Consider the following 288,358-nt stretch of genomic DNA (forward strand, 5'->3'; position numbering starts at 1 on the left):
TTTTGTACTTTGTGACCTTGCAGTCCATTTCACGGTCCAGTTAATGTCTCGTTAGCCCAGAAAACTGTTCTCATCAAAAGCAGGATAAAGATCGTGGGTTTTAAGACAGACTGAAGGAGTGGAGAGCCTTGCAGACCAGAATGAAATCCCATTTCTTAAAGGTAGCAGTTAGCACTTCTGAAGTCCAGCAGTGACAGGCAGCTGCCATGCGTTGGCCTTCCAGCATTACATCACTTAGCTCTACTTGGGGTCTTATTTCTGTCTGTGCAGACAAGCACTGTGGCTTTAATCTCTCTGCACTTGGACATCCTGTCAGTATGCTTTTAACTTCAATTCATGAGCCAGGGACTTTTATACCCCATTTTTTCTCTCTCTCTCTCTCTTTTTTTTTTTTTAATAATCAAGTAAGATATTGTTACATCCCATTCATATACTGCCATGTATAATATTTATATATAATATTAACATATACATACATAAGAACTAGGATACTTTTCATGGACTCTATTTTCTGATGCATTTAACAAAAAAAGAAAACAAACTATAAACAACAATAAAAGAAAATCAATTGCTGGTGTTTCCGGTTTCCCAACAGAGATGCAGGACCAAACCCTGAGCAACTGCTCTGTGCTATGGTTTTGTTGCAACAAGGAATTACGAAAATTCTGCACCAGAGAGGTCCCTGGTACCTCTCAGTGTCAAGTTTACTGGGGGAGGGAAATAAAAAAAAAAATGCAACAAAAGCTCACCCAACAGTATGACCTAGATGAACATCAGTCTTCTAAGAGAGGACAAACTCGGTCAGGCTAAGCCTTATGGATTAACTCAGTGCAGTCCACAAATCTGGTTTGTTTGCTGCACTTTACATGTGAAAGGAAAATACAGCCATATAAGCAACACAGGAAAAACTGAACTGAACATCATTCACACAGGCAGCAAGAAAACACAAGTACAATGTGCTATGTCATGCTCCCGGCTGTGCTAAGGACTGAAAATAAAGGGCAGGTGTAACTTCTGCATCAGTAGTATTGTCTGAAAAGCTACGTGTGGAAAACCAAACCAAATCAACCAAAACCCAACTACCTTCATGCTTTGGTCAGTGCAAAAGTCATGGGGGTTTTCAGTGGCAGAAAGTAAGAAAACAGTTGCAGGGATGAGGACAACGTGGGAACTCCCCAGCAAAACAAACTCTGGGCAAAAAGCAATCATGGGAATTGCAGCATGGTGATGGTCCTGCAGCCATCCTGGCTCAGACTTCCATAAAAGAAATGCTTGGTTTTATGCTGGCTCAAAAAAACAAAATCTCTGTCAATTCCAAAGGGACATCAAAAGGCCATCATCAGGAACACTACTCAAAGGTTTCCCATTGCTTTCTGAGCTGTTCAACCTTACCTGGTGTGGATGACACATCTTGCTTTGTCTTTTTTAACAAATCTTCAAATGGATCTTTTGTCTCCTCAGATTTTGAGGATTGTAACATTGACTCTAAACCCTTAGCTGGCCTGGAAGGGATCAAAGGAGGTTCATTAGACAGAAGAGCTAGTACTTGCTTGGTATCTACCTTGGAACTGGACTTGCCCACCTGTAATGTTCTGGATTTAGAAGGACCACTTAAACATGCTGGCTGTAGAGAGCTTGCTGGAGAAGCACTGTGGCTCTGCAGCAATAAGGAGCTAGCTTGTGCCATAGCTGGAGCCTGGCTAAACAAGTTTGGCATGGACAATGTTGAAATGTTTGGCTGAGGTCTTTGTGGTGGGTAGAAACCAGAATTAGGTGTTATGAAGCTAGAGCTATACGCATGACCTAAGGTGGGGGTGAAAGAGCCCCTTGGGGGTCTAACAAGAGATACTGACAGGGCTCCTGGCACTGTTTGTGTAAATGGATTAGGAGATGCCTGTAAAAAAGGTGGCAGCGCTGGGGAAGGATAACTGAGTGACTGGACAAATGGTGCAGCTGGAGGAGGCACAAAGTCACTTGCCACTGAGGCAAAGCCCGCTCCAGAAGGTGGAGTGGCTGAGCTCTGCAGGCTGCAGGAGCCTTGCTGTGGGCCACTGCTTTGCCAGCTGGCTGTTTTTAATGGATCCAGCAGGTTAAGAAGGTAGTCACTTTCATTACCAGTATTGTCTGTCTTCACCTTGACGGGTTGGAGCATCTCTGTAGTGCTGCTAGCACTGGACAAAAGCTGAGATGAATGAGAGGAATAATTCACAGACTGCTGGACTTCAGGGTCTAAGGACACCCTACCAGCTCCGAAGGGCTCTGGGATAAGATCTGAAACCAAATGGCTACGTCCTGTAGTGTGGGCAGTTAGAGTTTCTGTTGGCCCGGCTGGAATCTGATGCTTGGAAGCCCTGGGTGCTGGCGGTGGTGGCACTATCCCCAGTTCAGGAGTCTTTCTTCCCTGTGGCCTAGGAATGGTGATATTCCCTCGAGTGGCAAGATTTGATTCATCCTTTTCCACAGGAGCCAGAATGCTGTCTCTGCTCCGGGGTCTCCTTGTGATTGGCGGCATGTTACCAAGTGCAGTCAGGGGTCGTTCTGGTGAGCTTTGGGAATACTTGGTAGGAATAGCCATATCATCGTGACCCATGCTCCACAGCTTGTTGTAAGGGTGAGACAGCTTCATGGGTGGTACAATCCTGTTCCTCTCGGCAACACCAAGTTCCATTCTCTGCAAGAAAACAATGTTAGCTTTCACAGATCTTCTCAAAACACTGATCATAAAGTGATGACAGGCTATGAGCGGAGGAGGATCTGTCTGCAGAGTGTGAACACTAGAAGGAGAGGAACAATTGCATGCAGTCCAGAGGGACAAACAGGAAAGCAGAAGCAGGACTCTGCAGTTTTAATTCCAGCTTTGCCTCTAATGAGTTGTTCAGCTGTGATATCTTGTGGCATCTCTTGAGAGCCACGTAAGGAGTATGCAGCTATATCTAAGGTACCAAACTGGCGAACGTTTAATTGTATTGAAAAAGCAGTCAAATGAAATACGTGAAGCGATGCAACACAAAATTAAATATTATTTTAAGGTAGAAATTACATCCTTTTCTTTCATGTCACATGAATATCTCTTAGTCTGCTTTAGTTTGTCACTTTCTCAGATGCATATATTCAGTGATGTTCTTCATAAAGAACATTCCTCTTCAACAATCTATTTTGTTCAACTGATACCTACACCAAAATGTCCACATCAAAATAAGGTCATTAAAAACATACAGTTTCAAGGAGACCTGAAAATTCCCTTCTATTTCTTCTCACTTTTGAGCATCAGCTTCAAAGATAACAACGTGTGATAGCCATACGAAAAAACATTCAGAGGAATACACAAGTATTTTCTGCTTTAAAAGTAAAGGCTGTAGTTCTAGGAGAAAAAAGTTACTGTTTTATAACTGAGGCCCATTTCAATAATTTCTTAACTCTGAAATGAATTTCAAAACACATGGACAGAAGGCTGGAAATTTTACCAATATTAAGAAAATAATTCTCAAAGAATAATCGAAAACAGACAGCCCTAGTTCTGTGCAAATTCCCCCAGGGCATATGAAAACCTGTCCAAACCTGGTAGTCAAACGTGCATCGCTGATGTCCCTCTTCTTTGGGAGTCCGCAGGTCTTCCAGGCTCTTAGCCTGGCTGAGAGGCTGAGGCTGTGTTTCTACTTCTAAGTTAGGGAAAATGTCTTCAAGGAGGTTGATTTCTGTGGTGTTGCTTGAGAGGAGAGGACTTGGAGGCAGAGGCTCTTTTGCCTTTTCTGGACTGACAGCCTCTTCCCCATCAGCACTATCTGATTCTTTCAGGGCCCGGTATGGCTGAGGCCTATGAGACAAGAAAACAGAAATCAAGTTGAAAATTGTCTTTTTCATTTTTTTTTTTTTTTTTTCCAAAACACGTATTTAGCAAGGAGTTGGATGGCTTTACAAAAAGTTTTTGGGTAGCAAATTACAGTGGCTTGTGAACAGCAGGTGTGTGAACAAAGTGACTGAGGGCAGGACATACAAAGATGACTTGGCACTCGAGGAGTTTTCAGAAAGGAAAAAGATGTAAGTGGGAAGTACTCAGAGGAAAGCTGTGATTATGCAGTTAGAGACAGACTGATGAGCCAAGTCTCTCCGAGCAGGAATAACCGGATGCTAGCTCTCCATTTTGACAGCCTGGCCCTTCCCACCCAGGCAGATGGCTGTTGCTGTGCTCAGTCCTTCTAGGCAGGAAGTCAGAGCAAGCACACCACAAACTGCTCCATGTTCTGCAGGCACTTACATTCACTTGTTTCAAGCTAACTCAGCTTGAAACATAATTCAGTGTTTTCCTGCAATAATTGGGAATACTGTGCAGAGTTCCAATGATTATACTGGTGTCATCTTATCAAGAAACAACACAATTCATTATGAAGACACCTATTTTACATTTAAAGCCAAGGCCAACTTAGCAACATGCTTTTCTTGCACATACCTCAGCAAAAAAAAATGAACAACAGCAGATTTGCATATCAGTTCTGTGTACAGAGAACAGCAGCATAATGCACATCCAATTAATAACAAGAAGTGACACACATATCTGTGGTGATTGGCATTTGACTGTCAGCCAGATTTACCGTGGCATTTAAACAAGATTTCAATTAAAAGAAAATATTTGTGAGACCTCCAAAAACAAAGATAATATGGAAGAACCCTCCTCTTCTTTCCATATTTTATTATAACACATCTATATCATGCAAATTTCTTAACAGTCCTTATTTCCTTCATCAACAAATAAATAGGCATTCAGCTAGGAACAGAAGAGTATAATAATGCAAGTACAAGACAGACAGCTGATGGTACATGTCCTCAGGAAGAGTGTGATCTTGCAAATCTTGGTTGTGTCTTTAGTCTCTCACATTATATGTGCTCAACTGCAAAGCATTTGATCACACTGCAAAAAATACCAAAACCCTGAGGAATTTTTTGCACAGAAACCATTTTGGTAGCCTGGATTCCCTTATCTTAAACGCAAGAGTGCGTGAACATTTTTCTTGCCCTTTGCAAACAGGTATGTGTGAGCCTTGGCTGCAGGACTCAGCCATCTCCCATCTCCCCTAGGCACCCATGCTAGAAGAAGGAGTGTTGCCTGTCAGCTCCTGTTTCCCTGGCCAGTCTGCCCAGGGGCCCCAGTGCATCTTTTTCAGATACACTGTCATGTGGAGGGAGGTGCACGCGGATTCAGCCATGCTAAATAACCTCATACTGCATATTTGAGCAGAGCACCCCAGAGAGCACTCTCGAGGTAAGGCCTCACTGGCAGTCATCCTGTAGATGCGATACAGCCGAGCTGCTCAGCACCGTGTTTCAAAACTAGGCAAGACGTAGTTAAGAAGGTTTGGGAATTTACCAATCTGCAACAATTTACAAATTAAAAGGTTGCATACAAGTAATACAGTGAGTAAACTCAACAAGTCGCTTGCTATCTCTTGTATAATTTAAGGTCAGGTTGTACTCTAAACCGTTGGAAGGACGTCTGCATGACGACTCCCCTGAGTCACTGGGGATCTAGTACTTGACAGAACAGGGAGGCTGGGATCAAGCAAGTGAAACTGGAAAAAGCTGATGACTGCACTGAAATAAAGCTCACAGGACAATCCAAAAAGCACAGCTAGCACTGTACAAGGAAGAGCAGCAGAAGGTTTGGACAGGAACACAAGCGGCACATTGGAACAAAGGGCAAGTGGAAGGGTTACCTCCCACACAGCTCGGGTTGAACAGAAAACAATAAAGCTGTGCATTGCTGCATACTGATTCATGCAGGAGTATGCTTTTGCATGCCTCTAAATACCAAAACAAACAAGCAGGAGAAATGTGGAACATTCATCAAGTGCTGTATAAAGACTGCAGGAGTATTTCCAAAATCCCAAGTATAGGAGCAGGCACCCTGACCAATGCAAAAACTATTGTTTAAAGACCGAATTAATACAATGAAAGAATAAAGGATAGACCATTCAAAAGGAGCAGAGAAGAAAAAGTTTTCAGAGAAGCCAGAGACAGGATCCTCTTCCTGCTGAAATTCATCATCAGAAGAGTCCTCAGAGAGGAAGACTGTATAGTGTCGCATAGGCTTTACAAGGCTGGGGGAAACGGAGAGAAAAGTAAGTTACCAAGTTGTCACATTCAAAGCTGCAGAGGAGAAAGAAAACCAAGTGAGTCGTAGGCTCTAAATAATTTCTGAACGTGACTGACTGCCACTGCAAAGAGCTCTGCAGACTCATGTTAAGCTCTACTTTCAAGGCAGAAAATGTAACTCTTCTAAAAATGTCTAGGGTATTGTCTGCTTGGGAAGGGTACTAGGACCTGCAATCAGATCCACGTTGCAAAAGAAGCCAACACAGAAACCCGCAATTCCTCCACTGCATTTTCTAGAGATTTGGGCATTCTATAAACTTGTTCACTCAGGCTGGTATCAAACATGCAATAGAAGGAAAGAGCTGGGGATACCGACAAGGAAGACTAAGCAGCACAAATAGAAGAGTATGGTCATTAAAGCCAAAAAAAAAAAAAAAAAAAAAAGAGACACAAACAGATTGGTCATAATAGGCTTCAAGTATTACGGATCAAGGGCAAACGTTAACATCATCTTAAAAATTCCAGAATATCCGGAAGATCACCATGCTGTGCTGCTGGACAGTCTTGTATGTATTTGATATCGTATGTGCTTCTGGAAACACACTTGAACTCTAATAAAAAACAAACAAAACAACCCCAACCATTTCACCAGACTTTTGACAAGAATCTATCAGTCATCTTTATTTTATACACAGAGGTCAGATCTGAAGGATTTGCGCTTCTACCTCATGAAGACAATGGCGAAATTCTTGAGTGTAAAAGTAACTCTGAATGCCTATTCAGGTAAATGTACTAAATGTTAGGGGGTAAAAGAAAAATATTTTAGGATTGCTGAAATTTTAAATATTTTTCTGTTCTGTATTGTAGCTATCCCAGTGCTTCACTTTGCTTTAACCTTAAAACCAGTAAATTACTATTTTTTTATATAAAGTAGAAGCTTCTACCCTTCACCCTAAAGCAGCTATCACTGCTTTAAACAACTAAATGCACCACCAGCTTTAGAAGAATAGGAAAGAGCACAGGAGCAAGGTACTTAAATGGAAGTACACTGGAACCAAGAGGCTGAAAAGTGTGAAGAAATTAATAGCAATTACTGCCTCATTTGTAACACTAAAATATCCTAATCTTAAGTAAAGTACAAAGCAACAACCACTGTTTATTCCCTCTGAAACACTGAAGCTCTGGATCACAAAAGAGCTTAGAGAAAGTACATTCCCACAAAGGAAATACTAAGACAAATGCTTTGTAAATAACTGAAAGCAGTAAAAGCACATCGAGACCTACCAATACTAACCAGAGGACTCTACACCATAGCTCAGTGCGTTTTTATCTACTAAAACTCAAGGACAACAACGTGTAGTGCCGTCAAAATTATATGTGCTTATAATAGAAAATACTCTTGGTTTTTATTTTATTTTTTTCTCACCATTTCTATGGTATTCTGGCATATCTAAGTGTGCACAAGTGGAAATGAAAAAAAAAAAAAAAAAAGAGGAGAAAACCTCTTTTCAACAGCACTATAAACCACTTTCATATGTCTTATGGACCAAGCTACAGGCTGATGAACATTGATGGATGTTGCTATAGAGCACCATCATCTGCACGTCTGGAAAAGAAATCACTAGCAAATAAAAGCAAACATTGCCCCAAGTGAGGCCTCTTCCCAAACATCTTTATTTTGTCAACCTCATATCACTGAGAATATCCTAGCTATTGTAGTGAATCAAAACACACGTCGTGAAGGACACAAAGCAACACACAACAATTGAGATAGGAACCTAATTTTGCTACTACTGAGGTCCACAGTAAAGTTCATTATTTCAGAATAAGCAGAGTCAGGCTCATCATGTGGAACAAAGGATATGTCCTGATCCTGTAAAGAAGGTAGAACGACGCTGATATCTCTCATCACTATGTGTATCCCCTGTAAGAGGAGGATATGCTGAAATCAGAACAGGACCAATAGCAGAGACAAAAAGAGAAAGAATTTGATTCATCACCTTTATAGTTCAGACACACTAACAAACTACCTCTATTTGCTCTTGTATTCATAAGCAGCCTTTGTTGTTTCTTAGTTCTTTTGTCTCAATTGCCAAATAACAATATAATAAAGATATGAAAAGCAGTCCAAAACATCTGGTCAAGAAAAAGAGAAGTTGGCCACTGCAAGCGACAGCTCAATAGGGCTGAAACTGCCACTGTGAATAAATGTTTATTCACAATCAGGTCAGAGCTAATTAATAAAAAGTCTAAAATAGTGGTGGCAGCAGATGCAGCTGATAGTGTTAAATCATAGTCTGTGGTACTCCAATTAAAGCTGTTGCATAGCTGTTCTTTTCCTCTCGTGCTGTAATAGGCATCCAGGGAAAGTGAGGAGCTGCCACTGCATTAGGAAAAATTTGCTGTAACAATTTTTAAAGTTTTTTGTTGTTTTTAATAAAAGAAAGGCTATTACTCCAAAAATTCAATTTACATTAACAAATGGCTCAGCCTAAAATGATTTTAGAAATCAAAGATTCTTTTAAAATATTTAGTTTTTGAACTTATATACACACACACACACTGTCTTTTCCTCTTAGGAGAATAAGTTAATATTTAACATGATTCAAGCAAATTTAGAATTGTTTTCCTGAAATCAAGAGCAATACTGAATTTCCACATATCTTGCTGACACATTTTGTTTGGTAGCTGCATGTAAGAGATGCACTGGTGCAGTTGCCCTTAAAGCGTTGCCTTTGATACCTTTTGTTTGCCTTCAGACTATGCTACATTCAAATGCATTGTGTCTGTGTGTATGTATTAACTAAACTGGGAACTAGCTATGAAAAAATAAGACGGTAGCCTTTTTGCTAAATCATCCGTTGCACTTGAGTGCAGATCAGTGCAATAAGATTACGTTTATAGCACCTTAATTAATATGCACGTTCTTGTTGCTGCTGCAAGACTCCTTAAATGAAAGTGGGATCTCCTAATTAGAAAAAAGAAAGCACATAAGTTTCACTGTTAGTGTGCTCTAAAAAACATTTTGGTCAAAGATAAGGGATGAACAGTCTAAAATTGTCCAAGTCTAAATTTTTTATTAGCTTGAGGCAGTAGAATCCAAAAAAAGTACCTATTCCCTCATTAACCCAATTCGCCAACTCTCCTGCAGTCTGCCACCCACCACTTGCTAGAATTTCCTACACAAAGAGCTGTCTCTGAAAAGGCAGGTCACAGCAAGCCCGGCTACAAGGCAGGCACTGCTGCAGTCTTAGAGGGAAAAAAGGATGTGTCCGTCACAGCTACAACCCTCATCATCTCCACATGACTGCACCAGCTCCTGCCTACCTAATCTCTTAGCTGAGTTACCATGCAGATGACTTGCTGATCTCTTTCTAATGTTTAGTTTAACATGTCTTCGGTTAGCACTAGCATATGACAGTACTGACAGCCGTGGCTGTTCCTTTTTAAATATCATGTCAGAAACACAGTGCAATAAAGCTGGGGATGCGCTCCATGGCTCTGCGTACCATTATGATAGTATGGGTTTCTTTTTTAATGAGGAAGATCTGCATCTCAGGAGCTTTTTTCATGTGTCAGGATGCATGGACAAATCAGCAGCACATCACACTGGCCAAAAATGAAATGCTGACAAATGTAGATATTTCAAATTTAATTGACACCTAAATGTACTTGAGATAGAAAAAATACATACAGAAAATGTGAGTATGGGATTTGGGCATTAATAAGAATTCTGTAATAATTCTAAAAAATTGTTCAGTTATGAGAAAATTAAATGTGTTTATTTTATTAACTGTTTTGCTTTTTCCTGATTACAGAGATTGTGATACAAAGGGGGTAGTATGGACTTGTCATTATTCTCCTAAAAATGGGCTTCCCAAATTTGAGGAAGGATTTATTTTTTATTTTAAAGAATAGCTGTATAGCAACTCTGGGGAATTAAGGAATTTGTCCCTCTTAGACAGTAAAATGAAGAGAATGAGGGATTTGGATGCACTGGCTTTTTCTTTCCAGTATGAAATAAGAGACTTGGGACTGAGGGGATTACCTAATAACTATTCAATATGAACAAAGCATAGACCCATTGCTGGAATTCCTTCCTGCACATTCTGAACACTTAGTACACCTGAGTGCGAGCTAGCAAAAATATTAAAATATTTGATTTTTAAAGTGACACGTTGCATACTGTGAATTTTCACAGAAGCAGAATATTCCAAGAAAAACTAAAATATTAGCATACAGCAAATTTTAAATGAAAGGGGAAAAAAAAAAAAAGCTCACAAGTCATCATTCAATTAGGTAACAGAAACAACAGGTTTTGATCACTGTGTCCAGGAAAGGCAGGTAACTGTTTTATAATTTTTCTGAACTTTGTACACATTTTCTAGAAAGTTGGAAATAGGAACAAAGAATTTAAAGTGGGAACAAGCTGGATGACACCTCTGCCTGCTCTGATAGATCTAGATGCAAGATTCTACAAAGTCACTTCACATTATCATCCTATTTCACAATAATAAGTATGTTTTCACCAATTTCCCCTGCAGATATATCTGTATTTCTTTACAGAGGCAAGCTGCATACGTTCGGTAGGTTTGCTCCAAACCACATGGCAAAAATAAGCTCCAGAATTAAAGTTTCTTGTAAACAATCCTATTGGAAAAGTGGAAGAGGACCAGGGCTCCCAAAGGGGTACCCTGTGCTAAGGTTCTTGCTTGGCCTGGTACAAAAAGCACGACTGCTCTCAGCACATTTCTTTCCCATTTGCTATCCCTTTGCTGGGCCATCTGCTTTCTTGGCAGTACCTTCATCGTATCTAGCTTTTTCTACATCAATTTTCTCATGGTAGAGGAACCACAGCAACACAGCAAGTCTATCTCCTATACCCTATGGTATTTGCTTTTTGATTCCAGCCACCCGTGTTCAAATAGGTACTTGCTGGTTTAGCTTTTTTTTTTTTCTAAGTAGAGATCCTTGCTTGCAGTGATGCCATAGTAAACCTTTACCATACACAAGTTCTGTGTGGCAGAGCTTCAAGAGCCTGGTTACAACAACTGGAATTTAATGGGCTTTATGAGCCTGTATCATTTAACACAGCCATCATGCTGATTTCATACTAAATTCAGTGTAATAACCCACTATTGCACTGCAGCCTATTTTCATTCATATGATATAAGGGAAAGCCATTAGCTTCTCTACTAAGTCCTACACGAGTTCTGGAAAGCCATAATGAACTGCTGCAGCACTGACATGGGTTTAGCCAGCCCAAGAGCCTTTTGACATGCTGTTAATTGTAAGCCTGACCCTCTGATTTCCTATTTTAATTTCCTCCTACTCCGCATGCCCTGGACGCCAGCTAGTCAGTACTTACAGAAGACAGATCTTAGAGCACTCTGGAAGCCTATTCGACATTTAATAGGAAATCTTGCTGTGGTGTAAAAAAGAGCTCTCAAAAAGCTGTCTATCTGCTAAAAATGCAACACCTTATTTCTGTGAACAACTAATTTATGTTTAAGGAGATATGTCCCACATGCTTAGTATTTCCCTAGGTAGTAATCCAGCATTTTCTGAGCTCTCATCTGCAAATTCTTCCTGTTACTTTACAACTAAAATAATAATAATAATAAAAAGAAATTATATATTTTACATTTAATGACAATTTGTCATTAAATTTGACATTTGTGTGTCCTTTGGAGTCACTGCTCCCACTGTGCTGTGTTTTAAGTTTGACTAGAAAACGAGCACACAACGCAACGAAAACCGCGCTGCTTTTTTGGATAGATTAAAAAAATTAACTCATGTAAGCTAAGATACGTATTTCCTAATAATATAAGAAATGCATTAATGAATGTAACAACTGAAAGGACACCTACGTGACAGTTTACTTTTCAGATGACATGCAACATCACAAACGGAAAACAGGCTGCACCAAAATGAGCTCGCTCCTGTGGAGGCTTGCGCAGCGGTTAGTGCCACCCTGCCCCGGGGATGTCTCCACCAGCCGGCGGGAGGACGCAAGTCACAGTCTGAGCTACCGAATCTGCTATCCTGAGAAATGTCCCCGAAGCTTTCATTTTCAATCATTCAAGACCAAAAAGATAGCCTTAGTTTTAAATATAAAAAGGAACTTCTCCTTGAGCGGAAGCTTCTCACAAACAGATCCCACATACGAGCACCTGAGCATAACTAGCTAATAATTAACTTTTGAATCAGTGCAATTAAGCAAAAGATTTTTGTCAAGTTTAGGTCAAGAAAAGCACCCTCTCAGCACTGTCACTGCTTTCACCGAATCTCCTCTGATCTGCAGTAAGAATGCTACCAAGTAACAACAACAAAAATATAAACTAGTGTTTTCATTCATTCTATGATTATCCTAGAGACAAAAAATGTTATTATGTTTTTTTGTTTTTTTTTTTTAATTTTTATTTTTTAAGATAAAACAACTGGCACATTTTCAGGTCAGGATCAGGAGGAACAGAAAATAAAAGTTCTTGGAAAACCTCATGATAATCTTTTATTACTATTTAAAAAATGTTTCACTTATTCAAAGTATCAATTTAAATAATCACCAAGGAAAGAAAGTAAGATTAGTGAGTCCTTACCTATTTCAAAGGCACTGGCCTCAAGTTATTTCTTAGGTAAGCCATTTACATGATCTTTTAAGTACACAGTTAGATACTTAAAATGATCATTAAGAATAGTAAGTCAATTTATAGCTATAAAGAATCATCTTATCTTTGGTACCAATCATTTTTACAAAACAAAAAGTTCATAGCCCATGAAAACAGCTGAATTAAAACCAAGATTACACCTAGTATATCAGCCATGCAGCAAGTCATTGTATTATACATTAAAAAAAAAAATATTTTAAAAAAACCTTTAATCTTTGTGTAGGGACAACTAGCACCCTGTAAAAGCACATGAGCCCTTTTGCAGGATTTGCAATCTATTCCACAAGAGGGCAACCAAATTCCACTATAAAATGAATAAATGCACCTGTAGGATTTAAAGTGACCATTTTTATCTAAAAGCCATAATCCCACTTCCCATATCCTAAAATGACTGGGAGAAAACTCAGCCATGCATATAACTTGGAGGGGGATGAGGATGGAGAAATGTCCAACCTTCACCTCTTTTTCCCTCATATACAGTGGTGACAGTAGTGGTACATGTGTGGAAAAAAGCTGTGATCAAAAAAAGTAAACCGTTTTTCTTTTTATGGGATTTGAGTACCTTCAGATACAGCAGTTATCCTAGAGTCTTGGGCACCAGCTAAAGCATTTCACTTTCCTGAGAATAAAGCCATCACAGACTGGGACATAAGCAAGTACTGCAAAGTGTCTATGACATATGCATCACTTTATGCTGCAGTTAAGAGTTGAATGACAAGGCAATCTCTGTGACAGATTAGATCAGTGCAACAATCTCATGGCCCTGTAGTCCAGTTCCAATGGGATTTCCTGTGCTAAGGCTGCACTGCCTCAACACCGGACGTTTGGAAAGTACTACTGCATGCTTCCTCATTCCTCCTCCAAAAATTCTAAACAAAGCTTTTTATCGTTAAAAAATATTATTATTATTAGTTTTGAATGTACTGTCTATTAATACCACTGCAACAACTAGAGAAAAGCAGAGCTGCAAAGTATGTAATTACTTACTGTTCTGGACTAGAAACTGAAGTCCTTCGTCCTTCCACAGCAATGTTGCTCTTGGGTCTCTTAACAACATGAGGTCTTGGAGGACGAACCTATTACATACACACACACAGAAGACACTTCATTAAATACTGCAAAAGTTGATCATATAATAGACATAAATGGCAAAATATGCATAACCACCATTATTTTAAAGGTATCTTCCATTTGGAGTTCATTTTAAACTTTTCTGCTACAACCCTGTTACAAATGAATCAGTTTGAATATAAACTACAGCGATCCACAACTTGTTAAAAAGTCAAAAACCCATGCTTTTGAGTTGCAAGTGAAACACATACACTTAGCCATTCAATGAAAATTCGCTCCACTGTCCTGCTTGGTACTGGCTAATTTTCTGATACGAAGGTTTCCCTAAATGTAAGCTTCACCTAAACAGTTAGTTGATAGTGTAAAAATGGAAAGCACTGTGTGTTTTTGCACATTATTGGAAACTGGAGTTCAAATCTGACGTTCTGATCCTTTTGTCCATGTGTTCATAGGAAGCCAACTCCTCAGGTAAAGACTTCTGTGTAAGTAAGCACTGAAAAAAATGTACTTGGAGTAAATGTTACAATAATATTTCACAAAAAAATTGGTTCCCTTCAGTAGGCTGAACAGAAAACCTTGCCAGACATATTATCATTGTCATCACTGATGATATATTAGTGTATCTTTTTCTTGTCTGTAATAAAATACAAAGGTTTTCTGTAGAAGGTGATGTTGCTGCCAATCCAATCTTAAATAACATATCCATCATCTTCTGATGTTCAAAAACCAAGCTTAATTCACCCGTATTAACTCCACAAGCAAACAAGTTTCACTTCAAGGAAAGGAATAAGCACACACCATCACTATATAGGCAAATTTATGCATGTGCCTACCTATACTAACGAGAAATGCTGTTGATGAATTTATCCCTTTGTGTCAAATGTGGCAATGAACACTTGGAGCATCAGGGTGAGGCTGTACAAACAAGCTTTCCAGTTTTTGTTAAGGAAGTACTATCCTCCCTGTAATGGAATCTGACTTTGGCTTAACTGAATGCTAACCAAAAGGAATCCCCAAAGCCCTCAAATAAACTCAGGAATACAACTCAACTTCTGCCCTCCTGGGCTTATGCTCTCTTTAATAGCCACAATATAAAGGAAGTTGTTAAAGGCCTACAACCAGAGCACTCTTTGTACGAGTGATGAATTTGTTTGCAATCATAGCACTGATATGGGCTTCCCACCACCTCTGCAAGGTAGGTTTTTTTTTTTGTGTGTGTGTTTTTGTTTTGTTTTGTTTTGTTTTCTCAGTGCTTTAAGGAACGTAGAGCTCAAATTTTCTTGCTAGGAAAAAAACACTGAACTGTGTGCAGTGATTCTGCACTACACGACAGTATGCAGAAGATAATAGCAGGATTATTGTATTGAATTTTCATTTCAAAGGAAATGGTGTACAGCAGATATGATGAAGAAATCCAGAGATGTATTGCCACTATTTCTTAGGAAACAGAGTTTATACAAAGGTCAGATGTTAAGGTCTTGAAGATCACTCCCCACACAAGGCTGTTCCTCTCTACAATAAAGACAGCTTAAGAATGTGAATTTATGGCAGGAATGGAAGGATTAAGTTTGTGGCAACTTCAACTGAACTTGCAACGTGGTGAAACATGGGGAAAAGAACAACAGAGCTAATTAGACGAGCTGAGCTGTCAGAGTGCGGCTGAATGGCTCGGTGCCAACAAACAAAAGGAATGGGCTGGCAATCAGCAGGATCGATGAAGAATACTGCTTCATTAGGGCTGATAAAACAGAGAGAGTGAGCAATGGAGAGAGAGTGTGTGCAAGGGTGGGGGGAGAAAAGCAAGAGGAACTGGGGGGAGAAGAGAGCAAGAAGGAGAAGAGAGGAAGAAAGAAATCTGTTTAATTAAATCTGAGCTGGAAGATGGTGTATAAAGCTGGCTTGTCATCATGCTGTGAACACTTTCACCTTTTGGTGGTACCCTGGGGGAGTGATGGTGATGAGGGGAAGAGATGAGAGTTTTGGATGGCTCCATGGGGCCACCAGACCAGTAAAGTGCAGGGTGACATGCTAAGTAGGATTTACAGCATTGTTCATGGGGAACTGCAGGGAAAAGCCAGGAATCAAGCCAACTCCTTGCTGGATTTTGAGCCTTATTTAGATAAATAGGCAGTGTTAAATGCATATCAAATCCAAAAGTAGAAAAGAAATCCAATTACATGAGCACAGAGCCTAGAGAATAAAGGTAAACATCCAGTACAGGGTTAAATGTGCTTATTACTGTCCCCATCAACTTTATGAATAATTACCATATTTTAACTTTTTCTAACTGAATGAAGTTTCCAAATAGCCGCTATTAATTTAAACAGTTCTCTAAGAACTATAAGCCTTTCACAGTATCACTACAATTCATCTCCAAAGCAGCAGAACGTAAAGAACATATCTGTTCTGCTTCTTTAACCTTTCTTTGGTTTGTGTTTTTGTTCTCACTATTAGTAATGACTCATATTGCAAGGTCCAGTACCCATGGATTCCTTCTCAGAACAGATACAGCCTGAGAACTGTAAGCATTTCTCAGCAATTCTGGTATTACGTGGACTTGGTTGGAAGAGCAGAGAGACCGTGCCTCCTGATTCAAGGCTTTCTGTAAAAGGCTGGGATGAATTACTTGACAATACCCACCTCTGTAATATATGCCAAGACTAAGACAGGTAAAAAGCAGCCTGCTCACAGTATTATTTACACACACAAAAATGTATTTCATCAATAAAAGGCAAATAACAGTTCTGAACAACAACAAATTTAGGTAAGTTTGATACAAGCATATTTTGGGACTGATTACACTTGTTTATATTTGTCTTGAATTTCCTCTTGATGAATGATGCATTTCTGTTCCACTTACTGACATGGCTAGATGAATGCAACAGGAGCTTTTATTATTACATTTCCAACCTTTTATCAGTCACATTGAGAACAAAGACAGTTGACACAAACACATCATAGTGAGGACTATTAACGCACTACAGCTGGGAGATTAAACAGTCTTAGCAAGACATTCGCGTAGCAAATACTCTATCTGAACAATACTGTTCAGCAACTTTTGTACAGAGAAATTGCAATGAGCCCTCGTGGGGCTTCACCTGCCAAGCACAAAACAAGAAGACTCCTTAGTACCAGGGAAGGTTTGTTCCCAGTGTAATGAATCTTGGAGGGCCTCCCACACCAATTACATTTAAGAGAACACATATAAGCATAGTCAATGCTACCTTTTAAACACAGAAAACAGAAATCTTCAGTGCAGGAATCCATAACAATGACTCTGTTAAGCTAAACACCCAGAGTTAAAAAGAGGGAGGAAAAGAAAAACATGCCATTGAAATGTAATGTAGGAACATGCACCAAAGATCAAAAGTTTACACACACCCAAGTGCACTTGTTAACCAGTTGCCTGCTCATCCAAAACTACACATTTTTAACAAGTTTTAGCAAGATTAGATTTGAAAACTTGCATCTCTCTTTTTCCTATGTGTGTACATTTATGCGTTAGGAAGCAAGGAGTGAGGTCTATGTGCTTTTTGGTGAAATTATATTAATGAAACTGAAGTCCTGAATAGAAACAAATACCTTTCAAGGCTGTTGCAAAAGCAACACACCTCCGAAATGATACCATGTTCTTGTACTAATAAAAAAGTCACCAATACAGACCCAGTACTGTCTCCAATCTTAAAAGCATCTGGTACAGTTAATGTGTCACAATCGGCCTACAGTCATGGCTTTGAATTAAAACTTGCTTAGATAAGGTATTCCTTCCCAACACAGGTATTGCACTAAGAACAATTTCTGTGTAGTCCTTCTATGGAAGACTCACTTCCTCAGGCCAACGTGCTGTGCCTACATTTTTTACTCTATGTAATTAAAGAGATTTCCAGCTTGCATTTTATATGAAAACAATATATATATGTATATCCTCCATAATGTTGTACCAATGTTCTACCAAATAAAGTTTGCCTTTTTTTTTTTTTATGTGTGTTGTGTGTTCACTCATCTATTCCATGGAGAAAGAAAAATTAAGTGTCCCAAAATACTTTAAAGCAGAACTTGTGGAGAATAAATACTTTCTTTTCAGACTTCTGCTTCCTTTTATATTTGAGTTTAGTGCAAGTCTTCAAAAACTCACTGGCTAAAAACTTATCCCAGCCTAGCAAGAGTTTTGTTCAAGAAAACACCACAAAAGTAAAAACAAACGTTGCAACAGCAGCATCAGTTACCTGCAGAACTGACTGAAAGCTGCAGAACTCGTCAAAGAAAAGCAGAATAAATGCAGGTCCCAGGGCTGTGCCGCAGCAGAGAAGAAGGGAGTTTAGGTGCAAAATTTACACATTGCCTTTTTGCAAAGTTTGACAATCCAAACTACCAAGGTTTAGTAATGCTACTAAGAGAGCAATTCAGGCAGTGTTAAGCTGTGGCAGTGAAACAAAACTACCAGCTACTCACGGGCCTAGATGAACGCTGTATCTTTGGAGGCGGTGGCCGAGGCGGACGGAGTCTTTGCTGCTGTATCAAAGTGGAAACTTAAGTCATACGTAAATTAAATAGTCACCTACATGAAAACACCTCTGATTTTGTGGCAAAAGCAGTTCAAGTGGACAATGTGATTTACCTTAGCTTCATACTCACCTCACAAAATGCAATTATTTTCATAATAATGACAATCTCATGACCTACAAAGTGTCACAATAGGACTGGTAGCTCTATCTGCCTCCTCGACATAGGCTATATTACACCAAACGTAGTACGATCAATAAATACTCCAGATCAGATCATCCAACATTTACTGAAACAATAAAGATGCTTAAAGTGGATTCCAACCTGTAGGTCCAAGTGTTCTAGACAACATTTACACAAATTGAAAGAATCCAGCAAAGCAGGATATGCAACAAGCTTTCACTAAAATCCCAAGCACAATTTTAGTGCTTGCAAAAACTTATGCTAAAGGCCTCAAACCAGCAAAGATATATTTAAGAGCACAGGGAAAAACTCTAAGTCACTTACACCTTCCATACACTAACTGTAGTGGATCAAAGTGTAAATTGCCTAGAGCAAAGTGTGTACATGCATTGTAAAAAAAAAAAAAAAAACAACAAACATTTCACGGACAACTCATTGTAAAGAAAACTAAAACCCCCAAGCCACCAACAGTTCTAATGAAGTCAGAACAGTGCACTGAGGAGCTTATTTTGGTCTCCCACTTTTAAAATTAGCAGTTGGCCAACTCATTGCTTTGTAATGGTGCTGGAGCCATTCCAATTCACTTGCTTTTGACTGAGCCAGCAGCATGACTCTCCTCACACAGATGGTATCTTAAGGTATACTCTGTTAGACAAGGAACCCACTGATAATTAATGAGATTCTAAATAAAATCATCCTAAAGTACAACTTTGATAGTGAAAACAAGATCAAAGTTAATGTCTTTTCTGTGGCAGCTTGTGTACACATATTAGCACTTAAAGTGAGAAGTAGAGCCCTCAGCAAGGAGCACACGGGAATTCCTCTGAATGCCTGCGACCAGATAACAAAGACCGCATCCATCGCTGGCCCCAGCGCAGGGCGCATTCCATGGACAAAAGCCCATCAGCCATACAGAGAAGGAAAAGGAACTGGCAGCAGCAGGCAGGTTCTTCAGACATAACAAGAAAGCTTACACAGATTACTCTATTTCTCTCTCAAAAAAGATTCCAGATTCAAATCTCAGCAGTTTTAAACTTCTTACTAGCATAGTCTTTATTCTAGACTGACACACGTTCCCTTTCAATACCCTCATGCTGTGTAATGGTTCAACTCCAGCCTACCACACCATTTTCAGGCTCTTCTTGCATCTCTTCAGACTTTCCTTTCAAATTTCCCATTAAGTTATAATTTGCATCCATTGGTTCATTCGTCCCTGTGTGTCACTGGAGGACTGCCAGACTGCACATGCACTCAGCTCAGCTTTTTGGGGTGAGTGTTGGGGTTAGTGATGGGAGGAAAAAAAAAAAAAAAAAAAAAAGGTACCTGGAGTAGAGAGCTTCCCACCATATTTTCCAAGAAAGTGACCATGAAAACAAAGAAAAATAGAAAGAAATGCCAGTGGTGAGCTATTGTTAGCCCTTCCACACTGTTTCTCTTCTGTACCTTTTATTATGCAATTCAGTCACAGAATTGTAGTGCTGTGCATCTTCCCCTCTTACCTACCCAGGCTGAAAGCACAAATTTAAAATATAGTTAACTTTTGTTACGTGACATGGCATACTTATTTTCCATTATGTTTCAGAAGCATAATGGAACAGCTGAGAAAATCTGAAATCTGCATTTTTCTAGTTCCTTTAAAAGACATCCACTTCCTTCACTTCATACATAGCTACTTAGACAAACTACTTGATGAAGCAGGAAAACAAGATGCAAGTACTATTCACTTTTTTTTTTTTTTTAAAAAAAAAAAAAAAGCTTCCTGCATATATGCTTCATTTCTCTATTTTTCACATTTAGTTACCTAAAAATTGTGGACATTTCTATATTAGAAAATTATTGAGTAAGTTATCTAGGTGGGAAATTTAAGCATTTTCCTAAAGCCATGGCTAGCAGTGTCTTGAGCAACTTGTTTTCCACAACTTTTAAAATTCTGGACAAATATGATTTTATTGATATAAGAATTACAAGGTATCACTTAACATTTCACAAAGAAGTTGATGTTATTATTTCTCCAGTGTTAGTTTGTATCACTGATCATATTTGTTTGTTTCAAAGACCATACTACAGCCCTGGAAGCTGCTTTGATTAGGGAATCAGTTTTTCCTTTCCACAGCAAAAAACAAAACAGGACTTTTTTTTTTTTATTGAAACACTGCAAGACTGTAGCATCAACAGTATTAACTGATTGAGCAGTGGCAGTATTATTTAAGCTTCTAAAAAAGTGTGACAAAGGCAGGCCCTTCAGAGAGCAAGACAGACAGACAACACAGCAACTGAGGATTATCTCCTAGCGAGCTGGTCAATATATTGATTATAGTCACTGCAAGGACACGTACAACTGAACTTTACTTGCTCACCCACATACATGCTGGAGGAAAAATATGTCTGAGAAAATGTGTGACAGGATTACTTAATTATCTACGACATCGCTGTTAGAGTAGTCAATGGCAATAAAGTTTCAAGTATTTTGGGAGATCTGAAAATTCCACTTTGCGTTAAAAGAGCCACCACCATGAGTATCCTTTTAAGTTGAACTACTAATGTTAATGGCCAAATACCCATACAATAGTCAAATAGCACACAAAAGAAAAAGAACATTACATATGCCAGTACAGTCTAGAGGAGTTTAATAGGACTATCACATCATTTCATATTCCTTACGTGTAGCCAAACCACACTCAGCACTGATTTGTTATTCCTATTAGTCATAATTGACCAAGAATTATGATTTCAGACCTTAAAACATCACGTTGTTGGCCTTGAAATCAAAACTATACATGCTTTTTTTTTTTTTTTTTCCTTTTGGTCTCTGAGGGATAAGGGTAAGTTGACTTTGTGTTAAAGTTTTCTCTGGTTTCAAGAGGGTCAAAAACTCTCTTCTTAAACATAAGCTGAGATTCTCATTGAATTACTTGATTTCAGAACCACTAACTTCTGAAGACAGAATTTCTCAAGTTTTATAGTAAACGCAATCACATGAGTTATCGACACTTACTGAGGTAGTTACCTCAGCTTCCATCTTATCTGGGGATTCTTAAGTGACAGATTTTGCTGTTGTTGTAGAAATTCAGATAGACTTTTTTAAACACAAGATAAAATCAGAAGCTCAGGTGTGATATCATACCTGCAGCCACCTCTTACCAGCATTCTTCTCTTCAAGTAGGGAGACAAAACAATGCAAGGTGTGTCTATATAAGAAGCAGCACGCAGCATACTTCAGCAGAAGTTTCAAATGCTACATTTATGGGCAAGGTTCTGCAACATGGGAAATTAGTTGGACAGAAAAGAAAGGCAGGAGAGAAGGAAAGGGAATGAGAAGTTCTGAGAGCAGAGGCAAAGGGCAGTGAGGAGTAGCTGACATGTAGGTCCACTACCAGGTAACAGTTATTTGTCCTTTGCCAGAGCTTCATTTTTAATGTTGATGTTAGTATCTGTCAGAAGAATGGGATAAGCCAGGATATTTGAATTATATGAAGACCATATTTACTGGAAAAGCCACTGATTTGAAGCTAATTTGTTAATGCAGCAAAACACATTGTTTCTGAAAGGTCAGTAGGGGAAGCTGTGTTGGAATACCAACTTAATTACCTGTGCTGTAAGGATGAATGGGTACAAAACAGCACATAGCTAAATTGCTAAAAGCCACTAAATTGCTATTCTAGGTGTGTTCCTAAATGTGTATAATACAGTTTTTTTTTTCTTCTTCAAAGGGAAGAAATGTCTAAATTAGCACTTTCTTACCCATAGCTGTTTACCAGCATACCTTTTTACTCTAGATATTTTCTTAATTGTCTTATTCTAAATACTTCTGAAGCAACAAGACACAAAGAAAATTTGCAGGAAGCCAATTTTATGACTGCAGATCTGGCACTGTTTTTACTAATTACCAGACAAGCGATTTTAAGCTACGAGATGCTGGAGGAAGCAAAAAAAAATCTTACAGTATTTTTACAGTGTAAAAGAGAATATTTAAAAATTATACATCCCACAGATCATAAAGTTCCTATTACATAACCAAGGAACTTTCACAATACAGCTATTTCATTTTTTTATACCAAGGAAAACATTACAAAAAGATCACTTTTGTTCTGTGAAGTAACATTTTGTGAACAGAGTATTATCTCAAACTTAACTGTGGATGTCTGTTGAGATCTTTTTTGTTAAGGTGGTATTCAAATCACTGCTTTCATCAGTAAATTAGAGGTGTTACTTCATACGCAGCAACAAGTGCAACTAGGAATAGATGCATAAAGGAAACACAACTAGATGAAAACTGGTTTGTCAGTACATACACAAGGAAGTGTTTCTCACTCTCAAGTTAGTACTGTTTCTAATGATTTCCAAAGCAAAACTTTTCTAAGTAAGTATCTTACTTTCTTTGGAAATACAGGTCTGGTTTAAAAACTGTTTGTATGTTTTAAAGACAAGGAGACATGAAAGAAAGATGCACTGTCCTGAATGCATCCGTGCTCAAACACATCATGCTGCAAAGGATCCGAAGTGCTGACTTTGGAAAAATATGCTAAACCTCACACAAACACTCAATAAAAAAAAAAGGGGGGGTGGTAAGGGGAATAAAAACACTGAAAAATGTATGGTACCTAAAAAGATTCAGTACAGAAAGCAGATGGAATCTATGAGGCAGCTGTTTTATTACCCATCCAGATCCCTGCACAGCACACACACTGCTTTTTACATGCTCCCATATGCACAGCTCACAAACTGGGATGACAAGAACAGCGTATGCTTTACAGCATATATTTTTAATTTACACTCTGAAATACTTCAACAGAAATCTGTTGGGTCCTGTGATAAAAAAAAAAAATCTTTTTTTTTTTTTTTTTTTTCAAGGGATGTCTTAATCTTCAAGCCATATTTGTAGATTGGGAGGGTAGTGTGAATTTGGCAAAAATGTAGTAATGCCTACAGCTGTGCCAAAATTTTTTGAAAGGGAAGAGTCTGCCACAATTGAATGTTTAATGAGAAAAACAAGGACTATTCCCCTAACCTTTCTAGCCAGGAATCTTTCATTACATAACAGAGAACCAGACAGTAAGAGAAGTCAAAGGAGCCTATAAGCTCCTGTTTTCCCTAAAGCAGAATAAAGATCCTTATTTCAGGCCTGAGTCACACCTAGTGTCCTAGGGTACTGCCAAAGATATGTAGATCCATCCCAACATCACAGAGAAGAAACTTGCATTTTACAGAAAGGGAAGGAAGGGGTTTTCTGAAAGTCTACTTTTGCTTCCTCTGCCTCTTGGCCGAGACCAATTCTGTCATTCCTCATTAAGGGTAAACATTGACTTTTTACAGTGCATCGAGACACAGAGCACTGATAACCCATCCTCTTTTGGTAACGTCTGTAACATCCATCTATTCATCTCTCACTGAGCAAACAATCCTGGAAGAGCTAACATTTAAAAATACTAAATATTATAATGTACAACATACATAGTTTGCTTTAAGTCTAGGACTTGCAGGTTACTAGCCAGATACAGATCACTCCTAAAACCAAAAATGAGAGCAGGAGCATGATCTCAGATCATGAATACCTTGTCAAGTTAAAGTGTTCCACCACAATGAAGCAAATAGGGCTCTTAGCTATCCCCTTTAATCTGTTTGCTATGGAAGAGTACAAGGGACAAGAAAATCCTAGAAGCACAGGTTACACTACTTCTGTAGAATATTACTGTTTACAATTTATGCTATTCCAAAAACATGTGGTTTAAATAGTAAATCCCTTGGTTGTAGAATTGAATATTTTATTTCTTCTGTCTGCAATTACAGAAAATAGGAAGCATTTCATGAATTAGATGAATATATTTTTCTGTATGTGCAGTAAGTGTTGAACAGAGACATTTTTAGGCCGTGCCCCAAAGCAACATGTGTTCTTATATGATGTTGATGGGAGGAATACTATGTTGTAGTGGTTAACTTGTAATAGTATCTGTAGTTTAAAGACTTGTCAAGACTTTTGATTACTTCCTAGCTCCAGTGACAGAGGAATTCACGTACTGTAAAAAGGAGCAGTATGAACCCATGAAAGATGATACCACTGTAGTTTCAGATTATGACCACTTAGTACTTCTATTTCACTTATCTGTTGTGCAGTTGAGAATAAAACTTGAACTCCTCCCATCTGTATGCGTATCCAGTTCTTTTAAAACACTGTAAAAAAACTAACTGTATTAAACTGATGTGATTCAACACTTGCAGTTTGAAGATCCCTGAAATTTTCCAAAGGAGGGAACTGTCAACAGCCTCTTATTTACCTGGCACAGATCCCAGGAGCCTGCAGACCACAGTTTAAAAACCACTGTAAATTAACCTATACGCGGTGCATATCTCTTCCCATGCAAACAGATGCCTGCAGAATATAAATTATTTCAATCAAATCTAGAGTGGTTCTAGTTCAAAAAAAAGTTCCACTTTGTATCCTATTTTCTTTAAATGTATTAAGGACCTAGATGACTAAGAATCATTGCAGACAGGTAAATTGCGTAAGCCAGGAGCAGGCTGGCATTAGTTAATACACTTTCTAATCATTCTGTTTCTGTTAATCATTTCTGCATCCTCTCTGATCCTTCCTTTTTGCAGTTTGCTTCAGCATTTATAGTTCTTCGGCTAAGAGAGTAATTTGTAACAATTCACTAGCTCAAATGCATACAGCTGTTTTCTATTACTGAGATGTCAGAGCAAAACCAAAGAAATTTCTACCTACTAACTAAACTTCTAAGTGAATTTCTTTGAGACACACACTTTTACATAGACCACTGCAGCCCCTTTTATTTGCTCTCCCCCTCCTTAGAGCAACCACTGGTGACTTTGTACCAATTTTTTTTTTGGTATTCTTCCTTTGCACCACATTTTTTCTAGTCACTGCAATAATGGCAGAATCCTGCATTGACAATTTCAATCCCTCAAATCCTGATGGATAACTCAGTGAACACATAGCTGTGCTCATAGTGCTAACACAGATCTAACATCCAGAAGATAACATATCCCATGGACTCTACCTTATATGATCTGCATAATGTCTGAAAGCAGCAGAACTCTCATTTGTACGGAAATCACAATCACCTGTTACTTTATTTCAGGATGAAAAGACCAGGAAAGAAAACTGCTTGTTCTGGATTCCCAGCAAAACAGCAAGGAAGTTTTTCAGAACTATTCACAAAGATAAACAGGGAAAAGTTTTGAGAAAGAATCTCATAGAGCACACTTTCAAATTTCCAAAGGACTTCTACCAAAATGAGGTGTATTTTATAGTGGCTTCTTTTCATTCTGCCTGTTTCTCAACATACATGGATGGAGAGATTTGTTGCAAAAAATCCCAGACCCCAGGAATATATTTATCCCTATGTGTTAAAGTCTATCCATCTACTATCTCAGCAGAGTTTAAAATCACAGCTAATAGGTTAACAACTGTTTTTCTTCTGTTTCAAATGAAGAATATCAGAAAGCTGGGGGAATATTCGGCTTCCCAATTTGTACTGACTGCTCACTGCTACCTGCAATGTCTGTTTGACAGGACTGACATTTTGTACCGCTGTGAGATGGGAAAACGTGTGACATTTTTATTCATGGTGGCGTACGCCCTTGTAATGATCAGCCCTGGTCGATGTGCTTACTGCAGCAGCCCCGAGCCCTCGGAGAACAAACAAGAACCGAAGGTGCCAGCAGTTCGGCTGCCTTATTAAACACCACCAGGATTCTAACGAAGAGCAACTGCTGGAAAATCTCACTGTCAAATCCTCAAGGACATTGTCAACATGGAACTAACTACATATATTTTTCATTTAAAACACTGGAAAATACAGCAATGCAATTTTAAATATAAAGAAAAAAAATCACACTATTTTTGCCTGTTTTCTTCTTTAACTGGTCATTTTGTCAGTTTTACACTGGACTTTCTGTGGGCCTGATAGTGGAATTCAAACCAAGATCACACAACCCACATGATTTAAAGTGTTGGAAAACAGACATATCCCTTATTATCTATTAGCAGCTATTCCTCTCTAGCAAGCAGAATACTTATATTAAAAAAGAGAAAGAGAGAGAGCTGGTCTCTCATTTAAGGAATTCTATAAACAGCAATGACTATCTGTTTGGCTCAGCTTCATCATTCACTCATGAAGTCTGCATAATTAGGGTGATATTCCCCCATATAAACATACAAAATTACATGACTCCTGTATGTGTAGCATAGCACCGTGCAACCATTTTACTAGGTGTTAATCAGACCAGCTCTGAAGGGTAAATCCAACAAATGCCTGGCCAAATAAGCAATCGCAGAGGGCTTAGCAGTTTGGAGAATCGTATGTTTCTCATATTCTCTCCCTTCTACATTCTAGTTTAATCCAGGGGCATCAGAGGTCGATTCAAACAGTTCTGGCCTAACTGCAAAGTAACACATAAGAAGCTTCTGGATGCTGATCTGCACTGATACACTAAGCAAGTCATCCATAAGACTCGCTGAGCTTTTTCTCAAGTTGTCAATCTAGATGATTTGGTCAGCCTTGCATGCACTGATGTATTTATTTTATATGTATGTATTATTTATAAAGCACAATTCTGCTTCCACATGCCAGCAGTGATGGACCAAGATATTCTCTACAACGTATTTATGGGTTCCTCAACATAACAGGACTAACAAGGAAATTCTGCACAGACATGTTACAGCTGCTACTGCTTGTCATAGAGTCCTAGGAGGTCAGCTCAACCACAGTATTTTCTCCATACGTCCAACCATTATGGCATATGACTTGTGTGTAACCAGGGCAGTGAATTTATTCTATCACCGCTGTCTAAGAAGTACTTGCAATGCCAAGACAGTTGGCAAATAGTAAAAGCCAAAGCCCAGAATATGCTTCTTGAAATGAACGCTTCTGCTAGATGTAGTACTGGAGCCACAAAATCTTACTGCAAAGTCTGAATTCCTATGTAATAGGAGCTACATGCATGTATTGCTGTTGCAGCCAAAGATGACATACCTGTCTGGTTGCTCATTACGAAATACTGGCAAGTGTTTGCATGAGAGGCAGTAACCTTTGGGTATGCTCTGCAGGTGGTGTATATCTTTGTAAAGAGAGAGCCAGGTCTCACTTGTCAAATATTTACACGCATGACAAGAGTGCAGGCCTTTTAGTTAGATAATTCTTATCCCATGGATTGTCATTTCTGCAAATCTTGCACATCACAAAGCAGAATTTCAATCAAATGAATTATTTTCTTGTCCATTGACATTGTTTTTATTCCCCTTACTAAAAACACTGTCCCCTAAGAACCTGGTAAGACATTTCAGTAGTCTCAAGCAGACATTAGATGGACAATTGCTTCTGGGCCAACACATTTTCATTTCTCACCAACTGACTTCTATTTTGCAACACTGAAGTCCTTTCCGAAAGGAACAGTCAAAGACAGTAGTGAGAAGAAACGAGGGTAGGAATTACGTTTTCTGAAGACAGAAGAATTTTTAAGAATCAGACTTATACTTTTACTAAATCCATAAAGAATTGAACAGAGATAGGGAGAAAACTCTGTGGTTCAGCCGAAAGAGCAGGGAAGCCATATTGCTCATCAGTGGGGAAGAGAAGAATGGAAGCTCATTTTCTTAATTATCTCTGTTGTCAGGATAGTTCAGAGTGGCAAGGAGAATGAGAGGCTGGCTCTGCCATTGTAGCATACAGTTGCATAAATATCACAAAATGAACTTGTTTTCCCCTTTCCCCTTTGGTTTCTACCACAGTTCCACACAATGCTTGCTGTTATCCAGGGGAATCTGCTATTATTCCAATGCACTTGGGTGTGAAGGGAGTCACAGGGTCTGGCAAAGCAGCCCTCCTCCCTTCCTTACTTGATCTCTTTTACACTGGAGATAATCCCTCCCTCCGCTTGCCTCTGTCCTCATCGATCCAGTTTTGCATTTCTGGAATGTAGCTGGCTGTGTCTCTCCCCATCCTCCTCCTGACCTCTTAATGCTGTTTAATCTTCTTGAAGAAGAAACCTGCCCTATAAAGCAGAGTTCTTCATTCTGCATGTTAGGTGCAGATTATGAATGGAAAAAATGTACAAGTCTGTATAGTTCCTTCACAGCAAATGAACAAAACAGCAAATAAGCTGGCAATTTCAATTTTATGTCCTATGAAAGTTTAATAGCTAGAAGAATCAGCTCAGAAAAGAACTTTGAACAAATCTTTTCACAGTCTGATAAACTGCTTTACTACATGAGTATATTTTCTACCTGTTTCTTTATTATTAACATTAGTCCCTGAAATACTAATTCTCCCTAGTCTGCATTGATAATAGAATATGATTGAATCTCTTAAGTAAAGACACACTTGGAAGAGTCTTTTGTATTCTGTTAGGCTTTACCTTTTGTCACATAAACAGAATAAAATATTCTATTTTCTGGTAAATATAAATAAGCCACAAAAACATAAACATACCAAAGCTGACAAAAGACATTCTAATTGTACTAGAAATAATTACAGAGCTGAATAGATCTCCCAGTATATCTTGCTTCTAATGAAATGACACACTTCCCCAACAATGATTTTAGCATCTTATCATCATTTGTTGTTTTAACTCTACCAGACCAGTTGCACTACTGACTAAAAGCTCCAGAGAAGGAATCTTCCCAAATGTACATTTATTTTTAAAGAACCTAGGCTCACCCACATCACCTCCCAAAGACTGATGTGAAGACTGGGCATAGGTAATGATCTTGTATGAACTAGAAGGTTCTTGTAGGAACAGTCAGTGCAGCGTTCAACAGGAGCTGCAAGACTTAATTCTGGTAGAGTGGTAGGAAGTAGTATGGAGAGCAGAAACTTCATTAGAAGAAAGGTAGGTAAAAGAAAAAAGAAGTGTGTTATAACAAAAAGGGTGTACAAAAACAAACAAGTATATTTTTTGAAAATAAAATGTTCTCTTTACTCCCCAAGAGAGCTGCAACTCTGCCAAACATAAGTGTTCTGTTTGACCACGTAGCACCCACAACCTCAGACTGCACAAAGCTACAGGTTCTAATGAAACCACAGCTATACATAACAGGACACACAATTGCAATAGTTAAAGTGACCTGTCAGTGTGTCCACTGACCTAAGTAAAGTTTTAAACATTTAAAAATCATACAACATTTTTTCTCCTAGCTGTCGTACACAGACATGGTAGGTGTTTTTCCAGTGTACTAGAAGCACAGTAAAAAAACTGTCTTATGAAGGAAAGGGATTCTAAAATACCAGATTTTGATATTAAACTATCTTCCTCCCTTTGCAAAATCACTGATTTTATATGTGTGTGTGTGTGTGTGTGTCCCTTTAGATAATGCAAAAATAAACACAGAAGTTCTGAGAAAGGCTGCTGCTCATTAAAACCCAGCAAGCTATTGTGAAGAGCTGCTTGTGTTACTTGAAAAAGTAACAATCACCATCATTAAAGAGATGCCTACATTTCCCAAATTCTTTGCTTTTTGTCTATAACATATGTAATGTGTATAAATATTCCTTATCCAAATATTTGAATGGGGTATTTGAGACTTGTGCCTCTAAAGCTCCCCAAGAAACAAAGTACTTTATCAGGATAGCTCAGTCTTGTAAAAAGAAAATAATGAAAATGCCCTACTCCATTTCTTGTTTTGAGGGGCTTAGGGGGAGGGATCATAAAGGCAGCTAATAAATAGTCATGTTCATTTAGGGTGTAGAGATATTAAAAGCTCCCCAGATAACATACTTCTGGAATCAGACAACATTCAAATGCTATACATATCAATCAGTAAATGAAAATCACAGAGTGGAAGAGCTCTAAGACTGCTTAATGTTACGCTCTGTGTAGCATCCTTATCATTGTAGCTAGCCAATAATATAACAGTGATGGAAGCAGACATTTGTAGCAAAAACACACGACTTTAGCAGTATTAATGTAAGCTCAGAATCTGAAAAAAAAACCTATGAAAAGACCTGTATTTTGAAAATAAAAAGATAAAATTAAAAAGATAAAAGAACAATAAAGAGAACCAAAATATCTGCAGTCATTAGGGCAGCAACCAAAAGGAAAGACCAACAAAAAGCCTAACCAGGTCCAGTGTGACAACTGACCTCAAGGGTTCAAGCTGTGGGTCCTGTGACAGTAGACACTAATAGCTGCTTGCGTGTTCAAGGAATGTGTTCAAAACAACCACAGTGACAAAGTACAGTATTTATTATCCACACAGACGAAAGATGACAAATCTAAATACACGTACTCTACCTAAAAAGTGTAAATGCATGCATGGAAGCAAAAGCTACAAATAAATGAGTTACACATTACTTGTATTAATTGTTCCACCCTCTCCTGTTGAACCCACATGTTGGTGGGCTAACAGTGCCTGTACTGCCCGGCAGCACTGGGAAAGATCCCAAGGTCAGCTTTGGCAGTGATTGAACATGCAGTAAGTATTGAGATGTTTTAAGTAAGTTTTGGTCAGGTTATAAGGCAAAAAGCAGGAAGAAAGCACGCAATAATAAGATATTCACAAAGAATGTTCCTTGTAACACTGTATCTTCTACTATAATTAACCTCAGTTTTCCCCCAAACAGACAGTAATCTTCAGTACTATATATAATAATTTGTGCATTTCTAAGGGTTTGCAAATTGTCCCCCCCTTCCTCACATTCATGAAACCCTGGTTCCCTGTATCGCTCTTGCTACTTGTTGAGTAGCTGCATAGTCTCTTATAGCCTTAATAAGAATACTTTGTTCAAATCTTTATTTTATTGTCCTAGGCTATCTGGCTAAAATCCTTCTCATAGTCAAGGAGAGCTTTTCTACAATGTCTTACCATTACAGAATCCACCGTTAAAACAATTTCATAATAAACAGCCCTCTCAAACAATGCCTGATAACCATGCACCAAGATGAGCTACAACGCTACAAAATCTCATACAGTTAGATAATTGCTGCTAAATGTTTTAGAATGATCAGCTGAAGCGCTATGCATCCAAAGGCATTTCAAGATATTTTATTGGCATTTTTTGTACCCTAACAACTGCGCATACACAACTGTACTTGGAAAAGCTAGAAGCTAACTCACTATATGTTGAGAGATAATGAGTTAAAATTAAAGGTTGCTGCTGGCTTGCCAGCCCATCCCCCTTTAGCTAATCTGTCATGTAATGAAGAGAAGCACCTAGCATAGGACAGCTAGCTGCCGGCTCACTTACAGCGAGCTGATTAAGAATGTTCAACCAACAGCAGACTGCAGACCTTTCCAACGAAAATAAATAGACTGTATGCAAATGTGTTTGTCACTTTGACAGCATGTCTCAATTAAAGCATCTCGCTGCTGTTGGTAGGCTCTCTCACTGCAGTGGTATGGACGAGGCTTACTGCATTACTGATACATAGGGCTTGACCCTAATCCGCATGCATGCATTTTAAAAAAGTCTGCCTTTGCCATATACACCAGCATAATACTAGCAGACACGGAAAGCAAGTGACAATGAGAAAAAAGCCTCTTTCATCCTCTTCAGTTTATAAGAACTGTGAATGCACAAACAGCCCTTATTTCAGAGTTCTTGTGGCTTTTTAATTGTTCCCACCTACTGTATTCAGACAGAGTTAAAAGTGACACTAAAATCTCTCTCTTTAATCACTAGTTAGAAACCATCTCGCATTTAAACAGTAAATGCTGCTTTTTCCCCCTCCCAATAGTCTTAATTTATATTTCATAAACCTGAACACATTTTCCTTTTGAATGAAAGCACGATTTAATTTTCAGTTTGGCACTGGGCTATCAGGAAAAAAGAATTCAAGACAGGATAAAGGGTCTAAGTGAGATAGCCCTACACTGCTAAGTTGGAAGATTTTTTGGAAACTGACATTTGTAACATAATGACAGCAATAAGCATTTAGCAAGCGAGTCTCCCACCACAGCCAGTGTGCGTTTCTTTTGACACAGAGAAAGTGACCATTAAAAAAAAATCTCTTGAATTTAAATTCACAGTTTCCACTTGATAATATATTTCAGAAATCTACCAAAATGTTTGAACCATCCTTCATAAAAATCTAAAGGCAAAACCTGAACATAGATCATAATATTATCAGATTTTTGACTGTTCTAAATGAAATGTCATGTTTTCCTGCCAGAACTAGATGGCTATGTTTCTCCAGTAGCCCCAATTCCTTTCAACTGTATTGGCACAGAAAGTAAGTGAAAAATAAATTGCTACTGCAAATATTTAATTGGAAGAGAATCTGTTAAAAAAAAAAAAAAAAAGCCTCCAAGAACTTACATTTAGCACACTCAAAAAAGTTCTGAAAGAAATGAATCAAATTCTGAAACGATACAGACAACATTGCTCTGAGCAATGATTATATCTTATGCACTTCTGCCTAATACCTAAGCAGCCAGTGCAGTTATACTGACTTGTTTCTATTAATAAATACTTATCTGAAAATCTGGCTTGCTTCATATTTTATAATTCCCATTCATTATACAATTGTTTTATAGTCACACTGTGTTTCCTTAGAAGAAATAAAACATTAACTTCTGTTTTCCAATCATAATACTATCAAAACAGACAAAGAGAAAGTAAGGAATGCAAATAAATTATATTATTCTTGAGTAAAGTAATACTGGCAAACTAATAGCAAACACTTTATGTTGAATTTACTGTGATTATCACGGAAAAGCATTTTCAAAATAAATAGCTCTTAAAAACACAACTAAAACTCTCAACACTCTTTTGCAAACATGTTGAAAGAAACATTTTAAGAGTAACTAACGTGCACAACTTGGTTGTCAATACTGAAATACAGAGTACACAAGCTATTATTTGATTTTTTTCATTTTTGTTTATTACATTTAATTATCAAAGAACGTTAAAATTCTTTACTAGTTGGATGTTCCATATTGACACTAATGACCTGGCTAGGTAACAGAGAACATTTTAAATGACACATCCTCAATCCTGAGGACTACAGTACCTTGCATACCAAAAAAAATAATAAAAAAACAACCGTACAATAGCTTTTTAAAATTGCTATAATAATAATGCCTTTTTCCCTGCCCACAATTAACTTGGAATTTATTTTCTTCAAAATCATCATATGAACAAAAGGAATCAGCAAGCCCCAGAAAATCAGGTTTTAGAATCCCATTTATACAGATACAACAATCATAAACCTGTAACAATATCATTCAGTTGCATAAAATAAAGAAATAAATGGCATATTTATTATTTTGACTTTTCTCTGAACTATTTCTGCTCTTTCCTGAGCCACACAATTTAAAGAAACCTAACCCCAACACATACCTGACCAAAATGTACTGTGATTGGTCTTCTGTCCTCTCTTAGTTTAGGGTCCTTCTTTTCAACCAATGGAGAAGGTGCTGTCCTTGGTAGAGACTGCTCTGGTGCTGTAGAACACCCATTCTCAGCAACATCCTGTATGGTAGCAAAAGGTGAATAGCATGGCTCAGAACATTCTCGTTTAAGGGTAGGGTGCACAATGGAGACGCTAGATAACACTGGCTAACCATTTTGACGTTACGAAATAAAAACAAAGAACAGAAAAGGAAAAATCAATAGAATAAAACATTTTGTTGTACTTTATCAAAGGTTTTGTACACAACCATTCTCTCCTCCAAATACCAATGCTGCATGCAAACAGATACATTCAATAAAATGTCTGACTTAAACATGAAAAAGCCAGGAAATATATACAGTGAACCAAACATTCCCGTTCTAAGAACAAAGTTAACAGAAACCTGGAAACAGTGCTATTCTGTTATTTTGTAAACCTAAATGAAAACAGTAATTCTACTTATGTACTTCACAGAATGATTTGTAATAGAACAATTACTTGTGGAAGTGGCAAGGAGAGATCAAACTCACAGCTTAGTTAGCTTTGTATTTCATCTTTGAGTCTGTGTATACTGAGTATGCCTTCAGGAGATTGTATAAAAACAAACTGCTGCCTAGCTGGATGCTTTTTTGTTTTGTTTTGCTTTGCTTTTGACATTACTCCTCATCTTCAGAAGTAAAGTGACCCATCAACCTAGGTTACAAGACTTGGCAAGTGTATGTATGGTATGTCTAACATAGGTTTTGAAAAAGACAAAGGCATGCAGACATAAGGAATCAGTAAAGCAGAAGAGTTTGAAAGTCAGTTGAGAAACATTCTCTAACGCAGTGGGCCCCAAACCTTAAATCTCTTTGCAACAATGTCAAGGAAATAATGCTTGGTAAATATAGAGAGAAACCTGCACACACTGTAGCTCTGCAAGACTGACCTAAGGTTGGCTGCTGACACAGACATTGCTTTGATTCACTGACCTTTGACATGCCCCCTCAAGTTTCCGTCTTGCTAAGGTACAATAATGAGACATGTAAGCTGATGGCCAATTAGAAATGGTTCCTTTGGACACAGACTGACCTAATGTGTTTAGGTCAAATGAAACAAAAAGCTGGATGGACTTTCTAAGGGGCTTTGTCTGCTCCACAGAGAAGCCAAGAGACCTTTTTAGATCCAGCTGGTAGAGCACTGGTTCACCAATATGGGCATAAGGATCGCGGGGAAATTAACAACTTCTTAAGGACAAACCAGAGAGAAAAACTTTTTCCTCCCCTCTCCCTCCACCAGCGGCACAATGCTGCCTTGTCTTTATAAAATACTACAAAGTGCACTGAATTAGTAACAGAGACCCCGAACAACTCAATGATGAGAAACACAAGTTTCTGTCAAATTCCTACTTAGGCTCCAGAACAGCAATAGGGAAAACCAAGAAAATCAAGGGATCTGGCTTAAACTACAGCAGCAACAGAGTCTCTTCTGAAACGTAACAGAATGAAATAAAAACTTCATTTAAGTATTTCTAGACATGCATAGCCATGTTACACGTACACCAAGCTTCAGACCTGTTCTGCACATACCGAAAATTTGTCTAGCACATTGGAGGACACCTGACCTGTACTGAACAGGCAACATTCCCAGCACCACGAAGTTTCCACTGGAGCTGTAGCCCCAACCATGGCAATAGACAGCTGGGAATCAACGGAAAGCAAAGCACCTTCCAAAACAGGCAAAATTTTAGAAAAACTTAGAAACAGATGCAAAAGTATGGGCATAAGAATAGTTGGAAAGGGAGGAGATAAAGATATAAACAGCTTAAGCCACTAAGCAAAATCCCCTAAGATGTTTAACGATCACTGCAAATCCTTGCTGCTTTTATTGCTACAGATTTGCTGTATTTCTCTGATGATATAATTGAATAAAAAAAAAAAAAGATAACCTGTTCCTAAACTGTATTTCCATGGTTTGTTATACAGTCTTTCAAAGAAACTGCAGCAGATTTCAGTCAAAAATCCTTTTATTTTTTATTTTATAAAATACGAGAATTAACTAATTTGACACCTCTTCATTTTTTCAAAATTCCAAAGAAGCAGACAAATCAACAGCACGACTTCAGTCATCGAAGCAAAATGTGCTTCACAGAAGCTCACTTTGAATCAAATAAAAACAGAAACCTGATTTTAAATGTCCCAAATAAGGGTCCCACGTAGCTTTGCAATGATTCAATGTCAGAGTGTTTGGCAATTCTACAACCGGAAAGTAGACAACTCTCTTTCACAGCCACCTGTGACATACCTGCAGTCCACTAACAGACTTTGAATACAGGTATTCAGAAATCAGTGGGAAGTACAAGACAGAAAACCTCAAACAGGAAAGCAGGAGAAACTGATTCTGAACTTCAGTTTCAGTAAAATATCAGGGCTTGCAAATGTCTACTTGTAAGAGCAATTCTTCAGTTTGAGCACCTGAACAACCGAAGCACTACAGTGGCCCATAGCACAGGATGGCCTTAAAAAAAAGCAGTCACCATTCCTAGTACTAACAGAAAAAAAGGGTAGGCATGTGCATGCCATCTGATGGAGAGGATTTCTAGTGAGAAAGCTGCCTCATGTTTCTACGTTGCTTTTGAGAGCACTGTTAGGACTTCCACCTGAAGCCATGCTGTGTAAGTGTACCTGTTTGGCTGGTGCTCATGAGCAGTTCTTTGTACTGCAATGCATCGTTCTGCGCAGGTATGTCCGAAGTCTGACTGCTCAGTTCTGACAGGTCCCCAAAGTGGGATTTTGTATAAGCCAGCAAGACATTCCTAAACTACCCGAAGTCATATATACTATTCAAGACAACAAAAAGCATTAGTCCTATTCCTGTCAAAACAGATAGCCAAAAAAATGGAAGGTGATAAACATGTTCATTGCTCAAAAAGATTCTCCAGAAATACAAAAACCTAGTAATGCCTCAGGGTCGCTTTAATGAAAAGAAAGGATAATCTGAATATTATTAAACACAAAAAGACCTTTTGCTTGAGGAAAAAAAATATTTTATTAATTACTGGAAAAAGAGAATGACAACTACCTATCTCCACAACTAACTCCACATATAGATTGTGCTTCCCCTAACGAATGTCTGTCCAGGAATAGTTTTTGCTACCTATTTATTTTAGAGGAGGAACTTGACAGCATGAGTAAGATGTATTTATGCATATGTAGTTTAAGCTGAATATGGGTTTCATCAGCTTAAATATGCATTATTAATTTTTCTCAGAACCTTATATAGCGAAATACAAATACCATCTACTAGAAGCACGAGAAACTTATGCCAGAACCTTTAGATGGATTCCTTGGGTTATTTTATAAACCTCTAAATGAGACGTTTCTAGCTGTACTGATAATAAAGCACTGACAACAGCCCATTGATAACAGACATTAACTAGAGCCACACAGAGCTCTAGCAAGTAAAATAATGTTGAATACATTAATGCCAAGTGCCCTACCATTTACACAAATTGTCTTATCCATAAGCTTTCAGTAAGTTACATTCTCCTTACTGAAAGTTGAGGACGGTACTATTCGCATTCCTCCTTCTTCCTAATTCTATGTAGTTAAGCTTCAAACAAGCCAGTAACCAAGTGACTTGACCACCATGGTCCATTTGTGAAATGGAAAAAGCAGCCTTCACAAAAGGGGAAAAAAAAAAAAAAAAAGAATGAAAGAGAGAAAGAACGACAGAAATAAAGAAAAAGAAGAAAAAGGTACTGTAACAGATAAAAAATACAGCTACCATGCTGTATCTATTAACAATTATTTGCTACCACTCATAAGAATCCTCTGAAAACTATTTCTGTTGCTTTGAAATACTGTACCACAAATGAACAAGGGATGGAAATAGAGCCCCATTCAATCTCTACTATCATATTAAAGAAGGACCTTACACACGCCACAGTGACCTCTCAACAGGTCAATCCTGCATTTCCCATTTGCAATTCAAACCCAAGACTGGAGCAGACCAAGGGCAAAATGGGCTCTTGATTATATTTAAGAGGTCATCATTGCTATGCAGAGTTGTAGGAAGCAGACCTCTAGCTTTATTGCATTTTTAAATTCTATCTTGTATAGAAGCTGCGCATATTTGGCAGTGAAAACTGTAAAAAAGATGTTTATATTTGACTTCCTTACCAATGGCCGGCATACTTTTTGTATTAATAATGGGAAATAATATTTTTAAATGCAGTGGACAGTAAGTTCAGTTTAAAAACAACCTTAGGTTATCCACGGAAGATGAAAGACTAGCACCCCAAATTTTGCAAAATTTAGTATTTAACACCACCAGAATTTCAAACACAAAACACTTGCACATGCTGCAAGTAAATACATGAAAAATACAACATTCTTAGTGAATCCTCACCAATTTTCATCTAACAGATTTATCAAATGAGCAGAATATTTAGATTAAAAAAGAATACATGAAGGTGGCCAAAACAGTTTGTTATTTTTATCACCTTAGAGCAACACCTCTTTTTAGATTTATCTTCTTATACTGCACTTAAAATGGAGAACAGAATAGGGCAGAAAAGAACTGACTTACTGAAGAAAGAGAGGTAGAGTAGCATGCATCAACTACTCACAGAAGTCTTTTAAGCTGTTGTGAAAGCATATGTAGAACAAGCATGTTTAAATATCTTATGGAGATGCCATACAGTAAAGCAGGTGAAATTTGGCCATGCTTTTGTAGATGTTATGTGTTTTTAAAAAAGAATGTTTGTTTCTTGAAGGACTAGGGAAACAAAAATAATAGAACAAAACAATGAATGAATGTTTCTCAGCCTTTTATACAAATGTCATGGAATGGCATACAATTATATTAGCGTTTAAAATACAGAAAAACAATCCGGTCATTTCACACACCACCAACTGCTTTAGAAATGAGAAAGGCAAACATTTTATTATTCATGAAGGTTACGTCCAGAAGTGAAACATGGAATAACATAAAAATTTCCACGCACAAGAAAACCGTTTCATGTTTCTAATTAATATTTTCATGTTACACCCAAAATGGTCACATACAAAGCAGTAAATGTGAAAAAATGAAATATAACCAAAAACATCTGAAGCAGTCTTATCTTTCTCAAAAATCTCTAGCAATTTGCTAGAGTACTTAGTGTGAACAGTATTTGCGTTGTACATGCAGTTAACTTCATGAGTTTATAACCTGGTTACAGAACAGTCCCTTCATATTAATATTTTGTGGACATGTGTAGGCAGATTTCTATTGCTGTACTAAAACATTTGCAGTGCTGTCTTAAGATGATGGTTTAGAAATGTAGTGAAAAAATACTGAGATGGCATAGATTAAAAAAAAACACAACTATTATGCAACAAATTGAATAAAAATTCTAAATAAGAACTTCACTTATACTAACGGATTAGCTATCTTGTTTTTCTAAAACATACTAGTAGCTCTGCTGCACAAAATAAATAGAATATATGAAATAAACCTATATCAGAATGAACAGTTCATCCATAAAATATGCATCAAAATGACCATGCTTCTGGCTTAAAAGGAGCAACAAGCATTGGGCAAAACTCTCCTCAAACACAACTCAGCATTCTTGGAATTGCACTGTTTACAAACAAAAACAGATTCAAAGAACAACAAATAATTTGAATATTTTTTGCTAAAAAAAATCGGATTTGAAATGAACACCAATTCTAATTTAATTCCTTTGTGCCTAAACTTTACAGTATATGCTCATGAAATGTATAAAGCTTTTTCTCAATGAGGGAGACTATGATATTTTTCATGAGAGATTACTGTAGAAATAACGATATGCCATTTGGAAAAAAGTTCACTGCCATTACAGTAGGAAGGATCTCCCAGTTCATGTAGAGTCCCTACAATGCCCCAACACAATGGACAGGAGAGGACCACTCCAAACAGAACACGCAATTTTCTGGCTTTTGTAGGTTTAAGTCAGAACCTTAATGTATTTGAAGACAGTTTTTTTTTTTTTTTCGTCTGTGAATATTTATAACAGTGTGAAAAATCCAGGACAGCTGGTAATGCATTTTGAAGTGTGCTAACAACACTGTATCAAACAGCTTCCTATTGATCACATAATGCTTTTTGTGGCTAAGTATTTCATACGTGGTGCTTATACATTTTGAATAAGAACTTCAAGTACCTTTTGCTTCAAGCGGTTTTTCACTTCTTTTATTCCCATTTTTGCATGATCTTTTGCCTGCATGAAAAATTAATTTAAGTTAAAATCCCCTTCTATTTCCAGCAGTGACAATGCTTGATTTCAGTGCATCAAGATTCACCTTCTCCAGTTACTAAAAATGGCTAGGAAAAAATTTAAACAGGATACTCAAAACATACTGAAACAAATAGAAAGCTAAAATACTACTAATAAAAAATAAGCACACATTCAATTTCTCAGAAATTTTGCTTTCTCCATTTTGATGCCAGAGACATCTTTCTTTTCTTCACATTCCACACCCTCTGTCTTCCACTCTAAGTGTTTATCTTTGCTACGAGTTAACGATCAATAGTCATAGTAAGCCTGCAAAATTCCTCCTTGCAGTATTCTGTATGTCTGTTCCATTTAGTAGAGTCAATCTCATCCTACTCATCTCTCTCAGTTGAAAATGACAGGAAAAAAATGTGAATAGTTGTTCCAATGCTTTTTGTAGCATTATTTCCTAAAATTGGTCTTATAGAAATCCTCACTTGTTTCTATGTTGTTTCATCTTGCACAGCGAAGCTGACAGCCACGCATGACAATACAGAAACATACTAGCTGTTTGTTAACAGAACTGAAAACATTTTCATTTAAAGAGCAACTCTGTAAGTCAGAACCTAAATAAGCAGGTATAAGAAATCTCTAGGGAAAATTAATTGACATTTAGAAAAGATGGAACAATTTGGAAAATGAGAGGATTCCCTTATTTCGATGTAGCTGCCAGCAGAGAAACCTGAGGTAACAATGATTTCCAACTGAGTAATGATGAGATGGTAGAGCTGCTTAGTAGAGCATATAGGCACCATTTTCCAGAAATACTTCTATTTAATAAATAGAATGTTTCATCTATACTTACAAAAGAAATCACAAGTTCTCATTCTCTTTTGCATTTCAATTATGTTTAAATTTCAAAATGACTTTTCCATTTAAAATTTAAATAGAAATGAATGAATATTTTAAGTAATTTTGTGAGTCCAATAAAAATGAATTTAAGTCTTGAGTTTCATTTGGAAGGTTAAAACAGAATCATAATTAGACTCTTATCACAGCAGTAAGCCAGTACTTGATACTTACAAACTTATAGACAGTCTTCATGGCAGGGTTAGCCTTGGTCTTTACTGTATTTAAAATGGCTCCACTTCCTTTCTATAATTATAGTAACAATGGAATAAATTTTATTAAAGCTCCTTAAATCAAACAGCAGTCCATTAACACCATTCTTGACTTTAGCAAAGTGATAACCATGTTTATCAGCATAGGTAGGTATTAAAATTGTAAATTAGAAGAAAAAGAACACAATTAACAATGTATTTAATCTTTCTATCTGTTTTTCCAGAGGAACTTTGGGTCTGTCTAATACAGAAGTTTTCAAATTAAAAAGCATCAGTTTCTCCTAATAGCAAGAGCACTTGTCCTAGATGTCATCTCATAAGAAAGCATTCTATGACTGTTCTACTCACCCTCAAGAGTGCCCTATATATCACATTAAAATCCTAAACATATTCAAGAAAAAAGTATCCCACCAAATTAGTATCTGAGGCAGAAAATTCAGTTTCAGGAAACCCTGCACATTCAGTCTGAAAAAATAAGATCTTTTTAAAATTTTCCTTTTAACAATCCCATGGCACTATTATGAAAAGCATGCTGCCTTTCTAAGATCTAAATAGCTGATAAACGGATAAACTGAGGGAAAAATAAATATGACTACAGTCATAAAGAATTCTAGAAAAACTGAATTGCATGTGGTGAACATGATAGAAGTCATAAGGCAGCAATATGTCATACAGAATAATCTGTTAGTCTAGTTGGTGTTTTATACATCTTCCATAAAATCATTGAATGTTGCCGTGTAGTACCTTATTTGATATATAATGGAGATGGGTAAAATTGAAAGAATAAAATCTTAGAAAATTTTGTTTCCTGATTTCAGTGCAAAATTGAATTTCCAGACATCAGATGCAGAAAAAAAAAGTTTCAAGATTTACCACTTAATGTAAAAGAACAGTTAATCTTTAACAAAAGTTATGAAATGCCAAATGTAATTACATAGATTTTTATATCAACTGTCACCATTCCAATGATTTTAAAATTACTTGTCATCCTATGCATTTAATATATATAATGTATGTATATTTACCCATCTAACTATATGATGGAATTTTTCACATTCCAATTATAACGTATGGTTACTTCAAAATTATCAAGATAATATTGAACCCAGCTTCTTCTATAAGGAAAATACTTCCTTTCATAACAAGGACAAAAGGCAAATGAAATGCTGCAAAAAAACAAGTCAGTCACAAAACAAATCAACCTTTCCTACTGACTCATACCCTTAAAAGAGAAATATTTTATTTTTTGATACATCACATTGGTTTAAAAGAGACTTTTAAAATCAGGTGTCAATTATTATCTACAATAACATATTATCCTCTAGAAGTATTTCCATTTTAATTTATAGGACTAGAGAACTAAACTTAAGTAATACAAAAAAAACAAACATCCAAATAGTGTTGCCTCCATTCAGCACTTCACACCATTTAGCTTTACAAACTGCTTATTGGTTTATTAATGGTCCCTTTTCTTTACTATTTGAAAGAAAAAAAAAAAAACACATTATTTTCTGAAAGGACAACTTACTCCTACCTGTCTTTAAGGCAGGTATATAGTGATATTAAAAAATGTGAGAATTCCTATAGTGATTTTTTTTAGCGTATTTTTTCTTCTGTTCTTTATTTCACCTGAAGAGTGCATTAGCTTCTCACGGCTAAACTCAAGTTGGTCACAGCTAAACACTGCAGGAAACAGGTTAGTCTTGTTCATGGGGATAGAGGTTAACAGCCATATAGAACTGTTCAACGGTCCAGTAAGAGTTAGAGCATCTGTTGGAAGAATATTGTGTTCTTACCCTTACTGTAGAGAGCCACTGGTGGTACAATTTGTCACTACCTAGACAGAATCACAAGAAAAAAAGTACAAAACAGACTATAATGGTACCAAACTGGAAACAAGATAGAAATTCAAAGTGCTAGCACTTAGTGGTTCTAGCAACGTGAATACTACAGATCAGAACAACAATCATTTTAATTTAAACAACAAAACCAAAAATTGATATCTATAGTTTTTCTTTTGCTTGCTGAGAGGAATTTCTATGTTTATCTGAGTTGTCTTTCAGACATTTGAGAATGCTGAGATTTTTAAGTTTGGTAAAAGAAATTTGAGGTGATCCAGGATAAAGCCAAGGTTTTTTCAGTATCCTACACTGCAGGAACTCTCTCAGTTGTACTTCAGCAAGTGGTAAAGATGAGGTTTTGTAAAGCCAAATGAACTTAATTTAAACTACAATACAGTACTCAGACAAAGTTCCTTAAAGAGGAAAGAAAAAAATAATTTATGATACTTCAGCCTACAAAGGGATCATTGTTGATTGTTACACAGGTGAACAACCATAATGACCCATTATGTCATGATGTCCCACAACCAGGACAGGCTCTGAAATTACCTGCATATTCTCCGGTATTAATCTCTTCTTCAAAAACATCACTGAAGCCCTCTCCAGAGTTAAGAAGATCCAGGCGGCCATCAATGAACTACAACATCAACGTTAAAAGAGAGCTTAAACATATCGCTTAAATTTCAGAAAGATTTTATTATTCTGCATTTTCAACAGTAAGCACAATATTCTTTTCAGGAAGGAATCCCACATAGAATCAAAATACAACAAAATTTGGCAAAATGTTTACCAATTCAAAAAGGTATGCTACTTCATTAAAGAAATGTTTGTCTATACACGTTTTTCAGGTTTTTTGTAGCAGTAATACCACATTTAACAGTAAAATGTTTTCTGTACAAAGTTTATAGCAGATACATTGGGTCCAGCTATGCTAATACCAAAATTGAGCACAGAGATATTTGGAGGGGGAAGAATACATCTCTTAAAATACATAAAGCGTTATCACCTGAACATGAGAAAGGCCAGCAGGCAGGAATTAAGATGCTGCTGACTACATGAATTTTCCTCATTACGTGGCTGACAGATCATGGCATATAGGAACACAGTAACACATAGGAACGTAAAAACAAAAGCAACAACAACAAAAAGAAGTTGTACTGTAAAAGAATCTGCTTCTATATTAGCACAATTAAGACAGTACCTGCTTGAAGAGCTGAAGCTGAATGGCATTCTGAAGAAACTGCCTCATGACAGCAGAACGATGGGACACAAATGTTTCTTCACAAAAAGTGATGGGTTCACCCTGCAAAGTTCAGAGGATTAAGTATTGAAAAAAGCTTTGTCTGAATACATATGAACCCACTGCCCATTTTATTTACTTCTCTTCCAAAATACATAGATAAATAAAACTTATAAAGAGTTCAGTAAACTGCAGTTTATTTTCAGATTTTAACCATGTTACTGAGAAACAGGTTGAAAACTGTGGCAAATTGTGTGTTATCAATATAAAACACATTTGGTTTCTGCAAGTTTTGCTAATACAGGTGAACCTTTCATCATCTCAGAAGGTAATTTTACTTAAGGTTCCCAAAATATGACACATGGTCACCCAAATTTTGTGTATTCTGCTCAGCCGCCTCAGACCCAGCTGGTTAACCTGCACAAACAAGTCAGTAACATCTACTCTGTTCTCTCCACAGTTCAGGAAGATTAGACTTTCATATATCGAATTGAGTGAAATTTCCTTTTTTCACAACCTTGTTGGCAAAAGACAGAGATTGCTTTGCAGCTCTACTTTTATCTTATTTTAATGAGTTATGTTAATGCTGAAGTCTGCTGTGCATCTGCCATAAGGGCACAAATTTCCTCCACTCAACAAATACTCAGCATAACAAGGAAATATATTTACTGAATTAAAACCAAGAAAGTAGCAAAGCATAATAAAATTATACTGATGTATAATTAATATGGAGGGTTTTTCATAGCCATATTAAAATGTATTTGGATTTTTCATCTGTTGAGAGTTTAGAATCAATATTAGATAGCAAAAAAAAAAAAAAAAAAAAAAACACCAAAAACATCTTCTTTAAAAATTGTGTTATCATTTTATTTCTGAAAGCTTTTATGTATGTTAGAAATACAGCTTACCATTGTGTATGTAAAGTCCAGGTAGCAGGGCCTCTAATATGACTGCTCAAAACCCCATGCCACAGCATTACCTGAGAGCATTGTTTTTTCCCCACGAGATTCTGAAGGAAGCCACCCTGTGGCCACCTAACTATCTTGCCGTTATAGCCAAATGGTGCAAGCACTTATATCAGTCTTTAATGCAATTTATGAGGAAAGTGAAGAAGCTATTTGGTTTCAAATAATCATACTATAATAATATTTTTTTCATGACCTATGGTGAATTGGACCACCAGAATCACCAGGATGGTGCATCATATATCTCACTCCTAATCCAGCAGTCAACAAATTGTCACAGATTGTTCTTCACAGGAGGAAAAAGATCCATCTTCATTGATTGCCTAAAAACCTGTGCACAGGTTGGGTGCTTTTCCATAAGAGGAGTCACTCTTTTAGGGCAGTTCACCTTTTCCTGGGGCCAAAGAATTTCCATGATTTTGAAAAAGAAAGGAGACTCCTTATGTGACAACTACAGTGTTTGTCCCAAGACCAAACACTGGAAAGAACCATGCTCTGCCAAGCAGAAGCTTCCTCTGCTCTCCTGTACATCCAAGCGCAGTGACACCAGCTTCTCCCCATTCATTTGAGCTCCGTACTGCTCCTACAAACGCGCACGTGGCAGTTGAGGGACTGCAGTATTATTAGAGTGTTAATACACTTCCTTCCCTAAAGTACTAATGATTGAGATTCTTCATTAGGTTGATTAGACCTTTTGACTTCTTAAGAGCCAAATCAGGCTCAACTGCTGCTGGATGACAGGAAGAACTTTTATCATCAAGGTCAAGCGTGAGCTTTTCAGCTTACAATGCATTAGTACCCTCCATCCTCCATGACCCCCACAAGGGTGAACACACTGTTGCTAACCCCCATCCACAGCTTCATTACAAAAAGACAAGGTGGACAATAAGACCATTTTCTTGACAGATTTAGTTAACTGCAAATTATGAAGCTAATCAGCTCTGCTTTTACTGACAAATGACATTATATGAGAGGGGACACTGAGAATCACAGATATTTTGTGAAATCAATGGTCTTGCTCACACATAAAACAATTACAATGATGTCCTAATAAACCCATCAACTCCTAAATCTGCTATCTCCAACAATTAGAATTTAGGCCTTGATTTATAAACACCTTAAATTTTCATTTTATTTCTCTCCAACTATAACTGCATAATTGAAGCAAAGCTATGGCATCGCAAATGTTTTAAATGTTTGCACAATGCGACCCAGTGAGGAAACCGATTTGATCTGCAATATTGGATACTACAAATATATATATAATATATATATCTCAAGTATATCCCAAAAATATTATATTTTTTTAAATACATACGTTCACACATTTCAAAGAAATATTATCAGCAATCTTAAAACAAGGAAAGAAACTGTAAGATTAGGATTTCAGACTCCCAGACACATTGAAAAAGTAGGTGCAAATCTCCCTTTATATGAATATTTTATATTCATATGGCATAATGAAGTTCATCAGGGCAGTGCTGCTAGCTCATGACCCCTAAAAAGCTGAAAAGTTTCAGCCCACATCTGATCTGTTGCCAGCCCTATTTTTAAATTGGAATTCTGTTACATTCTAAAATAATGCTTAAAATCTACTAAAAGCAGCAAGTGGAAAATGAAAGAAGGCTAGGACTTATTTAAGTCTGTCCGATAGTTTCATGAAACCTGCTGTTACATATTTATAAAAGCCACAAAAGCCTGATGCTGATCAACTAAGCTGTAAAAAATTTCATGAACCCCCAAACTTTCAGGAAAACCACTTTTCCTCAGAAAGCAAAACTTTCTTTCAGAAGAAGTTACAGGAACTCGTGCAGATAGCTGCTGCCAGTGAGAGAAGTACCATGTCTGAATTGTCTGATTTATCATACTGGCAGAGCAGCCAGCTATCTGGCTATGGCAATAACTCTCACAGTGAATATAAAAGACTAAAAAAACGTGGGACAGCAAAGACAGCACAGGTTAGAGAAGGACTTGGAGGAGGTGACAAAGGCAAACAAAAACGACACTTCTAGAGAGACACACAGGTGATCAGGTAAGTCATGGGCATCTTGACACTCCTGACTCTCATACAACAGAACGGACACCCAAGTGCGCATCAGGACGATGGGGCTTTAAAGACAGCATGTGACTGCTGGGGAAAATATGAACATAACGAAGACAAGGTTTAAATTAGGTCAACAGTGAGAGTCTCTTACACAAGCAACGATTTTTAAAGCTCAATTCTAAAGGTAAAAAAAATAAATAAATAAAATACTGAAGACTTTGTTTAGACAGCCCAGAAGTTATGCCTTGGAAGATACATGCAATCTCTTTTGCATTATCATGGTCAGCATGTGGTGCAGGGTAATGAATTTTGTGCTGCTGTATGCATGCCTTTAAACCATGTAGGTGCTCTTTCAAAACCTCTCTAATAAATACACAACCCATTAGAGCTGCTCTGTAAACTAGCCATGAAATGAAAAAATGTGGGTGGAATTTAAAGGTGCAGAACAAGTTGACAATCTGACAGTCTACAAGCTATAACTCTAGTGTCAGTATACTGTGCAGCCAAATCCCAAACATACAGCACGAACAATGATGTGTAGGAGATTCATGTATCACTATTACTAACTAGAGGTTGCAAATAACCACATCCTTTACTAAAATTGGTTGTGTAACAAGTGACAAAGTAAAGCCTGTAGAGATATTCTAGGAATAATCATTCTTAATTCCATCCAGCATTATAATAAAACTAAGATACAAGAACGATGCCACTGATCTGGACATATATGTCAACGTCAGATGCAACAGCAACCAGAGGCAAGCAACTGCTCTGCAGACCTTTCAAGAATTGTGATTACAATGTCAAGGAAAGATTAGCTCATCACAGCTGAAGAAGGATGATCAGTCAGCCAGCAGGATTCCATAAAGAAAATCTGAAATTGGTGACAGACACCTGATAGGACACCAGCTCATTCAGCTTGCATTTGCAACGACAAATAACCTCCCGTAACTAGGACATCCGTTCAGCATAGGAAAGCTCTTTGCATCTGCCTCAGTCATAATGGAATCAAGAAAGCACAGATCAAACACTCTGCATTAAGCAAATGGTACCAGAGCTTTATTAGCATTTCAAGATGCTGCTCAGGAACAAAGAAATCACGTGCTCAGAGATTTGACCACACTTCTTCTAAAGAAAAGTAAATTAAGAGTCTGTTCAAAAAGAGACCAGTTTACCAGGTCTGATAAATTAGGATTTCTAAGCATAATCATGAAAAGTATTTCAAAATCATGTATTTACCAATGTAGACTGTACTGTTCAAACACTTACTGTCTCATGTAAATGCCCACTTCTATCACCAGTCCAATTTGTGGCTTTTTATCATGTTCCTCACTAGAGCATGTAACCACTGGTAGAATACATCAAGAGTGAACATCTTTACTTTTTTTTTTTTATTTATTTTCTTAATAGTATTTGCAGTATATATACTATAAATCTTATTAAAAGATCAAACAAAATGATACATTGCCCTAAATTCTCAACCCTTACAGTTGCTGGTGAATTGGAATTTCTCCCTGACAGCTGTCATTCTTCTGCATGTTATCTGGTAACTCCTGTAATAATCTGTAATAATATCACTAAAGGACAAATAAAAGGGAAATGATGACAGCAAGTCAATCAAATCACTGACACCAATCATAACACTTAATCATGTTAACAACTCCTCCAAAATGTCGTATGTCAGAACTTTCCTTTTACCTGTGCTGTGGATCATGGGTGTATGCACCTACAGCAACAGCATTGCCATTACAGCAGTTTGGGAGCTTTCTTTTATAAAACAACCCTCGGCAGACAACTCAGGAGAGGCTGGGAGACAGAGAAGTTCTGCAGTGCATGAAATAACAGTGTTCTTCGCCATGCTCCTAACTTGGACTGAAGTAAATAGCCACGGAAGTGTTGTTTTTTTGTTGTTGTTGTTTTTGTTTTTTCTCCTGATTTTACTACAAAGAAGTAGAACTCACCTTGCACTAACAGAAAGAAACAAGAAAAACTTGCAGGAACATAGAGGGCTATTTTGTTTTTCTGTAATGCTTAGGTGACAAGAACACACGCCTCCTTTTGAAAAGTAGCAGTAATCTAGTTTTCACAAGTAGATTTGACCTCAAGTATTTTCAAAATTCTCACACAATTCCCTTTACAAAACTAGGTACCAACTGGAGCTCTGAGACAGCGTAGAAAAAAGCAGACTCATATCAACAAATACATTCTTAGCAAAACTCAAATAAGAGTAAAGCATCTGCAGGAAGGACACAAATGTGTATCCTACAACCACTGAAGACATCATTATTATTTACCAGCAGGTTGCCAACTAGGATGAAGCACGTTTAAACATACAATTCAATTTCAAATATAAAAATATAATATGCAGATATTCAATCTTCATCAAAATCTCATTTAACACTATAATTTAGAACTCTGTGGCCAAGAGGGCTTATGTTCTTGCTAAAATTGTTACAGTATTATCATCGTGCAATGCATTATTAAGCTGTAATCAATTCTACAGCACCAAAATACCTTCAGATCCAAAAATGTTAGGTGTATTAAAATTACTATGAAACCTTTATATTATGGATACAGAATAAGATTTATTTGTATTACAATGTTCTAAGAAAAACAATTCAGATACTGATAGATGCAGCAGAAGTTCAATGACAACCCTTTATACATTACTTCAGCCTATAAATTCCAACACCATTAAGGGATCCGGCACATGTTGAACTAAAACCAATCTTAAATAAAAGATGGAACTAACAAAACGTGTCATTGGAAAAAATAAATAAATCACATAGCAACATTCCGCTTCTCCTTTTGACCCCTTTTAATTTATTAAGATACTTGGTATTTCATCTTGGATGGAGTACAATGACACAAGCTTCTATTCACAAACTATAAAACGACTTTCATGTAACAGAGCAAGCTATTTTTCTAAGTGTTTATATAGGCTTGCCTCCCCTGATTTCAGAATCCCCTCCACCAGCCTGCCATTCTCTCTCCCCAAGCAACAAATACAGCCTCATGCCTCCAGAACTCAAGCAACAAACCTGGAAGACAAAGTGCAAAGATGCCAGCAAAAAAGCATTTAGTGCTGGGGGGTGGGGAGGAGGGTGGGGGGAGAATCACCATTTCACAGATCAAGAATAGAGGCAAGAAAATAATAAGTAACTTGTATGTGGTCACAAAAGTCTCTGGCAGAGGCAGGGAAAAGAACCGAAATTTCTTTAATCCCTGTTCAGTACCTTAAATACAAGGCTATTCTTCCTCTTCCTACTTGATATTGTGTCAATGCATGAGTGTAGGTGTTGAAAGACTAACAAAAGAAAAGTAATAGTATGGTATTACGAGCTGAGAAACCTAATCTTTATCAGATACAGCAAATCTCTATGATGCTGCCTGCACCAGGAACTCTCTCTTTGTCCTGAATACGCTTTAAATTACTGGTATAATGTGTACTGTATATTGTTCCACTCTTATATTTATTCCACAAAAACCCCTGTGGCCTGCATGCGATTTTATCATTAGCTGGCAAGGTAATTTCGGGGCCTAGTTCTGCAATCACTCCATGAGCAGTACTCCCATTGAAGCTTGAAGCTAGTATGTTCTGCATGCAAAGCGGCTACCAATTCAGATTCCCTATAATAAAGAAGCCTTTTGCTATTTTAACTATTACAGAGCATTAGTGACAATACAAAAAAGGAGAAAAATTACAGAGCAATTCTTTACATGAGTTATTTTATACTATGACAAAATACAGAAGTCAGTCTACACAAAGTATTTCCCATGAGATACACGATGAGCTTTTTTTTTTTTTCTTTGTTTCATTTACTAAAATTCAATACGATAATAGATATATCATTTAAAAGAAGAATCTCTGCAAAGATAATAAATGACTGGTAGTGATTAAGATGTATTCAATACACCTAGAGGTCACAAATGATAATATTTTGATTTCTTAGATACACACAAAAAGCTGAAACTCATCCAAAACAGTAAAGCTTCCAGGATTCACCCACTAAAACATGATGAAAATATGTTTTTGTGCACAATGCATTTTACTCCTTTGTATGATGATCACCCAAAACGACATTGAACCAAATTGCTCTTTTGAAGACGGAAATACCTTTGATATGCAGCTAATATAGATGCAGAAATAGAATAAAAATTAACCTCAGTAATGCAGTGTAAAATAGAAGCTTTAGTCATAAAGATAGGCCAAGCAAATCCTGCTCTCAGCTCAGTAACAACAAAACCACCTCTCTGTAAGTACAATGGATATAATGGAATTGAATTTTAATTTTCATTGAGTTAGCAAGATCTAGTCTCTGGTAGATATACGAATGCACACGATATAAGATAACATGACACGTTATGTCACCTCCTTCATAAAGCATCTGGCAAAGTAAATGCTATGACTATAACAGACCTCGCTGAGGTTTGATTTGTCATCATGGTATGCCACTTGATAATTTGGTGCGGAAACCTCAACTACTGCCATGAAAAAACACAGCTAGAAAAGGAATCTGTCATGTTCCCCAAGACAGGGTAATCAAAGGTACTGGATTAGCAATGCAGGAAAAAGGTCAATGATTAACACACAAATTAATACACATGTATGCTTGCTATGTTGCTTATTGTATAAGTTGGATTATAAAGCAGTAGCTTATGTCATTAGACTCTTAAAGATGCAACAGCATCTCTTCTTGGGAACAAGTGGAACTTGGGCCCTGCCAGACCACTAACACTACTGCAGGATCCTCAAAGTACCAGTCTATTTCATGCCCACAAAAAAAAGGCCCAGAAAGAACTAAGGCAACCAATCCACAACAGCTCAAGATGCTTCTCTTCACAGGTGGAAAAGAGCAAAGTAAAGCATTCTCTTTTAAAGTGAATGAGAACTCTTTATTTTCATTTTACCATTTATTTACTCTTGGTTTGTCACAGCGAGGCTCTGCCTTTACCATGCGAGAAGGCAAGACAGACTTGGAGAAAAAGCCACACCAGTACAATCACAAAAGGTGTGCTGCTTTTCTGTTACTTGTAACAGGGCTCCTCTATCATTCATACTAAATGAAGCCCTTTCCCCCAAATAACAAAAGGTTGAAGATCCTGCCAAATTATAAAGTTCCATTTTTGGTTAATTAGAATTGATTTTGTTTCCTTGGGCTCTCCCCTCCATCCCACTTCCTGCAGTTTTTATTCAAATGCTTTGAAAATTAAAACCAAAACAAAACAGTTTCTGAGACAGAGCAGCGTGTAATGCCAACACTGACTGCAGGACAGGGAAGCTGTCTCGGCCCTCCAAATGTTTCCTGATAGTCATAAAGAGAAAGTTGCATCCAGCGTGAGGATGACAAAAGCAGATTTTTCCTTTCACCACTCCCCCCGAGGTTTTCCTCAATCCATGATGAAGCAACCGAGGGGAATTTGTTCTGCGTAACTGCAAACCTACAGCTTGTGCAGCGCAGCCCAGCTTCGCAGCAAGTGTCATTATTTAGTGTTTGGCCACGGCTCCTCCCAACTCCCATTATATTAGCTACGCATTTTTGACATGGAAACCATGCAAAATTTCTGAAGTCTTTTGTGAAGGGAAAAATGCCATCTAATTAGACCACATGTGCAGAGAAGCATCTGGCTCGGAGCACAGCAGCTTACGCAGTTCCTTGAGTTGTCGTGGAGACAGCCGCATGACCGCTCGGAGCTGGAACTCGGGGGCACAGCTCCAGATGCACTTCTAACGTGTTCTGACAGAGAGCAGATGGGCAGCTATTTCCTGGGCCAAAACCGCCAACTTCGCTCCCCTCCAGACCCACATGGCCTTGATGATAATTTTGATTTTGTAAAAGCCCTTCTCACCTGCCCTGGAACCTCAGGCTTTCTCACCTAGGAAACAGGACTGAGCCTGCCAAGGTTTCCGCCAGAAGGCTCCACAAACTTCAGTCCCATTCACGTAACAGTTATAAGAAGAACTCACAATTGATGAAACATCACCCAAATATTTGTGTTTTGCATATAATCATTCATTGTGATGCTTTATTTTGGCATTCAATTCAAATTGCATTCATGAAAAGAAGCCCATGAATTTCTGCAGCTCACGCAAAGCAGTACAGCACGCCTGGCTGGGGAGGCCTGATGCTATTTTCATTACTAACAAAGTAAAACAAATTTTATCCACATGCTCATAAGAAGAGCTAATAATAGCATCCATTATCGTGGTGACCTCACAGCTCTAAGACCCTATTTTCAGTTTCTTAATAGTCTTTCAACTGTATGAATTTACGCTTCATGTTCCAGATTCCTTTTTAACCTTAACGATTTAGTTTAAATTAGCTCAGCACTCTGCTAGGAATACCTTCTAGGCAAAGGCAGTTGACTAAAACATCGCAGTTTCTCATCTGAAAAGCTCTGCCACTCCAGGCCAGCACTAGGAAGGCACGCTATCTTATATTCACTTTAGAAGACGAATTTCTAGGAAAAAAAATTCCTTGGCTCAAACTCCCTCAGAAAGAACCACAAGTTGTTACTACAGCTGCCTGCAGAATCTGCGCATCTTAAAACATGAGATTTTCTTTGCAATTGCTTCATCTGCTGAACGGCTGCTGCAATGACAGGCCAGAAGCTGAGAAAGCCACGACAATGAGCATGGAGCAGCAGTACAACACTCACTGCCCACATGTCCCAGCTTCACGGGAGCTGAACACTGCCGCAGGCCTGGACTAAACTCTTTTCTGGAGCCACCAAGTATCTACGTGATGGATGCTAGACATTTTCACAGCAGGCATTTCCTGCTAAAAATCCAGGAAAGATTGCTGCTAAGGAAAAAGTTACTAACTAGCCGAAGTATTTGGACTGAAAAATTAGCATTTTGAACTTCCCCTATTAAAACCTCGAATGAAGCGCCAGCTTGAGCTGCCTTTTGAGCACCTAATAAACATAGATGCAGATTTGCTCTACATGGGCATAACTGCTTTGACCCAAACACACATATAACAAGATGTTACATAGCTATTTTAGCATTAAAACTAACAAGAAAACAAAAGCTATTAAATTTTAAGAATGTAAACACTACAATTTAGCAGACATTTACCAATAATTGCTATAGCTACGAATCACACCAGAACACTTTATTAGCACATAGAAGTCATTGTCTGCTAAACCAATCGATTTGTGTATGTGCTTTTTGCCTCCAATGTTTTAATTTTAGCACTGTAAAATAGATTCCTCCACCTGTAAAAGTTGAACATCTACAGAATGAAAGTTGTTTAACAGTGTTCTTAGCTCTGGTAACACAGGATCTGACATTCAACGGCAATTCAAACTCATTTTCAGGGTTCACCAAAATACTCAAGAACTTCTAAAAAACATTTTTGTCACATACACCTCCCCTTTGTCCCCAAATGCTCATAATATACCCCACTTTATCAAGTATGAAAGATTTACACTGTATATAAACACTTTCAAAGCTTAAAAACAATTCCTATGGTGCTAAAGAGTTAATACTTTGTAGCATGGTCACTGTAAACAAGCACAATTTCAGCTAAGCAATATTGCTGTCAGAGACACAAGGCTTTGCAGGTGTGGGCAATAATTAAAGGTTTCAGCACATCTACCTGGGTGAGGTATTTTTGCCTACTATTCCAAGGAGAAAGCCCTCTCTGTGGAGAGCAGAAGAGCTCATTAATGAGGCTAATTAGGTGTAAAGGGGGTAGAGTCTGGCATCAGCTGCAGCTTATAGTAGCTAATCATTAAGCTCTGTAATCTCTACCCCAGAACAGCAGATGATCATGTTCCTAGGTGACTGATGTTGCTAAGAAAATTTTCAGCACCTGAGTACCTGACCAAATACTTTTTGGTGATGCTAAAAATTCCCTTAACCCTCTGCATGCCAGAAAGTGGGCTCAACATCATTTCTTCACACATCAGGTTTCTAACAATACACACCCAAAGGGATCTGAACTTTACCTGAGGTCTGCAATGCAATTCATCTCAGAATCAAAAGAAGCAATGCCATCAGCAGTGTATGGAAGGAATGCCAGTAAATACTGGTTGGCAGAGAGATGTGCAAGAAGAATACAGCTAAGAGCAATAATGCTTGAAAAAGTGACCACACAAACCTCCTAAAGGTTTGCGAGTTCTCCCTGTAATTTCTTTGCACAAAGCAGTGAAGATAATTACAATACCACAGGGATGAAAACCTTGTTAATAAATATGTAAAATAAGGATTTCGTTGTACTCATCTAATTTGAAATGAGAAAAAGGACATAATTTCCATGGAGAGAGAATACATGAAAGTGGAGCTCAGTCTGGAACTTGTTTTGTAAAATGAGTTGCAAGGATAGCAAACTATTCCAGCACCTCAACAAGAATGTTTGAGTTGATCAGACAGACCAGGCTCTCTACCAGCAGCCTACCACTGTCCTTCTTTCTCCTGTTGAAGCAAGCCTTCAAAAATTCAAAATTTTTAGATTCTAATTCAACAAAAAATTAGCAATTGCAATTATTTCACTGCCATGGTTTGTGGAAGGTATTTTTTTTAGTTACTGTTATCAACATGATTTCCACTCCTTGAATTTGCAGGGAAAATGGCAGTAGCTTACATTAATTTACAAATAAAACCACTCTATTAAATTGCATATGCCTGAGTCCTGTTTATTGAGTATCTCTATGGCAGAGTACCTCCTTCTATTCTCCTTATGAAACTCATAGATTGAAAGTGTCAACAAGAAAAGATTTTACAAGCTGTTGTTCTTTATAATTTTGGTATTTCTACTGAATTTACATTTAAATAATAATATTAATAAAAACTACTTAGAATCTTTCTTTTATCATCAGCTGCTTGTACCATGCACAGAAAGCGTTAGCATCAAGAATTATGTGTAAAGGGATAAGAACCAGCTCTAGACAGACCTTCAATGTATTGTGTGCGTTTGGGTATCCACCTAAATGCTATCAATAACTTGTGCACCTTCCCATCTTTGCTGTAACAGGACTCAAGTTGCTGGTATCATGGCTGGATGTACCAGACACAGAGAAACTTAAAATACCTATTAACAACAGAAAACCTGCAAGCAGGAAGAAAATCTTTAGGAATCCTCCTTCAGGAGGATCTAGAAACATTCATAAATGAAATAAAGTAGCCATGCTGCACATCATAACAATACCCTTAAATCACCTAGGTCACTAACAATGCATTGTGTGCCCAAATATCTGTATTATACGTTGTCATACCTATTGCATTTATTGATTACATTCTGATAACTCACCTCTGCAGTTCCCTGAATTATTCATGACAGAAAACCACACCAAGGTCTGAAGCATATTAGTAATAACTCTTGGGTTATCATTAAAAGCTGTACCTTTTGAAGAGCGCGTTTTCATATTGACCAAGAAACTAAGCTTCACTTTTGTATAGGTCACCAGATTGCAGAGTGATTAAACCAGCATATTTGGCTGATCCTTTCCGTCAATGGAATGCAAAAAAACAACTCTGCTTTCTCTGTTTTTGTTCACTACCTGAAATGGTTAAGAATTAAAAAGAAAAACGTTTTGTAAAACCAGAGAGATGAGCAAGTACCACTGAGGTCATAATGGCTGAAATGTATTTAATATGAACTCCCCTGTCTCCGTATCACCTGTGGATATTACCTTCAAGCTGCACAGATTAAATTACACGAGCTGCTCATGGCTCTCATTATAATCAGGGTATGGTTGAACACACCAAGACAGCTGACACTGGTAATCCAAGACTCCTCTTAGCACATACTGAAAAAATCTCCAATAACAACTAGCACCGTCTCTCACAACAATACAGAAATCAATTGAATAGGTTGATAAAAACACTTTGTGGCCTGCACCATACTATTTTTAATAATTCTGCAGATATAGCATAAAGACAAAAATACCTTGTGCAATACAGGTTTTTACAAAAGCCTTGAGGTAAGCCCATTCCCCAGCACTGAAGGCACTGCGGTTTTAGCTTCTACTCTAGAATAGCATGTATACGAGAAGAGATGGGTACATAAGGTACTCAACACAGTTTCTTAAACAGAAACATGATTTGGAAACAAAATCACTACTGCAACAGAGGTTCACTCAGTGCCTGAAAGAGAGATGGGATGGGAGACTCTTGTCCACTCAGAGTCTGAAACCAGTTCTCACCTTTTCTTTCTCACTTTATGACAAGTTCTATAATTATCTAGCAACACCACTTCTAGTGGCTGATACCCAAATTTTGGATAAAGAAAAAACAAACACAAAAGATAGATGAGTACAAAACCACAGTTTCATAACAGAAGGGCCGTAACTGATCACAAGAAAAGGCCATCTCCCTGGTGTTCTGTCTCCAAGGTAGCCATAGCAGATGCCTCGGAAAGACCAGGAAGGTGGAAAGCCTGAATGCTATTTCTCCCCTCTATCAGACAGATCTTCATTTGAAGAAATTCAGTTAGTCTACTGTTGCTCGCATATTAAATAAACCTGAACAAAGGCTTCTTTCAAGTCTCTCTCCAATCTCCCCTTAACCAATGCAAAGTTCCTCAGTATCATCCAACAGGCTTCACGCAGCAGGTTTACTACCTATTGTACAAAGAATAGCCCCTTGTTTGTTTCAAATCTGTCTGGTTACAAACCTCACTGGATTGCCCCATTTGTTTTTTGGATTTGTTTTTGTTTCTGTTTTTATAGTGGAATGAGAACAATTAAAACAATGAGAAGTCACTCCCTACCCACCTCCTTCAAATTGTCTGGGAGACCTCTTCCTGCAAAAAACTCTACAAGATTGTCCAGCACGCAAAGTATCTTCCAATATTCAAACAACCGGATTAGACATTTTGTGGGGAAAATGTGCAAAAATGCTGTCTGTAAGCAAAAGGTAGGTATGTTTAGCTATTAGGATAAGTATGTGCAGGTGTCAGAATTAAAGAGAGGAAGAGCACAATGTAACTATATTGTATTGTCATCAGTGATGATAAAGTTTGTTTCCCCAAGGTCTAACTCACCACCACAACTATGTATGTCCCAAGCTTGGTCGTTAGAGACAACAAAAAATGTACAGAGGAGGGATTCCAAAATTTGACACTATTTCTGCATTGTTTTAATGTTCCTGACAAGTGCTCCATTGTTTCTTAGCCATGTACACACTTCATTTCAGTAATTAGCTGTCAGAGAGGGCCCAACAGCAACTTAGCGTTGTCTGCTCAAATCATATTAATGAAATGCAATCCACTCAAATGTCCTGAATGCATATCTGTAATTGCATTAAATAGAGAGGCTGGGGACATCAGCAAACTTCAACTTCTGAACATGGCATTACGATCAAGCGCGTTAATCCGTTATTTCCTAGGGATTTGACAACCAACTAATACTGAAGAGCTTCCTGTGCAATAATAAGGACTGATGTTCCAACATTATTTTGATTTTTTTAAACCATAAAAAGTGACTTTTTAGACTCTAGGATATCAAAGTAAAAGCTGTATGTAATATTTGTGAATACAACACCTTTAAAGGCGGGGGGGACACATTTAAAGGCGAGGGGGGGAACCTGCAGGTTGCAGCATCATGGAAGTAGTTTCTATGTTTAGAAATTCAGCATCTGCACATTAAAACTAAACGTAGGATACTCAGGATACACTGAGCATACGAAAAATTAAGTAAACCCCAAGATCCTTATCAAATACATAGGCTTTTAAAGCTTCCTATGTGACTATTATGATAAAAGTCCCCACAGAACACAAAATGCAATCCACTTCTGTTTGCAAACTGATACTTGCTAGTCAAATTATTGTATGATCTTCTTTTTCATGCTCTTCATCACCAAAGACTTTTCCAAAAAAACGGTTTTGGACAAGATGAAAAACAAGAAAAACATGTAGTGGAAGTGTCCTGTGGGTATAAATAGATTTTGGAAAACTTTCATGTCAGTTATGACTGCAAAATTGCTATTTAAGTTTAATTAAAATTGAGCACAATAAGCTATGGTGAGATAACGGATGGGAAATGTAGCTTTAGGGCAGAGTTACAATGCCTAAACCCTGGCTAGTAGTGATCCTTTTGTTTTTTTCTGTTTGGCAACTACTCTCAAGATTTCTGAAACATCTTAATTATAATGATCCACAGAAATTCACAGAAGAGAACAGTGCTGCATTTGAGTTAACTCAAGATCTGCAACATATGTCAAATAGATGAGATACTCAGTGCTGCAGTAGGATCTAGTCTTTAATTTCACTCATGTTCATACCCATCTGTAAAAAAAACTAGTATCTTTCCTCACACATGTAGAAATTCTTTGAATACTGTTTCTCTCCATAGTTGAGGGTAGCAATCAAATCCTGTGGCACAAAGACCTCCCAAAGCCTTTGGAACAACTTTGACTCAAGGAAATCTACACTCCTTATCAGAGAGGGCTTCTTTGCTCACACTAGAAACTCCTCTAAGAAAGCTGGAATGCAATTTAGTCAAGATGTAAAGGAGAACGCATGATTAAGTGACATTTAGAAGAGAATACATACTGCAAACATTCACCTAAAATCCCCAAATGAGGAGAGATGTGACATATATATGTTTTTAAAATTTTGATTACCAAGTCCTCCCTACTAATTGGAAAGCTATTACTTCAAAACAAAATGTAGCTCCAGTTTTAACAGATACTTTCAGGGAAAATATTTACATGCATGTTACAACTAAAAATTTACCTTAAGCATGAACTTTGTTGCTTAGATTCAGCTACTGTAACGACTAATATAAAAGAACCCAACACTTTCTGAATGGTGCTGGTTGGTGCTTTTAATTACAGTGAATAAACTGCAAAAGTATCACCAACACAGCCAAACAGCATTACTTGCTGTCACTCCACAGAAATGAACTCTACTCACAAAATTCTATTGCAAGAGAGAATACAGCCATTTATTTATTTATTAATTTTTAGGCAAGTAAGGTAATGACAGCATTCCTATTCTTTGACTGCCTTCAAGTGCTGAGTATAAAATGGATGTATACATAAGAAGAAAGCATCTTAGATAAGAATATTCTTTATATCTCATATATTCTTAGTGGACAATTTAGTTGACAAATGAACTTTACCTACACAAGTACAGGCAGATCCTTTAAGGAAGGCAAATTAATCACATTTGTAATCCTTACAAATTGCTTTCGTTTTCACCATTAATCCTCTCTAAGAACAAACGCTCTAGAGATACAGATTTTAACTACTGCTTTGAGAGCTTCACCAAAATAATTATTTTTTACATCTTTGATTTTCACTGAACAGCAGGACTGAGCAATGTTCGTATAGCATTTAGAGTTTTTAAAGTGCATTCAGAGCAAAGACATGCCGCCTTCATTTCTATATTACTTTTTAAGAATCTAGTAACGTTTAATGCTAAATAGCATGCTTCAAGAGAGCAATGTCAGTAATAAGCTTTACTAGTTTAGAACGAACAACATATATGTATGTACACAGAAAACTGGCATATGGTTCTCACACAAGATTTACTATAAAATTTCTTATTTTATAAATCACAAAACCAAATACTACACCAGAAATTATTCAAAAGAGAGATACATTAGGGACACAAAAGTAACCTTTAAGGAGTTAAATTGTCCTCAACTACAAGTCAAGTTGAAACTTATTTAATTAGGTTCTGTATTTGAAAAAATGAAATAAATTCTTTCATTAACTAAACCAAACTCCCTTAAAGGCAACAATATGTTCCCTCTCTGTCAGGACAGAGCGCAATGAAATCTTTATTTTAATTGGGGTTAGCTACGGGGCCATTTGGCTTCAGATGCTTTGTTTATCAGCCCTAAGCTTTACAGCTTAGCCAGTACTTGAAATATTTTACTACAGAATGATTTCATTAAAAAAAAAAAAAAAAAAAAAAAACTCTTCCAAGTAGTTTTATATAGAGATCATTTTAAATGTGCATTTCAAAAATTGGAAGTCCAAGCCAAAGGTATCTCGAAAGAAAACACTGATTTCCTTTGGCGTTATTGTGATGCAGGTCTCCCTTACAAATGCCTGTTTTAATGGTATCTGCATCGTGCCCTTCCCTGAGCAACCCAGCAAAGATGCGGCTGTAGAACAATGGCTCTCCATGGCGATGACTACAGCAAGGCAACCAAACACCTAATTTTTGTCCTTCATCACAACCACACTTTTTTTTTTTTTTTTTTTTTTTTTTTGCAGACAATGTTTCAGAACCCCTAGCATTGTGCAGATTTACATTTCATACCTAACCAGGGCTGCAGGAAATGAGGAAGACCTTCTGCATGCATAAGAACTCAGACAAACCTCTTGTAAAAATAAAAAACATGCTTTATATAAAACTCACTGCAGTGCACAGCCCACTTTCCTTTTTTATGTACATCTTTGAACTTCTAATGCGAAGACCCTGTGATCTGAAAAGCTTTGAGTTGATCATGCTTATTTTAATTCAGTTTTAAAACAAAGAAAATGAATTCTTATTAAGTAGGTCACGCTTCTTCTCTATATTAAACCAATTTACAAATATTATTCAACTTCAGTAACATAGTTACTGAAAATACTCCAGAAAACAGTTATCACAAGAATGGACAGTGAACAGGAACTCTACAAAAGCATAGCACTTGTTCATTTCAAACTGCAGCTAAAAATCAATGAAAGAATCCTGTTTTATTGTGAGCATGAAGCATAGACTGAATTTTGGATTTACTTCTGAAACCTCCAAGCCTTACTGTTTCTAAAAATAAAAATCTCCAAACCTAATTTCCACATATGAAATACAGTATTATGATATTTTCATATTCTCTTCTTCTATCACTAAAATTTGATCTGTCAAAGACAGACTTTCTCTTTTACAGTATTTTAAGAATTGTTTCATATAATTCCTAGCTGTTTCCCAGAGGATAACAGCTACTTGCTACTAGCTATATACTTGTTACATACTAGACCAAGCTACGTAAATTAAGAAATAAACGCTATGCCAATACTATTTTACTAAGTCCAGTTTAAGAATTTTTTCCTTGATTTTTAAAACAAACTTACTGTTTTACTTTTGTTCTCAGCAATAAAAGCATTGCTGCCAAATCTGACAGAATAAAGTTTAACTTAAACAAGGCACTGATTTATGTGCTTCATGTTTATGCTACCTTAAACCTTATTATTTGTAGGTATATATATATTTATATTTAGTGTTGACAGCCATACATTTTTCTCTAGATAGCTTTTTGCATATCTTCTCTGTACTGTTCCCTTGTGAGAACTATAATGAAATGAGCTGCTTCTGCAACTTCTCAGCAGGTATTTTGATTTCAGAGTAATCACAGTTTTCTCTACAATCTTTATACAATTTATGTCCTGATCATCTAACAAATAAGTAAAAGACTTAAATTGACATCAATATGTATACTTTTCTCTAACAATGCAAACTAATTGTATATCTCAAAACAAGAAAAATGTTTATTCAAAAAAAAATAAATCTAGTGAATATACCAACTATTGAGTTCAAAGCAAAAACACCACATGTGTCTAAATAAATATCAAGGAAGTGTCAGAGGTAAATGAGGAGAGACCAGGTGAAATGTGTGTGATGTGTTAATTGTATTCAAAAAAATAATAGAGGCAAGACAGAGAAGCTGAACTTCCAATTATCATAATGGTATCTACTTCACAACACATTTTCAAACTTGAAAGAGACATTTTAAACCATAGGAATTCTGAGTAGAATACCTCCAGCTGTGTTCTGCATAAATCTTGTACACTGTACATACACAGTTTATTTAAATACCAAGTAAAGTTATGACTTACAAAATGCATATTTCAGTCACAATAGAATATCTGTCATTGCCAAAAGTTACTCATCATTTAATGAAAGGAACAGAAAACAACAAATTAAATTAGAAAAAGATATGAAAAGAAGGAACCGTTTTATTTGATGTGTTACTAGACTGAAGTTGTTTGTTGTTTAAGGAACAACACATTTATCAGCCCTCTGCAGGGTTTACATTTTAGATATAGAACAAAGAAGAAAAAGGTGGTGGTCCTCATTGCTGAAATTATTTTTGCTTATATAACATTCTGGTCATAAGCCAGAATTTATCTTTTACTACTGCTCTGTCCATACCAAAATCAATATATTTGGGAAAAAAGCTGCCTAATTCTCCAATGATATATACAAGACAAAGCAAACAAGGGGTTTAGTCCCATTCCATATCCTCCCCTCAGAAACCCCACGCAAGTAATGAGTACCAGGTGAACACCCAGGACTGCAGTACCCCTGTCCCTCCCCAGGACTGCAGTCGAGGTGACAGCATGCACACTACTGAAGCTTCCTTCACATGTGATTTTGCTAAGCCCCAGGGCAGTATCAGAATACCTCAGTGTGATGCTGAAGAAAAGTACCTCTGAATGAGAGCAGGTCTCCTATGCTGTCTGTCACAGCAATCAATCACACTGAACTGTCAATTATGCCAGGCATACAAATGTCTCATTCTGTCTTTAAGCCTGTAACTTTTTAGGCTTTAACAGAATGAGCTCTACCACTTATCTATGCAAATCATTACAAATAATGTTGATTTACTGCCTTTCCCTTTATTTAAATATCCCTTTTTGTACTAGAAGCTTATGTTCCAAATCATACACAATCTGTAATGTGCATGGTGAAAGCCCAGAACAGCCTTTTTCTGTTATTAAGCTCTATTAGTTTGTTCCTAACCCAATTAAATATTCTAATTTTTATTATTATTCCATCAAGTTTGCCTGCTACTGAGGTCTACTTCAGAAATCTAAAACCCCCAATTTTTTCTACCATCCTCTTTCATGGGCTACTTTCTGTTGAAATGTATAGCTGCTCACACTAGTGAGAATGTAGATTTTCACCTGCCTGAATGGTCTTTTGTAGTTTGTTGTTGTTTTTTCTAATACAAAATGCAACTTATTCATAGCTCATTTAAAAAACACACACTCACTGAGTGCCTTACACAGAAGACAAATTCAACGGTCCTTTTATTTTATCCTTGGTGTTTGTTTACTTGCTTCATTGTTCTACTCTAAGTCCCCTGCGCTTTATTAGTTCAGGAAATATCTTCAACTTTTCCTGCATGGCGGCATTTGCACACTGCTTCATTGCTTGCTGAGGCTGTGCACTCTCAATTATAAGTAAAGTACCAGGAGAAAACACAATAAAAACAAAGGCTAAATGTAAGTCAAAAACAAAAGCTTGAAACAAATTGAGGAGAAACAAAAACAAATGTAGAAAATGGTACAAAACCCAGAGAACCTGGTGTGAAAGGCACGGAGGAATAATTTATCAGCTGAACATACAAATCCTTCCACAGTAAAGCTGAAGTATCATGGTTCTTTCTGCTCCTCACTGTAAACCTTCCCTGGTAATGGGAAGATTTAGAGGCTTTTGAACAAAGATACTTTTATTTCTCCAGCACCAACACAGAAGACACCCAGAGTGACCTTCCCCAGTCTGATGGCTGAACATATCATTTCTACCGAGGCTGCAAAGTTACTCATACAATGAAACACAAGATTCACAATGCTCACACAGTCCAACAAAGATAACACAGAAACTTAAGCGTCAGCATGTAACAGGTAAACACCGACAACCTCAAGAGCAGTCTTGTGAGCACCAGCCCTCTGACAACCACATGCAAAGGAACTTAACGTTCCATCTATCGCTGCTGCTAGTGCACTACAAGCTGCACAAAACACGATCCTTACCTTGGACAACGTTTCCAGACTGAAGTACAAAACCACCCCCATTCTACCTATATTTTAATTTTATTTTTGTTTTTGAACTTACATGCCCCTGACATATTAAGACAACTTTGGTGAAAGGGAAGGATCTACTCTGTATACAATGCATACCTTTAAAACTTACATGTGGGGAAAATAAAAAGCTACACAAATGGTGGCTACATAGGTAAGAAAGCAACTGAGATGTGGCAATTACTGGGAGTTGGAAACAACTATTTGCTCTACCACTGCATAACTTAAAAAACATTTTACCATGGCAACAATCACACTTCATAGTGGATAAAGCATCGAATGCTACAAAGCCTTTTCAAAGCACATTATGCACCAGTACGTAACATGCACATTTCCATGTTCCTGCACACATACTCCCAACAAAATTTCTGTTTGGACTCATCTACCATTTGCTTCTTTACCCTGTACCACATGCCATCGCTTCTTTTCTGACCTCTGTCCCACTCAGATCTCTGGGCGCTGGCATCGTTAAAGGAATTGATAGTGCTAGTCTGAGCAAGGGGCTGGTTGTAAAATAATACACTAATCTTACGTCAGGCCATCACGCTGCTGCTTTGATGTCTTCCTGAGAAACGTATCAATTTGTGTTACAGGTATCACCATACTACTTATGAATCCCTGAAGCTTAAATCCTATCTGGTATATGAAACCAAAACAGCTGAGTAAACTATCCTCTTCGAGCACTTTGAGGCTCCCGCTGCTGGGGCACACACAAATAACCATGGAACTAATCTCTGCGTAGCACCTGGGTAACAACACTGATTCTGCAAGAAAGGGGCAGAACTGTGAAAGCATTACCACTCGCTCCATTTGTGCTTCTGCAGACTCCATAGCTAACTTGGATATCCCACTTCAGTTTTTTTCCTATCAATGCAAAGATGACGTATATACTACATAGTCCAAGATCTTGAAATCTCTAATGAATTTGACAGAAACAAGTTATCATCTACACTTAGCACGCTGCATAGAGTATTCTGCAGAAGACCACAATCTAGAACATCTTCCTTGGTCAAGAGTTTAAACAGAGGTACAAGAGCAATGCCTTTCCTAGGAAGCACATGCAGTTCTTGGCCAGTGAAGATACCAAGACAAAGGACAGTTGCACAGAGGAACATTGGTGCTTTCATTACAGTTAGCTATAGTACCATGGACAGGACAAGAGCAATAACCTACGTGAAGAAGACTCTCCAAAGATTACAGTGTTTCGCAATGTCTAAACCACACTCTTGTCTACTTCATAAACAACCAATTAACTACACCTCAGAAAGTCTGGAAAAGCTGTGGAAGCAGAAAAGCACATTGACTCTGTCCTCTGAAATTTTCTGCTTAATCTAAGGTGGAACTCTAAAGAATATTTAAGTTAAATTTAAACCAATTCAATACAGAGCACTTAAAGTTAATCAGAAATTATCCAGTTACACAACAAATGGTTGCTCAGGCTGATAAACCTGATTAAGATTGATAAACTAATCATGAAGGCATAAAAGAAATTAATGGAAAATCATGAAAAAGATTCGCTTCATGGAAAAGATTCACTTATTGTCAGTAATTCCCAAGGCATTCAAGTTTGTACTGATTTCTATTTGAAATTCTCGTTCAATGTGAAAGCTGCAGGTTATACAGAATAATACAACTGTCTTACACTAGAAATATCATCCACTGGCAGAATCACCATAACACCACTAGTTTCTTCGAATAGGTCTGCTTCATTATTAACATCTTAACGCTTCAGTAAGTTCCCAACTACTATTCCATATGTTTTAAACGTAATTGAAACACAACAATGGATGTTTCAAACCACAACAACATATTTCCTTAGTTCGATACAGGGAAGCAGATGATTTTATTCTTGTTGGAGACATCACAAAACAGAACAACAATATTTTCCAGGAATCTGCAAAAGTTAGTTACTGGCCATAACTTCTCTGACCAAAAGCAAATATTCAATACAAATGTGTGTGTGTACGCACACACACATCTCAATAAGATGTGAATCAATAAGATACTAAAAACATTTTTCTATATATTTTTCATTCCAACATTAATTTAATAACATCCACACGAAAAAAATAATTACACTTTTAATACAATCACAGCTCCATTTACCATCTTGCTCCCCACTCCTTTTAAACTTGCTTTGTTTAGAAACAGAGCAGAGCTTGATAGTTAACACCGTTATTACTTCATTCTGATTCATTTGCCAACAGGGAGAAGGGCCTCTCAAGGAGAGCAAAGAAATAAAGGATTTCATCGGGCAGACTTTGAGAGAAGGGTGTGAGCCAAATAATAAGGAATACAGTTCTCACTACAAGTATTGCAACTATATTAATTATTTCACCCCCTCAGAGACATTGCCACAAATTAAAAGACTGGCACATACTGGGAGTATGCACAGGTGTTGCCACTGAATAAATCCAGTATAAGATATGGAAATTAGGAATAACTAACATATTCACAATCCAGCAAAATCGGATCTATATGGATTATATAAATGAGACAAAGGTCTAGCTTTGGGTAATATGACAATACAAGCAAGAAATCGTTTCACAAAGAATGCAGAGTTCATCACCCTAATGGCTAGATTAATAAAGCCATAATCAACCAGATCAGCCCTTTAAAAAGAAATGATGGCATCACGATTCAAATCCAAATGCACACCAAAATCTTTCACATAGATATGTCTTTTCAGTTGCGTATCAGAAATAAAACAATTTACTTCATTTCACATTGTATTACATATACCTCTAACTTCAGTATATCACGTATACTGAGTCATGAAAGATACCTAATTCTGCAGTATCTGCAGGTAATAAGGAGTTATCAACTCAAGACAGCAAAGTTGAAAACTACCTGCAGGAGCACTTAGCTGCTGATATCTGCTTGGATTATTAATGTTAAAATTAGGTCCCCTTATCCATTAAAAAGTAGCAGCACTGCAAAAGAAAATGATAGAAAATTTCACTTTACAGTGTATTTATAGCAATGAAATACGGACAGAAGGAACCAAGATATGGAAACTGAAATACCTGTTCAGATAATACAGATTCTTTAAGTGCAAGTAAACAAGCACTTCAAATCTGTCAGGGGAAAAAAAAAAAAAAAAAAAAAAAAGGAAAAAAGAAAAAAGAAAAAAGAAAAAAAGAAAAAAAAAGAGTTATATTCCTCACACATAATGCCTGTTGCAAAGTTCACTGCAGTGACCACATATCCGAGGAACAGACAGCAAAGCTTGTCATTGGAGAAGACTGTATGTCAAGCTTGGAGTCTGCTGTTAAACTACGCTAGGTGAAGAAAAGGATCTAATGTGGCTTATGTTACCTACACACTGGCATGACAAACCTAAAACTAGTTGATGCTATTCTATCATACCCTACATGCTACCGCTTGTAGTGAATCTTCGGAGTGAGCTTACCTTTATCACAGATGTTACGATGTTTCTTAACAAAGATTGTCTGTGAAAGAAAACCAATGAAACGTTGTCTCTAACCACTAGGTGTCAGCAGAAGAAAGTGCACAGTCAACAACTTGGATGCAGTTAACAGGTCTCATTTTTCCTCCCCAGTTACCAATATACACAACTCTTAAGTACTGCAAACCACCTTTACATACAGACAATAATTATACTGATATTTCTACTGCAGATGAGTTGATTTTGTAAGCTAAATAATTAAAAATGAAAAAAACATTCCTTCCACAAACAGCAAAAAAATAGGAATTTTAAAAAAATTATTCAAGTGAAGAAAATGCTCACAATGGTGTGTCATTGGTAAAGATTTAAGTAACATTCTTAAAATTAACAATCTGCATCAATACAGCCAAAGTAAACACACTGCTTCTAATGTGTTTTATTGTACTTAATAGCAAGAGGTTGTGGAGACCATAAGTACACCACATGTACTAGGTTCACTTCCATACTTCCAATCTGGCTTAAAGCAATTTGCAGAAACACCTGCACACAGTAGGAAACACAAATGAATCAGTTATTTTGTGACATAAATATTTCTGATTACAGTTGCAGTTTCTATTAGCTGGATATGTGTTTCCATGCAAAAACTCTAGCTACTGAAGTCCTCAGGAAGTTCACAGTAACAGCAACTCCTTCCTTGTCAGTGTACTGGTTTGAAAATTCACTGTTACCTTATTATCTTTGCATTAGAAGCTCCCAAAGAGAGTAAGACTTCCTAATATGCTTAAATATAATATGAATTTAAAGTCTGCTCCATGACACATTCTGGGCCTACACAGAATAATGAAAAATAACTTCACACCATTTATCCTGGAAAGTCAACTCACACCAGATGAGATGGTCTACATAATTAAATTGCCTTATGAAAACTATGAAAGGAGGCAAAGCTGCTGCTGCTTTGAATTTATTTCCTAATTATCAATAATTTTAAAGCAACAGTCAGATTTCTTGAGTTACAGGGCATCAAATGCAACAAACTACATCATGTGCAGCATTGCTTATGTACTATACTTACAAGAAGATGTGAAGGCAATAAGAGAAAAAAAATCACAATGGAAACACTTGAAAATATCGTGTGTTCTTCTCCTATAAGCTACATCTTCTATTTACTTTTCTATTTGTCTCAGACATAAAGATTCTATTTGCAACTGCTTATTCTGTAAGTTTCAAAAACATTTTTTCAATTTTTTAAAAAAAGTAAATGATGACACCCACTGTGGTCTTTGTAGATTCTTATGTATTAATGGTTATCAACCTGTACACACCTGAGTATTCCTCCACTATTGAACAAGAAACTCATTTCATATGGAACAATCACAATTGTGTATTGTAACTCATTTGAACACCTGTTAGTATATTACCACACACACAGTAATCTGAGCTGATCAGATGACAAGAAGAAACAAACATAACTACTGTGCAGAAAATCACATTATGTGAGAGCAGAGAATACTGCAAGTATTCTGCAAGTGCGGCACCCAGAGAACAGCACACCAGAAAACATAGTGCTTTAAGTTCCAGGATGCATTACAAATTGTCAGTTACGATGCTTTGGAATTATTGCATTTTCTTTTGTGAAATTAGCAAGGACATTTTCTAATAGCTTTGCGCACTATATGCTATTGTTTGGAGTTTTGCTGCACCTTCTTCAGAATACACTGTCCAAGGGTTTTGATCTAACTTTTATATGTGATGTTCCCAACAGCAACAATAGTCTCTTACTAACTGCATTCACTGTTGACATATTCTAAAATGGAAGAGAAGTGTATGGCAGTTGTGTGACCCACCCAATACCTTACAGAGTATCCGTGACAGAACTGGAAACGGAATGAAGGTTAGTTGATCCTGACATGTTCAGTACATGAAACACTTGCCATGTTTTGCAAATTACCTTTATATAAATCTTTATATTGCAATTTATAAGCAGAAATTAGACTTTTAATTTATAACATGACTTTTGAAATAAAACTTTGAAATTTTCCACTTCCCGATTCTTAAAATGAGATTTTATGATACGTATGTGCAATCGTATTTACATGTTTTCTTTGATGGAATCATAAGCGAACTAAACAACCTCTGCTTCCTCAGGTTAGCTGCAATTTCTAGAGAAGTGCCATTGTCAAATGATTTTGAATGTTCATCTTTAGCATTCAGCCTTCAAAATACCAGATGGTATTTCCAGAAAAGCAATTTAAATTTTTATTTTTCTTCATAAATCCCTTAGCTAGTTAATCTCACACATATCCAGGCAAAGCATACACCAATATTCCCAGAGTTGCCTGGCAACTACTGGGAGGAGCATCAGAGCACAAGAAGGCCTGCGTAAAGGATGGGAAGTCTCCCTGACATCTTTGTTATATATGTGGACAACGGTTTAAATATCTGCCATTATTTCACCTTAAATACTTCAAAAGCAAAACACTTATACTCAACTATATGCACACACGCCAATGCAATTTATTTTTTCCACACACACTATGTGCACATCTCCCCAGTAAGAAGTGGAAGGAATCACGCTGGCTTCAAAAGTTGCTTTGAACCCCGAATATTACTTCTTGGAATAATGCTTATTTAGTGGTGATAACTGGACTGTTTAAAATTCAGACTGAACTATTTTTCCCTTTGTCTTTAAAGATAACGTGTAAAACAAACTATAACAATGAAGAGACTTTAGTGATGGAAACATCCTCAAACAAACAAACAAAAAACACCAAAAAACTACATCAGCAGTCCAACTTCATTTCTTTTAACATAAAGATTAAAATTAAGTTTATTAATGAAGAGATCTGGTGTGCAGACAAATAATCTTCACAGAAAAGCAGAACGCAAAATACACCTTTTCTCAAACAGTAAGCCTTCATTTTTCCTCCATTCATTTAGCCTCCCCACTTACACTCAGAACTCATCTTAGCAACTCCCAATGGCATTCAAGTTTCTCTTCTGCCTCCAGAAGTTTGCAGATGAGATGACAATATTAAGGTAAGAGTATTTTTCCCCTCTACAGAGATTTCCTGAAGCAGACATTGGTCTAAGCAACAGTAGTTCAATTAAGCCTTTGAACACCAGACTGGGATTTATCACTACATTTGACTTGAACGTTGCATTGGTATTGCATTGGTTTCCCTTGATTTAGAAATAGGTAGGGAAACAAAAATACTTGGAAAATTCTGAAAATACTCCATGCATTACTCCAATACAGTTAGTATTTTTAATTCCCCCTCCTTGATTTTCTGGGACATATCTCATGAATTAGACCTGAATGTTCATCATACCCTTTACCTTGTCTTTCTCTAACAGTTAATGTACACACTTCACTAGGAACCTCCTACATAAACTGTAGCCAAATTGGAATGTTACAAAGCATGAGGAAATACATGATTTTGGTTGGACTGACTTCTACCGAAATCCCTGAAGTAAGCCTGGAGCACATGCCTCACTAGAAGCAATAAAACTGGGATCAAGCACTGAAAAGAATTTCCCCCACTCAGATGGAACTGAATCGTTGCTAACTAGGGATTAACTTTAAACTAGAAGCGTAAGACTGAATTTTCCCAACAGTGATTTATCATCAGTGGTTAAAACTGCAAATAGTCCTTATATTTCTGTAAAAGCTCAATTTCTTTACTAATTTTTTATGTCCTTAAACTCCAAGATTCCACAGACTTTCATGTTTCAAATTTACGCATATATTGCGTACAAATAAACAAATCTTTTATTACCTTTAAAAACAATATAATGAATACCCAGGTATTGCAGTGAGAGAAAAAGGTGAACTCTGCATTAGCCTCTTGTAATCATTAATGTTTTTAACAAATTTCTTCTAATTTAATTATTTTCTAAAAGAAGTAACATCTGTCCCCCTCCATAAGAGTTTTTCTCCTTATGTGATCTATCATTTGTTGCATCTCTTTCTTTTTTGGAGGCTTGAACACTGTTTCCAGTAATGGTCAAACAGACAGCCACAATATCAACTTTAGCAAGTGGATTATACAACGTGAATCCCTGTTATCTTCCCCCTCTCCTGCTATAGATGCTTACTAATTTCTTACTTACAGGTTCTATTTTCAGCGCATTTCTGTAGCTCCCAAAGAAAGATGCTTGTGCTTTTAGAAATGCTCTTGCAACACCATCTCCAGTGGTTGTAGAGACTTTCTTCAATCTGCTCTTTAGTGCAGAAACCTGAAATCACATAACCAATTTAGATTACTCTCATATCACAAAGCTTAACACTTTGGGACACAGCTAAAAGTAAAAGCTCTCACCACAGCAGCAAATTGTAACAAAAAGAGACACTGTGAATTCAGACCTGAATTCTTCTGTCCTAAAATCATTACTCTCTCAGCTAAGATACGATGGATTCTATTCAAAAACCAATAGGAAGATAAAAGCTTCATTTCAACCTTCTCTCCTACTTAAGACGGGCCACTAACATGCTGGTAGGTACTATTTTACAGTTAGCCCATGAAATTCTGTGTCATTCTTGATTAGAATCCAGGAAAGAATTTTAGCTAAATTAATTAAAACTTCAGACTAATAAGGATCTACTATTTTTTTTTTTTTTTTACTGATATCAAAATGAAATTTAATAGTGAAAAAAAAAACACACCTTCTCTTGCAAATAGAATTCTACAAGTATTGTACATGCACCTCAGAGAGCTGGCACAGAAACTCTTCTAACCAGGCCATCCATCACCAACAAAGCTAAGCTATTTAAAGAAAAAACTCCAAAGGTCTTGAAAATTTGCTTATCACAAGCATATGCCATGTATTTTAGGGGTATATTCCCTTGTATTTTAGAGACTTAATGCAAAATAACGAGTTTTATTTATGCCTTTGGCAGGTTCCCTTGGCCTGCACCTAGCTGCCCACCCAGCCTCTCTCTCACTCCCCACCTCAACAGGACGGGGGGGAGAAAACACGATGAAAAGCTTGTGGGTTGACATAGAAACAGGGAGATCACTTACCAATCACCATCACTGGCAAAAATGGCGAAAATTAATTTAATTTAGCCTCTTCCTCAGGCTCAACTCCGCTCCTTCATTCCCCACTCCTCTACTTCCTCACATGGCACTGGGGTTCAGTCAGTCCGTAACAGCCCTGCTTCCACCCCTTCCTCCTCACGCTTTTCCTCTCTAGTAAGGGTTTTGCCCTTTCTTAAATACGCTTTCCCAGAGCACCGCCGGCCCTGCTAACGGGCCCAGCTGCAGGGCTGCTGTGGAGCTGGCTGGAACCGGCTGGAACCGGCTGCGTCCAGCACAGGGCAGCCCCGGCCTCTCCTCACAGAGACCCCTGCAGCCAACCCCTCACCAGGCACCCAGCGCAGCGCAGGAAACAAAACCCACAATTTTAAAGAAGTCTCAAATTAACGATGACATTCTGTCCTTCAAAACAGTCAACATGAAGGTTTTTTCTTCCTGTTTCTCCAAAGATCTGAACCACCTGTGTGTTGGATGATTCTTCTCTTAACCTTCGTAGCCCGTCCACTCCCACAGTGGAGCTGTTTAATTACCTCAGCACTCTGAGGTGCACTTCAGATGAACACAGCTGCCCCATTACCTTTTACACAAAGACACTTACCAGTCAAACCTTGGCAGATATTACACAAATTCATTTCTATGCAGACAAAGTTAAAATTACCATGATCCAGGTTACCTGAATATTCTTTGCTTTCTGTGTTTGCCCAAGGCTTAAGTTTTAAGGCTTATCCAATACTGTTCTCTGTACTTCAGAATTTCTCATACATGCAAGAAGGTTCGTGGCTTGATATCTCTTTTCTAATACTTTGAGCTCAGTAACTACTGAAGTAAGGTTGTGTATCTATATATTATTGTTAGTGACAGCATTTTTCTTTTCCAAACACAAGCTGTGAAAAGAGATGAAAAACCTTTCAAAGACTTAACATCAAGCTTGCTGTGTCTGTGCTGCAGCAGTTATGGGTTTGTTAAATCATTAACAAATAGTTATGTCAGCAGCAATTTTTTAGTATTGGAGACAGAGCCAGAACAAGATACATTTTCAAGACAGATCGTACAGAACACAGAGAAATACAGAAAAAGCAAGCTGGGCATTCGTTCTTGAAATAAATTCACCTGTTTCTTTTAGAGGACATGGTTGCATAATGTGCAAAGCTCAAGAGTGATGGGATATCTTATGCAAAAGGCAGGAAGAAGTAAGAAATTTCAAAAGAAAAGCAGAAAACCAGGAAGCTCCTGGTCATCTTGATTTGCAGAAGAACACGACTCCACAAATACCCATATTATGAATTTAACAGAAATAGTTCTATCAATAATCAGCAACTCTTCCTTATAACTCAAATGTTTTTCTGAAAAACTCCATCAGGCCAGCTATATACTTCACACTACAAAAGAGACATCATAGGAGTATTTATATTTACAAAGTCAGGAAATTCTGCTCTAGGGAACACAACTAAATGTATTTCTGAGAATATGAACAATATCTCAAAATACACACTCATCGTTCAAACGTTCACATTAATTTCCAAGACCTTTCCACACCCCTCCTCCACCTTGTAACAAAAAACTTATTCCAGGATCATTCACATCTCCAAAATTGTAAGAAATAAGCTTTTCTGCCTCAGGGTTTTGCTATCAGCCTGCCCTTTAGTAAATTGGTTTTACTGAACAACTGCTCAAGTGCTTCAGTTTTACCCCTCCTGTAAGTACATCTCTCACTTGCTCCTTCAGTAGTTTGAGATTTGTGGAGGGCACTAAAGTGACTCCTCATCTCGCTGTATAGGTTTTAAATATATAAATATGGATATTTCTGATTGTGTTTACTAAAACAGTTCAAAAGAGATTTGCTTTCACTTCTTTCTTCATCTTCTGTTGTAGAAGGATTTTCATTACAACTATTCGGTACAACAGAAATAATCAAGAACATGTCCAGTATTGTTTATAAATCTGAATGCTGTGGCTTATGCCAATGATCCATGCATTAATGAGCCTATAAGCACAAGTTGACATAATACAGACTTATTACAGATAAACAGATTTATTATTTATAGATAAACAGATTTATTGGAAGGTCTTCCATGTCCCAAAATCAAGCTTACTGCTATTCAGTGAGATAATATCTCTCAAGGAGCTCTGTTATTCTCAAAACGTAACAGCTTAATCAGATTTTCAACATGTTTGAAGTTTGTTAATTTCCATGTTTTTAAGGGGTCTGATGATAGTTGTAGTGATGAAATATAACTTTATTTCCTGTATTTGCTTCAGTTAACCATTTAAAGGTAGTTCTTAAAAATGCAATGAAGTGTCTATATCTCTGAGTACCTTCCAAATCCATCCCAAACCTTTTTCAGTGATTTTCTTTAACAATTCCTGTGAAGAATTTGCCATCTATATAGGAAAAAAAAAAAAAAAAAGACTCCATTCTCAGTTGCGCAACAAACTAAAAGGTCAGAAAGCTAGTTACAGCCTTCTACTCCACAGAAGTAGAATAGTGATAGGTTTTTTTGGTAATTCCTTAGGCTTTCAGATCATTTGTTTTCATGTAAGACTAAATCTAACACTACATGATGTCTGTTTTATATACATACACATTTACTCTTTCAATCAAGTTTTTTGCAATAGGGATTTTATTTTTATTTATTTATTTATTAAATCGATGTTAACAACAACATATTGTTATTCTGAAGAAACTAGTAAGTTGGAAGAAAAAATTTTAATTTTCACTCTGGGATCAGTTAATACATAAGAAATTACACTACCCAAGCAGAATTCTGATTTTTTTAGAATTATGTTTTTTTCCTGTCTAAAGAAGTAGTAGTACTTTTATAAAAATAAGACTGTGACCACTCAATATCAAGATTATTTCTAGCCAAACAGACACATATACATACAGTCTACCCTTAGAGTGTTTTTAAAGAAGATTTTTATACTTCTGGCAGTTCAGGTTTAAAGGTCAGATTTAAACTATCACCATGTTTCAAAATGCAATCTGTGCAATGCAGCATAATGAAATGGTTCAGTAAAGGTGCTAGTGGAAATTCTTTTAATTAGGTCCAAGGCTTTTCAGTTGTCAACATGAATAAAGCAAGAAACATTCTATTGCAAACAGTGTAAGAAATAAAAATGGATTCACCTTTAAGAAAATGGTTTTGTTATAGAGTTGCAGTTTAGTACTTCTTGCTCCCCTGAAAGCAGTTAATTTCCCACTAAGTGGAAAAACAGTAACATAGGCTTCCTGCTTGTGGTAACTCGCTAACGAATGGACAGAACTAAATTCCTGACAGCCTAAAATATTCATTGACTAACACAAATGTGCAATACTAAAACAGCCATCAGATATGGAAGATCTGTTTGCTGCAGCCTACCGTATATTAGGCAATGCATCAGTCCTTCATTTAATAAAAAATACAAGTTGACAGAGTGAGCTTATGCTTTATTCCTTGTAATATGAAGCTCTGACTACAACTAAGCCTAGAAGATGACACTTATTTGGAAATACATGATAAATCCATAAGGGTTGCATAAAAAAAATTACTACCCCCTCTTTGCTATTCCTTGCAACACAGACGGTGGTGTAGGAGACTTGTCAGCAGCAGATGCACTTATTGTAATCACAGTCCTTAATAAATCTCTTTTTTTAATATTGACTATTTTAAAGGAAAGTAACTTCCCAGGGTGCTCTCAGGCTGCCAGATTTTCAGCAAGCCATCAGAAGCAGAAGGTGATGGAGGGACAGTTTTTCACATTTCAAATAGTTAATCAGTAACAGTAGTAAACACCTTGATTTTCAGGTACCTGCCCTGAACAATTCAGGAAATCTGACTGCTGGTATTGCTGAGGTGAATCAAGGCAAAGAAATGACTTAATCTGATTCTGCTAGAACTCTCTCAATACTATCCAGCTTCTGTGACACAAACATTAACTGGAAAGACACGTTACTGTAGCCCACGTTCATTTGGATACTAGTAGTGAAGGAGCAATGAATACTTATTCTAGATTGCTGAGAATCAACAGTATAGGTAGCGACATCACTATCATGAAACTTGAACATGACCCAATACTTTAAACTCCAGAATAATCATAGGACTTAAGGGCACTGTTTTACTTCATTTAAAAGGCTGAGGGGAGGAGAGGGGCTTTAAAATATTTCCACTGGATTAATGGATTAATTACCCAATGGCAAATGCATCACACAGATGTTTTTCCTCAATGCTGAATATAGATAGATTTAATTTAGCAAAATAATTTTTGTGTATATTCAGCAGTGCATGAATTACTTACTGTTCACATTAAGTAGCTGAACTGGCAGAATAGTTTGACAAAACAGCCATTTATGAGAATGAAACTGTTAAAGACATTTTTAGTTTCTCAGATCATAAATGCATCTAATTTAGACTGAGACCCATGGGGAGAGAGACTCCCAGAAACTCCCCATCCTCCCAGGGAAGTAAAAAATAAGAAAAAAGGAAAAAAAAAAAAAAAGTATAATGGATTGGCTTTACAGTCTCCCTGCTGAGATGAACAACTTGATCCACTTACAGTTCCAAACACATGATGCATGAAAGAACTGACAGAAATTCAATTCTTGCAAAGAAGAGCAGCTGCTCTCTAGTGGTCAAAGCCAAATATTAAGCAGTATGAAGGAAAGGAAAAGACCTAGAGGAGAATACTTCATTATCTAGGTAACTAAAATAATGAAACAAAGCTAAATAAGACATAAACACTGATCCCAAACATTAATTACACAAAGCAACACGATTCAAGTTTAGGCTTTGTTACAACAAATATTAATCCCAGCTGTATTTATATAGCAGTTGTGAAAAAAAATACACCATGTACGCTATTTGTGAGCCATGCCAGTTAATTGAATTTGCTGGCAGCACTTCCTCTGCTATGCTCCAACATCCTCCAAGATAAAATGTAGCTTTTAAATAGACCTGTGGAAAACTGAATCAAGAAATTTGAACTAATAAAACACAACTCTTTACTGTTATAAAAGTAAAGTAAAAGTAAATAATGAAAGGAAGGAAGTCTCTTAAAATTTATTACATTCCAAAGCTTGAAGTTCTGTGTTTATTGGTGAAGTCTCTTCTGATGTTCTACAGTGCGCCTACAACAGCTCCTTTAATGAAGTCTCATAAAATCTAATATAATACTTGATTGTTGACAAATCATATATATGTTTGAGGCCCAGCACTCACTGTACCCAGACATTTCTTACATAATTCCATGAAATTTACAAGTCTGTCATTTCCCGGGTTGTGGATAATGGCATGAGTGATGACCAGCTGGCAGATTTGGATGCTGGGAGTGAAATCAAAATGAAAAACTATAAAAAGCCAGAAAAATTCATGGAAGTAACTTTTATAGACTAAATGCTTGACTAAAGCCAAGATGTTCACAATCAAGATGGACCTTTTATCTACAGCTCACTGTTTTCGAAGAATGGATCACACCGCAGATCATAGAGAAATGACGGGATGTCACAGTAGGAGGCACTGGGTATTCACCATTACTTGAATTTTTTGTCAAATGGACCAGCTTATATTGAGCTCCCTGCATATCAATTTTATTTCTCAACTACACATAAAAGGTATAGATCTAACTGTCAGCACAATATTTTGAACTAGTAAAAGAAAGCCAGATTTTCCCCTGCCATTTTCTGCTAAACAGTCACCCTCTGGCTTAAAAATATCCTCTTACACCCTTATTCACTTTACCGCTCTTCCCCTTCAGCCTCTTTATTGAAGATGATTACTGTGGGAAGTAACAAGCTGGACATATTTATGTCCCATTAAAGGGATACATCAAGCATTTAAAAAACATTTCTATGAAGTTATTAAAAAATCAATTACCAATAACAAGTTTGAATGAGAAAAAAATAATTTCATAATTATTTGCATTGGGCGGTGCTAAAAGTGAGTATGAAATAGTCCATTTAAAACCATAATACAGGATATAAAATGTACAAAGTTTGTTAAAGCTCATCTAGAAAAAGACAGAAAAAAGACGTTTCTGTTCATTCAGAAACAAAAGTTAGTTTAAAATACATTTTTTTTTCATCTAATTGAAGAGATAAAGATGATTTCCAATAATACCTCAAAATAATGAAAAAATAAGTTTTGCTTTCTTTTTTCCTGTTCGGATATACCAAACACTGTGTGTTTTACATCTGTTGTGTCCTTCCCCTGCTCACCCCCAAAAAAGATTAACTCTTCAGATGACCTAAAACTTGATTGTGCTAATCCAAAAGTGGGCTGCTGCAACATTTCTAGCTTAGGAGATCATGAGCTAATTTTCATCAGGAGGCTTAAAAATATATCTGCAAATTTTCAAACATTATTTAACACTTCATAACAGAAAAGAACTGAGGTAAAGCAATTTACTTAAAATAACGAAAGTAACACAATGAGACACCTATATGTACAACTGAACAAGTAAAAAGTATTTACACTTTCAAGTAATGGAATGGTTGAATAAAATCATTTCATACATACCACATCATTAGGAAGGCTCTGAAGGTCATCAAAAGGGGTTTCCAGTGTGTTGGTGTCTACATTAAGAATCACTACATCTTCCAGGGCCATGCTTCTAACTTTCTAAATAGGAGCACATTCAAGAGAGGAGAAAGGAAGATATAAATATGGAGAGTTAAATCCTATGCATAAAGGACACGAGTGATAGCATAACATCATGGTATTACAAAACTCAACCCTTTTAAGTAACGCCAACATTCCTGTCTGTCACCACTTGTTTTATTTATTTATCTTACCATGTTGAAAAATCAACCCATAATTTGTGGACAGGAATTTCTAATGCTGTACATACTGAAATTTTTGAAACCACAGAGTTGCTGGTTGAGATTATTCAAGCAAAAAGTTATCACAAGCACCTCTACTAATGTTTATATTTACTCTGATATCCTGTTTGCAAATTTAGAAGCTTTTAGCTAAGTGAAGATTTTGAGTTCTTTTTGATTTCAGAAATTAATTTAAATAACAATAAATAGTGGCTTTTCCAGTAGGTATGAGCTGTATTAAAACAAAAATTAGATCTGTTTTCTAAATTCTAGGTTGAACCTTGTGTCTCCACTGCAGACAAATTGACAACTATTTAAGCCATGTTGACACTACAGAGGTTAAAAAAAACAACAACAGCAAATTAAGACAAAAGCTCCACCATATCCTGATCTTGTAATGTTAAGTGAATTTACATTTTTGATCCTGCTCCCATTAATTGAGATGTCTAATCTTCTTTAACTGTTTAAACCTTTGGTAACTACATACAGAAGTATAACTTATATCTTACTAAAGAAAAATCATTGAAACTTTTGACTAAATAACTAAAGGTATCAGTAATCTAAGCAAACTTAAGCATTGCCAGACTTTGTTTCCCTGCTTAAACAACAGTAAATGAATCACTGGTATGAAAGAGAACAATATTTATGTATTTATTTTAACACTTTTTCCACTAACAGCACAATTGATTTTTTTTTTTGACTAATTGTACATAGCTAAGTCCTTTTCAAATCTAGCTTTGTAAATTCAATCAGAAAAAGTGTAACTGCAAAATATGGTGATTAAGGAAATTTCCCACTGACACTGTAAACAAACATTCAAGTACCTAAATACCTACAGTACTAAATGAGAGTTATTGAGGAGGTAAATTAACAAAAACATACTCATTTTTTAATTAAGATTTTGTGGGGTGGGGGGAATTGTTTCCTTTAAAAGAAAGGAAATAAAACTCTAAAACAATGGCAACTTTGAGCCTTAGGCATCTAAATAATTACCTTCAGTTTTCCTCTGTCTATAAATAAAGCTGCTGTGTACTTAAAGGAGGGGGTGGAAATGCACCAAAAAAAGCCAACAACTATTAAAAAACACTTTGCAGACATTTAAGTTTAGGTCTTCCATGAGAATTTTCTTTGACTTAAATGGAAAAATGTTACTTTTAATGCTTTCCACACAAAAAGCCCAAGTAGTGCATGACAAACCAGGTACTTTCCTCTCCATTTCAGGAACCAAAGGTCACTCGCATGGCTGCATCTGATAAACTCTAAAGCAATCCAGGAGTCTTGCTCCTTCTAGGAGTCCGGAAGCACCAGACAAACTGATTTGCTCCTTCCTGTTTCAGAAAATTAAAAATCGCACTTATACTCAGAGGAGTCTAAAAAGCTCCAACAAAAAGGTCTTGCAATGCACTTAACCAAAGCCAGAAGCTTGTCAAAATCAAGTGCTAGTAGGACAAGACAGAAGGAATTAAAACCTTCTCTTGAATATTGCCAAAGAAGCAACAAATGTGCTCAAACTTGTCAATGAGTGTTTTTTTAACTTTGGTGGCGAATCTGCGCCTTCCCATCAGCACTACATTGGGCTTTTCTGTAGCAAAGTCCAGGCTTATCACAAGCTGGAATCTGCCAAGGAGCATAATACAAAACGATTCAGTTCACCATGCAAGGACTATAAATGCTTATCAATGTAATCACCTCCACATTTAGCCCTGAAATAACTGCATCTGAAAGGAAGGCTGGTGTTCAACTCTGCTGCGCTATACCTTTATAGAGTGAAGAGCATAACCTTACTTTAAACTTCTCAATAGTTCTATTAAGACAGGGGATTTCCCTGGAGACAAACCCTCAAATTTAATAAAACACCTGATAATAACTTGATTTATTGCGTCTGGCATCATATTTGACAAAAAAAAAAAAGACAAAACACAATTTTTCAGTGGTCCAGTTGTGCCTTATCCTAGAGAAATGCAGACTGACCAGTTCATCTTGATCCTTTTTGTCATCTTTCCTTTCACTATAATCTTTAATAAAGGTATTATGAGATAAATGTAGTACCTATCAGCCCAGCTGAATCTGGAAATAAAAGCATTTACTCCGTTGTTGGAATTTCAGTAGAAACTCCCGGCATCCAATGCACTCTTCCTATTAAATCCCACTGCACTCTATAAATTGCAACTCCATGTAGAATATTTCACAGGTAGGCTTTGCAAGTTGTCACAGTTTTTGTCAAAATATGAAGGGATGGCCACTAAGCTTTATATAGTTATATTCCATATTTCACAACTTCCTCAATATCAAAACAAAATTTTACAAATGAATTGATACCCATTAAACAGAATGGGCTATATTCACTAAGTTCATATTTTGCAGAAAAACACATGGAGAAGCAAAACCAAGAAGAAATATGAACATTACTGTTTGCTTATCCAATCTTACTGCATACTAGGGATTTGCTGAGTCAAAAGATATGATTCAGTGAAAATGTGCATCACTACTGCAAGCCTTTCTTAACCAACCTTACCGGATTCCTCGTAGCCATAATTAATCATCTAAACCCAACCAAATCGGACTAACATCTACACCTGCCTTTTATTTTATATGTCTCTGTTTAAAAGAGCGGAGAGGTAAGGAAAGCTGGTTTAACAAGCACACTGAACCCATTGTTTATGGCCTCTATAAACATGGCTTAGTAAGAATTACTGACTTAATCAGAGAGAACTTATCTCCTGGTGAAAAGAGCACTTTAAATTTCAGAAATGGCACCTTTACTGTGAAAATCTCTTAACTTTTCAAACAAACTCCAGGGGGCCTTAAACACCAGGTCAGTAAATAAGCAGCAGTTAGTATGATCTGTCCTGCTCACAAGCAGCCAAACACTTGAAGTAATTTAAATGTTTTATGTGAAAGGTAGCAAAACCACTGACAAAATATATGGAAATATTAAGGGGTACTCCTCTGTTTCACATGCGTCATATGACAGAAGAAATATTCATCAATAATACTAATGCCAGTTTATGCTAAATGTTATTTTATTATCACTATTGACAGCCATCAGTTTTTGATCTTCCTACCATAAAAACAACTGAGCTAAACTTCATACAGATGAACAATGGTATTGGATATTTCCTTAAAACAACAACAACAAAAAAACAACAAAACAAACACACATACAAGAAGAAAAAAAAAAAAAGAAAGAAAAGAAAAAAAAAAGAGGGGTTTACGTATCTTCATTGCTAAATTGGTGCCAAAATGTAAACCAAGTTGATCATGAGGTTTCATAACCAGCCACAAATGGATCAACATATTAAAGATGTTGCAACAATAGAGAAAAGAAAATTCACCTTCCAGTAATTATTTTGGAATCTTAAAAAAAATATTTTAAAAACAACAACTAGTATTTGTAGTAGATATTTGGTACATTATACTTGAAACTATTATGGAATTATGATCCACAAGTCTAAAATCCATTTGTTTAATGAGTTGTCTCTACTTAGTTAATAGTTTCCATTTATTTTCTTAAGAACGCCACAACGCCGCAGACAACAATGTGTCAATCTGGCTGCCAGAAGCAGGAAAGGCAGCGGATATAAAATTTTATTATTTCATGCCCCAACAGCAGCCAGAAGGACTTAATGAAATCACCCTCAGATTTACAACCTGAAATAGCTATTCAGCAGACAAGCGTGGTTAGGCTGGATGTGCCCCTTGACCTTGCAGCCCTTTGATCTGGCCCAGCAGGTGGCCTGTGCCCCCCTCTGTGCATCTTCCACTCTTCCGCCACCCCCGACCTTGATGTGCAGGCCCTGATCCTGTACAGGTGATTCTCGAGATCCTTATCACAAGCAGCTGTTGCTAACTGAGTGACAAACATCACTAGTGCTGCTCTAACACCACCGTACAACAGCAGCAAAACCTTCCGCAGGCACTGGTGAGCCCGCTCGGTACCACAGGACTTGGGTTTCTTCCAACGTATCCTGCAGGCATCCCCCCTGCTCCAGAATCACCCACTAAAGCACAGTGGTTAGTTTAATTTTTCTAACAGTCGCGGAAGAGGCAGTTTAATAAGTAATTTCTCATGTTTTTACATGCGTTTTACTCCTGAAACCACGTACAGCCATACTTACCATATTTGTGAGTGCCCAAATTACATTTAATTTTTTAAGATTTGGATTTCAGAACACCCAGTATATAACCCCATCATTTAAGCCCTGCAAAAAAAACACACCCTACACTTCCTCAGTTCTAGGTAAAAAATTCAGTGATTTACAAATGTTAAATATCTTGAAAAAAGCAAAATACTACTCTCCAATCAAAAAATTTCATTAGCAATTAACACTACGGTGGAAGATGCCAGTGTTCAGGGTGTTTTCTGCAAACAGCCAGCCAATAATTCCCCCAGTACTCCACGTGGCACTGCCAGCACAAAGCCCAGGCATATCTAAGCTTTTTCTCAGAGTCTTAGCTCACACTCCATTCCAGCTACCTGGCATATAATAGGACTGGACCACAAATAGTGTGTACTCTTGTCTACCTGAAAAAGACAACAATCTGCCAAAAGAGTGCTCCCAGAATACATGCACAGGGTTGAGAGGGCTGAACGCAGCCTTCTATTCATCTGTCTGCATAAGGGGAAGACTATCAATGCGAAATGAGATCAGCTGCTGTGTCCTACTACCTTAAAAATAGGAAGAATTTTAGTGAAACTTCTTTTCCTGACGCGAACATATTTACTCCTACTAGGTTAAAATAAAACAAAACTCTGCTCATGTCTGATACGTACAACTGCCTTTCATGGTAAGGAAGAATTCATCCTGACAACTGCAATGCCAAGTTTCACACACACATTTAGTCTGGAAAATTTTGTGAGAATTAAAACTCTGAAGTCCCAGATGAAGTCCTCAAGTGACTGGAATCTTAAAAATAAATAGACAAGGAAATATACTTTTCTCATCTTTAAATTCATTTCTAAATACTGCTTTTGTGCCCTGAATAGAGCATGATAAGGCTGGGCATTACTGTAACTTGCACGATGGAGGCCTGGCACAGAAGATTATACTGCCAGCAGTGCGGTATCTGACAGCTAAAAGGAACCGTTCCCAGTGGTAATGGGAACCACATGTGCCTGAATTCCAATAGGTAGTCCACTAGGTCAAGGGCATTCCTCTTCCATCAGCGCCATCACACTAACAACCTTCACTACAGAAGCAGTTGCCGAAACAATCGTTTACTAAGACAAAATGGAAAAGGCTGCCAGCTAAGTTTGACACCGCTTGTAACAGAAAGGTGAATTTAATGTAACACGAATACTAAAACAGCATGAGGGATGCAGGTAGAAAGTAAGATTATGAAAGGGATGTGTTCATTTGATGGAGTTTCATCTTCCTATCTTGTTATTTATCAGTACTAAGTACTTATCTTCATCTAATATGAATTCAATTAGTTCTGTAAGCATGTTCCATTATTCATGTGATAGCTCCAGCCTTGCTTATCCAGCAGCTTATAAACTTTTAGCCTTCTTTGAAGTCACTTTATGGATTGCTAAATGGAAATCTTATAAAGAATGACTAACTAGGTGATGATAGAAAAGCTGAAAAATAAGAGCACAAAACACAGCTTTATATTTTCTACCAAGATTTTCCCTCATAAATCAGCCAGAGCCCTCTGACCTACAACAGGAGATTATCTTATCTCACAGGAGAACATTTCAGTCACAGCAAATTAGATTTAACAGTCAATGGATATGCTTGATATTTTAATCATAAGAAAAATTTGTCATTTTCCATTAAAATAACTGTTTCTCCTACAGAGACCCCATATAACATGGGAAACTAGAAACTAGCTGAGATGCTAACTAACTAGTTTGACAAAAACCCTCTGGAGGTGCGACAGCGGGTGCATTTTGTTTTAAAGCATTGTAACTGCTACTGTATTTCTTCCAGAGGACCTACTCCAAGATAAGGAGAGCAAAAGCACACAAAAGCAACACCAAAGCTGGAAAATTTTCCTACACTCCACAGTCACCCTTCCCTTTACACCACAGCTTCCCCTGCACAAGTTTAGGCTTTCACTAACATTTACGCAGCACCGACAAATTATGCAATCAGGGCTGCTGGAGCAGAACCGTGTAACTGCAATTACTCCCCTGGGGCTGTACAGTAGAAGAAGAGCCCACCTGTCTTAACCTGAATGGAAAGCTGGGGAATTAATCCCTTCTTCTGAAACTAGAACATGTGAATTGACAAAACACTTTTAAAGGACTATTTGCTGAAATTTCAGCATTTAATGAAAAACGGATACTGGGTAATGACAATATTTTAACTGCCTTTTAAAAATTATTTTGATGTGGAAAAAATAATACAGCATATTTTTTAAAAATGCACAACTGATGGAATATGGGAAAAAATGCTGTTGCTACTAGATTGTTACTCTAACACATAAAAGGTATGATTTTATACCTATGTACATAGAAAATGACAAACAGGAGAGTAAGCTTTCAACATCAAAATCAGGCTAAGAGGTAAACTAGTAATGCTCAAATTTGTTTACCAAATGTCACCTTTCCTTTGCCCAAGACCCAGACTGATTATCCCGTATTTGCTATAAAACAACAGATACTATAGCCCAGTGTGTGATTTTATTTTATTTTTCTGTGGCGAAAGCACAGTTAGCTAGAAGATGCATTTCTATCTGGAAATATACAATTTATCCTTAAGAGGAGGGGGAGTAGAGAAGACAGGTTTTTTTTATTTATTTCATTTATTTCATAAGGCACTTTGAATAACTGTATGTTGCCAACGTGTGTGTGTGTGTTCCAGAATCTCCAACTATTCAAAAGCCGTACTGGATTTAGTACTAAACAGATTTTTTCGCAAGTTACTAAAATGGATGAAAGTTGGCTTCTCCAAGAACTCCTTTTTTTGAATTTTTACAGATGGAGTTTGGAAGGCCTACAGAGCCCTGCAATCTGAAAAAACTGAGACAAAGGAAGAGGTAATATTTGATGTAGCAAGGCAGGGGTGAGACAAAGCAACACCAAAGTGTAATTATTATTTTTTTCTATACCCATGACCAGGCTGACCACACAGGTCTTTCCGAGAGATGATCTATGAAAGCTGACAAGTATCTGTACTAAGATGTTCTCTCATCCTCTACCAGGCCTTTTACTCCTTTTTTATTAGGGTATCTAGCTATTTAAGAATGCCAGTGATTACCTGGCACTGCTATTGGGCAGAAGAATTCTTGCTCAATATGAAAAATATATGCCAGACTACCCCCTAGGTATCACTTGGGTTCTGCCTATGCAGTATTCAAATTTAATTATCAAAAATCTCTTTAACAAAAACATTTTATATACAAACAAATGTCCACGTTGACATTTAGAATAATTGCTTATTCACTAACACATTGCACTGTAATTCTGTACTTTATTTAGCAATATAAAGGGCATCTGTGGTCAAGCAGGGGGGAGCCCTGCATATTCTATCTAGCTCCTCATGAAAAAGGTGACTTCTAAGAAATTACGTCACATTAATACTGGGAAAAAAGGGGAAGTTACATAGTATAAAAACCTAAGTTTTAAAAACACAGAGACATAGAAGATCATTATTACATAAATATGCCCCAGTGAAAGAAAATGTTTGATCAATATTTCCACAGAAGGTATAAATTTTATGGAAATACAAAACCAAATATTCTAGTAATATGCGTTATTTTGTGTGAAGAAAAATTCAGCATTGTAAATTGTTGCATATCCTAAGCTTAAATTTCCAAACACAGCTATCTAAAACAGGGACATAAGTCAATTAGTTTCCAAGGGCACTTGCAATGCCTACTGTTCAGCACTGCTTACTGATTTAAGTACCTACAGAATGGCAGTGCTTTTCTTTGAAGGAATGGCTCTTCCCATACCGAGCACACACACGGTGGTCAGACTTCCTGTGTAAAGGGGCACAATTCATAAGGACTAAGATTTTCACGGGGATCTAAGTTAGTAGCTTCTGTGGTCCTCCAGATACTTTTGAGAAAAGTTATCAAGTGTTTCACCAGGATTGGAAGCAGAAGGAAATGTGCTATTTCCACACACACACAGTTAGCAGAATTACTCTGAATTGTTTATATGTGAAGCTTTCTGTGAGGGCTGGTTTTCTGCCAGCTTTGTGTTAACATTAACAGCAAGTTCCTTCTTTTCAGGGTCTTTTTAACATTAAAAAAATTACAAACTGTCTGCAAATGCCTACAAGAGAACTATAACTGTCAACATTTTAGTTTAATATCAGCTCCGCCTTTCTGAATAGAGTAAAACTAGAGGCAGTAAACTATTACATGAAGCAACAGGATGGAGCGGGGAACACACCGTGAGCTCATCGCTGACTGCTGAACTGCAAACAAACTATGCCCAGACAGTACAAGGTACCATTAAGACTCCCTTGAGATTTAACACTATCATGTAAACCTAATTTCAGTTATCTGAACTCTCCTAAAGAAATTAACAGGACTATTATATTTTTAAGCATATGAATGAATGTAAAATTATTTGCAGAAATTAGGTCTAAATCATAAAATGACGCATATTTTCAGAAATGTTTAGAAAGACTTACCTCCATCAAACTTAAATGTATTCCAATGAGGTAGGGCATTGGGGCACTGCAAAGTAGAAGAAAAACTTGCTTCACATTCTCGTAATGATGGATTAACACATATGAGTTATAAAATCAGCTACAGGAAGAGACTGGTATACTGGATTAGACTTTAATATATAAATATATGTATATATATATATAAACAAACCACATGTTAACAAAATTTTATTCCATATTTGAAAGACTTGTTTTACTGTGCAATATCCTCTCACTACCATAAGACTTAAATTTCTCTTGACATCAGAATTTCTAAGTTAAAACAGGTACATAAGGGCAGCTATTAAATATATACCTATAAATTAAAATATTGTGGTCTCTTAAAAAATATTACAATTTTCTAAGAAATACACAGATTTTTTCTAAACAGTACTGTTTAGGAAGATTGATCCAGTTGTAGTGTTAAGTGGTTTATTTAATGTATGTAGCACCCAGTACTACAAGCTTTAATCCTTTGACTATGGGTCCAGGCACATTTTAAATAACTTAGTATCAATCTTGAAATATTTAAAATTATAAAGCAAGGATATAAAAATGACTTTGGAAGATTCTGATTAAGTCCTGAATTATTGTGATACGTACTGGTATCATTACTCTCTTCAAAATACAAAACTTAAATATATCAACAAGTTCTTATGCCAAATTTGTAGCCTCAAACACAGGTGTTATACTTTTGTTATCAAACAGAACGCTAAGAGAAAGACTGATCTTTTCAGTCTTCTGTTCAGTGATGTTTGCAAACAGCAATATGGACTGTATAACACAGGAAGAATACTGAATCAAAGTTGTATCCTTGTATATACAGTATTTCTAATATTAAGCTTACTACAGAACTCCCACTCAACTAATCAGGGAAAGCTTATATTTGCATTGCTTATTAGAACATATCAAAGAGGATGCCAAAGCTGCTAATTGCAAATATGGCATATACTGCCTGTTAAACTGAAAGCACACAGACAGACACAACTTTTAAAATAGAGCCTCATTTGATTTTGCATACAGAAGCTCAAAGAGCTCATTTTCAATTTCAGATGAAAAAGGAGAGAAATGTCACTGTGCTGCCTTGGATTAAAATATCTTCCATATTGCTTTTATAAACTGGTGCCTACTGTTCAGTAAGGGAAGAACAGTGCTGAAAGAACTACTGCAACACACCAGCAGAAATCACTCTGCTTCTCATTTGGTGAGAAATAACTTTTCAAAACGTACAATTTGTTGATATGCATATTAATAATTAGCATGTTTATTAATATGCCACCAAGAACTGTTCTTCTGTTGGATGCTGTACCAAGAGATGTGAACAGCCTCTATATTACACATTCTGGATGAAAAGGATGAAAATGCCTTTTTTTTCCCTTCTTTTTGAAGACTTTAAACATATATAACTTCAAAGAATCATACACATTCATTTGTAGAATACTGAAGTGGTGTCTTATCACCTTACAACTTACTGAATTGAATACGCTGGCAAGAATGCCCCTGCCCAAACTTCACCCAGTAAAGCACTTTGTGCTAGCCCAGAGGGACTGCTGAATTGTAAACTAACTTGGTGCAAGTCCTAAAGACTTGGCTTCCTTGGGAATTCCACAGGTGAGAACCAGAGCATACATCCAAGTTTTTGGATACAAATTTTTACCATACAACATGATATACACTTACTACATATGGATTGCTGCTCAACTGAGGAGTATTTATTTGTAATTTTGCATGTTTTATTTGTGACAAACATTATCTCTTTCACCCACATCTCTTCATTTCCAATGGCCACATTCCAGGAGCAAGAAAATACCCAGTAATTTCACATTCAAAGTATAAACCATTGGTTTAGCTGCCAGCTGCACAAATGCTCAACTTCCCTGTGTGCCTGGCTACGCTGTTGAGGACTCCTCCAGTATGCACTGAAATGAATGTGTTTCTAATTAAGTAGTTTCAGGAACACGACAGCTTCAATCTCAAAAATACAAAGTCTGAACCTCGGCAGGAAGTCTTAAGACTGCAAATGTCCCATCTAGTGGAACCTTGGCTAATGTAATGAAAGGAAGCAGGAAGAGTGCAGTATTCCAGAAAGCCAGCCATTTATTAATGTGGCCAAAAGCAGAGCCTGTCACCAAGCGTAGGAAAATCTGACTCTGTAAAAGTTAATTAACTCTATCATGTCCATCTGTCACCCACTTGCTTTATCAACAAAACAATGAGAATGCCTAAACCCTTAAAACCATGCACACCCAGTAAGATTTTATGGATCTACAAGACAGGCTTTTAGATGCAAGGATCGATTTAGGATGCAACGACTTCTCTTTTCAATTTTCTAGTGCAAGTCATCACATGTAAAGACAATGCAGCATATAAAGCTATTACAGGGATTGCGTAAAGGCCACAGTAATCTAACTTTTAGCAGTGTTTTCAAAGCTGTTATTTCTTTAAACTTGTATTACTACATACTAAAAGATTGCAGCCAGATCCTTAATGTGCTACACAATGTATATACACTTGGACAGACTGAAGAAAGCAGAAGGAACGATTTGATGCTATAGCACTAGAGAGTAAGCTTAGCTTACCAATTCATAAATAATATATATATATAACATAATAAAATAGCTCAGGTTTTTCCGATCAATATGAACCAGCAAACTTTGAAGCAGAAATTTGTTAAATAATGCACTAATTTTGCAAACATTTGCATTAGCTTTATGAATAGTTGCATGGATTTCATTAAGGGCATGAGGTTGCGCACAAATACAACACTGAGCATTTCTCCAAGAAATGCTTAATAAACGGGTGATAGGGCCTGGATCACAGGACACTGGGACATGGCACCAGTACACAGAAGGTGACAAGCAGACCAGGTACATGCTACGAAGGGCTGTGGAAGATGAATAGCATTTGTGATGCACAAGAGAAGATAGGGAATGTAGAAGGTAAACAAAGAAGGTTAACAAAACCATAGGAAAATAGTTCTTATAAGAACTTTTCATTATGTATAAACAGTTTGGTTGAAGATGTATGCCAGGCCTCATAAATTGCTTTTATTAACTTTTAAGTGTTAATCATATGCCATTACTTAAATACTCGGGTACAATACTGTACAAGAGAACATCATGCACTCCCCTTCACCATTCAGGCCACACAATAATTCTTCCCAACTGCTATTCAGATCCTGAGAGAAGACGTACTCAAGGAGCTTTTACCAAGCTAGAGGTGTATGGTTTTTAAAGTCTTTCCAGTCAACTTCAGGAACATACATTGCTTGTATAAACAGGAGAAACACTTTGCACAATCACTAATCCTTCTGAGACCCATGACAGATTAAGGACTGACCTTCAGACCAGTCTTTACATACTACTTTACGCTTAATCAGTCCTGGGGCTTCCTACAGCCACAACTCCTAATTACTCAAAGCTGTTTGATGGCAGGCAATAGCCATTAAGTGCAAAAGTAAGAAGTATCAATTTCTACTATGCACATTCACTGCTTAAACAAAAAGCCTGCCTAAGTCTTTTGGAACAAAGAGAAAGGCTATTACTCCTCTTGTGCCACAGTGGTTCCCAATGCAATCAGGGTTATTTACAATCAAATGAGTTATATAGGTAAATATCAAATCATTAAAGTAGCAATGAATAAGCATGAATATGGATACTGTGGACTTAACAGCTATATATTGCCCATTTATTACAGTTGCATTTTTACAATTTCTTTAATTCGTTTCCTTAGGCTAACTAGAGACCTCTTAATTATGCTCCCAAGAGGTGGGCAACTACTAATTGGAAGAGAAGCAGGTGAAATAGAGGGACACTTCCTCTTAAGTGAAAATAAAAATAAAAATTCCCAACAACAACAACGAAACTCCCGCACCTTAAAAAAAAACAACTGCAATTCACCAGAAAATGTAATGTAAAACCCACAGATCTCAAGAAGGTTTGTAGTTTATAGCTACACAGGGACTTGCACCATTTTCCTCCACTGTTCCAGGAAAATGATTAGATCACATTTAGTACGTTCATGTCTTGATACACAAACACTGACTTAATGTGTTGCTCTTATACACCTATAGTACTTTACCCTCTAAGTAGTCTCCAGATTTCTCTTCAGATTACTCATTGAGATGCAACAGAACTCAATCCCAAATTTATCAGGGTAATTGATGCAAATTAGAAACTTGACTGCACAGAGCAACTACAAGAGCTTTTAGTGAGTACACAGATGTACCAGGCTAAATCAAAATGCCTACCCAGAGGCTCATGAGGAAGGAATCATTGTTTCCCAAGCAGCAGGAGTACTTGCCCTCCAGTTACCCCCTCCACCTACTTAAAGGAGCATACTGAACTACATGCAGATTTAGAAAACACGAGAACGGGAGTTTCAAAAAAAAAAAAAAAAAAAAAAAAAAAAAAAAAAAAACAATTCCTGGAGAAAGGGAAAACTGCACCAACAGAAACGTTTGTTCAGCAGCTGTGGCAGGGTGCTCTGAGAAGGTGCTCTCAGAATATATTAATGTTGGCTGCTAAGCAATCTATCTAATATAAAAGACTGTTTTAATCACCTTAGAACACGTACTGTTACTTCTGGTAGAAGCCCACATAATAACCAGAGTAATTCCCCCACCCTTTAATGATAGAATCAGATGGCTGAAGTCATCCTACATGCATGTATGCGGTATTGAGCCACCATAACTGGCTCAGTATCCCTAGCACATGGCATGGCATTTTCAGTACATGAATAAGGATTGCAGGTGAACATAAATATTAAATTTAAAATAAGCCTTTCAAGAGGGAAGTGGGAAGAAGATTGCCTTGTCACTCTCTGGGAAGAGAGCTATTCTACTTTTTCATAGTTCTGGGAAGATCCAAGAGTTATCATGTGTGTCCTCCCATGGAAATACAACTGATTTCACAAACATGGAGCTGAATTGGAATGTTATCAGCTGGGACCTTAGAAGCTTTTTTGTTTGTTTGTTTTACATAAAAAGGTTCTACTAAAATAATATCACAGATAATAATCACAGATGGAATATACTTTTTTTTTTTTTTTATCAAAACCTTTCAAAGATCACAAGTAATACCGAGTTCTTGTAACCTTTTGTGATTTCCACAAAGAGTAGAAGACTCAAAAGCACTAACAGCATAAAATAATACGCACCAATGGACAGCAAAGTCCACTGAATGAACATCATTTTTTGTATTTTTAAGAACAGAAGAACTTTAAATTTTGTTTCCATTTCAGATTTTTAAATTGCTTACATCACATTTGCAAAATAAATAACCAGACAGTAATTAAAATAAACTCTAATGTTTTTAAATAATTTCACGTCATTTCCCTTAAGAGGCAGACACTGATAAGCAATAATACTGCCTTAAAACAGACAGCATGAAGCTGATTTCTCAGTCCTCATAGGCAAAAATCACCTTTCCAAGTTCTCATGGTTACAAAATAAATGGACTCTATTTTGAGAAATATATTTATGGCACACAGATTGTTACTAAATTTATTTATCCAAACAATTAGTGTGTGAGACTACCTCTCCAATTAAAGTTCATATCAGGCTAAGGTAATCAGCTGTTGTATTTGTGAGCATGCAATTACAGCCTAATAATTATATGTTTTAAAATCATACTTCACACACTAGCTAGCTCATTTGCTGTATGGACAGGGTGTTACACCATGAAAGAATTCATTCAGCAGAGCTCAGCGACTCGTGTCTTTATTTCCTTAGGTACACTGCCCAAGTGTTTGCTTTTTGCACACCTCTGCTCCCAGCTGTGGGATCTGGACTTAGCCCCTTTTAACATGGCTTTGTCAGAAAGTCAATGAATACCTAATCTTCAAACCCAGCGTAAAAGCCTCTTGTGGTCCACATCGTTGTCCTGAAAACTCCTAGCAGCATGTACCTGAAGAAAAAACTGGCAGTAGCAGCCTTCATGTGTTAATTACACATGTGAAGCCCATTATGCAGAGAAAGGGCACCTGCTGGCAGTGCAAATGACTAGAACCTGCCCTTCCTGTGCAGTGAGTAAATTGAAGGTTCATTTCTACAGAAGATAATAGTTTTTAGATTCCTTTCCGTGTATCCTCGACATAGGCACATACTTAACATTTAAATAATCTGCAGAAGAACAAGCTTGCTTTAAACCTACATGTTTCAGCTCCTAGCACTTCCCTTAAAAATGCTAGTTATCCCTGCTGGTTCCTTACTCCTGCTTAAATGCAGAGAAAACATCACACAGAACAGTATCCCTCTTACAAAAACCACCCCAATCCAGCCCCACCCCCAAAAATCACCATGCTGAGAGCTTAAAAATATGCACTTAAAATATGATATAGTAAGGTAGAGTCAGCTGAAGTTCAATAGTTCATTTTGTTCTGACGACTTTATAAAATGCCAGGGAGGGCAGAGGCGGGCCTGTTTCTACGTTTCAATTCATGCTCCAAAGCACACTGAGCATCACACCCCACCAGAAAGCCATTTGCTAATTTCTGTGCTCTGTTTTGCCAAACTTACTAACAAATACTCATTTTAGAAGAATCATAGTCTCCTTGCATCACACGCTTATGCCACTAACACCACCTGTGTCTTGTATTATCCTACTACAGCCTCAGAATCCAGACCTTTTTCTATAGAAATGGCTCTCATGAAGATGTGTTTCTTTTTTTTTTTTTCATGAACAGAGACAAATCTGAATGGCCTGTAGTTTCTAGGATCTTCTCACTTCTTCCAAAGACGTGTGCAACACTTATTTTCCAGTCAGTGAGGACATTCCTGACTGCCAATGCCTTTCAGTTATGAGCTGTGGCCTTACAATAGTATCAGGAAAGTTCATCAGCACTCTCTGATCAAATATATCTTCTCCCACAAATTCGTAAATGTCCAGCTCACCTAAGTAAGTAAGCTTACTGTCTGACTTTGTGCTAGAAGAGAAACTGAAAACTGAGAGGGCATCTTAGACAGGCTTTTGCACCACTGACCGCAGAGTCCACAAGGTAACTAATGACACGCCTATCTGAAGACCACAACAGTGAATAAGGAGGCTCCTTAAGCCACATGGACACTGTGGAATTGCAGAATTCACACTGGAAGACACCTCAGAAGGTGCTCTGAGCTCCTGGTCAAAACAGGGCCAGCTGTGTCAATATACGGCATCGCTCATGGGCTGTGCCAAAATCTGTAACATCATAATAACAAATACGTTTTTGAATGGTTTATAATCATTCCCCTATATAAGGTAAGTATGTCCTAACACACTGAGAATATTAAAAGATCGCTATAGGAAAATGAATAGCTTCTTCCCCAGTCCCAACAGAAATTCAGAAAAGCAGAAAAATGAAAGTATCTTCTCCACTGTATCTTTTACTGCTAGAGTCTTAATTCGTATTTTAAGATTTAACATAAATATGCTAAAATCAGATTATAAGTATAAAATATCTAAGTTGCAGAATTTCATAGTAACCACTCATATCAGTGTATTTCAGCATACTGATACACAATTACCTAATGCCAGGAATTTTTTTTTTTTTTACTTATTATGTTCACTGTTTACTTAATATACATATGCATTTTCAGACTAACAGTTGCATCATAAGAGGACTTAAATCTTGCAATACAGAAACGTTAAAATTGTTGTGAATCTAAATTTTATACACACACACACATATATATATAGCCTTACCAACAGTAGTCCAATAGATGTGGGGGCAGAACAGGGATGTAAACATGTTGCCAGAACATCGGGTAGAGCATAGCTGCAGACCCATGAATGCAGGCAGTTAACTGAAAAACACATATTAAAAGAAGATCATAAGACAAAAACGAAGCTTAAAAAATTAAGGCTATAATAAAAAAATATATATATTTTGCTTTTATATCAACACGCTTTATTACACAATATCCAGTGTCCTCTTTAAAAAGGGGATTGGGTGGGCAAAGCATGGCTGGTTTATGGTGGCTGGCATTTGACTGACTTAGTTAAACAGCTGAGAACATGATTCATTCAACAAACAAATCCTGAAAAGAACACCCAGTGTTCTATAAAGCAACGTAAACATGGGAATGAAAACACACAGTGAAGAAAAAAAAAGTAAAGAAAAAAACAAAAAGATCCTTGCAATTACCATCCATTAAGTATCATAAAAATGAACTGAAATTATAACACAACCTGAAAAATATTTGAGTTCAGGAAGGTACAATACCACTGACATACATTTCTTAAGAATATATCATACCAAATTTAATGTTTACATTTTCATTATTTAGAAGATATTTTTATCTAATTGCCCTTCACCAATCATTTCATCCACTGATTTTCTCAGTTATATTTTTAACAACTCATTAAGAATAATTTTGACATCAGCAGGTACAGAGTTAAAAAGATCATAAATAGCAAACACAAGTGTTAGTCTACCCATGGGGAGAATCTTCACAGGGCTTTGGAGGAAATTGTGTCTCAATCCCATTTCAAGCCATAATTAATAATTTTGAAAAGAAGATAAGCAGGATATTTGTCATATTCACTGAGGACACTAAAAAGAAAACAGTGATAATTCTCAATAAAAAAATCTCTACTAAAACTATAGTCCATATGCTGTAAGAAGAGGGTATGAATGCATACACTTGAAAAAGCATAAAATAAAAAATGAATTGTAGCATACAAATAGACAGAAACTAAAAGACAAAGAGGTGATAAGCAATTACATCCACCCTGACAGCGTTTTGCAGTTTTGAGTCTCTTTTAATCTCAAACGGTACTCAATGCAAGTACTACACCATGTCTCACTTGTTAAAACTTAATTTGAAAACAAAACTCAATGAAAACCTATCAGCTATTTCAAGGTACAGAAAAAAAGATTAAATAAAGCATTTATTGCTTGTCTGGACAATAGGGAGGGGGAACACTGCTTGCAAATACCTAAAAGACAAATTCTAAAGGAATGAGGTCATTGGGGTGGCCTGAAGTTTCAGAGAGATGTAACTGAGCAAAGACGAGTTGTGACATTGATCCTAGATGCAGTTAGATCCAAAAGCAGATGATCCGAAAGCAGCTTATCAGTATTGATTTTCATAGTCTAGATGAGCTAATCATTATTTACTCCAAAGGTTATAGAAGGCTATGTGAAGGTGTGCACTAATACAGTCTCTTAAAGCTCCATAGCAAGGAAAACCAGCTACACGCTCCGGATCTGTTCTGGCTTATGCTCAACAGCAAAGCCTTTATGTAATTCCAATGCAACTTCTGTAAGTAACAGAACCCAGTTTTCTTATTAAAACTCAGGTCATTTGGCAAAAAAATAAAAAAAATAATAATAAAAAAATGAAGACAGGCACATATTTTGTCTTATTTTAGCCTCTGAACAATACAGGTCTGGATAAGCAATGAGAGTGCACCGAGACACACAGATTTTGGGGGGAGAATTACTGTGGTTCTCTACAGCGTTCAGATAAGAACGAGGGTGAGGTATAAGCTTCACAAGTGGGAGTTTTTCAAAAGCAGAAAAGTGACTATAAAAATGAACAGAAATAGATTTTGCAATTTACAGCTCAAAATAGACACAGATCATTTCAAATCGTTCAGAACCCAACACCCAGTATGCCAAGCATCAAACCATACAGGACTAAAATTTCAGATATAAACACACCCTTGCTGCATTGAAAAGCCAGAAGTTTAAGCTCTACCTGGTACTTACCCAAGATATATTAGAATGCTTCATATTACTGTGGCTAAAATACACAATTTCTCTGCCTGATGATGTTTTTGAGTTCTAATTATCTGTATTACCTATTCACTGATAACCTAGATTGTAAAAGATTTTTAAGATTTGATGCAAGGATTTCTTTTGCAAAGGTCTTTTTTTTTCTTTCCTAATAGACTTTGTTTATGCATTCACTAGTTCTAGTCTTCTTTGTGACAGGTTCCCATTTTTTTCAGAGAAACATAGCTCCAAGAATTGTAGCTTCTTCAAGGGAGAATGCTATCACACCCAACTTTCAAACCCAAACAGAAATTTCTAAAATTACGCCTTACTCTTATGATGTATATCTTTTCTTGTGTTTCTTTTTCCAGAAACTATTTTGATCTTCCTTTCTTCAGACTTCTGTACTTGCATGTTGGTGTGGAGTAATGATGCCTCTCTACATAGAAAGCTGCTCACTTGCTGTATGTCTGTCTCACTTACCAGGACTGCAAACAAAATCTGCATTCATTCCTGGTTTCTGTCTTGTCTGTTATGTCCATTTCTTGGCCTACAGCCTCTACCAAACTGAACTACAGATAATTCTGACAATCATTTTCTTGAATTAGTGACATTCATCTGCACAAATTCATCTGTATTGAGATAAATAAGTGGGTACTTAAGCATTGCTACAATTTTGTTAAACTCTCAAAAGCTACTGATGAAATCTGGAGGCACAGTCTTGTCTGACACTTTTAATGTCCTTTAGATTTTCCTTTTTGTCTCCCTTGAAAGCACTTTTAGTTCCAGTGGAACTATTCGTAACTATGATATTGGCCATTAATTTCTATGCATCTTCAAGCATTAAGCAATCTGAAATAATATACTCTGTTCAATTCTTTGAAAGTCAATGAAAAAAGCATCCCACTACTCCCATTTGACTGAAATATTCTCAAATGAACCTCAGATTAACAGCACCATTTATAATGTCATTCATATTAAAACTACATAATCATTTGTTGAGTCCTTTATTACTCTCTCCTCATGTTTGGTATTGAGCAGCTTCACCAAGGTGTCATCTAATGATATTACAGAAATCTGTTAATTCCCTGTTAATTTATTCTGTTAATTATCAAATGGATAATTCAAATAATAAAAGCATTCTTCACTACCTTCAAAAGGGCCTGAAAATGATTTGTTTCCAACTTTCTAAATAGCTTTCCAATGTCAAATCTTAACTGCAGCAGTAATTTCTTCATCTAACAATACGCTTTCTTGTGCAGTTTCAAACACTGGAAGCTACACAGCCACTCCTTTCCTCAGCACTGATTGAATTAACAGTATTGTAAGCATCCCAGCACTGACAATGTGCTTCCATAAATAAGAAAATGCAAGAATTGGTATTAGGTTTGAACCAAAGTCCTAAGGCAAAAATACCTTCAGAAGTAGACAGGGTCTAGCAAGTACTTGAAGATCTGAACAAGTACCAGTTCAGTCCTTCTTCTTCATTAGCAGGTGAACATTAGCTTATGGTTCATATGGGATGTAAATATCAGTATATTAGAGTAATTCAAGCATGGTTTAGAAATCACAAAATCTTGAATTTATTCTATATTTATGCTAAAGATTTATTATCTCTATCCCATTATGGTTCAACTAATCCTTATATTATTCCTACCAGAGAATATGCTCCCTTCTCACAGATTAGATGAAAGGTATAGCCTAGTTCCAAAATGTGCAGAAGAAAAAGGCTTACTTTCCCAATGTAGTTTTTCTCTATATTCTTAAGTCCTATATGCTTTCAGCTTCCCTTCTCCAAATCAAAAAGATGTCTGAAAAAAAAACCACCCAAACCTCCTTAAAAAATTAAATCTTACTTAAGAATTGCTTCTATAGGATCAAATGGATTATTTCCTGGCATTATTATATAATACGGTTGCTGCTGCAGAGAACCGCACTCAGTAATCCAAAGAGGCCCCTTCCAAACTCCCTTCCATTGGTTTTAAAACTCAGCAAGAAAGGATTAAACAGATATAATGCTCAACACTACAGACATCTGAGCAGAACCTGTCACTTATTTTTGAGATGTACTCCCACCTTGCTATCTGGCATGAATTCAAGTAGCATACTACCACGGGTAAGCACCACTACTGTCCTTCAACTCTGCCAAGATAAGGGCTCATAAAAAAAAGAAATAGCATATTTGCTCAAGACCTCACCTGATTAGTGATTGCCATATAGAAAACAAGCACTTAATAATAAGGCAGCCTGAGAAATGCCCAACTGTCAGAACTGTAGGAATCCAGCATTTTGAAATAAGATCAGTTCCACTACCTCAGCTTCCTGCAGCTGTTGCTAGAGAATGCAAAAGAGAGCTATTTAAGAAAGACACTGAGTTACTGATTCACTTTTTGCAGTTTTACCTCGAATACTTCAAAAGCCTCATTTGACCAAATTAATCAATGGGGTTTTGTCACACACAGAAAAGTTATAAACCATTTTCCAGCGTATTCTACTTTGTACTTACGCACAGACACTGCACAGTGTTACAGATGCAGTACGTGGCTGCAGATGTGCCATATATACTGGAAAACAAAATACCACCTTCCAGGCATGTGTAAGATCATTATGCATTAAGCTGGGCTAAAAACACAGCAAAAAGCTGAAGACTGAGTTGCACAAGAATTAAACAGTGAAAGCAGAGCTGTTGTAAAAACTGTGTATGAAGGTGAAAACCTATGCTGGCAGCAGGTTGTAGGGCCAGCAACGGAGCTCTTGGGAAGGAAGAATTGCTCTAGAACAGCAGTTGTAAGCCTGCTGCAGAACAAGAACAGTGCAAGCTTTTAGCTAGATTGCATCACAAGGATGTTTAGTCAATGTTATTGATCCTATGTTGTATTTTCCTAAGAACCACAATTTCCTTTCCTCCAAGCCCTCAGACATGTCAGAAACCAATCAGGAAAGAAGAGGTTGTGTATTAGTACATTCTGTGGCATGGAAGAAGTGAAATAGCAACCTCTCAACGCCCAAGTACAAAAGACCATTCATGACAGAATGGCATTTTTTGCTTTGTACCAGTACTTACAAAATATAAAAATTATGCAAAGAAATTCACCTCAGTAAGATGCAGCCTAACAAAAACATGATATCACTTCAAAATTTAAGGTTTTTAAGTCATCAGGCTGCATGTACATCACCTTTCTCTGATGAGAAGCAACCTGGTGCTGCCCTTATCACACGCAGTCAGCATTCCTTCCTGAGACGGGGCTGCAAGGGCAAGTTACGATGGGAGAGAGAATACTGGAGGAAAGGAAAGCTCTTCTGTCTCATTTCTGCAACTGCACGGTCCCACCTGCAGGTGGTCTTTTGCCAAGCAGTTGTTTTATGTATTCTGATTCACATTTGGCTTTTCATGAGTAGTTAGATCACAGAGTACTTTATGTGTGTGTGTATTTAAAGTAATTGCTTTAACATTTTGAGAAATGAATTGAGTAGAAAAAAAAAAATCCAAGAAAACAGCAAGAAATCTTCCACGGGCTCAGTACATATGGTTTATAAAGTAGCTAATAAATACAGACTCATTTACCTCTAAATCATATTTAAATAGCCATATTAAGGACACTTCAAATCAAAATTTGAATTTCATATGCTTTAGGATACCACAGAATGCAGTCTACCATAAAAGACTTGTCTACTCAAGACTGCTTAATTTTCCCTCTTTTACTTAATATTACATTTAAGCCTTAGGTATGAAGTGTGCTATGTCTCTCAAAATGAAACTAACTGCATATAGGTCCCTTCCACTTTTTTGTTAACGTCCCCCCCAAAAAAAACAAACAAAAAAAAAAAAACAAAACACAAACCTAACCAAACCAAAACCACAAAGAAACCACCCCCTCTCACCACCACCCCAGCCTCCCTCCACTCTGAGAATTCTCAGTTTGGTACGTTTCCAGTTACAAGGTCTTGGCTTCCGCTGAGCACAGTTTGAAATAAAATAATGCAGCTTGTTCCTACTGCTGGAACATGCAGAGCAGAGTGTGCAGGCAAGGAATCGCTGGCTCTGGCCCAACACTTCAAACCTGTCTTACACTGTCACTCCAATCTTGGAGCAGTTTATATATAAAGTTGTAAGATAAGAACACACAGTATGAATACCCCTCCCTACCGAAGAACGAGACATGCTTTTATCTTGGACAGAGGCAAAAGGAAGAGGAAAAGCAGAAAGATAGGAAAGAAAACACAACCCTACTTGTGAAATGGCTCATTAAGAAAGGCAAAGTGACAGGTAAGTAATTCTTCTTCCCAGGCTCTGTCACAAAGAGAGAGATTAAACCAACCAACCACACATTTCGAAATACTTTGGATAACCATTCTCTTTCCTCTTCTCTGATAAGTTACTATTCTTTCCACTTTTTTACTTTTCTGAAATAAACACTTCTTTACATCTTATTTGTTTTAGTTCACTAGGGAGGACCTAGAACACATTTACATGTGGGATTAATTGTAAACAATTAAAAAATTATTAGTAGGCCCCAGGGATTACTTTAACTGGCACAGTTTTACCAACCTTTCAAAATTATATTGTAATACTTATATCTAGTATGAAGTCTTACTCTCTTTCCTTTTTCCACCCTGTATCAACAGATCCTTCTTACACCTTTTAATTTTTGCCATCCATAGTATTTACAATTCCATGAAGCAGCTTCAAATCTCAAATACAAAGTAGGTCATGGTCAAACAGTAAGAGGCTAGGTAATACCACACAAAATGGACATGGAAGCTTGTATTTTAGAAAGGACTATTCAAGTACTTTGTCCATAACACTAGAAAGGAACATTTATTAAACTATCTTATGCTTATCATTTATAAAGGAAAGCAATCAATACCCATTAACAGAGCAAACAGAATGAAAACTTAACATTTTCTTTTATAAAGAAAATCACAATATTATTGACTGATAAACCTTCAAATGCATAACACAAAACTTTGAACTAAATCAAGCTTGTGCTTGGTTTTGATGTGCAGTCATTTTTAGAAGAGAGCACTCTAGAGTGTTCAGTACCTTTTATCTCCGAGATACTTGATGGAGTCTAAACAGCATTAAGACAACTTTATCAAACAAAACTACAGCAAAAATCATGGATTGTCAATGTATTTTAGCCCACTCCTTGGCTCCATCCACAGAAGGTCACTAGAACATCCATCTGACAGTATCATTTATCCTTTTTTTTTCTTTCTTTTCTGTCAAGTAAATTACAAAAAGGGACTTTTATGCTATGGCATAAATATTAGTACATGTATGCACCAACACCCCCCCAGGGAATACTGGATCAAAAAAACCTTTCTCATTTTAATGTTAGAAGCCAACAGAAGTTCAGTAAAGTCATCACCTAGAACCACAGAACTGAGCTGAGGTCACATAGCTGAGGTTGGAAGGGGCCCTGGAGATCATCAAATCTGACCCCAACTGCCCTGCTCAAAGCATCGTCAACTGGAGCTGTTTGCTGAGGGCATTGCTCAGTCTGGTTTTAAATATCTCCAAGGACAGAGACTCTGCAGCACCTCTGGACTCTTTTCACAGGCCAAGTACATTCATGCATTTATTGCTTTTATATATTAAAAATATTTTTTTCTTAAACAAATAAATTCTAGTATTCTGAATGGCTAGAGGCACATCAGTATACGCTTATATATCTTCTTCTAGAATTCTAGACCACCCCATGGCAGTAAGTTTAATTATATACATACTAATGATTATGGTTATATGTAAATGTAAAAGCAGAGCTCCATCTCTGCTACCAAGTCCTTCACCAAGCAGAGGATTTCTCACACATTTCTCTGTGTTCATTTGTATAGGAAGACCAACTTCAATTCTGTATTTTAGTGGGAAGTTATATCCATTGTTCTTCACATTCTAGATATTTCAAGTTATTGCCTATGTATGACTGTCATTCTTAAAAAAATACTTTGCATAGAAGAAATTATTCTGCAGTTTACTTACAGTGCTGAGCTTACTACAACAAATGAGGATGCGGCGTTCATACAGCATACTGGCGTAGAGATGCAGCATGTTGTTGACATCAACTGCTACAAAATACTCTGTCAGGTTTCTCTAGGAAGAGAGAGAAAATAATTTTTGATTCATGGTATTACAAAAACAAGTGTCTTTAAAACAAACAAACAAAGGCAGATTTCCTCTTGTTATGCTACACCTATTAAGTGGCTATGCACACAGTAGGTCGTCTTGTGCCAGAGCAGTTTTTAACTGCGTTTTTTTCCCCCTAACTTTTGGGGAGCTGGGTTTTGGATTAATAAAACTGATGATGTTTCATACACAGCTTCTAAAATGCAAGATATTTCTCAGAGAAAAAATAGGTTTTGTCACTTCTACAGAAACCTCAAAGCCACCTGACGACGTACAAAACTCATGTTCTAGTATGAGACTTTTAATATGGCAAATTCAAGTTCATTAAGGAAAACAATCTAAGCCCAGTCTACGCCAGAACAATTCTGATCACAGGAAATACACACCGGCATCTAACACAAGCTAAGCACAGTTACACAGGTCATCTGCTCTCCTCATTTTGTACACTCAACATTCAAACATCCAGTTTTACCTGCGACCAATATGCTTATGTAGTCTAAAAAATAATCACAGCATGAGAATATTGTAAACAAAGTTCGCATGCAAACTGCCTCTAAAGCACAGACAGAAAGACCAGGACACAAGCAACAAAGGCTAGTAAAAATTTACATGCACACTTCCTGAGCAGCGCAGGGTTCTTCCACCATGTTTTTGCTGCTCAGAAACAGTAAAAAAGTACCTATGTAAAAATTACTGCAAGTGACTGTAATTCAAAAATAAAAAACAAACAAACAAAAAAGACAACACAAAAGGAGGAAAGGAAACTACACAAGAAACTATGGCCACTTCATCCCACGCACCTTCCCATCAGCCAGCAGTGCTACCCGTGCATCATTCTCAACGTAATTATGCTGTGCACATACTGCAGTGGCACGACTCAGTATTATTTGCTAAAGTATTATGATGTTTTCTAAGAACTAGCAGAATAAATACTTCCTAAAATCTTCACCAACAAGACTAGGAAGCTACAAGGTAGATAACCTGACCAAAACGTAACACGTTCTCCTAAAATAAAGGGGCTTTTCTGCCTCACAGTGCAAGACAAACAAAGAAGGTCTTTTGTTTACAGAGGGTATTTTCACTTCTTAAACCGCTGAAATTAAAGAGAGCAGTGGTGCTGGGAATGTTAACACATCCCCAAAATGCTGAATTAGGGAATTTGTTTCCAAGTAGCTTATGGGTACGAAAGGGTTGCTATATGATAAAGACAGCCTTATACAAAAAGCACATGTGAGAGGAAAACTGGATTAGTCATGAATTCAAGCGCAATCTTAATCATCGTTAAATAAAAAAGCGCAGAAAAGCAAAAAGCAAATATGATTTAGAAACTTAAAGAAGCTCAACAAAGCCCATTAGCACTTTTGACAGATCCAAAGATAACTCTAAAACCACCAATACTTGGCCTGAGAAGTCTGCCAAGATGCTTCATACTGTGCAGAAATATGTTCCACAGCTTGCCATCCAAACACAAAGAGCTAAAGAAAAATTAAGCATTGTATTTGGAAGACTTTTGTACCAGCATCTAGATGGGTAAAAAATAAACTCATTACAGCTAGCTTCAAACATTAATATAAAACAATCATTCAGGTTTGTTACAGAAGACCAACAGCGTCAGACAGGTATATTCAAAACGAAAAAAAAAAGAAAAAAAAAAACACAACAGCCAACACATTTTGCCAAAAACCTATTAAACTATCATGTACTTTTTCTGTATTTCTCATCCCATCTGTGCTGATTAGCATGATATTTTTGTCTAAACATAAGCTGTCTTCTCTACGTTTCTTCTTCCCCCTCTCACCCATCTTTCCACGACGCCAAAACACAGTGCATGACGACACAATTACTGCAAATAGTGTGAATTAAAAGAATTTTCAAGTAGCACTGAACTCCCTCTGATGCCACCCAAATTAAGGGCATGACAAAAGGAGCACTTTATCTCTACATTCTGCCCAAAGAAGTAGACATGCATGTGTGTGTACGTGTTTATAAGGCAAAAGTATCGACTAGCGAGAGGGAAAACAGACACAGGGAATGGATTTGCAATTATTCTTTCAAGTTTACTGAAAGTGGCTTTGACAGAGAAACGTACTTTCAGATGGAAAGATTTATAAGGTTTTAGTCTTCTCTGCTCTCAGAAATTTGCCAACAACACCTGCGAAGCATGTGGGCTGCATGGGAATATATTGATACTAAGGAAATTCACGTGTTAGCTCTAAGTTTTATTTATAAGAAAGCTGTCATCTTTGAAGATGAAATTGGGACTTACACATGTATTTTGAAAGACATGTCTCGTAAGTGACAAAACCATGAATGAGTTAAATAAATACAAATGAAAGTGTTCCAATTTGCAGTATAATTGTTGTGTATTTTGTGTCTAGGATTTAAACCTTTCTTGAGAGAGTAAAGAGTGGGATTTTCATAATAAAATATGGGAACTGGTAATCCCCACTCCTCTCAAAATTCAGAAGGAATGGCTACAAAATTTCCTTCTGTTCCTTTGCAAGTTAATTTCTAGATCAATCGCCTATTTGATCATTTGCTATTTAATACCAGTAAATGCACATGCACATTGACTTCTGAGATCAAAAATATTCTTCTCTTCTCTGTTATCTAACGAAGAACTTTTCACTGAAGGAACAAAAGAATGAGCTCGCTCCTCTGGAAAAATAAGAGGGAAGTAATAAGAACGTGTATTACACTACACACATTTTAGGCTGCTGTTGAAAGGCACTTACATGACTTCAGTATATTTCTTATTAGGACAAGTCATCAGAAGGAGACAGGTTTCCTTCTTCATCCTCCCACTGGAAATCCCTGATCTTATTTAGAAATTTATTTACTTTGAAATATTACACTTGCAAAATCTAACATGGATTAGGTCATTTGTTATGCAGTTAACATACTTTTATAGTGCCATGCAGCTGTTCCAGAGACCAAAATAATGAAGACAATACACTTTAGAAAATGGCGTAAACAGAGAAATTAAAAATTTAAAGGACAAAATAAGGAAAACTGGCATCAAAAGATATAAATCATAACAAGTGAAAAAATAGGCAGCGTGAAATAAGAGCTGGAATTAAAAGAATATAAACCATAAGATCACCACCAAGAGTGTTTCATCATCCCCGGAAGTGTTCAAGGCCAGGTTGGATGGGGCTTTGAGCAACCTGCTCTAGTGGAAGGTGTCCCTGCCCACAGCAGAGGGCTGGAATTAGATGATCTTTAAGGTCCCTTCCAACCCAAACCATTCTATGATTCTATGGTCATCTCTGACTGCTAATGTACCCGTTAACTCTGAAATAAAACACACACTACTGGGAAATTTACACACTTGCACTGTATTTCCTGAACTGAACCCAGTATCTTTCTGAAGTCACAATGCATGTACAAATATATTTACAAATATTTTAAATGTTTTGAAAAAGTGAATGCTTAGCTGTTACATCAAAGTGTCTATGCTAAATGTTTTGTGGCTCATGAAACACATTGGTCTGACACAAAGTCAGATAACTGCAACAAGCACGTTAATATCCCAAACAGAGCTCTCTGCAGGTCTCCATTCATCATTACATACAACTTCAGTGTGTACACTGAAACTTGCTAATATAGGTTTTAAAATGTAATTACTGATATGTAGAATTTTGAATAAAGCAGGCCAATTGATTAAAATCTATGGAGATTTATGCTCATTTAATATCCTTGAACTATTACATCATATGCTGCAATTCTACATGAAAGTTACATTAATGGACAGATAAAATTCTCATAATGAATTATGTGGTATTTAAATACATAAAATATACCTGAGCAATAGAAGATGATGAACTGCAACAAGAGTTAGAACAATGGATTTGATTTTTAATATTTTTCTTTCTTACAAGCCCTGTCTTTTAAAACTAGGGTGTGCAGATATGGGTACAGATACGTGTTATCTGAATGAAATGTTCTTCCAGTTCTATTCCCAGAGGTGCCCTGGTTCACCCCAGACGCTGCTGAGAGTCCATCCTTCACAGTGACATCAGGGCAAGGGATACCTACAGTGAAACAGTCACGTTCTCTCTGAGGCACATCAGCACCACTCAATGATTCAAAGAGGACGCTTTTTAGCATCACATGGCACTCCTTCCCATGAAAGCTGAACATTCAGCTTTCAAAGGGTTTCCAACTCCTTCTGGCCCAAGGCCTCTGCTTTTATAACAGCCTTTGATTCATGAGCATTCATCACGTCTCCTGCTCAAATGTTTTGGGAAGCTGACTCATACCTTTGAATATAGAGCGAACATCACGAGCAGACATAACCAACAGAGCATAAATACAGCTATACTTTGTGAAGCCTTCACTGTGTAGTGTGTATGTTATTAAGCTGCTCTGTATCAGTTAAAGAAGGCACAAGCCAGAAGACCTACTTTTAAACCCTGTCACTGGTTACTTACCATTACTAGCTCATTTCTCTCTGCTCTCTAATTTACCAGCCTGTAAACTGGAAATTAACTTCATTCCTTATTCTCCAGGTGATTTGAGACTTAGCAAACAAAAACTGTTAAAGTTTGAGATGAGTAGTATAAAAGAGATTAACATAAAATATTCCCCCTATAAACAAGTAACCATGTCTGGATTAGAACAGAGAATACACTAGATTGATAGCTGGTTTAGATTTAAGAACTGACTCTGGAACTACCTCTAATGTATCGTATTTCTAGAAAAATAAAGTGCCTTAGAGCAAAACCTATATCTATTGAGTTTACTGAGAGGATACATGTCAGCACGAAAAGTCTACAACACAGAAAAGCTAGCAACAACATTTTTAAACAAAAATAAAAAGCCCCAAGTATAATCTGTTATACAAACCATCCACGAATGAGAAATAATGTCTTGATGATTCCCTTTTCTTTCTTTCATGCCATAAACTGAGGTTTATGGTGCTAAGACAGACCTCAAAATACTCAGGGAAGAAAACTGAGATGTCAGACATAGAAAATTGGCTAAGAGACATGGCAGGAGCATATTAAAGAATATCTAAGAGAAGCAAATGCCAGCACTGTCTTCCCACAGGCCTATCATCTGGTTAGAAATCTGAGGCATGCTGAAAAGCATACAAGACAATTTTGTGATGCTTAAAATGTCTCAGAAAAAGTGGCCCTAAATAAACAGGTATGTTTAACATTTTCAGAAAACTACCTAACAAACAAACTATATTTGCTGGTCTCCTATGTCATTCTTTCAGAAAGGTCTCACTGAATGACTATTAGATCTGTTTTTGTTTTTGTTTCGTCCATATCAATTTATAAATTAGTACTTTGTCCTTAATAAGTTTCAACTTAAAATCACAAATACAAACTTCTGAATGCTGATGTATAAATATGATACAGAAGGAAGATGTTAATACAAAGAAAGAATGACAGCCTGAGCAGTTCCAGCTAATAACATAGCTTTGAAGCAGCAGAAGAGCCTATAAACCTACATGTTCCTCTGAATCAATACAAAATGGTTTAAGTAAGGATATATGATATCTGAATTCTGACAGCATCTTGAAGAACAAGCCAAGTTAATACCAAACTTGTATTTGATACTCCATAATTATTATATGTTTGAAACATTGAATTTTTTCACTGAAGATACCGAGTATCTAGATTATATCCTTGATTGATTTTAATAAGACCACTTTAATAAATAAAAAAATAAAAAAGCAATAAAATATTGTTCTGAAACATTTTTTTTTTAAATAAAAACTATTTCAAACCAGTATGTTCTAATAGGTCAAAATAATTGCTTTCCAGATTTAGTTTTTAATTTCAGCTTCTAACATATCAAGAAAACCAATGAGACTATGGAAACAGCATGAGGTCAAAAAGTAGAGAACAAAACTTGAGTCTGGATGCAGAAGATAAAAATTATAAATGTGAAATCATTCAGCTTATTCTGGTCATCTTGATAAAGGGATTAAATTCCTTTCTATCCAAATTCTACATTTTTATATAAAGGAGGTCTCATGTAGTACTCACATAAATGGTAACCAAAACTGTCTTGGGATTATTTTCAAGAATATTTCATAGACTTATTGTAAAGAGCTATCTGTCATGCAAATTAACACCATCATTTTTCTCTCATTTTTTTTTGAAACACCACAATGCCTTCACATACAGACAGTTACCAAATCCATGTTCTTTGCAAATTTTGAGCAGGCTAAAACTACAGATGTATAATTTAAATTTTCTCATTTATTACGACCAAGAAATTATGGAGGCAGTAATAATAGTGATAGTAATAAATGGCTTCATGTTTTTTGTATAACTACCTTGACTTATAGCTTAAGATAATTATTCTGTCAATTTCCCAGTCATGGGTCAAATTTGGTCATTTGATATCTTTGCTTAATTTGAATGGCAAATATTAAAAACTCTCCTCTGTTACAATGTACTTCAAGAGGCCTTTTACTTATGTACTTCTGCAGTTGGAAACACAATTCTCCCCAAGACACACTACTTAGTATAAATTAGCCACTTAAAATCTACTTCAACAACTAGCAATATTTTACAGAATACAATGTATTACCAAGCCAAACAGAGGTAAGGCTAGTCATTTATTTTACTGCTGATATTAAAAAGAAATGGCAAAGTGCCTGGTCCTCTGCAGTACTCACATTTTCAGGTATACTAGGAAGCTCTCTGATGTCAGGCACAGTAAAGTAGGAGTGCTATAAAAGAAGAAAAGAGAGTGATTATTTTCATACTGTCAAAAGCAATCTGAATTTATTGCTTCATATTAGTAAGAGCAGTAATAGTAGTTGCTCAGCTAAGTAAAATTGATAGAACATTTGTTACCAACTACCAATATGACCTGTTTGTCCTGGATTTCAAAAGCTGGAATCTCAGATCACAAATGCAATACAAAATGGAATCAGATAGGATGTACCAAATGCTCCTGAAAAGACGGATTCCATTGTTTTGTTCTGTAGAGACACTGCCACAGACTTGCACAATGTATGATATATGCCAAGAAAATTCTAAGGTAGTCCATAACTCAGACCAACTTCCCTCAGACCACTGCAAGTTGCATGATGATCTACAGGAAACAACGGCAAGCAGGTCCTTTTCTGACGAACAGCATTAGTAGGTTTGATTAAAGACAATAGTGATGTTATGGAAATTTACTGAGAAATACTTCTTAAGTTTTAGCCTATCTGAAACATATTAGTGAAGTAATACATTCCTTAAAGAATTTGAAAGACTACCAGTTTCTCAGTTTTACAGCCGATTATATTGCTACTTGTTTTAAGTGTCTGCATTCCAAGAAACCAGTTTTACTCTAGTTCCCATTCTGGTAACACACAACTTGCATGATTCTTGGTTATGGCGCTGGGAAAGGAAAAGAAAGCATATAACTAAGGTGTTTCTGTAAACTGATGTTTATGCAACTCACAGTATGTTCAACATTTTCACAATTTGTCTTAGGACTATTTATTAATTACTTGCTGAAACTTTAAAGACTGTTACAGTCCTGGCACAGTTCCAGAGTTGGCACAATTTTCTTTTATATACATTTCATACATTTCAGAGCTTCGTGAACAGTCTATAACCTGCAACAGACACTAGATGTATAAACACAAACTTTTGCTTTTTGATATTTTATTGTTTTACTTTGGCTGGGAAGATGCAATGAAAGGACACAGCAAGAGAATACACAACAACATCACAAACAGTGGCCTCACCACAATTGCAAACAGGCTTGCAAACAGCCAAAATAAAACGCGTTAAGGTATCGCAGCACACAGTCCCTTGGCTGCTTCTCCATATCCTTTCTTGCTTCATTGCCCACGAAATGTCTGGGGGCAAGGGGAGACCAGCAGCATTCCTTGAAACCACTGGTATGAAAGAACTGAAATATCCCAAATGATCCTCGGCTTTCAAGACAGCTCTTCCCCTTGGTCAAACAGAAACACTGTTCATAAAACAGCCAGCCTCCAAAGGGCTGGGACATTTCTACTGCCAGCTGGTGACCTAGCAAGGCCAAACAACTGTTACCTGTCAACTGACATTACAGGGCAAAGTGATGAGAGTAAGCTGCTCGTTGCCAAAAAATACTTTAGAAGAAGGAGTAAAGGAAATGAGAGAGGGAGAAGAGAACTGCAGCTACACACACCGCTAGTTTCACGCGAACTCTAAATACTAATTGGCAACTGCAGCAATGTGCATCTTTAGTGTTTTCCCACAACAACCTGGAACATCAGGTTATTGTGCAAAACTTAATCTGAATAAAAACAAAAACAAAACAAACAACAGACTAACTGCAAAACACAATCCCATCTATAAAATCCCACCTCTATTCTTTCAGTGTTCTTAAAAGATACAAAAATGAAATAAAACCTTATTTGGGTGAGTCTTTTTCCTAGAGGAAAGAGGAGTAAAAGGAAAATTTGATAAAGTTAATACTCAAAATGCTGCTATGGCAGGTACGTGACTGCTCTCCAGTCTTGTCCCCCTTGCACACTCGCAGGGTCTGAGTTCTGCAGAAGTGTGGACAATAAATGTCATGCTGCTGCTCTGTGACCTCTAGCAGGTCGCAAATGATCTGGTGAGACATTTCCATGGGGAATACACACACTCTTCCTCCAGTCAAAGAACAGCATTTCAAAGACATTTCAGGTTAAGGAAAGGGAAACAGAGGGCCCCAAATGTGAAAAGGGGAATTTCACAGCTCTGAGTCCTCACAGGAAAACAACATCTGTATACCAAGTTCCAAAAAGGAAAATTGCTTTTGACATTCTTCTATTATGATATACAATGAAAATTACACACCTTACTTCACGTCCCTCTCACTTCACTTACCACTCCAAGATGAACAGAGGTTCCCGGCTCAGGGATGGTGAGCTTATGTAGTGTCTCAAGGAGCTCGCTCCTTTGATTATCCTGAAAAAAGAAGAAAGCAAAGCAAAGCAAAACAAAACAAAAACAAAGGAACACTAAGTAGGAATTGCTACAAGCTAAACCCCAAGATGGAAGGACAGTGTTTGTGATTTGGGGAGCTAGAGAATTTTGAGGTATTGGAATGGTCTGACACATCTGACTACAAACAGAAATAAATGGAGTTTCCTCTGATGGCTGGTTTTATAACACAATTCATTTATTTTTTTTAGATTTGTGAATGCAGTTCAGGTAATCAAAGGTGTGTGAAGTATGGACGGCTGCAGGAAGACCATGTGTTGGATCCATAGTTATATTCTCGGATGTTATAATCTAAAAGCATATTTGTTTTTCATAGGCATTTGTGAAACTTTCAGCCTAGCTGAATATGGACTTCCATGTTATTGTACAGCAGAGATTCCTAATTCACTCAGCCATCTCTGATCTGAGCACTTCTTAAAACAGCTTGTTTGTTATCCTCTCTCCCTCATTTGATATTGGGGCAGGGAAGAGAAGGGTTAGTACTTTAGAATAATACCTGTCCTTTTGCTGAATAATCTGCCAAGACATTGAGCAGCTTATAAAAGACTTCAAACCATGGGAGGTAACTAAAACAAAAAACAAACAAAAAACAGGAAGAAAAGGTATACATTCAACTTGTTGTATTTCAATTAATAAATCCAAGATTGCTAGCTTATATATATATATATATTTATATATATATACACACATATATATACATCCTCAACAACAGCATCTACTGGACATGACACTATAAATATCTGTTAGGAAAGCCACATTGGACCTTTTGTCTGAAGGAGAAGACAGCCAGAAGGCTGAAGCATCCCTTTATTTTGGGAACTGAGCATCAGCAATTACTCTTTCCCCGAGTTTCCTGCCACTTATGGCCACTAGGCTTAAAATAAAGCACTGGCTGTAAATAAACTTTGGTGTCAGGCAGGTCAATGCTGGAAGTCCACAGGAATTTCTTCTCACCCTATTTCCAACAAACACACAGTCCAATGGAAGTTTTTAAACCTATAAGATTTGAGTAGACAAATTTATCTGTGTTATGTATGGTGGAACAATTTTTTTTTTTTTATTTCCCAAAATATATGATTAATAACTAGTATTCAGTACAGTTCCTGAGGATCTAGCAAACTGAATATAAGCAGTTGTTTTGGTTTTGAATCCTGGTATTACCAGATTTTCTTTTATATATAATTATTTTTTTACATTGCATAACCAATACTTTGACTTTTTAAAAATAAAATGCTGTAACTACAGCTGTCAGATCTTATTCCACATCACATATCACCGTATTTACCCCAGTTACCTTAGTTAGGTAGAACAGAAACTAAGAAAATTTGCACGCAACTTATAAAAGTAATAGAGAAGCAAAATTTAAAGACACAAAAATGCAGAAAATCCTATCCTTTCCATTTACTTTACTTTCCCATTCTATACAATAAAACAGCTAAGAGGTTACTTTTCATGACAGTATGCTCGGTATGACTTTGTACCATTTCTTCATGGCACAGTTCTTTATCTCCATTCCTTTCTAAACCCAGCAAGGAATTTCCCCTCAGCTGTAGCGAATAGGAAGAAGTTTGCATGACGCACAAACTGCCTCTTCTTTTAATCACAGATGCTTTCTGAAGCAAATGGATTCTATTTTGATATAGTTAGACAGGATTTAAAGTTTGTATAAAATATGACTACATCCTGACATCTCTGAAGAACCGAGTGCCCCATGGTTCCCGACTGTACAGCTTGGGGTGATAAATGAGGTGAGAAGCTATATACGAGACAGATAAAGTGAACGGCACTCCATCACGAACAGTTGTTTGAAGCCTGAAAATGCTACTGTAAAATGTAAGTAGCTTATCAAAATATGCTGATAAGGAACTTAACTTTTCATGTTATATGACAGTATTATCATTTAAATTAATATGCTCTAAGCATCTTTACAAACTGTGTATTAGAATAGAGCAGAAAGACAGACAATTACCACTTTAAACAGCATTTAAGCTTGGCATGTATCGTAAACATTCAAGAAGGATTAGTCAGAAGATAAGTTTCTTTCTTTCTGTTTAGTTAAATAAACTTCAGCTGAGTTAAAAGCTATTACCAGAGTAACAAGAAATCCTTTCGAAACATATCTGCTAAGTAGAGATTAAGAACTTGGTAAACAAAGCCTTGCAACTATCTAACAGAAGACAGTCTAAAGATGAAAAAACAGAAAGCCAAGATGACAGAAAGCTCCCTAACGGTACGTAAACCTAACCTTATTTCAGGAAGGCATATTTAAAGTTCTGCTTAATTGCTCAGGAAATCAGTTGATATTTGAAGCAGACTTCAGCACAACCCAATGCACAGGGGGATTTACGCAGCTTTTGCTTGAGAGGTGCATGACAGCACCAGCAGCAGCAACAGAAGAAACACCCCAAAAAGCCACAAAAGCTGCTGTTTCAAGTAGAAAGTTTATGAACAAATGAACTACAGCCAATACTAAGTAGTTTTGCCAAATAAATGTATTTATAAAAGATCTAAATATTTAGTATGGGTTCATACAAAGCACCGACTTTAACCACGTGACATAGCCAACATTTCACATCATGAACTGCTATCAGTTTAAGCTCTAACACCTTGCCCTACTGTAATATCCACATACTTATCATGCCTATTACAAATGACTTGCATAGAAATGTATTAGTACTGCAAGAAGTCACACTCCTAGAATCAGTGGGGGGGGGGGGTTCATTCTGCTTTTAAACAACCAAAGGGGTGTATAAGAAACCTTAGAAATAAATTAAATAGATTTAAAATGTTAAAGGCCTAGAGTCCTTAGGGCGTTTAGGCAACTCAGTATCCTTTACAGAATTTGGTGGAAATCTGAGCAAAGTATCTTGGTGGACTGCACTATAAAGAATGTAGACGAGATTATTTTCCTTAGTTACTATACAGGTTATATGTGTACAAATATATATACAGCATAAATATATATATATATATCTGACGTATTTCCTTATTACTCCTGAATTGTGACTTCAGTTTTCAGTTCTTTTTTAACCTTCTGGAAGGAACAATAACATGAAACTCAAAACATACTAGTACAGTGGTCTCATTTTAATGACCATTGGTATTTGGAGATCCACACACATTGAAAACTTGGTTCAATAGGGCTGTAAACCAGGCACCTTAAACAACTGAACAAAACCTTCCAGCCCTGAAGGGTTCCAGCACGATTTTCACATGAAAGGGAATCCTTAGGAATCCCATCTTACTTCTAGATTTCTTCAAACGCGATGTTGTTACGCTTCTACATACATACTTATTTTCAGAATATATTTATTAAAAACCACAGAAGACTACAGTCCTCAAGATGTCACAAAGTTATCTGGCAGTTCCAGTAAAAGAAGTTCTGCTCCGAGAGCAAAGGAAGTCCTCTGCAACCCCCGTGAGACCTCCCGGTTTCACATCCCTCCTTCTCATGGCAGGATTCAAGACATCTCTCATCCCGAAGGCTTTGGGTTTCTTAGGAAACTAACTTCTGCTTCTACACTAACTTCGGAAGTCACTGCATTTCAGTAACCGATTCCATCACTTACTAATTTACCACTCCGGAGTGGAACAGTTCTGCTTCTTTTGGAGCCCACTGTGATCAGCTAACCTTGCAAAGGACCAAGAAATAGTTATCTGGAATTCCTTCCAGATATTTGCCGAGAGGAAAAAAGGTGTGGATTTTCTCTTACAAAAAGCAACTCCACGAGGCAGCCTTAAAACACCCGTCCTGCAGGAGCGGGAGAACCGAACTCGTTCTGCACGGCGGCAGCGAAGGAGCACAACTGGTAGCAGCGCTGCAGATTTATGGCTTATGACTTGCTCATATTTAATTTGTAACCAAACACTTCCCCTTCCTCTTAGCGACCTTAGAAGTTTTGATGAACTCTTGTTTTCACAGGTCAGAGGTTAAACAAAGGAAGGGAAGCACTCTGGAGTGAAATTGCCCAGAGCACCGCAGCGTGGGAGCGCGCCCCAACGCACCCACGTGCACGCGCACCCCGTGCCTCGCGCCGCCCCGGAGAGGCGTCAGGCTGGAGGCCCTCCGGGGAGCCGGAGTTCAGAGCCCCCAGTAAGCGTGAATCAGAGCACGGCTGAAGAGCAAACAAAAATAAGTGGGCAATAAAATTTATTTCAGTTTTACAATTTCCTCACCAAGACGCGTGAGGTGGGCGGGTGTATATCCCTATCTGTAGAGCAGTGCATTCGCCACAAATCACAAAAATGAAATCAAAGCCTGAGCAACGTGGGCTTTAGCTGAGGGACCGTTCAGCCCTCGGCCTTCCTCTCCGCAGAGCCTTCAGCGAGCAGCACGGCCCCGGCGCTGGAGCCTGGCCAGGCTGACGGGAAGCAAACCTGGGCACAGGAAAGCTGCTTATTGTGCTACATAAGGTCTGCACAACCTCCCCTGCACCAGTTGCACAGTACCTTATTCAGTAACTCATATGTCATCACCTTTTTAGTGCGCTCCTTGAAAGTACAAAACATCATTAGTTACATGTGTCATAGCAATTAGGGTCAGTCAAACCCTTAAGACAACAGAGCTGCGCTGCAGCTTGTAAATACAAACGTTTCCAAAGCGCAGCGCTCACAGAGCGCCGGTGCAAAACCAACAACTGACAGGCGAGGAGGCTGAGACAACAGGAAGGATCTTTATTTCCAAGATGTACAAAGAAGTGAACGAGCATGGTGCCACAGCGGGGCTGGATGGTTGCCCTACGAGAGGTCCACGTCCACCAGGGCTGCGAGGAGCAGCAGGGCCATGGGTGCCCAGCCACGAGCTGGGGCACTGGGGCAGGGGGACACTGGGGGGCTGCAACCCCACGCCCCACGGCCGCAGGAGCAAGGCGCAGTGCCCAACGCTGCTCTCCGCACCCAGCCCATACTTCAGAGGGGACATGGACCAGAAAATGTCATCACCTAATACGAACTGCTGCACAGATGAAAATGCTGCGCTGCAGCCAACTTAGCTTTGAATTTCTCAACATATTAATCTGCTCAGGTGTTTTAACATCTGAAAGGAAAAAACTACAACAGCAGCACATGGGAGGTCATGTTCCCTGACCCCCCGAAAGGGCGGCAGCCGGAGTTGGGGAACATCAAACTGACCTTCCTGCCACAAAGGGACTGCGCTGAGCTGTGCACACACACACACACACACAAACCGTGTGTAGGCAGCAGATGTGCACGCACACTCATGCCACAGCAAGGCTGTGGCTAGGATGTCTGAAGAGAACTTCCTCCAGTGACGATAAGTTTCATGATTGCCAATGAAATTAGGTGGAAAACTGCATTTCCAGGATCTTCCTACTCTCAATGGCTTAAAAGCCAACAAACCAAAAGGTAAAAGCACTGCTTGTAATCACTTTTTTCTTTTTTTTTTTAACTAAAAAGAAAGCCCACCTCCACATGGCTCACGCTCCAGAAGGCAGGGACACTTTCCACTAGACCAGGTTGCATTTTTGCATTATTCCCAGATTTGTTTTAAACCTCCCTTTGATTAATACCCACAGGTGATCTTTTCATGATCCCATGAGGCAGTTTTACAGTTCTGTAGGTTAAGCATGGGATTCATGTGCATTCTTTAGAAGTATTTAAACCCAATTTTAAAAAACTCGGCTCACACAGAAGTTACAGACCTTATGTAGCGTCTTCAGCCTTCACACTTGTCATTACCAAGAGCTTACTTTGGTGACACACCACTGTGTATTAGTAATAGAAGTCAATCAGAACTCCCCCTTTCCTGTTTTCCTACCCAGTGTGACCCCATCTAAGCAGCAGTGGTATCTCTCCCTCACACACAGACCCCAAGCTCACCAAACACCGACCCCTCACGAACCCGAACGTTCCCCAGATGGCTGCAGTGGCTCTTGCAGCAGAGTGGCAGTGACTCTTTGGAGTCTGGGGACGGGTTGCTGCTTTGGTTTTGTTGATTGTTTTTTGTTGTTGTAGAAAAGTTACAGATGCTAGTGGCAGTAAGTTTCCTGGATAGAACAAAATAGTTATGAAATGGAGCAGTTTGGCACATGGGGCTTGATTTCAAAAAGGCAGGATGCATCGGACAGTGTGGGAGCCCAGCGATCACCACTGAAGCTACAAGAGGAAGGATTCCAAAGTCTGAGCCTGTCAAGGAACCTCTCTTCTTAAACCATGCTGAAACCTATAAAGAAAGTGCTGGAAGAGAGTTCTAGATGTGGCAGACAATTGGAGTTCCCACTAGGTTTGAGACATCTGGCATCAGTTGAAATCCATCACATTTCATTTGGGGATCAAAGACTAGTGTTAAGTCTATCCCAGGTTGAAACAGCAGATCCTGAACACCCTTTTCATCCCGACACAAATTAATCCTTTTTCCTTGAGCAGAAAAACAGCTCCTTTTCATTAAAGCCCAATCGTCTATGCTTACTGACCTATGTACTCTACTACTACGTTTGAGTGGAAATTTCAGGACAATTACGAACTTTGTATTATAAATCAGAAGTGCTCCCTATGAGCAAAATAGGAGCCAGCTCACAATCATTTCATTCTCCGAACACTGAAGCTGCTGAACCAACATAAACTAATTCTAAAGCACACTGAGGTAAATAATACTTGGATTGTGTAGATGTGGAGGAAGCTACACTATCCTTGTCCCTTATCAAGAACACTGATAAACAGTTGGGGTTATAAATTTAGGATTTTATCTCAGATCCATACACAATCCAGATAGCACTACCTCTATAACACCATATGAAGTCTTTCCTCCTATTATTTCAGTGTTGCTGAATTATGTTTCCTATTGAAACAACATGCAGAAGTCAACTCACACAACTTCTCATCACTCTTACCTCTAAAACAGTCCCTGCTCCTCCAAGTACTGCTGCATAACCTGAGGGTCCCTGCCAGGTCTTGACTTTCGGAGGAAGCTGCCATGCAATCTTATTTGGGGAAATTTGTATTCATCTGCCAGCCAGTACTGGATGCTCTCATTCCTGACACGCGTTCCGTGAGCCATCCCAGAGCACCCCAGAAGCGATCCACTTGCGGAAGAGAAAGCGCATCCACCCGGTGCTTCAGCCACCTCCTCCCCACCTTTCTGATGCCAGGGACCTGGGCTTTCCCCAAGGTGATGCACCAACTCATTTTGTGTAAGCACTACAAGGGAAGCTTCCGAGCCAGTCAGCCAGGGCCAAAGGTAATAAAAAGTGACATGATTTAATTACTTCTGTTACAGTTGTTCAGCAACTAAAGGAGGTGTGACATGAAGCACTAATTAATTAAGTAAAATTGCTTTCTGGTCAGTAGGCAAGACCAGTGAACTAGCTGGGCTAGCATGCAGTATTCTTAGCTTTATCTAATTCCACTGGTAGCGATACATTGTATTATTAACACTTGACATTTTTTGTTGTGATCCTTCTCACTGATATTTTACAAAAGTGTTTTGACTTGCAATCATGGTTAAAGCTTTGGTAAAATTCTCAAAAAACTCTCTTTGACGTGCCTTCGTTATTCTTTAAATTCACTAAAAACTAGTTAAATTAGCATTGCCCTGCTTGCATTTTGGACTCCACAGGCAAGACCAACTAATAACACCTTTAACTTTGAATGATCGCCTAGATCCAAAGTAGGTCTCATTACAACCAACGAGGTGAAACACGCACCTTCAGAGGATTCACCTGGCCTCTCAGGTTTGTAGCATGAGTGTGAATCATACTCTGGAGCCTTGTCCTAGTTCAACTCATTTCTAGTTTTCCTGTAAAGACTATGACCAACAGGGTTCACAACTTCCTGCCCCCTCCGGTGAGCCTGAATCCCTCCCACCCCACGCAGGCCTAGGTGAAGGCGCTGAGCTCTGCACACCAAGCTCACAGTGCCAGAACTGCTCTAACTTCTGGAGCTGTACAAACAAGTTCACAAATTTTCTTACAGGATACAAACTTCAAAAACATGGAGGACTACATGCATTTAATTTAACTGCAATCTCAGCAAGACTTCTGCTTTGACCAGAGCTGGAAAACCTGACAAATAGCATGGACGTGGAAGCAGCTCATTGTGGAGAGCATTAATCCACTCCTGCAGATTTGGGAGCTTGGGACACATCACCTCTGTATTATCAGTGTTAGAATGGGAGTTCCCCAAACCTGTTGCTGCCTGCCTAAAGCATTTCCATACTCAGGTTCCTTTCCCTGTTCTCCCTACCCCTCACTCCCACGCGGCTCCTGGCAGCACAGCTCCGGGCAGCGCCTGCGGGACAGGAGTGCAGGGGGGGCCTTCACTGAGAGCGCTCCGCTTCCCACCCGGGATCATCAGAAAGGCAGAAGTAGGAAGCAGTGAAACATGTCACGAGTTCAACTGAGATGCATGTTTCAGTATTGCAGAACTTTGAACTTCAGAACTACGATGCTTTTTTCTAAAGAGCTTTGTTGCAATAGCGCTGCAGAACAAGCTTCCTTTGGCACCCTCCCAGCAGCGACCCGTCGGTGCAGGTTCTAGAGTGAGATTTGGAAGCATTTTACTATTACGCTCCTCATAATTCAAACTCTGTTTTGTGTCTGCTTTTATAGGTCATTGTTGGCCAGATGGAAAATATTAAGGAAAAAGGATTGCAACTAAATCATTCGGCTGTAGTCTGCTGCCAAAAGGCCCCAGGCTAACTACAAGCAGATTTGCAAGCAGGCTCTGCTCCGTTACAATCTGAGATCTGGCACATCCTTTGCCCTGACTAACAGCAGGAGGGCACAGGGCCAGCTGAGAGCAGCTACTGTGCCAAACAGACTGTGCAGGTCTTGCTGCTTGAATGCTTCCACAGAAAAGGAGAATCGATGGGACTCTTTTGTAAACAACTCCCTGTACTTTCTGGCTGCTACCAACTTCAGAAGTGGTATGATTTTATCCCTCTACAAAATTAATGTGAACACACAGCTTAGACACGTTACCAAAATCAACACGTAGAAAAATAAGCACCAGTGTTAAAGGATAACATCTAAACTTTCAACTAAGAATAGTGATGTATATACACACATACAAGGAAAAACTACATCGAAACATTTTTTCTCCAACACGTCGGACAATAAGAACAGTAACTAATGGCTAAACACTAGCCGAATAAAGTATTCTTAGTATATTCTTTGCAACCTCTCTTTTACAAGAAGGGACTGCAGAGCTGATGACTGGAAAACTTAATTTTAATGCTTATTTCTAAGATATGTATTTCCCAGGAGACACCTCATCTGCCATGCAGCTCGTGTATTCGATTATCAGTCAGCAGGTCCTGTTTGTGCAGGTAGCTCAGTGAAGAAGGATAAAAAAAAGGAGGGGGGGGCATTTTCCTAATACTAAACTTAGGCCTTATGCTTTCAACATTTTTCCCCAGATGCTCATTCTTTCAGTATCTGCCCCAACTGGACCAGATCGGGTATGGCTTTTCACAAGGGACAGGTTGGGGGTGGGGGTGGCAGGCAGGCAGGTTGGCATTAACATTTAATACTATTTTATAGCAATTTTTTCTTGCAATAAAAGTCAAACCTCAAACCTGATAGATGGGTATAAGTCATAGCTGTTTCCAGTGGAAGGTAACTGAAAAACTGATAGAAACAAGGGAAACTTCCATTTCAAACAGCAGCTGATCACATGCATTAAGCATCTATAGCAAAGACTCCGCATGTCCCGTTCAACCACAAGGCACGAGAAACAGGAACAAAGGTGTGCATGACAAGGCAGAAGACAGCCAGTCTTTTCATTCTTGGCTTCTCTCAATTCATTGAAAAGTCATATAACCAGTGTCCTTCCTTTACCTAGAAAGACCCTGATCTCTTTCAGATTATTTGTTATTACAGAAAAATCTGGAGTTCAGCACTTGTAGCGTTTTCTGTCTTCTTTAATCTTTTTCTTCTTGCCATTAGTATCACACACGGCGGCATCACATCATTTGCAACCACAATTTGCAACCAGTGCAAATCAATAACATTTTTGAAATGTACATAAAAATAAAACAAAAAGGCTCAAAAAGCCTGGGAAAAGAAAGTACGTTATTTCTGATAGATTTATTTTGCTGCTGTGAAGAATTACATAAATAGAATTTAATGTAGTAAGCCTACTATAGTATATTTAAGCCTAATGATGCCTACTAATGTCCATTTCTGTTAAGACATACATGGAGCTTGCCATTTTTGTGTCTACGATGATGAGGTAGGTAGATAAGCAAGGTTCAACCATATTTAAGTTTCAAAAAAAAATTTAAACCAAATTGATAATGCTTTAAAGTTTCAGGCTCAGCTAGCAAAGCTTTTAATCGATCTACTGACACCATAATCAAAACTCCAAAGCTTTTCACTCAGTATCATGTCATAAGTTCTCTATTGGCTTGTTATTTATTACTAAATCTAGTTGAAAATAAAAATTTAGGAATGCAGTGAAATCAACTCCTTTCAATGTTGGTCTTAAAACTCAAAACATCAAAATGCATTTCTATAGCTACTACTAGGATGTTGCATACAATTTCAAAGAAAAGATACAATGAAGGTGAAATATTGCACACACTTCACATGTATTAATAAAAAAGAAAATACAATCCACATGTAGAATCAACAGGATTCTCTAAGACTTCTCTTGGTTTGTGACACTCCTCTTTAGAGAGATGCTTACAGACAAAATATTTATATACAGCTTGCATATATTGTGCCCATATACATAGATGATTGCACATTCTTATAAAATACATATACCATATTAATTTTGAATGAGCATTAATAATGACATCTATAAGAGGACCGTGAAAAACAAGGAATAAACTTCCATTGAAGTTTTTTAATGACAGGTTTTTTTGGAAGAGAAAAAAATGCATTATCAAATGCTCTTCTCTGTTTAATACTGTTTTAGTACGTGTAGTTTATTCATATTGCAGATAATATCATTTGAGAAAGCTAATACAACTCTAGAGACACTTCAAAACTTAAAGACACTAGAACAAAAAGAGACATTAAAGCAGCCTTACAGGCTCTCTCACAGACTCTAAAAAAGAGAGTCTGGAAAAGGTTTAATGAGAGAAATGAAAATGAAAGGCAGCAAATGAGCAGATAATAAAATTTTATTCCTCTTGAAACTTTACTTTAAAATAGCTCATCTCTATCTTGTAAAACTTGTTAGGACAATAAGGAAAAAACTACAGGAAGTTTAGAAAAACTATACTGGAAATAGTATCAGAACAGAAACACAAAGCAGATAGCTAAATTTAATTGATGTCAAGCTCTCTTTTTACTAGGTTCATCACTTTTCCATACAGATTCTGACAAGTAACTGAAAATAAAAGCCAGTGTCTGCTTAAGCAAATCAGTGGGAGTAAAAACCCTGAACTTTTAAGATGTAAACTGTTTTATAAATACGTCAAGTTAAAGTAAAATGCCTGCAACAACTGGAAACCCCTTCCACCCCTACACACTATATTCATGGAGTTCTCTCATTTTCTAAGCCACTTTAGATCAATTTCCTCTCAAAAACAGAAGAGGAAGTCTAACTGTTTTGCTATAGCTATAGCTTGCAATTTCCATGAAAGCAGCTCAGACTTTAGCTCCAAGTCATGCTCTCCTCTTTTCTCTATGAGGAATGTGAAAAGGAACTGACAAATGTCTGCATCTTCAGCTCTTACACTGAAGGTACGTGTTGAACCCACCGCTAAAAGAAAATGTATAAAAAAAAAATCCATGAAGAAGGCAGACAGAGGCTCAATATCAACATTTTTATTAGGTACAATTTTGTTGTACTGTTGAATCAGAGGGATCCAATTTCTCATGATTTATACATGTACTTTTTGTGGCCTTTGCCAACGTGTAATAGAATCAGTTTGCTATTTTCTTTCATCTCTGAAGCGTTTTAAGAAGTACAGGGATTCCAGGGTCGATACAGCACAAAGACCAAACAGACTGTCCAAAAAGTGTTTCGTATCATTTGCAGCCATTATCAAACATCTTTTTGGAAGGCTTAAAAGTATCATACAGATACATACGGAAGCAAAACATTGATTTTTCCTTATTATCATTTCATTCAACATACAACTACAGTAAATCCTTACAAAATAAAGACTGGACTTTCTTTCTAATTTAATTAGACAGTGATATTTTTCTGTGTCTATCCAGAAACCTAACAGCAAAAAGGCAAAGGAAAAGAATCAGGCTAAAGATTTATTTATACATACACGCACACACGTATATATAAATAAAATAAAGTAAGTCAAAAAATAAAAAATAAAGCCAAAGGATCTCACTGCTCCGGGGTTATCTACAGTCACTGCTTGCAGCCTGGACTTGTAATTACAACATTCAAACCAGCAAAAAAAATTCTTCCTCTCTTGTAGGCAGATTTCATTATCAGTTCTCTACCTCTCCTTTCAAAAAAGTGGATTATATATAAACTTTTTAAAAAAAATCATAAATCACTAAAAGATCACTAAAAGCACTAATCTCACACAGGTTGCAATGAACTAAACGTAACCTAATCATATCAAGACAAAGCACGCCAAACATATTTTACTTGGCTTACCAGAATAAAAGTACTGAAGGTAATGGTCATGAGACTGCACATTCACTGCAACTAGTCTAAATGATGTCAAATGTGTCTTCTATCTAACAACTGTACACACGGAGAAAATCCACATCCCTTTTAAACCTTGTCTACCAACTCAATAATAAACCCTGACTTTACTGCTTGCACTTCAGACTGAGCTTATTTCTTTCCAGTCTACAGTTCATTCCTGGTTAAGTAAACTGATGCTAAGCAGAGTCACAGCGTTTACTGGAAGGGGCATTTCACAATCTAGATTGTCAGCAGAAGCAGCACCAGACACAGCAACCTGTCAGAGGTGGCTACCAGAGCCCCTCTCGGTGAGGTTATTGTTCTTCACGGCTGTCATTCCCGGTGCAGGTTGCTCTAGACCTCTTGGCAATGAAGGAGATGAAATCACCAAATTTACTTCCACACAGACTGGCTGAGAATCTTAATATTTATTATGTCTTAACTTTTCTCACTTCCTGCAACATACTATGCTGTAAAATCTGTTTTACCCAATTGAAAGAGAAGTAAGATGCCAAAAGAAACACGAACTCAATCCTTTCCATTAGATTCCTTCTATTTGCAGCTCTTATCCAGTGTCTAGAAAAGCCACAGTGGGGGAGTTCGGCTTCCCCAGTAACTTCACGTAATTGTTACCTTCCTCTGCACCATGTTCTCAATACAGGAATCCTCGTTTGTTTGAGAACATCTCAGCACTCCATATAGCCACATGGAAATAAGACAACCTTAAATGCTTATTGCCCATTCGTGAACTACTAATCTGCTGCTTCAGGACACCGAACAATCAGAAATTACTGTGCACTTGAAAAAGGACAAAAGAACACTGGGAGGTACAATTTGCTTTAGCAAAGTGTCTGCTAATTCAAAATGGTGTTTAAATGATTACCTTAGTGTTTCAGGATTGCAAAGAACTCTAAATGTATATTGATATTTATCTGGAACATTTACGTTTCAACCCTCTAAAAGTTATTACATTTAACACAACGAAGTATGAATGTTGTTGAATAAATGAAAAAGCAAAGTGCTGAAAACACAGATTATTAATATAAAGTTAGGCCAATGCAGCACCGTATTATCTAACAATGGGCAAGTGACATCTGCCTGACGAGGCACAGATATTTAATGGCAGAGAACCCATAAATTCATTTCCATGTCCTGTTCTAAATCACATTTGAACAAAAGGATCTGTCTGGCCTTAAACAAAAGCAACTGCTTTCTGCAATTGCACAGTACTTTTTCAGTGGACAGACAACACTGCAATTGCTGAGGACTGGGACTTCTTTCCCCTAAAAAAGGTCTGAACACAGTTCCATAAGGTACTGTCCCAAGTTAGCACTGGATACAGAACTCAGCAGTCCTGGTGCCACCTTGTTCTCCACGCTAGATCCCTTCTCCATCGTCCAGTTCATTCCAAGATTCTCTAAATACAGTTGGAGTTGTCTACATATACCAATGGTAAGACTACAAGGGGAGGGAAAGAAAAAAAAAGAACAAATAGCTGCAATCTGTTCTTGTTGAAATCAATGCTTGTGAATAGTAACCAGGCAAAAAAAGAAATGAAAAACCCACAAGTAGGAAAACAAGAAAAGCTTAAACAATGGTTTGGGGTTGTATCTCCCTCAAAGCAGCACACAGCTAGACAGCAGGGTTTTTTTCCTGCTGTGCATTAAATAAATAAAAGGACTAACTGCTTTCTCACCAGATACAAAATAGACTTCCTATTAAACTACTTGTATGCATGCAAAGGAGAAATGCACAAAGAAACTGTGACTTGGGTAAGAATTTTCAGTTAACAAGAAGAAACGTAGTGATCACCCTTCCCACTTCTGGGAAAAACATGAAATTGTTAGTTATTATTGGGACAGTCTGTATACTCTGCAGAAGAAAATTCCTATTAACAATAGGTCAGAGCATGCATTCCAGATATGTACTTTTTTAATGTTCCAAACTTTCATCCAGATAATGTGAGAAAGGGATGCCCATCCTTATTCACGTGTGAATACTGCTTCACAAAAGCTGTAGAACATTTCAGAACCATAGCAAAAACAACTGCTCTAGCATACCCAATAATTTCCATAGGTTAGTAAAGAATTTCTATAGTCTCAAGCATTTGCTGAGCTGAATGACTCCAGCCTGACTCAGCACCACAAACAAAATGCGCTCTGGCACACACAGGAAGGCAGCAAAGTCAGCTCTGGGAGATGGGTGGAATCCAGTAATACTCACATTGTTTCCGCTGATCAGAAATGAGTTCAGTAGGAAGTCCAGCCCCCAAGGCTACAAAGGCTGGGGCTGCAGCCCAAGAAGAATTCAAGGGATGGTAAAAAGTAAGAAGAGGGCCAGAATCTTCTTACCTTCAAGTGGAAGGAAAGGTCTACAGGGGCAGAGCACTTTCCAGTTTCTTCCACTCCCCCACTTCTCCATCCCCAGAAAACAATACGACTATTAATGGCTAATGTTGCCCTGTGCTTGGGAGATCTGAAGTTGATTCACACTTGCATTTATTTTTTCCTTAAAAAGCAAAACTCCAAAAAAGCTAATCCAAAGGATGCATCAACCTCACAAAGTGTGCACTTTTACAGTCAAGCCTTAAAGAAATACTTGAATCCAAACTGCAATATTTGAGTATTTTAAAAGTGCATGGTATTGAATTAATGGGATTTTACCCTACTGTAGAGAAATAGCATAAAGTTTACTTGTAGCTCAGTTAAGGATCTCTAATCCTAGTTTACCTGCTACCTGCTCCGTGATTCTTCATGAAGATAATTCTTTTTGCATACTTTTATTTAACTTGCAATTAAGCAAAATTTGTATTCTCCTTTCTGCATTCCATTTTGTACCTATTCTATCATTACACATACGTAGCAGCAACATACCTTATTGTTGTGAAAGTACATTCTACTTCCAAAATATAATTTAAATCAGGTGAGCCTTCATGCAGACCAGATAATGAATCATATTACAGAATCAGCTGAGCACACAAAATCCACTAAGTGGAAAAACTTGTAAAGAAATGAAGGCACAAGGAGAAGGATTTGTAAATTCAACCATTTTATAGTGGGGTAAATACAATTTTTTAAGTATGATACAGCTGTTAAAAAAGAAAAAATTCTAAAAATCAAAGTGTCGTTTTTTCCCCCTCAAGCATAAATATTCTCCTGTGGCTTCTGGCCAGATCAGTGGAAAGGGAGAGCTCTAGAAGACAACATGGCAATTCTTTTAAAACAAAAACACACAAATCTTCAATTTCTTTCCCCCAAAACGATTAAAAGAGACATGGAAATAAAAGCAGTGTAATGGGTTTGGGATATTTTTTCTTTAGATTAGAAGGTATCACAACAGAAGTGTGTTACACTTTGGAGGCACATACACAAACAGTAGTATCCAGGCCCTTAAAGCTGTTTGTCCCCTATGCATCAATGCCCTGCCAGTTGGCAAGCCTGAGCCAGGAAGCTGTCAATTCCAATCAAGTTTAGGCGATGCAGTCCTATTAAAGAAGTCTTGCTGGTTAAGGGGCGTCCACTGTTTCCAAAGCATGGGAAGAAAAAAAAAAGGGGGGGGGGGGAAAGAGAGAAAAAAAGAGCTCTGCTTTCCTTAGATTTGAGCTGGCAACTTTCACTGACTAGAGTTTTCAAGGAGCTATGAATGAGCTTAACAAAGGAGTTCTGTGGCTAGTTTCTGGCTGAAATCCATGTCAACAGTTTTTAAGGTCACAGGTCACACTAACTAACATTTATTCCCAGCAGACCCCGCTCTAAACACAAGCTGTAAGTAGTACAAATTTGGAATTTTTCTGTAATCCCTTGAGATATTCCTGATCCTTCCACATGTTTCTGCTCAATTAAAAACAATTCTCACTTTGCACCACAAGAGAGGCCCCTGCTCAGAAATCTTATTCTATCCTAAGAATAAATGGACAAAGACTGCAATCAAAGGAAAGGGAAGGGGGGAGGAGAGGAACTCACAACAAATCACACCAAAAACCTCAAATAACTCCATACAGAATCACATTCAGTTAGTTACATTTTCTGCCATCTGTCACAAACTATTATAGATTCATTTCTTTTTATCTTAGAAAAAGAGTGGTGCAGAGCTTAGCTATTTTGGCCGAAAGGGATTTCCACACAAACGTTTCTGCATTTCACTTCAGAAGAATGATTTTCATTTTGGGTACAAAAGCTGAATACCCGCTGAAAACTTCAAATTAAGTAAAATTTAAATCAGAGTTCCACGTGGTTATCACCCAGTAAGTTGGTGAACCAAAGCAAATCTATGCAACGTTTTCTTATTTTCCACTTTCACAAAACTTGAAGCTAGACAAAAGTCATTAACTGACATCATTATGGTCTGGCACCATTTACCTATCACCTCCCAAAGTCGTTTTTATATTATTTGGAAAAAGTAAGTATTTCAAATTAAATACGTGATTGACCAAAATCATGTTAGTGGAGAAACTACTGTTATCGAGGCAACGTATTTATCTGCAGAGGTGGTATCTGCAAGTACAGTGACTTCCCATTGCCCCAGCTTTTCTGGGTTTGACTTCTTCGGAAATGGAGAACCCTGATGGACATCCTGCCCAGCTTTACAATTTAAGAACTAATAAACCGTAAGGTTTTAAAAGCTTAGTGACATCCTGGAAAAATATATTTAAACACAACCAGTGAAGAATTGCGCATAGAACAATTTAGAGATTTTGATACTGTGCCATACCGATAATCCAGACTGGATTAACAATTGAGTCTTTTACACAACCTGGTACACGTCTTCAAAAATATTGAAAGCAGTTTTATTATGATTGTTATTTTGTACTGTAGAAGTGTTGGCGGTGGGGTGGGTGTTGTTTTTTAAACACTTTTTAATTTCAGAGTATTTTAAATTCAGTTTTGCATGTTATTGGCCTTAGAAACTTAACTGAAAAATAAGGGAGCATACAGCAAGGACCTCACTACAAAACTATTCTGCTGAATGGTTGAGAATAAAATTACTATTCTAAGCCTTAAACGTACTTATTACAAAAAGTACAGTTAATGCAATATGAAAATATTATTTCTTAGCTATTTTTTTTTTAAACCTCAAATACACATTTCCAGTAAGAGAAGTACATGTTTAATATAAAGGCTAACTTGGTGAACATACGTGTGGTTTTTAGCTATGTGAAAAAAATGGAGCTATCCAAGTCATCATTCCATTGCTACATAAACTGAAGTGATTACACTGACACGTTTGAACTACTTCATGCACTCAAATAGTTAGCACACACTCAACATCGCCGTTACGAAATATACTAAGGCGAAGTAACCTCAGCTCTAAGGTTTTTAGCTGTCCCCTCTATGAGCAGACCATAAACAAAATTTTCTCAACGTAGCCTTCAAGAAACCAGACTGTAAAATAAAGCGCTCCACTACTTTTGGTACACTTACTGATACTAATACAGATTGTTTTCTGTATTACTTTCCCATCAGAAGAATTTTAAATCCATCGATGTTTGTGTTGTTAGAGTTCTAGATCTCAGGGGTTAGCTGAAGAGACGAAATGGCTGAGTCACTGAATACCAGCATCACTGACATAACCAACAGGCCAGCTTCAGCAGAATTTTAGTATAGCTAGGGTTGATAGACATCTGAAAAGATGATTAAGCTAGTAAGAGAAGATTAACATTAAAGCAATGAGTAAATTAAAATTAAGAGCCTCAACATGCAAATTTTTAAGAATCATAAAGTATTTGTATACTTCAGGAATATAAGAAAGCAGAAAGAAAATTATGCTATTTTATTTCTTATCCCTGAGATCATACCTGTAGATTAGTATGTTTGTCATCTTTCAGTATGCTGCAATTAGTGGGAAATAGCAATCAAGAACAAGTTCTGTACCTCTTTGAGACCATCAAGATTCTTTCACCCTAATGAAAGAACATTGCATCTACACACACATAAAACTTACAAGAGATGAGAAGAAAGAACAAACAAATTCCAGACCAAAAGCATGGGATACACCTGATTAAGGGGTTGAAGAAGACATCTCAGAATGTGATGTGAAACAACAGCTTGGTAACATCTTGTTGTGCATGCTTGCTATTGTTTTATTATTTTTTAATAGAATACTACATCTCTTCAATAAGCTCAGAATTATGCATTCATCATTTAGAAAGGAAAAGATCTTAAAAGTACATCTTCAGTTTTGTAAGGTATCGCGTTGAAAAGGTAGCACAGAACACCAAGTTAACCAGATTTTGATGTATGGCAGATGATCTTGTGGTTTTGCTTTTTTAAGGCACGTTACTGTTTAGAACCTAAAAAAATGAAAACCTACCACACCAAACCATCTGTGACAATTGTTCTGTGCATTTGTCCGCCCTCTGCTGTCTGAAATGCAGAAAGTAAGCTCCTATACTACAGAGAGCTCTATATAAGAGAGCTCTACAACTCGGTGTTACATGCATTATTTGATCACTGCAGTTTTGTGATTAGCTAGAAATCAAGCGAGGAAAAAAGGAAAAGGAATATGAGAGGCAGAGTCGGTGGTTCTGCAATAAAAGAAAATCCTAGAACACCGAGACAATGCAGTTTTTAATTTACCAATCAAAGATTTCCATAAATCTGTGTGGTATCCACAGCAGGAACAAAACTAATTACGGAAGTGTATAAATAGTATGAAAAATTAAGTTGCAATTTCTTGCAACAATTATGAAAGCTGTCTTGAAAACAAATTTCTAAACTGTACTGGTTAAAATAGCCACAAGACTTATTCTGTAAAGCAGAATTCTACTGGCCACACAAGGTACATCCACATGGGTAACTGTACTGCAGTTGAGCTCCTTTGCATCCCCATGAAAAAGTCTCTGGATCACTTTAAATCTCAAGGTGCAGACCTTGACTTCTGGCATTCTGAGGATCGTCTCAGCTTTCAACTGTTTCCAGAGCTCTGCTGAAATTTTTAAAGCACAGGCTGAGTGAAAAGAATTTCCTTTTCCTGTTCCTCTTCAATGACGAACCAAAACTTGTAGTGATTTTCCACCTCCAAAGCCTCTCACCATGGCCAGACCCATAAAACCTTTGGCTGATAAACATGTAATATATCTGATGACAAACAGCATCACTTAGTTCTTATACTGTTGCTGAGCATAACAAGGAATACTTGAAGCTTGCTGCCATTCTTTTTCCACTGAGTATCCAGTGGAGACGAAGCATGTACACCTATCAGAGAATGCTGCCAGCAATCTCCAGTAAGTACATTGAGGCAATTTAATACCTTTAGCTCAGAAACAGTTTCGTGGGACAAAATTTAAGCAATCTAACCAACAAGTTCTTAAAATTAACTTATCTGAAGCAGGCAGGGAAGCTGAAAGTAGAGGAAGCAAAAGAAAGAGGAAACAGAGAGGAAGCTAAGAGACCGAATTCATCCACTGCTCTAACTGCATTATTTTTTATTTTTTTTTCCATTTTGGTTATGAGTTGAAGCAGAAGGCATTTAACTACAACATAACTCCTCCATTTCTTCTTGCCATTCACTTAACATAAGGGAGCTGACAGCAAAGTACTCTTATCCAGGAGAGATCAAGGAGGGACTCATACTGATCATTCAGATTTATTTTTTAAATGGTGTCTCCCCTTTGATTTGTCATTAATCAGCAAAAGTTACTTTAAGTAACCAGACACTTCACACCTGACAGTGAATCAGCTCCCCAGATACACTGAAGCAGCTACGGAAATACTTTCCAATCCTCAGGATGTGGGCCGTACTGCTGGATCGCCACCACTACTAGTTGAAATCTCTACTAAAGAAAAGACAGAATGAAGATACTGACACAACTCCTGTCATCCTGCCTCCCACACAATTAATTAGTAATTCTGGTAGGTTTAACACTAATTTCTCCAAATATTAGACTTCTTCAATGACCGCCTGGTTAGCGGGTCCCTGTCCCTGCTGTCAGTGCAGTGCTGACAACGAACAGTTGATATCTTTGCCTATCTACTGCAAACACAAATGGCACTGACAAACTCGCTGTACATCAATCCAAAGTCAATTCCATGGCATTGCTGTATGTAACTCAATCAAGGGAGAAGTGTCCTCATACTTGATAGCTTGTTAATATTTTGCAACATTATCCCCAAAACTCTCCAGAGGGACAGTTTTCAATAAAACATATGCAGAAGGTCCCACTCCGCCACTTGCAACGCACAGTACTTGCAGGCCAAAGACAAGTTCTTCTTGTTCATACACTGGATTCCCTCCCATGAAGAGCAAACCAGAGACAACCGAGACAGATGGCTACAGTCGCTACGAGGAAATTGTCCTCATTTGGGATTGCTTGGGACACTGTCCAGTCACCTAGGTCGTAAGTTAGATCTCAACTACCTTTACCCAGATCACTGGTCCAAAGCTTCCAATTTCTTATGAACTTGAAAAAGCAGAAGGCAGACCACTGTTAAATTTGTTCAAATAACATATTACATAATAAAATGATAGTAATAAGCGAGACATCATGTAGAAATCTTTATTTCCACAAAAGTTCTTAATGGAACTGATATATTGGTAGATATGAAACCCGATTTTGTTTGCATCATTTCTTGCAACAAATATAAGTAGAAAATCACAGTAGAAAAAACAACTTCCACCATAGGATGTCATCAAAAACATTCTGGTAGAGCATATCTTTGCCTGTTCTATGTGAAACGCATTGCTTCCAACTTCCACTAGCCATCTGTATATGACAAACTCCACAAAACCCTCAACAGGACAGGGTAAAGCTCATACACACAGACTTTAAGATGTGGCCAGCATCAGCTCGGAGGACATTCCCCCAACTACCAACAGATGCTTTGTTAATAAAGCTTGCATATACAAATATCCACAAAATGCCTTAACAAGGTCAGTTGTGACAGCTAAAGATAACAGCTACAGTTATGCAATATTGTAACAAATTACTGCAGAGATTTTTTTTTTTTTTTCTTTTTTCCACATTGTTAATTCAAGAACACTGCCTACAAGCACATACAGTTATCTATAGAGGAACTCAAAGTGCAAGATATTTTGCATCACTTCTGCAGAAGAGCAGTGACTTTGAGGACCAGATAGGAAAATAATTTTGAACAGCTGGAAATCATAATTGCAGTGTAACAACACAAAGTCAAACACTGTTTCCCAGAGTCAGCCAAAAGCTAAACCATTGACTTACCTTAAGATACAGAAGCAGCTCTTGGCCCCAGAAGATAAGCGACAGAATCCAAACCTCTGTTTGCTGTCAATGTCTGTAAGGACAAATGTAAAGTTCTGTCCAACTTGGCTAACTGCATAGCTGAAAATAAAGAGAATAAAAAGGAAAAACTTAATGCTGAGCTAACTCCACATCAAAAGTATCTAATCTAAGTTATTGAATCTATAAAATTTCCTCCTTCAGCAGAAGGGTTGTTTTGGTGGATTTGTTTGTTTGGTTGGTTTGGTTTATTTGTCTGCAAGTGTATTTTGTGTTGTTTTGTTTGTTTGTTTTTGAAAAATTAAACAGAGTATACACCCTCTAGAAACCTGCAAATGGTTTGGTTTGGGAAAGATGTTATTTTTTAAGCATGGTTGGATAATACAAAATAGAATTTATCGTTAAATGAAAAAGAATGTAACTACAAACTTTGAAGCAGTACATACTGTATGAACCAAAGCCATGTTCTCTCATATAACACAAAATATTTATTACTCTTCATTTGAGAATTTGTTTACTCAAAGAGCAAGAAAATGTTTAACAACATACTTGTTCAACACTTGGATATAGACTTGTTGAAGCCTTACATATCCATCTACCAATTTTGTAAGCGTGCCACATACATCATTACAAGGTGTTCTTCAACCTGAACCATGATCAGACAGATGGCTCTGTCCAGCTCAGAAAGCAGAAACCTTCAGGGGGTTCCAAACAGGGAAGGAAAAAGACGCAGTGATGGAGACTGAGAAGTACTCCACATTCACAGATGAACAAAAAGAAAGACATTTAATAGCATTTCAGCAGTCTGAAAATTAGACAGCGTAAGTACTAGCATCCTACTAAATTCTAAATGTCAACAGAACAACCATTTCCATAAAGCTCACTGAGCTACGAGGGTACCCCCAGAAATCCTTTACTGGTGTTGTGTTTTATCTGTATAGCTTGGATGTAATGTTACTATGGTGATTTTAGTATGGTTTTTTAGAAGGGGATTATATGCTTAATTTTAACAAGGTTGAGAGCAGACTGCATGCGAGAAAAGCATTCTAGCTGACAATTAAAATTACGGAATGGGGAAAAAACATGCTTCACTTGCACAGGGAGAGGCTTGGTTATTAAACACTTGCAACCACTTGATAAGTTCCTCCCAAGCAAGAGAACCTGAAAATTCTTACATTTATGTGATTTGCACAAAACAGATATGCTGATGAGCAGGTCTTGCTCAAGTTTCAGTTGTCAGCTCTTCCTAGCATAAGGTAGCCTATCCAGTCACTATCCTGTCTAAAGATGTCATTTCTTCTGCCTACCCCAACCAAAGTATTTTTGCAAAACCCCATTGGAGGAAGGGGGCGATACACTTTGAAATATCTTCTCACTGTGATATTAAGAGAATAAAATATTTTAAGTAGATAAGTAGGTGCTATTTCATTCACATTGTTAGCTAAGAAAATTTAGAACCGGACACTGCTTATATTACATTATATTGCTTGGAAAAAAAATAAAAGTACAACAAAACCCTAGGTATGGTAAAACTACACACAGTAACCAAAAATGTGTCCAGTAAAAAGGCAGCTACCTTAAACACGTATGTAAGAAAAATATATACACATCTACTTCTCCACTCCCTTCCTTAAAGAAAGAAAAAAGATCAGCAAAAAGTGATTCCAAATTATCAGGACAATCTGTGGCTTTTGAAGGTCACCTGAGTCAACCACATCATCTGCGTGAGCCCTTCAAGCTTTCAGCTTCCTCCAGCCCCAGATTACGACGTGGGAGGACAAAGCATAGCACTGGTTTTATGGTGGGGACTCCCATCTCCAGAGAAGCTTAGTGAGATTTCACCACAACTCAGAGAAGCTAGCGTAGAGCATTTCAAGATTACTTAGAAACACCTGCTAGCCTAGGGGGCAGGAGGGGAAAAGTAAAAAAAAAGAGAACAATGGTTCATACAAGAAGCAATATTATAAATGGATGTTGATTTATAAAGAAAATCAATTTCTGCTGTAAATGTCTCAAATTTCACCGAAACAAGACTTTTTTTTTTTTTAAATAATCTACTCATAATTAAGGTCAATTTTATCAAACACATCCATTGTGTTACATGTAGCTGACCTAAGACAACTGATGCCAACCACTTGAATGCTGCTGCTGCAGGACACAAGCAGAGTGCAACCTTTCAAAATTTGAAGGCCTTTTCTCACCATGAAGTCATCACAAATAACTTAAAACCAAAACTAAAAACAAAACAAACAAACAAAAACTTTTAAAGTTCTGGTATTTTCTATTGTAAATTTTAAATATTCTCCAACAGTTTGTTGTATCCACTGGAACTTACTCTACAATTTTTCCAAAATGTAGAAGCTGCATTAAGAAGTCCCCAAAAAGCACCAGAATTCCAACAAGATCCAGAGGCCTTTAAATGTAAAGCACTTAATTATTCTGCCTAACTTTTGGCAATTAAGAAATACAACACAGATGTACACAAAGTTCTGATGTTAATATGCACATTTGACAATTACTATCCAAGCATTTTCATGTCCAAATATTACATAAAAGTAAAACAAAGCACACTTTTATTGCTGCCACTGAACAGCACAAAGTTAAAACTTTTTTTTTTTTTTTGATGGTGCCCATAAAAACCCCAGGAAAAAGGGATTCTGAGACTATAATTTGCACTTAGGTGCTTTAAATCACAGTCAAGCAGACAGAACATTAAGAACAGTATGGTTTTTATTTTCTACAGTGGTTTTATTGACAAGCTTATTTTCTTGTAAAGTTTGAAAATCTAACACTACCTGTCCACATAGAAGGGGAAACAAAACTTGGTCAAAGTCTGTAGAACTTCCTGTGGAGAGAAAGAGAGATAATTTATACATCTAATGGGACCAATAAATCTAATATTAACCACATCACACAATTTCACAACTTTGCCCTGAAGAAAGAAGAGACAGATGAAGAAATATGGGCTTTATCAATTACATGGAAGGAGTACCAGGCAGTCAATCATGTGAAATAATAAACATGATCAAACTTCATTAAAAATGAAAAATTAATCAAGATTCACACATGGGCAGGCAGCAGGAGCCATCCAGCAATTCTCCAAAGGGTAGGAGGAGGTTGGGTTGTTGAGTGTTAACACCTCTCCGGGGACACTCTCTACCCTGACCATATGGATCATAGTGAATAACACCAAACCACATGGGCTTGGCCTGGCAGGACCACTTCTGCTGGCACAGCTTTTGCCTGTTACCTAGGAACAGAGGTCTGGGGGATTAGAGAATACTTCCTAACATCAGCAAGATAAATAACAAAAGATAAAGCCAATAGGTCTCATAGCAGGAATGTTTAACATTGCCTACTGCTATTAGAAAGAAAATCTGAGCGTTAAAAGACCAATTAAAATAATGTGTATTAGAATAAATACAAATTGTTTCATGTACAAACCATTTTCTAAAAGTTGCAAAGCAGCACCACACACAGAGAAACTTTGAAATATAACCTCTGTATGATCTCAAATAAAGAGCACGTATGTAAAAACCAAACACATGATCGATGTTTTTAATTAATAAATCATTTTCAACTTTAAATAAATACAGGCATTAAAGAGGCAAAAATACGCAAGTACCAAAATAGTTGTGTGCAGAGACAGAAGTAATCTGCTTACCTTGTATCATTCTATAATATTCAAATTTTGAATTCTGCAATACAAAATTCACCATAAGGGTCAACCCAGCTTGTAGACCTTTACTACCAGTTATTGTCCATTCACCTGCACAATGAAATTTCTCAGGGCCCAAAACAAAATATATTTCTACTCTCAACTGAAATAAAATCACCCTGACTAAATGACAAACCTGATAAATTCAATGCTTTTCTGGCCAATAGTAATAAATTATCACCAATAACTAAATTGATGCTTCTCGCTTCATTTATTTCCAAAACCAATGCCATCATTCAGCAAATAAACTACATCAATCTAATAACCTATTCAATGAAGCAGAAAACATATTGACTCCCTTGCAAGAGCATGTTCCTCCTACATAATTCAAGCAAGCACATCCCATCCTTAGCAATGGTTTCAGGCTCAACTGCTCCTAGACTCTTCTTTGGAGGTTTCTTGACAACTAAAATGTGGCAAGTTCTTAAGATTTCAGGCAGAAACAGATAAGGAAACTTTGACTTCTTGACAGTTTATTGATAGATTATTTAACAACCTTCTGTTTTTAAAGAACAAGAAAGAATCTATTGAAGAATGGCATGTAAAGCAACGAGCTGTCCTCCTTTCAAATTCAGCAGGAAACTTGCAAAGCAACTATACAGGTTCCAGAGCAAACTCTGCAGGAATATGTATTTTGATACAAAACAAAGCCTTGATAGTAAAGACCTCATTAACATGATTGGGTTCATCCTTGTGCAGCCTCACTGACTTCCACTAGAATCAACAGCCTCCTGCACAGCACCAATTGCTTCTGCACAAAAAGTACACAAATTTCAATTATTCCATGCTTCTCCTTTACCCATTACTGAAATCTTAAACCATAAAATAGAAAAAAAAAAAAAAAAAAAAAAACACAGCAGAATTTTAAAAATTATAACTACAGGAAAGTAAGAAATGCCTATATTTTTATTGGCCTTATCAATCCACATTCTCCTCAAAGTGTCAGCACTTTTCTGTTTGTTAAGATGCAAAGTAGCCACTACATGCAGTTCTGAAAAAAAAAACAGTGTTGGAAAGTCATCAGTCACCTCAAGGTAGGACAACAAATCCTCTTCATTATTTTGATGAAGATTTTAATAATTACTGTAACTACGAGTAAAAACACTTGAGATAAAACATGTTACCATTTCATCAGCATCATGTTATTGTAGGATAATAAAATACATTACTCAGAACTTACTCTGCAATTGTTTCTTAATATTTGTGGCTTCCTAAACACAGAAAATTAAATTCTCTTTTCAACAGGGAATATATTGAATTTATACCACTATACAAAGCCTTGCATTTCAACAAAAGGCTTTGCAGTGATATTATTATGTAGCTTTTATGTTCTTGGGCATATTTTGCCTCTTGTTATATACCATTATCTATCTGTCTTGTTTTACAGCTGAAAAACTGAGACTAATACAGGTTGATCAGACTTATTTCTAAATTTTAACTATTAAAAAAAATCACATACAGAATTAGGTTTTAATTAGCAAAACTGCTGATCTTTTGCATGTAAGAAATACAATTACTGGATACCAATTCAATTGTTGCTCAAGTTGCAAGCTCATTACTATAAAAGTGTATTTTTTTAAATTTAAGTACTGCTCAGTTTGAAAGATTAGCACTGCCTACACAGAATCCAACTTCCTACAAGTTGTCGTGAGATGGGTGGCTACTCATGTCCTAGAAAAATCGTTCCCTCTTTAAGATCCCAAACAACAACAAAAAAATATCAAAATAAAAGCTAGAACCCCTCCATGCAGCATCTTATAATCCCTTTTGTTTTTACGTGACATGAAGGATAGCAGTAGTATCACTAGAGTGTTTTTTTATTTTATTCCCCTAGGCCTATATTCTTTAAGAAAAACCTACAAAAATGTCACTAAAACAACCCCCCTGAAAAAAAAACAAAAACAAAAACCAAGCGGAGAACAACAACAAAAAACCAGCCAGGGCTCGCAGCTGATAAGCGTAAATTGCCCAGGAGCTGAAACCCTTCTCTCCAGGGTATCCCTTGCCAGTTTTCTGGATCAATCCCCAAGTTTATATTTTCACAAATCTTTTTACATGCAGTTTGATTTTTAACATTTTAATGAGCAAAAAGTGCATCTATAGCAGGCAGTCACCACAGTTAAAGTGCAGGGCATGAACCGTGTCCCCGGAGGGACGGAGCCCAGCCGTGTCACCGGCGGCTGGAGGACATCCACCACCTGGTTCCGGGTCCCAGGGTTCCGACGCTTTTCATAATCAAAACACTGCTGACATTATAAACCCCACATGGGTTTTCTAAAATCCTTCCCAATCAATAAAGCCAGCACATAACTTATCGGAGACAACACAGAGCTCATTGATTAAGTTTGGTTTCAGTAGCAAAGTTTTCAAAATAAATGAGCCAGGAAGAGAGCGCTCAGCCCTTTGTGTCACACAGCAATTTATGAAGGTGAGGCAGTCTCTGAAACGATTTCTTCTCCCCTCCCTCCCCCCACTGATACACTTTAAAAGCGTATGGAAAGCAAGGTTGTTAAATACACTCCTGGCTTATGCGCTGAATTATCTCTATATTGAGGAAATAGTACAGAAAGCTCAACATGGCTGAAAAAAAAATGTTTTGTATTTTTGCTTGTGAATTTAATATGCAAGCTTTATTTTAAATCTGACTCTTAAACCTTTCACTGTTTCCACCTTCAAGTCTAAGGAAGAAGTTCGGAACCTCTTGAATATCCAGGGCTGTTTTACCACTGCTGTCCCAACGAGCAGCAGCACCAACCACCATGAGCAGCAGCACCAGCCAAGTGCAACTGCTAAAACCAAACGCAAAGTGATGGCCCAATGCAAGGACAGCAGGCTGGCAACACCTCTGCCCTCAGAAAGATGCCTGACACAGCAGAGAGAGTCAAAGCAAACAAGAAGGCTGGGTAGAGGTTGCAGTGAAACAAAATTAAACACAAGCAGAGATCCCTGAGAAAATATTAATGATTAAGGCAAGACACTCAAATATTGATGCGAGTCAGAGCAGGGAAACAACACACCACAGGAAACACCAGGTTGGGGATCTGTATTTGGAAAACCTACTGGGGAACCTGAGGAAAAACATGGCAAAGTTGAAAAGGCTATCCAGAACCCAGAGAAGAGGTTTAGCTGAGGCAATGTCACAGAAAAACAGCCTTCCAGAAGCACGTGCATTTTCACAGGGCAATTCAAACCCTGCCAGAGGATGGAGCATTGCAAAGACGATGGGGTTTTGCATGGAGAGACAACTCAGTGAGGAAAAAGCTGCCAGAAGTTGAACACCAAACAGAGAAGGGAGGAAATACAAAGAGTCCTCATCTTATGCAGCCAGAAATACCGTCCCTGTCCAAGGAACCAGCAGAAAGGCATCCTCTTTGCACGGATGCCACCAAGAGGGCCCAGAACACATCCGACCACTGCGGGACAGAGACGACCCCGAGGGCTGGAGGGAGCCCTGGTGGGTTTTGTGACACCTATTTCAATGGGTAATTAGAGAACAAAGCAACTGAGTTTCAGAAACTCAAAGCTGCCATGAAGTGAAAGTAGGTACTAACAGAGAAACTGACCTTAAATGTTTTGTGTATTCATTATTTCTGCTCAGAAACACCACCAAATCCGAACACAGCCCAAGTGTTAGTACAGCCCAGAAGTGGATGTTATGTGAAGCAAAATATTCCCCGTTTGTTTTGAAATTTGGGCTGGACTTTAATCTACCTTAATACCACAAATTGGTTGACTGCTTTTATATTTTAATTTATTTGCAAAATTTTAAGCTAACACTTATTTAAATCATCCACTGCAATAGAACAACAGGATTAAGAATTGGAAAGAGTTGCCAGTGCACCCAAATAACCAGCATAAAGCTAGCAACAATGCTACTTAAAACCCAAGAACAGTGAAAGAGAAAGTACAGAACAGTCTAGAACCCCATAAATCCTGTTAGCTATGAGCTAGTTAGAAATTCAATTCAGTTCCCTAGGAAAGGGAACATCCTTACACACTTCAATAATAAGCACCTCAGTAACAAGTTCTGCTATTACTTTAAACAACATTTTACAAAGCAACTACCTACAATGAACAGGAAAAGGTAGTCACATATCATAATTTTATTTAAAGAATATAAGTGTAAGAAGGCAATGCTGGTCACTAACGAAGACAGCTATGAGTAACCATCAGAGATCAATAAATCTTGTGTTTTAAGATTTAAAGCTCAATTTCCATTTATTGGTAGTATTGGCTTATACTATCTTACATTAGATTTTCCTGAAGTTATCATTACAGACTCTCATCAATTAACAAACGCCATCTAATTATGTACTTAAAATTCAGAAGCATTCCAATTCAAACAGCTTATAAAAATTAATTCTCAAATTAAAAGAAGTGCACGGAGAGGCTGGTGTCACACGGCCACAACAAAATGCTGAGGTTTTTGCATGATTACAAAGTACAGGAAGCAAAGGAAAATAAACTTAAAAGCATAACTTCTCTAGATTTTAAAGATTTTTTTTTTCTTTTAAAGCAGAGCTGATACGACAGACATTCTTTATAAATAAATAAATAAAATCTTGTCTGTGAAACATTTGTATCAAATTTCATCTGGAATGCATTTTAGCATGGAAGTATTTTATATCTCATAGCAGTATTGAACAGTATTAGATTTTACGACAGTCAAAATATTGTAAGAATAAATTTTAATCAGTTCTCTAAACAGCCCTTCTACACCCAATAACCAGGTGCATAATTTGCTTAGCAATATTAATTTAAATTGCCTTAATTTAGTTTTATCTTGACTTTTGTAATGCTACTTGTATCCCAACACAACTAGAAGCAAATAGATGAACTGGTCCTGTAGTGTTCTAGGAATTCACTACCTCATTTTGAGCAATTACAAAGCTTGAATTAGACAAGTTTTTTCCTACAGAAGTTGCTTCTTCCTGTATGGAGGCCAGGGGCAGAAGGGTACCCCGTATGAAATGCTATCATTTCACTCAAGGTGACCACTTGTCCTCAGGAAAATGCTATTCTTTAAAAATAAAACAAACCAAAAAAAAATGCTTGTAGACACAATCACTGTAAGAGTATCAGCATGAAATAAATAAGATTTCCTAAGCATATTGAGGCCTGCTATCATTTAAATATTTTAAACATACAAAATATGTGCACAGATGGGCAACTTTTCTACTTGCATTACTAAAAACATATTTCATGATAAAGCTGAAAATCCCTGAATTTTTTAAACCTAATTGTGACTCTGTTTCTTAGAATTCACACCCCAAGGCCAAAGCTTTCCTGCCACCAGTCCTTCAAATCTGATTTGGACATTACACGGGAGGAGGCTCCAAGCCTCCCTGAGGTCTCGCTCCTTTTACAACACACGCAAAGCCAGCAGATAATGGGCCTACGCTGAATTCACCGCTCCACACAGCTCCTCCTGGGACACAGGCCTAGCAGATGTGATAAAAACTGTGGCAGAGAAGTAGCTCTAGTTTTTGCCTTAATGACAACTTCAACCTCTCAACTAACAGAACAAAAGAACAAAACGACTATTACTCTTTTTTTTTGGTATAAAAAAGCTGAAAGTAAAGCTGAACTAAATATTTAAGCAGTCTCGCAAAGAGATCTCCTCACTAAGTGCCTTTAAAATCCCTCCAATGAATTTCAGATTTAGTTTTCCTCTAAGACAAATGGATACTAGCTAACATTGAAAAAAAATCTACAGCTGTTGTGGCAAGAATCATTGTTGCAGTCTTAAATCACAACGAACTGAAAAATTATATAAACAAGCATAAAAATCAAGTCCAATTACATGCATAAACATTGATCTATTGGTGCAGATAAGAAATGTTAATATCGGAAAGCTAGAATAGTAATTGAATTGAATTTATTTTAAACATATAGCGATTAAAGATGAGGAATATTTTCATTTCAACATTTAGAAAAGATTAGGTGTGAAAAGATAATTGCATAGTACTCGTACTGTAAGCCAATTGCCCAGGTATATCACATCAAAACCACAGCTTTAAATATATACATTGGTTAGCATTTGTTAAATATTATAATTCTGGCTTAAGATGACTGGCCCTTTTAGGCATCGCCTCAAATGCTCTATTCAGCTCCCACTGCATACCCACTTAATCAGCAATCATTGTTCTCTGAGGCAGGACTTTGTTGTCAAGACAAGCACTGAAACCTTTAAAAAATTTCAGAACTGGCATAAGAAAAAAGTGATCTTTGTCAAACAAGAACAAATTTATGCAAATCTTTTATAAACATTCACAAACATTTATTTAGCTTTTGAAATGTTGGCCTCATTTGAGAGCATGAAAATGAGGGGGAAGTAGGAAGATGCAAAGGACAGCTTAGAGGCTGGCACACTACATAAATATTCAGAAGGAAGATTATAGGATTCATGTTAGGCTGTCTTAGGTTTCTCCAAAGTCCACATAGAATACCAAAGAACAAAACTAACGAGAAGTAGAGCAGATGTTAGACAATGCAGCAGCCCTCTTTTCCACACTCACTTGGCTATACTTCGATGCTTTCATTTTTTCTTTCAATATGGTTAGGTCATTCAAGGATTCTCCTATAGACTCTGTATTGTGGCTACAGAGCTATAAGCTGGACCTCTGTCAGCTTTCCAAAAGTTTGCAATGAAAAGGCATTATGCAAATTCCACCTCTCTTACTCTTTCAGGAAAAAAGCCTCCAGTATGCAGTCATTGGAGTATTGGAAGTCCCAGCCTTCATTTCTGTATGGTTGTGTTTGCCTTAGGGCCATGCTGCTTGTTTTGACAGTGGATCCCCCTAGATAGTTGGGATTAGTCGAGCTTGTTTAGATAAACTTGAAATCAAGGCCTTCTCTAGGTAGACAGCTAGATGTAGCTACTGAGTTTCCAGCTGCCTTCTTCTTTCATCCCAAAACAACTGCAGATTCACAGCAGAGATCACAGCCACAGGCTATGTCACATACATAAGTACAAAATTAAAGGCTGCTAAAAGAAGCCTTTGTAAGTCTTAGTGCTAAAATAAGGAATCTGTACTGCGCAGTTTAAACAAATTATTCAAGGAGCACCAATAAAGGTCTGCAACGGAGAGTTAACAAGGTGTGTTCACAAAAGAAATACCCTGTTTACATAAAATGGGCTAGATCATGATTTTTAATCATTTCTGCTTCATTCACTGTCCAATCTTTTTAAAAATAAATGCAAGTAAAAATGCTTAACCAGTATCTGCTAGACTGTCTGGAAGTGAGCTCTGTTTATCAAATACAACCTTTAGGATCATAGAAAACCATTATGAAAGTATTATTCCAATCAGATTTTTATTCGTATCCATGAGAAGAATGGGCCAATTTGATCTCTATTATAAGCAGATATCGCAAAGCATTAGAACTCATCCACACAAACATAGTACATTAAAAGAGAAGGGGCAGAACTCCAAACCCAAATTAAAAACTAAAAGCAAATCCCACCTGTGTAACCACTTCACACCTTTGTAAATCTGCATTGTACTTTAGCCCCAACAGGAGATTCATTTTCCAGTAGTGCAGGAAAAACAGTTTTGACTTTTAAAGATTGTAATCTGTTGTAGCTGGGTGCAAGATTTCACATACACTTCTGCAGCACCCAGGCACAACAAGAAGGAAGCTAAGTTAACAGAAAAATTAATTGTGATGATGTTTTAAACAACCAAGCAGCTAAAAGAAAAAAAAAAAAAAGACAAATTAAAAAAAAATAATTAAAAAGAAATTTAAAAAGACAAATACAAAGAAAAAAATAGTTCAATGAATTGTAAATATTAAAAATCAACTCCTGTCCTTGGTTAAAGAAAAAAGATCTGAAGAAACTCATGATATTGAAAGCAAACAGTCCAATTAAAGACAACGGCAGAATTCTATGGTTAAGAAACCAAGGTAAGAATTTGCCATCAACAACTTCTTCACCTTTGTGAAGAGGAGGACTTCAGCACCACTTTTCTCCCACCTGCATCATTACAGAAATTCTACCATCTTTCACTGCAAAATTAAGTCACTTCACTGACAATATTTTTCACAGAAATTCAAAGTATTAAAAAGCATAACAGAATAACACCAGGCTCCAATTTCTTCCTTCACTGATTACCAAAGAAAATGGCTGAGTGCATACCGAATTCAGTTTGTTAATTCCAGAAATTCATCATAAATTCAATAATAAATTCTCCATTATCGCCATCCTTTTGAGAAAATAAACTCCAGATTAAGAATTCTAACCAACAACTGAGCAAAATACATAATTCCTGAGAAGCAATGAGAAAAAGTTTTATAGTGGCATTGTATTTAAAGAAAATGGAAAAACACTCTTAGAACAGTCTTCAAAAAAATTAAATATGACTGCTAAGAAAAATGCTACAGATATACCAGCACAGTGCCATCAAACACCATAGACTGATGCAATTCCATGGATTTGCCAGGTCACAAATGTCTTCCACCTGCGATGACCAAGATCTTCCTCAATGCTGGAGAGAAGAACATGTAGCTCTGTAGGTGCTTTAAAGCTAGTCACTAATGGAGTTAATTATTGACTGTGTTAGCAGGTGTTAGCTACTTTTTGCTGGTGAGGAAACATATCAAAACTGAATGACTATCCCAAAGGGGGCAACAGTTGACCAATTTTTAAAATTCAGGAGATCTCATTTCTCAGGCTTATACTCACATCATACCTCTGATAATTCTCTAAAGGAGAAGGAAGGAGAAAATGATGATATACCATGAGGACACTGGTGCCTCCAGGGACAAAAAATCTTTTCTAACATTATATTTTCAAGAAATGAGATTCAGTCAGCGAACACCTTAGATAACCGAACATTGTGAGAGGATACAGTATTTCAAATTTACTAATATTTTCACAGCTTTCAGATTTCCAAACATGAGAATATGCTAGATGAAATACTGAACCAAAACCTGAAAGCTATAAAAGTGTTTTTATCTGTGGAAAGCGGTTTTCGCGTGGGAGAGGGCTGAGGGAGGAGACAACAGATACATAAAAAGATGGTAAAATGTGTATGTGGAAATTAAGTTTTCCAAGTAAAAAGCTAAGAACTTTGGACTTCCCTGTGTCAACAGAGACTAGTTTCCAACTTTTCTTTATAATATGCTACCAGTTCTAAGCCGCTATGCAGACATGTGTGAAAATTTGAACATGTGAACAGCAATTAATCTCATCTATCAATCACCAACAAACCCTTTCTTTCAGGCTATCTTCCCATCATTCCTCCAGGAAGAAGAAAGAACAAAGAATAATACATGCAAAATAATTTGGGAAATTCAATTAACATATCACACAGTCTAAATACTTTGTACTGTACATTTATGAAATTATTCTGACATACTAGAAAGAACAGCAAGCATGCCAATACAGGCCTCATGTTGATGGCTCTGAAAAATGGCAGCATCGGGAAATTATGTTAAAATCTCAGAATTCCAGTTACACACTCTTACACACTAGTTCTCTTTCACAGCTAGAACAGCAAAGTATTAAAAAGATATATCCCTTCCAGAACACGTATTCTATTATTTTTCTACATTAGAGTAACTGGGAACTGAGTACACGTGGCATTTAGCACCCTTACTTTCACTAGCACTCCCGCACGGGTTCTGCACTATGTGTTCTGCGGGGCACCCCATCCCTACAGCCCCCAAACTATACTGGGCACACAGGCCTGAAAGCCGTGCAGAAGACCACAACTGAATACTTGGTGTTACTGAAGAAGTAACACCTGCTGACTTCTTTAGGAAACAACATTTTATACTAAAATTCTTTCTTCAGAAAAGAAATAGGCAGATGATGTGATCTTAGAGCTCAGCGTTGTAGGGGGAGCCAATAAAAAGTCATGCCTAGACATTGGCTTGCACCACCACTCAACCCAAACTCTAGGAAGTCCATCTGCTGTCAACAATAAATCACAGAAATCTGCTTCCACCTCAGAAATCAACAAACCCCATGTGACAGCAGTCTCCTAGAATTCCCTTTCACAGCCTCCGCACCTGGCTACAAGAATTCAAGATGATCCATTTAAATAACAAAGCACAAGCTGTTTTGTGTGTTTTGATGTTCTTTTACGTGCCACAGAATGCTCTGCAAATAAAAATTGTACTTTTATTTTCCGCTTGCTTTTTGTCTTTACAACACCATCAGCGAAGCTTTAGCTTCACTTTTTTATGCATTTATACACTGGGGTATGGGTAGACAAGTTGCAAGAGCAAGAATCCAAAGAACAATTCCCTCCTCCACATACACAGGAAACTTTACAGCATTAATGACTACTTTTGGAGCTACAAAACAAAGGCTCTCCTTACTTCATTAAACAAGAGGCTGAATAGTACAGCTACAATGAAGTAGCAATAGAAAACATTAAGGAAGAGAAAGTGCTGCAAGACAAAGCAGTAACAATGCCTGGTGAGTAGTTCTTAAAAATAAACTTAGCCATCAGCTATTCAGATCTTTAAGCTAGAGAACTAACTCATCCCACTGAACTCCTGATTTAAAAGTGGTCTCTTATCAACTGAGGTGTTGTTCAACTACACCACGACAGTTAATATAGACGGGGCATATCTGAGATGAATTCCTAACCCTAACCTTGACCACTCCACTTACCTGCTGGTGTTTATTTTGATCTTGTTTCTACATTCTGCTGTTTGCAAAGGGCAGCATTTCCCACTATTGCTGTGCATGCAACAACCACCATAACAAGGCCGACCTAGTGCACTAACACGAGCTGACACTTTTAATATGCCTATATTGACCCTATTATTAGAAGCTGGAATTTATTCTTATTTTAACAAAACAAAGATACTTTCTACATATTACTAAGATTAAAACAACATTTTAAAAATTGTTTCTATACTAATCTATAGCACCAGCAGAGAACCGCGTAGTTTCAGAAGATTGAAACAAGAAAAAAATCTAAATTATTTTGATAATGTCCAGGTTAAACCAAAGTAGAATATTATTTCATAAGCATTTCCCATTTTAAAGAATCCCATCTTTACTTGATGTGAATATTTTATAGTTTTATCAATAAATTTAAACATAAGTGATAATGATTACTCACTTTAGGCCTGATCCCACAACCTTTACTCACACGAGTAGTCCCACAGGATTTTAATATGACTACCTCAACGAATAAGGGTTGTCAGGACAGGTTTTAAATTATTCATATATTCACAGATTTTTAAGGCCAGAAGGGACCATTATGATCATCTAGTCTGACCCCTTGTATAACAAAGGCCAGACGATTGTATCCAGTAATATTTGCACTCAACTGAATAATTTGTGCTGAAATCAAATTGTGTTTACTGAACTTTGAATATTGATTCAAATTTTATATGAAAGAAAACTGAAATTGCTTAGAAAGGGGCTTGAGTTACTTTTCCCCAATTACTCCTGCATTTCTATCCTCACTTCTGGCCCCTGGCTTTCCCACGCAGACTTTGGAGTCCAGCACTATCTCAGGTACTCTCAGACCAAAATCAAGTCACCTTCCGGGTTCCTTCAAAAGATAAAACAGCAACGGATTGTGATTTGTTTTCTCTACTTTCACCACTGCTACCCTGCCCCATGATTTCTGAAATACAGACATCAGAACAGGAAAAACAAACCACTGATGTTCTCAGTGATACAGCAAATGGGGAAAACCACTCAAGTCTTTCAAAGACAAGAACAAACGAAGTAACTCTTTAGATTAAGGACAAAAACGATACAGTTATGAGTACTTTCTCACTCAGCATGCCTTAGCCTTCAGGACTACCTCTTCCAGGTACTGATTACTATTTTGCTCAACACAAATCCACTGCAGTCACTTTTGCAGCATATCACCTGGTAGTAGTAAAACAAACATACTAGGAAATAAACAAAGCTGGACTGTTATGATGCTACGTGAAATCTGCTCAGGATCTGAGGGAGTACTTAAAAGCAGCTACTCTGTTCTCTGCCTCAAGTCTCTCATCATTCAAAAATTTAACTTCTATAATCCCTAGATTTACTAAATTCAATTCTTAAATGGAGCTTGGATGAATAGATTGCGTGAAAGGTTCTATTAAGATGCAAATCATCCTTACCATGTATTTTTCAAGGTTAGAACAAGGGTAGTATACCCTACTACACACACAAAGGCAGTAAAAGAGGCTCTGCTTTAGTTTTAATACTAATGAAATAATACTAGAGAGGCACACAAAAGACATAAGTAGAAATAGATAGGAAAACAGACCTCTCTCACCTGTTTGGTCTAAACGAAGGGTAACAAAAACACTTGCAACATTTGACAATGACATAAAGAGACAGGGTGAAAAAGGAATATGTTTGTTTTTTTTCCTCACTTTCACATATTAAATGACATAGTTCTACTCTAGAAAAAGCCTCCAACTTTAGGAAAAACTTTGTTTTATAGCCAAAACCCCTGAATGAGTCCTGTCCATTCTCTCAAGACTTGACCCAAAGAACCCAGCTTTGCTGTTGGAAGCTAAGTTGTCCACAGAATGCTTCAGCAGCACTGAGCCAGCAGCTACATCATCTGCACAGAGGTATAGGTACAACAAGGGCATCTCCTTGCACGTTGCACAGGCTGCTTGCCTACCCCACACAAAGGTTTCCATTCATGCCACTGTTTTGTCACTACCCAGTCAATAGGGGTCACTGTACAAGGAAAATATTTATAACTGTCCTACATTAGGTTTTATTAGGCTTTGACTTAAAAAAAAAAAAAAAAAAAAAAAAAAAAAAGCTCCATGAACGTAGCATGATAGCTCTATACAAGCTGACAGTATCAAAAGCTTCAGAAGTGAGTATCAAACACTGCATATTTCTTACTAGACCACTATAACCAATTTTCTACACTTTCTAGATGGCTAATTACTCAGCCTTTCCAATCCAACTTCTTCATCCACTTTCGAAATAGCTGTTATTTCAAATTACTCTTAAGATATTTTTTTTTGTGAAGTGTATGCAACCTGCAAAGCCAAGAACTTCATACTGAAAATACTATGCACAATTCAGAAAAATTAAACTGCATTATAATCAGCGCTGTTCAAGCAACTCAGTCCTCCTCGTGCACACAGGTTTTGCAAGATGCAGATTTATGCTCCAGTTATGGAGCTCCAGTTCATGTTCTCCAATCTCACAACTCTTACAGTGATACAAAGAAAGGGTGCTTTTTAGTTTTCCGTGTGCAATGTTTCTACAATGCTCATAGACTTTGTACGAGACAGACCATTAGTTTCTATATAAAGACCGCCATAAAAGTTTTATAGTTTCTATAAATGTATAAAGATTGTTGGTTTCATTACAACCTCTGTTTCAATGCCAGTGGAAACAAAAATTACCTGCAGAATAGAAGTAGCAATCAGCTTGCAAGCATGCACATCTCAGTCCTTCTTGTTGGAACTGACACATACGGTACTTCAGCAAATTGCAGACAAGTTATCGGACCTGCTTGAAGTAGCTCACAGGTGGGAACTATTACCACAGTTTTTTCTTTCCCTTCCAGACAAACTATAAAGACTTAAACAGTGAGGAACTGAATGATGCGCTACTGAAAAAAAAAAGCCATTTTAAAAATAGAGTGCATTTTACAAAATTTTGTTATTCTTGCCACACCTTCCATTAATTATTTGCTATTTTCATATTTTATATACTGACTGTTTGCTGAAACATTATTTCTGATAGAAGTTCACATCTTTGCAAAAATCTTCCTCACATTAAAATTAGCTAGCCCAGGATAGCTGTTAATCTTGTAATTAACCTTCAGAATAGTGGACAGGCAAAGTTCCTATGGTGATACACGTGAAGTGATACAGCCATAGGTTAGAAGTTTATAATATTCCAACAGAGCACAGGATTTCACCTGCAAAAAATGAACTTCACTGTGGTATCTTTATTAGGAGCCCAAACCAAAAATGCAGTAGGGCACAACTTTTTCTGCTAGACTGTTGTTGGTTGGTTTTGGTTGTTTTTAGAAGAGTGTTTCTAACTATAGCAATGATATCTTACAAAAAAAAAAAAAAAAAAAGATATATTTTTATGATGTGAACTCTAACTTTTCAACTGTGTTAAATTTTAAGGTAATTCCTAAAATGCCAGCGCTTCAAAACTGTTGCTTTTAATGTTACTGCATTTCCTGTTATATACAACCACATATACATAAATACACATTTTATTCTTAAAAGCTATTATGAAGCACCCCCAAAAGTTAATATATCTAAAAAGATATCTCAAAATCACTTCAGCCCCCCCACCCCCTTCTGCCATTCAAAAAAAGCCCCCGAGTTTTAACCATTTCAAGTGGCCTGGAGCAATCATTAGCATTTTTGTTTCTTAGTACGGCTCCAAAGGTACCTTGGCTATGACATTTTCTATAAAATATTCCGTTATACAGTTATTTAGCAGATTTAAACCGTAGATGTCATTGTGGTCTGAACGTGTCAAAGACAACTTGGGGGAAAAAATCAGGACACGCAGAATTCACTTTGTCAGTAATTACAATCAAAATTCCTACAATGTGGCTAGCCTGCTCATTACTTCCTTACTTTGTATCAAACCCCTTATTTACATTTCAGATTACATTTTTCATGAAACAGTAAGATCTATCAGAGCTGAGAGGACTGAAATAATGAGGGAGAAATATTTTAATAAAACGTGTTGGGTCTGCATTACTTCCGTGTCAGAAAGAAAGGTTTCTTCTGTAGCGATGGATCATTTATTCTGTCTCTAAATGAGAAGCAAAAGATGAAACTGATGAACTTTTACTGCCCATTTGTCTTTAGCAGACAATTAAGACAGAAGATCAAAATGGATTATCATACCACGCAGACAACTGGCCCAACAGTAATACATCTCCGGGACCACAGATTTGTAACTCTCTTTTATCCCTCCCCTTTCTTCTTACTCCTTTTTCCTCTCTAAAGGCAATGCTAGCTTTGTGGCTCAAGGGGAGCCAAAAGGCTGGTCATCATTATTCAGTCACAGATGTCAATCTAACCTCCCTTTTTTCTCAGTTTCTAAAGCAGTGAGGCACAATAATTTGTGACAGATTCTTTTACTGTAAGGTACAAAGAACACACAGAATAAAACATCTAGCAGCAGCGAGGGTCTCTGATCAGATGTACTGGTACATGGGAAATACATTGTATGTAAAAACAAGCACTGATAATTTAGATGAATAAAAAAATCTTGCTTTTTTTTTTCTTATTAATAAGTGCTTTACCTTGTGTTGATTTAACTCAAATATTCCTTCTGGATTAAATCATAAATGTTTGATTGCTAGAAACAATTTTTGCCTGCGCTAACATGCATATCGTATCTCCCTTTTGCATAAAGAGTATGTACAGAAAAAAAAACAAGGGTTTTGTAGTGTGCATCTTCATCGTAAATGACATAGCACTTCTAATTTTTTCTTCTAAAATAGTTAACCAGAAGTTTCAAGAAATAAACCTACTTGACTGATTTGCAACCAATGTGTTTGTCACAGCTCCAGTTAACCAGAAAAAATACAGATGTAGTTCTTCCTTTCCACGTCTTTTTTCCTCTAGCCTCCTTGAATATTCACAATTAAGAGATTTTTCAAATCTATGTCAACTCTGGACAAGTTCTCTTCTTACAGTTAACTTAGAAAATATTCTTTCTGTGGATCATGACAGAAAATGTTTTTTGGTTTTGGTTTTTAATCCACTGCAAGTTTGGGAAGTTTAGTCTCCTTTTTTTTTTTTTCTTTCCCTAAAAGTTTATATATGCAAGATATTTGATGATTTTAAAATCTATCCCATTCCACTACACACACAAACCCACTACTGTGTTTTTGAGAGTCTGAAAACAGTGATAGAAAATTCTGTCTATAACCAGGTGAACAACTTAAGAATTATAGGAGCCTGTGGCTCCTCTGACTTTGATTCCATCTTGCAAATTCATAGCAATATTACAAAAGACTAGTTATTTGCAGGAGAAAGAAGAGAACCCTTAGCAATTTTATGAAGTTAATTTTATGTACAAGACTCCTGTAATACTTTGAATATAGGCACGATTGAGTGTACATGCTGAATTACATTAGTCTATCACATAAATACAAACTTTGGCATCTCTCTATTCACATATTACAGACAGCAGCAATGAGAACATCGTCCCCTCAAAAAGTTTAACTCCATGCTATACTTTGTGCATAAAGGAAGCCCTAAAAATAAAGTCTAGTGAAAAATAGGCTGCTGTATAGCTGCTTTGACAGAAAAAAAAATATATATATTACTACTGTACTACTACTACTACAACAAAAGCACTCAGAGGCCCTGGTCAAGGTCCCATTGCATTGAGTCATTAGAGCTACTTAGGAAAACATTTGTTCCGGTGCTGATGAGCTATCATGTCTAAACAATTGTTAAATGCATTAGACTAAGTGCCACAAAATTTCATATTGCATAAAAAAAAAAGTAATTAAAGGGAAAGGATCTGAAATAAAATAGCTCTGCTGACCCTAACTTAAAATCAGAGACTCATTGAGGCAAAATTTATTGTTATATTAAATAGTTATATAGTGCCATAACTTCAGCACTTCCCAGAAACAAAGGTGCAAGAAATCAGCTTGCACTCACAACCTAAATGCAGCACTTGCCCTAAACATTGACAAACAACAACAGCGCATTAACTCCAGTAGTACTTACAGACACCGCAGTAATAATCCCCTCTCCCTAACCTCTAACCCCTGCCCCAATCCACTACTAATGAGACACAGTAAAACACGAGGTAACTTGAAGTTGTTAATTTCAAAGTCACCTAGAGATCTTGTGAAAAAAAAAAAATCAGATTCAATGCATGTATTAACCAAACGATAAATACCTGTGCGTTCTACCTGCTCAGGCATAGTTTTAGACCATCTTTTTGAAACACACTTGAGACTGCATGATCAGGCAAGAATTTTAAAAATGCACTGTAGTGCCAGGTGCCCAGTTAAATATAGCCATAAACCTTTCAGACAATGAAGTGAGGACTGCCAAATGAACTGCAGACTGTGGCACCTAAAGGCAAAAAGTGAAATTTATTAATCAATTTTCCTTCCCGCTCTCATGTTCGCTTGTAAAAGCTAGATTGTAAAACAATCTTACGAGATCCAAAATTCTTCCGTTTTCTGCTTTAAATGTGAAAGTGTTTTTATCCTCTTCTCCTAATTATAGCTTCTTTTTCTTTCTAAGAATGCATTTATCTCTTTCAGTAAAAAGAGCAGCAATAATATGTTGAACAACCCTGAAATAAATTTTGTCATGTAAAAAATTAATTACGCATTCCAAACCTGGTCACTGTAGTCCTCTGGGAATTGCCTCCGCACCTCAGGATCTGTAAATAATTGACAGATAATATTAATTGGCTTTGGATTAGTGAGCAAGCAGAGAATCACACATTAATATTTGATCAGAAGATGATAGCAACCCTGGCAGGGGATCCAAGGAGGGCAGCTGAGGCTGCTATGTTGATAAGAGCAGGGAAGGACTTTTCAAGGCTCTCCCTTTACCCTCCTCCAGAAAGAGGAAAAGTGTATATAAAACATACACACACAAAACAGATGAAAACATAAATGTGTGTACATGTACACACATACATCTACATATAATTTTATAACACATCTTGGTGCTACACTGTATTTTAGGCAGTTACTTTGTGCAATAGCTTTCTGGCTGAAGTAAAATATTACTTCAAATTAATGTTAACAGAAAAGTTACACTCCTTAGAAAACAAAACATTCATCAAGAATTTGAAAGAGCTAATTAATATGGTCCTGAACCTATGTGCCATCACGAAAACAAATGTTAAACACTTCCGATTAGCAAGCACTCAGACTGATGCACTGTCCTTATTCCTTTGGCTTGTCAGAAAAAATATCATGGCAATATTCCCTGAGAAGTTATGTTAAATTTAATTAGAGATGTTCATAAAACAACAAAATTGTTTTTGAAATTATGACTGAAATTATTTATATGACAACCTATTTAGAACAGCATGCTTCAAAGCCATCCATTTTTCAAAGGAATATGGCTGCGAAGGCCAGATTCCAGACTAGAAAGAAATTATCTAATTATAAAATAAAATAAAATAAAATACAACAATCACACATGAGTTCAGAATAAATAGTGTAACACATAGAAAAACCAACCAGTTCCCTATTCAGTTTCTACCATTTGCACAAACTCCCTTGGTTTCGGTTGCCTGCAGCATGGCACTCTGGCTACACCCTTACCAGATGCTTCACTCTTTCTACTGTGTTTCCACAAATTTTGACTGTTATGTTGGGACAAGTTGCACACGCAATCACTACTGCTCCATTAGTGTTATACCACAGCGTAACTGAGGCTTGGGGGGAAGAGTCTCATTTTTATGACACAAGCACCATACACTGTTGTTTTACCATAGTCCCACCCCAGATTTCTCATTGGCAACGTTTATTTTAGTAATAAATTAGTTGATTGGCAATTCAATTGCTAGCAGATGCAAACTTTCTGTTAAGGCGTATTCATTTTAAAATCAGAATTACAGCAAGAGTGTAGATTAATAAACAACTTCCTAGCTTAACTTTTCCAGACATTCAGATGCTTTATTATACATTTTACTATTATACAACGGTATACACAGTATCACAAATTTTATGCATGCATATGAGCATTCACAGAACAAACTGTAAAGCACCTTTTAAACCTTAGTTTGACAATTCTTACATCTCTATGTTAAGTGTGCAAAAATGCAAATAAATGAGAAGAGCTGAACTCACACCAAGAGTCCCTTACACTCAAGTGTTTCAAGTTACAACTTACAGGACGATACTTTTCATATTTCAGCAAAGCAAGTACAATATCATTGGTAAGATGAAACTAATATCTACTATGATACATATTTTTAAATATTTTTTAAAATAAATTATTTGACACTCATCTTTCAGAATTTCACATGAAATGATGATCACTGAAAGAAATTAACACCTTACTTTGTATACCGAAGTACATGACACTTCTTAAGAAATTGGTGAAGGAGCCTGGAGCACAATACTGGCATTCCCCCTGCACACCATTTTCTGCTGACCCATTGCTCCCAGGCTTAAGAGATATGCTCGGATGTATACGCATACACAGTCACACACAGCATGTTATCATGTATCCATTTTTAAGAAAATAAGGAATTAAACTGCAACATAAATCCATGGTGTTTACGGTTAACACATTCCTCCATCAATTGCAATCCACATTTGCCATTCTTTAAAAATCCAAACCAGATTAACCACACAAATAGTGTGTGTGTAAGAGCAGGTGCATCGCTGGCAGCAAGGCCTACAGGAACATATTTGACAGCACTCAGATAAACCCCGAAAGCTTATATTGAGATCATCATCCAGAAGACAGAGTTGCATTGTGCACCCCTCTGCAAGATGCTAGCGCTGGCTGATAAAATCTATTAGCTAAAAAGATGTCACAGGCAAATAAATACAAGCTGGTGCTTTTCCCATCTCTGAAGCTACCTTACAGACCACTCTCACTGAACTGAGACAAAACAGGATTGCAGTAACTTAAAAATCACAGCAAATGATTTTTTTTTTTTTGGTTAGGCTTTTATGGTTTAATTTTGGTTCATATATATCAACTTTCACTCTGAGTTTTTACTTAAATATGTTTTTTCCTACAGAAAATTACATTATTTTCCTACCCCTAATTTATATGCTCTCAAGAAGTGGGGCTAAGCAGTGGCCATACAAATAATATAAAATATACATAAAACAAACAGGAAAACCCTTTCCCATTCCATGTGTGTTCCTACCACAGGGAAGACAAAATACATCAACTCAGAAGAAGCCAAAAGACCCCCAATTCTCTTTATCTCTCTACAAGGACCATATTTTGTACATCAGTTGATGAGAATATGCTCTGAACAGCACGGGCACAGTTGTCAGGACTGGCCCCTTCCCGGCCATTGTCTCCCACTGAGTGCTGTGCATAATAACGAGGCAGTTGGGATGATTACCAGTGACGAGGAACAAACAATAACAGGTTTTCCAGTCGCTACATCACCATCTATATTTCTTTAACAGCCCTTGAAATCAATAGCTAGTAATGGGGAGGTATTTCAATTTCAAAGTTACTGAAACATTTAATTGATCTGCTACAAAATGATTTTCCTTCATTACTTCAGAAATCAGGAATTTCTGATTATTTGTTCTTTAGAGATGATACAAACTAGCGAGCAGTGTGAGATAATACACACTAGCTAAGGTCTTTAAGACACACCAAAAATCAGGTCACCTTTATATTAGCTTAAGACTGTTGCTCCCAAAACAGAATGTTGTCGGTGCTCCTGCCACGGATATAACCGTGACCCAGCAGCCCAGAACCAGCGGCCCCAGGAGCAGCGGCCCCACAAGAGCAGCAGCAGCCCCAGGAGCAGCGGCCCCATGCCCCGTGCTCCTGCTGCCCACCCCGCGGCCTCCCCTCCCGGCGCAGCAGCGATGGTGGCTGCCAGCTCCACGCCGCGCAGTCGGCTGCATGCAGGCACACAAGGCCGGCCTCTGTGTCTCCTGAGAAAAGGCAGCGTGGATTGTCTGCTGCTGCTGTACTTTGCATACCACAGGAGGCAGGTATGGCACAGTTTCAGAACCCTGCCTACAGGTCAGCCAGCCCAGCAGTTTCTCATAAATCGTGAGTAAATACCCAGAATATCTTTTGCTTCTATTGTGCCTTCAGTGAGATGGCTAATGGGAGAAAGTTGAAAGAAAAACCAAAACACTAACACAAGAATATTGAAAAGCACAGGTAAGAGACATTATGAAAATGAGCCTTTAAATAATTTAAGTAACACAAAATGGGGAGAGTTTCCAAATTCTTACCCACAGCAGCTTATTTACTGTAGTATAATTTTCCCTCTGCTGTTAAATCTTCTTTAGTTCTGAGCTAGTACCGCACCACTTTTACTTGTCTTTCAGTATGTATACTAAAAGATAACCTATTTCAACCTTTTAAAGTTAGATAGTAAGATATACACGCTGCGAGGTTCAATAAGACAGGAGGAAATTTGCTGACCATTTGCTGTGCTGTGGGGACTCGACCCAACTGAAGTAGATCGGATTTTCTTCAAGACTAGGGAAATGAGAACTTCTGAACTTGTTCTATGGCGAATGGATGCCCTCGCCTATATTGCACTATTGCATCTCCCCATATTTAACATTTCCACATTGTAATTTAAAAAAGACACAACTGTGATCAGAGTCTACACCTGAGGTGGTTTGTAGAGGTTCAAGGTTAATCCATTCTCATCCAAAGCACAGTCTACAATTGCATTTTAATCCCCAAAAATGGATCATAGTGCTGTGACAATCTGAAGCTTTATTGTCTTTAATATAAATAAAAATATATATATTTTGTCAATCAACTGTATACATTAGAAGAAATTTAATTTAATCCACAATGCATGAAATTTAACTTCATTTCTCATCCACTAATTTCAGTGGAAATAACAGCAACATGTACTTAGTCGGATGCACAAAGTACCTCGTGGAATCACCCTCAGCGTCACGTACCTGTTGATCAAGACACTGGGATGCACACTTTGTATACAGCCTGCTTTTGATGACATAACAGCATCAGAATTGACATAACCTGGAACCCTACAGTTAAGAAAACCACCTTTAAATTATGCCTGGCAACCAAATGGTTGCACGTCCGCATATTTTTACAAGTACTTTATATTTTACATTGCATCAGCTCCATCACTTCAGCTTTTATACGGTCTGGGAATGTTTACTAAACTTTCAGCATCCTTATTTGGAAAACACTACATAATGGAAAGAGAGACTATGTCACACATCATTACAGCTTTCATCACTTTATCCATTCTTCATTGCTAATGCAACATTCATTTAGAAGGTATTTTCAACTGTGTTTACATACACAATAAAGTGAGACAGACACTGACTTTATGAAATATAAACATCTACAAAACAAATGTGACGATTACTCAGTAAGGCTCAGCTCGCCTCTGAACAAATCAGCACAAGTTGCCTAGTGATCTATGCCTGCCTCAGGCCACAGCAGCCACAACATCCAGCTTCTGAAGAGTGGCAAACAGGCATACCAATGAAGGGTAGCTCAAACAGGACTTCAATATTCAGCTTTAATCACCACCACTACTGTCAGTAAAAACTCTCAGTGGTCACATGTTTGTGTCTTAACCAAGTATTTCATAATCAGATTCTAAATTAAAACTGTTGGTACTAAAAAGAGTCAACTTTATTTGATTCTTGATGTTCATACTTATCTTTAGAAGCTTTTGCACCAATGGTGTATCATGAATTTCCCTAAGATTCGCAAGTGACTCCACAGAAGTCAGATTGGGCTCTCTTACCAACCTCCTTCACACCGCTGTAAGCCCTCTTCCTAGAAGGTGCAGCTCCATACAGAGCAACTGCTGCCCAGAAAACGTCGTTGGGCCAAAGACCACCTCCTCGTGTTACCCACCATGGATGCCCTGTTCTGGGGAGAACCAATTAGAGAAACAACAAAACCAAAAAAACAATACACATTAAAACAGATCTCACGCTTATTTTTGAAGCTGTTTCCTTTGTCACCTTGAAGAGGTGTTTTTTAGAGAAACTACCAACAGAGCACCTCAAGCATTTCTCGCATGAACAGAACACGAAATTTCTGTTACTGAACATTTTATTTTGAAAAGGGGGAAGAGAAGACAATGTTGTTTCTCTGAGATAGAGGAACAAAACTTTCTTGCACTGTGACAGCAGCATTTTGCCTCTTTCCTATGCATTTACAGAATATCATCAAGGGGATAGCCCAAAGCATTGATCCTACACTATGTGAACACAGCAAGTTCACGAAGTTTCCAAGTTCTAAAAATTATTACTGCCTATAGAATCTTGTTCAACAAAAAGCCAAATAGGGAAGAATACTGAAATTAGCTGTGAACTGTATAATCCCATTGTTCAATTTCATGGCATTTAAGACACTACCTTCCCCTACTCAAAAGTCTAGCTGCTAATCCAGGCTGTAACCTGATTTAATTTTCCAGATGACAGGATGGGAATATGCTACAATGGCATATTAGTGTAACTATGCTGCTCTTTTACTCTCAACTTTTCATCAATCATGAAGTGAAGAGTTTTGCTTTTAAAAGAAGCATGATTAAATACTTCTAAAACCAGCACAACTCAGATTGGTCTGCATTTGAAAGATAAGGAAGTTGCAGAGCCAGGGAAGTTCTTCAAAAATTCTCAAGAAACACTTCCCACAGTTAACCACACAAGCAACAACACATACTATCGTGACCCATCTGAAAGAAAAAAATCAGCTTCTTTAATCCATGCTGGCTACAAATCATTCAGATGAAGCAAACTTAAGTTTATTATACAGTGATAACTACTTCATTTTTCCTCACTAAGTGATTTAAGGTATTCATTTCTTTAAGGTCTTTACAGCTGCAACTCTTTTTTTGTCCCTCTAAAATGAAATGGAATTCCATTCAGAGCAGCTTTAATTTCAACACCCGTAACACATTATAGTACGAAAAAGTAATTTAAACTTCTTTCCAAACCTCTGCAAACTCCTTGGTGTCCTGTATTCAGCACAGCCGAACACTTCTGCTTGCCCCCAAACCGCTGCAAGCTTGGCGTGCAGATAACAGAACAGCACAGAGAGGGGGCAGGGGGAGGAGGGAAAGGGGGGAGAAAACGAGGGAGAGGAAAACCCTAAACACAATATAGACCAGAAGCCTCAGAACAAATTCACTCAGACAATACCTATAATAGGATTTTTTGTCTGAATGTAAAGCTTTTAAGACTTCAATTTTTCTTGTTAAAGTATTTCTTATTCTGTAAGTGTAAAAGTCCTAAAACCGCCACGATGTAAAAGAAAATTCTGTAATCATGACTTGCAAACTATACTAAAAAAGTAAACAGCAGAAACACTAAAACAAATACTGCCAGCATCACAACCCATACAATTAAGTTATCCCAAATCATCACAACACCAACATGCCCTGTATGCACATGCAGGAGGTGCAATATTCAAAACTACAACTTAAGAATAGTATGCAATGGAAATATTCACACAGGTGACTACATTTCTAACAAAACAAAAAAAAAAAAAAAAAAAAGGAGAAACACTTCTCACTTTTTGGATAAGAACTGTGAAAAACACTCCTTGTCTCGTACAGCAGGAAGGGGCTACGTTCCTTTCCTCTTAGCAAATACCTGCTTAGGAGCTGCTGTCATGTCAGGCTGTTGCCCTGTCCTGACTGTCGTTTGAAGGGTACGTAGCGCCACACAGACCTCCCACTACACAAAAATGGCAGTCAAGGATGGCGTTTCCCCTTTCCTCTGGCACAGTAACAACTTTGAGAGAATCTGTTCTTTTGTTTCAATGCCATTTGAAAAACAAATGTACCATGAAACAGTATCAGAGAGCAGGCAAAAAACATTGTAGTTATGTCTGATCCAAATGTTAACACAAACATAACCAGGAGACCTAAAACTGAAGAGTCGGTGTAGTCCACATTTTATTTCAAGCCTCTCCTGCAGCATGAAGCAACTCCCTCCTGTCCCGAGGAACACGTTTGGCTCTTCCCTTCCAGAGCACCACGGGGCGATGGGAACAAGAAGCAACAGACCAAAGAAAACGTGTCAGAGTCAAGATATGACAAGTGATTAGTAAAAGGTCATCAGAAAAGTCGTGTATCAGACTAGGTAGACCCTTTTATAAGGTATCGTGTCCATCTTCAACTGCTGTTGTTCAATGTCTTGGATTCTCATATGGAAGTTTAATCAAAATTTTACTTAAGTTTACTTTAAAAGTACTTATTTCAAATCCTGTTTGCTACATGTTTCTAACATCTTTACTTGAGGTCTTCAGTTCTTATATATGCAGCGGGTAATTACTCTGGTGATACCTCAAGTCCGCATTACAGCCCGGCTGATGAATCTTTTGAGTTTGCCTTACTGTGCACTTAAGGGGTTATTTCTCTTTATAACCATCTGTTCTCCAAATGATAGCACATTTCTGGCTTGGTTGAAATCTAAGCCAAACTCCAGGAGCAAATTTCAAATGGGTTACACTTTAAATTCTGTTTTCCCTGAAATTTTAGCCAAATTACGCAGTGGCTAAAACTTAGAAAAATACAATTAAATAACATCCTAATTCAATGTCCAAGAAACCCACAAAGTCGGGCTGTTAAAATTAAATACAAAGTGTTTTGAAATGGTGTACAGGCTGCCTGTAATAATTATACAAAGCAGGTTAAATGTAGAAGCTGAGGAGGAGCACACCAGTTAAGCAGGCCTCTGTTGTCTTTTGTTTGGTTGGTTTTTTTAATAATTTTTAATTGACTTCTGCTTGATCAGGATTTTTTTCTTGTAATTTTTTTCACCACACTATAAATTTAAAGGAGATATGCTCCTTGAATTCTGAATTCGCTTCTCTCCTGCCTCTTTGTATTTATATTCTGAGACAGCAGAGTTGCCTGGTGACAGCCTCTTCACTTCAACAGCAGCTGGCAAGCCCTCCTTGTCCTGAAAATATGTAAGAAATTGTTAACCAATATTTCATGCTATGATTTAAATGTGACAATCTGGAAGTGCCAGTACCACACAGGTTAAGATTTAAAAGACAAAAAATTAAATTAAAAAATTGTCATGTCTCTGAAGCAATAAAGGAAGAAAAGTAAAGAGACCTTCCCCACACGGAACTACATGCAGCAAATGGAAATCGAGTTAGTGCATCGTCTGGAGTTCAGCAATACCCAACACGAGCACTGCCTGCATAAATCTGCCTAGTTAGCTTTCATTTCCAGAATGCAAATTCTCAAGTTATGCAAGATAAGACCAAAACAACTAGAAATTTGACATTTTTACAGGAAACAGTCACCCTCCTTTAATATTTACAAGACGTGTATTTCCAATTGCTTATGTATGCCTATCTGCTTTCCCAAGATTACCATTTCTGCTGAAGGGTCAAGCATACGTAGCCCTCAAAAAAGTTTCTTCAAGCTAGCTTTTTACAGCAAAAATAAAACATTTATGTTTGATTAAGTGACAGTTTATAGACAACTTAATTAATAACATTGGCATGTTAATAAGCACTTCCATTCAAAAAAATCCTTATTCAATTAATTTTAAGAGAGAACCTTTTAAATAATGTCGCATTTTCTATTTTCCTGTCTCAGCCAGCTAACTTCTATTTCTCTTTGTTGTTTTGAAGAAAGCCAGGAATAACATTTTAATGCAATACTGCTTTTTAGGGATACTATATTACAAGGAACTCACATAAAACCACAACATGGCCATGACGATCAGTCAACTACATTACAAAACCTGAAGAAGTTATTAATGAAAACAAACAGTGTTTTCCAACACAACTCCGGACTTTTCTTACTATAAAATTCTTCTGAGTTTTATAAACATTTTCCAAACTGCTTTATTTTCACCATTTTCGGTTTTGGTTTTAACGATGTTATGGTTATTTTCATTTGCCAATAACCCATATTTTCCATGTATTAGAGAACACTTTACAGACTATTAATCTATTTTTTTTTTTATCACTTTCTCAAATTCAACCATAATAAACTCAGATAGACATATTACTAGGAGAATGCATACCAGTACTGCATAAATATATTCATGGACATACAGAACATCACATTTCAGATTTAATATGAACTGACTCAGAAAGCACTTGCAACAGAAGTATTCTAACCCACCAAAAATTCTTGAAGTGTTATAATAAAGTAAAATTAAAAAAAAAAAAAAAAAAAAAAAAAAAAACACAAAACACTACTCTTCACCAATTGTATAATTGCTTAAACTATACAGAGAATACCTTCTTCGTTACACAAGCAACAGTGAATACTGATTTCTAAGCCTGAAGCTATGTAACTTTATAACGTTTAAAATTCTGACCTTACTTTCATACTTTCAATATTGATAGTATCAAACCGTTTCCAGTTTCAAAGTTCTCACGTGCTACTTCTGTAGAGTACCACCTGCTCCCAATGACACTGTTACGTGTTACTGATCTGTGCAAATACCATCTCTTACGGGAATCTCCCTGCAAAGCAATAGGAGACCTTGTAGAAAAGCTCTTCAGAATAGTTTTGGGTTTTGATGCCTTCAAAATTTCTGTATCTGCATCTCTGTTTATGTCAGGGTGCTTTAGTTATTCAAATGGCATCAAACAGATTCTATCAAAGATGAAATTGTGCCACAGGAAACTGGGAATCCCATTATTAATTCTATTGTTTTTCTGTACTGGAGATCTTCACTTGTTGGAACATACAGCAAAACACACACCATTGATCATACATGGAGTCTGATTTATATCCATAGATCATTATCAGTGAAGGACAGACAGACCTATATATCATTTTTGAGGAGACATTTTTATAACAAATAAGAGGATGGTTGTGGTTCCTACAACAACGTACACAACCTTAGAGCTTCACACTTACCTTGCTTCCACTACTGAAATCTGTGGTACCTAAGGGCCCTCACTGACCACTAAGTTCAGTGGTCATCACCTCACTCCTACTTTTTTAAGCCATATAAGTTCATACGTAGAAGACAGCAGCCTTGTACCCTTTGGTACTTAATTTCAGCTATTTTGCTTCAGCTTGAACTGCATAACATTCCCGCCTCAGCTTATCTCACATTAGTGGTCTTCATTCTACCAAAACGGTAATGAAAATTTCTAAAGGCCAGGGAACTGGAAGAGAGTTAAAACACGAACAAAGAAAAAGCACAAGAAATCAAAGACTGGTCATGGTGAGCCTCAACTACAGCCACAGTGTCGCTGCAGCCTTGTGAAAGCCTACCAGCAAAAGCATTAAATGAAAGTTTGTAAAAACAGGAAGAGCATTCAGTTCACTCTCCTGCAAAAATTTTCTGTGGAGTCAGATGTGTTAATGACAGATATGAGCTTCTTGAACACTATTCAAAGTTTAGTGGAGAGGGTGCAGGGGAAGAGGTCCTGGCTTGAAAAAATACACCTCATCTAGCTAATGACCATGAGATGAAAGTGAAAGAAAATCATTGAGTGTTCAGCTACCCAAAATGACTTCTCTCTTTTGGCATAAAAGTTCATTAACAAGACAGCATCAAAAACTGGAGGAGAACTGCGGGTATATTTACACTTGCAGTATTGACCTATTTTGTATGTGCAATGCTTTCAGCTACTATTAACAAAGCTCACTCTATGCCATGTGTGATGCTATAATAAAAGACAGCCTCTAAGAAAAGAAGTTTAGCACATTTAAAGCAATACCATCAGTCCGAAGAGTTATTCGTTTTACATAAAGAGGAGCTTGATGATGTTCAGTGCAACCAGACTGGAAATCTATCATCTCACTAAAAACGTTTCAAATATTTTTGTTAATGTAGAAAACACAAGGCTATCAAAAAGATTTTTAACTGCAAAATGGAAATGCACTGAAAACATTTTAAGACATTTGATTCTTCCAAGATGTATGATAGCACATCACCAGGTACCCATATACTTCTGAAGTAGTGAACTAGTTTAGTTTTGAGCTCAAACATTTCATAAGTCACACTATATTCACTTAGCAGCCAGCCCTGAAAATCAGGTGTATATAAATCTAACAATTTCATTCATTTCTCTTCTCTTTTCCTTGCCCAGCTCTATTACACAGCAAAATCACAGCTACATATTCAGACTTTTTCAAGAACTCTGCCAACTCTTTCCAATCTGCCCACCCTTAGCAGCAGCTTTGCTGAAAACAATTTTTTCCTTCACTGTGAATTGCAAAGGAAATCTAAAAATGCAACTTGAATACACTTCCCTATTTTTTCTCCACAGATCTATCTACAAGGTGGGATAGTGCAGATGGTCATTGACTCCCATTGTGCTGACATGCAAATCTCCTGAGGATGACTACAGAAACGAGGAGTGTAACTTGTTAGGGTGAGGTGGCAGCACAAACATACTCTCAGCACATCAACACTGACTTGCAACATCGAGTATTGCACAGAACAGGAGGGAAAGATGTGTCCTACAGACAAAAGGTCCTCAGATGAAACTTCTCAAAGTAACTGAGAAAGCTGATGGAGAAGGAAGTAAGAATGTTCACAGAGACTTTTCCCATAGTGCCTGGCAGAAACCTGGCTGGTAGCTAGAGGTAAGCTTGTGTTATCACACAACAGCCACATGCACCGATAAGCAGGAAGATGAAGGGGAACAGTTTTTAAACAAATCTCAAAAATTAAAGTAAGCTCCAGAGCAGTACAGTATGTCCAACAGATCCAGCTGCTTTTATCACAGACAAACACACCTTAAAGAGGAGCGTACAGTCTCTTTTCTCATTAGCTCATACCACACCTAATTGGGCTTCCAAGCTCCTTGCTCCCTAGCTGCTGCTTTGAGACCTGAGTTTGCCCACCTTTGTGCCGCCAGCAGGGGAGTCCAGGCTCTTGGCTGAAGAGAATCGACAGGTCACTTCTGCAAACTCTCCTTCCCGTTAAACTCTGTTATTTCCCCGATATCCTATCATCCATTTCAGAGTACAGAAGAGAACAATATTTACAGCACTTTTCCTTGACAAAAAGTAAACATATATATCACTGATTGCAAGGCCACACCACGAGTATTTCACACCACCATCGTTCCATAGCGGCTCTACTCCCATTTCTAAAGTGATCAAACTAACGGCAAAGTTCTCTCCATCTTTTTAACACAAGCATATATGTTTGATTTTTAAACATGAAAGATTAAATTAGAAGCTACACACACAAACACAACTCCTTTTAAAAAGACTCAAAACACTGTATTTACATCTACTAGTACTCACTTTATTACTACAACCTTTATAACCAAGCTTAGGTTTGCTTCAAACAAAACAGGGTTCTCAGCAATACAAGCAGAAGAAAAAGCCCTGCATACAGTTAGTCTACAAAGAATTAACTGGATTAATTAGCAAGGGATTTGAGAAGCAGCTTGGAGCTAGAAAACCAAAACACTAAATTGTTTAAATACTTTGGCAATGGATCAAGGTTTCTAGGCAGCCCTATGTTCCATTCTCTCTTTTTTTTGCTCGGTGTTTTAACACATTTAACCTGACAAGGTACTTTTTCATGAGATATGAATGACACTGTCAAAATACCAAAAAAGAAGATGTGAATTAAAAAATGCCACAAGCTGTTAGCAATTCTGCCAACATGTATGAGCCCAGGCAACATTAATTAAAAATCAATAGCTTAGGACATAAATAGCTCTTATCTCTGTTATAGTATATTTCTAACATAACTCTTTATTAAAGAAAAAAGCCAACGTCTTTGCTATTATACAGACTGAATTGACCACAACAAAGCAAAGAAATACGGCAAAAATGCTGAGCAAAGAAACACGTATGAGAGAGGGAGGACAGGAGCATGAATGATTGGAATGTTTCAGCCTTGCGCTATCATTACCACATAACTGGTTGGAAATAGCCACGCTGCAAATACTTGCAGGAGAAGTTACCAGGAAGAACATGTCAGGTTTCTACTGCTAATGTGGTTCTATACAAAAATCCTGCATGCCAAGGAAATAACAATAACATGCACATCTTCCTGTCAGCTAGAGCTTATTAATCATTATTTTTATTATGCACTTCAACTAAGGATTAAGTTACTGTGAATTCTCTGATAATTACAAAATAAAGGTGAGAAAAAGAGACTGCAAAGAGCATTTCCTTAATGATACGATCTTCGAACTAAAGTTATATTAGAAGGAATCTAAGCTAAAAGATTTAAACTAAGCTAGGAAATTAAGCCACCACTTTTGAAAGCTGTTTTCAAGTAACTAACTCACAGAGAGTTGAACATTTGAAAGACCTAAACCCACTTTCTAATGAAAGACCACCTAAGACCATGCATCAACCTGGGTACACACTTCGGATCTGCCATATCCCCTACACAACTATGGCACTTAACTTCTGAACAGTTTCTACATAAAATTTATTAAGAAAGAATAAATAAGAATCATACCAAATTGGAGAGGTTAAGTTCAGTTTTATTTTTTTTGTCTATTTGATTAGTTATTAACAATGGAAATATCAAATGCCTCCATCCAGACATGCACACCAGTCTAAATAAAGGATGAAGAAAGAATACAACCAAGCAAAAAGCAATTTTCTTATTTGAGTTCAAAATAAAAGGGAAAAAATCATTTACATAAGAGCTATGTATGCATTTGCCAAGAAAATAAGTTTTGAAGTACCCATACAAACACCAGTTGAAAAGCTCATCATAAAACTGTAGCACCCTTAAAGTGAAGTTCTCAGGACCAAAAGGATTATTCTGAGCCACGGCTACCAATTTGAGCTCTCAGGGGCATCTCCTATCAGCTAACCATATGCAAGTGCAGTTCCACTCAACTACAGAAGACAGCTTTGCTATACCTGCAGATGAACAGCAACACCAAACAGTTGGTAATGCTACAGTGGACAGCCAGTCACTCGGGAATTAAAGTCTGGAACATATGAAGAGGTTGCATTTATTAAAAACAACCACTAGAGATGAGCCAATTGTTTCCACTGGAAAGATTTTTTTTTTTTTTTTTTTGAGAAATATTGATCTGAAACACTGAATATATACATACAGAACACCAGCTTAGTAAAATCAGAGCAATACCTAGAGTAATAATCAGGTTAAAAAGGAACTTCCATTATGGCAATACAGTCATGAAATACCAAGCTTTCAGATCTTAAATAACTTTTGATTGAGTCCATTGGATTTCATCTTCTATTAACTGAACTTTGGAACGTTCCTATTTCATCCTCCTCCCCTCACCACAACCTCACATTCCAAAAATTCAGTTTATTGATTAGAGTGCAGCCCAAGGAAGTCAAAAGGTTCTGCTCACAATATGCAGACACCAGGTGTAAAGACAAGGAAAAAAACAACCTCACTGTCCATGAGACCTTTTGCTCTGTCTCCTCACTGAGCTACAGAAATAAAGTTGTTGCTGTTTTATAAGATTTTCTTAAACTACCTGGATTCTCGACTGTTCAACTTCCATTCAAGCTGCTGCCAATTTCAGTTAATCTTGTTTATGTAGGTGCACCAAATACTAGTTGTTGTTACTGCATTTGATGTAACAAGATTCCCTCATCTAAAAAGTTAATTACACAATGTTAATTTTTAGTAGAAGCGTTGCGGGAGGCCACAGAACCACAGCTAATACTGTTCCCCAATTTGAATGAATCTGAAATTCCACAGAGATCCTCCAATAATGCTTTATCTCATTGTAAAAACACAAACCATCACTTCATTAACATTTCAATCATCTACTTCATTGAAGGTTCAAGAAAACAAAATAATTCAGAGGTTCTGTTACATCATCTGTCTCCATTTTATTATAAATTAAACTGATTATAAGATGAAGTAATTTATAAACTTTTCCAAAAGACAATTTACATTTTCCTTCTACAACAATGAAGGTATCCCCCTAACATACTCAACTTGTATTCAATACTAACCAAAGATACTTACAGTATATATATGAATGTATGTGTGTGTGTGTGTATATCTTTATATATATAATAATAATAATAACATATATATAAAAGTGGAAGATATTTCTGGTATGTCTTTGGATTACTTTTAGCATTCTAACACTGTTTATAATACTGGTACAAATACTGCCACCAATAAAGAAACAAACATTAAAAAGGTGTCCTTTAAGCTTTCCTTTAAGGCATCTACCATAATGGCATAATTTGCTCTGGACATCATTAAAATGTAAAGTTAATGAGGATTCAGCTGAAAACAGAAGAAATGTAACCTATTTTCAGGCAAAACTTCTAACACTGCAATCAGAGGGAAAACCTCTTTGATGTCTCTTTGTCTCTTCTCATTAATTTTCTTTTGGTTTAAAAAAAACACAAAGGCTGTTTAAACTAAAAAATGCATAGAAGTTTAAACATGGTAATTATAGTCAAGCTGCAATGAGGTCAATAGGTTTTTAAAACTCCGAGATAAACAAAATTGAGATGTATTACTATTTTAAAAACCTTGTCAATACCCAATTTCAGTTGCCCATGTGATGTCCACTGTATTCCAAGAATTCAGCCTAGGTACAGGATTGATTCAGGAAGGTTTAGTGAAGGACCTAATCCTGTACCCAGGGTAAAGCAAACTATCAAGAATAAATACATCAAAATGAAAAGCGCTACAATTGCTGTATTACTTGGTACTGCATTTGGTATTTTAAGTGCAACAAGGCATGTATTTTGCAATCTCCGTGACAGAGAGTTGGCAAATTGTGAAATTCTGCTACTTTCTACCTCTACATGTCATTAAATAAAATACTGAACAGCTAAATAATTCTATTTATTCACTTAATCTATTTTTGTTTATGAATACTGCTAAGGTGTACACAAAGCTATATGCTCCTATTTTAATATGCTAATTCTTTCCAGCAGAAATTACCTCTAAAAGCTATTCGATTGCTTAGTTCCAACAGAATCTACAGTGCAGGAAGTGGTATGTACTTTTAGTGAATAGTTTATGAGCAGCTTTTCTGAAACCATAATGGAAACAACAATACTATTAAAAACAAAACAAGATGATTTATTAGAAACAAAGGTAAGGTGCTTAATCCATTACATAAAAGAAACAAATACACAAGAGAAACGAGAAACGTTATCTTCAATGAATAAGGACATTAATTACAGGAGAACAAAATAAACAGATATCTATATAATTTTTCCATGTACAAATATCATCTCTAGATAAGTCAGGATGAGATCAATGTATTAGTCTATAATAATTAGAGGTATGAATTTTAATGCATTATAATGCATATAGGCTAGAATTCTATAGATAATGACCTGCTCTATATGAATCTATTTTAACTTGCTTGATAGACTATTCAAATTGAGCCGTGTGAAGGAGCACCAGACAAGTATCAGATAAAACAAACTCAGGTATTACTTTAGGTGCAAGTGAAGAGCAGCTTCAGAAGACAGTCTCATACTTATTGCAAAGGAAAGCGTGTTTTGCTTATTTGGTTGTTTTTCATGTCATTGCTGGGAGAGGTTTTTTTGTTTGTTTGCTTGTTTTTGGGGGGAGGAGGGGCTGTCATTGGGTTGGCCTTTCCCACAGGCCAGTTCTGCTCAACTGCCTGCTGAAGAGATTTCCTAAATCACTGTCCATTCTGCCTGAGCTGTTTCTTATGTCCTGGTATTTTTCCTGCCTTGCCTGCACCATCCTTTACTGTCCTATTCACAAAAATACAAAGCACGTGATTTTACTATTAAGTGAAATAAGAAGCTTGCAAATACATAAAGTGAGGAAGCCTGATTCCACTGTATACCTATGCTGTGATACCCAACCAGACATTTGGTCTTCATGCTTCAAAATCTGATTCTGAGTCACATTCATGCTTACAGGTGTTCCACACACCATCTCTTTCCAGTATCTTTGGAATAGAACAGAAAACCTCAATGACCACTAATGTATCTTACAGGTCACATAGACACACCTGAAGACTTAATTGTTCCCTTCAGAGATAAAAGCATGTAAGAACCAATTCAAAAGAGGTAATGTTGCTGATGTTTATATTCCTAACTATGTAGTTTCAACATAAAGGACCCTTCAAAGGAAGTAAAGATGGGATTCAGATAATCCCAGTAGAATGTAATGGGAGTTGCAACTGTAATTCCCTTCAGCACCATACAAAATCCTTGCACAAATTCAGTATGTAAAAGATACTGCTTTAAAAAAAAAATAGTCACAGCAAGTCTTCTACCCCCCCAATTTTTTCCCCCATCCATTCCCTCAGCATGTGTACTGTAATAGCTAATGAAGGTTGAGACAAACCTCGTATTTTAGCACAGCAAATACTCCTTTGGCAACAGTTCTTCATTCATTCTCCTACTCATCATTTAACAGCAGTGATTTACACCCAGATTATGACTTTCTACATGATCCTTCTACACAGACTTGCATTATTTAAATTATCTACAGTATGAATACTTTATTTTTATTAATTTGTCTATCAAATTAGAAAATATTACTTTCCACATGGCCAATAACAGAAAACTTCAGAAGAAAACATGCAACTTAATTCTTTATTGGGAAGAGGGAGATGAGATGGGATGGGACACAGACGCATTAGCCCCTCTGCAAATACAAACAAAACCTGCTGAGATTAAAACCCATTCTGAATCCTAGATTATCACTACCAGCTCCCACCCTTCCATCCGAGATTATCATCCTTAATCTGTAGGTCAAACTTCCTGGTTTCTATCCCACTTTTCTGTGAAACAGGCTTTATTGGAAAGCATATGCAAAACTGTTTCCAACCAAAAAAGACATAGCAATCATCTTCCCAAGAGCCAATAGATGTGTCAGATCTGCTGGGCCACAGCAGGGCCAAATCCCTCTGCTCATCAGTCAGGAGTCAGCAGCATTGCCTTGGCGTTTCTTCTCACTTCTCACTTGAAGAAATCCACTGGCGAGCCGGTGAGACACCTTGCTCAAAGATAATGAGTATGTTCGGATATAAACAGAATATAATACAGTGATTAAAATGTGTCCTACCACCACTGTAATTCACAACCGCTACTACAGGGAAGTAAACCACACACTAACCTGTAACTGGGCATCAGCACACAGCAGTATTTCAGAAAGAAGTCTGCAGGTTCAATTTTTTCTCTAGTAGCGCATAAGGTTGAGGCGTTTTTCTTTTTTTAATATACAGCCATGGCTGAATCTTGGATTCATTTCATGCATATCTTTCAGTAATAATTTCATTTCAAAACACCTTGCTAACTCTTTTTTAAATCTTAAAAACCACCCCCAAAAAAGAGAGACAAAAGCAACACACACCACAAAAGAAAAAAAGTCTCTTTTTGTTCGTGACAAAAAATATCACACCCCAGAGAAGCAGACCAAAACTGCCCAGGGCACTCTGCTAGGCCTCTTTTTGAATTAGAGTTTACATTCTCTTCTTTCAAGGAACTACGTAAAACAAAAAGAACCAGCAATGAAAATAGACCTGGTTCCTCTTTTGTTTCACCAATTTTACTTTGCTTGCTTGTTAAACTTATTCGCTAGGTAGAGTTACTGACCCATATGCCGACAGACTGAACACAGTCATGACTCCTAAAATCCAGTATTTCTATCGAAGACACGCATAAGAAGAGTAACACAACTCTGGATGGACAGTCATTACCAGGACACTGCTACCAGCAGTGAGCAAAATAAATAAATAAATAAATAAAATAAAAATCCCTAGTCTTAATCTACAGGGAGTCTTCTTTAAAGTCATTATTTCTTCATCTGAATGACACTCTAATTAAAGCTCTTTACAAGTCACAGAAGTGTCTATGTTGAGATTAACGACTGATTTTAGATGCACTAAGATTTAAGCAGAAGTTAACAGCATTAATGAGATTACCTGTTGCAATTAAATAAGGACAAACAAAACCAAACCACCTTGGAAATTTTTGTGACTGAGCATAAACTAAAGTTAAAATTACTCTCTTAGATTAAGTCACCACCACCATAACAACAACTTTTTTGACTCTATTCAAAGTACAATCTGCTTGCAGTTATTGGAGTAACAGCCCTACTCTTAAAGGAACACATTAATAGAGAGTTAATTGCAACAAGTGCTTCATCAAATTCTTAAACGCTTCAAATACTGAAATATCAAATGCTTCAGTAGCATTTGGTATCTAAATTGACTCTCTCAAGAACTCTTTAAAAAGAAGAACCACTCAAACCTCTATAAATTCAAGGAAAACTACAAATACAGCTAGTGAATGAAAATAATTTGTTAAAACCACTAAAAACCTCCCTTAAAAAGTTTCAGTTTAGCAGTTAATTTCAACCTGCAGTTAAAAAGGCACTAGCTGTCAGTCAGTTTTCTCACCCAACTCTATCATGAAAAGAAAAACTGACAGATCACAGGAGCTTGCCTTTGTAAACCAATTCAGGAACTTTCATGCTTCTTATTTGTTAGGTTAAAGGTTAAATTGCTGACCTCTGCCCTCCTGCTTAGCAGCCTTTCCCTTTTTCTGTAAAGCTTTATTTTGGGGCTGTATTTACATGGATTAGTCTCTTTTCACGCTAAGAAGGAATCTGTTCACAGCCAAAGCCTTAGTTCTGGTTGTACAAAAAGCAGTCACAATTATTCAGCAGCAGACAATGACCATATTGTGGATTTACAAAAAAACCACCTCAGCCATGGCAAGTTCTGTCCTCGCTGCACAAAACAATAGAAGAAAAATCTTATCAAGCATTCAAGAGAAAGCAAACAAAGCAGGCCCACTGTGAACTTGATGAAGATGTCAAGCTCCTTTAAAAAAATATAAATCAACAAAAGAGTTTAAAGTCTTGTGAGTAAGACTTTCTGTGCTGAATTTTCCTCTCTAGTTAAACAGTGCCAGCAGCAGCAATATAGCACAGACTGGTAAATACTTGTGCAATAGAAAAGATTGCAGACAGAAGTAGTTAAAGGATGAAGCAAAAAGGACGAACAACAGATCTCTTTCCACAAAGTAAATTAGAGAAATGGAAGAACATTCATAACTAACATTTTCGGTCTTTATTAAATCTAGTATCATCGGATAAGAACAGACCTAAGAAAAGTTTTAACTAAAACATATGATGACTTGCAGTATGACAAATTCTAATGTTTCATAAAGTGATTTTCTCCTCAAATTGAGTTCCATATTTAATTTATACTGTAAAATCCCAACTGAGAACTGTCTTTGAACAGAACAGTTCAGACAGTGCTACTTACTTGATCCAGACACTTCAGTCCTAGTAAGTTCTTTGTGAAAGTTTTCCACCTTGTAGGTATTCAGAAGAAAAGCAATCAAATGGAAACAGGAAAACAAAGAAACAGCTTAGAAGAATTAGCATTCCTAGATGCTAGCCATCTCCTTACATTTGGTTATTTTTCCAGTCCTGCAGTGGGAAGTTGGGTGTAGGAATAGTGTCACACAGATAGGACAGGAAAACTTGTAATACCCCAATTAAGGAACACATTCAACACAAAGCCCTTTTTTACTGGAACATAATGTGAATTTTACACTTCCTTTGTTAGTCCTAAATATTTAGTATGTTACCTACTTCTCGATACATAACAAGCAAACTCAAGCAACAAAATGCTTCCACTTCACAAAATAAAGGTTGCTCTGACAGATGCACAGGTAGGGTTTACAGACTTTTGAACTACCAACTCTTAACTCTACCCAAGTACCAGTGTTGACGTTCAAGCCAATACTTGATCTGTTTTGGCAGGTACTGATGTGGCAGTGAAAGTTAAAACATAGGATAGAGAATGGCAAGGAGCAGCAGCACGTGCATTTGGCACAGGCAGAAGCCTGCTAGTTCCCTCTGCCTCGGAAGTCTTGTCACAGAAACCACAGCGACAATCGTGGAATACTTTTAGGGCCCGAGTACATCATGACATCTCCCTGCAGAGTTAAGGGCTTCGATTAGTTTCAGTTATAACATTCGTGATCTACTGGCGGGTGGGGGAAGAGCTGTTACAACACAGGGCTAGAACATGAAAAGTAAAGAAGGAAGTACTTAAACTACTCACAAGCTTCTAGTAGGAACAAGATTAGTAGTACATGCTACTCTCAGAGCCAATTCAAATGCAAATTCCATCCTTTCTCTCAAACAATGATAAACTCCCTCAGAGTTAATAGTTTCCTTCTAAGATTCATCTCCCTTTTCAACTTGGTGGTATGTTTTCGAGAAAAGAAAGAAGCACATGGCGAGTCTTCCAGCAAGACCTTTTAAATTCTGTCATAAAAGAAGTAGTATAAACTACATTTCCTTTACTAATCCAGTGAACATTTGTTAAACTCTAGCACACTTACACTATGTCCATGCTATCACGTTTAGGCTTCCAACTTACCATGATTTTAAATGAAAAAAAAAATAAAAAGAATGAAAGAAAGAAAAATCCTTTAACTGTACTAAACCATTTCAGCTTTTTCCTTGAACACACAGCAAGAATTTATGCTACACTCACAAAAAGATGAAAGATGAGGTCCTTGGAGAGAAAGGCCTTTGGCACACTACATGGTAAAGCTACAGATTTGACGTACTTTTATAATGTCTGCTTTGGCGAGAACACAAAAACCCCATACAAAAGCATGCTATGTCCTCCCAGACAGGGGTGCAGGGGGAGTGCCTCACTCTCACGAGCATTTACTTTCAGATGTTCATATCTTAGAGACGATTTTGATCGGTTACTTTAGACTAACAAATTCTTTTTCTACACCAATGGTCTGACAGTTATGCTCCAGTTCTCCTCACAGCCCCCTCTAACAAGGGGGGATCTTTGGCTCAGGTCCAGCAAGATCCTTACATTTGTCACAGATTTCTGAGGAATGAACTGCACCAGTTGTCAGATCATAAAGTGCTTTGAAAAATTGAAAGAAAGCTTTCTTAAGTAGTTAGCATGATTTTGCTTTATGTAGGTATTTGAATGAAAACTGTTAGTAAATTCTTTCTATTGCATCTGAAAAGTTTTGGTAAAAGGAGAAAACATTTTAGCTGAAGTTCAAAAACAGCAAGTGCTTTTCCAGTGTGTTATACCATACTTGTAAACATTAAATATGTCAAGAGTATAAAACACTACTGAATTTCTAGAAGTTCAGCAGTTACAATTTGTAACAGAAACAATTCAAGCTCTTTGTAGCTCTCCCCTAAGACCAGAGAATTTAGCATTTCCAGGGTATATTTAAACAAGTAACTTTTATCTTTCTTTATTTGTAAAGCACCAGATACATCAGCAATGAAACAAACAGCACAAACATCTTCAGCTACAAAGACTGTTATTGAAATTGAAAAGCATCCTAACAAAAGCAATGGTAGACCTTAAACTTTGCATGAAGTGTTCACAAGTGCTACAACACTTATTTTACAGAGAAGTGAATAGATGTATGTTTCAGTTGAAACTATATCATATTTCAGTATTGCAAAAGAAAGGCAAAACTGATGCAATTCGATTATGTCTTGAATATATTACTGGTATCTGCTAGGCAATGCACTGCATTTTTATTTCCCTCCACCTTCAATTTTCAAGGTTTTATTTTATTTAATTCCTGAAGAAAGGTTAGCTCCTATCAGTGAAATCTCTAAAATAATTGTAACAAAACTAAAAATTCTTTGCTTGCTTTTTCTTACTTAAAAAAAAAAAAAAAAAAAAGTAATAACCTGGATTTAGTAAGGCAAGTAGCTCCTTAAATCCAAATGATAACTGAAGTTAGAAATACTCCTACTGTCAGAACTATCCAGGAAAAAATTAAGGGTGAGCATGAAGTTAAAATAAAAGCAGTTTTGTATTTTTGTTCAATTTCAGGAAGTCAGATGTTCTTAACAACAAAAAACACAACAACGCCAAACAAAAACCAACTCCACTCTAATAGATTCAGTTACTCAAAGGGAAACTGGGAATTCCCAGCTTCCAAGGAAATTGCATTCATTAGGCTGAGACAGAAGACTGGATCGCTAAATGTCTTCTCTTGAAATATCTTCATGGTTCTCAAAATACAGATATCACATTTACATAAAGTGACCCAGTAAGAAAAATCTGTAAGTACCCAAATAAGATCTATGAATATGCAAAGAAAAGTACAAATATAGCTTTTAGATCCAACTGAATTAGGAATTCCACAACATACCGAAGACTTCATGTGGCAGAAATACACAATTACCAATGCTGAGAACAGATACTCATTATTTCTCAGCAATCCAGACAAGAAAGGCTGAAGAGCCCACAGCTGAGCTGATCCTGTGACCGTTTCCCTCCTCAGTTCACACACCGCACTGCTGTTCGGCACAGTTGTGCCTGGACTGGAACAAAATGTTTGATTTTTCAACTTTCTTTATTTTGACAAATTTTTCTCTTCATGTCTTACTTGGAATACAAAACATCTCCTGAGTGATCCTGGAGCTTGCATTTCTAGGAATCAAACCATAGGATCATAGGATAATTCGGGCTGGAAGTGATCTCCGGTCCTTAGGTCCAACCTCCTGCTCGGAGAAGGGTCAGGTGTGAGGCCAGACCAGGCTGCTCAGGCTGTCACCCGGTCAGGTCTTTCAAACCTCCCAGGATGGAGACTGCACAGCCTCTCTTGGTGACCTTTTCCAACACTTGACCATGCTCACGGTGAACACACATTTCCTGACGTCCAGCTAAAACACCTCGCTTCAATCTGTGTCATCACCTTTTGTTCTCCTGCCATGCACTGGGAGCCGGTCACCTTGATGAACTCCTTACAGGTACGGAAGGCTGCTGTACAGGTCCCCTGAAGCCTCCTCTTCTCCACGCTGAACAAGCCCAGCACCCTCAACCTCCCCTCACAGCACAAGTGCTCCAGCTCCCTTGCCAACTTGGTGGCCCTCCAAGAACTCCTTCTAGTGTATCGAGATCTTTCCTGGAGCCCAGAATAGATTTTTTTTTCTTCTGCAGTCAACTGTCTTGGTAACTAAGAGGGAGCCTTCTATAGATGATGTAAAATGCTGCTCTCATCCATTTGGAAAGTTACTAAACATTTAATGTACGATTGTTAACAATTATACAAGCAATAAAGCTACTTGAATATACAATTGTCTGTCAGTAGTTAATAACAGGAGTCAGTATTTCCCATTTCAGCAAGAAGCAAATGAGCCATGAAATATATTAAAGCTTTTAATTGCAGTTGATACTTAACAGTTACATGGAAAATATCCCTTGCTATACAAACTTTTGGATTATTAACAAAACAGAGGCATGTTTTACCATCCCACAAGCCAGACAATCTCCCACACTAGGATTTTTATAGCTTTGGAACAATTCACTCTCCTCAAGACTGTATTAGAAAATTGATGCAAGAATTAAGTGCATTATAAGCAGTCGATAGCACTACCAGACTAGACATAAACTTCAGAGATAGTTGTCTCAGTTCATTTCAGAATCCATTCTTTGGGAAGATTTTTTTTAAACATGTCTGATAATTTGCTCCTTACATTTTTTTTTATGTTTTGCTTTTCTTAATAGTAACTGCTCCTTGCCGTTTAATATACATTCCTGTGACTCCAGTAAAACACACTGATATATATCCTAAGTCTTCCAGCAAAGACTAGATAGCCAAGGAAGGAGAAAGAGATGACTACATGGAGGTCTCTAGGACTATATTTCTAGAATGGCGCTTTGCCTGAAAATACAGTACAGCTATTAAATACAGCTGATACTGCAGAGAAGCAAACAACCAACTAGCTTTGCTTAGAACATGAGGACAGAATATTTGGAGATACACTCATCTAAAACTTCTGAGAATACAAGACAACTCTTAAATACAAAGTACTAGGTGGGGAAAAAAATTTAGAAGATTATTCAGACAGAATTAATAACTTCAGAACATACAAACTGTAGTTCTTTTTTATATTTTTTTACACACTAAGAACAACCATTTCTAATATTTTGCACCTACAAGTGCATACAACAAACTTAAAAACACAACTAAAGTGAAACTCCCACAGAATCAGTTGGTTTATAGAACAAGATGTATACTAAATTCTCCAATTAAAAACCTGTAAAGTAGTTTCAGTGCTTTTTAACCCACCTTCCCACAGCAGGGAATTAATCCCTCCAGGGGGATGCAAACAAACTTCAAAGAGAAGATTATACCCAGACACTAGTACTGTACAATGTAATGTTTACGGTCAAATTTGTTCAGATTTTCTGGCACTAGAATCCAGGTCAGATGTGCAGAAACAAAGACCAGTTATTAAAAGGGCTCCTGCAGTTACATCAAATAGTTGTGACGGTGTACAGCGGTAGGACAAGCCAAAACTGTATTCCAGTTACAACTCCTATGGAGGCTTTGGCACTAAAGGAAAGAGTTGCAGTTATTTGGCTCTCACTGATTGTAACAAACAAATACAGATATAGAAGGAGATAAGCGGCTCCCCAGTCAATAAAGTTACGGCTCATTGTACCATATATACAATAAACATAGGATTGCTTTGCCAAAGATCAATGGTATATTACTTCAATACGTGTTGACTAATTGTAATGATTTCATTTTGACATCCTTCCTTTCCATAACTTTCTAGAGACTGACCTCACAAAACAGAATCTTGAAATCAATTCTGAGATTAGGAATTTCAACTTTTGCTTTTCCTGTTTATTTTTTTAATCAACTTCACCAGTTATAGAAACAAGGATAATCAAACATTCACAAATACACTTCCATGTTGGTTTCAGCTGTTACAGGACTTCTCTAGCATAAACATAGGAATATTTCTCAGAAATAATATTATGGAAATATACCTGTATAGCTATAACTCAATAACAGTATTTGGTGAAAATCATTAGTTAGCCAAATCATAAGCTACTTCCATACCTTATTTCTAGATAAAATCATTTGATCAAAGGAAGAATTTTGGGAAGACAATGCTTTTGTATACATCTAAGAAATAGTAAGTAAAAATAAATTCCATAGAAAAACATTTGGACTATTTTTTAATTTAAACCTAATCATTCCTCATACAAGCAGAAATATAAATCTGAAAATGCTTTTACTTTTTCAACTCAATGAAGTAAGAGTTATTTCTATTCCAAAAGACAAAGGACAAAACGGTCAAAGAACCCAAGAAACTGTCCACAAATAGGGACAGAGGCAGGATTTTCATATTATTAGTCCCAACTGCAAAAGATTCCAGCTTTCTTTAAAAGGTGGAAGAACATAATAATGAATATACCTCATTACCTTGCACTACATGGTTAAGAATAGTTTTAGCCAAGAAATAGGTAGAATTACAGCACAAAACAGTACCTTTCCCAATGCAACTGATGCCTGAATAAGTTACTTCTGCATACACTTCAAAGGTAGTTTCCGGATTTTGTCTGAAAGGGGAAAAAAAGAAAAGTATTTAACACACAGATTTTTTTTTCCAAGCATGCTTTCAATTACTCAGACAAAAAGGGTTCTAAGAATGCATACATTACAGTGACAACTTCATAAAATAGATTCCTTGTTTTATGGCCTGAGAACCTCAGATCTTTCTGCCTTGCAGGAATGTAACAGGTAGGCACTGAGGCTCAGATCAGTCAGTATGAACAGTGTCCAAATGAATTCCACCAAGAAAAATTTAAATAAAAAACAATTGAAATCAAGCACACAGATCCTTTATGTCATTTCAATCACCGTGACCTGTCTGCATTTCTACATATGAAAATGTCACAGGCCTGTTATTCAGAAACTTTGCCAGAAAAAGAGAACTATGCTTTTTGTTCCCCTGGGTAACATTCTGCAAAGCAATGCTTATTTCAGTTCTTGGGCATAATATCAACTGTGATTACATATACAACTTGCAAAAGCAAGTTATTTTTTATTTCACATTTACTTTCAAATGAGAAAGTAAATCGCTGTATATGCTAAATACCATCTTGGATATTTTTTCAGAAAAAATAAAATAAAACCTAATTACCCTTTTCTCTTCACCAATTTGAAAGCAGAGTCAAATTGCCCAACATGAAACAAATAAAACAGATTCACATTTTCATTACTGTGACCCTCAAGTTCAACTTCATGACACCTATTTATTCAGAAAAAAAAAAAAAAAAGGAAAAAAAAAGCAGCAGCAGTCAAGAGGATGCAAAGCCACTTTAGGCATACATTGCTGGGAAAAAAAAAAAAAAAAAAAAAAAGAGGCTGTATTTAGGATGAAGACAGTTCCCTTCTTTAATACCTCTTAATAACTGTTGCATCTCTTTGTCAGAAGGGCCCTGCTGGAGAATATTTCAAATGCACAAGGTTTAGCCTCAAGACACTGCAGTCTTAAATGTGGAAAGTTGCCAGATGCAGATGAAAAAAGGAAATAGGTGATATGGTTAAAGGAGATACCAAATTCAGCTACAAAAGGCAAATGAAGCTTACAGAAAGAGCCTATTCTGATCCAGAGTTATTAGTATACCAGTACTAAAAGTAGAAAGTTAATGTTATATGACTGAAAAAAACACTTAGCCTACATTTTCAGCTCTTACTAACATAATTCTAAAGCCAACTCCATAAATGAAGCTCTGGAAATACACTTCATAAGGAGCATATAAATGCCGCAAGTGATTGTATAAGAAAGCATATTTTGAGTTCAGTTTCTGCCTAACAATTTTAGCAACTCCAGAATTTTTGATGAGATTAAAGAGAACCACACATTAGACTTCATAATTTTTTGGTTACTGAAATAGGGATTTTGTAAGTCGGAACATGTGACACTTTATTCTTAGATTTTCCAGTTAAAACTAAGTATCAAAACTGTTCTAAATTTATAGCTGTTTTTCTAGTGATAATATTGTCTCCTATGTGTTAACGTAAACTATCTAAAATTAGAAATCTGTTGAGGTATAAGTAACTTGTAAATACTGTTAGTTCCCTTACAGCTACAAATGAAAACAATGGCAAGAAAAAAAAATTATATTTATGCCAGAATTCCCGTCTGAATAATAAAAAACAGCAACAAAAAAATCATCTTCCTCAGCATCTCAAACCAAAAATATAAACATGTGAAGGAGTTAAGCCTGCTCTTCAGAGAATGTATATTATTTTTATCCTACTTTAACACCAAAAGTGATTAAAAAAAACATTTCTACTCATGCCACAGACCCACTCAGTGCAAGTCAAATGGCTCTAAGCCAAATCCCACACCTATTTAAATTAACAGAAAAGCTACCATTGGTTTCAGTAGCATAGGATCACACTCTACAATTTTACAGAGCACCTCTCAGGAGCAACAATATTGTCCACAATTCAATTAATTTTAATTTAATTTGCCACCAGTTCCCAACTGATTTGCATTTAGTAGCCATTTTTCTGAGCAGTGCATTGGTAAGTTATGAGAACCTAAGATCAGCAAAGCAACTATTACTTTGCAGCATGAAATAAACTTGCCTAATTTTCTTTGTGCTGCACATGATCTGCTTCAAAAATTCAGATTCTTAGCTATGTTGCTACAGTCCTGGCACAGGATGAGTATGATACGATAACCACTTAACACAGAAAAATTATTTTTCCGTTAAAATTTATTGCTGTGCAGCCTTATCTTACCCTCCTTGTTTATATCTCTATTTTTAGCACCCTGTTTCCTTAATTAAAAGTTTATACATTTTCTAATATTTTTCCAGCTAATGGTTAAAATAACAAACACCTTTTTAGTATTATGTTAGGGTCTGTGTTTAAATTCTGCAGTGAAAACACTGCTTAACACAGCTGGCAAGAGCACATGCTATATACCAAAACTTTCAGACAAAAAGACATTAAATTTTTCTATTTTAATATTCCATGACAAACGTTCACTTATTCCTAGGAACAGTGAAATTGAAGTAGTTTTGCCAAGTCAGAAACTCTGTATTAAAGACTGCATTCAAGAAGCCAACACCTCGGTATGAGAATGAAGTCAACGTGAGAATGAAGCCATTGTTGAATTCTGAGCATTTTATAACTTTTCGGTGGAATTAAGGAAACAAGTCACTAAGAGGCTTCATACAGTTTGCAAACACTGCATAAACATGCATCATAATATGTATATTTTGCAGTCTCTTTTTATGATTACTAACCTGCCCCACAGCCATGTAATGCTGCATGTGCCTTGTACCGAAACCTCAGCTCACTGGACCTGTCCCCAGCACTGGGAACCCAAACCCCCTTGTGCAAAGATCTCCCCTCACAGCCTCCAGGTAGCACTCAGACACATGCTGAATTACCAAGTGAACATACATATGATAAAAAAAGCAATGCACAGGACACATATGTAAAAAGTACCGCATTTATTTGATAACTCGATAATCTGAAAAAGGAGTGCAATAATTTTTGTAAGTAGAAATTTAGGATGAGTTTTTATGAGAAAAGAACACTTCTGTGATAAGTGCTCTTTGTAGGAATTACTGCAAACCTCTTCGATGTAGAAATTGCTTTAATATCAAAACAATATGTAAGAAATTTTATATTGAAATAATATTTTAAAATAAGCCTTACACAAGATTTATGAAGAGTAAAATTAAAGTTCTTCTCCGAAGCTGTCTATATGGAAGTGCACATCTCATACACCTACGGCCACAATCTGGATTCTGTCAGCAGTGTTCTCCCTACACATAGGACAATGCAGTAGCACTTATGATAGAAAAAATCATTCTACTTACAAAAATGATGCATAAGAGAGGAGCCTGACAGTGTTTGATCGTTAGCTCTCTTGTCGCAAGACTTAGTTACTGATCTCTTACAGAAAAAGTTATAGAAGTTCAGGATTGCTAATCCATTGCCGATATCGCACCTCCAGCCCTTACTAACTTCCATGTCTTTAACTTTTTCTGCCTGGTATTGCCTAAGTAGGTAATACCACATCTCAGTACATAGCAAGCTCTACAGCAAACAGACCAGCACCAGGGATCTCTTCTTTCTTCACTGAAGCCCAACCACCGCTGGGATGGACCAGGGCAACTTTTTTACTCTGTAACGCAATTCCATGCAAGAAACTGGTCCTGACACATTGTTCAAAATAGGTAAATAGGTACTAAGCACTGAAGGGTACCACGACGCGAGAACAACCAGGCCAACTAGACTCCTTTTCCAAGAGCCTGCCCAGCTCAGGGTGCCTCGCACACGCCATAGGGCACGCGCCAAGGCGAGGAGCAACGCCCCGGTGGGACCTTGTTCTGCGCCTGCAGCTACCCGCACGCCAAAAGCTTACAGTACCACTGGCAACTTCGTGATTTCCTTCTGATGCAGCTACTGATAATTTCCTCTAAGCAATTGTTCACTCTAATGACTCATTACTATACATCCATCAAAACTATAACTGACATATGTCTGGGTTTCATGCGGAGCATATCGCAGAGTGTGCAAGTGATCGTGTGCCAGAGTTTAATATCCCTCCTAATTATCAATCCATCGCAAGAAGCAAGAAACCTGACTACTGGATTCTTGCTAGGGTTCCAAAACTCACTGGCACTATGAGTAAAGAGGGCTTGCCTCAGTATACCCCATCATAAAAGTATTTTCTCATTCGTGCTCCCAGCCCCTGCCCCAACCAGGAAGCTACTTATAACCCTGAAAAGTACTTCAGATGATTCAAAGAATCATCTAAAAATCACAGAAATTCAAATGTACAGTATTTTACAGAAATTCAAAATGCTGGTCTGTTTTGGGCCAGAATGTGTTTTCCAGATTTTAGTTTATTTCTTTACTGCTAGATCCCAGAAGGATAATTAAAATAAAGCCTATTAATTACAGAAATCTAATTAAGAAGGATAGAACATGAAAGTCCTGATAGCAATAGCAAAATTTCAAATTTGAAAATAAATCCGAGCAGAAGCCCAATTTTGTTTTCAAGTTTGTAACAAGAACTTTGTTCCTTACTTCCCACAAGAGGGGAAGCACAGCATTAACTTCAGATTCATTAATGTCACGGCTTGGGAAGCCCACCTGTTGACAGCGAGGAAGATTACTTCACAGAGCAACTTCACCAGTATCTTTAGACTCTATTCCTTGCCTTAGGGTTCTTTGCAAAAGCATTGTGCTGCACACCACCGACATATTAGGTGAGAGGTGAACACCACCCTCAAGTCAGCAAATGCCTCCAGAGTCTGGGCTACTTCTAAGAATCTTACACGAAGGAACGAAACTTAGAAAAAACACCCTTTGGAAAAAGGAAGAAGTCAAAAGAAAAGCCTCAAATTACCTTAAAATAGAGCGTACATGTATTCTAGGCAGACTCTTTTTTAAGTTCTGTATTTCTGAATTATGGCATAAGTTGTACGGTATGTTAATTAATTTAATTAATTAGATTAACTGCTAAGTCTTAAACCCCACTTGAATCACTTTAGGTGAAACCTTAGATTTATCTGTAATTTTAGGAAAAAAAGCTACAAGCATTATGCCACATGACAAATATTTAACACTTTTCATTCCAATTCCTTCATTTTAAACCTGGATATGATACCGCACATGTAAAATGTGCGGTAATATTAGCAGCAACAAAATCCACTCTTCCCTTTTAATAGTTATCATTTCCCTTGGCAACACAGAAGGTGAAAGATCCTGCCCAAAGATGTTTAACAAAAATCTCAGTGTGGTTAGACATCTGGCTCAAAAGAGCAGACCTGACACGTCTCTGAGATAGGCTCTCTCATTCTTTGCGTAATTCACGATTGTTGTGAACGGTGCTCAAGTAGAGTAAGGGCAAAAGCGCGGTGCTGTTGTAGTTTGTATCAGAGGAAGGAAAATGAAATGTATTAATTGTCCCTCAATGCAAAATTAGTTGATCACTCAGCAGACAAAATGCTTTCTCATGAAGTCCTGGAGGAATGAAGCATAATGCTTATACAGGGTCACCACCTCTGTTTTCCTGGCAACATAGAAAGACGCAGGATTTGCCAGTTATCTGAAAGAGACACTCACACCGAAACAGACTTTGTACAGATAAAGCCCGTAAGTCCGTTGGTGCTTATAAACACTTCTAATTGCCACATCTCCCGCCTCAGCGAGGGCTCCAGTTGAAGCTCCCCATCCAAGTGCCTGCATCCGCACTCAGCAAAGCAGATGCAAGAGAGCATCACCCATTTCAAGTGGTTTAAGAAAAAGGCATCATAAAAAGTGATTTCAGACCACAATTTTTGAAGTGACCCATGCAAGGATGACTGCTGCCAGATCCAACACTCTAAGTTACAGAAAACGGCAACAGTTTTAGACTGAACTTGTACTTTGAACATAAGCTAAGAGTTTAACTATTTTTCTTTGATTTTTTGTAGCAACAGTGGAGAACCCATACTCCACAGAAGGGCAAAAAGCGTCCTTTCCCAGAGAAGAAAGGTTGCTTTCTGGAAGCAACCAGTCACCTCAGCACTATGACTGCGGGCACTCACTACCCATTTACATTTTCCTACACCAGTACAGGTACGTGTACCCAGCCTAGAGGCTTGGGAATACAGAGACGTGTCATCACACCAAGGACGATGCAAACTACTGCTGCTACTCCAGTCTTATACTCAAATTAGACAACAGAGGTGAAAAGTTGAAGCCCTGTGTAATCCTGACAAGCAACGTGTTAAAGAAAGAAAAGCTGTTGCTCAACGGCACCTACTGACATTGCTCAATGAGATATGGGCTAACTGGACGTCCCCAGCACAGCTTCCACACACAGAGATGCCAGCGCTCACTGCACAGCCACAGCTTTACTGCACCCCTACCCACCTCAGAGGAAGGAATTACCCTGGCACAGCGCAATGAACTGAGATCTCTATCAGGATCCGTGACTTATCAAGAGCTCCTACCAATAAATCAACCCCTGACTTATGAAAATGCTGAGACCCACTGCGGGCAGGGAGCTGCAGGCCTGACTGCAGCGCCCCTCGCCTCCCCCCGAGCCCCGAGCCGATGCCCTTTGGGGTGCCCCCTGCAGCCCACCCCACCCCCCTCCCCTCAGCCCGACCCCCACCCCCCAGGGCAGTGCCCTCAGCCCCAACCCTCGGGGCCCGCACAGCCCCAGCCGGGCCCCAACCCCCGGCCCGGCCCCGCGGGGGTTCCGTGGGGATGCGGCTCACGGAGCCGCCGGGGCCGGGAGGCGCCCCCGGGCCTCGCCGTGCCCCCCTCGGCCAGCGGCGGGGCCGGGCCGTGGCCGTGCAGCGCGGGGCCCCCCCCTCGCCCGCCGCCCGCCCCCGGGGCTCGGCCGTGGCCCACCCGCGGCCTCCGCTCGGTCCCGGTGCCGGTCCCGGTGCAGGTCCCGGCCGCGGCCCCTTCCCCCGCGGAGCCCCGGGGCGCTCACCGGATCCGGGATCCCATGGTCCGCGGGGGGCCGCATAGGCCCGGGCCCGAGCCGGAGCGAGGCGGGGCGGGGGCGGGGGCCGGCGCTGGGCGGGCCGCGCTCTGTGCGCCGCATCGGGCCCTGCTCCGGCCCGGCCCGCGTCGCCGTCGCCCGGGGTGCGTCACGGAACGGGGGCTGCCGGGAGCTGTAGTGCGGCGGGGACAAGGGGGGGGCGGCTCGGAGCACCCCCACCCCCCCCCCGCACCGTCCCCTCCTTGGGCCGCCTCAGGGCAAAAGTGGCGGGAAGGGGGCTGAGGGGAGGGGGGGAAGCGCCCCGCGCCTCCTGGCAGCGGGCGCTGGCTCCTCAGGCACCACCCGGGCAGGTCCAGAGCCCGCAGCGATGCCCTGAGGGGAGACCCCCGAGCAGACGGCACCGGGGGAGATCTGGAGGGGTCCCAGCTGTCCCCACAGGGCCGGTGGGTGGCAAGAAGCGCCCGAGCCCTCGGGCAGAGAGAAAGAGCAGGCTGAGGAAACAAGGGCGAGCCCTCAGACAGAGATGGGGAGCTGTGCCCTGCAGGGCTGTGGTAGAAGCGTAGGATGCCTAGAAAGTGCAACAAGCCCAAGTGAAACAGCAACAAGCACCAGTAAAAGAACAACAAGCCCAATAGGGCCCTAAAGGGGACTGGAGGCTTCCCAGGCAGAAGTGAAGGAGAGATGAGATGAGATGAGATGCGGTCTGCTGCAAACAGAGCTAACGTTGACTCAGAAATAGTGATGAGACAGATGTTGGAACATGCCTTGTTGGAGCTGGCAAACAGGATCAAACAGGCACCCCAACATTTTGATGAACATGTTTTACAATAAGTTTTGAGGAAGTTTTGGGCAATTTCTAGCATAGTTTGCCAATATAAGACTAAGAGGTGGAGACAATTTGCAGTGGAGAAGGGGAAAAAGTAATGGAAGACTTTCTTTACAAAGACTTCCAAAAACGCAGCTCAGTGCTGAAGCCACCTGCTTCTGGTCAGCCAGAAAGACGGGAGAGAGGCCATATGATATACTACATATCCCCTTTGCTCCCCACAGAGCTGGGTAGGAGAAACCGTACCGTCCTCATTCAAGCAATAAATACAAAATACAGTAGACATTTATGGAGAAAACCCTGGAAAACTTACTCAGTTACAATTCAAAACCTCAGGGGAGGTGAGAAGAAAGGGGTGCTCCTCATTCCCCCCTGGGACCAGGTGCCTGCACCCCACACTTCCCTCACACCCTCTGCCACGTAGCCTCAGGGTTTGTGCTGCCTGGGGGCCTGGCCCCACTCGGTACCCTGGTACCTCTGGGGTCTGTTGCTGTCAGCCTCACGTCTGTGGGACCGCACCGGGTCACTGAGGCCCAGCCTGTGCCACGATTGCCCACAGCTCCTGACTTGCCCTCCTTTACACCTTACATAAAGGTGAGCCATCCACAGCAGGGTGCCCTGGCTCCTACAGACATGCCCATATCAATGTAAGGTAGCTTTTCAGACAAAATGAGTGTGTGCAGACTGAGGATATTCTTCCCCTTTAACTAAACCATTGCAGTAAAGTTTACCAGTACAGTGAAAGTTTTACCCTCATTTGACAGATATATGTATGATTATAGGAATACTGTTAAAATTGACTATGAAAGAAAAAAAAAAAAAAACGCAATCAATAATAACAGAAAAAATAAGGAAGCTGATAAATGTAATGCTGCTGCAGTACAAAATAACAATAAGGAAAAACATAAATATAAGAGCAGTTAACACAGTTTCTTAACTTTCATCACCCTGTTTGGAAAATGGACTGACGTTAGACTTAAGAGGTAGAGCTAGGTACTCTTTAGTTTTGCTCTGTTTTGTTTACTGCTTATTAGGTAACCGGAACTACATTTTCTCTAGTTTTGTTGATGGCACTGATGTCTGCAGCTTGCCCAATGGTTTGCTGGTAATTGTGTAATGGTTACAAGCCAGTAGAGACTGTGAAGCCCCTGTGGAAAGAGGGGGTTTAACCGCGTAAGGGTTACAGCAGTAGCCGGCTGGCCTGTCCATGGAGCAATGTTTTTGAATGTCTCAGAATAAATGAGCTGATTAACTGTGAATCACTGTCCCAGAAGAGATGAAGCATTAATAGCAAACAAAAGGGAAACAGAAGGGAAACTTCAGGCAGAAGAAAATAATCCAGGAATTAAAAGACTGGTGAAAGCCTTAGGATGCTTTCCAGATTGACCAGAAAGGCTTAGTTCAATACCACAGAAACAGATCTTATACTGTACGCTCTAGGCTGAGCTTATATTTTAATACCTTAGTCACCCACAGCACCAAAAATACTAACTGAGGAGGAACAGTAGCAATGTTTTCATGTTGACAACCCTTCTGAAGTGTGCTGTAATCTGAATTTACTTGGGAAATTCTCTGCTACATCTCAGGCAATGGGAGTGGCAAGAAACAAAATGCTGGCTTCATAGATCTGTAGCTTCATCTGAAAGGTTGTGTCTTGAAACAGAATACACTGGCACCAGAATAAGATTGGTTATAATGCACGTGTCATTTTTCACATTTCTCAGTGGGGGAAGATTAGGAAAATCCCTATCAGTGTTTATAACCTGATAGAAAGCTTATTAAAGATACTCTGTTTAGATGCAAAGCACAAGTTATTTAATTAACCTCAAGCTTGTAATGCTTGTTGTTATCTAATACACCTCATGAGTTATGGATCAAGTCATTGGCCCATTGCATGTGCAAACAGCCTCCAGAAGTGTTCATGTATGTTGCTTTAGAAAAAGCAATCTGTTCCTAGTGCTCCCAAACTGTGATTCACAAGGCATTGTTGGGATTGCTGGTTAGCCTTCAGAGACATTAATTTATGCCCCGAAACAAGAAAGTTATTGGTTCAGCATATGTCCTTCCTCATATGGATGGAAATGGGTTACGTGTACTTGTTTTCCATTGTGGGTTAAGAAACAGGGATCTGTAATTGCGAAGTGTAATTTATCTTAGGGAAATACAAAAGGAAAAAAAAAAAGACAAAAAAAAAAAAAAACAAACAGGAAAAGAAAGTCATAAGAACATAGCTGATAAGTTAAATAAAAGGTCTGTCTAGCTCAGAATTCTGTCTCTAAAGCTGGACACTGGCAGATGTTTGAGGATGAGTGTGGGAACAGGGAATTTTATAGGATCTTCTCCCAGCCTCCAATAAATTAATCTATTTTCTTAGCTAGAGGTGCTATTTTTATATAATTGCTTTGGTGATTTTTTCTTCAATTAATTTATTGCTTTTAAACGTATGTACAATTTAAAATTTGCTACCTTTTACGGCATGGAGTTTCCATAGCTTAATGGCACGCCAGGTAAAAAAAACACCTCCGTTTGTTTGTGTTGAACCTGCCACATTGATTTCATTTGATCGCCCCTAAATCTTACATTAGAAGTGTCGGGAAAGGACTGTTTCTTATTTACCTTCTTCATCTCCATATGATTTTATTGTCAAAATAAGAAATGCGGAGGTATCTCAAGTTTTCTCATAAAACAAAAAAGGTTCTTTCCTTCCACGTCTGCATAGCAGAGTGGCAACATTATGCCTACTTTCTATACAGTACATAAAAAGGTAAGTAAGCAGTAAAATACCTTTCCTTTTAAGCGTTTGAAGTACCATACACTGAATGACCTTTTCATTCTCCATTCACAAAGAAATACGAAATAACTATTCTTATTTCTGAAACCTGTGATTATACCAATAGCTATAACTCAGGCCCATGAAATCCTTTAATATAAAGAGCTATGCTGGAGACTCATTCCCCTAAAGAAAAGAGCCCAGGATGATTGACCTGAAGTGACCTCTTCATTTTTTAGTGAAAGGAGATCTAAATATGGCAAACATTTCCTTGTGCTACTGTCTCTTAACAGACTACATTTTCTCCTGTACGAATCTCTTATGAGTAAAAAAAAAAAAAAAGGTTATTTAATTTTGTGGGGAAACTAGCAAAATGTCTACCAGAGCTGTCTGTTCTCTGACTTGAACCATGCAGTGATTTTCCTGTCAGAAAATCTATTTTATTCTCTTTATAAATTTCCATTGCTTGCATCACTTACAATATTGATCATATTTTCTCTTTCGGGGTTTTAAGCAGGCTTTTATACTTTTGACCTAAAGAATTAAAGAATCACAAGTCTGCTGCCATAAAAAAAAAAAAAAAGTGATAAAATTATTAAAATTAGTTATTATTTTAAAAGAAACATACAAATCCTATATATTTTTGCTCGTTTAATTTACCTTCTTTTCTCTTTTTTGAGAGAAAACTAATCCAAGCATTCAAACCGATGTCAAAGGACGATTATTAAAAAATGTTCCTTTTCTCTTTAGATTTCATTTTGGAGTGCTGAAAAAGCCTGTACTCCCTCTCACATCACTCAATACCTATAGCTAGTGATAAAGCTCAGGTCAAAGAATTATTGATCTAGTTGGCCTGGATCTCTCTTTTGAAAGCAGAATATAGATAAAAAACATGGTTCAACCTGAAGCCAAGCTGCGGAGCTGCAGAAAGCATGAAGCGCTGAGCTTTCTGAAGAACTTTGGCTTTGTGGGAGATCGTATGGTGCTTCAGTTCATAGCTGTGGAATTCTCAGGGATTCTTAGCATTGCAAAATGACGACGGATCTGTGAATGATCAGAGCAAGGTGTCTCGCCTTGGTGACTGCACACCGGCATCCATGCGCTGATCTCTAGGTTTGTCGGTCTCAGTTCCTGAAATCTGGGTATTAAGTCAGATGTCCAAAGCACACAGATGCTTCTCCGTAAAGGCTCTTGCCAGTTCATCATCCTGTTACCCACAATATCCAACTCCGATTGAATTAAAAGTTCACTTCAGGCTCCCCAATTTGTCAATCAGAGTTCACCTGTGGAGTGGTAGCTAACTTCTTTCGTAGGAGCTGGATTTTAACAGCTGTGATATTCACCGTCTGAATGCTGAATATGGTTGTGGATCTTACACTGTCAGAACCCCATGAAAAAGCCTCCTATCTTTTGTTTGCTTTTCTGTGACTATGTTCTTATCCTAAAAAGCCAAACTTTTATTGTTAGGTGTGTTTCTAAAAGCTTAGAGACTTAAATCTTATGTGATGGGTCTATCAAAGTATTTGAGTGAGAGAAAAGCAGGCAGGTGAGCAGTGAGAGGCTGGTGCTTAGAAAGGTGTGACGGTGAGAGTCGCTGCCTTTGTTGCCTGTTCCCCACGTGGTGCGCTGGACGCCGTGTTGTGCTGTCTCCTGGCAGCATCTTTCCCATGTTCACTTCTGTTATTACTTGTTCCGTCTTTGTGCCTGTATCGTGCAACACGGCCCTTGTCATTTGGGAAATTCAGTTATAAATTTCTTAAGCTTTTACCTTTACATTTACCTCAGTGCACTTGGCAGCCCTGCACAGCAGATTTTGTCTTAAAGGCTGGTGTTTCTGTATCAATTTCAGCATGGCAAATTCATATTTTCTTTGTAGAGAGACAATTACCTGCCAAAGTGAAATGAATTAGAACTGTGTGTGGCAATGCTCTCTTATGACTGTATTTCTAAATAGAAGGCATTTTCTGTATGATACTTTATCTGACATTTTCAAAGTTTGCACTCAACTTTTTGAGCTTGCGATTGGTTGTCAGGTTCTTTCCTTGCAGACAATCATGCTACAGCTGAAATGTTTCTAACACTCCATTTTAGCAGAACCGCATTCTTATTTTTAGAGATGCACATTTTTGCTTCTGTAGTCTACATATCTCCAATTATCAATTACACTGCTGAAAAAAGCACAAACAGGTTTTTATGAGGGAGAGACTACCATCAATACCCCCAAACATAAATATAAATCTTGGTAACAACTAATTACTGCTTCTATATGTCCTTGGAAACGATCTGCAACTAGTTTTAAAGGACACATAGTTTGGTACCTTGCTTTTTCTGTAATTCTTATGGGATTTTCAGGTGTCAAAAATGCTGCTCTTCTGCCAAGCCCCAGCAGCAAGGCCCTGCCACACAGGCACGAGCGCAGAGGTCGCACCTCCTGCTGGGCTGAGCAGCAGAAACAGCCCCATCTTCTGCAAGGCACCAAACGCTGCCCTTTCCTACAGGCCCCTTGAGATGCTGCAGCATTGGTCCTCACCGTTTCAACAAGTTCCATCAAGAGGAAATGAGCTTGGCGGTGTTTGTCATCTTCTCCCTGCAGTCTACCGCAGTTGGCAGAAGTTCTGTCTTTTTTTTTTTTTTCCTGAAAATCTCATACATATTTCAATCTCCAAGTTTTCACCCAAGCAGCTTTAAAATAGCAGTAGGTTACCTACTTCTTGCTTTGCTCTGTGGGCTATATGTCCCTCCTTGCATCTAGCAAAAAAAAACTCTGGCTATGGCTTCTCAGAATGGCTCTGCCTTCATAGTCAAAACACACTGCCTAGCTGGTTCTTGCTCTGAAGCTGTTGAAGACACTATTTCATCTGCCAATAATAAAGAAGCAACTGACCTAAGTTACTCTTCTCTATTCACCTTGCTGTGATGGCAGAGTGCTGACTATACCATTATTGCTCTATAAAGCAAAGTCAGATTTATGAGGCAAAATCTATGATGGTATGGTTCCAGCTAGACAAAAAAAAAAAAAAAAGCCCAGTATGAAAATAGTTATTCATATCTGTGATAGCCTTTGTCGCAGAAAAGATAACCCTCCTGTGCTGAAAGGAATAAGATCACTGATGTAAATCAGACTGCTACATTCAAGTCCCTCTAAGTTATTAATGAGCCTGGAAGAACAAGGATACTTAGGAGACATCCAGAACAGCAAGACATAAGTTGTTGGAGCAGAGGGAAGTACTTACTTCGTATGATACTAAACTCGTGAACAGTAGACTGCTTAACACCAGCTTAAGCTGGTGAACTCAGCATGAAAGAAAGGGAAGGAAAAAGAAAGAGAGAAAGAAGGAAGGAAGGAATCTATAAAAGACAGTGTTTGTAACTTGGCAATGTGTATTATTTAAAACGAGATGTTATGTTTTGGTGCACTCGTTCTAGAAATAAAAATAACAAAATTTTGGTATGAAGTGTCGGTGTAAGCAATATGATTTTCCTCAGCTTTTCCCATCTCACAGCTGATGGGATTCTAATTTGTTTCACATTTGTCCATTTTGTGTTTTCAGTAGTAATTACTTCAACTTTTTAACATAACTGTATTTTTGAAGCCAGGCTTCAAATATTATCACTACATTCACCGTAAACCAAAAGGCTACTCGCAGTGGCAGCTTCACTGCCCTGCTAACAGGGAGTCTCTTTATCCTTTTTGCCATACTGGATGGTAATGGGATAACTATTGATGGCCCAATACTTATTAAGATGTCATCAGACAACATGTTGTCAGAAGCCATTATTTTTAAATTGTTATGACAAAAAAATCAAATAGCACTTCTATGATGCTATCCACTTGTTTTGTCAATGGGAAAGTACGTACTTAAGAAAAAAAAAAGTATAATGTTAACATCAAGATTAAGTTCATACTTGTGTGTGGAAAAACGATCAAATATTCAAATGACTATAATCTTCAACAGCATAACAGTGATTAAATAGTGCGGGCCTGAGTCCTACTTAGTTTATACCAATTTTGTGTTACGGTAATTCCATATGATTGCTGAAGCACGGCATTCGAAAATACCTTGACCGCTTTCACAATAGAGGAGAGGTTTCTTCCCAAACTGCAGGTGTTATTTAGGAAAAATAAGAGTGTTGGTTTATTTCTCAATGTTAGTTTGATTAGTTCTCTGAGACTTACGGTTCCATTCCATACTGGCAAAAAAATCCCAAGTGCCCTGAAACGCACTTCTCCCAGATTCATCACTCATAAAAAGTCAATTTTATTTACGCAATTAGTGCAACTGTACCACATCAGGATGTAATGAGGTAATGCCATGAGCTCTGAAATGCCATCCCCTTCCGTATTTAATGGAGGAACTTTAAATAGGAAACTGCAGCAGACACTATGTGCACGACATCAGATATCTTCCCTTTCTCTAAAATGGGGATAACGCCCTGCTGGAAATGCTCTTTTGTACTTGGTTCTGACTATGTTGCAGATTTATTTAAAATCATATAGGGGAGATATCTGCATGCTCCTGTACTTCTGCCACTAAATGGAGCCATTGTTAATTGATTTAATTTATTCTGGTCTTACAGAAGACTAGGTGGCATTTCGCAAGTGTTTGTGTAATGTCCTTGGTCTTTGTTATTAATTATCCTCTAAGTACATCCCCTTTTCCAGACTTCCCAGTTAGTTTTGCTGGAATGTTTTTTTTTTTTTTTTTTTAAATGTTTTCAAATATGTATCTTAGAGCTATAAAGACCTAAGTCAAGAAAAGCTTCCCTTAAGTAATACACAGGAGTTAGTTTATAAAGTAACTAAAGTTGAACCACTAAGTAATAGTGACCACAGTATAATTAACTTCAACATCCTCAGGGGAGAGATTGTACAAAAAATGAGGAAGCCAGTTAAAAAGACCCTAAAGTCAAAAGTGAGGAAATTAAAATCCTTAGACTCAGCATGGAGGCTGCTTGAGCAACCATAACAGTGTAACAGAAGGCATGCATAATCCTAAACAAAAAGGGAAGCTGACAAGCGAAAATGAGCGATATGGATACGGGAAGGTTCAAGAAGTTAGTATAGGCAAACATATTTTTCTCAAGGTAGAATTTTAACTTGTAAAGTCAATAGGGATAAAATATAGTGGCTAAGATACACAGGGAAGATTAGAAGGATGACAGAGGATTTGAGGAGCAGATAGCCTGACATGAAAACAAGATTTTTTCAAGTACTAAGAAGCAGCAAGCCTGCAAGAGATTTTGTAAGTCCAGTGGGCTATTTGGTAGGAGAGTGAGAAAGCTAATGAGAATGTGGAGACACTGAAATGAAGGTAAATGACTGGTTTGCATTAGCATTTCTGCATAGAATTTGGGCAAAACAGATACACCAGATTTCCTCCTGTTGGGCAATATAGAGGAGGTTTTGTCAACCCCAGGAATTGACATGTGCTTGAACAAATTCACAAATTAAATAACAACTGCCTCCTAAGACTGCAGAATAAATGCTGGGGGGATTTTTAAAAAAGTTACTGAACTACTGACAGGAATATGTGACCTGATTAAAATCAGTATGTGTACTAAAGGACTAGAGAGCAATTACCCTCTAGAAGATAAGACAAGTGGTTCTGCGAATGTCAACGCAGAGATCCATCCATGTCAGTAATAAGAAACAGTTAAAACTGATTAGGATGATATGGTCAGAATTTGAATTTTAATGTTTTAGTATTGACTGTTTCCAACTAAAAAATGTCTCCTGGTAAGCAAATAGGAGAATAAAAAAATACATTTTCAACAGAGCAAAAATTTTTAGGGGGTTACTTCAAATGTACTCTCTTAATTGACATTAATGTATTTGTTAATGATCAAAAAAGTGGGAATAAACACTGATGTTATACAAATGCAGATGATCCAAAATTATGCAAGTTTGTCAAACTAAATAACTGTTAATAACGTCTGACAGAAAAAGGAGCTATCACAAGAAATTCAGTGTAGCAACTCAGGCAAAAGATCTGAGCAAATGTGCCGCAGAAGAGCACTTCCCTTGGATTTGCACTGTTCAGGCAAAATGGATTAAATTTAAAAATAGCCACAAACATTACATTAACTATGAATATTTTTTTAATGCAAAGTTTCATCTCTAGTATTGACTCAGTTCTCACCTTCCCGGTCTAAAAAAGGTGCCATGGATATAAATGGATTAATAGAACTATTAAACGTGTAGTTCCAGTTGAGTGAGAATGTAAAATGTTTAGATTAATTCACAGAGAAAACCTATGCCAGTAAACACGTCACCTAATACAGAAACAGACAGTACAAATGAGTTGCTTCTCATCCCAGGCAAGAGCAATGGGATGCCCAGTCCAACTGGAAGCAAGTAACAGAGAATTGTTCTCAGCTCATTGTTAGTACAACTTATAAACAGCCCGTGAGTTCCGTGCTGCAATGCCATGAAATTCAAACACTTTTAAAAAACGTAAAAACAACCAGATATTTATATTCATAATTAGAATATATCTGATTGTATCACTTGGTGTGAACAATTTAAGGGATGTGTACACTACAGCCGTGTATCGGATTAATCTCACCTAAATTTAGGTGTGCCCTAGTAAAGAGCCAGATCTAGGCTCATTGTCTGAGACTTTGTTATTAGTGGAAAGAAACAGATGACCCTACATGGCCTGCGATCTTGGATGCATGGGATTAGTCTCTCTCTTTCTCCCTGTAGGCAGAGAACTGAGAGGGCTTGGTTTTAGGATGCTAACTACTAGACATGCAAGCAGAAGTGAGCCGTACCCCAACTACCTGGGGTTAAGAAGCATTTCCCCTGGGAAGAGTTCTGTGGACTCAGCTCATCATCATGGGGATGGGCCACTGGATCAGAGGGACTGCTGATACAGTGTGGCATTTTCTGTTTCCTTCTGTTGCCCTAGAAGATGCTGTTTTTCACAATTAAGAAGATTCCAGTTTGGACAGTCAAATGTTATCCATCTGAAATGTTTTATGGAATTTGCAAAGTAACTGGGAAAATTATGGGGTTTTTAAAGTGAGCCGGTAATATACTGATGGTTTTGCGTGGACTCAAGTGATCCAGAAGATAGACAAAAGCTGTTGAAAAGACACCCAAGGATGGCATGAGTAAAGCAGTAAAGACAGAATTTTCCCACCAGTTGTTCCAAATTACTTCATCATCAGTCCATAAAGCTCCTAAAGCACTTCAGGATCCTTGGGCTTGATCTGAGGGGAGCACTTACTGTTTTGCTGCGTTTAAACTTTTTAACATTGCTAGTTTAAGTTTTATGTCTTTGTGGAAAGTGACACAATGGGATTGCCAAATTGCCTCCACTAATTGAAATTTGAATAAGTCATGAATCCTGTTAAAAATGGAAAAATGGAAAAGCCAATAGGAAATCCAGTAGTTTATTGAAATAATTCATACCAAACTCTGAAAAACATTTGGTCAAAGGGAAGAGCAAATGTTGCTCAAGTTTGCCTAATTAAGTTTTCATAACTGTGAGGGGTCCTGGAATTCAAATTAATGTTATTAATTTGCCAACATTATAATCTCTTACATTGGTGTGCTGCAAAGTTATTCTGATACAGTTCAACAAGCTTCTAGTTCTACAGAACATCTCCTATTTTACTTCCTTTGCTACCTTCTGGCAGAGCTTAAATAATGGTTACTGTGCTGCTGGATTAAATGACTGGTTAGCCATCAAATTGTGCATGCATATATGCATGAAAACAAGGAAGTGTGTCCACCTGTTTTGTTTTGTTTTACTAGATCTATAATGATTAATTGCTTTACGTACTTAAACACAATCACTGAAGTAGCTGAGCACCTAAGAGTTAGTCTTACCTATATACAATATAGACTTCTTTGGTAAAGCAGAGAATTGCTATTCCAATTTCATCCTCCTTTACATTTCATCGTTCAGAATGGCTAGCTGAGTTCTCATTTTTGACATCTTGTCTTTGATTTCCATGACCCAATCTTGGGTTCTTCTGTTGCATCTCTAATCACTTCTTCACTTCTCCTTCACTTCTCCAGCTTTCAGATTGTATGTAGCAAACCGATATTTTTGCTGCCTTCTTCCTCTTCTAACTAACTGTTATTTTGGTGTAATCTCCTTATCAAGCAGATTCAGCTATCATCCCTATATTGCCAACGGTCAGATTTACTTATTTATTCCAAACCTGTCTCGTCCTATCCAGACTAAAATCTCACTTTGTCTTCTTGCAACCTCTTCAGAGATACCTAGCCATCAGCTGCTGTTCAGAATGGGGCTAAAGAGAACATGAATATTTCCATTTCTGCTGGTTGCCCTCATTCTTAATTACTATGCACATCCTGCATGTTCAGGTCCATAAGCGTGTATGATCAATGCCTATGTTTTGAAAATACATTCTGCTTGAACAAAGTCTAAAATCCTTTACAACTGGGGGAAGAAGGAAAAAAAAAATAAAAACACAATGTAGTTAAAATATAGAGCAAGCAGAAAATGATATATCAGGATACCTGAATATTGGAGTATTCTAGCTACAGGAAAGGTAAAGCACAAGTAAAGAAAAAGCAGCCCTCTTCTGCATTACCCCCTGGTGTGCTTTAACCGTGACCTCAAGGAGCCATATCTAGATAGGAGAGGGAGTTCAGTTTCCAAAGCCCATTCAATCCTAAGCTCCTCTGCAAAGTCTCCCAACATGGGGTCCAATTAGTGCCACTTGTATTGGTGAATTTTTTTTAGAAACCTGCTGAAAGCAACTAGAATAAAATTCTCAGATTAACTTTACACAGGCCCTATACAGGACCTGAGCCCTGTATCATTTTCATTCAAGGTAGATTTTGACTGAAGTCAGTAGGAGTCAGAAACTAAGCAATGCAGGATCAGGTCCATCATTTTGTTGTTTATCATTACCTGGTCCCTATTCTTGCCATCATCTTTGCAGTCTGTATTTTTATTACCTTTTCTGTAAATTAGTGATAGTAATATTTACTTCTTCTGTTAAGTGCTTATAGTTATATCACTGAAAACCAGGCAATATTTAATTTCTAGAATTACCCACCTGCCACTGAATTAGCAAAGCCCATATAAATCGTTCTAGATGAGTGCCTTGAGAAATGTTCAGTCCCAAGTTAAGCATTATAAATGCTGGAAAGATGCAGAACAGAAACTAACTGTAAGGGCCACCATGTAGAAGTTTTCCAAACAACAAACAAACAAGGTTAACTAGTCACTGAAAGCAAATCACATTGGCATGAGAAAAACAGAGGTAAAAAACTTGCTTAGTCTTCAGCCCTGAGTTCAGGCTGTGGAACTGTGTTAGCCCATGGTCATTCTCCCTTAGTATGACCCAAATATTAACTATAAATACAGAGAGAGAAGGAAAGAAGAAACTGAGCTGAAATTAGCCTCCTGCTCAGAGGGCAATGGGTTATCTTGCGTGTTTCTTATCTGTAGATAATCAAAAGTAAAGTAAAAAAATGTGTAATTCTCTGATATGCTTCAGCTACAGCACGTTAACTGTTAGACTCTCGCTGTAACATTTGGAGTGGATGCTGTTTAAAATGCAGCAAAAAGAATTAGAATTATAAAATGTTGATTGGTTATGTTATGATTCCAAAACAAGGCAGACATCCTTTGTGCTGGTCAACATTTTAAGCTGAATTATATTGTTTAGTACATGATTAAGACTAAGACCAGTAAGATTTGTAAATGAGCAAAATGACTGATACAACACAGGGAGAAAAATTAACAAACAAACAAACAAACAACAACAAAAAGAAAACAACCCCCCACACAGAAAAACAACAATTACCTGCAGTTTAGAAACTGGTGATGCTGCTCAAAATAAATAAATAAATAAATAAATAAATAATAAAAATAATTATGTAGCTCAGTCCAAGTAAACCTAACTCAGGAGCACAGAGTCGGGCCCACTCCTTGGATCTTATGTCTGCACTTAGCTGCTGTCTCATATCAGAGGAAGAGGTACCATGAAAACTATTTTAAGAAAAATTGCTTCTTGCCATGTGAATTCATGCTAACCAATGATTCCTAACAAATACTCCATTGGGGAAGCTGAAATAATTAAGTAAACAATTTAGAAGCTGAAGTAGAAAGTGTTGATTGCTCTAGCTCATCTCACCAGGCTGCGGAGATACAGGACTCCTTGCCAGCGTACCAACATATTTGGAAATAACTGGAGTTCCCATTTCACCGCTTGTAACAGGCTAGTAAGGTCAGAAGTGGTAAATGGTGGAAAGACAATTAGTATAAGAACAGCTTCTGTCACTAATCCAAGCATTGTCCCTGCTCTGCGGATATAGCAGAGGGCTGCAATCCTTGTGCTAGTGCAAAACGGATCTATTTAATGCAATACCAGCTTCAGTGACTATCTGCTACAAAACTAATACTTCCATAACTTTCAAAACAGAATCCTTCCTATCTCTGAATTTCTGTTTTTTTTTTTTCCTTTCCTCCTTTCTTCTATCTCTGACCTGCTGGTTTCTGAATAAAATAGTCTTTTGCTGTTGCTGACACAGCAGTTACAGGGGTTACGGTATACCTGTGGCATTTGCATTTTCGCTTAATCAAACTGCAATATATAGATCCATTCAGTCCTGAAAATGGTGTACAAATTCCTCTTTCTGCCTTGCTTTCCCCTAATAGCAGAGAGGCACTAGAGGGTTGCAGGGGGCTGTGTGTTACAGGCTGCCTGCAGGACCCTAGCGGACTAGGCTGTATTTAATGAGCGCGTCTTCACTGACAGATTCATTATTTGTGTTCGGTCGCTTCAAGTCAAAACTGATTAGTTACACTTACTGCAGCAAAGATTTAATGATTTTATTGTTTATCTTCAATTTATTTTGATTAACATCTCCGTTCTTTTCATTGCAAGTGCAATTAGGTGTAATATAACAGCGACTACTTTAATTTTGCTGAAATTAAGATGAATAAGTGACGGATTATGGCACTTTGTTTAACAAATAAATCATAGTTAAGAGGACTGTATTAGTAATAAATGCAAAAACAGACAATCTAATTAAAATGCATGGAGCTGATAGTTTGAGTTTCCAGAAATGTAATGAATTTTCATTTTAGATATCAACTAGATTTAGGTGCACTATTTATTTATTGACAGTAAGATGACAGAAAGGCACATTATTTTGTAAATCATCTTAATTTCTTGTATTATGTTGGTAGAAGGAAGTACAAGCAATGAAATGAAGGCATACATTTTAAAATTTCTAGCATTATATTTTTGGGAAACACTGCAATTAAGGTGTAGCTGAAAAAGAGACTGAGGGACTGAAACGAGAAAAAAAAACTCATTAGCTCAATTCTCACATGTTTAGACTTCAGCATTTTCTGCAACAGATGAATATTCTCCAAGTCCCAGCCACAATTTTCCTTTAAGTTCATAAGATTCAATTCACTGCCACACAGCAAAAGCCTCAAGACATGTAACATGGAAGAAAGAACTAACATGAAGAAAACTGAACCCAACAAACAGTGAGCAAAGCAAGATTGCTCTACACAAGCGTCCCCAAATCATGGGGCAAGTAGCAGGGCAGCAATCCTGGAGCCAGCTTACTGTGGGGGTCGTATGGGCTTAACTTCTGATTGAGGAAAACCAAGAGGAAAACGAACCCTTCAGAATCAGAAACTTTATCCCTCTGATGTTTAAAAGACCTTGTATTTGACAGGACAGCTTTGAAGATAAAGACCGAAGCACTCTCCAGCTACAGGCTGTTCAGCACCCCACACTGCTATCTGCAATGCACTTCACTTCAGTTTCTCAGAGTTCAGTCATATTAGAAAGGAGATAGGGAGACATTTTTTAGTATATTGTGCTGTATTTTTCATGCTGCTGTTTCTTGCCCAAGCTTTCTTTGCAGAGCCTGCCCGAGCTCGGCTCCATTCTACACATCTCTATCACCATTCCTTCCCACTGCAGGATGTCAGGCTGGCCGGTTGCTCTCGCTGGCCAGCGTGTAAATTGGTTAATAAAAACATAGGCTGACACCCCTGACTTACACATATGAGAGATCTCTAAACCAAGAGGTTGCCACTAAAGACAAGAGAGGGGCTTTGCCTTATTCTTAATGTTCAATTATTAGTAGTATTATTTGTCCGTAGGAGGATTTTATTCCAGGGATTAAGGTTAGAGAGAACTAAGAGCTATATATACTCTGTTAAGATCCTATTTTGACTTTTTTCCCCATGGTATTAGGGACTGGGGGGGCGGCAGGAGAGAAGAGGAAGGAACAGAGAGTGCAATCCCTAAGATCACAAAGCCAGCAAAGGAGTACTTTGTTCTTCCTAAACTTTTTAAGTGCTCTTCTTATATTATTGTTTCTTTTTTTAACCATTTTAAGAGATGTTATGATATTCAGATGAAAGCCATCATTGAAAGAACTATTTATTATGATTTAGTAGTATTTTTGTTTGTTGCTGTACCATATTTAGCGTTTGATCACCGTACACTCCTTGAATTATGAAATTTCAGTGGCAATACAGATTTCTTCCAGCTGAGGATATGCCTCATGAATTTAAAAGGGTCTTAAAAATTGCATTTTAGCAAATACCAAAAAAAAAAAAAAAGAAAAAAAAAAGAAAAAAAAAAGAAAAAAAATTTGTGTCCTATGTGTGTATAGAAAAAATACTGAAGCCAGTTGTACTGGTGTAAAACAAATAAAGGGAGGGAGGAGGTGCACTGAGGAGCTGCTAGGGCCTACTGTCTTTGTTCCTGATCACACTGATCAGATCTGCTAATTCCATTAAAACAGGTAGCTACTCCTAAGTGTATAAAATGAAATGAACAAATAAATCTAGGTACTTTTAACGAGGCAATATATGAACGTATTTACAAGTGTTATGTGTGCCGTAACCCCCCTTCTGATACTACTTTTCAAAATTTGATAAATAAATGGATGGTAGGTAAGGACCGAGCAAGAGGGAGATGAGCAGGAACGATGTTAATGACCAAATCAACCTGTAAAAAGCAGCCCTGCTCTGACTGGAGCCCCAGCCATCAGCTGAGTGTCATGTACGGGAACCAGGAAGAGCTGGGGGAGGTTGTGGAGGGGTTGGCGAGCTGGAGACTGGCAGCATCATTGGTTTGAACAGGCCGTGATTGATTTGTCACCAGAGGCCCATTTGACTGGGCGAAAAGCCCTGATCTCAATCTCTCTCTGCCTCCTTACCTCTGCTGTCCCTTTTTCCTTCCCTACATTTTGACGCTGGCACAGCAGCAGGGCAAGGGGACTCAAGTTGTGGCTGACACAGAGCAAAAGGGTTGAGGGTCACCGCTGCTGAAGCCCTATAACGACCGACAGGGGAGATCCAGCTCGTCACACGTTTCACTTTCCATCTCGCCTTTAGAGCTCTAGAGGTTTTCAAAGCCCCAAATACACACTCAGAGCAATACGGGAGCGCGCCATTCCCCCACAGACGCACAACCAAAGCCTCTCTCCTTCCCGTTCCCTCTCTCTCCCCCTCTCTCTCTCTCACACTCACGCACACACACGCACGCACACACACTCTCTCTCCCCACCCCTTCCACCTTCCTGTTATCTGTGGCTGGGAGAAACCTCTAGATCTACAAATATTAATTACAAAGGACAACGAAAGGTAAGAAGGCGTCAATTATCCAAAGGTGTCGTGATGTTATTTCAAGTCAATTGCAAATGTGTGAGAGGGGAAGATTTCGCCCCAGTGATTCCTGTCTGCTTGGCTGATGGGGACCGGAGCCGATTCCCTCCCAGAACTGCTGCAGCTATGCCTCAAACCACACACTTTCCAGCAGGAGCCATCAGCATGGGCCTTTCTGAATTCTCTCTTTATTTCATTCATTAAGGGCATTAGGCAAGTTGGAATTTGTATGAAAAGGATCCTATGGGAATACTGTCTCCAGGGTAGGTATTTTCATGACTTTCCACATCCTGGGGCTCTCTCTGTATGTCTTTCTCTCTCTCTTCTGTTAGATGGAGCTTTAAAGGAGGCTGCCCTCATCTTCCAACTAATCTGGGGGAAGGAAATAATCTGAGCTGCATATATTGAATGAAAACGTATTTTATTTTATAAAAGGGCAGTTACTAAGAAATGATGAGACCTTTCCTGCTTAATTTTGTTAATGGGCTTTGTTATTATTATTGTCATTCCTAACTGTTTTCAGGTTTTTCTCACACAAGACTTTTTAATGACAATTGCCTTCGTTATCCAAAAAGAAAGAGATAGCAGACGGGACAACAGCAAAATAATATTAATCAAACAAAGGCAGACTTTAAATTAAATGGGCTGTTGTGTTCCCATAAAAGCAGGACAATCTCAATACTCTAGCTCATTTCACTTGGCAAAAGAACATGGCATCAGTTTTTTAACTTTAAAATAGTTTAATGAACACGAATGGAGAAATAATTTTTCTGTGTATTTAACAGTCTATAAAGAAGAGAGAATGCTTTAACTTTGATCGCCACAATTAGTTCCCTGGGTATCTAGAGGGGAACAGGGCAGCCCTGGGAGCCTCAGTTCTTTAGATACAAAAGCATTTAGATCGCTTTAGAGCAGTTAATCCTGAGACTGGCTAGGGTCCCTTTTGTTTTCTAACTCCATTGTGGGTTTTGTTCAGTTTTTTCTATTCGCATGATTGACTGCCCAATGGATGCTAATTATCCAAATGTCGCTTCTGTCCTTTGAGTGACTTTCTATGTATTATGGGCAACTGTCATGCATTCTGTCATTCTATATCATATTACATGTATTATCATATGAAAATGGTACTCTGCATAAAGGAAGGTGTCTGAACCAGCAGATGCTGCAGATATTTAGAGGACTTGCCTAATCTGAATGGATTTTCTATAGAAAAATTGGTCAGAAAGAATATAGGGGAGTGTCAGAAATGGAAAGTTTATCAGGTAATTATTTTTGTCCTTTTGCTGTTTACATGATAATGTACAAAGCATTAACTGTCTCTGCTTCTGAAATCTGCAGCCACCTTCCTCCTCCTGAACCAGGCAACCCGTCTGTATTTATTAGAGTATGACAGCTTAAGCTAATTAAACTGATATCTGTCTAAAATAATAAGCACAGAAAGTTAGAATAAACATTATGATTATAAGCAGAAAAGGCAGCTATACAAATGTAGCATCAATGTTATATTTTAATGATAATCTGAAATTTCTGTATGAAAAACACTGGAAGTGCAATTGCAAACAATAATAAAGTTCTGCAAAGACATTTTTTACTATAAGTAATTTTACTTAGATCTTTATCTCTTTACATGTTATTAATAAGGACTAGCACAGCTGTGAGCTTGCATATTTATTTTTTAAATTTATAAATACATGAACATATATTTCAAAGGATATCAAGGGAAAGGTTTTTACTACAATATTTCCCCTAAAATAAACTTAACACACCTCAGTGTAATGTGCATGCCAACACTTAACAGGAATGCAAGATTTATAACGATGGGGCTTTTTAGATTTGCACTCTGGGGTCCATTGAATCCATAGGCACATCCAGAGTTCCTTCTCCTAAATGTTAGGATTGTATTTTCTATTTGACATTGATAGAAAAGCTGGGGATATATAACACTGAAATTAATGATCTTGAGCTTCATCAGATATGTGTAGTAAGTTTCCATTAATGGTAAAGCTAAATCATGGGAAATATGCACTTTATGGAACAACAAAAAGATACCCTGGAAAGACTTGCTCTGCTGTATCAAGGTGCTTTGAAATTTTACAATGATCAAATATACATGATCAAGCTGTGCTTGTTAGGGTACGAGGGGCTCAAAACGGTCAATGATTATTGATCAGACTGTTAAGTATTTGTTCACGATTCTTTATATCCCAAAAGATTCAGGGGAATGAACAGTGAAAAATTGCATCAGAGTCCACCTTTGTTTGAGATTGATGTATCAAAACAGAGTATTCATTTGCCAAATCTATTGGAAAAAATGTGTGGTAAATGATGACATAAGGACTCCAAGTGCAGAGATTAGTATTTCCCCTTTTTAATTACCTTTGTTAAAATTTAAATGCTAATTCAGAAATGTAAACACGTAGTCTTTGTAGAACATGAATAGTGAATTATTGATAAGAGCAGATTTATACAGCAAAAGCAGAGATACAATCATAGCTTATCCATTGACCTTTGCATTTTACCTAACGTTTTGAGCATGCCAGAATTTTTTTAATTGAAGTTGCAGTAACAGTGATTTAAGAGAATCCATGAGGTAAAAATGGAAATTTCTGCTACTCTTACAAAACAGCAAATCCTATGGGGGTGCAGCTACTGTCTTTTGGTAGTGGAATAAATATTACTTCTCATGAGTACTTCCAATTAAGTGTTTTCTTATTATATTGTCATTTGGCAAAAATCCCAACTTATCTGAATAATTATTCCTTTTTTTTACTTGATATTTCCATAGTCTCTATTTCTTCAAGTCCACCATATATAAATATATATTTTTAAATTAACTATCAAGTTTGTTCCCTAATTCAAAAATTACATGCATTGAAAGAAAATGCTGATGTGTAATTCTTGCAAAATCATAAGGCATACTTTATTTGATTTCATTATGCTGTACATTGCATAAATTCACAAGATCTTCCCCGAACACAGAGATCGGTTAAGATAAACTTACTACACATTAAAGAAAACTACTGAACACAAAGAATTATTTCTGCAGATATTTGCCTCTAAGAAATGATAACATATGTCTGTGTCTGAAGCTACAAATAGAGAGATGGATATACACACATATGTTCATTCACACACACACACATAGCCTCATAGTCATGTATCTTATACATATTTATATAAACAAATTTACATACCGCATCTTTTGTAAATTGTAAAACCAGCAATACCTTGTATCTCATTTTCAGATGTTAATTCCCTTAAAGCCACTTAGGATTTCTCCAGAGGAGAACTGCATTGAAAACAACCAGCTACATCTATACTTACATAAAAAGTTTGCAAAGTATAAAATTGGTGAAATGTCAGCGATTGGTTGGAAATGCCCTTTCACCTTCTTGTGTCTGACCTGCCACTTAATTAATCTGTTCTTGTCTGAGAGCAGACAGTGTTAAAGATAAGCAGCACAGTGAGCAGAGCCCACAGCCCTTTGAATATATACATTCAGCTTTTTTGTAAAATAATTTTACTTAAATATATTCATAAGAATTCATCATTTCTATTTCACTTTGTGTCTTATCTGATTTCTTCTGAGTGCGAGCATTTACACGTGAGGTACTCTGCATTTAGCTCCCCTCTTTCAGCTGTATCTGTTCTAATTGCCTAGGCTAGTCCCGTAAAGTTTGCATCTGCTTTCCATACCTGCTTGCTGTGTTTTCAGATCATTTTTGCAGAGACATGCGGTGGGCATTCGGGTAGTCCAGATAAGGATTTATAGTGACAAAATATTGACTGGATTTGGTATTCACTTATGAAGCATGACGTTAGTGCCACAAAAATCCCTGTGATGTACAGGGAATAGTTAATTAATTAAAGGACCTGCTAATTGCTACTTGAGGTACTGTGCAGAGATGATGAAGAGTGCTTGGTACAAGGTTAGGTTCTCAGTTTTGAGTGAACATTTTCATTTAAAAGATTTCTTTAAAGTACATCCTAATTTTTTAACGTTTTTTTTTTTTTTTTTTTCAGGTTACTGTATCTAGTTCAGACTCAAGTGTTCAATTGAGCTTCAATTAATTATAATATATAGTCAGGGTGCTTTAGCTGGGATAGATTGATGGAGAAGCTTTGTTTCATTTGGTGCAGGTGGCACTGTTTAATAAGCACAGGAGAGAGTGAATAATGTAGTGTTTGCAAAGAGAAATAAATGCAAAATAGAGAGGTGCAATTAGATCAGCTCAGAGAAATAAAGGACAAATATTAAATGGTCAGGTATCTTGCAAATAACAAGTAAAATAGTAATAAGTATCTCATTGAAAACTGCCATTTTAATTTATGAATATGTAAGAGTACTGCTTTTAAATAAATCCAGTGAGCAAGTCTTCTGCTCTCATTAGGCAGGCACATTTCAATATCTGAAAAATGCCAGAGTTCTGATTTTCAAGCACTCCATATTATTTTTCTTATACTGAAATATAAATAGGATTCTAAATCTAAAATATAAAAACAAGGACTTCAAAAATGGACTTCTAAATTGTACTATAAAATACTTAAACCTTTGGCATTCTTTAATTATGGCTATTTTATAGTCCAGAAAAATTACCCCATGGAAAATTAAGCTGTGAAAACTTGTAAATCATATCAATAATTTACTAGGAAATGAGTAGCTTTATGCTTCTCATGCATGCACTGAAGATAAATAAAGTTGCAGAAGATTATACAAAAGAAAATAAGATTGTAGATAAACAGTAAAGCCCTTGAGAATGCAAATCTTCTAATTGTACACAGAAGAATGAAAACAAGTATATCCTACTGAAAATAACACTATTCAACTTAAAAAAAAATAATAAAAAAGTATCTGGTATCTGACAGGGTACTCTTGTGAGCTACTTAATAAAAGAATGTGAATGTATTTAGGCATTTCAGCAACACTTCTGCATCTAAAAATTTCAGCTGTAGACAGATTTTCCACAGACGATTCCCCCCTACTGCTAACCTCTTAAATATACCTATAAAATACAAAATGTTCCCAATCACCTCCAATAAAGGAAGCTTCCTTACATTAAATGCATCTAATATTTGTGTTAGAAATCCGAAGTGCTTTCTGATGTGGTTAAATTCACAAAGAAATGTGGTTGTAGAACAGAAAGGAATGTATCGAGCACATCACTCTGAATATTTGCAGATGGACACAGAGCTGTGGAAGTTTACTTATAAAATATGGAATTAATCATATTCTTCGTCTCTGATTATTCCGCAGAGGCAATACAGTTGGACTCTTTCTCTGCAAACCTTATTTTTGTTATGTAGCCGTGTTTACTAAATCCATGCTATACCCAATCAGGGCAGCCTCCCAAACCGCCAGGATTGGTTGGTATTGAACTTGTAAAATGTTTATGAGTGAGTGTTTGCCTGGTAATGTAGCCCTGGGTGCCCTGCTGTCAGCATGGAATTACTGATTCTGTTACACGCAGAAGGGCTTTGCAGGGAAGAGAAGGGGAGCTGGGTAGTCATAGGAACTTTCTCCTCTAAAGTCTTAACGTGCATTTAGACAAAATAGTTTTCACCAACAGAGCTACCTTCACCACTTTGTTTTAAAAAAAAAAATAAAAATCCATTGATTTACTCTAACAACTGTTCTGCGACAAAGAGCCTTATTGCAGTTATTTCAGCTCTTAACTGTACAGCAACCAGGTTAGTCAGTATAAATTAGATTAAAAATAAACCATTAAGAAGTAGCTACACTACCAGATTCAAAGAGACACTTTTGCCATCTTTACCATATTCTGTGCATGAATTTTATTGGATTAGCAGTAATCAAAAAATCATATTTTGTAAAAAGTATTCTATTTAAATTATTATTTACTATGGGAGAAGCTCGAGTCAGGCAATTAAATCTAAACACACCACCAAAAATCCGTATTCCCCAAAATAACTCTCCACAGCTATCTTGAATACACAGCCACTGACCTTCAGAATCATATTTTCTTTACCAATTCACAGTAATAAAAATGAACATTTTGTCATCACTTTGGGAAACTGTGCCAAACACCTTAAAACACATGTCACATGCCAACTTTACTTCATTTTTCTCCTCAGGGAATAGATACATCTGGAATCATAATCACAGATAAAAACCTTGACAAAATTGCACATGAGCCCAGCCCTTCTCTCCAACACCTACCTTTTCATAACATTTAATACAATATTAATATCAGTTACTAAAAAGGCTTCCAACCTTTACATTTCTGACATAACATGTTCAAACCCATATTTCACACTTCTTGTTCTGTTTTAAGTTCAGTGGATTTAACAGGACTCTGGAGAGAAGATCATGTGGCTGAAGATTTCCCTCCCTCTCTAACACCCGTAGAGGCAGTTTTGGAATTGTTTAAATAGCTGTGGCTATATAAACTGAAATATGTAAGATTATGGGTATCTTATTTCTCTCTCACACGTATAGATACATGCTTGCATATTTTTCTGAAATCTACTGCTTGTACCAGCGACAAACAATCTCTACACAACATCTGGGCAAAACATTCTGAATATTTTCATTTTACACTTTATTATTTATTTTTCCTGCATATTCTTGGTTTATCAGACAAATACAATTAGCTCGTACTGTATAAAAGCATTATTTGCTCTTTTTTAGCTATGATTGACAGTTTTTCAAATCAAAATAAAGCACATTCTTAGCCGATCATCTTCTTGAAAGTGTGTTACTGTTTTAAGCTCGGTTTGCTTCTGAGACAGCTAGAGATCTTACTCGCCAGGGCTAACTGGTGAAATTACAGATCCAACAGATTCCCTGCTCTCCCCCAAGTGCTTGGCTTAGGTAATAATTAACGGCTAATTCCTGGACTGAGATTTTTACTGTATGTTTTTATAAAACATTCATCAGCTGATACTGCAAAGAAACGGAATTTGAGAACTTTGCGAATTTTCTTTTTTTATTGCGTTTGTAATTAATACCATGCTGGAGGTACCTCGGGCAGCTCACTGTATGGCTTTGTTCATGTCAGAATGGTGATAGCAACCCCTTTTTGTTACATATTTAACAGCTTTGAAAGACATTTTTTAAACAGCAAATGTACTCGACAGCTTTAAAGCAAAGGACATTAAATAGGTTGCCAATTATTCATTCAACAGCTCTATGTGCGTCAAAAAAATGCATACCACCAAATTTTCCCAAGACAAACCACTTAAATTTCCTGTGACTCACGCACCATTTTTGCACTTACTGGGTAAGGATAGCAATTATTTAGAAAAAGAAACAGATATTAAACATTTCTTACCCTGGAATACTAAAAACATATTTATAAATACGCTCATTTCCAGTTTGGGGACAGCATCTGTGACAAGAAATGTCCTATTTTTAAACTGAATGGTGTTTCTTAATAAGCTTGTTTTATTATTTTCTTTCACTTTAAAATCACCCAAAGTGTCTCACTTGGTATATAAGAAGCGCAAAAAGTGATATATGAATGGAGCAATCATTTCCCAGAATCATTTCGAGTCAGTCTATCGAGCGAGTAAATCTGAAGCATGCTAGTCTGTCTCCAGCAGCTCAGGGAGATGAAGAGCTGAGCTGAGCTCCACTTGCTGACAAGAAGCAAACTGTCTCACATTTTAGGAGAACAACATCATTGCCTATAAAAATGAAGAAGAGACAAAATAAATAAAACCAGTTAATGTTGTAGTTAACTTGCAAATCAAGTAAATCTGTTGGTACAGTATTTTAGAAATAAATGATAACAGCATCACACCAAACACACATTTCTGAACATATAAGCGTTCTGATTTTGATTTAATGGTATATCAGCGTCAACTATTGCTTCCTTTGCTGGTACACACTTCCTGATGCCTACTGTGAAGGGTGCCCATATTTACAACTGAGTAAGATGATTAATTACACCTTGTCAATCACGGTGCATGAAGACATAACACCACAGCAGACAATGAAGAAGATGCCTGAAGCTACAATTACATTTTAATTCATAGTTTATTGTATGTTCCCATATATTGCAGTCTAATAACCGTAGGGGCATCAAAAACATATGAGATATCAATCACTCTGCCCCCTGGTCTTTCATGTTTATATTATTCCACAGCCTTTAAATTACCATAAGTAGTTACTTATTTTCTAAGCTTTCTTCTCTTCTCTCTTACCTTTTTCTTCCATTTATCTTTTATTCTTAGTACCTTTATCCAACAGCTCTAAGTATCTGATGGAAGTTTGTAGCTCACTTAAAATCTGTAACAGACAACCTGAAACCCAGCAATTAGCAAAGACAGCTTAGACTTGTGTTCCTTTGTTGAAGGAGGCGTTGAAGCTTTTGTTCTGATTTAGTCACGGTAGCTGGGTGGAAGCTGGTACCTCATTATGTGGTTGGTCTGTTTGTCTGGTAGGTAGCAGATGGTACTGGAGATGACGTTACCAAGAGAGGCAGGGTAGAGAAACTCAAGACCTGTGATTTGTTCACCTGTCACCTATAACAAAATACAGGTTAAAAGACTTTATTATTAGCTGCACCATTTTTTTTTAATGAAAAAACTCGTTTCAAATGAGTCCGCCATTGATTGTGAAGATTACTTTGCTGTAGCATTTTTTCTGTTGCTCATTATTCAAGGATACCCTGGATTTTATTCTGAACAATGTAAATGTCATTCATGTGTCAGTGTGTACATTAGCAGCTTTGTGTTTACATTCTGTTACTCTCCTTGTGTTTTGGTAGCCAGGGTTGGATGTCTTCTCGTGTTTGTATATCCATTAAGTAGATAATCAGAGATAGCCTGTGAACCCGAGGTCGTGCCATGCCTTTTTAGCAGGCTATTGGTATTATTGGTTCCGGCCACTTGGGCAACGCAGCCCTATTAAATATCGCTTTTTAATTCCATAAAACACCACGGCATCCTTTAGATAGTCCGCGATGTCAGACGGAGCCTAAGAATCCGCGACCTTTCTCCCTTCCAAAGCGTCTGTAACCAACTGCGTGACCCAGCACGGGCCTGGCACCAACAGATCGGGGGCCGCCAGCCCCAGAGGAGGCTGCGTGCAGCAAACTGCCCGAGCAGGGGCCACGCGGTGCTGCTCCACAGCCGGCCATGGCGGAGCCCAGGGTGCGAAGCGAGCAGCGCTCCGCGGGCGGCTCTCAAAGCGTGCCGAGATTTGGGGAAGGCTGCACGTTGGGGGAAGGCTGCACTTCGGGGGGTGGGCACCGCACAGCTCCAGCAACACGCGGCTCGAGGTCGCTGACCCGCAGCGTGAGGGTCCAGGCGTGACTCCCGGGCCAGCTGCGGTGCTGCTGGGCGGGCGGCTCGGCCCGGGGCCGTCCCCGCGTGCCGGGGCCGTGCGGGGCCGGGGGGCGGCGGCGGCGGCGGCGGCGGGGCCGCGGCCGAGCACATGCCGGCGGCCGCGGGGCGCGGCGGCAGCCAATGGCGGCGGGGCAGGACGTGATGTCAGCGCGCCTCTAGAAAAGGCGCGGAGCCTCGCGCGGCGCCCGGGCTGCAGACGCGGGCTCGCCGCCACCGCGCAGCCCCGCACCGCCCCGCGCCGTCCCGCACCGCTCCGCGCAGCCCCGCGCCCGGCTCCCACCCCCGCTCCACCCCCCCCTACCCCACTGCAACACCCCCCCACCCACACCCGCCGGCAGCCGCCCCGGGGCCGCGCCGCCTTAAGGAGCGAGGGGGGCCGCCGAGTGCCCGTCCCACCTGGTGCCCGTCCAAGTCTCTCCCTCCTTCCCCCCGGCTTTCTCCTTTCCCAATGAGCTCCGGCGGGCTGGGGGAGGAGCGGGGGACGGAGCAAACTTTGCCCCTCAGCCTTCGCCGCTGCCAGCCCTCCGGACCGTGAGTGCGTGCGGGGGGCACCCGGCCCGGCCCCGCAGCGCCAGCCTGCCCTCCGCCCGCTGCAGCCTCCCCTCCCCGCCCGCCTCCTGCACACCCCGCACACTGCGATGTAGGGGCTCGTCCTTCTTATTTTTTTTTTTTTTTATCGTTTCTCGCCGAAGATGGTTTAATTTTATTTTTTTTTTTAAATGCATTCCTATTATTTATTAATCCCTCCCCACCGTAAGCCTGCCCAGCCTTCCGCCGGCTGGGCCGGAGCGTAAAGCCTGGGACCGCACCTGGGGCGATGAGCCCCGCACTGAAGAAGCCTCCCAGAGGGATGCGCCGGGGCCGCGCAGCAGCCTAGAGCCCAGCCCGGAGCTCCCAGCGCCGCCGGTCCCCGCTCCCTCGTCCCCTCCGCCCGCCTCTGCTGCTCCCCGACCCCGCGGGACCCCGGACCCGAGCCTGCGCCGCGCTCCGGAGAGCTCCGCCGGGGGGAGAGCCCCGAGCCCGAGGAGAGACGGGGCGGCCGTGCTAGATGCATGGGGGAGGGCTCCGCTTAATGCAAGTTCTGGGCTCCTGCAGGGACCCCGACAACTGTCAGCAGCAGCAGCAGCAACTCGGGGCCTCCTCCTCCGCTTCCTCAGCGATGCTTTTCCACAGCCTGTCCGGCTCGGAGATGCACGGGGTCATCGACGAGATGGATCGCAGAACCAAAAGCGAAGCACCGGCCATCAGCTCGGCTATAGACAGGGGAGAGACCGAAACGGTAGGAGGCGAAGGAGTGGGAGTCATTCAACCCCCTAAACGTAACGAACCCCTCAAAAATACAGCTTTTCCTTTAAAATAGCAGGTCGGGGGGAAACGTATGCAAAATACTAAATCGGAAGAAAAATAAGAATAAAGACACCCGCAAAAGGTCGAGTAAAACCACGGGGAAAGGCATGAAACTGTTAATTATTAATAATATGCATAGTAATAGTAACGCTTGGGTGAAAGGAGCGGTGCTGCTCTTGCGAGAAAACAGAAAGCTAGACCAGCCTTTTGGTAGCGTCCAAGAACGCCTTCCCTTCCCCCAGCCCGGCCGGCCTTCTAAAGTTTTTAGGGAGAGGCAAAGTATGCTTTTATACAGATAACGCTCTGGCACAGCGAGATTTTTCTCTGCGGAATGGAAACACAAACAACAAAGAATCCGATTCGGTGTTGTTTTTCAGGTGGGATGTCCACGCTGAGGTAGTTGTTATAGCACTAAGTAAAAAAAAAAATAATAATAATAATAAAAGGAAAACTAAAACTCGAGCATCTTTAAATTATGATTTTTTTCGTAATAGAAAGATACGTGAACACTGGATTTGCAAACAAGGCAAACGGATTTAGAGGATGTGTTTCAGGGAGACAGACGGATGCAAATTTTTGTAACTTTACCACTTTTATCTTATGTCTGCTAACGCGCAGTACTTGTATTTTAATACATTTAGATAATAAAAAGTTGAATCTTTCAAAGCAGAGTTAAGCCAGCGAAGTGGAAGAGATTTCTGAAGTGTATTAACTGAATCAACATTTTCTGTGTACTATTTTTGTTTTGGTTTGGTTTGTTTTTTTTTGGTTAAGAAACGATAATTCTGGGCAGAAATGATCCCATATTTTGGTAATGCTGTCTTTTAAGCTGATATGGGCATGTGCAAGAAAGATATCTGTGCTTGGTTTTTAAAACTTCAACAATAGGTGTTACTTCTCTAAATGCTATGGAGAAATTTACTTAAGAGTGACAGTGAGATTATTTAATCCTGAAATACTGGCTGAAAATAAGCCTTTCAGCTAGAAGGGCTGAATGTGATTTCTAATCAAAGCAGTTTGGGTTTTCTTTGGAAAAGTTAATATTTCTGTGTAAAATTAAACAACATCAAGTTATCTTTCCTGGAGTAATTCTGTGTCATGATACCTTTATATATCTACATAGAAATTATTTGCATGCACACGTGTATAGAATGAGCAGTGGGATAGGATACTAGATCCTTAAATGCCATTTCTGGATATCAGAATATTTTTGTTACTGGTAAAGCAGAAAAAATCGTGTTTTGTTTAAAGTGGATTTATAAAGAACTACTTTGGTTATAAAACGATCCCTAATCAGAGTTCAGTTAATGCCTTAAAGACCTAAGCTACCAGTGGACTTGTGTGGCTCCCATACCGCTCTAGTGCCACAATTTTATTTGTACGTACTGCTGGTAGTGGAAATGCTGTCGTGCAAACAGTAGTGCTCGTAGTGCTGGGGGTTGGTGATCTCTGCAAGTGCTGGATGAAAGTAATCCGTCAGCATGTGCTGGAAACACAGCTTCATTTTCTTTCAGTTCTTCCCGTTAGCTGTCTTCCCTCTCCTTGCTTTGCGCAAGGACTTAAGGCTCTAGAGGAGGTAAAAGTAAACACGCGGCTTCCCCCCACCCCGAGTGGGAGCTCTGCGGCTCCGGCACGTCTGCAGGACGGCAGCTCTGGCCCCAGCACCAACGTGAGGGCTGGCCTCGAGCAGTGCCATGCTGACAAGTTTGGGACGAAGTGGACAGCAGCGCAGTGCCAGGTCTGCCACAAACACTGCTCCACTCCGAGCCTCTTGTCCTGACTTTGGGCTTGGGTTTAGGTGGAGGGTGTTGGGTAAAATACACGAGCGCGCTTAAACGGTTTCCGATAGTCTTTTTCTCTTTATTTTCTTTTTATTTTCTTTCTTTTTTTTTTTTTTTTTTTTTTTTTTTTTTTTTTTGGTAGGAGTTGACAGAAAATGTATGTATTTGTTTTTTTGCAGGGGGTTTCGATTGGATTGTGATTTGACACTAAACTATTAAATTATATAGGGGTTACATTTAGTTTTATTGCTTCCAAGTTTATCCCAGCATAATCTAAAGCACTCTGTTGTTTTTCCTCTCTTTTTTTCCCCGCTATTTCGTTTTTCTGACAAAGCCTTCTGCGCCTCAGCCCCAGTGGTGCTCGTCTTCTCGGCAGTTGTTTCCCGATCCCTGCGGTGCCCTGGGTCGGGGCAGGCTGGGACGCGGTTTGTTGGGGAGCGGCTCGCAGAGAGCTGCGCCTGTGCGGCTGCTGGGGGGTTTGATCGTAATTCACTCGGAATTTTATAGCTAGGAAAATACACACCCAGACCCGCACTCACGGGGCATTAACTATGCAGGCGCTCTCCGTGTATCCGTAACGGGAAATTTTAGAATTAACTGTCTGCGATTTTCCCCGCTCTGACGATTGCGCCTGTTTAGCGAGGAGCATCTTTTCTTGATCTGGGACCGGCAAATTCACAAAAGGAAAAAAACGGAGCGAGAAAGCCTGGCTCTCAGCCGGCCCCCCCACCCCCCCCAGCCCCGGCCGCTTTCGGCCCGTCCCCCACCCTCCCCGGGGCCGGCCGCCCCGGAGCCCCCCGGCCGCGGAGCGGGGCCGGGCAGGGCAGGAGCCGGGCTGGAGCCGGGCTGGCCGGGGGGGCTGAGCCGTGCAGCAGCCGCTGGCTCTCGCTAACGGCCCGCGGTTGTTCTCCCAGCAGAGCATGCCGTCCATCAGCAGTGACCGCGCTGCCCTGTGCGCCGGCTGCGGGGGGAAGATCTCGGACCGCTACTACCTGCTGGCCGTGGACAAGCAGTGGCACATGCGCTGCCTCAAGTGCTGCGAGTGCAAGCTCAACCTGGAGTCCGAGCTCACCTGCTTCAGCAAGGACGGCAGCATTTACTGCAAGGAGGATTACTACAGGTACAGCCCAAAGCCGCCTGGAGAGCCGGGGGGGGATGAGGGGGGACCGCGGGATCGCGGAGCCTCCCGGCCGGGGCCGGGCGCATCCCCCGGGCTGCTGTGGGAGCCCGAGGCCCCTCAGCGGGCGGCCGGGAGCGGAGCGGAGCAACCCGGCCCCTGGAGCGGCCGCCCGGCCCCACGCGGGTCCCGCCGGGGGGCTGCGGACGGGGCGGGGGTCGGGGGTCTGCGCGGCTCCCTGGGGCTCCCTGCGGCTCCCTGCGGCTCCCTGCCGCAGCCCGGGGTCCGGCGGCCGCGGGGGGAGCGGGGCCGAGCCCCCCAGGTCCTGCCGCCCTCCCGGCAGCGGCCCGGCGTCGTGTCCCGGCCCGCAGCCCCCCTCCGCGGGCCGCCCAGCGCCCCTCACCGTCTCCTCGGGCCCTTGTGTTTTGCAGGAGGTTTTCGGTGCAGAGATGCGCGAGGTGTCACCTGGGGATTTCTGCCTCCGAAATGGTCATGAGGGCCAGGGATTTGGTATATCACTTAAACTGCTTCACTTGCACCACCTGCAACAAGATGCTGACCACCGGCGACCACTTTGGCATGAAGGACAATCTGGTGTACTGCCGCCTCCATTTCGAGACTCTCATCCAGGGGGAGTACCAGGTGCATTTCAATCACTCGGATGTAGCCGCTGGGAAGGGCCCAGCACTGGGAGCGGGCTCTGCCAGTACTTTGGGACTGCCTTATTACAACGGCGTGGGGACTGTCCAGAAGGGGAGACCCAGGAAAAGGAAGAGCCCGGGGCCTGGGGCAGACCTGGCAGCGTACAACGCAGGTAAGAGACCCCATCTTCCCCCAAGAACAATTCCGACGGTTTGTTTTTGTTCACTTCCAAAGGGGGATTTCCGTTTATTTTAGCTTAAACCGTTAATAATAGTTTAGCTGCAGCATAATTATTGAGATCAAGTGCTGTCAAACTGCAATTACAGAAGCTAATATGTTAGCATTTTTCACTTCAGCTGGAAATAAAATGTTTTGAAGCGAGGTCATCTGGTTAAGGAGGGGGAGAGGGGGGAGTGGAGCCTGAAATAAAATCTGGAAACCAGAGATTGGAAGTTAGCACTTCAGAGAGCTGTGAATTTTCTTTAGTAGCTACACCCTCCGAGGCTGCTGATGGGCGAAGCGTTCTGCCCTTCTCTCCAGCTCCCGCACCTCCGGCTCGGGGGGCAGGGGGCCGAAAAGCGGCCGTCCCCGGGGGGCAGCGGGGGGCAGGTGGCTGCGGCTGGGGCTGGGGCTGGGGCTGCGCTGCTGGGACGGGGCCGGCTGGGCTGAGCGCCGCCGCTCGCTGCCCATCGCCGGCACCGGCCCTGCCGGGGGGGGAGCCGTGCCCCGGGCTCTGCCCTCAATTGCCCGCTCCCCGAGGAGTTTCCTCGTCCGGCCTCCCCACGGCGGCTCCGGAACTTTGCAGGGAAAGGAACCGGGGCGGTCTCCTGCCTTCTCGGGGCCCCGAAGGCCGCCCCGTGCGGGGCCCGCTGTCCCTGGGGAGCGCCGCCCGGGGGGGGGCCCCGGGGCCGTGCCCCCGCCGTCGGGCTGCCCCCTCGGGCTGCCCGGGGCCGGCCGCGGCGCTGTCGGGGTGGGAGCCGGGGCAGCTCCCGGCCTGGGCCGGGGGGCTCGGGGGACTCCGGGGGGCTCAGGGGGGCGCGGGGAGGCCGCAGGATGAGGCTGCTGCCGCCTGGGGCAGGGACGGCGGCGCCCGAAGCGAGCGGGTGGCGCTGAAAACAGCCAGGAGAAGGCAAGCGCACCTCGGGACGGGGCTGCCACCCACCGCTGCCTTCAGCAGCGATTTGGGAACGGCGCAAAAACCCGGGGCCGTCCCAGGGGTGAAGGCTGCTGAAAGGTGCGCCTGGCGTTGTCCCTGCGAGCTCCCGCACACGCAGGCGGCAGCGGCTCCCCCGCTTAAAAACGCTTCCTCTCCGGGGGGCTGCGATCCAGGCGGCCTTCCGCCGCCTCCCCGTGCGGGGCAGATGTTCCCATTCAAAGGACCTATAAAGCGAGGCAGCGGCATCTGTCCCGGGTGGGAGCACAGCCCCAGAAAGTCTTGGTGCTCCCCGACTTCCTAACCACGCCGTCCTTAGCCGCTTTTTGAAGAATTCGTTTCCAAAATAATTGCCCTCCGAGTTTGCTCTTGGAATTTGGGGCTAGACCCTGTAAATGATGCTGCAGAGATCTTCCGCGAGGAGCTTTTGGCTTCTTCGCTTAAACTATTTGTCTGCTTAATATTTGCTAAACCGATAATCGATTAATTTATATGGTAATAAGTGTAATTGATCCTGGAAATCAGACCGGGTTGTCTGTTGATTTTAAATCTCACAAACGAGCAAATTCTTGCAAAGCTTTCTAATTTCTGTCTTCTAAAAGGAAGCCGTTTAGAAGTGTGATAGTTTCTCTCTATTTTTAATGGAACTTTTCGTTTCTTCCCGAGAAATGCACGATGTTGTCCTCTGAGGGTACTCGGGGCTGGCACTTTGTGTAGCAAGCTTCGTGTAAATAAATCTTCACCAGAGGTGGTGGGAAAAGGGGGACCCGGAGATGCGGCCAGAGCAGGGACAGGAATTATTTTGTAAATAGCAGCAAACACTCATCTGCGACATGAATTGGACTGGCTCTTTTTTCTGCCTAAACGAGACTCCGTTTGCACAGGGATGATGGGTTTTGGATGTGGATAGAGCCTGACAAGTGGAAAATAGCTTAGAAGGATGCCGAAACTTCAAAAAGATTTTTTTCCCTCTCTCTCTTTGTTTTTTCTTAAAGTGTGTTCCTGTGATCGTAATTTCTTCTTTCACTTGTTGGACTGGATTTTGATGTTGTTTTTTTTTTAGGTCAGTAAATCAATGGCTGAAAGCTTGCTGAACACAGAAGCACCTGTAAAGAATTCTGAATACTCCCTTTGTGGATTAGACCCCAAACCTCCCACAGCCCGCTGTACTTTATTCCTATCTATCCAGTCTGCCTTTGATAAGAAGACAGGAAAATCTCCTTGCAAACGCTAGAAGTGCTGAGCAGGCTCGGGGTAGCGGGAGCTCCCCACGCCCGGGGCCGGGCAGGCGGCGGAGGCGTTATAGGGGCGCTATAGGGGCGTTATAGGGCGCTCCCTCCCGCACGGGCGGCGGGGCCCGGCCGGGCTGCGGCTCTCTGGGGCCGGGCCGCTGCGGGGCGCTGCTCCGGTCCCGCTCCTGCTCCCGGTCCCGGCCCCGCCGCCCCGGGTCCGGCAGCGGGGCCGGGTGGGGGCTGGCCCCAAGAGCAGCTTTGCCAGGAGTTTTCTCCTGAGAAACCCGAGGAAGCTCCGGCGAGCTCCCTTCTCCCTCTCCCCCCGGGACGGGAAGCTCCCGGGGGGGCACCGCTCCCGGCCCTGCTCCGAGCCGCAGCCCCCAGCTCCCGGCCGGGGCAGGGCTGCGCCGGCTCCGAGGAGGGGACCCCGCAGAGCCCCGCTGCGGCCCCTTTGTGCGGACAGACGGACGGACGGATGGATGGATGGACGGGCTGCCCCCGTCCCCAGCAGCGGGGGTGGCGGGCCGGAAGGTCCCCCCCCAATCCCGGTTGGGAGCGGGGTCCGGGTGTCCGCCGCGCCCCCTCCTGCCCCCGGCCGCAGCTCGGTCCCGGTGCCGAGCCCCCCCCCCTGCGGCTCCGGGCTCCGCTCTGCGCTCCCGGCCGGCCCCCCCCGGCCCCCTGCAGGCGGCCGCGGGTGGGAGCGGGTCCGACCCCGCACCCAGGGGCGCTGCGGGCGGAGAGCGCCGAACGCGCCTCGTGTCTCAGCGTGCTTCCCGGGCCGGGATTAGTTTGCTTTCTTTTGGGGTAATGTAACGTGTCAAACGCGAGCCGCTAAGAACAAAAGTTCCCCCCCCGAGGAAACTCCTCGCCCCCAGCCCCTCCGGTGCCGCGGCCCCGACGTGGGGGATCCGCGGGCCGGGCGCGGGGCAGTGCCCCCGGCTCCCTCCTGCCTGCAGGCTTTGCACAAGGAGAACGGCGCATCCCGCTTCGTGCTCGCGTTGCTGTTTTTAGAGACGGTTTTACACGTTATTCTGCAGAGGATATTTTGGTCACCGGCACCGAAGCACAATGTTTTAATGTGAGGGAGTGAGAGGCAGCTCCTGGCGATGCTCTCTGTGGGCTTCCTCTCGAGGCCGAAGGGACGCTTGTGTCGTGGTGCCGGGGGGGCTGCGAGGGGTCACCTCTGGGGAGAGCAGCGGATGGACGGCAGGGCGATGGCCTGGGTGTGGGGACCGGGGGAAAGGCAGCAGGGCCTCAGAGATGGCCTAGGGTCAGGAAAGATACTTGGCACCACTTCAGAATTTGCTTTATCACAACATAGGAATGAAGCGTTAGTTAATTTAAGGCTCCTCTGACTGGAATGTTACCAGTTGTATTTCTGAACTCCCAGCAGGAGTCCTAGATGCTGCAACTGCATGGAAATCCTAAGTCTGGGTGGTTGAGCAATTCCTCTAGGAGATGTGCAGGGACACCACGAAGGACCAGGGGGAAGTGCCTGGAAACCACAGCACCGAGCGAGGGGCACGTACGGTGCCAGTCTTACACCAGGGTGGCCCTTGCAGAAACTCCTTCACTCCAAAGGTCTCCACACTTCTGTCTCTGTGCCTGCAGTGCCCATGGACACCTCAGGCTGGGCAGGAGATGCACGTAATACCAGATTGGTACAACCAAATTCTGGAGATGGTGCCAAGTACCAGAAACAAACAGGAGAGGGGAAGTGGCTCTAGCGAGGAGGGTTAGGTCAGGCTGGGGGATGCTGCGGGTGCTCAAAGCACTTGGGCAAGACAAGGAAGAGCAGACACCCTCATGCACTTTCAAAGTCTGTTTTGTAACTTTCTTCCTAGAAAAGGACAATGGTTTGCTGGTCTTGAATGGTACATATTCACTGTCATCTCAATATTATTTTTATTTAGAAGATTGGGGGTAAAATTATAAGAAACTGAAAGAGCAAATTGTTCATTGTCCAGTTGATGAAAAGCAGATCCCCTCCTTCCCTTCTGGGAGGATTTAGAATTAGTTTTATTTCCTTGGATCCTGATTGTATCTCATTCTCTGTAGAACAGGTTAAAATCCAGCTACTTGCGGCCCTAGGGTTTGTTTTGCTGCATGTTAACATGAACAGGTCTCAGCCCTTCTGACGGCTATTTTGATGCACTTCCTCCTAACTCTTTGCTCTGTTATTTCTGGGAGGGTTTGAGAGCATTTAAGACAACACACAGAGGTCTTTTCCATTTCTAATGTCTACAATTCTGTATGTTTTAAGACCAAGTACTGTGTTGTTTTACATTTCCATAATACCTTTTGCTATAAGAAATACAGTTTCAGTTATTCTTCCCAGTATTATTTAGAGGGAGAACTGTAGCTCTGGAGGAGACTGGAGCTTGTGGGGTCACCCCAGTTTGGCAACTAGATCTCAGTTCTTAAACCAGAAAAAGACTTTGCTACATTCTGTCCAGCTCCATTAATGCTGCATTTTTACTGTCTCCTTTTGTGTGTCTTACACCTTTTAAATTGAGGTGCTTCCAGTCTTTCCATACATCACGACAACAAGCAGAAATGCTTCTTATTACTGGAATTTGGCACAAGAAAGTTAGGTCTGCAAAGGATTTATAGAAATGTATACACATGCACATACATGCGCACACATTTATATGTCCAGCACATTTATACTGGCTGTTTTTTGAATTGTAGGGGTACAGAAACTCACCAAGATGTTTGAGGCTTCAGACACTTTTTACCGATCTATTAAACAAGCCTGCTTTTGGTCTCACAGCTGAAGTTTTGCAGGCCTTGCTCTATGTTGTGCCACATCTTTTAAAGTTTTTGAAAAGGTGAAATTTGCAAAGCAGCCACTGCACATGCTGCAAAACTGCTTTTTAGTGTATCTGTATGCATATTTCCACATGAGTACGTGCATTTTGTTTTATTTTATTTTTTAAATAGTGGTTTTAATGCATGCCTTTCAGAAATTGAATGTATTCAACAGGGCTGAAAAACTCTCCTAGACAGTATGAATTTAAAGTATGATTACAAAGAGATACATGTCCATGAGATGTACTCAGTTGAAATGAATCAGTGGTAATGGATAACTGAAAACAAATCTGTTTATGTGCTTATGAAATTCACCAATAACTCACATTTTAAAATACATTTGTCGTTTTGTTTTGTTTTGTTTTTTGCATGCAATGTAGAACAGAGATAGCAGTGATTTTTCATTACTTTTAATCAACATCTTACAGGAAATTAAAAAGGAGTTTCAGATACTGGAGCAGAAAAAATAAATTAATGGCAGCTTATTAGAGCTAATTTTCAGTTATATCCATGATATTATTTTTAGTGAATTTAAGCTTGGTCCTTAATGTTATTTTAAGAGTTTTCTATGGTTTACTTTATGCACATGTAAATTAAAAACTACTTTTGGTCTTTGAGACTATTTTGTTTGGCATTCAACATTTAATATAATTTGATAATTATTACAATTTTCCTTGGTCACAGACGTCTTTTGCAGGCTTTGCAGTTGATTTATGCAAATGTGTCAGTCAGTCTCATTCAGTGATTTCAAAAGAATATAACAGAATCAGTCATTCAAAGTACTATTTTCAAATGCTTAAAAACGAAATGTAAATATAAATAATAAAAAATAAGTGTATTTTTTTTTCATTTGGTGTGCTGCTGATATATTGTATTAACAGCTTTATTTCTTGAGCTAGTCAAATTATAGTCATAATTTGCTGTCTGGTACCCACAAACTTTATTTCTTTTATAGTGTTTCATTTAATGGTCTCTCTTGTACTCTACAGGGTTTAGTTTGATGGAGGAAATAATTATAATTTTAACTGGTCTGTTCCATCGAGATTTAAGTGGGCTCTATTGTACAGCTTTCTTTGTACATTACAACACAATTTATAGTGATACAAAGTACGTTAAAACACTTTACAGAGTTGAGGACAGCTACTGTCCTACAAGCAGAAAGTGGAGGAAAGGCTGTGCGGAGATGGAGGAAAGAAAAAAGGAAACAGACCTGACATTTTAAAAGCCATAAAGAGGCAGGTGAGGGTCCTTGCAGACTGGTTATTGTAAGGGAAAAATAGAAGATGCAGAAATGGAGGGGAAGGCAAGTAGGATTTGTACCAGTACAATACGTGCCATGGTATGTTATTTTAATTGCTGCTCTCAGATGAACTGCAAACAATGTTGGTCACAGAGCAATAGGTTTACACGCCTTTTCCTCTTGTTGCCTTAAGCTTTAAGCTGCAATGAAAACGATGGTGACCACCTGGATAGAGACCAGCAATACCCCAGCAATCAGAAAACAAAGCGCATGAGGACATCATTCAAACACCACCAGTTGCGGACAATGAAGTCATACTTTGCTATTAACCACAATCCTGATGCCAAGGACTTGAAACAGCTAGCTCAGAAAACCGGCCTGACCAAAAGAGTTCTTCAGGTAAGAAAAACAGTCTTTTGTACCAAAACATCAATTTTGTATTTGAAATGCTGTGGATCTTACTAATCTTCAAGCTTTTCATAATCATTCATACCTTCTGTGAGACATCAGTTACATTCTAGAAAGTATGAGAAAAGTTATTTCATTTCAGCTTCCCAAAAGCAGATCACTTGGGTTTTAATTTTTAATGACAGTTGTGAAGGCATGGGGTGCTATTTGTTTTCCTGAAGTTAATCAACTCTGGTGCATGTTTTAGCTTCTGATCTGCTGCAAGAAAAAAAAAATAGTTAAGGTAAATAGAGAGCTCTTAATTTAGAAATTGCAAGGAATGGTTTTCTTCGTGAGTAATCAGCAGTAATTTATTATTTTATCCGGACAGGGAGGATGTCTTTTATTTCACAATGTAAGTGGACATAATCTTTGAAAAATTAAATTTATTTTTTTAGTCATAGTAAAGTAACTTAGAATGAAAGGCGACTGCATTTTGAAAGTACCTTTTCTCTGAAAGCTTGATTTTTCTTGCTTCAAGGGTATACACTCCATTTGAATTATTATGGCAAGGAAAGGTAAGAATATTAGTCGGCTTAGCTCCATTCTAATTTATAGTTCAGATTCAGGAAGTGAATTTTAATGGCACTTATTCAGTAACTATAACTAGAGATAAATGTGGGCATATAGGAGGCATGACATTCCAAAATCTATTACTGAAATCTTTAAATGGATCTTTAATAGTAGAAAAAACTGGTTTGTGGGCTTCGTCGAGAAAGCTAGGGCTCAGGCACCTGGGAAAGCAATGTGGACAGCTCTCATAAACTCATAGGCAAGTGGAGGGCAGTAAACAAAAACATTGAAAAAAAATGATTTCACTGGAGAATTGTGGATCTTGTAGTGTTTACACATAACTGAAGAAGGAATAAAGGTTTGTAGGCTTCCTAGTAAAACTGCTAATGAAAAGCTGTATGTAATTCCTTCTCTTGGCCACGTCCATCATAGCTGGATTTTGTTTGTTTTTGTGAAGCTGATTTGCAGTGGCACAGATTCCTCCTCTATAACTGGTGCACATCCTAGCACTTGACACAGTGCCTCTCATAGCAGCTCCCTTTTATCTATGAGTGTGGAAGAAAGGATTTTCTGCATTTAACTATCATTATTTCAGCACTTCCTCATTTTCTAATCAGAGTTTACACACTTTAGTGATATCTACTCTGTTACCAGTGCACTCACACCTGAATTATCTGAGAAATTTCACATAGTGCATGAAGAAATCAGATTGGTGCGTAGAAAACACCTCTCTCTTCGTCTTCCTTCTGTTTTTTTTTTTTTTTTTTTTTTTTTTTTTTTTCTCAGCCTGCACCAACTTTGACTTCCATATCTGTTCTCTTTTCATCCAATGAGCTTGTCCTTCCAAATTTTTTCCAAGTCTTTTTCTCTGTTCCTTCCTTTTATAATGTATTTCTTCTCCCTAAAGCTGGATTCCATGTCTCTCTTCAGCCTCTCTTTCAGTTTCTTGATCACTTCTGTTTCCACGTTAAGTACACTGCATCCTCTAGTTTTAAGGTGCACAATGCTTTCTCTTTTTTGTGGCAATCCTTTACAATTCTACAAAACTTTTTTCATGGTTTTGGTAATTGGTGTTTCACTTCTTTTACTTCCACAGTTAAATGCTTCTTTATCTCTGGGCTCCTTTAGCTGAAGAGTGGCGCAAGGTAATAGTTGGTGTTGAGGATTGCACACAGAGGATGGTGCTGTTGGAGGCACTTCAGGAAAATGACTCAGAGTGATACTTTGCATAGTATTGCTTGAGTTTTTCTGTCTGTTACGAGCATTCTCTACTCCACTGAAAATTTATTTGGGCTTTAAGAAACAAACTTGCTTTTTGGATTGTAGAACCTTTGTGCCCAGTTGGTTTATTTCTAACCTGTGAGAGAAAATAATGTGTGCTTCTGAAACTGCAGAGGGAATTTTTCGAACGCTGAAGTTCACCCATGCAAGTTTCGAGGTTGCTTCTTGCTGGGGAAAACTCTTCATGATGTTGGTTACTGAGATAGTGTCACTTGTTAATTCTTTTGTGCCAGAAAGGTTGGCATTCCATCTGTGTCATTTATTGAACATGAAGTAATTCACTGACACTATTGATCTAAACAAGCATCGTTAGTATTAGGCTGTCTCACATGCTGAAGGCGTATGGACTCCCAGATGTATATGCACACATTCCAGCAGTAAGAAATTTTCTGCTTTCCCTATCTTGTTACTAGGCATGTCTGTAAGCACTTGTATTTTTGTGTGTTCAGGTCTCAGTTCAGCTGACGAAAGATAATGATTCTTTATCTATCATGAACAGAATATAGTGGAATAGAAAATATAAGGTAGCAGTTGAGGAGAAAGACAAAATCCTTTATTCTGAAACCAGTGGGCTTTCTAAACATGCAGAGGAGTTCCTAGTGTTTTAGGAAATGGCTATAGTGCCACTGCTATAAAGGCAGTCCCATATAACATGTCATGAGAGTGGCTTGTAGATGAGCAGAGAGTTTGGCCATCTTCATAATGATCTGTGATACTGGACTTGGAAGACCTGACTTCTGTTTTGGCTTTATATACAACTAGTCATCAACTACCCATGTCCAGAAGTGGAATGACAGGGAAATGTAACATACTGCTTCAAAAATTACACTTCCTTCAGTGGCTTTGTAATGCAGAATATTTTCCTTAAGTACTGACATCAGAGTTACAGTAAGCCTATTTATATTTTTACTCCCTATCTTTATATTTTTCCATTTCCATTTAGCTTTATATGTGCAATTTGATATACACCTTGTACTGCAGCTGGGGAGGACAAGTCCATTATTGTAAGCTATCATTCATAATTAAAGTGACCAGCTAATTGTGAGCTAACTAATTGGTGTAAATGTTACGCTTTTGGGAATCGATCTTTCTTTTTTGTGAGTTTAGAAAGTGAAGGTGGAAGTAGAGGTAGCCCTAAGAATATACGGTTTGCTAGCTATTGCTATGTACCTCTTCTCTAACCAAGAGTGTGGAAAATGATTATCCATGGCAAAAGCAGTTTAGGAACATGAACCATTGTTTTTCAGTGGGTGTCTTGTACACTGCTTATCCTTTCTTGAATCACTCCCCAGTAATGTTGATATGAAAATCCTACAAAGGTTTTCCTGCGTGCATTTGGACTTTGCTAATTCGGTTTCCAGCAGTCAACAAGCACAAAAATTTTCTCAGTCATGTGTGAGTATCCTGCACTACCCTTTGGCAAAGATTTGCTTTAGGATAGCATACTGAAGACTATTTACCAAACCTTCGTTCATAAAATATCCTATAGTTCTCTTTCAACTGTATGTTTAATAATCAAAACAAAATACTCAGAAGGTGCCTGCAGTGAGTAAACACGGTTTGCTGTGTGGTGAAACATCCTTTACATTTTTGTTTCTCCTGTTGTTAGTAAGTAAAGTTAGTAAGTAATGTCTCCAGGTAGATGTGTGAATTAGCAAAATTGTGTTTAAAAATTTGTTTCTAGTGTAAGCTATTCACACAAACAGTATACAACAGTTGCAACAATGGAGGTGTTACAAACAAAAAATAAAATTATCTTAGATAACAAGGCCTCATTCATGATGGTATCTCAATTCTTTACAACATTTAGAATATTTACTTTCAATACTTCCCTATCTTATGGAGATGTTATTTTATTCCTATTTTACAGTCAGAAAATGGAGACAGAGAGAGATGAATTAGCTGTGCAGATCTCTGAAGAGATAGGATAATATTTTAACTGCAGAACGACCCTGCCTAGCTGCTGAGCTGCCCAGCTCCAGGCAGGCGGCTCGGCTCCCCTGAATGTGGTAGTGTCAGTGGGTCTCATGGCTGCTTTTATTTCTCAGTGGGAGTTTTGGTCCATATTTTCCCCATTTGGTTTGAAACAGCTCAGCCCTATAATGATACAGTTGGACAGAAAAACACTATGTACTTCCCAATGAATTTCTTTATTCCTCAGTGCTGAAGACCAGATTCCTAATTGTGTAATTGATGTGAGATAAGTCCTTCTGGAACAATTCTTTCAGTTATGTATATTTGGGTTATTATTTCTTTACTTGAATGTAATACTGTTACAGGTGCAGGGCCCGAATTGCCAGTGTGCACATAGAGCACTACCGCCATTATGCACGGGACAGCTGCCCTGGCTCTTGCACGCTCGTTTGCACAGCTATTCGCGACGACGCAGGGCAGTAGCAAATCAAGTTGGCATTCCTGCAACTCAGAAAACAATAGTTTTAATTCTTTCATTACTCTTCAACATTAAGTCTTTGCTAAATACTGTCATATCTTCAGTGCATACCAGAATATCACTATTGCAATAATTATTTTGTTATTCATTTCTACCATAAAACATGGCATTTTCTGAATTTCAGTCAACAAATATTTAGATGCCTTTTCAGTAATATTACAAATATTTACTAGTGGACAACTTTAGAGAGCTCTGTAGCCATCAGCTGATTAACCTTGACAATATCTCAACTGAACTTGAGGTTTTGTCTGTTTTAATTATGCTGTAACTATGGAACATGTCAACAGTGGCAGTCTCTAAACTTAAACTTCATATATATGATTCTTTTTACAATTTCTAGAAGGTATATATTAAAAAATTGAAGCCAAATTTCTTCCTTTGTGGGACAAATATAATTATCTCTTACTGAAAGGTAAACTAATCCCAAAAGTGTTAAAATTGCTGTTTTCTACCATTCCTACTAATTGGCACTTGAGACTTTGTAGCTCGAATGCCCAGAACAAACTAATTTGCTTCACCTGCACGCCTGGCACACGAGGCTCCTCACCTTGCTCAGAAGCATGCACAGACACTTCCACCACTCCCTTCTTGCAGGGCTCTGGATGAACAGTCATGCGAGGGGAAGACACTGGCTTTAAATGTTTCAGGCAAAAATACCACAATAGTTTTTTTTTTTTTTTCAGTTTTGATCACATCACAGGTTTACCATTATAATGGACTGTGTTATAAAATAATTAATATATTTTTGCAGTGCTAGTTTAGGAGAAGGTTTCTGTTTTCTTTGTGTATATGAAACCAATATATACCCTTTAAACAAAATGTTTTAATAGGGGAGCACCAACATAAACTGAAACAAGGACCTGTAGGGATGTGAGTAATGAATGCAGCTCCCATGGCCACTGCTAGAATTTGTGCCTGAGGATCATTTCCTTGTGGCATTCCCAGGAGAGAGTGTAAGAGAGAGTGTGTGTGCTTACAGACCCTTGGCTGGGAGAGAAAGCTTTCCAGAGGAAAAGGAGGAGTGCTCAATAGGGGGAACTCGGGGCTGGACCATCCATAGATGAGAAGAAAGCCAGTCAGAGGAAAAATGGTTTGAGACATCTTCACCAATTCTAACTGCAGCTGGCAAGTTGAGGGGAAAGAGGAGACTTCACAGGACTGCATCGCATTTCCGTGCCACTCCGCCGCCGGCAGCCTGGCCTGAAGTGGATCCTGCGGCAGGGGCTGTGCAGGTTCAGAGCTAGAGGTCAGGATTTCTGTAAAGGATGCTGTGACCACACAGCAGCCTCGTGAGCTCTGCACACTCATTTTCCCTGTATGGGCCACAGAGGAGAAATCTGATGGACTGAGGCTGGGCAGGTACTTTGACTCAGCTCCTTTCTCTGACAGATACAGAGATGATGAAGTTCATTGCACCTGGAATGGAAAGACTCGGTCCTATCCCTTATAACAGGTCAACGTGAGAGCAGTTGGATCAGGACTGAGTCAATTGTAAAGAACGTAACAATGTCAGAAGGCCTTCTGATAAGAAAGCACAGTGAAATTTCAGCTAGTTGTATCAGCAAAATGAGCTGGCATCACCATATAGCAGGTTGAACACAGGGTATTAATGGCATTTTCAAATTTAATCAGAGTAATATTCTGTACCTACAGTTCATACAAGTTTCACAAATAAATTTTATTATATCTATTTTCAAATAGGTCAGAAAAATATTGTATCTTTAAACAAATCCTGTAAACAGTAGAGAATATTTTTAGCTTGGACCTAAACTGAAATTTAACTGAAAAAGCAGTAGTCATAGCTTTTGTCCTATGATTAGTTATTGACTAGTTAGATAATAAATAATGCAAGAAGTAGAAATCATGGAAACATTATTGCGGTATGCAGCTACCATTTCTTCTGAAATTACATTTTTTAATGCAATATGGGCTTTTAATACCATTTGAGCCTCTTTTTCCAAAGTCATTCCAGGACTGAAAAAATTTAAAATGAGACTGGCATAGGAGCTGAATCATTTGAGAAAGAAGAGTAAGAAAGAGGGACAGTCTTTTTTGAAAAGTGAGAGCACTGCTGAGACAAGACATGAGAAAGTTCCCAAGGGAGCCCTCTGAGCCCGCAGGAAGGCAGGGTGCTATGCTGTGTCGCCTTCTGCACACAGTGGGAGATGGACCTGAGATACCAGGGTGCTGAAACTCGCTAGTATATGTTCATCAGATGCTTGATTTATATCTCGTCCTGACAAGTACTTCTGGGAGTGAGGGCAGTCGAGGATTCTCAGGGGCCGCCAAATTTGTAGGCATCTTTATACACAGCCTGCACTGAATGACTCCCCTCCTGTCCCAAGCAGACTGTTTACACAGAGAATTGCAGGAGAGGGAAAGAGGAATGATTCACAGGCATGCAGAGGACACTTTTCATGACTGGGGCTACTTTTTTAACATGTTACCATAAAACATCTTCACCAGTTCAAGCTTTGATGAATTTGTGAGTTTGCTTTTGCTTTTCTAAACACTGCAGCTCTTTAAATGCTACCCTGTTATATTAAACTATTTCAGGTTTGGTTTCAAAATGCTCGAGCCAAATTCAGACGGAACCTCTTACGTCAAGAAAACACAGGGGTGGATAAGACTTCAGATTCAACACTCCAAGCAGGGACCCCATCAGGTCCTGCATCAGAAATATCCAATGCCTCCATGAGTCCATCCAGCACTCCCACTACTTTAACGGACTTGACTAATCCTACCATGCCTACTGTGACATCTGTCTTGACGTCAGTGCCCGGAAGTCTTGAGGTTCATGAATCTCGAAGTCCTTCACAGACAACTCTTACAAACCTTTTCTGATGACTCTTTCTTAATAATTTCTTTAAAAAAGAAATTATTCTTAGTTGAAATTCCAAGTGTATTTTAATAGAGGCTTTGAGCAACTGACTAACCACAATTAGGATCTCTCCTAAAAAAAAAAAAAAAAAAAAAAGAAAAAAAAAAGAAGGAAATGTAGTGTTCTGGTATTATGGAGTGTGGACTGAAGAATAACTTGGAAGATCTATTGCAACACAACATTTGTGTAACTGTACAGTTTTGTGGACTGAGCAAGGGAAACAGCAATTAATTTAAGTTGGCTAAAGCTTCTGTATTTTCAAAGACTGCCATGTGCCTTATATACTGTTTTATCTACATACTTTGGATTCCATGTCCACTTCTCTTTTTCTCTCTGTATATTTATGACCAGGGCAAAAATGTCAAGAGTTTGTTACTTTGAATAGTCCTAAGCCTTTCATTGGTTGCTTTGTTGTTTTAGAATTTTAAGGTCAAAGTCTGTTCGAATACCAGAATTTGTAAAATCTAACCAGTAATAAAACCACTTATGGAAACTACTTGGTAATGGCTGCAGTTACATTTAACATGAGCTTCACAATCAAGATAGGCTGATTGTATTTAAAAGGATTAGAAAATTGCACTTCAAACACAGTATCTGCCTAGGATAAACTCTAAATATGATGTATACAATTTCTCTTGTTCCTGAAGTCTGTATGGGTGAGAAGTCCACCCCGTACAACCGTCTAGGTATATTCAGTATAGAGAAAAAAAAAAACTGTTAGTTGCAGATAGAAATTATCAGATAATGTTAAAGTTAAAACAGGCAAAATATACTTAATTGTGTTGTGTGAAAGAAACGACTTCAGCCAGCATTTACGAAAACAATCTTGCTTTTGTGCAAGAGATAGCTTGTCCTATTTCATGGAGGAGACAAGCTAGGTATCCGACAGCCGTATGGCCAGAAATGGTTTACTACAGAGGTGGACACTGGGTAATACTTTCCCTAGGAATAAGACAGAAGTATTTCAGGTTATTTTACAATATTGGTGGGCAAAAATGAGGCAAAATTATGTCTTACAGAGTCACAGCCTTACATTTTTTGTAATGCTTTGAGGGAATAGAAAACCAAGGAAGAATATTATCAATACTAAAAAAGTGGATATTCCTTTAACTATTACGGATCTTTCAATATAACTGAATTCCTTCTCCAGAAAAAAAAAAAAAAAAAGTGCAAAATATAATTCATCTTTTGAGTTCTTTTTCCTATTGTTTTTAAAGATGCTTTTCCTGTAATTAAAGAAATACCTCAGCAAAGTTTAAATATGTATAAGAACGAGTATACACTATGCTGTTTGCCCAGTAGTTTTATAGATTTGAGTGGTACATAACATGCATATGGTTGTTCCTTTTCAAACCTGTTACAATCATTTTTTTTCAGTCAAACTCTAGGTTGTATGTGGCTAGCTCTCTAAAGCTAATCTGTCATTCCCATTGGATCAAAATTGCTTAAAGATTTTCCAAATAAACAGCAAGATATGTGCCAAGATTTGCGTTCTTTGCCCTTTTCAGAGCACTGAAGATAATTTATTAGGCCAGACTTTTTGGTAACAATGTTTTGGTTTTAAAAGCGCTATATTTATTCAGCTTTCTCAACTGAAAATTTGCCATTCTCATGCAAGCCAAATTTCTTTTGAGCTCAGTGAGAGATCTCAGAGAATGAGGACTGTGGGATAGAAATGCTGACATAATTAGGTCATTTATTAACCTTTTTTTCCACACTTCTGCTTAAAAAAATACAGGTGAGTTATCTGAAAAGCAAGATAGTATGAAAAATCATAACTAGCTTAGATCTGTGAAAGAGATTACGCTCTGGTCTCCAAAACCAATAGACTAGCATAGTTCTTTACGTTTATTCACGATGATGAAGCATTTGAAAAAACGAGTTCAGGTTTAATTAATAGCCTTTACAGATACATCCAAGACATTTTTTCCTCGTATTATAAATGTCTAATAAGTCAATTGTACTGGTTAGTGGACTGTAAGAGTATGTATCTGCCTTTCACAGACATTCAGACACAGATTCTGCTGTATGTAATGTTTTGCTCATTGTCAGCTACCTTGGAGATTTTATTTTTTTGACATGCTTTGCTGTATCTCTTCTTGATTTAAAAGGCAATGTTGGTCCAATGTTAAAAGGATACAGCCTATAATTAGAAACCCTGTGTATTAACCTGTAAGCAGTTTTAAAAATCAGAATCTTGAAGTGTTACAGCAAATGTAGCGGATGGTTCTTATTTGTGATCTTGTATTTTAACTACCTGAATCCACGTGGATGGAAATACCTTTCAAAACAACTCTTAATATTGCCTTTTCAAATAACTGAAATTTATGAAGGGGAATACTCTAGTGTTAATATTATCTGAAACCTATAAGAGACAATTAGATAATTGTCTGGTTTAATCAAATCAGGGATTTTGCATATAAATAAGAGACAATATTCTATGTAGGGTCTTTATGTAGGTACATTAGGATTCACTCACTGGCTCCAATGACCTATGTTGTCCCCATGATTGTTTCAATCCTGTGGTATTGTTTGGTTGTTTAGAGCTTGTTGGTTTTGAATGCTGTACATTTTTTTACTACTGCAATCCTAATGTTTCTTCACATACTTGTACAGTTCCACATTTGATGTATTAGTCTGAAATTCTGTTAAAAACATGAACAAAAATGGAAATGATATTTCTTTGGAAGTGTATTTTTACTGTATATCTAATTTGAACTAGTTGAACATACTTCTTTACATTTTGCATGATAGGTGTGTAGTTCATTTTTTAATATGAAAGAGACTTAAGAGTAACTTAGAATGAGAATATAATGAAACCTATACAAATATGGAAAATACATACAATGATTTGCTACTTTTTGACTCAAGAAACTTTTTGAAATACATTTTACCTAGTTTATTTAAGATAATGCAGATATTTTGTCTCTGAGTTCATAAACAATAAAGAATATAAAAGGGGATTATGCATTAGAAAAACTTCCAAGTCACTTGGCAGCAAACTGGATTGTTCTTGTCAAACAAAGAGAGAACATTTGATTTTCAGGATACTGAATAGACATACATGTACTTTGTTATGAGAGATAGTGTTACTGTAAGCGGTACGTAATCACAACTTAAAATCCATTGATACTGTTAATACTTACATTTCATAAAACATATTTCTTAGTTCATATTGTCTAAGTTTGGGGAGAGAAGACCAAGGATCGTTATACTAACAAAGAAGCTGAATGCTTGCTCTGGAAGCAAAAGTGAATTTATAAAAAACATTGTGGATGGAGAAAGGGCCTCTAGGATATTCTGATTTCCAAATTATCATTTCTTACGTTTCTTACTAACTGTTAAGAACACATTTAGAGCACTTTATTATAACTGCCTTTTTTTTTTTTTTTTTTTTTTCTTTAGAAGGTAAAGATCAAAATTTAGACACCTGTAGTAATAATCTCCTTTTATCAAAAGAAAAAGAACAAAAAAAAAAAAACCACCAAACAAAGTATGAACTGGAGTTGAGATTTAGGCATGATGGTAGCAAAGCCATCCAACTAAAAGAAGCTCCAAGTGTACATGCTTATGGTCTTCACAGTGACTTAATAGTCCTTGGAAGGAGAGATTTGCATTGAAAGTAGCTGAGTTACCATTTATCCCTCCTATTAGGGAGGCTCTAACCATTTAAATCATTCCTGGTAGCAATTATTTCATCCATAGCTAATACATAAAAGATAGTTCTTTGGAAGTGTAGTTAGCACTGTGAGAGTGCTAATATCTGTAGTAAAATAATGATCTGTGAAATGAAAGTCTATGCATTTTCCAGACCACTTTGACCTGCATTTGAAAAGGCTACAGAGTGAAATGCATGTGCAACATGTCCAATTCACCTTAGCAGCCAGGGTTTGGTTGGGTGTGAAATGCTCAAGCATCTGCTATTTGCTGCATACAATTTATGCAGTTACCAGCTCTGTGCATTTCTGCTTTCCAAGATTGCAATATTACATCTCACTTTCCAGACCTATGAGTCCTTTTTGTCTTGTCCTGCAAGCGAGTTGACTGGAACTCTCCTTATTCCCATACTTGAAATCATTATGCCCAAGTCTGCAGCATCTTTGTTTAAAGAAATAAATCTAGCAAACCACACCAGTTGTTCACACACTCCCATACATTGCATTTATGGCTGGTCAGAGTCTCTGATACCATACATCACTGCCCATGTAGACAGCAGGGGTGATATGAATCGTGGTCTGTCCTCATCCTAATTAAAGAGAATCAAAACAATTAGGTTTTTGATCTATAGTTGATAAATATATGTTTTATGAGTATCCTAGGACTGGAAAATCACTCGAAGAGGGAATAGAGAAGGCATCTTTCTGACACGCAGGAAGCTGCCATGATTATGAAGACAAGCAACATGGCAGCTGGACTGCAAGTGCTCATGTTTTCACTTCTGTAAGTGGAGAGATGGTCCTTCATTCATTGCAGGACTTAGCTGGGCTGCTTAAAATTACGTGGTTTCAGTCTTGAAAGTGAAGAATCAAGTTTGAATCTCTCATGACGTTAGGTGAGTTACCAGTAATTTGTCTGAAAATTACTGTTGATGGAGGCAGGATGGCTCCACTGAATAGCGGAATGTTACCTTTTACAAGGAAATACTCTGCTGATGCAGCATTTATCCCACTGTTCTGTGGGGCGGTGCTGCTAGGAAGGCATCTTCATGCTCGATGTGGTAACCTTTCCTGAAAGTGTTTAGTAAGTAGGCTGCACTCCCAGGAAAGTCCGAGAAACCAATCATCTATTTGTAATAATTTATAATTGTAATCAGTATCCATGTCTTGTTCTGCTAACATTTCTAATTTTGTAATCTGTGTGCTACAGTTAGTCTTTTAGCATTTGAGGTTTTACAGAGGCATTTTTAAGTTGTTTTACTGAAGGTAGCTTTAGCTTCATGCTGTGAAGGGTAGTAACCGTTGCCTCGCGTCAGTCATCATTTCTTGCTACCCGTAGTTAAAAAAGCAGCTGATGTGAAAGGGCAGTTAGAGAATCTTCAGCTGAATCCAGTTGCATTTCTTACATTTCATTGTTTGTAGGGAGTTTTCTCTCTTTACTTTGAGTGAAGCACAGTCAAGATACGACTCGCTGTCACCGAGTCGTGTCTGGGTTTTGTCACAGAAACTGGCCCCGGCTGCACGAGGCAGCGAGCACACATGCCAGAGGAATTATTTCCAGCTGCAACAGTGAGTTTTCCATGTTCGTAACATCATCGAGTCCGAGTCATAGAATAATTTAGGCTGGAAGAGACCCTTAAGATCATCAAGACCTACACACGCTGAAGGAAAGAAAACCCAGCCTCAAAAACGTTTTCCACTGAGGCAGCAAATTCCATCAGGCCTAACAGAAATTTATATTACTACAGTTTTTTACTACATTTTTATTCTCTTTCTCCCCTAAGCTTTGATACTAATTAAACCCCTGTTTGTTCTCACCATCAGCCTGGTACCTGGTAAACACAGAGTTGTGCTGGATCAGGACCATGAATGGCATCTATCTGACTGACAGAAAGCTTTTTTTTTTTTTTTTTTCTAGGACTAGATAAAAAGATAGTTAAAGGGGGCAGTTAAAGGGGGCAGATAGTGGGCAGTTAAAGGACTTCTCATCAGATTGATCTGATGTCAGCAGTTCTTTCTGGCCTGGCAACTGGATTTTTGTAGCAACAAAAGTCAGTCAATATTTTTGGGGTTTTGTCTTGAGCAAAGCATAATACCTCAAATACACAACCTGCTGACAGTAAATTCATATCTAACAATATGCTTGTGCATTATACTGTGCAAATTATAATTATTTCCTGAGAATACCACTTCTGTGAAAGTTTTTCTTTTGTTAAAAAAGTCCCTGTAAAAGGTTTGTCTCTGTATATATATTTATACAGCTTGTTTACATGGCATAATATCCATTTATTAGATTGTAAAATTCAGCACTTAACAGAAAGTTTTTTGTAATAACCTCTAGAGAAAAATAAGTAATTAAGCTTTTTATTAAAAAGAGAAACCTACACTAACTATTGCATAGTTTAGCCAAGTACCTATGAAAAATGTAATAGCTTTAACAAGAGGTACAAAAATATTTGGAACGTCTTATGCAGTTCTATGGTTTAATTGATAAAAATCAGCAATGCAAATTACTGGGATGTAGGGTTAGGGAAGTCACAATGAATTTGCAGCACTACAAACACAGAAATAACCATATATTTTTCTTACATTGACACAGAACTAACCAGGCTCTTATCCATCCACTGCATGGGAATTACTCTGTAGTTTAGCATTCCTTGGTTCCTATTCAAAAACAGTGAGAAGATGCTCATGCTTTGGTAAAGTGTTCCTAGGAAGGGATTTTGAATTTTCATGAGCATATTGGTCCAATAAAGGGTAACAATGATAAGGAGCTCTAATCCATGCATTATTTGTGTTGGCTGAAACCTTTAGAGCTAGAGACAGCTTCTGCCATCCCTACACAGAGCTAAAAACCCAAATTCTTCCTGTGGCTCTCAATGTACTGTTCTGTCAGATGTTTCTGGCTCTCCTTCAAGCCAAAAGGAAGAAATGAGCCCTAGAGGCATATTTATGTTCTTATCAGTTCTGATCTTGGTGAGTTTACAAGAAAATTTGGCAGCTGTGGTTTATTCTGTTTGGCTGAATGCCTCTGACCCGTGCAGTCGCTGTGCCTCTGGAGCTACCCAACACCTCAGGTAGCTCCACCTTACCATGTCACACCTTCCAAATATTGCTCAAACCAGGTTTTTCCCTAACTAACATCACACACAGTGACGTGTTCCAACTGCTTAACCTCAGCATGCAGGGAGTGCAGATGTGAGATCAGCATGGACAGGTTTCAAGTGTTTTTTCTGATTACAGCCTGTAGCCTCCAGAAATTGCTTTTCCACCAACAATTTCATTTGCCTCCTCACATCATTTCCACATGCTTGATCACTCATTTTTTGCTGTGCCTGTTCTGGAAATCAAGACTAATAAAAGAGATACTCTGTAATATTGTTCTGCAGGCCGTGATTGAGCAAGAAGCTGATGCCAAGCCAGTCTGGGCAAGGTTTCTGTGAACTTAGGGAAGAACAATTTTTGAAAGTCCAGGCCCGTCACCCACAGGCAGATAAGAGGGTAAAGAGATGGCATTGCCCCATAGACATCTCATCTCTTGCACCTAGAGGTTCTGAGGATTTCTTAATAGTTGTGAGAATTTTTTTTTTGAGGCTGAAGAACTCTTTATTTAGCGTTGCTTTAGTGGTTATTCTGTGCAGGCAGCTTCAGGTTTTTTCAAGCTGTAGACCCGCTGAACATTTTGTACCAGAGTTGCAGACTGTTGTCTAGTGGATTTAACCCAGCTGACCATAAACTTGCCTTTATTAGTTCACATGTACAGCGCCCTTAGAAGTAGCTCAAAAGCTTTTATATCCATTTTTGTTAGTGTATGATCTGACTGGTTCTGGAGAAGCAGGCAGACAAGTGTGAGCTACCCATGGACTCGGGAGATAAGATGTTTCATACCCACGGGCCTGCACCGCTCTTTGAAACGAGGCTCTTCCCCTCCAGCGCTGTCTGCAGTGCTCACTTTCATCTGGGCAGGCTTTGGAAGAGAATTCTTGGAACGGCCTGCTGCACTGGCCAGCTGCTGGTGCCTTTTGGAGATGGTATTATGCTTTAAGAAATCAATTGCGGATGTTCCTGCGATCTCTTTCATTCAGTCCTAATTAATACAGACCCAGACTTTCTCCATTTCATATACACTTGGCATTGACTCCTAACACATCACCCAACACACTAAATGATGGCAAAAGTTACACTGCAGTCAGTGTCATTCACGTTACAGAAATAAGCCTAACCACACACATTCCGAGAGCCTTTTTAATGTAATCCCCATTTGTGGCCTTCATTTATCTTTATGTCTTTTCCAGTTCTACCCCCATTGTGCCTACAGAATTCAGGGATCCATTTTAGATTAATACAAAAGCTGTACAATGCTCTTTTCTGTGAATCTTTACTCTTTGACTCCCCAAGTGCAGACTGTTCCCAGTCATGTTTTGTGTGCACACTCTCTTTTTCTGCCTTTCTGTTTTGTCCCAGAGGTTATAGCCTGCGTGCACCAACACCCACTAGCACTGACAGGATTTTCCAGAGTCCCCTCTGGCTGCTCCAGCACAAAAGAGAAGTCACAGAAAAGACATTTGCAGCTATTTGTAGAATTACTTTCTCTCCACAAAACAGCCCCAGTTCCTGGGGATCCGTGTTTGGAGTGTGAGGTGTGTTGCTGCCGCTTACATGCAGACACCATCATTACCAGCTGGCTTAGAAAAGACTGAAAGCCAGGCTGCTTTTACGGTCTACAAGATCTGCATATAAATATAATCCATTTTAATTCCACAATTATACCGGAGGTGATGCCAGGTGTTAAAAGGGAGAATGTGTTTCTGGCAGGACTCCAGATTTTTCCGTTCTTTCTGTTTCTGTGGGTTGGAGCAGAGACCGAGGCAGGACTCCCACGTCCGGCTTCCACTGCTGACGCGAGTTCACTTTGTAGCTGCCACATGGAGGCTGTCCAGAGGTTCCTTGACTTTATTTTGAGAAAGTGCTTTGAAGTTTTTGAGTGAGCAGTGCCAAACTAGTGCAAAATGTGTGTAATTGCAAAGTGGAAGTCATTACATTTCATATGGGAAGCCGCGAAAAACGAAACCACAGCAGATGAATGTACGTGCATCTCTCCTCTCATCTTCTGAGGCCTAATTGTCGCTTGACTAAGCTGTGCTGGAGACAGGAGGACCTGATTTATGTTATTCTGCAAAACAGAAACCATAAACCACTGTGTGTCCATTTAGGGATTTGCAAGATATGTGAGAATGCACAAATCTGTCACATGTAACAGATGCAGAGGGATTTATACTGGCTGGTACTGAAGGAAACCTCCCTTTCCAGGAAGGAGACACTAGATTATATTCTTTGGTAACTGCAGATGAGAAAGCATAGGTGTGTGAAGTAGGGGTGTGGAAAATTAAACACAGTCAGAAAGGTAAGCCTGGGAGCACGAAAGTCTATCCTTTCTCCTTCCCTGCAAGACAAGTCCCAGGAGCTTTACAACCGAACGAAGGTAAGGATCACTTCAGTATAAAAACCACTGGGAGTGTGGTTGGGAAGAACTCTGGTCCCAGAGGTCAGGAGTGCAAGATTGCTGGGATAAGGAGGAGTTACAGTGTTAGAGGTGATGCCGTCCCCAGCTGCTGGCAAGGCTTTGGTGTGGGGAAGGATTTTAGATTGATGCCGTGCAGGCTAAGGAGAAAACAATCTATATTGAGGGTATCCATACTTAAATATCCAGTCCTTTCTAACTGCTCGGCATCCCAGCCCGTGTTGTTAGCACAAGGTAAAAGCTGACAAGAGTACGTTGGAGGAATTATTGTTTTCTTTCATTCGTCCAAGCTTTCTGTCAGAAATATGGAGGGGACAATCCCAGGGCACTGCACATGCTGCCCTTGGACCCAACACTGCTCCTTGCAATGTTAAGCTGGCTCTCTTCATTAAATGTATTTACTGAGCAGTAAATCTGTTGTTTGGTATAAATAATTGACAAGGAAAGGTGTCACTTACTGCACAAATGCTGCACTTTTCTGGATGTCCAAATTTCCAGTTCTGCAAAGCCCTCATTGGGAAACTGTCAGCCCAACCTCTTGTCTCTTTACAGAGTTAGTTTGGGGTATGTTTCCTATCTCGGTGCTTTACCTAGCTGTTGGAAGTGACAAAAACAGATGCCGTAAAACACAGGAAAAATGCAGCTGGACTGAACCTCAAGTATTAACAAAGCATATTCCCTTGATATACACTAATCTTATACCTTCAAAACCAGGAAAGATTCAGTTAAACTCACAATCGTTTTATAGTCTCTGTAGAACCATAGAAGCTTAGGGATCCTTTGTTATTCCTCCATAAAGAGGAAAGTAATATTGAATGTGCCCTGCTTAAGTTGGTTGTTTTTAAATACTAACGTTTATTGCTCTGCAGTTTCTCTTTAACGTGTGCATAGAGAACAAGGAAACACCTAGCTGCACAGGCTTATTTTTAGAAACAGTAAAAGAGTCCTCTGTTAATAACCGGTTACCTCTTTTGCCATTTGTGTAACTGATCATTGTTAATGATCCAGTTAACGGGATTCATTAGGGAGGCTGAGGGCTTGCAGCTATACGGCACGTGATCTGCGGAGCTCAGGAATGAAGCGTGTTGGTTTGTAGCTGGCACGTCTCTGGGAAAGTTCCCTGGTTGGACACACACAACTGCCCTGTTTGGGTCCCACGTACTAAACCTCTCCATCCCTACACTTCCAGTAATTTGCAAAAATGTGGCCTAGCTGCAGCAATTTATTTGGCTTAGCACTAAATCTCCAGGTTCTCCCAGTCCTGAAGCTTTGCCTTCCCAGAGCTCCAGTTTGGGGCTTTCACTCCTCCTTCTCACAGAGGTACCTGGAAGCAAGCTGATGGTTTCAAGACAGTTTGAGACCATTTGGATATAGCAAGAACAAGAAGTATCTAACTAATATCAGAGGTTTCCTCACCAAACCGAACCAGATAGGTTCCAGCCCCTAGAAAAGCCAGTTGCACAGAGTATCTTTAAAAAATGCGGCATTGCCCGTGTTTTCCAGAAGGCTATCTCTACTGTTTATGGGGGGCCGTAATGAAAAATGAGTTTAATTTTATGAGATCTTGAGGTGGCAACTGAATGGTCAAAACATTACATAAAGTTGGCCCCCAAGCAAAGGTTTTCTGAATTAAAAAAAAAAAAAAAAAAAAAAAAAAAAAAAGGATTACCAATATAGCAATATGCTATTTGTTTGCAGAGCTCTGCTGTACATCCGTGGGTAGGAAACATGATACTTTGCTTGAAAGCTGAGCCCTACGTATCTCACGGGACGTTAATGCAAAAGCAGGAGAAATCTAATCTCAGTCTTCTAGAGACTGAAACAGCGATACAGCATGTCGTGCCCTGTCATCACCTGTTGCTAAGGGTTGAGATATTCCCAGTGTAGGAAGGAGACTGTGAATGAGGAGTGCATTTTGATGACTGCAGAGGAGGAGGTTCTCAGGAACTGTTGAAGATGCTGCTATTTTCTAGTGTATAAAATATACCTGACCCGAGGCAGCAGATCAGCAGGGGCAGCCCGAGGTGCATGCACTGAAAACATCTCCTTTGGAGCTGCTGGCACACTTAGCAGCTGTCAGTCAGCGAGGAGAGCTGATCCTCTGGTAAGCAGATCTCCTCACCAATTATGGTTGCAAAGGCCTAAACCGTGACTTCTTCTTCAGCATCCCTGATCTAGCATCTCTTTCGGCTTCATATTCCCCTTGTGTTCCTCACATCTAACTGGTAGGCAGTGCTTTTCACCCTCTGTTTGCTGCTCTCTGGCTTCCACCTCCCCAGTGCCGCTTGCCCCCTTCACGTGGCCGCCTTGGTTTCTGTTCCTGTCCCACTCCCGGGGGAAGACAGCACCACCAGCATGGTGTCCCTGGTTGCTCCCCTTGGGGCTTGCTTACTCGGCTCGTTACTGCAATCGCAGCCCTCCCTTGCATCACCGGGACCACTGGCACCACACGTGTGCTTCGGTGGCAGAAATGAAGCCAGAAGCTGCGGGGAGGCTGGGGCGGCAGGGGCCCAGCAGTGCTGGTGCCAGCACCCAGCAGCAGGGGAGGAGAAGTGGAGATGGAGGCAGTGGCTTCGAGGCCAGCGGATGCCAGGAGCTGGAGGAGCGCAAGGCTGGAAGCGATGGCAGATCTCTGCTCCTGGGGAGGGCAATGCACAGCAATGCAGGAGTTTTGGGTGGTCACAACATCTTTTTTTTTCATAGCCAAATATCCATCTCGCCATTTAATTCCTCTAGCAGCTCAGTCTTCAACTGTAGAAATGGGGTTGGCGTGCTTCTTTCCCACGTGCTGTCCCACCAGCAGCGAGCAGGTGAAGGACTTTCACCCAGTCGGGGCTGACAGAACAGCACCCTCAGGCTGTGAAACGTGGGCACATACTACTTGTGTACAGACTGTTTCTGGGTAGTGAGCAGAGCCCAGCACAAAACCTGCAAGGCTCTGAGAAGTGGGGGCTCGGCGAGTCTCATTTAATTACAAGTGCAGTGCTTGCTCTGCTCAGCCCCACCCACATGCCATTTCACGCCTGATTTCTTCTCTGATTTCTTTGGGGAAAGAGAGGGAATTCGAGTGCATGTAATTTGGGTTAACAAGACGCATTATATGCAGCCTCATTCTTGTAAAAACTTTCACAGGGAAATCACCCAGCCCATGGAGAGAAAAAGTTTTCTCCTTATTGTAATTTTTCCAAGGCTAATCAAACTCTCACCGTTATCCTATTGATCACAGCGAAGGTTTGATTTTCTACTGGCTGCCTAGTTAAGGTACAGTAGCTGTTGCTTGGCTTACTGCATGCTGTGAGTACAACAGAGATCAACCCTCCATTTCTATGCTCCTTTTTGTCCCTTTCCCAGATCCCTTTTCCTTCAAAGCTCACCTGCCTTTTGCTTTTGTGGTGCTCTACCTGCATTTTGCCTTCTCCTATATCCATTGAGCAACAAAAGGTGAAAAGCTGGGTTTATACAATTAAAATTGTCAGAATAAGAATGGGAAAAAGCAAAAATCCTGAACAGGTTTGAAAACAGGAGGAAAAGGAAAAGTTAGAAATGGATGTAGCATCCCTTCAAAATATGGACAAATGGGCTGCATGGCCAGCACCTGTGGGCGTTATTAGCATAAACTTCTTCCAGCTTGGACAAGTAATTACAAGGTGTGTGCTCCTTGTGGAGCGTGTCCAGAACTGTCACCGAATGCATGAGATCCAATCCTGCCGTTATCGCCATATGCTTTATAGTCTCCAAAGCTTGTCTTCCCGCGTAAGGAAAGGCATCAGTCTCCATTTCAAGGTGCAGTTCCTGTCCCTCTGGGGGACAGCTGCCGTGTGTCAGTGCACAGCAAGGAGGCAGGGAGCAGCTACACAAGAGCAGCATGCGGGAGAAAGGTGCAGGCTTTGCTTTGCCTTCCTGAGCAAGGGTTTCTTTGGATGTGTTTTGTGTCCCTTCAAGTCACTTGGGAGTTTAGGAGAGCCAGAGAGAATAGCTTTTTCTGTCATTATTTGATAACCAATACAGTTCCCTTTGACCCTCTCCCCTCTTCCTAAAAAAGAAAGACCAGCTCAGCATTGTGTTATTTTTCAAAGCCTTTACAAATTAAGACAGTAACATGGAAATCCTCGTTGGGTTTCAGTTCATACTTCCTCCCATGCTGGGCTGAAACGGGGATTCTTTTGTGATGGCTGTGCTGCTTATTTTTTTTAAACCTCCTGAATTTGGCACACTGCCCTACTTTATTTTCTTTCCATTCTCTAGTGCTGCTCCCAATGGGAGGCTCATTCGCTTCTAATGCATGGTGTTATCTTTTGCAAGTTGAACTCTAAATCCCGTGTTGTTTTTCCTTGCTTGTTATTCAGGTGCAGAGAATGTTAATGATGTCTCTTTGGTTGGTGGATGCCCTGGCTTTGTGGCTTTAATTGTTTTTATTAATGTGTTTTATAAAGTAAATCACAGCTAAATGTAGATTTTGACTGGCACAGAGGTGGCACATCTGTGAGACACATCCATTCATTTGCACGTGAAATGCTCAGTGCCACCTTCCGTAGTGAGGGAGGATGTTCCGGGTGTGACTGGGAGAAGTTTTACTGAAGCAAAAGCTCCAAAATCACGAACTGACTCCTGATATGCAGAGGGACAGAGAAGGGGAGAGGGAGAGGAGCAGGAGATCTGCCAACTAAATTGTATTCAGGGTCACTGAGTGCAGTTCCTGCTCAGGGGCATCTGTCCACACCAAGGAGGGGACTTTCCTCAGCAGCACTCAACATTCATCATTCATAGTCACTGGAGAACGCACGGTCCTCAGATCAGAGATCCAAGACGTTAGCAGGAGAAGATCCAAGTTCTCTGTTTGTCCCTGGCTCAAAATTCCCTGAGACCCTCCTAACTGCTTCTTGGTGACTTAGGAAAACCAGGCTACATTTTCTGAACGTGAGGGGCCTGGCAGGAGGAACGTGCCCGCTGCGGCTGGTGCCAGCGCAGCCCCGCGGTGCCATGGCCCTGGGTGCCGGAGCCTGGCCCAGGCCACGGGGACACCTGGGTGGCAGGGTTATGGGGGAACTAATATGGCCATGTGGTGCGGTGAATTTCTCTGAGTGCTCTGGGCTGAACTAGCATTAGAGGATTTGGTAGAAGAAAATACGTACTAGCGTCTGTAGTTTGTCTGTTTGTTATTGAACCGAGAGTCCCCCGAGAGCCGTGCAGTAAGTAAGCAGTAAAATCATCCAACAATGCCTTGAAAACAGCCCTGTCTCTAAACACCGCGCCTTCTGGGCACTGATTGTGTTCCGAGTGGCTTTCTTCATCTCAGGAGACCGTGTTACCTTGGACAACACACAGCCATGGCCAAAAATAAATAACTAAAGCTGCGTGGCGCTTGAGTCGTCAATGCACTGAGATGATACAAGGCTAGAATACGAGCTGATGGGTTTTACATGGGCAAAATCTCCGGGCCATTCTCCCCTTCCCGAGCACTTGCCCTTAATTTCTATGCAAGAGACATTGTCAGTTTGGGGGATTCTTACCAGGAGCTTGTGAGAGAAATGTTGAAAAGGGATTTTTCCAGGTTGCCTTTTCCATCTTCCCGCTGCATTAGCTGCAGGTGGTGCAGCTGCTGTTTCGGCATTTCTTCTTCAAAAGCTACATCACGTAATATCACTGAGATCACAAGGAGATGAGGAGAAAAATGGCCCTATAGGATTTTTGATAAAAAAGGATACATCCATAAAAGATGAAAGGTTAAATTGCTTTTAGAAACACAGCAGCGTTTAAACAGGTGAAGATCCTCGGAAACGGAGTTTGGATTCAATAAAGTAGCCACGCAGAAGGGCAGAAGAAGGCCTTTCTTTGGAGGGAAATGTCACACTTTAGTGTTAATAAAATGTCTAGTGGTATGATAATAATGATAGCAATCAGAAGCCTTTATTTTTCACCTGGCAGGGCTGGTTCATGCGTGTTTTTTCAAAGCTACCTGCAATTCAGGACAGAACAAAAAAAGAATCAGGCATGCATTGACTGAAAAATATCACAGTGGAAGAGAAGAGAGCCAAACCGGCCCAAGACACCTGAACGTTACTGGGGAGATAAAGAGTGCTGCTCCCAGGTGGCAGGACATTTTCTTCTTCAGCCTTTTAGATATTGCCTCCTCACAGCTGAGTTGTAAAGACATTGCAGGAGATTTACAATCCTAAAAGAACACACAATGAAAATGTCAAAAGGAAAAGGCAATTGCAAACAATAGTTTTGCTCTGGGCTGGCCCACTCTACACTCCGCTTAGTAGTGATGTGCCACAAAGGCAGCCAGCGCACAGCATTAGATACTACTGCACCTCTTGCATATTTATTAGGTTTAATGTACCAGAACTCGGTGGAACAAAATTTGTTCTCCACATACTTAGATGTCACAACTTTCTGAGGAAAGAGAAGAGCAGAAAACACTGGTTGCTTAAGGGCAGGCAGTGGCACCAGAGAGACCAACACATATCACTCCAGGAGGTCTCATTGTGTGGTATCTGCTTGCAGACATTAATGTCCAAAAAAATCACTTCTTGCTCAACTTTTTTTCCTGCTAGTACATTGCTCACTATACCTCCGGTGCATCTTGGCTAATTTCTCTGTCTGCATCGTTAGACTAACTGCCTCTCTTTCATCAAAATACCGTTTGCTCCCAAATAAAATCTGACAAGCCTCTCTGTCAGGGTATGGCTCTGTCTTGGGTTATGGCTGTATCCATGACAGGGCAGTGGTTGCTAACAGTTCAGCTCTGTAATTCCCTGAAGGAGCTTATTTGGTAAAGTTACTGTAGGGGGAGGCAGCAGCCACACCTCTAGCGTGGAACACAGCAATTGCTGCTCTGTTGATGCCTTCCAAAAAGAACTCCAGCATATGAAGATGTGCAGCTTGGGGAAACCCATTACTTCCGCATGGATGAGAATTAAATTTAGCATCCATCACCAAATTGATAACTGCTTTGTAGTTAAATACACAGTGAAAAAGGATTCATGTTGATGGTTGTACCCTTCGAGCAAACATTTTCCTTATTGAAAATTAGTAACTTGCATAAAGACACTGGTCTCCTCTCCGTCGTGCTAGCTCAGTGTGTGACTGACACAAACCCACCTACGTTTAGCAGCATACATGTAGGCTGGTGTGTACCTGTGAGCTGGGGAGACAAGAAAATCTGTGTGTGCAGCCCAGCGTAGCCGGTCCCCGTGCAGCTGTCAGGGGCTGTGTGCTCTGGGGCAGCAGCAGCCCTCGGAGCTGGGGCTGAGCGCCAGGAGCAGGATGGCATTCCTGAGGGCGAGAGCCTGGCGTGGCGCTGCTGTTTGTGGTCGTGTTGGGAAAGCAGGGGACAGAGTGGGGCAGGCAGCTCGAGCAGAAGGTTCTCAGAAATGCTTCCGACACATGTTTGGCATGTGTGGAGTTTGCCATCTCCCCAGCACTCAGATGCTCTGGAGCTGAGTGCCAGAGTGCACATCTGGAAGGAGGAGACTGCTGTCCTGCAGAGAACTAATAGGCTGCAGGGACTTTTCTGCTATAAACTCTCGTCTTTGCCTCGTGCAGCAGCTGGCTGGGTTAGCTGTAGCATTAATATTGTATCATTAATATTAACTTCAGCAAGGCTCACGCTGGAGATGATACACTCCAGCCCCAGGAGCCAAGTCTTTTGAACAGTGCTTGCAAGATACAGCCATGAGCACTCACTCCAGCATTTACTTTGAGACTCCCCGACTGTAGATATGCTGCTCGTGCTGGCCCAGAGCGCGTGTTGATGGGGAAGGTGCCAGCTCTTGTCAGTCACTGGTGTTGTCATGAATTATCAGGGGCCACACAGGGTATAGCTGTGTGTGTCAGCCTTGAGAATGAGCACTGGAGCAAGATGCGAAAACATGAGGTCCTGCTAAGACGAAATATCAGAGTGAGAAGGAGCTTCCTTGGCACAAGAGCTCGTGGGTCCTGCTCACCCAGCACGCCCCACGCATGAGCAACCTTCCCCCCTGCCCCTGGGCCATTGCTGTGCTGAGCCCCGACTGCTGCTGCAGGAGCAATGAACGTGGAAGCGTCAGTAACTGCTACAGACAGGACTGACTCAGTGCAGAGCCCATTGGAGTCCAACAGGAGACTTGTAGCCTTACCAGTTTGTTTTCTGTCTGTCAGAAAGTGGAGCAGTTTTTCTAAGGCACTGAAACTATTTTATTTTATTTTTTTCCTGAGCAGGACATTGGTAGAAGCTGGAAACATCAGGGAAAGTCTAATGAGAAAAGAAACACTGTAGTACTACAGTGAACTGCTGTGCTAATTGCCTTTCAACAGTTATGTTTTTCAAGGCGTTATCTTTGCTGCTGCAATTTGTGTAGCAAAAATACATCATTTATTGCTGTACATCTAGCACAACACTGAGCTGGCTGAGTGCTGGAGCTGTTGATTCATCAGCAGTACACTTGGGAGAGCTCTGGACTTATCTTTTGCCAGGGTAGCATGTCTTTTGGACTAATTCTGATCCAGGATTGTCTTGGAAAGGAAAAATAACCCAGTGTCTGCCCAGATCTGTATTATGCTGCACATCCAGTTATTTGTGTATGTGGGTCACAAATGCCTTTGCTTCCCAGTGTCCTCTGATAGGCACAGAGCACGTGGAATAAATTTACACCCCAAAATCTGAGGCTGGATTACTTTTTAGAAAAACATCAGACAATTTTCACTCTAAAACTTATAAGGCACCGAAATAAAAAGAAGCAGAAGATATCCAAGATTATTAATGCAAGTACAAAAGTACATACGTTTTTAGCAAAACACGGTAATGGATTTGAGCTTTCACTGTTACGCTGAGGTATACACAACCAGATACTGCAACTTTGTTCCACCAGAAGCCCAGGACAGAAGGCTCTTCAGTTCATGCTGCAAGGATTTTGCTCATACTTTGGACTGTTTCCCCCTCGTACTATTTGGAGCAATGTTGAGCCTCTGCCAAAGGAGGGGGATGTGGGGGTGTTGGGGAGATTAGGGGTGTTCCAGACTGTTTGCTCCAGAATTTCTGTGTTCTACTACTGCTGGGTTTAGGTATGGCTGTAAAAATATAACTGTACTGTAATGTAATGAAAAAAACGCAGGAGAACTGAAAGTGAAACTGCCTCCCTAAAACACTGCCAGCAACAGCGAAAGCAAGCTTGCCTGCTCGCCTGCGGACTGAAGAGGCAGAAAGAAACAGCCAGTTCTGCAATTTCAGAAATACCTCCAGTAAGCAGAATGTTTCACAGACAATATATATAAAAAGAACCAATATTTGGTGTTTTTTAAACAATGTGCTTTTGTGAGACTAGAATCATTGTTGTTGCTGTTTTTTTTTTTTTTTTTTTTTTTTTTTTTAACTAATGGTTCATAAGGCTAAAAGGAAGAATAACTTGACTGCTTTCCTATATTCTTACCCATTCCCTGTTTGTTGGCTATTTATGGCTTTTCTCACCAGAATAGATTGGCTTGGGCCCAGGTGCTGTGCACATGTCCTGGCTGAAGAAGGACCTTTGTTTAAGGGAGGATGACCCCCAGGTGTGGTGTGGTTCTCCACCTGTACTTGGTCTGAGCTGGGAGCAGAGGCCTGGCACGCACGGCTCCCAGCGCGGTGCTCCTCTCCTTGGAATGTACCGACGCATTGTGGAGGTGTTCTCTCACGGAAGGTGAGGGCATCTTTCTATACCCAGTGACATGGAGAACTTGGGGCTAACTTCCAATTCCTTGCTAGCCTTTATAGACACTGACAAACCTCTGCTTGGATTCTGGTCTGAAGCTGCACTGCCTTTCCTCTCCTTCAATCTCACCACCAGCTTCTCTGGGAACTGGAGAGGCTGAGGCAAATAATAGATACAAATCATGACCAAAGAAGAAATGGCTGTCATTGTAAAAATGTATTTATTAATGATCTTCACATAATTCTCTGGGAGTGATATTCTGCAAGACAGAATTGTAATAGATTTTCACCAAATGGGAATATTTTCCTCCAGAAGTATGTAGCATTAAAGGGAGTGAAGAAGCTGAATATGTTTCCTCCAGTCAGGGAAATGACGGATCAGGGACAAGAGACAATACATTAGTAAACAATATAAAAAATGTACATTTTGTCATTTTGTATTCCTGAGTTATTCTAAATCTGTGAATAAATCGAGAGCTTAAAGTCTCTGGAGCTGTTTTGAAGTCTCTTGCTTTCTATAAATATTGCATTTGCCTCAAGTAAGAATTTCTGACATGTATTAAAAAAATATACATTAGTAAAGCGTATAAAATAGATATTTGGAATGCTGTTATTGTTATTTTTTATTAAAAATACAGTTTAATGGAACAATTGAGTTCTACTTCAAAGTGTCAAAATTATTTTTCATGCTTTTTCCCCATGTTCTTTGAACTTTATGGTTGAAGCTCTAATTTTCTGCTTTCTGATTTTGTCCTTGTTTGAAGCAGTCATTCCCTTGCACAGATAATGCTCTCTGCTTCCTATTAATTCTCCAGTGAGATGCTCGTGTTAGGGTCTCTTGGCAGCTGGCCATGGCTAGCTGAGCTTGGCAGGCCAAGTCCAGTGCAGTCTATCAGACTGGACAGAGAGAGAATATCACCACTCCGGAGCAGACCTGAGGGAATAGCTTACAGCTGCTCTTAGTGTTGTTTGGGGAATTTTGAGGGAGAATCAATGTCAAACATGAGCATGTGCTGGTGTCCATACTTAATCTAACCAAATGGTTTGAAGAGTTCACTTATCATAACAAACTGGCAAGTAACCTGTTTGCAAGGAGAGAATTCTGGAGTTTGTACGTGAGGAAACTGCTGTGGGTTTTCACATTTGTGACATGCTTTGTTTTATTGTGTGCTGTTCCATGTAGTCCGTGGAGAAGTTAATGGTTTTCATGTGCTTGCAACATTCAGTCCAACTGAAGTCCAGAACAACTTTCTGTATGATACGGAGCATGCACTGTGCTGCACCTCCAGCAGAAAGCTGTCAGGCCAGCTCAGGCCACTGGCACAGTGGCCTAGTTCAACATCCAGTATGGACATGGCATTAGCAAACAATGCTGGATGACCTGGCAGTGAGTGGTGAAAGGAAGCTGCTATCAGCTTCCCACCATATTTGCGATAGCTGAGTGAGCAGGTGACCACAGTGTTAGCTCAGCACTTGGCGCATGCCTCTGTGAGCCCTTGAGCAGAGGCAGACTCTGGAGGTAGTCTGTGCTTCTACACTTTACAGACGCTTTTCTTGTGGGCACACATCACCACAGAGCTACTCACATAACTCAATGCCAAGCTAAAACAGCCAGGAGCTGGGAGAGCCTCTGACAAAACTTAGCAAAGGAGACATCATTCCCATGACATGGGAGCATATGCTGCAACCGTGGATCGCCCTACATGTGCTTGCATGCTCTGTATTTCTACCTGTGGACTCACACATTTAGGAGAAAAATGCAGAAATCACTTTTATAGAAAAAAGTTGTTGAAATTTTCTGACACCATTATAGTGCTGCATTGTCATGAAGCAGCTCTGAGAATTGCAAGTCCCTGGGACATGAAGATTGCCTCAAATGTTTGCAAGCAATGTAAATGAACAAAACAAGGGTGGGGAGGGGCTGCAGCCAACACGCACGTGGTTTCGTGTGGGTGTTGTCTACGCTATGTGGTAACAGCATGAACTCACAGCAGTAATATCAAAGAGCTCCTCAACTTATTCATAATTAGCAGTGGGAATGCTTGGGCTTACTGTTGTGCTCACAAAGGACCAGGGTCTGCGTCGGAGGGAACTGGAGCTCTTTAATTAACTCCTTTCTAGAGCTGTTGAGTTTTGCAGGCTGTCTCTGGCCTGACTGAAACTGTCCTTTGCTTGGGCCTCAGCGCCTCTGTGCTGGGATGTCCATTTCGGGGGGTCCTGCAAGTGCGTCGCTGTCCCTTGAGGTGGTTTGTGTTGCCATGTGGAGCCATGCTGATGTCTGCTCAGCTTTGTCAGGAGCTCCTGGTGTCCTCCTTTGCCTCCCACAGCATCCCTTGCACCCCATTACAAGTGTCTAGCCACCCTCTGTCGTTGTTGGTACCAAGCGCAGCCCGGGGCCAGCTGCTGGGAGCGGTGGCACCGTGGGCTGAGGGTGCCCTCCCTCACAAGGCCCCACCAGGCTCCTGAGGGCGGGCGTTCCTCCACAGTGCGGCCTGGGGCCCTCACTGCAGCCACCTCTGTGTGAGGGAAGGCGTCGAGGGGCTCTGCCACCATCCTGCAGCCACCACACCAGGGCAGAGGTGCCGGTCACAGCTGCCCTGCCGCCACAGGAGAGAGCGCGCTCTGCAGGAGCCATCTTCTGTGGGCACTGGCGGCCATGTTGTGAGAGCTGCGGTGCTGGGGGGCTTGGCAGGAGGATGGGGCTCTCCTCACGTGCCAGGCACTTTCAGTGAGGTGCTGATTCTATGACACGAACCTCCTTCTGTGGAGGACAGGAACCTCTCTGAGGAGCCGGGCCCTGGCTGCTGGTGTTGCCTCTCATGGATGTCCCCTCCCTGGCGGTGCTGGTGGAGGGCTGTGTGGAGCTGCAGTCTCCTGTGGACGCCACCCAAGGAATCACCCCCTAGAAGATGGCACCAGGTAAGGCTGGAGTGGGGATGGGGTGTTTGGGGCCTGAAGCACGTGGGGCTGCCAGTTCTCCTCCTCACGGGATGTTTGCAGCTGGGTCCCCACAGCTGAGGCACACACAGCACGGAGCACGGGCCTCATTCCCCTTGTTGTATCTCCTCATGTGTGTTGGGGACCTGCTCTCTGCATCATGTCCGAGCACCACAGAGTCTGTGTCTGCCAGTGAGTCATACAGGAGGGGGGAGAGGGGGCCTGCTGGATATCCACTTATTTTCTGACGCTTTGACACCAGAACTCTGCCCCAGAATACTGGCAAGCATGAGGTTAGGCACAGAGATGCTCTCCTCACACATTTATGTCAATTGCATCATTATATTTCACTTGGTTTTTGTCCACTGCCCACTTGAGTTAGTGACAAAAGATTTCAATGCTGGGCATGCAAATTAAAGCAAGAGCTGCTATTGTTTTCCCAGGTACCTGACAGCTCCTCTTACTCAACCTAACGCAGACTGAATTTGAAAACAGAGGAGCCCGGGCTGGGGTATTCCTGGCAGAATGATAGCTGACAGGCCCTTGCAGGCTCCAAAATCAGCGTGATGTCTGACACAGAGGAACGTGTGTTGGCAACCTTGCTTGAGCCGCGTTTCCAGAGCCGTAAAGAAACTGGGGCACTTCCAGGGGATGACAGAAAAGCTGCTGTTTGAGGGGAGAGCCAGAGGCCATGTCATTGTCATTCTCCTCTGTTTGGCGATCTGCACAGACTCCTTGGAAGAGCACCTGAGAGCATTTATGGGACAGGAGAAGTAATAAAAGTTATAAAGCGGTGGCCCAGCACTAGCAATCAAACATATTAATGCAACATTTACAGCTACAAAGGGGCTCGTGCCTAGCATGGGCTTGTTGCCATTATACTGGGGACAGAGAAGTGCTGCTGGGGCACAGTCTGCACAATGAAACACCACAGCCTGCAAGGAATGATAACTTATTTGTTAGTTGAGAATCTGGCTGTGGTGAATAGTGGTGTTCCCTCCATGACGTGCTTGCCATCCTGGGTGTACTGTGAGCACATATAAAGTGCTGCCAGTGGTACTGTGACAGATTGAAGGATCCTGCGTAGTACCAGTGATTCACAAAGCTTTGCTTTGCTCAGGATGCATCTGGAAAGCTTCCCAGATTATACATCTGCCCCTTTGACACTGAAGCAGCAGTGCTAGTTGGAGGCCAGAAAGAGCAGAAAACAGATTTAGTCTGGGCTGTTCTTTGGGGCAAGGATTGTCTGTCTCCATGCTTGGAAAGCAACTGGTGAGGCTCACCAGCCCAGAGCAATTCCTAGAGCAGCTGCAGGAGGTCCTGGTGCCAACAAATTGCAAGTGTGACAGGGGTCCTGGAAAAAGCAATGTTTTCTTATAAATCTGCGTGTTGTACTGTCCCTCCATGGCAGGTAAATTGAAAGTTGCCCAACTGCATTTGCTGTGCCAGTGGTTGCTATTTGCCTTCTTATCACCTCCTATCCAAGTTGGAAAATGTCGCGGATTTTCTAAATGAAGTTGATCAGCAGGCTCCATAAGCTATCCTGTCAGGAACTGTAGACAGTTCTTTCCCATTCCATGTGCTTTCTCTCTCCTTGCATGGGTGGGTGGAGATGAGGGTATCGTGTGTGCTCTTTGGGACACAGACCACTTCTCAGCTCTGGGTTTTCTACAGCACCTCCTGCCATGGGAAGTTCTGGGGCACCTTGACACAAAAAATGGCTTCCTATGGGAGAGGCAGGGTCTAACCAGAAAGACCTGCAAAATTCAGCAGAGAGGAAGCAGAGTGTAAGTGCTGAGGTGAATTGCATTTGACATATGGCTGGGAAGTCTCTGCCTGTCTGTTACGGTTAATATGTGATGAAAGAAGGGGACGTAGCTGTTGATAGTTTCATGAGTTTTGTTCTGATATGATCTATATGAAAAGAGGCAAATCTATATTCACGGGCAGGATTCTGCCTATGGATCAGAAGTGCACATCGTGCTTTCATAGACTGAGGCAAAATGAGTCAGTGCGAGGGTTGCAATTAGAACAGCCTCACAACAATTTCCATCATCACATATCATGGATTTCTGATATTTAAAATCTTCATTTTCCTCCCTGCTGGTGGTGGAGGAAACTAAAGGTTTAGGGTGGTGTTTTTTTTTTTGTTTGTTTCAACCTAGGAACGTAATAAAAACTGTCACTGGAAATCAAAATGTTCTTTGTTCTGGCTTGACTCGTCATCTACCCGCATCCTTCTGAACTCTCCTAGAGTGTGGTTGTCACAGTAGTGCACGTGCCTGTCCTTTGTAGACCCTTCGGAATCTGGCTGAAGCCCTTGGCACCAATGGGCTCTTCTAAGCATCGCGGGCACAGAGCGCTGGGTCTGCTCCCTGGGTGTTTTCTGCTTTGCCAAGTTCCGGGTGGTTATCGTCAGGATGGGATGCACCCCCAGCACGTCTGCAGCTGACTGTCGAGCTGAAAGTGTCACCTCCAGGGTGTGTTCTGGGACACCGTAACTATAAAGTCACGGTGAGCATTAGTACAGGGTGTGCTCCTGCACTTCTTTCTTCCCCTGTAAGTTATGAGCTCCAGAAGGCTTTCCAGGGCTAGATTAAAATGAGCAAGAGTAACACAACCAAAGTACATCTTATCCAGTACTTTTGTATTTAACACAACTACAACGCAGGAGTGTGGGCCTTGTCTGAGCCTCGCTTCGTGGGAAGGTGAGAAATGTCCTTATTCTTCATCGTCCGGACTTTTGACACAGAGCAACCTGCCCCATATTAACTTCTGCATTTCTCATCAGGATGCAACATACTTTAAATAGCATCTGCATGACTGGCTCTTTTTTTTTTTTTTTTTTTCGTGTGGAGGCTGATACACAAAGTACCTCAAGTGGCAGCTGTCACCAGTGAGGTGGCATTTTTCTTCACTGAGGCTGACAGCAGCTGTCCAGGAGAAGTATGAATGGAATGAGAATGACATCATGTTTATTCAGGAATGACATTCCCAGCCATGGATCAGTGTCAGCAATATTTTGATAAGTTTTAGAATGAGAAAACATTTCTTGAAATGTTCCATGATTTATCCTTTGTAAAATACACAACACAAAAAATAATTGAAGAGATTGCAGCAGGACAAAGCAGGGCTTGCCTAGCATGTGTTTCAACGCAGACTTTTATCGGTGCTGGAGACAGTTACTGGGGAACACAGCATCTTTAACTCTTGCAAGTCCAACAGGTTTACTGATCTAGCTTTTCCTTCTGTTCCTCTGCTTGTCCTTGCCCTGGCCTGGTTTGTAAGTGCAGACGGCGGAGTTCAGAGCTGCCAGCGAGAGCAGGGAGCCATAGAGGGAGTCGGCCAGTCAGAGCAGAGGAGATCTGGACTGGATTTTAGTATTTGCTTTTAGGCCACAGGGACAGAAACAGGAGCAGTTCTGTTTGGTTCCTTACAATGCAGCTAACAGGACCGGTTTCTTAAGTACACGTGGATGGGTCAGTCAGGTTTATAACGTGATGCCTGATGTGGCTTTTGGTGGCTGATTGTCCTGCATGAAATCTCTTCTGCTGCCAGAAGTGGTCCATCCCGAAGCCCAGTGAAAAGTTTTAGGGAACTAAGCACACAGCTCAGCGGATTTGAACACCTGAGTCCAACAGGCCTGAAGCTCCGGTTGACTTTCTTGTGTTATTGCTTGTGAACGCCCCTACCACAGTGGTACACCTTTCCTCCCTTATTGCAGTGGTCACACTGCCTCATCATCTAATGGCTGTTTGTTTTTTACGCCTGGCTGTTTAATTGCACCCCTGCTGGTGTGCACACACCCATCTCTGGCCTGTTCTCGTGTCCAGCCGCCCGGGCCCCTCTCCCCAGGCAGGTTTTGAGCCCTGCTCAAAGAGCCCGGAGCAAGTCGCTGGCCTGAAGGGCAGTGAGTGCTGCAGGCAGCACAGAGTGGCACAGAGTGGTTGCAGTGCGGCATTAGCTGAGTTGGGCAGTTTCACCCAAAATCTGTCCTGAGGTCCCTGCCTTTTTGGAGGTGCCGACTTCCCTGCTCATGCCTCTGCCAGTCCGGTGCTGTTGTAAGTCCTGACAGGTCAGGGCGATGAGTGTTTGGCTGAACTTCCATTCTGTCTGTAATACCTGAAGGTCTGTGGCTGTCTGGTGAGAGACATAAAGCAGAAGGACACGTGAGGATGACCACACTGCAACCAATACCACAGCAGGGCTGAAAAGAAACAAACTCGGCGTGCACCAGAGTCAGATGTGCAGCCTGGCACTAACATCACAGCTTGACATCTGTCTGTTCGGTTGTGATCTCCTTCGCGTTCCCTCCCTTGCCTCCAGCCTTGGTTCTCTCATGGTATCACATTCAACCGAGTTATATTTAATTTGAGTTCAGCAGAAGGGCTTATTTAAATATAAACTTTGTGAGTGACAGAGCATTGGCTCAGCGTGCGAGGAGATGAGTGTGGGGAAGCGGCTGGTGTCTGGGGAAGGGTGGGAGGAGGTCAGCAAGCAGCCCGTGCAGATGGCAGATGGACAGATGGACTCCTCGCCCTCACCACAGCCCGGCCCCCAGGGCTGCAGCGGGACAGGGGACACCCTGCCTGGCCACGGGGCGTCTCGTCTGCACTGCCCCACAACCCCAGCCTTGTCCAGCTTGCCGTTTTGTGCCAGGCAATGTGCTTTCAGAGGGTCGGAGCAGTTTGTCCCTTGGCAGAGCACTGCAGGAGGCCGGCGCTGGCTGCGGGGTGGCTGTGCCTTCGCTTGGCACCAGGGCCCTCCCTCCCCTGCAGCCCTGCTCTGCTGAAGCCAGGCTTCGGCGACGTCTGCTGAGGGCTGCTGCTGTTGGGCAGTTTCACCCAGCAGAGGTGGGACTGGTGTCCCTGCCGGCGCTGCTGTGGCTCTGTGCCTCTGCCTGAAGCTCCCTTGCCCTCCGCTCTCCTCCGCAGCTGCAGCAGGGTTTGCGGGGGCAGCCGTGGTACAGGGCCAGACCCATTTGTCTGTGCTCCGTGGGGCAGAGCGGAGCTGCTGCAGCCTCCAGCCGGTCTTTGTGGCAGCAGAATGGAGTCACTGGGTGGGGGGTGCCTCATGTGGCTGTCTCACATCGGCTCAGCAGGCTCAGGGATGGCGAGGAAAGCCGGGGAAGAAAAAAGGGCTCGGGAGCGACTGCGCTTTAGTGGGACTGGGCTATGACTAGGGCAGCAGGTTATAATTTGACCTGGCTCTAGATGATGAAAAACACTACAATTTGGCACTGGTTTTGTCGAGTGAGGACTTTTACAGTGCTGCAGGTCTCAGTAGATCTGCAGAGTGGGTCTGTACCCAGGCACTCCGTGTCCAGCAGCACAGCCAGCTGTGGGGCCACGAGCCCTGCAGCAGCACGGTGCCCCTGCAGCGTGTGAGTTGTGGCGGCTTGCTACGAGATTGCCTCAGCCTGGGAAGCAGAAGGTTAGGGTGTCGCGGAGGGAGCTGCTGCTAGCTGCTTTCCCTTCTTAGCCTGATTCCTCGCAGGGTGTCAGTTGCTGCTGTCAGGCTACAAAGCAAACCATAAATAACCTAGCAAGGGAGGAATCGTTTCAGGGAAGTGTTCCACGGCAGCCTGAACAGGATTATCAATCAATTGAACTGACTTTTGTTGTGTGTTTTGTAGCTGGGTTCAAATTATTTTTTTCAAATCTTGCATTCTGCTAGGAAAATGTTTTGATGCATGTTCATTAACGCTCACATACGAAGTGCCTTTTTCTAATGGGTTCACATATGAAATGCTGTTTTCTAACCTGAGCCATACCTCTGCCACGAAGATGCGTTTAGGTTTGGTTAAAGACCCAGATTACTCTTGTATCCATGACTTGATGCTTAGTGTGTCCGAAGTACCTGTTACACGCACACCTGCTCTTTTCAACATGGCAAAAAAATCTATAAAGAAATACAAATCCAGCTAATTATAACTAATTTACACTTCTGGATTTAAATGTTTAATTCCCATCTGAGTTTCTGTTGGACTTGTGGGATTGATAAAGTTTGCTGAGAGATGACCTAGCACCGTTGTACCGGGTCGGTGAGGAGCCTTCAGTCTCAGACTGGAGGCAGACCTGTTAGAAGAGAAGCACAGCGGCTGGAAGCTGTGGTTTGTGATCGCCAGGTTTGCAGAGTGAGGGTGTGCTTCTCCAAATGGTGAACGAGTCTCGCCTGAAATACAGAGGAAGCAACTGTTTCATCTCCGCGAGCTGTCCTGCTGCAGAAGCAGATTACTGGGTTGATCGCTTTACAACCACGCGCTAAACATTCTAAACAATTTATGCGTTTAAACTGTATGTTTTTCTCTCTCAAAACTTGCTACTCTGCAATGTTCCACAGATCTTGTTTATAACACATTCATCTAAAATTATCTCAGTGCACACAGCACCCTCCTATAGAACAGATGCTATGTAACCTGCAGTTCTGTTTTGATCTCAAATCGACGTGTTTAAGCTACTCGTGTGAATTATAAATTGAAACTAAACTAAGAAAATGAAATTGTTGTGTTTTTTGCCATGATGCTTCCACAGTTCAATAGTTCTGTTCATTTTAGAGTGCCTTTCTGGTGTGACACTTGCAGTTGCTATTTCAGGTTTAATTATTTTTGTATTTAAGGAGTTTCTGGGTTATCTTAAAATAATCTCTAAAAATTAACCTTTCCCAGCTACACTATTGAACTTTTCCTGGGTATCTTCTCAATTTGTTTTTGCACCACTTCTGAATTTAGATGAGGTTTATATACAAGAGACATTTTCCGTTGTAATTAGCCTAGTTATGTGTCTTCATGCATCTTGAAAGGATGGCTAAGTATCTCCAGAGATTAGCACTTGCATCCCGGGGCCTTTTCATATCTAAATCACTGGTTATCATCCTCAGATAATTATTCCTATTTATTTACTATTTATATTACAGTAATTCCTAAAGGAGTCTCCCAGGTTGGGGCCCAGTGTGCCGGCTGCTGTAGGTGTGTGGATGAGATGTGCAGCTGCAAAGCCCCCCATACTGCTCCGAGCCCTTTGTAGGCAGATTACATTTTGCAGTGCCAGCAGGACGTTGGCAGCACTCTCCTAACCCCCTCCGTGCATGGACGACAGAGGATGGAAGCCTGCATCCGTTTGGTTCTAGGAAGAGATTCCAGATTTCACATGCAGGGAAAGGCAGGGATTTACTGCTGCTGGCTGTGCAGTGAAAAAACGGACTTCAAGATCTGGAGCTGCCCGGTTTGGTCCTGTGCAAATTCCTGGCTTCACAGGCCCACCACGATGGGCTTTTATCCTCTTCAGGGTCCCTGGAAAAGCCCTCTTTGACACTGTTTTGGCACTGTAACTTCATATTTCGAAGCCTTGAAGTATTTCAGTGTTTCATGCTCTTAGTTTTTGGTAAGATGGAGAGAAACTGATTTCCCTTCCCAGGACCTTCTGAGTTATAACAGAGCTGGCATCTTTTTCACTGCTCCCCTATAAAAAATCTTTTGGACAAAACTGTTTCTTCATAAGAGTACTTCACCTATCTGTATAAGAATGAAAAGCTGAAGCCAGAATTGCTTCAAAGCAGAAGCTTCAGATCCGCTTTGGCTTCAGTACCTCACCATAGGAAAGCCAGGAGTCACAATCACATCATTAATCAAGGGCAGTAATAAAGAAGCCTCGGGCCGAGATGCCCTCAAGCCTGACGTTCTGCTGTTTCTTTGCCTCATAGGGGCCCTGCCGTGTCCCCAAAGTATCCATTCTCCTCCAGGCTGCTGCTTCCTTCCCTGGGTTTACGAGAATCATTTTTCCTGTCCCCTCATCCCTCCCGCAGCTCCGAGCTGTGGTCCTGGCACTGCCACGGGCTTGGTGGGAGCAGGTGGGGGAGAAGGGGACCGAGAAGGAGAGGAACACCTGCAGGCCATGGCAGAGCCACACAGGGTGTAACGGTGTCGTGGCCCCAACTGCGAGCAAGGTGTAACAAACCCGGGAACGAGGAGGCACCTAGCAAGAGCTGCTGCTGGCACAGAGCAAACAGATGGTGCAGGCAGCCTGAACAGTGAAGGTGTCAGCATCGGGGGGCTCCCCGAGTCCACTAACACGTGCTGCAAGGGCTCAGCGAGCTGCGGGGTCAGCAGCCACCTCCAGAGGCGTTCAGCTCTGCCTCCCGGCACGCCACGCGGAGCAGCCCAGGCTCAGCCTCCTGACGGGGGGAAGGTAGGAGTTGGAGAAGCGACCGACTCAGGCCTCCGCTTTGCTGGGTGCGTTCATTCACAGCGCTGTGCCGAGGAGGCAGAGGGACCTGATGAATGAAAGTGTGGCTGCTGCGCCGCTCTGCAAAGGCTGGGCAGAAAACTGCTCTCATGTCGGCACACGGAACTCGAGAGGGCTGTGCCTGGGCGAGCAGGACGCGCGTTTTCCTGGTGGCTATTGTTTAATTAGGCTGTTGCTGATGCTGACACTGTGTTATTTTCTTTGCTCTATCTCCTTTCCTTCTTTATTATTTCCTACTTTGGTTTGATGTTGTTGGTATATAAAATTTAAAGAGCTCTAAATTTTTTTAAAGGCCCCTAAAGGGAACGGTGCATTTTGTGTTAAAGTCATTACGTGAACACCTGTGAACTGTTGAGTTTAATTGGGCTACAGCTGTTGGGGAGCGAGCAGGGATTTATTGGTTTGATCGGCTGTCTTCAGGCTGTGGTGTGTTGTCATGTGCTGCCCCTCCAAGTTGTCTCTTTAAACAGAAGCCACATCTGCACCTCAGCTGGTTACGGGCACCGCGGGGCCGTGGCAGCAGGGTGGGTCGTGTGGCTGTGTGAGGACACGAAGCCAGCAGAGCACGGGGAGCTGCCACGGCCGGGCTGCAGCCTGTGCGGGACCTGCTGAGTGCATGGACGGTGCTCAGCAGTGAGCGAGCTGCTCAGGGCTCCCCGCGAGGAGCAGAGCAGAGCAGAGGGTGCTTCCTAGCATAAACGCAAGGTCCTGCCTGCAACATCGCACGTCTGCATGGGCAGAGCGGAGGTCGTGTAAGAAACGTCTCTTTTAAGGAAGCAGCCGGTGGAAAGTCAGCAGGGAGCCAGGGCAGCTCGGGGTGGGTCCTCTCTGCCAGAGCCACCTGGGGCTGGTGGCTGTGCCCGTCCCTTGCTGGGGAGAGCTGCTCCTCTCGGGGAGCACATCAGTGAGCCGAGAGCCTGCCCCTGCTCTGCACAACTCACCTGCGACTTGTGCCTTCATCCAGGTGTCCAGAGCCTCCTCAGGATCCGTGGGACCCCACCAGCAGGAGCCTCAGCCCCGTTGTTGCCAGTCGCCTCACCGTGTGGCTGTGAGCGATGGGGATGTGGACGGAGATGTCTCTGTGCTGCGCCTCGGGGTAGGGGGGAGGGTAAAAAAATTCCTTTTGATTCCTTTTTTTTCTGTTGTTTTCACACCATTAGGAAATAATTAACCTCCTTAGTGAAAGCACGTCTCCTTTGCACCTGAGTAGGAAAACCTTAAAATATACATACAATATTTTTAATGCTAAGCTTAAATTATGCAGTTGCTGCATTTTGATGATAAATATGCAGATGAGAAGATCTCTGCCTCTTTTATCTTGTGGTTCTAACTCTGTCTAAAAACAGATTGTTGCAGTCACCCTAATTCTGAGAAAAACAGCCTTTTGTGCATGGAAAAGCCAAAACAAGCAAGTCTGATGATCAGATCTCTTCCTGGCTGGCGTATGTCTGCCATGCTAGTGAAGGAATCACTTGTCTTTCGTGGTGATGGCAGTTGGTGCCATCAATTCCTGTCAGCTGGGAAGAGGGATGGGAAGCCAAATTCATACACTGGTGATTAATTCTGGAAGCTCACGGGAAGACAGACTTTGTGAATACCTCTGGAGAGCTCTGAGGCCGCAGCAGAGCGGGCAGGGTAGGTGGATTCAGTCCACACCTGCTTGGATAATTCTGGTCTTTCTGCATCCCGGGGACAGCCTGGAGCTCGGACCAGCCCTTGACTGCAGATGTTCAGGCCAGGCCGATGTAAAATGGGTGGGCTGTGGGTGCTGAGAAGGCTGCAGAGCTTGATGGGCAGCGGTGCTCGTCCCGTGTCCGTGCTTACCGCCCGCTTTCAGCTTTTTCCACTGGAGGCCACGAGCTCTTCGGGCAGTTCGAGGAGGGGCACGGTGTGAGAAACTGCCTGGTGTGCTCCCACCACCTCTTCTCCCCTGGTCTGTCTTATTCTCATATATCCATGCCTACGATCATTTGTCTCCAAAGCACAGTTCTCTCTTGCCCTGGCTGCTGCACGCGGGCTGCCCATTGACCCCTGTGCCCTTTACAGTGTCTGCTGAATGCGCGAGGTCAGGAGACAAAGCTCCTGGGGGAGTCAGGCCAGCCTCTCAGCTACACAGACAGCAAATCCTTGTGCCTGCCTAGCAATCCGAAGTGTGTATCTGCCAAACAGCTCTTGAGCTTTGGTTTAAAAAAAAAAGAAAAAAAAAAGCCTATTGCAGAGTTCACCTCTTCAGGCAGCGGCTGGGTGCGAGCTGAATGCGGCAGTGCCCACGCTGCCCAAAGGGCAGGTACCTGGGGTCCTCATGCTCACCTGATTTCTGAAGTAGCTATCATGAGAACAAGGGTTTCTCTTAATCCTTGTCTCTTATTTTCTAACTTTTTTGAGTCTTTGCAAGGTCACTGCCTCCCAAATACATATTCCAAAGCTCAAATTCTGGATTGTTGCTGAGCACAGCAGTCAGCACACCGAAGCAGTTCCTGGTTGGACAGGTGCTGTGGTTTTATGCTTTTTGGTCTTTCTGGGCTTCACGGCATCCTTCCTAGTGCTGCAAGTGACAAGCAAGAGCAAGTCGTTGTTTGTCACCAGATATTTGCCTCTTCCTGGGCAAACTCTGTTGTTAGCGGCGCTGTGCTCTGGGTGATGTGCACGGGCCAGAGCAGGTACGGCAGCGAGAGCCACCCCCTGTCCACATCTTCCTCCTTCCCCATCTGGTAAGCTCCCTGCGTGTCTCTGACAGGTTGTAAAATGAGGTAAAGAAGTTGGGCAAAGTGTAATTAATAATCCTGAGCCGATCTGCAGTTAAAGGCTCCCAGTCACCTCCCCAGAGCGCTGCAAAGCCCGATGCCCCTCTCTGGACACGTGTCAGGTTAGTGCTGCAAGCACCGCTTCAAGCCTTGCTGCTGGTGCAGGAGCTACAAGGTTTGGAGATAGCACAATGTACACAGAAGGTGGCCTCTGGTGGGAGTGAATTGGCCTCGAATTACCTCTGCAGAACCCCCCCCACCGTAAAATAGCAGTTTGCAAGTGAACAGCATTAAAGCAAAGAACTGCAAAACAAAATAACGCCGTCTGCAAGGATTGTGAAACTTCGTTCCCAGACAGTGTAACTTCTCGTTTGACCTGTACATATCCCGCAGTCAAACGTGAAGGGCTTTGGACTCTAATACCATCTGTGGGAATGTGATCCCCGGGCTAGTTTGCAGCTGTTCAGCACTCTCTCAAGATACCCTGGAATTTCCAAGTTCAATTGAACGAGGCAGTGAAAATAAATGTGAAGGGTTTTAATATCGATCTATGAAGATTACGGTGTTCATAGGTAAATAAACGCTCCCGTGTTATATTTTCTTGCATGAAGGGCACAACAGAACATACTTTTTATTTTAGGCTGAGGAAAACCTTAGTGGGAAAGAACAGAAGGCAGGTCCCGGTGACAGCACGGCGTGTGTCTGCGCATGCATGTCTGTCAGGCTTTCGCAAACGGTTGCAGACGCTCCGAGAACAAAAGTAGTTGTTGAGCTCTGCACGCGGGAGAGTTCTTACACTCGTACAGATGCAGTCCATGGAAAATAACAGGCCCTTGAGGCTTGGCTGCATAATCCGCACAGCCTCACACCTAAAAATATATTTTCTGATCTCCTCCAGAGACACCCTCCCCCCCCCATTTTCGGCTGTTGAGTAATGAGGGTGAGTCAGCCGCATTAGGGCTCCTATTCATCCCGCTTCATTGTGCTGAAGCAGGCAGCAGCTACTGGAATTGTGCAGCCCATCTCAGCGCTAACTCAATAGCGCTGCTTATTTCCCCATCTCTTTTTAAAGACCGTGCAGAAGTAAACCTGCTGGGGTTGTGCATTAGTTTTCCTTTCACTCCATAAGCTGCTCCTTTCCCAAGGAGCCCAGCACCTCGCTGCTGTTGGCTCACATAGGCGGTATAAAGCAGAACCAGATCTGCAGTTTTAAAAATTGTTTTCTCGTATTTTCTTGATTAAAGAGTTCCGTCCAAGGAGCGATGGTCCTAGAGGCATCCTTCTTCAGGGGCCTGTGAATACTAATTCCTCTTCTTGGCACCCGGATCTGGTATCTCCTGCTATGTGTCATGAGTGCAGCATGCCTGGCGTATTACAAGTTGTGTTTGAATTGAAGTGGTATTCCTGCAGCTGCATCATGTGAACATCAACATTAAATGGTTGTTCTGGGATTAATAGTTCTTTCTCTACCTTTTGGACTGTAGCTTCCTTTTGCAGGAGGGGCAGGAAATCACATCCTGTGCCTGACATTCACAGCCTTGGCTCGCTCCCAGAGCGGAGCAGAATTCGGTGCTGCTGGTGCTTGCAGCTCGGGTTGTTCAGGGCACCGGGCTTGAGCTGCCCACTGCAGGGGGGGGTCATGGGGGAGGCAGCGTTTTGCCTCAGCTCTGCCGACTTCAGTCCAGCAGCAGCTCTTGGAGCAGGGACGGCCTTTCCTAAACACCAGCGAGTGCAGAGCACGGCCAGCTGGGCCACGGCTAGGGGCACGGCTCTCCTGCAGCCCCTGTCCAGGCAGAAGCGTGCCTGAGCTGTGCCATCAGGTGTGGAGAGCGCGCTGCTGCCCACCGGCCGTGCCGAGCTCCCTGCCACCGCTGCTGCTGCAGAGCTTGTGGGCAGCAGGAGCCTGCACGGAGCTGAGGAAAGCCACAGGTAGCGGGGCTGCCTGTCAGACGGGGCTATAGCTGCATGTTAGCATCCTTCTGACACGAAGCTTGACATACATTCAGGTCTTGTTGGCCTCCAGAGCTGAAACTGAGAACTGAAGAGGCTCCTCGTGGTATTTGTTGCTCAAGAGACTGTGAACGTTTCCTCACTCTCACCATTGCTGCTTGTCACGTTAGCGAGGCCCCACAGGCTCATGCAAAGCCTTGGGGACACAAACCCTCCCCTCGATGTCTCTGCCTCTCCAGCGGCTGCGCCTTGCCTGTAGGTCTCAGCTTTTCTCCAAATCTGCTGTTGACACAAGCCCGTATCTCCGTGGGTGTGGATGAGCTCAGCGAGAGACCCTGTGAGGAACTCCAGGTGAGGGCTGTTTGCCCTCTGCAGCGCAGCGCAGGACGCTCCAAACAGCCGGCGCTCGGGTGCCGGCGTGCGCTCCTAGATTAACCTGATGAAATGCAACAGGATAGGGAGGAAATGAAAGAGTTTGTACAAACTATAGGGGCAACATATGGCAGGCTGGGGATGGGGAGACCTTGGAGAGCAGTTCGTGGCCGCAGAGATACTCAGCCTGTTTTACAGCACAGCTGCTCCGAACAAAAGAGCCTGTCTGGAGCGCTCGTGTGTTAGTTAATGCTGGTGACAGGAAGTTTGGAAAATGTCTGAAATATTGCTCATTAAGTGGGCAAGTGCAGTGCTCAGGTTCGAAACATACTGATCAAATATGTTGGTCATAACGGACATGCTTATGAGATGTGTCAACGATTTAACGGAGTGGGTGCGAAAGCAGGGAAACAGTGGAACCAGAAGGCTCCAAAGGGAGCAATGTGTTGCAGATTAAGGTTGCCCAGGACCCTTTCAGGAGAAATTTGTCCAGCTTGTCTAAATATGTGGAACTGAAAAAGGCAGAGCAGAGAGGGTGGACGGATTGGCCGTCCAAATGGACCTCTGGGTGCCTCAGGTTGGGTCTTCGCAGCGAGTCAGTGAAAATCTCTCTTTTCTGGAGCCGAAGCTCCCAGCTGCGAGGAGCAGGTGGTCACTGTGAGCCTCACCAGCAAGGAGCATCCTGACCTGGGTGCAGATCTGATGGAGTTACCGTGGTTCAGAACTGGTGGTGCAAAACTTATCAGTAAGTCATGTGAGAGGGTAATCTGGGAAATCGCACGGAGAGCTCCGATGAGTGGCTGTGCAGATACACAAGCAGGGGTCAGCAGGATCCCTCTGGTTGTAGTCAGGCCGGATTTGCTCAGGGACGTGGAGCAGTACCATCAGCCAGGCAAATCATTTCCTAATGCTTGCAGGACTGTGAGTTTATTGTTCTTGTTTGGCATTCTTAAAGTAAGTGTGGATTGAAAGAATATTTGGGTCTGGGTACGCAGCAACTGCTGCTGCACCGGGGTAATGAACTTCTGAACGTGCTGTGAAAGGGAGAAGTTTTCATCAACTCTGCCGTAGGCGTACAAGGAGAGTGAAGTGCCTGCAAGTTTGTCTTGCCCCATACAATAGCACGGTGAAAGCAGTGGCAGTTTGTACCTTTGGACACTGAACAAAACCAGATGTATTTGCTATTCCTCTTGCCGTGAGGGGTGATTCCACCTTTAGCGGAAGGTAGGTGTGGAGCTTTCTGTGAGTGGCCATCCCCGGGCTGCCCACGTGTTTCTGCAGGCGCACGGCAATGGGGAGCGCTCAGGCTCTCTGGGTGCGGAGGCAGGGAGCTACCTCAGCATCTTTGCTGAAATTTGGGCTTGGTGTGACCCAGATTTTTCAGAACACATGCATGCAACAATGCCCATTGCTGGCACTCCAGCTGCTGGAAAGGACTCCTACTCAGAAAAATTATCAGCATGTAAGGCGTGCGGGCTGCTTTACCCAGGCTGGCTTTGATCTTTGCTCAAGAACTGATTCGGGATAATAACAAGCTGACATAAAACACAAATGGCCACTTTGCGAGACAAAGATGATTGCTTTTGTAGAGCTTTGGCAACCGTGCAATTCTTTTCTTTTCATAGCCATGCAGCTAATATGTAAGAGTCATTTGCAAGATACTCCTGATTTACATAGTGGCCCCACCTTTCCTGCAGCCCCCACTGAAAAAGCTAGATTGGCTGGAGGCTCACAATGCTAACAATGAATAATACATAGCCTGCAATCCGGGCTCCCTTAGCCGTGTTATTTGCAGACTGCAGTTCTTTCTGGCTTAAGCAATAGCTGTTTTAGTAGCTGTGCAGGAATTTTGTTCTGTCCCTCCTGCCATAACTGTGCCCGGGACGCCTGGAAGTGCCCTGAAATCCCCGGGGGTGGTTCCCCATGGGTGGAAGCACACCCCTCACTGCTTTCTGTGTGCAGGGTGGTGGCGGGACAGAAGCAGGCGAAGAAGCTGAACTCAGTGAAGGAGCTGCCCGTGTCTGTCCGCTTTTTAAACCACGTTGGCCTTTTGCACCCTCGATCTTGCAGCGTTTGGGGAGTCCCTCACGGTCAACAGCATTCGGTTTTGGCTGTGAGTTTGCCATCTAGCGGCTACTACGTTTGCTAATGAAGCCCCAGGAAGCCCCTGTAAGGGCGGTGGGCCCGCAGCCCCCTCCCGGTGCCCCCAGCAGCACAGCCCCTGCCTCCAGCGCCCGCTGCGCTGGGTGCTGCTCCCCACCATGCTGCCCGCGGCCGCTCAGTGTTTGAGCTTTGCTTGCAGGGGAAGCAAGCTGGCACGCCAAGGAGGTCCCAGGCTGCAGTGTACCAGCCTGGAGTTTGGAAGCATTTGTGTCAAAAATGCTCCAGAAATAGGAGCCAGCTTCATAGCACAGGCCTGCGGTGCACGGGCCGAGGCACGGAGGTTTTCTTCCCAGCCTTAGCAGTGTCTCAGCCTGGCTGCGTTTTCCTGAAGCCGAACAAAATTCTCAGGGCTGTACATACTCAGCACATGGTTATGGTCCCAGTTATTTTTCTCTGTTTTGACCTGACTTTAAGAATGAGCGCGAAGCTTCTGTGCTGGTGTCCTGCCTGAGGAAGCGCTCGTCTGGTGGGTGCCCTGCTGGGTGCCTGGCTGTGAGGAGGGCCTGGTCTCCAGGCCCTTCTGCACGAGGTCCGACTCAGGGCAGCCGTCGCTTTCAGAGGATCGTCCCGTGGCAGCGTGTGGGTACCCAGGAGGGAGCAGGGAGGAGCACAGAACCGATATGAATGCAGGTAGGTGGAAGAGCATTGGCGCCACTCCCTCTGCCTCTTTCCCCCCATGGTTTCTCAGGAGTCGTGCTCGCTTATGTTTGCTGTCCCAGGTACCAGAAGAAATGATGTGCTGCTCTCTGTGCGTCTGCTTCGCGCCTGCCTTTCCCTTCCATGATCTCATGTATGAATCAAAGCTTGCCTACAGGTGGTGATCGAGCCCCAAAAGGCTCATCACTTACCAGGCAACCGTCTGCAATTATTTGTTTGTCCTCTGTAGCCAGCTTAGTTACTTATTGATATCTAATGTTTGTCTCACCATGTTATAATGAGAAGGAAGAGATAAAAGCCCCGTTCTTGCTTGAAGTGCCAAATTAGCTAAGGATGGTGACACTCTGCTACTGTTCTCTCATGTGCTCGGATAGAAAGGCACAAACTGCTGCTCTGTATAGGCAGGGGTAGCTTGTTATCCTGGGACAAGACTGTTTCTAATGCATGAACTGTGAGCCAGAAGCATCTGAAATATTTACTAGACAGTTAAAATACAGGGGCTGCTGCCTTGCCAGAACAGGCATCCCACCAGGGACCAGCGTGAAGGCAACGTTTCCTCCAGGGTAGCTGCAGCGGAGCCTAAAGCAAGCAGCAAGGCCAAGGGGTTGCATTCAGGAGATAGTCCTAAAGCTCTTGTAAAACCTCCTGAAAGAGAAACGCCTGTGCTCTGATCCGAGGCAGCATGGGCTCTGCAGAGGGAGTGCAGAGGCCCAAAGGGCACGGAGATGTCAGTGCCAGCAGCCTGTGCTGCCTGGAGCCGCATCCAGCACCTCTGGAGGCCTCTGGACCTTCCCTCCTGGGCACGGCTCTTCAGCAGCCGTTGTGCTTCAGAGGGTGAGGAAAGAGCCTGCAGGGCCATGGACCGCTAAGTGCCCCGTTACTCCGGGCAGTGGGAAGGTGGTTTGGGTGCCCACAAGGGCTCTGTCGTGAGCTGGGTGCTGGGAGGGGGAACGCGCTGCTCCTCAGTCCGCGGCAGGACGTAGGTTTCTGACAAAATAGTTAACGCCTGCTCTTTTTAGCAGCAACGGCAAGGCAAATATCCTTGAGATAGCAACTTGGACCATGTGCTTCCTTTTTCCTTGCCTTCCCCTGCAGCAAAAAGAACCAGCTGTTGAAATATTTTTAGTTATAATCTGGTGGACATGAAAAAACCCATGTGCCTGCGCACGCAGTTTGCTGCCTTTATGACTGTCTGTGCCTCCAGCCAGACCACCTAGTGCTGGGAGCCCACCAGACGGCCGCAGGGCAGGGCTGGTCGGGGCTCTCGCTGCTGCCAGCACGCCTTGGGCTCGCCCCAGCAGTAGGAAGGGGTCGCTCAGGAGCTGCCTGCAGCTCCCCAGGACAGCACGGGCAAAGCCAGCGAGGCGGTGGAGCCTGTGGCTCCCGTGGCACCTCTGCCCGCTGCTCTCTTGCCCAGCCCCGGCAGTTTGGCAGGGCCGCCGCCGCATCCTGGCGTGCTATTTGCACGAGTTTCTTGTTTGGGTCCAGCTGCAAATCAGGGTTTGCAACCCCCGGGGATTTTTTGTGTGTGAGTGGGTGCGTTAAATTGCTGTACGGTGATGTCCACAGACATTCTGAGCAGACCACAGCACTTTGATGGAAGCCAGGGTTTGAATCAAAACCACCTCATTTCCCCCCAAAGCCCGTCGCCCACTCAGACTTGTCTGGATCCCATCAGAAACGTGTTAATCAGAGAGAAATGACACACATCTCTGCTCTGAGGTACGTATAAATTTAGCATGACACGGCGAGTGCTCCAGACCCAGCAGAAGGCTGTGCTTGCTGGCAGCCCGGGGAGCTCCGAGGCTCTCCGTGATGCCCGGGGCTCCATCGATAACCTCCAGCAGCAGCTCCCGCGGCTCCCCAGCCCTGAAGCTGTGCCCCTTGTGGGTGTTACGTTTCCTTTGCTTGGCTTTATTATGTGAAAGCAATAGTTAGTGCTTCTGTTAGGAGGCAAAACTCAACTTTTTCTTTTCTCTTTCCCCTGGCAAGAGGAGGAGTGATGACGGAAAGCAGTTTTCCAAACTTCCTGAGGCGTGGTGTGGGCACACGCTGGGGGCTGCTTTGTACAGGAGGCACGGCCGGTTGTCCAACTGCATGCAGCAGTCGGAGTCTGGGCTGAGAGATGTGTGGAGCTGCCAGCCCTGGAAGGATGCTTCTCTCCAAGGGGCAGAGGCGGAGGGAGGATTGCTGCTGCCTTTCCCGAGTTTCCCCCAGGCAGCGCTGCTCTTGGGAATGCGGCACCCAAACCAGGCTGGGATTCCTGGAAGAGAGCTCGCTGGTGTCCTGTTGGTAACGTGACTAAGTCCTACGGTATTTTGTGGGGCTTTTCTTCCAGATGTTGAAAGAAATGGGTATTTGTGCAATTGAAGCTCTCATTTTAGAAAATACATTTCTAATCTTTGTGGTTGCCTGAGAACTTGTGAAACATGACATGAATGCAGCTTACTGGCTCAGAGAGAGGAAAGCAATGGGAGAGAAGTCAAAGTATCTCTTCTTTATCCCCTGATTGCTTTGGGGAGGAGGAAGAGTCATTGTGTTTTAGCACGTGAACCCTCCAGTGCCCGTGGTGATTGCCCCGTTCCTGTGAGCTACGTGCCGATGAAATGAGCTGTGCCTTGCTCCTGCCCAGGGGCTGTGGCACTGAGCTGCCCTCGCTGGGGGGCGGGAGGCAGCAGCAGTGTTTGGGGGAGAGGTGGGAGAAGAAAGCAGGAACAGGAGCTGCCCTGGACACACTGCTGGGGCCTGGGGATGTCCCCAGCTGGGGGACAGTGCCCATAGCCCCGCGTCCACGCCGCTGCCTGGTGGGCAGCCCCCCACGGGCTGCTCCCGCTCAACTCTTGAGCCTCCTGCTCAGCGTGCCCGATGCCTTCAGGGAACAGACTCTTGGAAGTCATTCCCATGGAAGTATTTTCAGGTTCTGGTCTCTCATTTATTTGTCCTGCATTAGTCAGAGTTACCGTGCCTTCTGAGGCTGACAGAACAGTGATAGGTGCACGGGAAGAGCGAGCTGTTTGAGTTGGCCCCCAGGTCATCCGTTCGGTGCGAGCTGTCCCTAGAACTGCGAGGTGGGAAAATCCCACTGGGCTGGGGAGCCCCGCGGTTCCTCAGGCCGGCTAAGCAGATGGCGAGAGGAGGGAGGTGGAGGCTTCGTTTCTGCTCTGTTTGCAGCCAGGGTCAGGAGCACAATGTTTTCCCTCTCCTTGGGGCTCAGTGGCTGTGCGGGCTGCATGCGCCCTGCTCTCCTAGCAGGGGGCCCTGCGTGTAGAGGCAGCGGGAGTCCTTGGGGAACCCGGCCTGGGGCTCTGAGCAAGGTCCTGGCCAGCCCGGGGTTGAGGCAGCGTTTTAAGATGTAGTTTCCAGATTCGTCAACTTCTGCTTTGATTCTTGGTGCTCAGAGTTTTAACTTTTAAAACTCTGCCACTTTATTATCTCCACCTCTGAGATCCCTATTATCCCCGTTGTGCAATTACTGTGGATCAGAGTTGAATCTATTTTTACCCTCTTGTTTTTCCCTTCAGTCTGCAATGCCTCTGGGAGTGAATTCTGGGAAGAAGCTGCTTTGGTTTTAAGCTGTATGGTGCCGCCTCCTCTCCCATTATCACTCTCCGGTTTCAATGGCCCCATTGTGCTGTCTGTACCGGCACTTCGCTGGGTTTGAAGCGTGGGGAAGAAGTTGCTCCGTCCCTCTGGTTTGCTTCTGTCGCTCACGGCGCTGACCTTCTGCCCGGGAGCTCTTTGAGAGCGGTGCCTGCTCCTCCTGCCGCACACCTGAGCGAGCTGCCGCGCTGCCGGCCCGGCCTCCCTCCAGGGCTGTCGTGGCCGTGAGGAGTCTCGCCGTGGGTCCTGTGTCTTGAGTACCTCAGCACGCGAGATTTCTGCCAGGGCTTTTTCCTCGTGGGACAGTTGGCTTCCGCCACCGGTTGAGAAAGAGCATGAAAAAAAAATATCTGATGATGCAAAAAACGTTGTGGAGTGGAATTATCTTAATGTAATTACTTTCTGACTGCATTAAGCCCTTTCCATTGTGCATTTCTCAGGCCTTATTGAATCCCGGCCAATTTCCTTCAGCTTTGTCTCATTTCCCTTCAAAGTCGGCTTTTCTCAGCTCCGAGATATTTGTGTTGCTGCCCTTTCTGCAGACCCTCATCTGCATTTCAAACCTGGAGCGAGATTACCATCCCCGTACCGTAGGTATCTCTGTAGTCACTTGGTACACCTGGCTCGCATCCAGCCCTTGGCTGCGGAGCTCCCTCTGATCTGGCTGACAGCACGAGGCAGCTGCTCTCCTGTACTATCCCCAGGAGCGCAGCCCCGGCCGTAAGCGTCCTGTTGTTTCCCAAACGAAGCAAAATCCCCCTGGACCACACTGCTTGCCCTGTCGACAGACCTCCCAAGTATTTTCCCTTCCCTTCCCTCACCCAGCTACCAGTCGTGCTGCTCCATCCTTTCCCCAGCCACCAACACCCTGTGCCCAGCGGTGGCAGCGTGCAGTCGGGTGCCTGGGTGCCTCTGCTGAGTATCGAGGATCCCAACGAGCACCTGGCTAATGAGCTGCAGCTCCCGCACGCGCCACAGAAGTCTTGCGAACATAATGGGGACAGTGCTCGCTTGAAATTTGTTTTGAACATTCATGACATTTTTTTCTTAGTTTACCCAGTTCTGTTGTTTTTTCCTGCATCTTATTTATTTTGGACTGTGAAACTATACTAGTTATTTTCACTTTTTTTTTCTTGCTTTGTTTTGAATAAATTTCATGTTACTGTTCTGCAGACAGAATGACACCCCAGGCTGTCAGCTTCACTTCCTGGACATATTGTTTTATTAATGCTCTTTAAGACTTCTCCTTTTTATCAGTTTTACTTTTACAAAACTTGGATTTGGAGCTAACCGCCTCCCTTCAAACCCAGGGTGTTCATTGCCTGGGACCTGTGCGTGCTGTGGAAGCCGAGGGTGGGTCTGCAGGGGAGAAGCCTCCAGTACCTGCCGAGTGCACGACTCCTGCTCGGCTCTCGCAGCGCTGAGCCCTTCGTGGCCGTCCCCTGGAGGACTTTCCTCTCCGCCTCCCTCGCAGCCCCGTTGCTGCTCCAGTCAGGTTCGTGCCCCACATTCGCGCTGCTTCAGGCGGCGGCGCCCCATCCCCCTGGGGTTGTCTCGCAGCCGTGCTCCATCCAGCAGCGCCGGCCCACGTGATGGGTGAATCCAGGTCAGAGAGCACGGTCCCTTCACATCTGCTCGATGCTTGCTGCTGACATTTTCATTCAGCCCGCCTGTACTGGGCAGCGATGGAGGTCTACGAAGGGGGGACAGAAACATCTTTCTGCTGGGGGAGGACAATGGCAGGACCTCCCAGTAACTGCAGCTGTGTCGGGGCTCTGAATACAACAGGCCACTCTTGGCAGTGCTACTGAGGTCTGGCTCTTGGAAAGCAGCACTGTGATTCAGCTGTCACTCAGCTCCCAGCAAAGGGAGCTTTGAAAAGGCGCCTCTGCTGCTCTCCTGGAGTAGCAAATATTTCCTAGGCCTCTGCTGCTGAATGGGAGAGATTGCCATTGTCCTTCGTCCCCTCTCAGGCTTGCTGGGCTTGCTCTAAATGGGCCTTTTGCAAGGGAACAATAAGCCCCGCGAAGGGTCCAGGTTGCACATGTCTGAGCAGTGAGAACACTCGAGCACTTGTTCATTGGCTCCCGTGATGTGAAAAGCTGCGCTGCCGAGAGCAGGTTTATTTTCCAGCCACAGCTGTGGGTTTGTTTTCTCTCTCAGGTTGTGCTGCTCCGGGTGTACATCTGCATGTTTCACCTCGTTTCCTAGAAAATGTCTTTGCCCCAACATTTCCTTTGGCCTCAGAAATCTGTTTCCTTTTGTTGCCAGAGCTGTGATGTTGCAGTGAAACCACAAGCCAGGTGGGACCAGCCGCTTTCACATCTCTCTGCTGTGACAAAGCAGGGTTTGAGTGAGTATCCCCAGACTTGCATCGCCCTGTGGTTTTGTGGCAACACCACACACACCTCTCTGAGTCAGACCCACGGAAAAGCCATGGCTTCGGCTGAGGTTCACAATGATCTGGGGGTTAATTCTGGTAGAAGATGTTCCTCAGTAATCTAAATGGAGGCAAAAGGTAAAATTTTCTGGGGCCACAGGACGTTTTCTAGTTTTCCTCAGACCTCCTCATGAAACTTTCAGCATCCCAGGATTAGATGCTGCTTCTTGAATATGGCCAATGTTATTCCTGTTCTCTTCCTTCCCTGGCTGGAATGTTTTTGTGAGTACATCATTGATGAGTGGGCACATAGAGGTATACTGAAGCTTTTATTTAATGGGAGGAAAGATTAGGTCCTACTGGAAAAGAATTGGGCTCAGTCCCTCACTGGAAGAAGGGTAAATATGCTGTTCAGTGGAATAGAGTAAAAACTTACAGAGACAAATATGAACATGTCCAGTTACAATCTTCTCATCTGAAAACCAGAGAAGGAGCCGTGATGGTCTTTGGATCACTTCAAAAAATCAGTTAGTTTTTAAACCCCACACAGATCCCAAGTATATAATCATGTAATCATTTCCTCCACCCTCAATTCAGTTTTTTAGGGGGTCTCACAACAGTGCCCCATCTAGAAGTGATGTACGACCAAGGAGCAGTGCTCAGTGACTCGGAGCCTTGCTCCCCTTGAGTGCAGCTGGCATCGTTTGCTTTGTGTTTCTGCCATCGCCTGTACAGAGAACAGAGCGCTTTGCAGTACGCGTGGCCTCTGCTTACATACACCTACGAATTAACGCCAGCTTTTATTTTAAAATGCTATCAGAAAAATGAGTTCTTTGTTCAGTGCTGTTGCCTGATTTTCCTCCTGCGCTGGTCTTACTCTGCTGCAGTTTGCGTTGGGGCTTTTCGGGATTTAGGGATGGGAAAGGCCAAGCGATGGCTCCTTTGCAAGGGACCCAACTGCAAACCCTGTTGCAAAAAGAAGTTTGCAAAAAGGAGGTGACCTCAGTGCAGCTGCCAGTCCGGGGCTTTGCGCCGTGCCTTGTCCTCCAAATGCCAGTGAGGAAAATCTCTTTGGAAGTTTCTGCCTTGCTCATCCCATTTACTGAAACTAAATTTCAGGAAGCTAATCGGGCAGAGAGTGCAAAGGATGAAATGTTAGAAATCAAATTAATGAAGCTGAATCACCAATTTGCGACCTAGAAGACTATTAGGAGTGGTCAGAATTAATTAACTCTCCTTTGCAATGCTTCAGAGGCAGGCAGCGAGCTAGGCACAGAGACGCAAAGGACATCGATGGGATGTGACTACCTGGAGCCCTGTGAAGAAACGCAGCCAGGCCGCTCTCCAGCCCGAGCCTGGGCTCCGGGGGCTGCTCATGAAACACGGTCAGCAGGAGCAGCAGGGAGAGATGCCCTGCTCCCACCTCGTGTCCTGCCCGCATGCAGGGCTGGGCTCCATCTCCCGGTGCCGCAGCCATCACCAGACACAGAGAAGCTCTGACACCGTGTCTTGCTGATATTTTGCCGAATTAATCAAAACCGGGTCGGATCCCTAAGCTCTTCCAGGGGAGGATGATACACGTGTTGAGCTGCAGCTTCTTTCCTTTCAAAGGTCGGAGTTTTAGACAGCTCTGTCTGGTCGTTGCCAAACTGAGTCAGTCGTTTGGGGAGCTCGGTGATAGGAAGCCAGCTTATCAGTCGATTTGAAGTGAATGTGAAAGGTGATAGCCACTTCAGTAATTCTGGAGAATTTTGAAGAAAATGAGTATTTTCCTCACCATTCTTTTTGGGGCAAATATGGAAGGAAGAAGCTATCAGATGGTGTTTATTTTCACTAACCAGGAATGCAGTGTTTCTTCTTGAGTTGATAAACTCCTCTGTACGCTAAACAGCCTGTGGGAGAAGGGAAGGGGAGGGAAACATTGGTGCAGAGATGCTTCAGGTCCTTGAATAATGCATTGTTCAGTAAATTGACTGTCCGACCAGGAAATAGTCCACTGTACGTGATCAACATCGACATTGCTAGCTGGACAACTTACAAAGAAGCATTTTGGAATTAATTTGATGATTATGAAAATGTCTTAGATCCTTTGCTGAAGGCTAAATAAACACAATTAAAATATTCTTAGTTTTCAATGTGCTTTGTTCAGTTCATTAAGTGTAACTAGAGCTCCCAGTTATCTGCATTTAGTTTTTCAAAAAATTGGAGGGTATTTTTAGAGCAATGTAAAGCTTATTGCTAATTACACCTGGGGGGAAATCTCATTAGATATTCATTTGCTTTCAGAGTTTAAAACAATTCTAATGAGCTGCATTAGTTGTGATAACACTGACTGACTCTCTCTCGTCTGCTCCCCCTGGCTCGTCTGAAACAAACAAAGCTGCTCCGCAGCCCGTGGCTCGGCGAATGTGACCTTGGCGCTCCTCGGGTGCGGCAGGAGGGAAATGTGGTGCCAAGGACGAGCTCGTTGTGCCAGGGGCCTGCAGCTGGACACAACGGGTGAGGCTGTGGTGAGCTGCCTGCACAGCACCCTGCCGTGCCCGGATGGCTTTTGGGCATCCCCTGCCACCTCTGCTGGACTCACGTGCCGCGATCTCGGCCAGGCCGTATGAGGCAGCCGAGAGAGCACCTGCAGGCCTGGCCGACTGCTTCCCATGCAGGAGGAGCCCTCCCGAGCCCTCCCGTAGCCACGTCTGGCCAGGTGGGTGTAGCTGGGGCTGGGAGACCCTGCAGGAGCCGCTCTTGACCTCGCTGCTGCTCACGGTAGATCACCGTGCGGAGGTTTGTTGGCCGATGTGTCTGCCTGGGCAGTGCCATGATGAGACATCAGCTTGGTTCTCAGCCCTCTGCTCCTCCAGCTGCCAGAAGAATTGCTGCCTCACCCCTCTGTACCCAGGAGATTGGAAAGGCTTCTGGTGAAGGACTGTCACTGCCTTGGATGCCTTAACACCAGGACGATGAAGCTGCTCAAGGAGAAGCGAAGAGCAGGCTTGCCTTGCCTAGTGTGAAACGTGTTGAAGTAGGGCAGGTAGAGCAGGGGAATTTTAATTTCTTCCTACATCGGTACTTTTGGGATGAACTGAAGCTGCGAGGAATTCAGGCTGGCTGAACAGATAAATAATTTGGGGCTGATCTTTTTATCCCTTCCCACCAAGCCCCAACAATGACCCAAACCCAAGAACACCAGATGAGTTTTGATCTTGCTCCTTTCCATTTTACAGACATTGCATTTTTGTCCAGGAGAGTTTGGATATATGGAGGATAAAAATTACAACAGCTCCACACAGCGTACTGTAACTAGCCCACGCAATCATTTGAATGTGTTTAAGTCAGCTCTTTCTAATCATGCAAAGCAACACAGTGGCATGGGAAAATACCTGTTTATGAGGCTATGTAAGCAACATAAGATATTCATCTCATCTGGCATGCAAGGAAGGAAGCCGTTTGTGCACACACATATCTCTGTAAATGGCATAGCAGGAAGGTGACTGTGAGCTGAGACACTCCTCTGGAGACCAAGGAGACTCAATGTGGATGTAAAGTGGCACATTGAGACAGGTTTACTGCGGCTTCCAGGCAGAGGCTATGAATTGAGCGGCAAGATAATGGTGTAGGAGTGATCACACACAGAGCAGGATATATGGGATTCTTTGGTAATTGGGGACATTTTGGCATTGGAGCCGAGCAGGGTGAGAACAAGCCGGCGGAGTCTGCGTGTCAGCAGGAAGGAAAGGGCCGGAGGCAAAGATGGAAGCTAATTTTGTTTTAATCTATTGGTTGCGGAGTAGAGGAGCATAAAGAGGAAAGCAGAAATGTCAGGCTTGGCTACTGGCAGAGAGAATTCACCCGAGTCAGAGAGGAGCCGCCTGGACCAAAGTTGTAAGTAGAAAGGTGGAAACCAGACTTTATTCCTCAAAGGAAAAGAGAGCACAGAAAATGAAGCTTTCAGGGAGCGAGGGTGTGAAGTGGATGGTTGGTACCAAACCCCCTACTCTATGGCTCTCTTATTAGAGAGGTTAAAGGAACTGTGGGTCTAAATTGGAAAGGTTTTCACAGGCACTTCACAGAGCTGAAGTGTTTTGCAGGAGATTCCTCAAAGGTGGAAGGCGGACAGCCTCCCACCATTATTTAAGGAACAACCCAGATGTGCACCAGGGTCTTGCAGGGAAGTTCGTTTCTCTTCAGGTGAAGACGAGTCTTAGAAAATGTTTTAATAGATGAAAGGTGGCCTGTTGAGAAACGCACAGCTTGACCAAAGATAGCCAGTGTGGTTTCCGGAAAGGACCTTTTCTGCCTCGCTAACTTTTGGAAATTTCTTTTTTTAGAACATACACTCCTGTCAGCATAGACAAGAGGCTAAGCAGCAGTCAGGAGAGGCTTGGATCTTCAGACGGTGTTTGACAGGGTCCCACGTCGGAGGTTAATGTCTAAAGGTGGGGAGTTGGAAAGGGGAAGAATTGGCTCACTGATTGAAAATTGGCCAGAGGACAGGAGCAGAGTGGGGAAAGGAGGCATAAATAGAAGCCTTTCAAGATGAAAGACAAGTTAATAAAGGAGCGTGTACTGTAGGAGACTGCACTGGCGGATCCTGGTCTTTCTGATAGTTACAGTGTATGAAAGACTTGGCTGAGGACATAGAAAGCAAGATTTCCTAGTTTGCAGATCACATCGGATTTGGGAGGAGTGGTGAATAATGACGAATTCCAACACAGGCAAATTGGAGACCACTTCTAGGCTTTAAAGTGATGGCAAACACAGATCCAGACAGAGCAATACATTTTATGGCAATGTATTTGGTTACTGGTATCTGACTTCCCTTTAAGCAGCCTGGGATGGTCATTGGTTTTAACGCATCCCCGTGGGCTGTATTTCTTGCTGAGCTGCTGGAAGAGCCTCACAGAGAGTACACACATGGACGTAGTAAATTTTAGTCTCTCTTTGGGCTGGGGGGGAAACAACTGGAAATGTTTCAAAGGGCAAAAGCATCCGAATGGAAAAGGGCAGAAAGTAGGAGCGAATGAGCTGCTTTAGAAGGAATAAACACAGAGCTATTCCTTCCACCTTCAACCCCGAGTTCAGAATAGCTCAGCTGACTTGGAGAACGAACCCGACCCACAGAGGCAGTAAATCCCATCTGATGCAGGATGATTCTGCCTCGAAATGGAAGCAGCAGCTTGGCAGCATGTCCCGGCCCCGCAGCGGTGAGCAGCTCTGGCCAAAACAAGGCCTTTCAGGAGGGCGATGGTAGTTCCCCAGGCACACAGCACAGCTGGGAAGGCAATCGCGTGGCCGCGCTGAACCTGGGGGAGCCTGGCTGGCCGTCAGGGAGCCGGGCTGTCAGCTGGCCTGTCACAGCGCTCCTGGCTTCAAAGGAGCGATGACATTTTCCACTGTCTCAGGACGAATACCGTGGTGGTGGAAGGCGGAGGTATCTGTGTTAGTGCTTAAGTGATACTTCTCTGTCAGCTTCAGATGTTTGGAGTGAGCCATCACGAGCGGAGCAGGCTTGGAAGCGGCGCGCCGCGATGAAAGGAGCCGCGCTCAGGCTGGATGTCGCTCGGGGCTTCTGCCAAGCCAGCGGAAAGCAGGATCCCGGCCTGAGCCCCGTCCTGCTGAAATCTGCTGACATCAGCTAGGTAAAGCACACGGCTCGTGGAAGGAGATGGAGTTTGACTGTCTGACTAGGGCACACAGGCAGTCCTTGGGAAGCTTCTGAGCTTCTTCCCAAACATCTGTCAGGTTTGGAGGTTAAACCTCTGAGTGTTTTGCTTCAGTAGTGAAAATGGCCTCACTGGGGACTTTCCCCAGAACTATTCCTCAGTGATTTATTTCGTGTCCTCCAACCAGGCTTGTAGAAATTCCTTTGGTTACTTTTTGGGAACTAATTAACTGTGCAGTAGAAATTATATTATACAACTGGTAATGAGCAAAATCTCGGATACAGTCATACACCAACCAAACCTTGGCAAAATGTAATTAGCGTAGCATTTGATACTTTTTTACTCTGCACTTGATTTTTTTCCCATCTGAGAAAAAAAAAAAATCCCTATATAATGAGCTCTTTGAACCTAAATCAAACAACATTTGCAGTCGGGATAGGTAATGAAATATTAGTCAAACCCATTGCAATGGGCAGATCAGTCACTGCCTTGTGAGATCTTAAAAGGAACTCTGAGGTAACGGTGGCAGAATGGCTTGCTGCAGGTCTTCCAGGCCAAGTGGTTACGGGTGCCACAGGTACGCTTTCGATCCCAGCACACTCGGAAAAATGAGTTGCCACTTGCTGAAAGCAGTGGGATTGAGACAAGAAAAGCTGCTTTCACTTTTGGATCAAACCAGCGAATTCTCTGTGCCAAGAGGGAACCTGGAATAAGTATTAAGTCTTGCAGGAACGCTGAGGGAACTAAATATGTGTGCTTGGCCTCATGGCAACAACAAGGGAGCTTATAAAGCAAACAGTTGTGAGCTACTGAGCTCGGCTGTTCACCAGGGAGAGGAACAGTGTGCTGGAGCTCTCGTTTCCATATTAGCATCATACAACAGCCTCATCTATTAGTAGAGTGTACTCTTATGTCTGAGATGCTGCTGCAGCACTGAATCACTTCCCAAGACACTAACTTTTTAGTTTCTCAGCAATAAGGCTGTTTGGAAAACAAAATATTGGTCCCCCAAGAAATTCTGATATTTTAGATTTTTTTTTGACCTAAATTGTAATAAAAATCAAAATGTTGAAATACTACATTGGGCAAAACGTCTCAAATATTTCAGTTGGGACGAAAAACGCAAAACGTCATTATCAAAACATTACCTTTCTCTGGTACAGAAGCATCTCAGTGCAATAATTTCCAAGTGTCAGGGATGATATATAACATTAAAGTATGTGGGGATATAGACTCCAGGATGTAGGAACAAATTGTTCAGAAATGCTCTTGTTTCAAGCTTTGCTGAACTGCCCATGTTCCCAGGGAGCACTTCTGTTCCTGATGAAACAGCATTTTCTGGGTTTTGACATTTGAACAAAAGCGTTCTGAGCATCTCTGCTCAGCAAGTGTGTCTGCAGCAAGGATGGGCACGGCTCTTGTCACCCAATTTATTTAATGTTTGTTTTTGCTTCAGCTGTAATCCTGGAAGTCTCTTACACTTGCACTACCTTCAGCGTTCTCTCTCTGTTATTACTGCGTGATTTGGAAATGGAGTCCAGGCCCTGACCTCCTGTCATGCACGCTGGAGGACTTGCGTTCGAACTAGACAGTAGCACTAATGGTATCAATAGCTGTTTCAGCCAGCGCAATGACTCTCTCTGGACACGCAGTGCTTACATGGCCGTCTGTTGCCTCGTCTCCCTGTGTCCACCAAGCCTCTTCTCTTTCTGCCCTTTCTGGAAACCAGTTCTGTTGAGTCTTGAGAGGTGAATCTGGTGATGCGCCGCTGTCTGCTTGGCCTTCAGTCAGTCCCCGTCCTAGGAGCATTGCTGCAGCCACCAACTCCTCAGCCTGAAGGTAATGGTGACCCCAAACAGCCAGCAAGGAGCAGGACTCATGTTGTGTGTTCCTCTCAAAATCTTTCTAGGAAATTCCTTCACTGTAAAGCAGCCTGGTCAGAGGCTTTGCTGCACAGGCTCTTCAGCTCGGCCTTTCTGTACACGCTCAGCAGACCTCCTATTTACCTCTGGTAGGAGCTGCATGGGAAAAGCCAGGATGAAACTGTCACTTAGAGGTGCAGGAGGGACATGCTACAGATACACAAACTCTTAGGAATGCCCCCAGAGCTCCCTGGGCTGGGCAGGGCAGGGCAGGAGGGTGCCCAGGCAGCTTGTGGTGCCCGTGCTGCCCCAGTGCCCCTGCAGCAGGGCTGCTGAGTGCTGGTGCTGCTGCACACACAGCTCAGGTAACGCTCCTCGCCTGCTACCTGCCTGCTGAGCCTGTGCTCTGAGTTACCTGAAATACATAAATGTGCTGCTGCTAATTTGCTCGTGCTAAGCAGTTCCCTAGGGTTTAGGTCATTGCTGCTGAAGGAGCCTGTTCCCTGAGGATTAGAGGGAATCTGAATCCACCGCTCCAAAGCCCCCTCTAAGGAGGTGTTACAGCTCTGCTCTGCCTCCTGTCCTGGTCAGGGATCCTGGTGCAGGTTAATCCTCGAGTCAGGCAGCGTCACCCTTTGTTTTTACTGCCTGGTGCCCATTTGGCAAGCCAAAGGGATTAGTGCTCACCAAGGCAAGAGCCCAGGTTGCTTGGCCTCTGCAACAGGCCCTCCCTGACATTCAGGCAGCCTTGGGGTCCTTGCTATCTTTCTAAACACTTCCCTTCTCTCCTGTAGAGCTGCCTTATTACAGCAATAAAAATAACAAGGTCCCTGCAGACCTCTTTATAAAGAACAATTTAGAGCCAGGAGTAAGTGTGAGGATCAGGATGAAAATAGGCTATCACAGTGCTAATGTGATATACAGGTATGATCCCTGCATTATATTGGTGCAGGAGAGTTGTGTGTCTTGGGAAGGCAGGGACTGGAGTGGGACTGGTGAGGTGAGGACAGAAACCAGGGGTTCGATATCCACGGTGTGAGAAGGGTCTGTGACAGCCTGGAGTGACTGTGACAGGTCTGAAAGGGTTCTGTTAGGTTTAGTGAATCCAAGCACCAAATACCAAATAAATCTATCGAAGGACAACATTAACGTTGAGATATGTTGGATTGGAACGATGAAAACAGAATTATACCGCCTGTCCCATGCTATCCGTTCACTTCTGCAAGTGCTGCTCATGGCCTCCATCACTGGAAGCTGGGCTGAAGAGGGACATAAAACAGACAAAAAAGTACAAACACTCCAGATCCCACCTCCCGCCTCAGATGTTGCTGTGTGTTTTAAACCTGTGGTCTCTGGCACTGGAAGTCCACAAAGCCACACATCTCAGGGGACATCAGGCACAAATTAAAGGCAAATTAGTCGCTGAGCTTGCCCAGGGAGCTCAGTAAGAAGAGGGTTAAACATCTTAAAAGGTAAGAAAAGGTAATTAAAGCTTCTGATTGTGGTTTGGGGAAAGAGGAAGAATGGAGAGGTGTCCTCCATGTCAGAAGTGTTTGTGAAT

General features: G+C 40.1%; 2 protein-coding genes across 10 annotated transcripts; one reads left to right on the forward strand and one right to left on the reverse strand.

The window, feature by feature from the left end:
• Positions 1–210: 210 nt before the first annotated feature.
• Positions 211–190,046, reverse strand: DENND1A (DENN domain containing 1A). 8 transcript variants are annotated; one of them, XM_082775622.1, is made up of 24 exons: positions 189,932–190,046; positions 182,953–183,023; positions 156,425–156,468; positions 138,202–138,251; positions 135,389–135,508; positions 114,143–114,212; positions 113,530–113,610; positions 111,345–111,398; positions 104,561–104,671; positions 96,561–96,661; positions 88,861–88,906; positions 79,968–80,069; positions 72,551–72,676; positions 44,241–44,342; positions 43,589–43,676; positions 42,995–43,035; positions 41,161–41,232; positions 40,027–40,083; positions 33,809–33,940; positions 18,279–18,335; positions 13,743–13,831; positions 5,964–6,092; positions 3,559–3,814; positions 211–2,671 (listed from the first exon to the last, which is right to left on the reverse strand). In XM_082775622.1, exons 1-24 carry the CDS (start codon positions 189,946–189,948, stop codon positions 1,349–1,351), a joined length of 3,339 nt encoding a protein of 1,112 aa, XP_082631748.1. In that variant the 5' UTR covers positions 189,949–190,046; the 3' UTR covers positions 211–1,348. The 8 variants fall into 8 exon arrangements, with proteins under 8 accessions (XP_082631748.1, XP_082631747.1, XP_082631749.1 ...); XM_082775621.1 differs by having other exon boundaries at positions 18,279–18,338; XM_082775623.1 differs by lacking the exon at positions 18,279–18,335.
• A 27,165-nt stretch (positions 190,047–217,211) lies between these two features.
• Positions 217,212–235,706, forward strand: LHX2 (LIM homeobox 2). 2 transcript variants are annotated; one of them, XM_082775331.1, is made up of 5 exons: positions 217,212–217,764; positions 220,531–220,733; positions 221,162–221,544; positions 228,002–228,207; positions 235,058–235,706. In XM_082775331.1, the coding sequence occupies exons 1-5, from the start codon at positions 217,534–217,536 to the stop codon at positions 235,343–235,345; spliced, it is 1,311 nt and encodes a 436-aa protein (XP_082631457.1). In that variant the 5' UTR covers positions 217,212–217,533; the 3' UTR covers positions 235,346–235,706. The 2 variants fall into 2 exon arrangements, with proteins under 2 accessions (XP_082631457.1, XP_082631458.1); XM_082775332.1 differs by lacking the exon at positions 235,058–235,706 and adding an exon at positions 232,211–232,230.
• Positions 235,707–288,358: the final 52,652 nt, after the last annotated feature.

Source organism: Aythya marila (assembly GCF_965140915.1).
Source record: "Aythya marila genome assembly, chromosome: 19".
In the NCBI taxonomy this organism is placed as follows: Eukaryota; Metazoa; Chordata; class Aves; order Anseriformes; family Anatidae; genus Aythya; species Aythya marila.

Excerpts from the sequence above, each read along its gene's own strand:
- DENND1A (XM_082775621.1), bottom strand. Across the intron at positions 96,662-104,560 it reads GTTGTAGTAAGCTCAGCACT|TTAACTGCCTGCATTCATGG; the intron begins GTAAGTAAACTG and ends TGTGTTTTTCAG. Across the intron at positions 43,677-44,240 it reads AGCTTCAGCTCTTCAAGCAG|TTCATTGATGGCCGCCTGGA; the intron begins GTACTGTCTTAA and ends TTGATGTTGTAG.
- LHX2 (XM_082775331.1), top strand. The coding sequence starts at position 217,534 with ATGCATGGGGGAGGGCTCCGCTTAATGCAAGTTCTGGGCTCCTGCAGG. Across the intron at positions 221,545-228,001 it reads CCTGGCAGCGTACAACGCAG|CTTTAAGCTGCAATGAAAAC; the intron begins GTAAGAGACCCC and ends TGTTGCCTTAAG. Across the intron at positions 228,208-235,057 it reads TGACCAAAAGAGTTCTTCAG|GTTTGGTTTCAAAATGCTCG; the intron begins GTAAGAAAAACA and ends AAACTATTTCAG.